General features: G+C 30.5%; 2 protein-coding genes across 2 annotated transcripts; both read left to right on the top strand.

Annotated features, from left to right (window-relative positions):
• Nucleotides 1-6,060: 6,060 nt before the first annotated feature.
• On the top strand, nt 6,061-25,970 carry Ir40a (Ionotropic receptor 40a). Its single transcript, XM_085952598.1, has 8 exons — nt 6,061-6,204; nt 6,715-6,868; nt 7,335-7,564; nt 9,674-9,839; nt 17,210-17,306; nt 22,816-23,069; nt 24,081-24,202; nt 25,941-25,970. Exons 1-8 carry the CDS (start codon nt 6,076-6,078, stop codon nt 25,968-25,970), a joined length of 1,182 nt encoding a protein of 393 aa, XP_085808724.1. The 5' UTR covers nt 6,061-6,075.
• A 36,141-nt stretch (nt 25,971-62,111) lies between these two features.
• LOC147068122 (uncharacterized) lies at nt 62,112-206,461 on the top strand. Its single transcript, XM_085952306.1, has 6 exons — nt 62,112-62,358; nt 133,304-133,509; nt 145,696-145,831; nt 194,030-194,163; nt 203,990-204,545; nt 205,762-206,461. Exons 1-6 carry the CDS (start codon nt 62,220-62,222, stop codon nt 205,836-205,838), a joined length of 1,248 nt encoding a protein of 415 aa, XP_085808432.1. The 5' UTR covers nt 62,112-62,219; the 3' UTR covers nt 205,839-206,461.
• Nucleotides 206,462-288,358: the final 81,897 nt, after the last annotated feature.

Below are 288,358 nucleotides of genomic sequence, written 5' to 3' on the forward strand. Positions count from 1 at the left end.
TTCGAATCCATTCGAGTGCGTTTTTTATCGTGTTAAAATTATGTATTACATGTCACACGCCAAAAATACACTCTGATCTGATTTCCCAAACATGCCAAAAGAAGTATAACTTCAATAAAACAAATCTAAAGAACAACAGCTCAAATAATTAAAAATACAGATTGGTATTTTTTCCATCCTGGACGATCGAGCGCAGACGCTTTCTAGTTGATTTGGCCGAGCAATCTTTAATCTCTCATGGCACAGTCCAGCCAGCTCAGTTTTGGCCGTCTAGGTAAACTTTTGCTGTCTCAGGGCCCCGATTTCCTAACTATCGACTCGTGTGGCATCAGACGACATGACGTAATTGTGACGTCAGCCAATCCACGCTCGAGGCATGCCGCCCGCGCGCAGTGCTCACCGTTGATAATTATTACGATGAAACACCTATATGTGTATGGTGACAATGAATAGCGCCGCTGTCTGAGTAGCGTGATTTTCTCGAGTGCTATTATCACTTCGGTAGTACGTCACAATGATGTCATATGACGTCATGTCGACCGGGAAGCTTGCACTCGCAAGTTCTAACATAGGGCCCCTGGACGCGCGCATAGCTGGAATGACGGGTATCTTCTTCGGCATATGAGTATGACCAATCCAGCACTTGCTCTTAATTATGTCTTTTCGTCTCCTTAGAAAGTTTATACACACCAATATTAGCACGTATTTTTTATTAAAATATACCCAAATAGGTACTTACTTACCGGACATTATCATTACTTAACAATATACATTTATTTATAAAAAAACGCTTGCTTATAAATATAATATTTGAGTCTTTTATTATATCATATACTTACCTAAGAATGATGTGTATTTACGATTGATTCATACTTAGTTACTAAATCGGAAATATTCTGGTAAGAAATATTCAAAAGCAATGATTCTAATCTATTTTATATTTATGTTGCTGGAGAGATCGATTGTTGAAAGCGAAATGATCAAAGATCAAGAATTTTTCACAATATTGAATAAATTGAATGGCTAAATTATCTAATAACTATTCATAGAAATCTTTTTACTTAAAATTCTGGAATTTGGAGTCGCCTTAGGCATACCTACCTAAATTATAATACTTTCAATCTATCTCAATAATATTATGAGTGATGACAACGTCATGATAATATTATACACATTTTCTGTTTTATATGACACAGGCAATAATGCATATTTGCATGTTAGAAATGAAATAATTTTATTTTTTATTATTATTTGACGCTCGCAATGAAGTAAGTGGATGTAATACCTGCCTCTAAAACCATTGGTAGCCACTTTGAATCTCTTGGGTGGATCACTCAAATGTTGTTTCTCCAATATGTGTTTCCATCGAGTGGGTTGAGCTTATGGTTATGAGTCATTAACCGTAAAATATCTGTTACAATATTCGTCATTCGGCGGAGACCTAGTACATAATTGGTCCACATTGGAGCGAAAATGGTTATTTACCCTTTTCAGATTTCAAATGACCTTTACCGAATACCTGTGTCTATTAAGTCATTTATGATCGTATGATTCATATGTCACAGCTATCAGATTGATTTTTGGTTTTGATTTTACTTTTGTATTCTTTAGAGGTGGGTAGACTGAGGTAGGTATCTGAAATTGACACTGACTTCTGACTTCTGAAGTCACTAAATTATCTCAACCACTAAATTATAATATTTTTTCTAAGTGATTTAGATCTGATGAGTTTGACTACTTCGCTACACACTGAAGGAATATCTACAATGCTTTTTGAAAATAATAATTCAAATGATACAAATGTGAAGGTACGAATGTCACTTTAACAATTATTATAATTTAGATACAAGCAGTGGTAGAATAAAAGTTCCACGTGTTTCAATCTGAATAATATGATAATAATGATCGCAGATGCCATGTAAAATGCTGAACGAGGGTTTTGGTTAACGACAGCAATGACATTATTAAATGGACGACGCACTCAATACAGTAGCTAGCAAATAAATTCGCGCATTCGCATGTATAGGTAGACGTCACGCAATTTCCATTATGCGATATCACGCATCGGGAATTTATATCAATATGACCTTTATTGTAATGGCGTTAGAGCAGTGTTTCTAATGTCAATGATCATTTGAGCGAACCCGTTCGAACCGAACCATTCGGCAGACCAACAAAAAGCATCAGGAATTTATAGCAATATCACCTTTATTGTAATGGCGTTAGAACAGATTATGCCATTCGGCAGACCCGACAATAAAGTGAGTGTCATTTTCTTTTCCAGATAATTCGTCCATATATTAATGTCATTGAACGACAGTCACAGCGGCGACACATTATGTTAAACAGTTAAAAGTTAAACGAACAAAAATGTGATAATGAGATGTTCGTTCGCGACGTATGGGTAGTTTTTGAAGACATGTTGTCATGTAATTTTTTTATTCCTTACCCATGGATGGTGGAAGGAGAGAGACTTTAATTCAAATTTCAAACAGAGAGCGGACAGATTTAGGTATGACATAATAACATTAGATATTTACATAACACATTAATGCAGGGGTTACTATAGTGTGGTTTACGTTTTTGATTGGTATTTTGGCGAAAACACCTTAGTACATTTCAGCATGATGTATAAAATCATGGAATGATAAGGTGAAAAATAATAATCTGTATATTTTAGTAAACGGTAAATAAATATTGTTTGAGTCATTGGTTCATATCATATTACATATTATGATAAAATTACAACACGTAAATAAATGTAGGACTTTGGTAAACTAGAGCTCATTATTCATAATATGTGCATACATAATATTTAACATGTTCGTGATAATAAGATATATCATTTAATTTGAAAACATTATAACAATACATATTATTAATTATGTTTTGAAATATGTTACGTCTGTCAAAATCCTATTTTATTTTCAGTATTTTAATTATCTATCCAAAGCGTTGACAAATTACGTTGCAGTAACAAGCCTTATATTTGGAACTCCCACAGCTTGTGAGGATTTATTGGATCAGGTAAGAACTAATTTTAATCATTATTATTAAATAATGAATGAAAGCATATACCTAATATCATAATGATTCAATATGTCATAATTCATTTATGTAAGTACTTACAAAAATATAATTATCTTTACAATATCATAAATGTAGATATATTGTTGTATTAGCAATTTTTTTTGTCCGATTGCAATTTAAGTTGAGGACAAGAAATTTTATTCATCGGAATTTGCTGTTCATATTCTATTGGGGAAATCAACAAACAAGCAATAGATTTTTGACGACGATGCATGATGCCATGAAAATAGCAATTCTCACAAATCCATGACCAGGCGTGTAAGTAACTGTACCTACTTATATAAAAAAAAACTAATATTCATGCAATTATTGATCTTGAAAATATTATGCTATTTTATAACAATAAAATTAGTAAGATAACAAAAAAATACAAAGTAGATACATGTTTTTTTTGTTTAGGTTTCGTTTATATTACAACCAAGCATCTCCTTTACCCACACGGCCTTTGCCGTTAGTAAATTGGTGGTCAGGAAGATTGTACGCGACTCCAGCGTTGCCTTCCCTTGCAAAAATATTCGCCGATTTCAAAAAACGGATATTCAGGGTTCCAGTATTACACGTAAGACATTTTTTTTTTGATTTCGGTATTGAATAATATTGATTGATAGATTATGCTTATTAGGTAAGTACTTACCTATATTTTTTATGCAATCAACATAATATCCGATCCAAGACAAAGTATATTATATGGAAAATACGTACAGTGTAAGTTGTTGACCCTTTATGAAATTAACTTAATACTAAAATACAAACTTGTTATGAAGATTGGTTGTTATAGATTTATTATTTATTTTCACCGATGATTTGATGTGATCCGCTGTCATATCGCATATTCTCTGAGCGAGGATCCGTTGCCCCCTTCCAATTATGTTGAATAACTTAGCAAATATATAAAACTTTATACCCTCCTCGATCCTAGGGAGCATTTCAGTTGTTCGGCGTTTTGAAAGCGTATTAGCTGTTAGCCATTCGTTTAACTACTTTGTGCCTACATAGCATACCGTGAAATCTTTGCATGCATACATATTACATACATTGATTGAAAAAAGCAACACGTGAATTTTACACAGCGAATTATTTACCGATATAAGCATAACGGGATGGTCTCAAACATATTGAAATTGAAGCAAAAAAGGACCACTCGTTCACTGATTAAATTAGATACAAATGACTTCGCATTGCAGGTTCATTTGCATAGAACTTCAAACTATTGCTATGACATTTTTTATTTGCCAATTTGCAGAGCGTATAAAAAGACAATCCATCACGATGGGTAGATAAGTAGTCAGTAATACTACACTTTGGCATTATTTAATTGAAAAATCCTTTTATTAATTTGTGAAAACCCGTTTATAATTGGACTCGAGTAAGTAATCACAATGAGTATAAAAAATGACTACAATATTGCGTGTATAAGAAATTCGGAATCCAAAACCGTGCTTGATAAATAATTTCAAAAATGATGACAGAAATAACGTATAACGTATGGTCGGCTGTGGTACACTTTTAATAAAAATATATTTTTTACTGAACATCCCTAAGACCTATAATATCGCTGTATATATTATAAATACCTTCTATAAGTTTGACTGTCCAATATTGTACTTTCCACATAATTGTCCGATATTATACGCAATTACCTAATTGTTAGATAATTGACAGAATAGAGTAAAGTTGGTGAGTTAAATTGTCAAAACTCTGGATTTGAAGTGAATGTAAACTTGAAAGATTTGAAAAGGGTAAACGGTAGAGCGATATCGTGAAATTGTGAGTGACATTAGCACGCTACCTTAACTATGCCATTCATATCATATCAATCAATTGTCATATCTAGTATTGTGTAGTCTTGTAGTTTTTGTCATGTTTATTATATATTTATGTTGATATAGCATGTAGATATCTATTACATTTTAGGCACCACCCTGGCATTTTGTAAAACTTTACAACGATACTGCCATCGAAGTTACTGGTGGACGTGATCATCAGCTTTTATCACTCTTAGCTGATAAACTAAATTTTCGGTAGGTAAATGGAAAACAAGAATATTTATGAGATAAATTTATTTCATTATATATTTATAACAAATAAATTGATACTTTTTAACAAAGGCACCTAGTTAAAATTATAATATACCTATCTTTACATTTTTGAAGTGCTGAAAGTAGCATAAAACGGTTTTGTAACCGTTGTTATACATAAGTACCTACTTATATTAGATAAAGTTGATAATATCGACATAAGCATTATTATCCACACGTACTTCTCTCTTCCTTCATTACTTCTTCATGACTTGACATGAACAGTAAGTCGGTACTTACTTATGGCTTATTGTACCTATTACTTGTTGTCGGGTGCTTTTCGCATTACATAGTAAATGTTGTTTTCCATCAAATTTTCATCATGCTATTAATCAGAGTTGTTTGTTTCCTACAAACACCAATATTTTAAAATAAAATTTAATTTATGGTTCTCAAAAACTCATCTAACCAAAGAAATACAATGTGTTTATATGTTTTATAATATAGAAAACTAAATATATTAATTTTATTAAGTTTTTATTCAACGACTCATCAATGTAGTATTATTTTTACTTTACATACGTATTCCTATTTAGAAATATATTTTCATGTAAATAGAATATTTATTAAAATGGCGTATGTTATTTATTAAATAACTAAATGATTAAAGATATGAATACTTCGACCCTCCCGATCACAGCCAAGGATCAGGAGTTACTGCAAATGGATCATTCAAAGGTGTCCTGGGCATGATTTATCGAAGGGTAATTATAAATTATATGTATATACCTACTCAAATATTAATTGCCAATATGAAAATACATAATATCTCTGATACATTTGGAATAGGTATTTAATACTTAAATTAGAACTATTGATTTCAATTGACATAAAATAATTTAGAACTTATAATTGAACATTATATTGTATTCAACAGGAAGCAGATTTATTTTTGGGAGATGTGACGATGACTTGGGAACGTCAGAGAGGGATCGAGTTTTCTTTTTTGACTTTGGCCGACAGCGGAGCTTTTGTTACGCATGCACCACGAAAGCTCAGCGAAGCTCTCGCATTACTTCGACCATTTCAATGGGAGGTAAACAATATTATGATACCATACAATTTTTATTCTATTAGATAATATTAAATATATTATTATCACACATATTCAATTGTTATCAATATAACTCATACATCACTTACGGCGTCAATCATCATTATATTTTTTTTTTAATTATAAACTTAACTAACGTTAAACGTAATTTTCTTCTTTTAATGTAGATGCGCGTTTAATTGTATTGCCAATATTGTGTAGATGAAAGTATATTTAATCATATTATCTAATAATAGTGACTTAATGTTATGTTTCCTCGTGTCAAGCTTATCAGGAACCATTATATGCTCCCCAAAGCATCTCTGAAAATGTGCTGTGTATTTTGTTTTTGAAGTTTTATTTTATTATATAACATTGTTTATGTTTTTATTTTTTCTTCTTCTCTCTTACGAGGGTAATATTTGTTATAATGTAAATCTCATGTTGCAAACGTCTTAAGTTTAGATTTTTATGTCCACAATGTTTTTTTTTTAATAAATAAATAAATTTTAGGTATGGCCAGCAGTTTTATTGATAATGGCAGTTGCCGGCCCAGCTTTGTGGGTGTCTGCTGCCGGCCCTGCCCTTTGGCGTCCGAATAGATCACCTACTCCACCGGCCCTGGGCCGTTGCATCTGGTTCACCATATCAATATTTTTGCGACAGAGTAAGAAATCACACAATTCTGTTTCCCGGAAGATTTATTAAATTTGTTTATTATGTATGACCTTTAGATAATGTGTGAAATTTCATATGCTCCGCTGAGGATCGAATATGGTATTTTACTATTTTTTAAACAATAAAATCCATATTTATTTTCTAATATTTATACCTAAGTGAAAGATATAGGATTTCACATAATTGATGAGGTATTTATTAATAGGTAAATTTTTTTAGAGAAATGCACTCTAGATTAAGCATACATTGAAAAAAACAACATGTAATTTATTCTAGACGCGGGATTCGAATTCACACTCAGAGGCGTTTCAGTAGCGGGTGTTCTATCAACTGTTTGAAAGTGGGCGTTCTGTTAAATATCTACAACAATGTAAATTATTTTTAATTAATATAAGCTTTTTATTTTTCAAATTAAAGAAATAACAGGATAATTAAAAACATGGTGTATATTTCAGGTGGCTGCTCTCCTTTTGATAATATTAGAGCAAGAGTTTTGGGTCTCCTGCTGTCATTGGCAGCCACGTATGTATTGGGTGACGTTTATTCAGCCACTCTGACGTCACTAATGGCGCGACCGGCGCGAGAACCACCGTTGTCTGATCTGCGGGGTCTAGAACAGGCGATGCTTCACAGAGGGTACTGGCTCCTTGTGGAAAGACACAGTTCATCCCTTTCTATATTACAGGTATATTCATATTTACCTACGTAGTTTTCAAATATCCATCTGATAATGTCATGTACCTACATAATATATTCAGAATGTTTATCTTTTATTCCTTTTTAAATTACATGTATGTACTAATTTGTACATACTTTTGAAGTATCTAATCGTTAAATTTAGAGCGTCTAAATGAGTAATCGTCAAATAAATGGCGAATATTTTTAGCCTCGTCTGTGAGGATAGCATACGATGCTAGCAGAACAGTGGTATAAGGAGGTCTATTTAAAAATAATATGTATAATTTATTATAATTTTTAAGAAGGTGGGAGGGAGGGGGAGTTAACAAAATCTAGACGGTTCTACTTATAGGTTCTTGTTGCTTCAACTACGGAACCCCGCATTTTATGGCTACATTCCCCATACCCAGACCTAGATATAGATTTACTAATATAATATTATAGTAGCCGTGATATGTGGAACCATAACTCGCCGGTATTTCAAGTACATAAATAATATATATCCCAACCACCATAACGTTCTACATGCTACATTACAGTGCTATAAAATTTATTGTAGAAAAGCGTTTCACACGATACTAAGCGGCGCTTCTAAGTGCTCGGCCGTAGTGATTTGGCAGGCGCGGCGCGGCGGCGTCTTGCGTAGCTCAAACGTATAACCGTGTGTATTATGCTCCAAAAAAGACACTGTCTACGAACATTTTACACACGGTTATACGTTTGAGTTTCGCAAGACGCCGCCGCGCCGCGTGACCACTACGTTCTTGCACTAAGTGGCATTCGTTATTTACATATATTACTATTAGACAATACACACTGTCGCTTTTCTGATGACTGCTGTCAGTGACAACTTTTTATCGAATTTCATATACATGTTTTCAATGTAACATTTCTTGCCACCACATGCAAATATGATGAGATAGGTACTTACAATATACCGTACTACGAGTGTTATGTATACCCTTTTAATGATACTTAGTGAATATTGACATTAAAGGGGAGAGGCACGCCAGCAGAGAACCTAGCGGAAAAATACGAAGCTTGCAATTTGAGATTTTTTTTTGATAATTTACAATTTCAACTGTATTAATTAATAAATATGTATCTGAAAACAATAAATAGATTTTTAATTTTTTTTTTAATTTAAAGATAAACTTACAATTGTAAAAAAATATAATAAAGTGTGAATTCGTTGCAGGGTCACATCTTATTATTACATTTTATTTTATGGTCATATTTATTATTATAATTTAGTTTATTAAGTTTTCAATTTTCTGTCGTTTAGATTTTTGACTAATTCACAGTTTTAATATTTTTTATATTTAATTTAAAAAACATCGATTTTTATAAAAATATAAATGTGTATAACTTGAAATCCTTATTATTTATATTAAAATTTATTTTAGGTATGGTCCCAATATTGAAACTCGATTTGATATAAATAAAAAGGATTTCCAGTTTTACACATTTAAATTTTTATAAAAATCGATGTTTTTTAAAATAAATATAAAAAATATTGAAACGATGAATTAGTCAAAAAACTAAACGACTGAAAATTGAAAAATAAACTAAAATATAATAATAAATATGAATATAAAATAAAATGTAATAATAAGATTTGACCCTGCAACGAATTCACATTTTATTACATTTTTTTACAATTGTAAGTTTATCTTTAAATTTAAAAAAAAATTAAAAATCTATTTATTGTTTTCAGATACATATTTATTAATTAATACAGTTGAAATTGTAAATTATCAAAAAAAAACTCAAATTGCAAGCTTCGTATTTTTCCGCTAGGTTCTCTGCTGGCATGCCTCTCCCCCTTAATAATCATAACTATTGCTCATTTACGTTGAATAAGCGCCATTTAGCAGCGTTGTCTAGTGGCGCTTCTAAAAATCATTAATATGGTAAGGCTCACAGAACTGTGAACGCTGGGAGTCATCATATGGAGAAGTAGAGCGGAACACCAAACACAATAGAGGATTCAGCTTTGGGCGGTCAAGGTCCACCCAGGTTGTGTAGCGTCACAAACAAACATGGTTCAAACAGTGTTATCGTTGACGAATAAGTGAAATTGATTTTACAGTTGTATGTTTGATGGTTAATTTAGAATGGAACTGGTGTATATGGAAGACTATGGAAGCTGATGCAGAGGCAGAAATTTCATGCAGTTAGGTCTGTGGAACAGGGCGTCAGGAGAGTACTGCAGAAGCCAAGTGCTCCAGTTGTATTCTTGGCTGGGCGGGAGACACTTTACTTTGATACAAGAAGATTTGGTACGCATTCATGAGTTTATATTGACATTTACCTTTTTTTCTAAATTGTGTTGTGATAAAACACAGAATTTATAAACAAAAACTATATATATACTAAGGTGCACGAGCAACAAGAACCAGCAATAAACAAGTCCTTAGAAAAAGAGACGTTTTTTCTTATTTATTTTTGTTCAAATATTTAAATAAAACAAAAGATACGCTTTTTCTGTTAGATATTTTCAAGTAATACCATTTGCGTAGAGCCATTTTGATGCGTAGCATTGTAGACAAGAGCCTCAGTTATCAGCGGTAAGCCGTAGACACGTAGTTATACATTAGCTCTACGCCAAATATAAAAGAAATAGAAAAATAATACCGTATTTTATGTACTTTATTATCATAGTAAGAAAAGTGTGTATAAATTAATAAAGTAGATTAAAAATAGATAATCATACATGGTAAAGTATTTCCATTCACAGGTTGAATTGGATGGTTACAATATGAGCGATTTATGTGCTGCAGACAATGACATATTAAATGGACGACTCACTTCATACCCGGCGCTCACGAGAAATTGTGCATGAAAGTCATTCACAGATATATAGGTAGATGTCACGTGACCATTGACGTATCCGTTTCCATTATGCGATACAAGCTTCGAGAATTTATAGTAATATAACCTTTATTGTAATGGCGTATTAGTGTCATGACTCATTGCGTTAGAAACAGATTCTCGGTTACTTACGACTTCTCGGAGATTAGACGCAAGTGAGCCCAGCGAATCACAGGCGACTGACTGTCCAATGGTTCCTGTCATTCAATTGCATTGAATAAACATTCATCAATATCTTAAAATGGCATTTTATAAAAATAATAAATAATACTAACACATGCAAAGTGATATCCCATCTTTAGATTTTTTTACAATTTTTAACTAGGCACATTGGCATTTTGTAACACAATAATAACGGTGGAGTCGAAACCTGACAGTCGGAAATTTTGTATGGGCAGACCCAGCGGTTTCGCCAGACCGCTTGCAAGCAGAATGTTCATTTGAGCGTAGGATACCGATATTAAAATATGAATTTCGCCATCCGGCAGACCCGACACAAAGTGAGTGTCATTTTATTGTCTAGATGCTTCGTCCATATTAATGTCATTGGCTGCAGAGTTCAGATAGAAATTGGCACTGAGCTCATAGAAATTGTACGATGTTGTGCTTGCCATATTATCCTTTTGTTGAATTAATTAGTATATAAGTACCAATACCCAAAGCTGTAATATACTGGTACTATTTGCTATTATAGTTTTGATAGCTTTATATGATTTTATGATTGTAAGTGATGATATTTTGAATAGCAAATTATAATACTTGATACGTCATAATAATAATTAAATCCACGGTACAGTAGTGTCAGTATGTTCGCTTGTCAAAACCTGCATTAATATGTCAATTTCACATATTGTTTTTGATGTGAAATCATAGGCATGAAAAAAAGAATGAAGAAAAGAACCCAATGGATAACCACCATGTATTCATCGTAAAACGTATATTAATATAATATATTTAGAAGATAATTTTAAGGTTAGACCCAAAGTATGTGCCTAATAGGTTGTTGAGTAAGTAACTAATATCCATTTCTCGAAAAAATAAAAATCTCTTAATACAACCTTCCCTCTGTGGAGGCCCATAATCTGAAATCTTCAAAGAAAACATAATACTGTTCTAGATAAAAAAAATACAATTACGTAAAATAAAAACTTTTTTTATTAAGTCATTCTCTAATTTTATATTTAATTTGTATTAGCAATGTAGTTTATTGTTTGCATTTATGAGTGTAATATGTTAAGGTAGTTAAAATAAAAATCACATATTTGCGTATCATATTAAAACAGTAGATATTACGCGATCACTTTTCCATAAATTGGGGAAAACTCGTTTTGCATTATGTTCGCGGCAGTTTATAAGGGCGGCGCAGACGGGAACTGCCGCTGGTTCTACGGGGACTGTTTTATGGGCTCAATTTGGGGTGCACCTGATCATCGTATCAAATCGAATGTGGCTTTATCTACATAGGTGGCTAGGGTGAAGTTGCTTTTAAAACAGTTCGAAAGGATATTAAATCGGGGGCTTTTTTGTATCTCAGGTAAGAGTTTTTTTTTTGCATCGTATTGAAAATGTGTGAAAACATAAACATAGACTTTTAAAAATTGACTTCGACATAAATGTATGTGAATTTAAAATGAGCAACTTTGGTACTGTTCGGATATACCGGAGGCAGCGGAAAACGCATTTTGAAGATAGCCGATAAACCGGATTATTTGTTAGGTTAACCTAACCAAACCTAACCTAACCTAACTTAACCTAACCTAACCCAACTTAACCGAACCTAAACTAACCCAAACTAACAAATAATCCAGTTTATCGGCTATTTTCAAAATGCGTTTTCCGCTGCCTCCGGTATAACCGAACAGTACCGCAACTTTAAGTGATACAATTTAATAACGATAGAAATTGGTTTATACTTTAATAACTTCGCTTATCTATTAAAAAACAATTTTTCAGCTAGACAAAGTAATATTTATAATTTAAATAGTAGGCGGAGATACATATACCTAGACGATTTTTTTTTCGTTAATATTAAATAACCACAACTTAAATGATTTCATACGAACCGTTATAATATGTCTCAAGGCCCACTATAGTTAGGCCGTGACACGAAACTGTAAACTTCGATGCTAGTGATAGTTATTGATCAAACTTCGAATACAATATGTTAAACTGTATAAAAAGATGATTGTTGCATATTGAAATAAATGGTAATAATTTGAACAACATAATATGCAATCGAAATTCTTCATTTATTGCGAATAGGTTACCGTGTTGCATTCGAAAATAATCAAATCATTAGCGTGTATACTGTAGAGATACTGTAAAAGAAATAACCGATAAAAAAGGTACCACCTATTATGAAATAATATTTTATATTTATTGTGTAATTTTATTGTATATTCTACTTAACTACGTATATATATAATATTTATATATAAAACCATTACGAAACCTATTCGTGAGGCCGCAAAGACCAACATCGGATTGTAGAGCCAATGTAGTTACAGAACGCTAAGTAGATAGTATATTAAACGTATTCGGTAGATATGTTTTTTTCAACAGAATCCATACGAACAAAAATCACCACACATTATTGCTGTATAATATAATTTATGTAGATGACGATATTGCTAATATTTCCCCTGTCTCTCACTGTGCTGATGAGGAATGGAATGCTAAGTTCATACTAGTTTCTGATAATTATTTTTAAGCGAGGATACATTTCTTTTATCAGGGCTTCGCTTACTGGAACATTTTCTTATGAATGCTGAAAACCAGATGTGCATATTATTCGAAATGTCACATGACGTGACCAAAATTTAGACACTTTAGATCGTTTTTTAATCGTTGACACCATCTCAACACGATATTACCATCTACATAGAAGATTTTAATACAATATCTGAGAATCTAAAATGCATACAAATTATTATGTTATAATCTTAATATATAAAAATTAATATTTGTGTGTTTGTTTGTTCGTATTTAATGCGCAGCCATACCGTTCATCCGATTACGATAAAACTTTGTAAACTTATTGCTTGCACTTGCGGGAAGAGTATAGGCTATACTAATATATAAAAATGAATGTCTGTCTGTCTGTATGTCTGTCTGTCTGTGTGTCTGTCCCTTATGCGTTCCTATACCATTCATCCGATTGCAATGAAATTTTGGTAAGTGGTTGTATGCACACCCATGAAGGTTTCTGAATTAGAAAAATCATCACCTTCTTCTTCTTCTTCATTATATTTTTTTTTATTCGTATGGTTCCTATACCATTCATCTGATTGCAATAAAATTTTGGTAAGTGGTTGTATGCACACCCATGAAGGTTTCTGAATTAGAAAAATCATCATCCTCTTCTTCTTCTTCATTCTATCTTCTTTTATTCGTATGGTCCCTATACCATTCATCCGATTGCAATGAAACCTTCGTCAGTTGTTGTGGTAACACCCGCAATGGTTTTTGAATTAATACAACCATCTTCTTCTTCTATTCTATATTCTTCTATTCGTATGCGTTCCTATTCCATTCATCCGATTGCAATAAAATTTTCGTCAGTAATTGTGCCAACACCCGCGAAGGTTTCTGAATTAGCACAACCATCTTCTTCTTCTTCTTCTTCTTCTTCATTGTATCTTCTTTTATTCGTATGGTCCCTATACCATTCATCCGATTGCGATGAAACCTTCGTCAGTTGTTGTGGTAACACCCGCAATGGTTTTTGAATTAGTACAACTATCTTCTTCTTCTTCTATTCTATATTCTTCTATTCGTATTAGTTTCTATTCTATTCATCCGATTGCAATAAAATTTTCATCAGTAATTGTGCCAACACCCGCGAAGGTTTCTGAATTAGTACAACCATCTTCTTCTTCTATTCTATCTTCTATTCGTATGCGTTCCTATACCATTCATCCGATTGCAATGAAATTTTGATCAAGTGTTGTGCTCACGCCGCAAAGGTTTCTGAATTGTTACAACTATTTTCTTTTTCTTCTATTCTATCTTCTTCTATTTGTATGCGTTCTTATACCATTCATCCGATTGCGATGAAATTTTGACCAGTTGTTGTGAGCACGCCCGCAAAGAGTTCTGAATTAGTACAACCATCTTCTTCTTCTTCTATTCGTATGCGTTCCTATACCATTCATCCGATTGCAATGAAAATATGATTAAGTGTTGTGTTCACGCCCGCAAAGGTTTCTGAATTGATACAACCATTTTCTTCTTCTTTTTCTTCTATTCTATCTTCTTCTATTCGTATGAGTTCTTATACCATTCATCCAATTGCGATGAAATTTTGACCAGTTGTTGTGCGCAAGCCCGCGAAGGTTTCTAAATTAGTACAAACATCTTCTTCTTCTTCTATTCATATGCGTTCCTATACCATTCATCCGATTGCAATGAAACTTTGGTGAGTTGTTGTGCGCACGCCTGCGAAGGTTTCTGAATTAGTACAACCATCATCTTATTCTTCTATTCGAATGCGTTCTTATGCCATTCATCCGATTGTGATGAAATTTTGACCAGTTGTTGTGCGCACGCCCGCAAAGGTTTCTGAATTAGTACAACCATCTTTTTCTTCTTCTATTTGTATGCGTTCTTATGCCATTCATCCGATTGTGATGAAATTTTGACCAGTTGTTGTGCGCACGCCCGCAAAGGTTTTTGAATTAGTACAACCATCTTCTTCTTCTTCTATTCGTATGAGTTCCTATACCATTAATCCGATTGCAATGAAACTTTGGTGAGTTGTCATGCGCATGCCCACGAAGATTTCAGAATTAGAAAATCATCTTCTTCTACTATTCGTATGCGTTCCTATACCATTCATCCGATTGCGATGAAACTTTTGTCAGTTGTGTGCGCACACCTGCGAAGGTTTCTAAATTATTATTATATAACATACAAAGTTTGTTGTTTGTTTGTTCCATCCAATTTTGATTTTTTTTTTTACTACATATTAATAACATTAATAACGTTTTCATATTTTGGATTCGATTTTAATTTAGTGTTCCTATGTTTGACCTTTACTCCTATTAGAATTATTTTCATATTGCCATATTGTATTACACAGATATTTTAATATTAAAAAAATAATTTCCTCTTATTATTTTTCAAATATCTAAGATAAATATAACCACGAAGCGACCCTGTGCGAAGCCGGGTACTTCAGCTAGTATAATATAAGAATAAATTCTGGTTGTAAGTAACAGTAACGTTAAAGTATATGAATGAATATAAATTTATTATTATTATTATCATTAGGTACTGCAGTTTTTTATGTAAAGAATAAGGTATTAGAGAATAGCCAGGCAGGTTGATGGATAGGACGGAATTACGTAGATTGTACACGCGGTGGGAACAAAAACGCGCTTCGTGAAACAGATTGATTCTGCAATTAAGTACTCCTGTCAAAAGATATACAGGCGTAGGGCTTCCATCAATTAATTAGGAAACCGCATAAAAGAAATTCAAGGCGGTTGGTTGGGTTAAATTCATACACATCGCGTATCTTAGTAAACTATAAACATTCTAGTTTTTTTCCTTAGTAGATACAATAAAAGATTAATTATTATTAAACGTAGACACCCACGATAGCCGCGCGGCTTAAGCGTCGGTCCATAGCGTCGTACGACCTAGGATCGAATCCTGAATCTGGCAAGTACACAATATATTGTTTTTCAATTTGTGTATGAGTCAGAGTATGGAAGCAATAGGTTGAGCAAGTGGCTGACATCCATTTCTCGTAAAGACACAATCTGTTAATACAAACCTCCACTCTATAGAGGGCCATATTCTGATCTTATTAGGATCGGACATAGTTGAAAAAAAAAACGTTCCTGAGAAGAATTTTAATATCACGGTGATTCAAGAATACGCAAGTCATTATTTTTTTTGTAATTTTTGTTATAAGTATAATCACTAATCTGATATTCATAATATTATAATCGATAGCTCAACGGTGAAGATGCACCAGAGTATAGGTATATGCGAATTCTGTGTCTGGGAAAAATCACATTTTTCTTATCAATGCGTGTTTGGTCCAGAGTAATGTAATAGGCGAATTAATAAATATTTCTCATACAATATCCATTTAGCCCACCTGATTAAGAGAGAACATGGAGATTTAAATTTTGTAACATTATAAAAAAGATTATTATCGTGATATTCCTACATATTTTTTTCTGGTATGCCGCTTTAATTCAGATTATTTGTGGAATATTAATGTTCGTTATTAAGTAAAATGCTTAATTAATAATAACTTAATTTTTATATTTAGTTATCGTAAACAAGTACATGTTATAATTTTCAAATCTTCTAATATAATAATCTAATATAATATAAATCATTTTGGTCAGGATATTCTATCAGCGCAAATGTAATATTCGTAATATTTCCCTAATTTTTTCACCCCATCGCCTATCTATATGCAACGCATGGCCTGGTTGCCCCCACAGGACGTCACTGTGTACGTTTATTTATAAGTAATAATTTATTTATCCATAGAATCCGCAGAATTTATTTTACATAAACTAAAAGTAACTTCCTTAGAGTAACACCGATTCAATTAACGTAAGCAAAGTCCCTTAATGTTTTATTAGATCCAAGATCTCGCGAAATAAAAGTCAGAGTAAACAGTGAAAATGTATGTATATTGACCTGTGTTCGCACACTTTGAAAAGCGGTTTCATTCCATCCCCATACATTTCCCATAAGCCAAGTGCATATTTGGAGTCTACCGGATCCACTGATTTACCGCCCTCTGTCCCAGGTGTCTCCAACTTCCAGCTGAGTGAAAAACTGTATACGAGGTACTCCGCGCTCGCTCTGCAGGATGGCTGTTTATACGTAGACAACATCAACAGAGTGTAAGAGGAAAATTCAATATTAACAAACTTATTATTCATTACAACGTCGTTCTCCGAAATGTCTTGCTTTATCGCTACTTTTTGCCACGTTATTTTTACATTAAGCATTCGAATTTGGTTGAAAATAAATGTTGTAATGTAAGAAAATTGTAAAGTAAAACAAGTGAAGTAGGAAATGATCGTAACTGGTTATTTACATAAAGAACGTAGACTACTGGTAAGAAATTATATGACCTACTTAGGTTTATTTTTATCTTATAAACATATTATATTATATATTTTTAAAACAATTTCTTCATTAAAATAAAATACTTCCTCATTTTAGAATTAACAATGACTCCTTTATCTTTTTTGGTGATTGTTTTAAAACTATTTAATCATCATTATTGGCAGCGCGATAACTCATGGTGGGTCTTGGCTTTCATCAACAACTCTTTCCACTAGTCTCTATCCATCGCTTTCTAGTATAGTATCCTCTGTAAACAACGGTTACATGTAAATTGTAGGTACAATATTTCACCGTGGCATAGATCGCCGTGAGCTTTTGTATTGGAAAGAGGTGACCGTATAGTACCTATACGGTCTAAAATTTTATTAGATTCAATACGAACATTAATTCAACTTTCATGGCTGATTTTGGCAAAATTCATGGATTCGAGAATGAAAACCTAACCTAACCTAACCTAACCTAACAAATAATCTATCTATTATATCTAGCTATTCTCAAAATTTGTTTGCCAGTTCTTGTAAAGTGTAAACCGACAAGAACCGTAATTTATGTCAGTAGGTACTATACGACCCAAAGAGGTTGGGCGGTTTTTAATATACGGTCATATATTTCCGATGCAACATTTCACGGTGAAGTGTGATACGGCTAACTGCATACGTACAAGTTTCCGGACACGGTAAACGACAGTCATTGGTAGGTACATCTAGTCAACAAATTTTTGGTCTTCCTCTCTTACTATGACATTACTATTTTTACTGGTTCATTGTCGTTCACAAGGGTTTACATGACGTGGCCAGCGCAGTCTTAGCTCGCAGAATTAAAATATTTACTGTTAATACTAGATACGTGTTCATATCATCATATCTTAAGTTATATTTTGTGTTTATGATTACTTGAATTAAACGAACAATATTCATCATGCTTATATTATGATGTTAATTAATAATTATTCAAAGTAATGTGTCATATGAATTTTACTAACACATGTTTAACTATTATCATTTTCAAATACTAAAGGATGTACGTCGTAAGCAGTATAAAATTATATACATATTATAACCTATTTACCAGTGGCGAAGGGTGACTTTTGGAAAGAGGTAGGCTGTGGAGTAACGACGCTTTGTTAAATATATTTACGGGAAATAAGAAAATAACCCAATATTACTACTGATGAATAGGTACACTAAATCGATAAAATTTCAAAAGCTCAATTAGTTTGATATAATTAGTTTATAAATAAGCAATTAGTTTGAATTATGTATTTTCCTAAACATTTATAAACGTAATATACGCTCAAAATATATTACCTATCATCTTTGAAAATATCCGTTGTTGTGTATAATATGTTCCATAACAATTTATAATTTATCCCGTAAAACTGGATATTTTAAAATACTTATATATTTAAAACACAGACTTAGGTATAAATCTAATATATAAAAATCAATATTTGTTTGTTTGTTCGTATTTTATGCGCTGCCATACCGTTCATCCGATTGCGATAAAACTTTGTCAACTTATTGCTTGTATATAGGCTATATCTTATTATATACAAATGAATGTCTGCTTGTCTGTTTGTCTGTCTGTCTGTCCCGTGTATGCGTTCCTATACCATTCATCCGATTGCGATGAAATTTTGGTAAGTGGTTGTATGTACATCCGCAAAGGTTTCTAAATTAGAAAAACCATCTTCTTCTTCTTCATTATATCTTCTTTTATTCGTATGGTTCCTATACCATTCATCCGATTGCGATGAAATCTTCGTCAGTTGTTGTGGTAACACCCGCAAAGGTTTCTGAATTAGTACAACCATCTTCTTCTTCTTCTTCTTCTTCTATTCTATATTCTTCTATTCATATGCGTTCCTACTCCATTCATCCGATTGCAATAAAATTTTCGTCAGTAATTGTGCTCACAAGCGCAAAAGTTTCTGAATTGATACAACTATTTTCTTCTTCTTTTTCTTCTATTCGTATGCGTTCTTATACCATTCATCCTATTGCGATGAAATGTTGACCAGTTGCTGTGCGCACATCCGCGAAGGTTTCTGAATTAGTACAACCATCTTCTTCATCTTCTATTCGTTTGCGTTCCTATACCATTCATCCGATTGCAATGAAATTTTGATCAAGTGTTGTTCTCACGCCCGCAAAGGTTTGTGAATTGATACAACCATGTTCTTCTTCTTTTTATTCTATTCTATCTTCTTCTATTCGTATGCGTTCCTATACCATTCATCCGATTGCAATGGAATTTTGATCAAGTGTTGTTCTCACGCCCGCAAAGGTTTGTGAATTGATACAACCATGTTCTTCTTCTTTTTATTCTATTCTATCTTCTTCTATTCGTATGCGTTCCTATACCATTCATCCGATTGCAATGGAATTTTGATCAAGTGTTGTTCTCACGCCCGCAAAGGTTTGTGAATTGATACAACTATTTTATTCTTCTTTTTCTTCTATTCTATCTTCTTTTATTCGTATGCGTTCTTATACCATTCATCCGATTGCGATAAAATTTTGGTGAGTTGTCGTGCGCATGCCCACAAAGATTTCTGAATTAGAAAATCATCTTCTGCTTCTATTCGTATGCATTCCTATACCATTAATCCGATTGCAATGTTTGACCTTTACTCCTATTAGAATTATTTTCATATTGCCATATTGTATTACACAGATATTTTAATATTAAAAAAATAATTACCTCTTATTAGTTTTTAAATATCTAAGATAAATATAATCACGAAGCGACCGTGTGCAAAGCCGGGTACTTCAGCTAGTAACTGATAAATAAAAATCGCCAGATAAATTATTTTATATTTTTAACAACAATCAATATTTATATGTGATTGAATCCCATAGACATTATTTTCTTAAATTATCTTCTTATTAATAATTATTTTAAATAAATGTGCTCTAGCGGATGTAAGCGCTAACTAAACAACCTATGATTTCGGAATAAAAAGCCAGACAGTGATCGGCGCAACGAGACCGAAGTCATATAACACAGATCTGGAAAAAGGATCAATTTAATTCAGAATATAGTTGAATGAAGACGGCTCTAGCTATGGTTATTGATTACAAACCTTACTAAATAAAATAAAACGTCTAAATACTGACGATAGATGGCTCTCAAATGTCTTGGATTTTTCAGTTAAATTATTAACTTGGAGATCTATTTTTCCTTGAAGGTAGGCTTTAAACCTACCTTTTAAGGCTTACCATGGAGCCTTCGCAATTGCCATTTACATACCTATGCAATTTACAATATTATAGTATAAATTTAATTCTAATTTTACTAAAATTAAAATTTAATCCAACAAGTAGTGGTTTATTAGTTGATAGCTACATCAGTTGTCACACCGTTATAAATATTACAAGTATAAGTGTTTTGTCTCTGATTAGGTATTTAACTTACATAAAGAAACAAGATCTTCCCCCAGCAACAATTCAGAAATGATACCATAAAGCTTTGTCCAGACCAAGATAATTTTTAATGAACAATGATTTCCATCCGTGTCGGAAGACAAAAATACATCGGAATTTGTATTAAAATCAATTAAATGTTCGGAAACACTTTTGATACAAGTTTCGAACAATTTATGTAGGTACAATGTTAATTTTTCACCGAGTCAGTCTGAACTATGCATAATATTTAGTATTTTGGAAATTGCATTAATTTAAATTAACTTAACTTTAAAACAGTAAATTATATGCATTCTCAGCAACTATTCTATTATTGATCTTGAAATTATGTAGCTACGTTTACGTTTTGAATATCACATTTGCAATCAAGTCTACGAGGTTCATTTTGTAAAAGAAGATTTAAGGTTTCTTTGAAGTCAATTTCTTCAAATGAACATAAAGAAAACGTATTGGATATATCTGCTACATAGTTGCATAAAACATGTTCACTATCATCTCTATTCCATTGCTCACTAAAAGTGATGGCGTTTCTCAACCGATGCCTCGTGTCGTATAAATAGTCAAAATAACTAATACTATAAAATGAATACTATCGACTTAAAATTAGTGTATTTGACAGAAATTGAATATATGAGGAGCATTGACAAACACAAGGCCGCGTCATTTCTTTTGGTCCATCGCCCGTCCCGCACAGCCTACAATGTGAGACATGGAGCGCATAGGTTGCTATTGTATCTTGTAGTTGATTGTACTATATCAATGCTGGAGCGTGATAGAGTAATGTAATAATAAACTACATACTTATTGGTTTTAACGGCTCGTATTTTACCTTTCAGTCTCTTCAGACTTTATATTTATTACCTATGTTTAAAGGTTGTGGATTATTTCGTTATTATAAATAATTTGATGATTGTGATTATCCGAAAGAAACGAATTTGTAACGTATCAATTTATCAATTCATATTCACTCAATGATTCACGAAGTGTGCAATACCGCCCAATGCAGGAGGGCATTAGAATACTAAGGAGGATAGAAGGTTGCTCAAAACTGACAAATAATGTAAATCAATACCCTAGGTTTTCCATGTGTATATTATGTTGTTTCAAATCTGCTAATTAAGGTTTAGTTTATATAATTTTTGACATTCTTTGTGGAGAGCGTTGACGAAATAACATAATCTAAAATTATAAAAGAAGGCGGTATTCCGGAAAAGTTTGAGGAGCTCCGATTTTTTAAAAATATAAATAGGTAAGTACATGGCAAATTAGACAGGAATGGACTAAGTAGTGATTTTTGTAAGTGAAAATTAATTGAACTGCATAATAAGTGAGGAAATAAACCTATAATTTCTTTCACCATATTGTGGAAAAGATTTTAGATTGTATTTTGTATATCTAGGTTTTATTTATTTATTTAGAATATTTGGATACTAACTAGATTGTATAATAATAATATATTGTACCTAATGATTTTTTATGTTGTTCGACAATAACATTAAATTTTATTTTTTATCGAAGTAATGATAGGTTTAATAATAATATTATTGTGGAATATTAAATAACTATTAATTGCTGCTATTAATAAATTATATTATTGGAAATACATAATTTTTGTAACAATGAATCGTATCAATTAAACAAATGCACCGAATGGAATTTGAACACATAACCATCGCATACCGGGCGCTGTTTCCGTTTAACATACCGATCCATTCACTAATCATGGCAACATTTCTTAACATTCAACTAAATTGTTATTTCAAATTCCGTTAATATTAGCGACCATTTTTTATAATTTTGTAAATAGTATTGGAAGTAATTATTATAAAACAAGTATTTTATTCATTCCTCATAGGCTAATGCAAGTGTTCGAAGCAGGCATCCTCACGAAGATGACGTCAGAAGAATATGAAAAATTGGGTAAAAGTGGGATGAATGGATCGGTGATCAGTAGTAGCAGTGGAGGAAGCCCGTCGTCTGGTGGTGCTATCAATGGAGTTGAGGAAATGCCACCAGGTTTGCAAACTTCACAACAAAAACTGGAGCCAATAAATCTGCGGATGCTGCAAGGAGCTTTCTATGCACTTTTCTTTGGTTACGTCATATCTGGTAAGACGTCATAGTGTGTATCCATGACATTATTTTCAACCGTATATTTTGTTTCCAAGTTAAAATGTAAATAGTCTAGAATTATAATATATTATAATATATTATAATATATTATATGCCAAAATACAATGTTTTTACACCTTTCAAGATTATGTACGGTAGTTAATTTAAAAATCAATTGAAACACTGATCTATGATGAGGTAACCGATTATTTTAATATTATAATCACATACGCGATGAACCAGTGATATTGTGTCCACTTATGAAGTCATGAGTCTCGGGTTGGAATCCCGGATTTGGCAAATTTACATGTTGTTTTTCAATATTTGTTTGACCCAGAGCATGGACCTAATAATGTTTACTAAGACAAATCTGCCAATTAAAATAAAATAAATGGTATCACACCCGGGTACATATTATCCAGGTATCGTATTCATATAGGTATGTGTGTAATTTCTCAACATAAATTTTATAAACCAATCAAATAAAAAAGCGAAAAACTATTTATTCACTACATGTATAAATATTTTTCTTACTACTTTTCTATATTTTTCTTAAAATGGCTCTACAATCTTGTTCGCATTCCAAAGAGGTTTTTAACCATAAATATTATATTTTTACGAGAAATAGTTGTTATGTTTTCATTTGAACCTATAAGGTTCATATTCTGGATACAAAAACACCATGAAAAATCCATGCCTTCAGAAGCGAGAATTATACCACTTTACGATGACGATAAAACAATTCACTAATTTTTATTTATTAAGTAAATAAAAAAAAAACACTGACTTTTTCTCTCTTGTTTGTTCTGTGCCTAAATAGGTATGTTATTTTTATTTGAATTTGGAATCCCTTGATTTCAAATAATAATATGTAGGCAACGAATGTAGAGCAAAATAAGTGCGGATATAAAATTGCCTGATATCAATTACGTTAGTAAAACGGTTTGACGATAGCTGAACGATGTATATCGGTGAACATTATCGTAATAGGTTTTGAATTTCTTTCAGGCTTGACTCTCTTGCTCGAGTTGGAGCTGAAAAAACGCTCGTTGAATAATAAGAAGATCAGAAATCGCGCAGCCTCTAGTATTAAAAAAATGGGATCACAAGCCAGGAGACTCGTCGGGAAGGTTAAACGTCGAATCCATTTGAGATGGGAACGCGCGATGGAATTTTCACAGTTATCACTTGACTATATAGAATAAATCGTTATATAGAATTAGGGATATTCTAATATTCAGTTTGAATGATACAGCGTTATAAATATATTGTATAATGCTAAACACGCACTTCTAAAGTCATAGTTAAATCGTAATATGAATATTTATTGCTTTATAATTGTACTCTAGAGAAGTGTTTGTAGAAAAATCTATTTTGATGTATTTTGTCAAATTTTTAAAAACTATTTAATAAATTATTCTTTAATAAATCAAACACCTAATAGTAAAAGAAAACCTGTCGAGAATGATTTATCTTGTAATATGGTTCACGACCAATATGTACTAGGTATGTAAGTAAAGAAATAAGGTTAAAATGTAATTGTGTGTCGTAATCTTTTCAGTGACATCGAGTACTAAAAGTATAACTTATTTTCGTTTGTGATTGGCAATTTATTTTCTTTATTAGGAGCACTGGTATTAGAATTGATTTCACATTTTTTGGCACTTAGACCCGTTTCTTAAAACACTCCTCATTTATAATAATTGACCATCGAATTTAATTAATTCCACATTAGATCTGTCGGCTGCATTTTTATCTGTGATAGAATTAAAATCGTTTTATTAAAAAATTCAGTATAGATTAATGTTAAATAAAGATCAAGAGACATTTTAAATGAAAAGCAGTCGTAACTACTACATCGTCACAATGATATAGAATAATCATTTGTTTGCTTATTAGGTACATGACTATCAATTAAATAAATCATGATAGTTTGTACCACCTTAAGGGGCATCCTTATACCAACAGAGGCAACTAGCTAAAAATATGAAGCTTGCAATTTGAGACATTTTTTGATAATTTACAATTTCAGCTGTATTAATTAATAAATACGTATCTGAAAACATTAAAAAGATATTTTTTTAAGTCAAAGATAAACTTACAATTATTGTAAAAAAATGTGCTCAAATTACAAGCTTCGTATTTTTCTACTAGGTACCTCTGGTAGGTAGAAGCATCCCCTTTAAGGCAGAAAATCTATTTCCTATATTAATTAATTGTTATTGAATGTAATGACTAATGAGTAATATGGAGTGGATTGATACGTAATATCATTTTGGACATATTTAGAGAGATAATAATTATTAATTTGTCTAAAACTTTAAATACGCTTTCCCAGAAAATTCACCAAAGCATGTTTGGGCTTTTATAATAAGTGGAAAATTAGTGTTTTAAACATTACCGTACTAAGGACAAACATTGCCAACTGCCTTCATTAAAATATCACGCTGTGATGGAGAGCGCATCTTTTAAGTGGCCACTTCACTTCACAAGGACGAAGTCTGAATGCGCCCCTTGCAAAGGGTTGACGGTTGTCTGGTCTGGTGTCTCTCAAATTTCTATGAGTTAATGCGAGTAGATGTATTACATAACATATCTGTATATTATGTGAAAAGATTATACAAGTCACAATGCAAACGTCTAACTTTTTATAGATATTCATTCATACGTCATATATTCCGATGTATTCGTAGATGCCTGCATATTGATCAATATGCAGTTGAGTACCTCGATTTTAATTGAATTAAGTATTTATATTTTAAATACATGATGTTGAAAACACCCAGAAACATACAGTTTAGAAAAAAATCCTAGAACATAATCTTAGACTGAGTGGGATTTAAATATAATATGTATTGTATTATTTAGCTTGCCAGGCGAGTGTTCATAACCAATTGAACTACTCAATAATTCCTGATAACTACGTTATATGGGGTATTTCAAATCAAGATAATGAAATTGCTTACATTATTATGTATTTATAATAATCGAACCAGTTGAATATTACCCATATTAATTGAGATGGTGTTCTCCTGGTAGATAATAAATATAGTAGTTTTGAAAGTTTTTTTTAGTATAATTCTACTATTTTTGTGTTATTCATGTTGACAGTTGATGTTTCCTGCTAAATCTGATAAAATGCTTTATAAGTAAATGTCATAGATTTAATCTGGTTGTCAGCTCACACAAATGTTGCATGACCTGATATTGTCGAGAGACATACTGATTTTGACTGGTTTTGCCTCAGTGTTTTTTTCCCGCTGACTACGAATCTGCCGGGTGCGATGATGACGCGATGTTGGTAAAATCATCTGAGAATAAAATTTCTGTGGGGATAACCGATAATGAAATATTACCCAAACACCGTTTTTGGCCGCCATTTTACCAATATGGGTGTCACCCAGCACCAGCAGTAGTGGCACCCGGCAGATTCGTAATCAGTGGAAAAAAAACGGTGTCAGAATCAGTCCAAAAAGCCTTTGTCCCTTGATAATACCAGGTCCTCCTCTCCCTTCTGGTGACTAGACTACTATAATATATTTCAAGATTCTGGTTTTGTTCGGTCAACACGTATTATTCAACTTTTGCGAAAGAAGTATAAAACGATAACAATTGGACATAAATTGTGTTGTTATTGAAATGTGATTGTCTTAAAAAATTAACAACAAGAAAATACCTAGGCCGAAATGGTTGTCTAGCATTAACATAACCTGGTTTCAACATCACCATGATGGTTCCATCACTTGCATCTTTAGAATCAAGACTGATCGCGTCACTAAGGCTGATATTATTTCGACCATGTCCGATCCTAATAGGATCATATGGGCCTCCACAGAGTGGAGGTTTGTATTATAATAACAGATTTTATTTTTACGAGAAATGTATGTCAGCCACTTGCTCAACCTATTAGGTCTATATTCTGACTCATACACAAATAATTGAAAAACAATGTGTGAACTTGCCAGACCCAGGATTCGAACTTGGGACCCACGACACTATAGGCCGGCGCTTAAGCCACGCGGCCATCGTGAGGGTAAATATGATATACTATGTAGGTAAGTATCTACTAACATAATTTCTGTGAAAGAAACATACAAAATATGACATTGTGCTGTAATTGCTAGGTATATAAATTATATACTTACGAACGTCTTAAACTTATAATTTGTAATGTCCACAATATGTTAAAAAAATAAATAAATTCAAATAAATTGAAATAAATAGGTAATCTATTTTGTACAAACATGATAACTATACCATTATCGATATGTAGTTAAATGTTTCTAAAACTAATAATAAAGCTTCAAAATTATATCCACGAAGAATCATGTATTAATATAACATTTTAGAAATAGGGCCCTTGGCTGCCTTTCCCCCATAAGAGTCCCTACCCACCCTTCGCTACACCCGGAAAATGACGATGTGCACTAATTAAGATTTTAAGTTTCATTATCTCGAAAAGTAGATCGATGATACACACGTTTTGAGAACCCATTTTTTGAGTAACGGACCACACCCAAATTTTAATATAATCTAAATAATGTCACGGTATTAGCACCGATATACCGAATTTAAAGTGTTAGTGTATACGTTAAATATACAACAATTATGCGTGGTAGTAGATTTACCTTTATCTTCTTACATTATTTAGTTAAGTGGATACTCGTAGATTATGGCAAATGATTGCTTAGTACCTACCTAAGATGATAGCTGTTGAAATATTACATATTTAGAATCGATTATAATATTTATATCTACATAATAATATCCTCTCACTCTCAAAATCTATTGTTCCACGCATAATTTTTGGGGTTCATTAGTGAGAAAGTTTGGTGGTTAAATGGAAAAGTTTGAAAATGTTTTTCGTACGAAAAACAGTATTAGTGTCACCGGCAAGGAGAGTAGAGCTCATCTAACTATTCTCAACCTTTTCAAGGAGTAGATTTATTCGGTTCTCAACAACTTTATCTTGAAGTGCAGTCCTTTAGTCGTTAAATGTGCCTACTTATGTCAGCTAAAAATGTAATTACCCTAGTTTTATGTAGTTTTTTTGACATATGAAAGTCCCCACTCATTTGGTTAAAAATTTCAAACATTTTTTGATATATTTTATAAAATTAATATGATAAATAAAATTATGAGCCTTACACGTACACAGCATAATCATAATAGTATATTACAATCTATTACAAGATAATAAATAAGTATAATATAATTGTTATTTACTTTTCATCATCATCAGCCGGCATAGATACACTGATGAATAGAGGCCTTGCCTAGCTGCTTACACTCTTTTATTTCTCTAGTTCTTGGTTCCCACAAAAGTTTGTCTATCTAGAGGATTTTAGGGCGTACGCGTGGTCGCTTAGTGCCCCTTGGGTACCACTGTATGACAGCATTTATCCAGCGGTTGTCCACTCGCCGAGCGACATAACTAGCCTATTAGAATTTCATCTGCCAAGCGACCTCTATCAGATTGTGCGCTCTTGTCTACCTCCTTATCCATCGGTATCATTTGAGGGTTTTTAGTTAGGCTATTTTAGCCACAAATATTAGGATAAGAAAGTATGATTAAAAGATAGTTGAACGTGAAAATTACTAGTTAACCAAAGTATGTAACAAATTTAGGCATTTTCTTTTGTTAATATCGGTATTGTGATACATACATAAGGCAGATTATAATATATTAATAATATATTTGCATATTTTAGATAACGGAAAGAGTGTCTTGAATAATATAGTAGGTATATCGGAAATGCATTATTCTACCGGAAAAAGGCTTTCATACTAAGCTTTACCGAGTTCAAACATGAATCTTCCATTATGGTATACGCAGATATTTTACATACAAACGAGAGATTATTATATGTTTGAAATATTATTGTATAGGAAAAGAAAAAAACTTAAGTAACATACATTAAAGCAGTGGTTTCCAAACTCTATGTTACTATGCCTCCCTTTAAACAAATCTAATCTTGGTGCCTCCCCCCCTTTATTTTAATAAATAATACAGACACCTTTTTAAATAGTCAACAATGTACTAATATAGAAATAAAAAAAATATATAAAAATAAACATGGTTTTACTAAAGATCTACCATCGTAAGTTGGCAGCCGGTCGAATTTGAAACTAAAATTGTCTATCGAGGATAAATTTGTTATAAATGCCATTTAATTTTACAACATGTTTCTCGAATTATGGATTGCATAATATTTGTACAGAAATCTACTACCAATAAAAAATTATAAATTACCATTTTTTTGTTAGTTATGGTAATATTCTCAATGTCATACTAGCGCCCTCGCTGAAATGCCAATTTATGATGGTAGATCTATACTTTAAATTCATTTTTAAATTATTTTGTTTTTCATGCGATGAATGTGCTTGTTTATTAGCACAATCTCTTTCAATTAATAGTAGTCAATCCAAATTCACCATCGTTCATTGATAAATGAATTCTATCATGGGCCCCGCATCCTGAAGCGGGTTCACCTATCTATCGCTGAGGTTAAGGGCAGTGTGGTGCTATAACGTAGTGTTTCCTAAATAATACACAGGGGTTATATAGGTATCACATCAAATTGCAACGCACAACCAAATATTTAAAATATTTAATAATTTTGAAACAAAGCAGCGCCGCAGACGACTTTTTTTTACTATTAATAAAATAATGTGAAAAGTGCATTAGCAAACTAACCAAAAACTCAGTAAGATAGATTTTTGTTTGCTTCAATATATCTGGCACAGAAATCATTTAAAAGTGGAAACATGGCGAACTTATTTTTTGTAATTTTGATTTCCAAAGCTCCACTTTGTTTTTTTAAATCAGTGAATGCATTAGTGGTTCTTGCATTGATTTATTCACTCATTTTTTTGTTTTAAATTCCAACCAAATAGACAAGTTTAACAAAATTATCGTTCCTAAACAAATTTGCCTCAAATTTCAACAGTATGATTTGGCCCTTTTATTTAATTTTTTCACGAGATAGCTTCAAAATAGTATAGAAATGAGGTATTATAAAATTAGTCTTCACATTTTCAGACAGGTTTGCAAACAACCTTTTATAGGACTGTTTTTTATGTAGTTTATAACTAGCGGCCGTTTTATAAAATATGCATTTGCAAACTACAAATCTGTGGCCACATTCATTGTGTTAAATTTTTAGCGCCTCCCTTTGCAACACTCCGCGCCTCCAGTTTGGAAATCGCTGCATTAAAGTCTGCGGAAATCCGAATATTACGATCATCATTCATTTTGTAGTTTATACTAATTAAAGGTTAAATTAGGTATATTTATTTTCCTAAGCATTTTATACACATCAAAAATCAGTAAGTAGTTAAATTATTTTTTATTTTTAAAAACAATCTATATTTATATATGAAAGCATACAACATTTTAGGTACATATCCCCACTATTTTTCGACGTAGTCCCCGTTACGATCGATGCACTTGGTGAGCCATGGCACTAGGTCCTTGATTCCCTTGTCATAGAACTCCGCCGCCGCAGTCCTCAAAAATGTTCTCACATTTTCCTCCACGTCCTCATCGGTCTCGAAGCGTTTTCCGGCCAAGTGTTGCTTCAAATGAAGAAAAAGATGGAACGAAAATAACTCGGCGCCAGGTCGGGGCTGAGCAGGATGATGGAGGGAATCCCATTTGAATGAGTCCAAAAGGTTCAAAAAGATCTAAGCGCTTTTCACACGATTTTGTTTGTGAGCTTCCGTCAGTATTTTGGGCATCCAACGAGCACACCTTTGCATACCCCGATTTTCCCCTCAAAATCGTTTGTATGGTAGACTTACTGACGTTTGGGATCAAAATTGCGATCTTACGGACTGTCAGACGGCGATCTTCACGAACTTAATCATTGATTTTCTTCAACAAAACGTCACCAATTGATGGCCTCCTTTCTCTCCCCTCCTCATCATGAACACTCGTTATACCACTCGAAAACTCAGTAAACCACTTCCTGACATTCCGCTGGTTCGTCACATTACCATAATTGGATGTGAGGTGGCGATGGATTTCAACAGGGACTCCCTCCTGGTTGAGAAACCGAATGATAGAACGCACCTCGCAGGTGGCGGGATTCGAAAGCGGAGCGTCCATCTCAAACAGACGCAAAGGTCATACTGAAGCAGTTACCAAGCCAGCTCATCACTCGTTCTGGAGAGGGAAGTCTACGCTACATGTCAGTTTTGCCATCTTTTGAGAAATAGCATCCGCATCGCCAAAAATGAATAAAGGTCTTTAATTCTTGGACAATCCTCGTATTATTTACTAAATATTCATTTTTCACGTACACTAATTAGTCAGCACCTATATACAATATTATGATTTCGTAATGTTATGAGGTTTCGGATCTGAAATTTCATTACATTACGGATTACTGTTACTTATTTCATGATAATTTTAAAATATTATTTCATGGTGTAAATATGTATAAATAGCGGAAGAATCGATTGGACATCTCGTTCGATTACAAGTTTCCATTAAAGACACATCGCACCGAAGTACCGTAAGGTATATTTATTAAATTGCATCGATTGAACCCCTGTAGTTATTTTAAACAGTAAATAAATTCTCGCCTTCTCCATCATCACGAACAACTACTACTATATCTGCAATACCTAACCTCCGCCGAAAGAATATCACATCATACATATTATTTGGATGCTTTCTTCATTGGGTTACAAGTAAGATTGAATATTCCCAGGGTCAGAAAACTAAGTTGAAAAATCCACGAAAAAACCTTGAGGCAGAGGAGATATCCACTTCCGCACCAAGCTTGAAAAAAGTGGGTTGAAACCTTCAAAAAATTATAACAATATTGAAATCAACTGTAACAAAAAATATGTGTAAAATATTGACGTTCAATAAATATATTCCGCCGGTCAAACACATAAATAACATTAATAATTGTTTGCGAATTAAATAATATATTGAGGAAATCTCATGTTACATTTCAGTAGAGTTGTTATGTTTACAAGTAGATCATAAATATAAGAAAAAATACGATTAGGCAAATATTAAAAATGTTTTTAGTACGTTTCTTAAGAAAATATGTATTATTATATAACTGGTATAGTTCTGACTGTATAGGTATATACTAGCCTAGTATACATAGTTAAGATTAGTCTGAATAATTTGTACACATTGTATGAACACTTATGTCATTATTATTTCAATTTAAGTTAGTTCATTTAGTTTGTTAATTAAGTTAGTTAATATTAAAGTCACCATTTTATGTTTATATATAATATAATAATAGTATAAAATGGTTATATTGTAAATATCATCTTTGAAATTGAGAATAAAACCATATTTATGTATATAAAATTTAATGTCCGTGGTTACAGCACTCTTTAAAATTATTATTTTCCAAAACGCGTATTATGCCTTTAATTGTATACACATTATAAAGTGAAGTAGTTAATAATATATTGTAGTGAACTATATTCGGAAAACTTTCCATTGGGTTTTGCACTGCAACCAACTCGTGGTTTTGGAGAAAATCTATTAGTATACAATATAATATTCCTGCAAGTTTTGTCCCCTCATAATATTGTGTTTTTGCAAATCTTGTTATATCTGATTTAATTGTGTCTGGGGGCTGCATCAAATCAGTTTCGTTATTTACTTTTTGTTCCAAAACATGGAGGGGATTCAAAATTACCCCAAAAAGAAATAACAGAAAAAAATTATATTTTTTGACTATCGGAAGTAATATTGATCAGATTTTCAAAATCTTTAGTCGGAAAACTTGGTTGGCTTATCTAGCATGGATGGATTTTGAATTCACTCATTATTTTTTTCATTCAAACACGGAACATACCTAGTGATTAATATACGTATTGGAATTACGAATAAATAATCTTGCTGATTTCTTTGCATAGCACATGAGAATAAAAGCTTCTCTAACTTATTGAATCGTTGGTCTGGATCAAACACACGCTGAAAAAATAACACTCTTGAAAGACGAGCACTATGACACTATTCTACCGTGAGCAAAGGTTGACGTCCTGTAAAAACAGTGAAAATAGTACAATGATTTAGTTTCGTTCACTTCCGAAACGCTTTCCCGCGCAATGTTTGCCGCAAATGACCGCCAATTTATTAAGGTGGCTAAAAAATGGCTCACCATTTGCGCCACACCGTGAGGACAGTGGAGACTTGGAGGGGATAGGAAATGGCAACGTTACGTGAGTTAAGGCGATGCTAAACAGCTTTCACTAAGAGGTAAGTAGATACCTGTATGAAAAGAAAAATACTCATGAAAATACGTACCTATTAACCAAAAAATATGTATTACGGAGAAATATGAGAGTTTTTATAATTTAAGATAAAAAAATAATGTTTTTATTTTGATATGGTAAATCATGTTTTGTCAGTGATGGACGGGTGCTGTTAGAATATCCGCGTATGGTGTCATGGGTTGCGGGTTTGAATTACTTCTTCAGTTCTTGTTCTCCACTTGATAATTCTAGCCTCCAAGTCATGAACATATTATTGGGTTGAGCGAATAATTAACAACTGTTTTTTGTAAAAATATTGTTAAGAAACCTATTATGAAGATGATTGAAATGCACTACGGACTGTAGAGCCAATTATTATAACGATGTTTATGTTTTTTGTAGTTATTATTAAAAAAAAACCGTATTGCAAATACATAAGCAGAACGGTTTCATGATGTTTTCAATTCATTAGTAATCCGTTAATGATTGCATCTTGCCCAGGTGACTAGTTTCGTAATGCTGACTTGTTCCGATACAGTTTAATACCTCATTTAATGATAGGTAATTAATCCAGATAATTCAATAAAAAGATCTGTCATCTGCATATTTCAATTATATGGATTACCAAATCTCTAAAATTGGTTTAGATATGAAATGGTTGGAAAGAATTCGCAAAACCGAATAGAAGGACTTTTTGGCTACATGGCTCATGTTGATGAAAATTGGTAAATGATATATTTTTTGTATGCTAATGTAGTTGATTATTGCTAATGTAGAGGGAGTATTGTGCTACCAGTGATATCTAGCCGTAGAATAGTTTTTTTTTTAAATACCAGTACGTAGGTAGGTACAAAAAGTCTTTAAAATGAGATATTATGTTGTTTGTTTAATTCACAGCGAAAAATATATACACAAAAAATGCGTTCTTTGAATGTGTTCATCCTGTTATTACGTATATTTTTGTAATTATTTTTCCCATTGAAATATTGTCTCAAAAGTTTTCAAGAATAATATCTTAAAATGATTTTTAAATAATTCATGGTTTGAATTTATTATTTAATATTTATCTACGTACCATAATTATTCTAGAAAACATAAATTATTTAATTTCTGGAAACTTTGACGTTTTTAAATCAAATAAAAAATAATTTACACTACGGATTTTTGAATATTATGTACTTACACGAAAATATACATAGAATATGTAAATAATCTGGGTTTCAGAAATAAAAAATATTATTTTAATAACTTATAACGACATCTATGAAAAATCACTTGAAGTTATATGAGGAATAGTAATATTGGAGAATTTCCTTTCTGAAATAAAATAAAATGGAAACATTCTTCTTACGATGATAGAAGATAAGATTACACAATTAATATGAATGAACTCAAGAATGATAATACCAACGTTTCTTAGCCATTGAGCGGATCTCAGGTGTTTTGTATCATGATTACTAGAAAAGTAGGTACAAACTGTTTGTAACATACCTAATGGACTTTGTAAAAAGGAAAGTAGAATTTTATTATATTCGAAGAATTGAGAGTATTAGTTGCGAAGTCAATTAAATCCACTTTTTGAATGTTCGATAAGATTTTTCTTTATGTAGGTATTTTCTAACATATTGTGTTAGTTCTCCGTTAGTATCCATTATCCGATATTTTTATATTATCCTCCCATCAGAAAACTATGATTCTCTATTAATTAGAATTTAAAGAGGTATGGAACCCTTGCATACAAAATCTCAATATTAATCTAGACGCATTTTGTAGAATAGGTCGAAGACATCATTATGTGGATTGCATATTATAATATCACCCTTATTACAATGTAGATTAGTTCATTGTTAATTTTACTACATAATATATGACAATATGTATTTTTCTTAATAAATTTGGCGGTCGGCCATATACTACGTTATAAGAATAAGAAAAACAATTATATTAAAACAGACGCACATTTGAAAAATTTATCTTGTATAAAAACATAACAATGTAAGTGGAGCTCCAACCACATTTATTTATATTTTTATTTGTTTATGAAATAATTATTGGAATTGAATGAGTGGACCCTGGCAGACAAAGAATTATATGTGTAGGGGACCTTTTCTTTTTCACATATTAGGTACCTATACCTATCAGTGGTTTTAGGGCTTTCTATGTTGGTTATTTTATAATATGCTTATCGAAGCTAATTTCAATTTTTAGACCGTACTAATATCAGCGGGTTTTTCGTGAATATCTTAGAATTAGAGTTTATATATACTTACAACTAGAGTTGGGTATTTCCCGAGAAAATCTCAATCTCGAGATTCGGGATTTCCAGAAAAGGATTCTCGGGAATTCTCGAGATATCGGGTAATTTAAAAAAACCTGTAAAATTCCTAAAATCAGTGTAAAAACAGACAAATTCCAAAAAAATATGTTAATAGAGGTAGTACAAAATAGAAGTCGGAAAACAAAAATAATTAAAAACATTGCTTATTAAAATGGAATTTCAAAAAACGCAGACTGTCAATCGCTGCGTCTGACAATCGCGGATGCTTTTGAGACACAAAATTCCCTGATGTTGCTAAAATTGCGCTCACTTTGAGTCGACGTTGGCTTAATTGTGTTAAATGCCCCGATCAGTCTTTGAACGTTTTGTGTTTTCTGTCCACTTTTTTCATAAAGAAAATCGTTTTTCAAAAAATATTTGATAATAAAGAAATCCCGAATACCGAGAAAATTCTCGAGATCCGGGATTTCCCAAAATGTAAAAAATTTCAATTCTCGAGATTCGGGATGGAAAATCTCGAAAATTTCTCGAGAATTCCCGTCGGGAAATTCCCGAAACCCAACTCTACCTACAACTAAGTGACTTTGCAACTAGTACCCACAATATATTGTAGTAAAAGTTAAGTTAAGTTACGTGTCAAACACATAAGTAATTAAGTATGAATTGCTAAAACGTCACAGTATTTTGACACATTTTGTGTTTTTGGAAGATTGTTTGTTCGGTGCCCCTGTTTTGGAGGAATTCGCTGCATTAGTTTCATCGTTTCCGTTTGTTATACGATTTTCTTGATTACGAATTTCCTCCCGTGTTTGTCTAATCTACAGCTCTCGCTTTATTTCTGTTTTCTTTTACGCTCGATTTCACAAATAACAGTCGTGCACGTGCTCCCCCCCGGTGCAACGGGCGACTTTTTAGAGACGTGGCAACATTCCCGACATTGGCTGTTTGTTTTTGTACTTCCAATCAGTTCGCATTTTCCAGTCGAGCGGACGCGGGCAGAGTAAGGGATGCGATGTCGATGTAAAACTATCATTACTGGTATCAGAATATTTATAAAACAGTCTACTTATGTATCTATAGTCTATGGTCTACGTCTATCGCATTCGATTTCATCGAGACCAGCTTTACTTTAATCATTTGTGTTACATATACAATGACTATACTATTGTGTCCTATATTAATTATTTAATGATTATTATTATAACATTGTCATTATTTTAAAGCGATGTACTTTAGATTTGCTTCATTTTCAAAAGCCTACCTTTGGCTTTATTTGCCTTTTTATCACTAAACGTATTTAAGAAGATAATCGGTTTTAGACATCGTGAATAAGGTTTAAAGAGGAGAAAATCATATAAATGTAATACATTTGTTTAATTAGGTACATTTTTACAAATTTCATATATGTTTCACGGTGAATCATTTTATATATTTTTAAGTGTTTATATGTTTTAATTATGTATAAAATACGCAAATCAAACTTTCTATCGTATAGGTACCCAATTCATATATGAACCAGAGCTCTTATTACTTCCATTTTTAAACGTTTGATTTTAAGAATACTGTTAAATTCCATCAAATTAAAAATAAGAACTTCGATTTTGGGATTTGCTTCCAGTTCATTACAAAAATAATGCTCCTATCTAACTTAGGTATATGTATATTAATATTATGGATATTTTATTTTAATTAAATACTTACTCAAAAAGTAGGCGTTTACTATTTTTTCAACGTTTTAACATATTATTTTACCAAGTGGCCTATCATATAAACACCTCGAATCAAAAGTATTAATCAACATTAGTGGAAAAAAATTTGTAAAACATTCCTTACGTCGGAAGCAGTGGCGAAGGGTGATTTTTGGAAAGAGGTAGGCTGTAGAGATCTGATAAAAAGAGCACACTTGTCAGGTATATTTACGAGAATAGTACGATATTTACTACTAATGAATAGGTACACACTAGTAAATGACAACGATACACTAATTTAATGAAACTTCAAAAACTCATTGACGACATAAAAATGAGCGATGTGTTTAAATTACGTAATTTTACCCATCAAAAATCATTAGATAAGATTTATTTTTATTTATAAAAACAATCTATACTTACTTATTTATTAATATTCGATTAAACGCCGTTGAAATTATTTTTTCAATTATCTAATTATTAATGATTTTGGACAAAGTGCGCAGTCGTGACAACAATATTATGCGCGAATGTTTAAGGCTCTGCGATAGGAGCTTACCTTATTTCGTACAAATCAGCAGACTTGCTGAGGTTACGAGACGTAAAGTCCATACGAAAAAAATTCATAATTATTTCACAATAATCGGAGATATATTTACGTCGAACGTCGCGGCGTTTATTATTTATTTACGGCGCGCTGTGGTATATTTTTTAATACCTTTGCAGTTGTTTTGTAAACTGTGTAATACTGTAATACATTCCTACATATACGACATCTCTCGTTGGCAAAATAAATTATTTTTATATAACATAAAATAATGAAGTGATTAAGTATATAAATATGTCAATATGCAATTAAAAAATATTTTTCTTAAGAAGGTAGGCTTTAAATAATCGCCTAGTATGGAGTCTTTGCCACTGGTCGGAAGATATAATAAAATATTATTAGTTGCGATTTTTTCGGAATAATTACTGGCTCCAGCGTGCGATAATACAACAATTGTGAAACCTTCGGAACCTCGTCATTTTTAAGGTATTCTTAATGATTTGGAATAAGAGCGTCAGTCCAGGTTCCAGTTTAAAATATAATAATCAAGGAGTTCTCAGCCTTATGCAGTGACAGCTCGATTTCTAGCTCTGATATGAATAAACATCGAATTTAAAATAGTCATTTTAAAATTTTAAATTCGATAAAACATTTTCTTTGTAAATGCACATCTTATGACGGATTTAAATGGTATTACAAACAATACGTTGCCTTCTTTTACACTTCTTAACCAGGTATTTTTGTTTTCCGACGGGGATGGAAAACATTATATTTTATACAGATGTTCTTGGTCTCTATTTTTTTCAAGAAAATATTATAGTTACAGGGTTACCATGTCGTCTTTTTTTCCGGACATGGGCTATTGAGATAGCCAGACGCTGCGGTAGGGGTAGATTTGTGGTTACGTTATGAAACTTGACGACTCATAATAATAATATTATAAATAACATAATTGGCTTAGAAAAATTATTGTAGATAAATAGATAGTGTGTACCTAGATCTTATTTCAAGTGCATTTATGTGTACAAATAAGTTACGATTTTGAGCGCATAGCTATATCATATTTTGGAGTCTTGCGAATGCAAAACAGATATGATGTATATAAAGTACTTTAAAATTTCCCATCAGAATACTTACCTAAATAATAGTTAAAATTGATGAGTGCTAGATAACTAAATTAAGGGAATAAAAGCTTTGTTAGGTATTGAATTTCATAATAATTTCAGAAATAGGCTACACAATGATGATATGATCAAACATCACGTTTAACACTGTAATATTTTTATGTTTTACAAACATAATTATTATTATTTAGTATAATAATTCATATGATGAATGGGAATTTAAGTCTCTAATAGTATTGCAAAACAGTATCACCCATCACCTCGTAATTAAAAATATAAATGTAAATATCAGCTATTCACATTTTCTATACTTGCGACCGCCGAAAACAGAAGATTGAAAGTGATTTCACTTAGGTTACTTAAATTATCCTTAAATATAACTGGCTTGCCTGTTCAAGCCGAATGGATTCCGGCATCCTGGAAGGCAGCTAAATACTATATATAGAGTGTATACGGCGGCGCTACGGGATGCTGGTTTGACCTGGACGAAGCAAGAAGACTGGCGAGCGACAGGGATTCTTGGAGGTACCGCGTGGTGTCCATATGCTCCAATTAAGGGGCGGATATGGCCGAAGAAGAAGAAGAAAATACATTCGATTGGCATTAGAGTTATCTATACTAAATAAAAAGTGGTGGGAATAAAATTGACACCAAACTATTGAAATATTAGAAAAAGTATCGATTTTGCTATTTTGTCACCATCAAAAGAAAAGTAAAAACACGCATATTAACACTGAAATCAGCATAAGAAATATATTCAACGTTAGGGTTCTTAGTTTCTTTAAGATACCGAACCACAATAATTCTGCACACTTTTGCAGCGGCGGCGGCTCGACAACTTTCTAGGTGGTGGGGTTTAGCCAAATTATTAAATATACATACCTGCCTACTTCCTCATAATTATTATACATTAAGTACCGAGCTACTTATAATAATATGACTTTATTAATGGGAAATGAGTAATTTTTCAGAATAAATAATATGATTATCTGAGTTGTTACTTAATCACATATAAAAAGCGTCCTTAAACATATTAACTTAATTAATAATAGTAATTATTATAGACTTACCAATCTTACCATTATCGGTTTTCAAGAACGACATATAGTGAGCTTTTTTTTACTCACCTCGGGATATTTTGAATCGCTCCCCGGGTAAGCATGCATTCGCATCTTTTTTAGAACGAGATTTGTTCCACTACGACGGGATGGAACCGAGTCATCCTGGTCAGCGAAAAATAAACGACATATCTCTCTTAATAATATGTAATAGGTGCCACCGTGGAATGATGGATATTTAATTGAATTAATTATTTTATTACCTTGAAATCATTATGTTTTTAGATTATTTACAATCATTGGTTTATTTATTTGTATATAATAAAAATATCGGAAGTGTATTTTTGACATGATAGGGATGTGGGGATGGTCCCTACGAACCATTACGGTAGAGCCGCCCCTGCACATTTGCACTGATTGTATTCCCTATCATCAAGTATCACTATTATGTACAAAACATCGGTAGGTAGGTTGGTACCTATCAGCGATATTATTGAGAAATATTAATTAGTTATTAATAGATACAGATAAATAAATAGTGATATAATATTATCATTACGATTGTATTGATGTACTGGAAAATAGTATTGACACTTTTAGACATCTCTAGGCAGGTTCTGTTGGGCTGTCAGCGGGGATGGTAAATGTTTGCCGGGGCGGCTCGCTAGAAGGTAAACCAATTAAGACTATCTGGCGGCAATTTGCTGGCAACACTGGCTCGCAAAATTTCACTTAACTAAATTCGAAGAGAATAACGGTTCCCGTGACAATTAAGACACTCTTCTACCCTGTCTGCGTAATTTTTTGATCTTCTCTAATGATATTAGGTTGTGTAAATATAACTTTAAATACCTACATCTATTAAGGTAACCCAAATTAATGAATAGAGTACCTAAAATAGTTAAAAATATTAAATTAAAAATATTTGTGATTAGTTTAGAGTGTCTTTAGTGAAGATTTTTTTCTAAGCTTTTTCAAAATTGCCTAAATTATTGGTGTTTTGTACGTGCTTGTGGGGTATAGGTGTATATATTTCGTGATTCAATAATATCTGTAATCAGTACGAGTGCACTGCGTAATTGGGCATTGCCTTTCATCCGGAAGCTCCGGGTTTGATTCCCGGTGAGGAGAGAATATATTTATGTGATTTTCTCAAAGCGTGGGTGCTTGTGATTGTTTCACTTCTATTACTAATTACACTATGGTTTCACTCCATTACTGTCATTGAGCCTCTAGGCCTGTTGCAGTGTTAAAAAGGATATTATATAATAGTGGTAATGGGAAAAAACGGAACATGACAAAACAGAACAGTGACAACACAGAACAGCCAGGGAAAAAATGAAACATTAATTTTTGTGGAATCTATTTAGGTTAGGTTAGGTTATGTCATTATTTTGTTGTACCTAGTCACCCAGTCATTTTGAACATATTATATTGATTAAGATGAGATATCCTAAGTTTACCAGAAACACCGAGTTAAGTCCCGTTTATTTGAGGCTTTCTAAAGATAAAATATCTATTAACATAATAGAGACAGGACAATTTCAATATTAAATTTATATTTTTACTGAAAGGTCATAGTTATATTTATCGTTGTTCTGTTTTGTCACTGTTCTGTTTTGTCACTGTTCTGTTTTGTCATGTTCTGTTTTGTCATTTTCTCTTTTGTCATGTTGTGTTTTCTCATGTTCTGTTTTGACATGCTCTATTTTGTCACTGTTCTGTTTTGTCATGGTACCATAAACAAGTATTTCGGGTAGTAGATGATAGAGCAAAGATCGTTCTGTTAGTGGCCGACCTTTAATAGGGGATAGAACTAAAATATGGGTATTAAAAGAATTTTTATATTGGTAATAATACTACGATAGCAAATATGAATGTCTATTCAGTGTATTGTATTATTGAAATATAAAAAAATATTGAACTGTAAAAGGATAAAATACGTTTTTATAAAATTGCTGAGGCGGGTGATAATTTGACCTATTTGATTTACCTAGGTACTATTTTATTTTCAAAACACTTAGATTTTATCTACACAAATATAACATTAAATAAACTAATTGTGAGTGTTAAATGGTGTTCAAATTTTAAAATATAATTGTCACAGCAATTTCAAAATGGGTGAGTACTGTCTCCAGCAAGCTATAAATGATCACTTTGTAAAGTGGTTAATTAAAAAGTATTATACTAAATTCAAAATTTTGTCTTGGTCAAGAAAATAGTATTTGAACGCGTACAAGATAATTATTTTTAGTGTGTTATTTGGAAAAGTCAGCGTACGACGGGAAAATTAAAAGAACATTTAAAAGCAAATAATATACTAGTGTAAGCCAGTGTTGATCCGACATATAACATCGGGCGCCATCTTGATAGGTATTGCCAGCCAGAACTAATAAACTGACAGCTAGTGTTCCGCCTGTTCCCGCCAAAATGTTTTCTTTTCCTTGGCTTGGACAAACTCAATAGTCGATCGTTTGCAGCCAATAACCTGGTAACGTTATTTAATTGCGCGGCGCAGCGTCTAGCATGTAGTAGACAAGGGAATGCGGTCGAGGGGTCAATAAATGTCGGGGCGTCAGTAGTTGTGAGTGGCGTACCCTTCTAATGCTGACAATGTTACTTGTTTTCTTTGAAAACCTTAGAAACGTAAGAAGATGGAATGATTAATTAAATCATGAACGCAAGTTTTGATACAGTTTGCACACTAATTTTCAACGATCATAATAATATACACGATCGCTACTAGATAATATAGTATGAAACATTTGGTTATAAATAATTATAGTCTCACCGCCGTTTAGATAGCTAAATAAGACAAGTTGTCTATCTTTCGACGCATGTAACATTACATTTGTGGGTCTTCACATATGTAACAATATAATATAAGCATCCAAAAATCAGCCGATCAGGTATTATAAGTATAAATTCACATCACTGTTCTTAATTGATATGTTTTTTTTTTTTTTAATTAATTGATATAATCAGTCAATAACTTACGAACACCATATATACATTGTTAATCTTGTGGATCTTCGTCGATTCATGATGGTTGATTGTTGATCTTGAAGTTAGACTTTGATAAATCTGATGATGCCAGGTTTATGAAAGAATTTATAGATCTCATGACTGTATGAGCAGCGCCAAATAGATTTAACGGAACCGTGAAACTTTCACTAATTAAGCTGAAAGACAATAATATGTTATCCGCAACAGCACGATTCAATTAAATCAATCGAATCGTTAAATAACTTATGTTTCAGTCGCGATATAGTATTTATAGACTAATTAAATGATTTTTGTATTTCGCTATCTTAACTACAAGTCACATACATACGTCCTGTAAAAAATAACCATAAAAAAGTTGTCACAATAATATAATTTTTTTTATGTCACGAAGGCGCGTCTCCACCCGCTGACTGTATGATCATTGCAATTTAGAAATTATCTCTTCTTTGAACATTGCTACTGAGTATCCTGCCTAGCAGAGTGGGGTAAAACATATCTACATATTTTTATCTCTCTTGACGCCTTTATGGATACCACGCATTTATTATTACGGTTTTTAAGGACTTTCATACGTAAAATACTCTACTTGATAAGTCAAAGGAAAATTGGACCAGCTGAGAAAATAACCTAATTGTGAAAAATTCGTCTACTTGCATCGGATATTTCTGATTTGGATTCAGCCAGGGTCTATGAAATCGCCTTGCAAAAAACCCTGGTAAAATCATTGTAGCGCAAGCCGGTGGTGATTCTGATGAATATTCTGTCCTTTTTTTATTGGAAATTGAGAATTGTTTTCTACAAACTGCGATTTATAGTCGCATTGTATGTAGTTTCCCATGAAATAAATGTCGTATAAGACTAAAGTTTGGAGTATATTATGATGGTTTATGATATTGTAAAAAATAAAATCAAAATTTCCGACAGTAATACTTGAATTATTAACATTAATAATCAATTTAATCAGTCGTTTAAATAAGTGAAAACTTAATAATTAATTATTGTAACCATCATCATGCCAAGCTTTTAGTTAATATAAAAAAAAAACAAAATTTATACTTAATACATTTTAATACACTTAATAATTTATACTATATACTTAATAATCGTTATCAAACCTAAGAATCTTTATCTTTGGTTTATTTAAACTTCACTCGTGCTCTATTTTTGAGGGATATATTCGTGTATATACGTTAACTGTCTACGATTTTCCCCATATGCAGAAAATCTTAAAATGTTGTTTACATGTGCTAATTTGGTGGCAATATATATTAAAAAAAAATAGGAACTGTTCCAAAAATACCATACAACGTTCTTAAAATAAACTAACCTTTTTGATAGTGATGCTATCGATGTGAAATCGTTTCTCCTGAAGTATGTTTAATAAATTTAGAATTGCATAATATCGATACCCCCATTTCAACAAGGAAATAATTCAAGTTCAAGATTTTGAGTTAATAATGCCATTCGATTTTGAAGGGTGTTCTCTTTACAATTCAGCAAAAAAAGAGCCTAAATTTTCTTCAATGTGTCATAAAATCGAATACCCCTTCTGAGATTAATCATTAAATCAGTTATATATTGAAATTTCTGGGTTAATTCTTTATTAAACTGTAAATTTTCACTGAGTATTGGTGAATTATAAAAAAACTAAATATAAAAGAAAACATACATTTCCTAAAAATCATGGCTTTAAAATTAAAATGCCATCATCTTGGAACAAAGTTTTTTGAGTTGTTTCCCTAATGAAATATGGTATCAATATATACCACACAGTTTTATTATAACTAGTTGAAACCTTATATATAATTTAATCACTTTTAGTCTAAATTAGAGTATTTTTTGCTATACGTTAGGCTACTTTTCGCACGTGTGTATTTTAGTATAATTATTATGGAATATCTCGCATATATTATACACAACATTATTTACTAATAGTGTTTATTATTTCGTCAGCATTGTGGTGGAATTGAGATGGGTAGTATATTGTGACGTATATATACGATATTTATTAAAAGTTGTAGACAAATATAAGTATGATTATTCTATTTCTGAGTGATTGCTGTTTTTAGAACAAGTCTCACTCAGCCAACATTAGATTAAAAAAAATGTTTCAACCGAAGAATATTCTTATGTAAAGGCAGCTATGTCGCATATTCACACTACGCCTTAAAGCGATGCAGACATTGTATTTCAAACCTACCCCAACTATTTAAACTTTTCATTTAAGTACCTAACTTAAATGCTTCTAACTTGGTTAAATGAAATGTTGGGAACGCCATTGGTATTGAGAAGAGGGCGCAGAGCCGCCCGCAGACCGACACCGCGAAATCAATTTATCTTGTCGGGTCTCCTCGACGGCAGACCAGACTTAACTGTACTTGCGGGACAATGCGAAACCTATATGAGATGTATTGGATTAAGCACGATTTTTAGACACAAACAAGGTTTTTTTTACAACCAGAAGTACAATGGGTGACGTGGACTGGCCTTTGTTATAATTCCACGAATAAGATATATAGAACATTCGTTACAGATTAAAATAGTAATAAGCTTTCACGTTGAAATATTTAAAAGCTAAATTGTTGTTTTTATTTCTATAAAATATATGTAAGAAACTACGTATAGGTATATTAGATAGAAAGTGTATATATATATGTAAGAATTTTTGACAATATTGTCAAACCTGAGATGAAGTGTAAAGTGCAATGTTTTATTTTATAGTAATAACATACGGCTACAAAACATGGGTATTCAATTCAGTAGTTGATAACTGTGTAGGTTAACACCAAGAAGTAAGTATGTAGAAATACATTTAGAATGTAACGTGCACAGATCGAGAATGGAATAAATCGGTAAGACAAAAATAAATATGGTGGAGGTACTATACAACAATACCGCGAAGTAGAGATGGGCAGGGTATATCGATTGAAAGACAGATCATCGATCGTACTTGTCATTGTCATCAATCACTCTCACCGGCTTTACTATACAGTGTACACCTTGGTCGCTTATTGAAGTGGTTGTTTAACGTATCGTTTTTGTGAGAAATGTTTGTTAGCCATTAGTTCATTCGATTAGGTTATTATCTGGATTTAAATACACATTTGAAAAAAAACAACACATACATTAGGTAAACACCATAGATTCCGAAATGAACATTCACTGCGGGTGCATTATAATTAGATTCTGAAATTATGAGAAATGAAACATTACGAAAATTTGTAGTAATATTACAGTTCTATAAAGAGATCTTTGATGGTTATTTCTAGAAAAATGACGATTATCAATCCTAATAAATTTGAGAGTTTCATTTCTTAATAATAAGCTTGTAATAATAACTATACAGAAAATACATAACTTGGAAAAATCTCCAAAACGTGGAAAACTCATAGAAAACATCTTGAGGGTAAAATAATTATTATATTATTATATGAGGATGATTTTAATTCTGTAAACGTATTGCTACTATCATAGTAATTTAAATCAAATAATAACATAACTAAATTTCATTCATATAAGACGTCAAGATTGCCTAAAAATTTGGTTGTGGCATCCATCCATTACACATAAAATATTTAAATTTTAATTCTTGATGCTTTGAATTTATATATATATTTATGACGTTTAAACTATGCTCAGAACTTATGCATACTGCGAGTCCCTTATTAACTTTTATTTATCTCAAAGTAATGTACCGTGTAGAAAAATAGTAAAATATTCACAGTGAAAAATTTAATAAATATTATGTATATGGTTCACGCGGGCGCCTTGTTGCATCAACGCACACTTCTCTCGAAGTGAAAAATTGAGTCGGTAGGACGTGTCCGCTTGCTTTATTATCAACTGTCAACTGGTGGGAGAGATGGGAGATTAAAACGGGCGCACGCCACTGGGGGAGGTTCCATCCACGCTCGAAGCTTATGGACAGACCAGCTGGGTAATACTACTATAGTATAATATAATATAACGAAACAACAATAATTTCTACCACTATGCGATTCAACTAACAAAAGTATCAGTCCTCGTGACGAGACATTTAATATAACCCTCAGTTGTATGACAATAAATTCAATGAGTACATTTGTTACCAGGGTCTTTTTGAGACTCTCGTTTGAATTTCGTTTTTTGGAAAAACGTTTAAAATCCTAAAGGTTAAAAGCGACACAAATTTAGTATTTGTTTTGAAATAATCTAAAGTACGAGTATCTGAGAATTTATGTTTAGTGTTGTCAGATCATTTAGTCGTTTTTAATTCGATCTTGATCGTAGAGATGTTTTAATTAGTGTCAGTGGGTATACTAAATGACCTTCCTCTTTCTGCTACAACGATAACCATGTTTTAAATACTTATAAATGTAATAGTTTAAAAATACCCGTACTATGAGGTTAATTAAAGATGTTGAAAAGAAAATCTTTTTCTTATTAAAATGAAACAAAAAAGCGACAATAATTTTCATAAAACAATCAAATGAGAGACCAACGTTTTATATGTATAAAATGAAACGAACGTTAAACCAAAACATTCCATTATCTCAAAAAGTAGATAGGCTACACCGATTTTTTTTAAAATATGATATCTGGAAACCATCCATGAAGTTAAAGTCAAAGTGTCAGATCGATAGTATCTATACAAAAAATATAGTTTTTTAAGAACGTTTTACGGAGAGCGCATGTTATGTATTCCAATGTCCATTGTCACCGCATTAGTACTTGTGGACTCTATGGGTTTATAGAAAGTATGCGAAAATTGATCGAAAACCGTAAGAGAAAACGATTTTAGCTTATCTATTTATAATAAGTATAGAGTAGTACACATCTACCTAAATCTACATATATTTATATTATGATTGGGCCGATTAACACAAAAATTTCTTGGTCCTGTCTCAGTTGTTCAATCCGCCTCTGACGCTATGTTTTACTGATATGGTTTTGTCACAGTGTTTCTGTTTATTTTATCGCTGACAATTCGATTCCATACGTGAGAATGGATGAAATGGACAAATTAAATTGAAATGTTTGTGCAAAGAAAAATGCAAATCTATTTTGAATAATATTCAATTATACTGTTTCCGACCGTCACGCGGCATCGGAAAATATTTATTGTATGTGGTGTTTGTCATGGCTGCGGAAATTACCCGTTTCAATCACGAGAATCATTATCACACATTGGAAATACACGTTTTGTGCATTACGTTGCATGTAAATAAAATTAAACACGCTTCGCAAAAATACACAACGCACTGAAATGTGTGGGATGTTTAACGGCAGGGTAAGAATATTATACTTACCAAAAACATTGTGAGGGATAATAAGCACACGTTTTTGGTCATTACCGATGCCTACATTTGTTAGTAAATTTAAGTATTGTGCTTAAAATATTATTAACATTGAACGAAACAATAAACGCTAATTACGTTTGTTAATTTTTATAGCATTTTTTTCACATTCATATTATAAACCCATGACCGGTTTTATCTCACGTAATTATTATCACGTTATTATCGAAAATGTTATACATTATTCAACTACACCATAGTATGTATGCAAAAACTTTAGTATGTATGTAGTATCTATAAAAAAAATGATGTATATATCAGTGGCATGTGGTCCATAGTAGGCTGTATATACCGAGCATCCCTAGAAATAATAAATAAAATACGCATATTATTATGTGAGCATTTATTACACAATGTATTATTACTGCTATTAATATTAGGTAATTCGTACATATTTTTTTTAAATACACTAAACATCAAAGTTACAGACCTACAAAATTATCTGTAGAATGGCCAAAAATGGAACTACAAACTACCATAGGACGCCATTTTGAAAATTTCATTCGAATGTCAGATTTTTTTCAGTAACGAGTCTTGATTGGGTAGTTTACGACAGTGGCTACCCCATCCCATTCTTCAGATAAGTTTGTAGGCATGTACTACTGCAAAACCATAAACCATTATATTTCATCGGCTGCACACAAAGATACTACTCATATATAGAAAATATTAAGTATAATACAATGCAATTTTCTCCACAAAATCCCAACTAGCAAATATCAATTCACGCCATATATAATGTTTGCGTATATGTCTACAAAGAAAGAATACTTAAAAAGGAAATTAATATAATTGTATATAACATTTTTTTCATTATTTTAAAACACGTTGAAGAAAACTTTCTCTATATAGTCGAAGATTAAATATATGAAAGTGAAGCTAAAAAAATGTAGCATAAGACTAATGTTTAAAATAATTATTATAAATGTTAGATTATTTTTTATTAAAAAAATATACATTAGTCATCACAATTTCATGTTTCCTCAATCAATCAATTTAATGAATTATAAAATGCACAGACATTGCCAAGACAATGTCTTAAATTTGAAATCATTATGAATGGACGGTAATGGTTTATTAATTGCTACACACGGTTATCAATTTTATCATTAAGCATGGTTGATTTATATTTAAAACTACGCATTCACTGAAGCACAAATGTAGTTGTAATTTCCAATGAAAGGGCGGGCCCTGTAAATTATTAAACGTATGTAGACCGCCAATTACATCGAACACACATCGGAATCATTGGTAATAGAGGAATCGTTATTAAGTACATATTCTAATACCTACATACAGTTAATAAGACTCCCTCTAGTTATAACTAGACCAAACTTTTTGATACAAGCATATGGCGGCATGGGATAGACGATAACATATAAATATTATGTATATAAATCACTTTTTGATTATTATAATGTTATCGAGTTATAAAAAAAAACTTTTCATCTTATCCAAAATTATTTTAATCACGACTGTATATTCTGAAATACATATAGCTTGTTATTATTATATTCCATGTTTTGCATAAAAACAATTTTAATAACATATATTTTTACAGTTCATTTGGAAAATTTAACGGTACAATTTTTATCCCATGTACGTATATTCGTAATAAGTAATTATATTTTTGATGCACAAAATTGTGTTTTTGCTAATTGCTTTTCAAATGCAAATTAACACGTTAATTACAAAATTAATTAAAAGGGCCCGTAAGAATTGGGTTAAAACAAGCTGAACATGGGTTAAAACTATAGTTTTTATTATATTTATATTTTTAGTATAGATTTTTGTAAAAATAAATTCTATTTAAAATATTAATGAAAATTTAACGAAAACCCCTGAAAACATGTTGACTATTTGTATGATAATGTCCAACCGGAACGGGATGGTTTTGTTTTAGCTCACTCTGAATCAATAAATTCCATCGATATTGAACTATTCCAGAGCTCTTGATAAAATAATAATATGTTCTTTTAAAAAGACAGCTTTTAAAACGAAACCAAAGACAAGAGAATTTATTGAGATTTACTAAAATACAAACAAAATTACTCCACATAAATTTCCACAAGGAATATTTCAGATAATTTAATATAAAAATAGATAAAGACGTATATTATAACGAAGTATATATTGATTTTATATTCGTGTTAGCTATAGGTAAATATAATTATAAAACAAAATAATATTATACAAGGACTTAGAAAAAATCAGATAAATACTCTCAATATTGTACAGCCATCTATTATAATGTGTACATTTATAAGGTATTTTAACACAATCACTGCTAAACTTTTAATTACCTTTTAATTAACACATTTAAATAACACGTTAATTATATCTAATGGCCAACGACTTCAAACGCGCCAGTCGCGGTGTTAGCACTAACATTTTTAATAGTGTCATTATAAAACGTGTTCTAGAATATTATAGTAGAAATTGAATAGCATAGTAATAAAACACGCTTTATTTATGTTTCTACGTTTCATTTTTTTAACAATAACACGATTGGTTTCACTCAATTCTACAAGGTGCGATTATTTAAAATTGAAAGATGGGTGAGTGTTTCGTAGGAATATTATTATTTTTGGTTTTGAATTATAGTAGCGAGATTGTGTGTTTTGTTTCTGGGAGGCTTACGCCCATTTCAAATTAAGATTTTATGCATGGAGGCTGTCTGAAAATAAAGTAACCCGGAAATGATTGTTTATATTAACCGAAACGTTGATATATTAACCTGTTTTGCGCGTGTGGGATAAACCAAGGTCCCTTAAAGCGGTTATTTGTTATCTCAGTGAATTAATCGGAATCCAAGAGAGCTTGCATCAATCTAGCTAAAGCTTCTCGCAGACGCGGAGATACGAGTTGCCCGTTCATTTATCAACGACAAGACGTTTCAAAAGATGGCAGTAGCGGTTTCTGCCACATTTTATGCGTGAACTGAATATTACACAAAGGGAAACTCGCGAGAGATGAAAGATCACACAACACGCTAGCACGATGAAATATTATCTTAGCTTTTACTAATTAGCTTACCTATTCCATGACTAAAATGTCTTGTATGGACCTTATTGAATACCTACACACTGAACAGTAGTTATATAGCCATGATGTAAGTGTGAATTTCAACTAATCAGAGAGACTAGTGTAACTTCCAACCACCGCAACTAATATAAGTAAAAGTAGAAGTTTTGCTTTGAGAAACTGTACAGATCCATACATTAGACTTGATCGTCATCATTATAATGTGATATTTTTTTGGATGTATACATACTGCTAATAATTATATTATTTTTAGTAAGTGAAGTAGGTACTTATCTACTACGTATTTTGAACGTAATGTGACCAATTTACTCTCATCTATATGACAGTAATCGTAATGGAGGTGACTATACTATATATATTATATTGTACTAAAAGTGGTTTCTTCATATTTTTAATTACGCCAAGCTTTTATATTATGTAAATAATTTTCTTACAAACAGCGTAAGTTATTTAAATTTTTTCAGGTAGGTAGATAATGTACATATTTTTTATTTTGGATGACTTACTACGTGTTATGTATTTTATGGATGCCGATAAAATAATCTGTATGTGATATTTTTCTGATATTAATTAAATCAAACACTGCTGGTATCTGTAAATTATTTTAATAATAATACATGAATATATGTTAAGATAATATAATGTATATTATTATATTTTAAAGATTGGTATTTATATTGTAGAATACATCACTGCAAAAGAATAAGAATTTATCACTCATCTTTCATAAATTATTTAACATGTTGAACTGAATATGCACATATTTTATATTTACTTAGGTATTTCGTGTGTCGTCGTATTCATTGTGTGCAATGTAACTCAATAGATTTCGAAATTAATTTTATATACGAACAGATATCCGCTATTCAAGAAAGAAATAAGTAATATCACCAAAATTAATATTGGAAGGTATACATAATGTATTATGGTATTGTTTAGAATGATTATTGTATACATAGACTGCATAATATTATAAATCACGATAAACCTGTATCATAATATATTCATTCTATGTCGATGATCACACATAGGGGGGGACAACTCACCATAACAGCATCACATCAAAAACAAAAATATCACATCACAGATTATTATGACAGTAATGCAAAACCCAATCGTTATAAATCAAGAATTTGAAGCCACATATGATTTACGACTTAACAAAGGTTGGCACATAAAACGCAAATGCAAAACTCGCTAAATGTCTTTAAATATTACCAATATTGAATGCGCGTTTCGTTCACGCGATAAAATTGAATACATATTAATTATGATTTAGACGTCAATATTGAAAATAACATATTTACCACGTGTATAAGTTTACCTATATATTGTCCACATTCAACAATAAAATTGTATCTTCTTATAGTTATACCCAAAAGGTAACCTTATTGTTGTGTTCCCTGGAAAATACTAAAGAATTTTGGAGAAGTATATACTTTTTTAGGTATTTTTAAAATCTTATCTAGGCCATATGCAAATGCGTCACTAAATAAATAACAATTGTTTAAAAACTATATGAAAGTTGTATAAAACTATGTAAGAAAATTTAAATGTTTTGATATAAATATCTATGTTTTTTTATATTTTGCCGCAGATGGTAAAAATTGTTCACATACAGAATATCTAATTTAGTAGGGTATTTATGTAAATGCAGATTACACAATAAAAGGAGATTGATCGCAGAATAGGCAAATTGCAAAGGGAGCAATTGTAGACTTGAATACAATATCGAAAATTACCTAGTGAAATTGGCATATAAAATTAAACTATATTTCGGCTAGTCAAGACCTTTTCGATTCTTCTGTATGGTGTTGAAACGTGGATTTTATTCCGACCATGTCTGATCCTTAAAGGTCTAGGATCATATGGGCCTCCACATAGGCTTGTACCTATTAACAAATTTTTTTTTTACGAGAAATGGATATCAGCCACTTGCTCAACCTATTAGGTCCATTCACTGACTCACACACAAATTGAAAAACAATATGTGTACTTGCCAGACCCAGGATTCGAACCTGGGACCCACGGTGTTATAGCTTAACGCTTAAGCCGCGCGGCCACCGTGGGTGTATTTTATAGGATTAAAAAAATATAGGATTGATGCAGGTGCATGCTAATGGGAGAATGCATATCTCCATTCTATAATAAGTATAGATGTAAACGAAAACCTATTTATTATATATTTCTGTCTAAAATGTCAGCATTTCTTTGGCCACATTGCTGGAAGAAAAAACAATAATTTAAAAAATATCATCGATGGCAAAAACGTCGGGTTTGACGCGAAAGAGAGACATTCAATTTTATTTGATTGGAGCATAACCATTTAATATCACTTAAAGAGATACCCATTCAATTAAAAATTAAAACTATAAAATAATATTGTTTCTTCAAAATATCTTCAGCGATATAGCTAAGAATGTGCATTGTTGTAAAAATCATACACTTTGGAATGATGAATATACATACTATTATAAAAGCAATTAAAGATATTGAATTGCTCCATTTTTTTCCAGGATCCTCTGATTTTTAAAATGGTTCAGAAAAATTCAATGCTCTATAATTACCGTCTGATTTTATTATTTATTAGATTGTACATTATTTGTATGGCGCTGGACTATAAGGAACATAGATATTATTGATATTTTCAATGAATTCAGTGTTTTTTTGATAGTATGTTATGATTTTGTGCTCACCAAATTGTTAGTAGTTAGTTATACGGCAAAGGTTTTAATTACACATTGCTTTATTAAATTAACAAAAATGAGGCTAACAAAATAATCAAAGAAAAATAACTGTAAAGAGAAAATTTATTAATACTTAGTTTTGACTGTATCCTAATAAAGATTTTTTTAAATTATAAAAAAGGCATTCGGCTTTATGCGTTCATTATTCCGAAGTTTACACTCAGTTGTAAATGAGAAAAAAAGCCATACCGATTAGATTTTTTTGCGATGACTCAGATAAAACAAAAGCGGGGGGAGGGGGCGGGTGTTGGATGAAATTAAGCTCATCTCCCCCACCCACCACCCTATTCCCAGGAGGCAGAAGATGGGGGCTTGTCCTGACATTCATTTAAACTTTTAATTCAATTTGCAGTGATTTGGGCAAGAAGTCGGCTGGGCGTAGCTCGACTCAAAGAGGCTTGATTTAGTTAGTAATCAAATAGTACAAGGAAATGTGAAAATTCGCCAATTAAATTCGGTTCTGGGGATGTTTTCAGTACGCCGTGTTGTCATAGATTAATAATTCAACCAAAGAAACTGTCAAAAGTTGTAACGTTTACAGAAATTCAATTATTTTATTCGGACAATGCTAAATATTATTTAAAGAAAAGCGTCTACGTCAGAATTGAATTTATTATAGAACGTTAAAATTCCAATTTATCTATGTTTTAACTGTTATGGGTGTCATAATAATTTCACATATGGATATTTAAAATAATGCTATTATTAATATAGTTTTGTATTTAATACTATTCTTATTCAGTTTAATGGTGTAAACTGTCAATTGATGGTAGACAGAAAGTATATTATTTAAATAAAACACAATGTTAATTACCTACTTATTCTACATAACTTAATAATGCTCAGAGTATCATCGCTTCAATAAAAGATTCTGAACTCATGATAATGTGACATTGGAGTAAACGAAATCGATCCAGATTGTTATTAATTATGTGGGTAATACAAATTGTGTGTTTCTTTTTAAATTAACAGTATTATTATAACAGTCATATAAATCGTTTTTTACTTGTTAAGTGTAATTACATTAATTGAATTGATAATTTAATTATTGTGGAAAAACTTTTTAATGAATAAAACAATATCTAATACATTAAAAGTTGTATAGCACATAATTAAGTATATTGTCCCATTATAGTTGAAGATGTATCGCGTCACGCAGCTACAAGTCTATATTAATTAATTAAACATAGTTACGCAGCATTTAATAATGTTTAATGTACTTTAACAAACTTGCTTTATTAGGAATGACTGTATACTATGAATTGTCTGTTTTTGTGGTCGATATAGGGTTGAAAAAACATGTTTTTATGGTTGCTACAAAATATAAATTTAATTTTAAATTGTAAATCATTTACTTTAAACATTTTTTTATACAAAATGCAAGATTTCACATACAAAAAATTCCCTTCAATATATGCAACAATATGACAGAAAAGCATGTAAAGTTTGTTCTAATCTGACGTCAAGTGAGAGGATAACCATTGTCTTGGAATGAAATCCTCCGTGAAAAAGGTCATATGAGAGAACCTGTTATGAAAGTTGAGTAGGCGCAGACGAAAAATATTAGTCTTATTCTGGAGACGTTTTTTTAGAGATCCGTTTTAAGATTTATGATTTGGTTAGTGACATATTTTTAAAGAAAATTAATTGTTGAGAATTTTTAACCTGTTCTGAATTTTGCTTTAAATATCAGCAAAGATTCAATCTGGCTGGTTTGCGTACACTCCATTGACATTCCAATAAATCGGTGATATCTATAATATTGGGTAATCATCGCTTTCATAAAAATTGACTTGTTACATTGAGTTTAATACTATTAGATCTTTCATGTAACGGAGTATCATGACGTTTTAATTGTATCCATAAGCACAGTGGGAGGTTACTATTGAAAATACCATCCAACGTTAGATTTTTTTCCATTTAAAATTTGTTCAGCAACTAATTTTGTCAAATATAATTTCAGTTTATGGATATATATATATATATGTGATGGCGCGAAAGATGTAAATATTAACGTTTAGTTAAAATTCAGGTGGCTTTTATGATGGGTTTTTACGTAAGAAAAGATGTTTATCGAAATGAAAAACATAAATTGAAAATGTAAAAAATAAAAAATCACACGTAGTTATCAAATTTTACAATAATACTTGTTTGTCATGTACGAATATATAATATGCCAATATGGATTATTGTATAAATATAAATAAAAAAAATCGTCTGAATTTGGATAAATCACATCATGTAATAAGGTTTTATAAAGTAGTTCATCATATAATATTATGTAGGTATGTTAATTATATTTCGATAGTTGAATTAATTATAAATATTTTAAAGCATAATTTATATATTTACGACTACTACTATCACGATAAATAAAAAAGGCAGAAGTGATCTGAAAACCATTATATTATTATATAAAGACGTAACTAAGTTGGTAAATATAGACAAAGGAAATGCGCCGAATCATATTTTGTATTTGTAGTTATTGACATTTATTTGATTATTATTTTCTTGTATGTTCAATAGATGTTGACATAATATAATACTGAAATATATTTAATCCATAAGAATGATAAACAACCTCTACACGTGTCATGCCTAGAAAGGTTGATAATACGACACACATGTATCGCCTTAGATATAAATACATTTTGTTTGTGCAAAGTGAATTGTTTTGCTGCTTAAGATATATTCTATGACGAGAGAACCACATGGAAGCATCCTGTCACCAAAAATGAGTAGGCGCCTATGAAAAACAATCATCGGCTTCTGGCAACTCTTAGCAGGTTTCCAAACAACCTTCACCAAGACACTCTCGAAATAGATTGCTCTCGCGACGAAGAGTGTGTCAATAAAATAAATATTCTATTTATTTAGCGAAGGGAAAATAGTTGTATTTTTATATTAGTGATGTGATGGTGTAGTGGCGTACTATTAATTAATTTTTGGAAACGTGACATAATTTAATTATTTAAGTTTTTTTATTATTGCTTTTTAGATTATCATAAAAATGCTAGTTTTAAACGTTCGTTCCTAAGTGGATCATATAGGTTGCCAAAAAGCGGAAGTTACACTACGTGCTTTTTACGAGGATTAGTTGTTAGCCATTCGTCTAATCCATTGTGTCCTTGGCTGCATCCTTTGAACCACGTCTTTAAATCTTCTATGGACTCGCACAACGTGGGTATACATAGTTTTACTGTATATTAATTAGTTGTAATTATTAACGTCTTCAAACCATATTGACAAATTGAAGATGAATGTTGAATGAAAATATTAATGTTAATGCTATCAATACGTTTATTTGAGATCAAGTTGAAGTCATACAGACATACTAATAGAAAAATAATTGTTCCAGTTATGTTAGTGTTGACTTGTGAGTTTTTGATAACTACTGTCTAAAAAATCCGTTGTTTTTTCTAATATAAAAAACTATCCTACCATTGGTGATGCCAGTTGAAAGGGCATTGTGAGATGTGTTTAATTAAAATATTTTGTTTATTTATAATATTATCTCACTGTATTTTCATAATGCAGTATTCACGTACTCATTTCTTTTTATTTTAACTTTTTCAAGTCATGTCGTGAAATATCTTATACTTTAATTAATAATGTTCGTTTATGATATTAAGTGATTTTCAATAAAGTAGCTATGATTTTTGAATTAAATTTTAAGCTATATGATGTAGGTATAATATGCTCCATTTAAAGCTACCCCAGGTAATATTGCCAAATAACAAAGTAGGCTAGTAAGGGTGCTATATTATTAATCTATGATAAAACAAATGATGTTGAAGAATATTCCGTACCAGTGTTTTAACTGTCATTCACAAAAATATACCTGATAGAGTAAGAAAATAACCTAGATGGTTAAAAATGTTATATTTTTCACATTGAAAATATCTATATACCGCCATTTTAAAACAGTAAATGAGTCATAAATAATATTGACATTATTTTCACTAGAAGATAGATTGAACAAAATTTTGTTGTTTTATAACCTATAAATAAGTCATACTAATGGATTTAAGTAGTACTTAAATTCATTCAAATGTGATAAACATCCTACGAATAATGATTGTTTTATAATAATTATTGACCTAAGAATAAGGTAGTGTTTTTTTGAAATACGCCATTACTTTTGGCATTCCCCAGTGGTTAAGCTACAACATACGGCCGTAGCCATAAATTGACAAACTAAAACTGAAGTAGGGAGTAAGAGCATGTTAACGCGCGTGTTTGAACATGTGCCTAACCGAAAAAAAAATCTTTTTTTTTAAACGGATCATGCTTTGAAAATAGAATAAAAGCTCTATTTTGACCTACGCTGAGCATGTCACCCCTTAATTTGAGGACACAGTTTCGATCTAAAGCATGTATATAATAGGTTAAACAAGTGACTAATAATCGATTCTGATAAAAAACTGTTTCAAAATCCACATAGAATCTTCTCAGAACTTTTATCGTTTAAAAATATGATAATTGTGTAGCGGACGCCACTGTACCAAGCAGTAGTGGGCTTTGGTCGGAAGTCTTTGGGCGGGCAGGCGCCCTGCAGCGCAACTCTCCGCCCATAATGGCTCAGTCTCGCCTGTCCCGCCGCCCTGGCCGCACGTGTCGACGCTCACGTGCCGTCGCGACGCTACGCCGTTGCGTTGCCCGAAAGTGAACAAGTGTTATATTTTCACCCGCCGCGATGCGATTTCCGCGCGAATTTGCCTCGATCGGTCGTAATAAATTGTGATTAGTGTGGAACGCGTGAAAAAAAACGAATGAAAATTGTTAAAAATTAGCCGTAATGAATATTTATTGTGGCAAAGTTTTATTGAAAAAAGTTTCTCGGTCGCTGTTTTGAATGGTAAAGGTTATTTAGGAATGGGACAATTTTTCCAATCCAACCGGAAATAATTTGAATCACGGTTTCCTTATTTTATTATTCGTGTTGAACCGACATATTGTTCAATTTATTAGCGCAAAAAAAATGTATAAATGAATAATCAATACATTAATTTATCAAATATGTACGAAAATTAATAAACTTAATCTTCTGAAAATAATAGTTTTTTAAAAATGTGTATTTGAAAAATTGATTCTAAAAACTACATGTATATTTATTTATCACAAACTCGATAAAAAATATGCTGTCAAGCCTGTTTTTAAGCTGAAATGTAGTTTTTTACCTCAAATATATACGTACTACAAAATATGATATTATTAATTGTATAATTACTTTTTGTACTCCTACAAAAAAATGCACACCAACAAAAAAGTTCATTTCATTGATAAAATTTATTTACGCATAATATGTATGATATTTAAAAAACAAAATTAAATAGTTTCAGCAAAAGTTTTTTGAAAAATGTAATCGAACAGGTTATACAGTTTTTAAAGTTATTTTTTGGATTTTATCGATTGAAAAGAGGACGCACTATTAAGATACTAATTTAAATTGAATATTTGAATAAATAAATGTTTTTTAACACAGCTGAAATTGACAGAAACGCTGAATCATAAATATTTGTATTTATTTATATAATATAAATCATAATATAAAAAGTTCAGATGTTATTTACCAATATTGAAATAAATTTTTAATCATACATTTAGCAAGAGTAGGTAGCTATCTACTTAAATGTTGCATTAATTATTTTCAGAGAAATTCATTAAAACTTCTTATTTATTCTTAGAAACATTTTCACGATAAGTTTGTTTATGAATTATTTAGTAAGGCAGCTTTTGCCACCTGTCTTATCAATGTAAAGTTAATATTATATTTTTAAACGAATTAACAAAAAATGAGCTTTTATTCCTTCAATTACATAAATAGTAGATGAGAGTCCCAATGTTTATTTAGGTCAGTAGCTATTAGAAAAAAGGGATGAAATATGTAGGGGCGTGCCTTTTATTCTCAATCCCCAACATTTACCGTGAGCATGCTTTTATGGTCATGGATGTAAATATTTTCATGACAACAATATAATTTATAAGGAAAGCCGCACATAAAAAGATATTGATTATCGGAAAAAATATTCGTATACCACCTGGATGTAAATATACAAATTCAATAGGTTTACGATGACTTAAAAAAATACATTTGATTACATTGCGCGGCCAACTTCGGATTGTTTTTAAATAATGTTTTTCAAAAGGAGGTTCTGTAGAAAGCCAGACAATATCCAACCGGAATGTAATTTGGTTGAGGTAATCTATATTTATGAGCTAAGCCTTCTATTATATTAACTGGCTGTATTCTTCAACTTATTAAAATTTATGGAATAAGAATCATTTTTGGTAAACAAAAATAAATTACAGTTGAAAATTTCCAAAAATGATTTTTGATATTTTCAATTAAATGAGAAATGAATTATGAACGAGTTCTATTGTTTATATTAAAATTATTTGTAGCGCATGCGATGGACGAGTGGCAGAATGCATGTTTCTGAAACTACGAGTCGGGGGTTTGAATCCCGCATTTGGAAAACTTATATATTGTTTTTTAATGTGTTAAGTTAAGTTTAAGTGTTTGGATATATACCATGAATCAAATCAGTTGAGGAAATGTTTAAATACCATTTAACATAAAAATATGTTAATAAATCTCTTTGTTAACTAATAATGATAATTACACATATACATAATATACTCTGGATCCACTCTACTGTAAAATATCGCATTTAAATCAGTGAATTGTGGGTTCAAATTCAATCTCAAGGGAGGACACGTTCATATGTCGGGCTTTTAACCAATCCTTCTATAATAATGATTATTGTTTTATAAATACTGTTTCAAATATAGAAAGAGTAATTCAAATATTTTGTAAGTAGGTAACGTATTCGGCTTATTTTGCAAATAAACATATTTTTCAATATGATAACAGCATAAGTATATGTTTGTACATAACATGTTTGAATATTTTATTATGGTGGTACTAGAATTAAATTTCATATGACCACATAGTTGCATCAAAAGATACACAGAGATTAATATTTTTTCCTAAAAGTATCCGTTTCGATATGATCCAAATATACTGCCGCCTAATTTCTAACTTTTTGTAAGGGACAAATTACCCCTTTTTAATTACCATCAGTTATTATAAATGTAATAACAATTTGGTATCTTTTTCGTAGGCATCACCATGATTATTTTATCTATCGGCAAAGTCTTTACTACCGGAAATTATACGTCCCTGTACATAACATCGCATATATGAGTAAATTAAATTCAAAACCTGACTAACGGCCATTTTATGTTTTCGTCCAATTATGGCCATATGTATTAGGAATTGTGTGTGATGTAATAATAATTAGGATAGATCATTTAACTTCAGAACAGTATAAATACATATAGTTCACTTTCAAAACCTAGTCAAATCCAAACATTTAGTAGCAAAACCTATATAAATGCATTTTTAAATACTAATATTGCTTCCACAATGAACACTTGCTAGGTATGGTGTTATTTATGTCTTAATTTTTAATTTTAATTCAATCCTCAATCGTAATTAAATTAAGACTAAAAATTCATTTTTACAATAAGTTAGTACCGTATTAGTAACATATTTAAAAGTCATCATAATACTTATATAATTTAATATAATTATCAGCTACCTACTTAGTTGAAAGTTGTATAATATTTTTTCCCACAAATTAATATTATGTCCCAATATTTATGAAAATATTATGTTATTAATAGAAGACTGACAACATGAAGTTACTAACATCAGAACTGAGACTATTCACTAACGACTATTTTCAATACGAAGAAAAAACTTAAAATAAACGAGATAAAAAAACCCCGGTGGCAATTTGTGAAGTGCATAATTGAAACCGTACGCGTCGGTTTCGTGGCTTTAATGAGATCATTATATCACACTTCAGTGCAACACTTTTTGTCGCGGCAGTTTATATTCCGACGCTATAGAAACTGAGAGAAAGACATGATAACACATTAGTGAGACAATGGGGAGCATCTCGGTGTTGGGAAAGTGGGTGGAGAAACTAGCCGGGTCCTTTCGCGAGAGACTTTCCATGGAACAGCTGGAAGATCCGGTCGAGACGTGAACTCTGATGCCGAGTGTGATTTATGGTGCCGTTCAGATGTGACGGCCCCAAATATATGAATTCATATCCAGGGAAACACATAAAAGGGACATCGATGTGGAGCGTCAGCTTCAGGAAAGCCGCGAGGGTGGCGGTACTCCTAATACTGCTGGCAGCACTCGGTGAGACAAACTTTATAGCTATTTTATTTATCCGAGGGGAAAGTTTGTACCTTATACCGCTGAGTTTCATAGGCCTATTACGCTTTTGATGTTTTATTGGTTAATTAATCTAATTTTGATTGTTTTTGAAATGCATGCTATTTTGTAGCCGTAAATAAGGTGGAAGAAATTATGTATTTATTCAACAAATTTTAATGAAAAAAAATACTTATTCATAACTGAATCATAATATACGAGATGTCGTAATTGAATAATATCACTTTATTGGTTTATTATTGAGATAACGTTAATTATAAACTAGGTACTTATAATGTTACCATATATTTTTTAAACATGTAGTTTAATTTATGGATATATACCTATTAAAAATATCTGAATTTACTAATCATTGCAATTTGGATTAGTTTTCTCGTTTCCCGTATTTTAAATAAATTAGTAGATAATATAAAAATATTCATACGATGAAATTTCACATTGATGTTAGAAATGTTAATAAACAAATTCCTTATTAATAAATTGATAATCCCGGAAAAAATAAATACACATTATAACTTATTTATAATCACGACAATCAGATTTTTTCGGAACATCTTCAAGCTATATTCCATATTATTACGATAATAAGTTAGTAAAATTATTTATTAATTTTCATATAATGAAAAAAATATGTTAAATTAAGACGTACAAATTAATTTATAAAAACTTAAATAGCATTTCTCGTAGAGATTCAAACATTAGAAACCGTTTTATGAAGTTATACTATAGTATATTTCGTTCACACAAATACAATATTTTTTACAACAAAGGAATACGTCGAGGGATTCCTGGGATTTTGGGATCTAGAAATAGAACGGAATATCAACGTCTAGTATTTATTATACATTATTTTAAAAATTCGCAATTTTTGTTATGACTTAATAATATAGTATATCTCTAAAGCGCGTTTAATTTGGCGTACAACAGAACAAAACCAAAACTTGTGATAACCTAGATTATTTGACTACCTCTTATTTTGTTAATTTACACACTCAACAAAAAGGACCGCTTATAGGAACGCCGTTGGTTTATTTATATACACTTTAACTTATATTACTAAATTATATAATTATTAAATTTATCGTTGTTTTTATTTTTAAAGTAACAACTGCCACTATGACGTTTAATAGTTTGTTTATGTAAGCAATTGCAAATGGCCGACAATAATAAATTAACTAGGCAAATGAACAATTCTAAACTGTAATATTATACTGTATAATCGCCACGATTGGAGTATCATACTGTGGCATAATGGTAGTGCGTTCGGCTGATAACCGAACAATCGGTGATTCGAATCCAATCGAGTGCGTTTATTTTTGTGTGAAAAAATAAATTATGTGTTACATGTCACACGCCAAAAATACACTCTGATCTGATTTTCCAAACGCGCCTAAAGAAGTATAACTTCAAAAAAAGGTTTGCAGTTAAAGAAAATAAAGGAAATAAACATAAATCCTTGAAATTGGCTACCGAAATCACGGTCATTACAAGTACTGATATGTTTGGTCAACTACTTTCCTACATTTGATGGGTCTATAAACATATTTAAGCGGCCGAAGAAGCAAACTCTCCCTAAATATTTAGCTGCTCCTTAGAGGGCGTATAGAGTCTTGTGTTGTGCTGTGTTGACGCTTCGACTTGAATCGTCCGCGCTGTATAGAACATGGGGGATTTATTGCCCCCCCGTGCCTTCTGTTATGTCGGTTTATTTTGAATAATAAACGTTGTGTTCTTTTCGTTTATATGCTATCCATATTTTCAGTTCACTATTCTGCGAGCTTTTTTTTTTACTTGAACGATATAAAATACACCTCGATCCACTTGTAAGTCGTAAAAAACGCGTCTTTATCTGGAGTATCAACAGTGTTCAAGGGAATTGAAACATGAGGAAAATTTTTCAACAACATCCAATATAACTACAAATACACATTTTACAATTATTCGATTCTAAAAATAAATTACAGGTCTTTTGACTTATATAAGTAGGTACGCTAAATAATTAACTTTTATAGATCTAAATAAACAAATATAAATGTATGCTAATAAAAAACGCTGCAGACATACAACATACTATGAGAAATAGAGCTCCCTGATTATTCTATGAAATATGTGAGTTATGACACCGACAGTGAACTTTGTCAACGTTTTTCACATAGTTTCAAGTGACTTTTGATACCCTAACTAGGGGACATGCTCGTCGTAGGTCAAAATTGAGTTTTTATTGTATTTTCAAACAATGATCCTGGATACTCCTTAAACGTTGTAGATAAGCTATTTATATAATTTTGAAGCCTTATTATTTTTTATATTTATTTTAAACATTTGATGACTGCATAAAGTATTTTTGTTACATAAAATAGTATTCTTTTAAACCTCTCGCTCTAATGTTTTAGAATATAGTCATATTTCGGTACATGAATGTGCAGTGGTGTTAAGATTTTTTACATTTATTATTTTTTAAACGCATTTATAAAAACATAAGTATAATTTATGACGAGATAATTTTAGTAAAATATTCACGATAAAAAATTATATTGATAATCTCTGTGATCCCAAATTTGACAAGAATTAGGCATTGTATTATTCAAAAAATCGGCAAGATTAACACATTTGAAGATAATTCTAAAGATACTTATTATAAGCTATGTCTTTGACCGTTCAATTGTGATAAACATCCTACGAATAATGATTGCTTTATAATAATTATTGACCTAAGAATAAGGTAGTGTTTTTTCGAAATACGCCATTTCTTTTGGCATTCCCCAGTGGTTAAGCTACAACATACGGCCATGGCCATAAATTGACAAACTATAATTAAAGTAGGGAGTAAAATTATGTTGACGCGCGTGTTTGAACATGTACCTAACCGAATTTTTTTTTAACGGTACATGTTCAAACAAGCGTGTCAATATCATTTTACTCCCTACTTCAATTATAGTTTGTCAATTTATGGCTACGGCCGTATGTTGTAGCTTAACCACTGGGGAATGACAAAAGAATTGGCGTATTTCAGAAAAACACTACCTTATTCTTAGGTCAATAATTATTATAAACCAATCATTATTCATAAGATGTTTATCACACTTGAATAGTCAAAGACATAGCTTATAATGAGTATCTTTAGAATTATCTTCAAATGAGTTAATCTTGCCGATTTTTTGAATAATAAAATACCTAATTCTTGTCAAATTTGGGATCACAGTGATTATCAATATAATTTTTTATCGTAAATATTTTACTAAAATCATCTCATCATAAATTATACTAATGGTTTTATAAATGAGATTAAAAATTAATAAACGTAAAAAATCTTAACACCACTGCACATTTATGTACCGAAATATGATTATATTCTAAAACATTAGAGCGAGAGGTTTAAAAGAATATTATTTTATGTAACAAAAATACTTTATGCAGTCATCAAATGTTTAAAATAAATATAAAGGATAATACGGATTCAAAATTATATAAATAGATTATCTACAACGTTTAAGGAGTATTCAGGATCATGGTTTGAAAATACAATAAAAACTCAATTTTGACCTACGACGAGCATGTGGGCCGTTAATGCATTTAGAATCATTTGGCATATTTAATTCAAAAACAACAAAATTGCAATATGTGAGTTATAATACTAATGAGTGTTGCTCACAGAAATTTGTGGTTGTAAATTGATGATTAATATTATATCGATGCAAAAGGAATTCGAATCCAATCGGTTTTGCCAAACAAATAGTGAATTTTACCCTCAATCATAGTCACATGTTGTCATATCGTATCTCAATCATTTGTGCCGCAGCACATTGCTTGGGAAGCTCTACTGTAGATGGTCACTGCACTGTATCAACTACATGATATCGGTATATCTGTCGCTTAGTTGAGTAAGACTTCTTAAGTTCTTACAATATTGATGACTACTGTATTATGTAAGCCATATTATATATGTCAGTGTAAATAATTTTATGTTTTCAATATGAAAGTATAATTATTTAATAATTGAGCTGCTTAAGATTGGTTAAATACAGCTAGATCGGTGACCAAGTTGAATAAATCGACTTATGCGACTCAATATAATGTTAACATTCTATAATCAAATTATCGAGTGATATGATGTTATTAACTAATATTGTCAAATTGTCTACGTTACTATCAAAATAATAGCAAAATCATATACAAAGGATACATGGGAATCAAAAGCTAAGATTTTTTTATACAATAGGTACAGTTAAATTTTTAAATTTGATTATTTAAAATATTGGATATAAAAATCGTATAGCTATGTATTATAGTGGTGGTGTGGAAACTTTCCTAACTCATTTTTTAAATGCGTGTCACTAATTTAATATAGTATATTATAATGTGTAAGTTAGAAATTTAATAGATTAATAACGCATTGTATGGAAAATATATTTTATCGTCCATTCTATGAAGAACGGATGCAAGTTAATTTTCTATTTTACCTTTTACCGCCCATTTCATAATTGGCAGCAGTCTATTCTCTCATTTATTATTAAACTGGTATTTATATAAAGCACTTAACTAATAACGTGGAAAATGAAATAATGACAGTTAATTACAAATAAACTAGGTGGACACAGGTAACGTTCTAACTATGATTAATTACAATTAAATTATTTATTAATATCATACATATGTAAATAAGTATAATAAGTACCTGTAAAATGTTAAAAAAATGACAAATGACTGAATAACTTATTTGATAATCTATTGAAATCATTATTTTTGCAAATTAATTATTGCTACGGCAACCAATTAGTTTTTTTTTTGTTAAGCCAATTTAAAAATAAACTATGACATGAAACATAACCTGAAGTTTTTGACGTTGGAAATGCGACTATTTACCTACTAATAGTTTAAATAGGTACGAATATTACTTTATTAGGGATACATAAACCAGTAACCAGTCCTATGTACATAATAGTAAATACTAGGCAATACAAAAATAGTATTCTTATATAAGTATATTTTCATGATATTAAATGAAGTGAAATTCAAATAATTGTCGTCAGTTTCTCGTAAAACAGAAAACCAGAGCTCTTAACATGGAAATTTTCTTAAATCGAGGGTAAGTTTTTTCCTCCGTTTTAAATGGGAATAATGAACAAGAATGGAAGGAGTGTCAAACAGACGTATAAGACAAATCGCAGGAACTGAATGACGTCTGGATTTTATGTAATGCGAGGAATATATTTCACCATTAACTCTACTTGAAGCTTTAAGTAAATTTTACCCACAATAGCTTGGATTATAGCTTACATCCAGATTAACTTAACTTGTCTGTTAACTTACTCAATTGTTCCGAGTTTTTTTTAATGTATATCAATATTATACTATATGTAGTACCTAACTAAATATATTAAAAAAACAATCTTTACCGGAAACGAAACGTCATAAATCAACACAAAATTTTAAGAATGTAGCATTTATTATTTAATTTACCTACTAAATTTTCAAGATATGAGAGATACACTCATTAGAAACATATTACTTACGTTTAGTATTGATATATTCTAAGTTATTTATGTTTATTAATAAACACAACATTCTTAAAATATTGTGTATACTAATTGAATGAAAGGATAGTTAGTTAGGGCGTGAATTGTTGATGTAATAAACATTTTTGTTAGAACAAAATATTCCTTCTACATATTTAGGTAGTTAACGAGTGAAAAAGACAGTTTTACATTCATTCAAAGCATTCAGAGGGTGCATTTTTTTGTTTTACGAATTAGCTGTATATTGTCGACTTTCCAGAATTTTATTGCGCAATGATTTAACTGTGTATGTAATATTAATATCTATTCACTCGTATCTATACCGGTATAAGGAATTAGTGTTATTATAAAATCTGCAATTTTTCAGCAGTAAAGAAATTGTGTTATTTCTGTTTTTTACTAGTAATATTCATCGCACAATTTGACATAATTATTAAGTAATTTATAGGAGACATTATTATTGTAAATTTTACCGGAGTAATTTTTCATATAATACGAATATAATAATATTAATACAAATTTGATGTAGATAATATAATATTTATCACCATAGACAGAATATCTCAATTATGATTTTTGTCAACAGTAAACAACATTTTCCTTATTATATTTATACAGTTTTGATGCATGTAACATTTTGTATACGAAATTATATTGTTATTCAATTTTAAATATATTTTTCATATGTGTAACAACAACGAGTTTTCTTACAAAATGACATTTCAATTTTACATTACTGAAATGAAACTTTTATATGGGCATACACGAATATTTCCGGGAGAGTGAATCCCTCTGAACTGTGATGAAAAATCGTTTTCTCAACAAACTAAATTAAATTAAAAGACAGCGGCCGAGTATATTATTTATAGGTCTTTCGGTTAGTAAGCGCGCACGCTGCTGATTGCGCCATTCCAGGCTTTACATCAGTGACTGTTTTTAACTATTTACGAAAAAAAACTATTATTATAGACAAAAAAATAACAACCATCGATTATAAAAGTTATTAGTTTATATTAGTATTAACAGATGGCAATATAAAAATAATAAGAAAATACATGAATGAAGACAATTAATTATATTGGAATCAGGCCCTTAAAAAAATAAGAAAATATATTTTTTAATGAAATATTTTATATTATACAATTAACTATGACTGGCTACCACGGATAGAGAGCAAAACAAAAATTTAAGCTTTTAAAATATATAGGTACATGCGTCTATTTTGTAGAATTTTTGATATTATTTTTTTAAAATTTCAATCAGGACATAACGCGCATATTTTGGTACAGTGCACTTTTACGTCAAATCGCTGCATTAGCGAGATTGCGCATTGCCCTGTAGCAGTTTGATGACATACACGTCGTAGACTCATATCCGTGTGGTTATTCCGACGACGAATCAATATTAGTCATCTATTTTAATTATTCATATTATAAAATTACGAGAAGATTTAAATACAAATCTGAAAATTGCAGTGTAAAATAATTTAAAAATATGATATTTAATTTATTAAATAAATTGAAAATGGCAGTCAATATATTTATGTGTGATGAGAATCCTTAAATGAAACAGCGTCTACTCTCGGTTTATTATTATGGTATGGCGTTCCTGAGCTCGCATCTCGTCTTGCCGGGCGTGCTTTCTTTCCTCAGTCACGAAGCAGCGTAAGTAGATAATAAGAAGACTTTCAAGAAAATGAGACACTATGCAATATTTCAATCTGTTCAAAGGCTTAACGAATGACTTTTCTTTGTGACTTACGTGCTCAAGATGAACGCGCTATACATTGTACAATATAGTGATTTATTACTTAACATTTTATAATTGAATTTTCCAACAAATATGGTCATAAAATCCATTCCAGACGAAGCATATGGCCTCTAAATGTATGCTTTAATCGGTTGCTCTTAAGGTGTTGCCAAACCGTGGCTCGCGAGCTATATGCAACTCTTGATACGCACACGGCCGCAGTCAAAATAAAATTGCTTTAATTAACGAGAAAAGAGTTACGGAGCTCCAAATTTGGATGTTTTAGTACTGAAGATGTAAAACTGAAAAAATACAATTTTACTTTACAACAAAAGCGTTAGAACAATTTTCAACATGCGGAAGTTTTTTCCCGTGTTTTATCATTATCATGACTTATTATGGTCTCTTCAAACTGTTAACCCCTCATTTAAAAATATATCTATTCTACACTCTTGAAAAAAATATTAATTGTTATATGTTGTACTACTTAACTCTTAATATATTAAATCAGGTTATTTTGTATTAAAAGTTTTCCAACCCCTGCAGTCTAAGGGAAATAGCAAAAAAATAAAATATTAATTGAAGTGATGGAGTTATGAAGACACATTCCATTTTTTTTCTATAATTATATAATAATAAAATTTGTTTGTAAATAAACATGTGATTTTTTTGCCAATTCAAAGGTAACTGAGAAAATATCCAAGTTTGATATTATGTATTGTGTGATAAACATAATTTGAATGAACCTAAATAACTCCTGAAAATAAATCATGTTTCAAAAAAAATATTGTGCGATTTAAACTAAACCCACGTCTATCGTATGCTGCACGATTGCATTACCAATTAAGCTACCGACTTGAGACCGAATTTTTTTTAAAGATTTAAAAAAATATGTATGTTTTTAAGGTTTTTCTTAATAACTTATTAAGTGTCAATGAATTATTAGTTTATCTGTCTTATAAACTAAAAATAGTGTAATCAAATTTATGCCAAACAAATTAAATATCTTTTATAGGGATGATAACATAGATAGTAAAATAAAAGGCTGATTGAAATAATTTATTGTAAATGATTTATAATTTTTCAAAAGTAGCATTTACTTATACCTAAATAGGTATTTAATTTGCAGCCAATTCAATCGAAGCTTTAGACTTCACAATAAAAGAATCGTTTTCTGTATCATTTGTCAAGAGGAAAGACAAAATTTATGGGGTATTAACGGAAATGTTCAAAGGTTTTTGCGCGGATACAAAGCATTGAATTCGAGGTATTTTATAAAATTTATTTGAAACATTTAATCCGAAGTTTTGCTCTCGAAATATAAACTGATTAAAAATTGTTCTGCCAGCTAGAAGTTGCAGAATAATTGAATTCCTCCGGAAAATATGTAAATTGTTTATGTTATGAAATTTATTTTGCTTGCGAACATTTCAAGAAGAAAATTGTTTTTTTAACATTACATACCGTTTTAAACTAATGTAATTTTCATAAAAAAAGAAATAAAATCCTCAAAAATAACTTAACAATAATGAAATAAACATAATGTTATTTTAATTAAAAAAGATTAAGTCTTGCTAAAAAGGGATGAAATTGAAATATGATACAAAAATTTTATTTATAATATTTCAGAATGCTTTATAACATCATCGTTCATGTAATTTTAATAGTTACTCACATAGTTATAGTTATAATAAATAAGTGTATATATATAAGTGTATATATATAAGTGTATATATATAATAAGTAATACACTGTCAATTTATATGCAACCTCTTTTTGTATATGTAACAGTATATACGACAGCAGAACTTTGTAATTCTAATATAGCTACTCATATTATGAAAGTTAATAATTGATTAGAATGTTTTCCCGGTTACAGTGACAATTAATTACGATTTTTTATTTCTAATAGGTATAATGATATTAATAAATTGAAAATGAAACAATTGACGGCTTTATCGTGAAGTGGATTAAAAAGAATGATTTTTTGAAAATAGTGCTTTAGGTATCGGTTAAAAATGTAGAAAAGTATATCAAGTTTCAAAGAATATAGCTGATTTAAAAATGCGATGTATTTATATGTATTATTTAAGAAACAAATAGGGTCATTTATATTCTTTGAAATGCTTCTGCAGATGTAAACATAACGATATTAAAATATCAAATAATCAATAACATGGTCAATACGATTGAGATATCTACATACACTTTTTTAAATTGCTTGGCGTAATGATATGAAGCATTATTAACAACTCGGATAAAACTCAGTGGCAGGACTTGGGGGTAATTAATTTCGTTTTCTTAATTTCATTAAGCTTTACTATTAACATAATAAAATAAATTTTACTATTTTTTATTTTAAGTAGATTATATCGGTCCCAAGAAGATAGAGGTTACAAATAGTTAGGCTTTTTATGAGAGATGGTTGTTATTTATTAATATAACCCCCTGTGATATTGATCCGAAACGAATACATTGAAAAACGACTTTTTTCAGACATCGCACACAGGCGCTCTTCCAACTGCTACATCCTTGAAAAGCTATTATTAATAATAATGTTACCTTAACATAGGGGTCGGCAAACTCTTGAACCAAAGGAGCGAAATATGAGTAGCACAACGGTTGAAAAAAATTTGTGAGCAATACGTATATTTTTATAAATATGATTTATTGAACTAAATTGATTACAATTTATAATTGTTTGTTTAATAAGTGAAGAAGATTTCCCGAATAAAACTAACGTAAATATATGTTTTTATTGTTGAAATTATAAATATATTTTATACAGAATATGAATTAGACACAATTTTCACGCATTCTTTAAAACTAATGTGAAAAACGACCTTCCTTGCATTTCTTTGGAGAGTTCCTGTATGTTTGGTGTAACTTGTAGTTTTTAATTTCAGGCGCGACTCCAAATTCTCATCCGATATTTGGCTTCTCTAAATGCTTTTTATATTGTTCATGTTTGAAAATGATTGTTCACATACATATTATGCAAACTCGAATAATATAGTAAAAATAACAAATACAATTTGTATCAACTGGTCATATGAGTTCGGAAAGCTATTCCATGTATTAAAAATCGTAGTAGGTGCTCCACTCATGTTGTGAAATTATATTGCATTTTTCTCTCTACAAATCTTTAATTTTAGTGACAAGACTTACAAATTTGGTGCTCCATAACTCTTTGCTTGTTAAATCCACCAATAAAATTGTATTTCAAAAGTGCTCGTGTCAATATCAAATGAAGAAAAAATTAATTTGTCGACTTTGGTAATGGGCGGATTTAAAACAAATGATGGGTTTGTTTACTATTTTTAAATTCTTGGAATCTCCGCATAACATATGCCCTCATATTTAATATTGCTGTTCTCAAATAATCAGTGCTAATGAAGGCATTATTATTATTAGAGTTATTAATAGTATTTTCAAACTCTATTTATATTTTTCGGTTTTATTTGTTAATAAAAATCTTAGCGAACAATGTTATATTATTTAGGAATAGTATGCACTGTATGTGTTGTACGTGACCTTTTTGCATTAAAAAATAAGACAAATAATCATATCTTTTTGCATCAAATATCACGGAGGAAAAATTAGGCTCGCGATAATATCATATAATAAATGTACATTTCAATGACAAAAAATAAAAATTGTGAATTTTAGAAAAGTATTTGTAAAAATGGTGAATTAGGAATTTGCCCCTGCCCTTAGTCAACCCCTGCTTTAACATAACACTTAAACAGTAAAAGATACATTTTATACCAGGCAAGTAAGCTAATTAAGAGAAAAACATAATATACACATACTTAAATGAAACAGTTTAATAAACATGAATAATCTTTATCATTTAAATGGATAGTGGATAAGATTGTAAACGTTAAAATCTGTAAAAATATACAGCTTATATTCTAAATTTAAATAAAATTCTGTTTTCGAAAACAGAATATACACAAAAATACGACTCAGAGGAAAACCTTTATTTGCCGTTTTCCCTTCGATATTTAAATAAATTCATAAATATCAAGTCTGCATCGAATTTCGTTTGTTTTGAGAAGTGGAGAGAAATAACTGGCAGAAGTGCGTGAAACACTTATTATGTTTTTGAAAATACAGTAGAATTTATTTAATTCATGTTTTTTATGGTTATTCACAAATTGTAAAATAACTAAACATGAAAATAATCATTTTTTTAAACGTAAAAAATGCATAATGAGAATACCAAATTTAATATAATAAAAGAATTGCCCACAATGTAAAGATGCATTCTTAGATAATTTTTTTGACCATATCTGATCCTAATAATATCAGAAATGGGCCTTCACAGAGTGGAGGTTTGTATCAACAGATTTTGTTTTTACGAGAAATGAATTTTATCAACTTGCTAAACCTATTAGGTCCATATATACAAATTGAAAAACAAAATGTGTACTTGCCAGACCCAGGACCCAGGACAGCTATACGCCAACTTTTTAGTGGGTAATAGAATCATTTTTCCTATTTTATACTATCGACTGAGGGAGGGTATGTAGATTTTAATAAATAATATTTAATAAATATTATACTATACAGATAGGTATAATACCAAAGTTATCATACAAATTCTATGTTTTACTTTTTGATGTGAATAATTCAATATATTATAATTGTATTACTTATATTAACTCTTATTTGAATAATCTTAATGATTTGATTATCTTAATTGGAGATTGTTCATATATATATTTTTCTAGTATATATATTATTATATTCATATGTATCTTCTTTCATGAAAAAAATTAAAAGATGTTGCTGTTTACTATTAAATCGAATAAACCCTTTCACGAGTTCTTAGCAGATTATGCCTGTCAATTAAAAGTAGATAATTCATACAGAAATATTATTTGTATTGTTAATGAAATAAGCAAGTAAATATGAAAAAAAGTGTACCGTCACTGGACCCGGTCAAATAAGTTTATAAGTAGATATATGCGCGGTGGTATACATAGGGATTTCTCTTGGATGTAAACCTCTACGGTAAAATATATTCAAACTGACAGAGGGTATTTTTCTTGAGGGTGATGAATCCACGAGGCGTTCGTATTCAAACAGTGGTTTCAACAAAATTGTTTACGTGACGAGCGGCCCTGCGCCTGCAATGGCGTGCGCGTAATCGAAGCCAGGGATTTCGAAAACTAGGGTCGTATATTACTTGTCACCCATATAAGCTCTGGCCTTATGACTTGTGTACCCCTATGATTTGGGTTGCCGCTCCAACGTGGGCAACGCATTTTATTGGTTAGACGGATGTATCGTTTTGGATAAAAGTGGATATATTTTGATGATAGCGATTTGTTTTACTAAACAACATGACAGTAACTTGTTTTAGTTTTTAGGTTAAACTATATTTTTGATATATTTTTTTGTAAAAATATTTTTGACAGTTTCAGAAAATTACGGTTATTAAGACAAATACTATTTACTTTTTCATAATCCTCTCAATTTAGAAGATAACGCATAATTTATTTTACTAGCCATGAGTAGCAAACCTTTTTATAGTTAGATGCCAAAAATATTTGTAGCGCAAAGTTTTCCCTCCGCAAAAAAAAACAGATAGGAATTTAAAAAAATCCACCCAAAACAAAATTGGATACGCATTTAAACTTTTTTAGCACTCTTTTTAGTCGACTGGTTATTTTAAAGATTTTTTTGCCTAAAAAATTTTAACTTTCTAAAGTGAAGACAAAATCCCACTTGCCAAACATGGCATTCGTACTATAAGTTTTCCAATACTGGTTTACACTATGAATTAGCTCTAATTAATTTGTGTTAAGAAAGCTTTAAGGCGGATATTAAAAGTTGATAAGTAAGTGATTTATTTCACTTACTTGTTATAATATCTTATTAACACCCGTCATCTGCTTCTTTATTTTAGCACATTATTCAAAACTGTTAGTAATCTACAGCTTTCTAGATCTCAACAATCAGTATGTATTTACAAAAAAATTCACAGCTTCTTCACTAAAGAGGTATCTTACCGGAGTTCCCTTTATGAGATATCCTTAGGAATCATCAATAGATTGATATTTAAAAATAATATTTTAATTATACCTACTTAATTTATATAGAAAATACCAAAACAAGTACTAGCGTATTTATAAAATAAGCCCCGGATAATCATTATTTACGATTTTAGATAAATACATTAAAATTCTTCTTCTTCTTCTTCTTCTTTTGACCATGTCCGATCCTAATAGGATCATATGGACCTCCACAGAATGAAGGTTTGTATTAACAGGTTTTATTTTTACGAGAAATGGATGTCAGCCACTTGCTCAACCTATTAGGTCCATACTCTGACTCATACACAAATTGAAAAACAATATGCGTACTTGCCAGACCCAGGATTCAAACCTGGGACCCTCGACACTATAGACCGGTGCTTAAGTCACGCGGCCATCGTATATACAAAAAATATTTCTAACTCAATAACTAGACAGATCGTATCAATGAATTAAAATATATTTGTTACATAAAAATTATGTATTAAATAACATATAAATAAGAAAACACACTCATTGAAAAACAAAACCGATTAGCATTAGAGAACCTTCTTAGAAGTAGTGAAAATAAACTATATTTTTGATGGTAAAATTTGCTTATGGTTTCTTTTAAAATAAGTACTATTTTAGTAAGTAAGAAGTATTATATGTTATTTTTTTAAATAATATTACTGTATTATTAATAAAAAAGAACTTATTTATTGTAACTAACATTTACCTAAATCCTATCATTGTCAATGTCACGGAAATTCGAAGAGGCTCTTTTACGTCAAGAGTAAAATATTATATCGGGTGGCGCAAATGTCATCTCATATTGGAAGATACTGTCTCTTTTTTTGAAACGTCATCTGTCATTATTTTCTTGACATATTTGTTACAGAATAATGAAACATTCATCAAGAATATAATATATGCACATTACAATGTGCTTAATATTCAGAAAATTGTTATTTAATATCTCACAACAGATTGTCAATTTCAGTAAAAAAAATGTCAGTCATGAAGCCCAATCTTAATGGAGATGTAAATAAACCAAACAGGTGATATTAGGGGACCAAAAACTCAAGAATTATTCATGAGAAGCCGTTGAATCCAACCAAAGTTGGCGTGGTATTTACCCAGAAAAGGTGATTGCCCCGTATTTTTTTAACGAAAATACTGCCATGGTAGTTTTTAATGGTGAAAACAATATATATTTACGAATGAACATATTATTTAGTGCATATAATGTGAACTTGAAACTTGCAATATGTGATTTGATTGGAATTCACCCCCTCGCATATGCCCAAATATTTTATTATCATGTTATTTCAAAAAGTTTAATGTATTTTTAAAAAAATCATTCTTTCCATAATTTAATTTCATAATTTTGTCAACATAGTACGATTTAAAATCCTAAAATTTTGTTAAATCACTTATAAAGACAAATATATTTTTATTGAATAGCTTTAGAAATCATATAAAAGAGAACCAACTGATTGATATGTTGAAGATAGAAACGGGAAGCGATATTAAAAAAGGTATCATTATGCAGTGATCTAGACCAGTCACTGAAACGATAAAATTTTTGAAATTCGATAGTTAAAAATATAACGACTAAATACAAAGTTTACTATTCGTAAAAGATCGTGTGATGATAATATTTGTGTCACTCTGTATGAAAAAGATTAATAATGATCTGGGAATTATTGTGCCAAGGAAAATAAATAAGAATTCCGGAACTTATTATTTAAGTGCTAATCGAAGTTTTCTTATGAAAACAATAATGTATCAAGTGATTCTAATTCAATTTTATTGTAACTAGATCGAGTGTAGCTAGAAAAGTTCGCATTATATAAATTTTGTTGAAGCATTGTTATGTTGATCACAATTTATTAGAATTCTAACAAAAGTTAACTGTAACGTTACCAACCAAAAGAAAAGTTCCGATTGGAAAAGAAAATAATATTATCTTTTATATATTTACAAAAGTATTTGTAAAAAAAATGCTTTAAGCACGGATGCCTTTGAAAGTCTGTAGGTGTGAATTTAAATTATTATTATTATCCATCGTCAATATTTAATTACATAAAGTGTTTGATTTTCGTGAACTATAATTAATTATATAATATCTAAATAATATAAAATTAAAATTCATCTTAAAATTTGAATTTATTTGCAGCTCTAATAAAAGTAATAATTTGATTGTACATTTAATGTCAAATTATTTTTTTATATTTACCTATTTATTAGGAATTATTATATTGTGATGTTTCAGAAAACAGTTTCATCAAATATTTTATATAATGCAAAAACAATAATTATAAAATTAAACATTTACAACGTCTGAAGTATTTTTGGATATACCAATTTATACAGAAAAAAACAGCGATTGCGATCACGCATAATATATTAAATTGTTTGCTCACTATTGTTTGTGATTTTGTTGAACGCGTTTCTATTTTTTATAAAACGTTTGATTGTTTTCAGATAGGTAATATTTTCAATTAAACTCTTCCTTTACGAATATTTTGGATATTGTCAAATATGTATCCAATAAGGATTTCAATACCAGTGTTAGTAGATTATGGTATTTATCGACACCGACATTGAAAGCAGATTGTCGAAAATGAATTTTATTTTATTTTTTCAATACTGTCTACTTTATTGTTTATAAAAATTGATTGAAACGAAGAGTCGGGTGATACTCTGCACTTCTTATTTAAACACTTATGAGTTCAAAATACACCATTAATCAATTAAAAAAAAAACAAGAGAAGCTGACTGACATTTAAGAAGTATTACAATACTGACATAGCTTAATTATGGATATTAACACCGGTATTTAATAAAAATACCAAAATACCGGTATTGATATTTTCATTCGGTATTGCAATCTATGGTATCCAATGCCTGACAAATTTTAACAAACAAAACTTTTATAACTGAGTAAAAAACAAAATTAAAAGTAGGCTTCAAATTAAATGAAGCACATTTCAAATAAAATAATTCACCATATTATTTAAAGAGAAAATATTTTTTTAGAATTTTACTTATTCTGTAAATTGGTTGAGAATTAAATTTTATCTCGATAAACAACATTTAACGAAATTATTACGTTTCTATATTATTATATTAATAATAATTGTTGGCATGCGATTGTTATGTAATTAGTAATCGTATTTAGTTAAATATTATTAATACCTTCTTGTATTGATACTTGTTAATTATTTCAGCACTCGTTTTTTTGGAGATTAATTGTTACGTAAGACGGAACACAATAATTCTCGAGACTTGAGATTGTTTATTAAAGTGTGTACCTATTTAAGTGGGGCCAAACCGGAGTGGTACGTATTATTAAGATGAATATGGGAATTGTGATAATGCGAACACATAAATTTTAAAGGTTGTCAGAATTCTTTCCAGAAAAAAACACTTTCACTTATTGCCAACAAAATTAATATCAGTGGAAATAATTTGTATAATAAAATATCTGCGTAGGAAAATGTGATTTTACACTTTAACAACTTGATTCCGGTAGTAATAATATTACTAATAAAATTGAAGTTTGGACGGAAAATTTAAAGAAAAGTTTTACGAAGAAATTATATTATTAATTATGATTTTGAGTAAAATACAGTTTTAATTACTGCTTAAGCATTTTTTCTTATATTTCTATTCCTGAAGGTCTCATTATTTTTTTCTTTTTGTACTAGAATTTAAGAAGATTGACTTTACAGTATGGTTGATACAATTATTGTAGTTTGGAAATATATTAGCAATGCCTGAATAAAAATGATGGTTGAGCGGCTAATACATCGGCTTATAATTTCATGGGTTCCAGGATCGAATCATGGGTCCAGCAAATAAACATATTGTTTTTCACCTCTACTCTGTGGAGACCCATATGATCAACATATGATAGTACATGGTCGAAAGAAAGTAATAACATAAACTTACTATAAGTGCGAGTGTGAAAACATTTGGCATGCGTGTAATCTCCGAGATATGCGTTAGAGTAAGATATAATACATAATATGAATAATCGAATTAGTAAAACTAGGAAAGAAACCAGTTAATACTGATTTGACTTATGTGCTTAGGGTTTATGCGAAATATAAAGTTTCTAGTCAATATTTTAGTTAATTTAGTAGAAAGTATAGTTAACTGGGTAGCCATACTAAAAAGCAAAATAATGCTATAATGTTTCTTAGAATAGTTAATATTACCAAAATTGAGGTTCTACTGTGTGTTGTACGCAGAGAGAATGGCTTTATATAACCCTCTTTCTTTAGTATAGTATTGATATCTTTTTAATGTATCCAAAAAATGATGGTGTATCTATTAACTAGGTATATACTTTTATATGATTAGTTAAGTAAACTTAACATTAAACATATTCACATTGTTAAGACAAAAGGGCGTTTGTAATAAATTTCAACGTTGCAAAAAAATATATTTGTTGATTTCGTTATTTATTTTTCACTAAACCCTGATAAAAATAGTTATAACTTTGTCACGGAATATTTATTCCATAAGTACTTTTGGAATGCTGAAAACGATATTCGAAATAATAATCTGATCACACAAATAACTATTTTTTACCATAAAATTTACCGATGACAAAAACACTGATTTGGTTTAGATTGATATTGTAAACATAATTAATAACACAAAACAAATGAAATTGTAACATGAAGAAAATATTATTAAAATGTTATAATTATTATCAATTAATCATATTATCCTCAATTAGACGCTAATCTAGAAAAATATTTTTTTTGTAAAGCACAAACCTACGTATAGTTCGTATTAGAAAGTACGAATTGAATGGTTGTTAGAAGAAATCTCTCAGTGGAATTATGTATGGCAGCGATTTACTAAAAGGAAACATAAACAAAAACGGGCTACGCCGTAGTTCGTCGTAGCAGCTTCCACAAGCCTGATAGTGACGTCAGCATAAAAAAGCCTCCAGCTAAACGTGGGTCAATTTTTTCGTTTGCAAATATTACTACGTATAGAGTTTCTCGTGTGTCGAAAGCACACTGTATAGTCACGCTTCTGTCGTGTAACCTACATGATATGCTATTTTATTAGAGATATCATTAAACAAAAATATAGTTTACCAATATTTTAATCACATATAGACTGTTTTTTTTTGAAAGCAACGTAATAATACTAAATGATGATTTAATTTATGGTGTAATTTTATGCATTTACATAATTATATAATACTATATTAACTATTTTTTATTCAACAAACAATTCACAAGATTTAAGAATGTAACATTCTAATTATTGAACACACATAATTTAAGTCCTGCGGGTGTATTACTTTTGTCAAAAAAAAGAAGATTTTTCTATTGGTTATAATATATTTTCTCAGAAGTGTTTTCAAAATTATGTACCTATGTTACATAATATTATATACGTACGTATGGTAAATAAATTCATTATGTATATAAACTCTTTTTATTTTAAATTCTAATTGATTTATGTTTTATACTATTCCATTTGAATCGTTTTTAGTGACCCGGGTTTCGTCTTTTGGCATCTTCAGGTACTCTGTGCACTCACCAAAAGGTAAACACACACTGATAACGAGTACAGTTAATTCTATCTTATATAATAAATAATTAATACAACTTTACTTACTTTATTTTATTAATTTATTATAAATTAAAATTCCATCAAGTACTCGATAGTATTAATATTTTTCTTTAATAAAGAAGTATTTTAGATATTTATATTTAAATTTTACTAGGTATTTATATTTAACTTTTTTTGTCACGCCGAATTCTATTTTTTAAATTAGTTATTTTGATACTGATTTTACTTAAAATATTTTAAATAAATTAATATTGTACTGTCATTTGCACTATATATACATATATATAGTCGTAGATCGGAAAATATACATTATAACTAACTTTAGAAATTAAAGATAGTAATATTTCATTCGTATGTAATATAATATATATTTTTTTAATACCACATTGAAAGTTCCACATCACATTTGATCACATAGGGAGTAGCACCAAGCAGTCTGTAATTGGTATTATATATTAGAATATAGTATAGTATAGTAATATATATTGATAAAATTAGTGATACAGCGTATTGTGGACATCATAATAAAATGATGTAACCAAAATGTCAGTATTTTTATGAATAAGTAAAAAAAAGTCTTTTTATTAAATATTTGAGATAAATCAAAAATATATTGCGGTCTTGAAAAGTATTTTTTTTATTAATTATATAACTAATATAACTAATTAACAGTAGTTGTGTCATGTTATTTTATAACATAACACACTAAGTCAAGGAAGTCTTTACGAGGGCAACACTACGCAAAAGTACGACCGGATCGCGCCTGCGCACGGGATAGTTTGTACGGAGTTCGTGACACTATTTCCGGCGCTATCGGAGCTAGCGGGCTTTTTACACAAAGGCGAAGCAGGAGTCGATCTCTCAGTCCTGATCGTTCGAAGGAAGCAGACGTCTTGGCCAGTTCCGCGCCTCGGACCCTGGGCACAGGGCTTTCGATTTCCTGACGTTTTGGAGACGTGGACGATGGCCATCTGAAGGACGTCCCCCCCACGCCAGGAGATCGGAGGAACTCCACGTTCCCCACACGTTTGAAGACGCACTCCTCGATTCCGTCCTGGAAGGAATCGAGGGCAGCGAAAAGGCTGGAGAGCCTTTTGTGTGATCGGTATTTATTGTTATTTTATGTTACGGTCCACCGACCGAACTAGTCTTTGTTTCGAATTAGCTTTTGGATTTTTGTTCTAATTTATTTAAATATTGTATCGCATTAGGTGCTCGTGAATCACTTAAGTAATTATACACTTTTATACACTGTAGCCCGCAAGTTATCTTATTTATTAATATACAATTGTTGAAATTTCTCTACTTGCTTTTCATTTAATTTTCCTTATCACAATTGTCTCTATGCATCAACATAGAGTGGCGCTCAAACCGAGATATTTATATTTATCCCATTTATTATGCCTTTTTATTAATCTAGGAACCTACACGAATGAGTATAGTAACCGGACAGGTAACTGAGGTCTTAGAGGTAATAAGTCAAACCATCCACGACCCTGCATCCTATTTCCCCGAGTCTCATGCTTATCCCCAACATATCCCTATCCTATCCCTATCCAATATCCCTACATCCCCTATCCTATATCCTTCATCCCATCCTTCCTAAATCCATATGTCAAAAACAAATATATGACATTGGCACCCAACAAGCATCGTGTTTCTTGTTGAATATTTCTTTTCCAAAACACGATGACTTACCTCCTAAAGACTACAGTTATTTGTTTCGGATTATGTACTCGTTCGTTATTTTGTCCTAATTTTCTAAATTTTATTTGTTCCGATTATAAAACCTTAAATTTTGCTAGTCACGATTTCATACAATAATTGTTACCGTAACGGTATTTTGTTTTCAGAGTCATTAGTTCTAATTATACCGATTTTTGCCGGCTGACTTTTAAATTTTTTGATTACCGTCGTGTGACATCGCTTGCGTGCGCTTCCGTATCGGGCGTGATTTTAGACGCACTTTGATAATTATTCTATTTCTTATAACTTATTAAACTTGTAAATTAATTAATGACAAATTAAAACGTATTATTTGCGTTATATTTTTCTTAAAATTTTCTGGTTCGGTGGTCGTAACTATGTGTGTTATATTTTTCATATATTTATATAGTCTTTTATTGACTTACGCGGTACTTGCAAGAGACGTCGGACTAGTCTATGCGGTATGCGCAGAATGGCGATCTAAATGATAGAGATCAATACGTCAATTTTATCATTGTCCTTGTGGAATTTATTTAATTTTGTGTTGTAAGTTACAATTATTCCTTCGCAAATTAATATTAAGAGTGTTATATATGGTTTACACCTAATTTTGAAATACAATTTGCACATTTATCATCAATACATACTTCTTCTATAATTTATGTGATACCCACATTATTGGTATGGAAATGTCAATATTTGGGCATCGGAATTTGTGTTAACCATTGATTGTTTCAGCAAAAAGTTTGTTTAATGTTTAGTATGGTGCTATAAGTGATTTAACAAAGTTTCAAAGGAGAAGGAAGGATGTCAAAATTAGACGAGATCGACATGAACATTTATATACCTACTGGATGACAAGAATTATTAACCTCAAATTTGATAGAACCATTGAATTGAAACATACTATGTGGATGTAACACCAAATCAATTGGACAGCTGGATGAACCTTATTATGGAATGGAGTTTACAAAAGGTCCTTTCGTTCCATTTCTATATTGTGAATAATTAATAATTTCTATATCTCGAATAAAATCATTATCGGGTTATTCCACTATTTAGTCGACAGTCGCGCTGTCATCGATTATTTGAGTGATATATTTTCATTCTTGGTAAAATTTGACACTAAATTATTCTGAATTCATTTCTTCTTAATTATTAACTTTCTATTCATTTTATTTTGCTATTACAATTAATTATTTGCGACGGTAGATTACATTTATTTCGGATAATATGTTTTTACATTGTTTTTCTTACTTGTTTGACAGTTCGATATTAGTTTTTTCAAATCTGTTCTTTTTATAATGTAGACAATTGAAATTATTCATTTCGCGTTCATTATTGATAAAATTCAAGTAATCTTTCGTTCATTGAAATAGATTTAGTCATTTTTAATTCCTATTCAATTATTCATATTTCAAATTAATTTTTGTTCACAACATCAAGCGCGCTTACATTTGCAGTCGATAGATGACACCTTCGTAGAATTTATTTGAAATATTTAATTTCAAGATTCTGTTCTTTCGTAAGAATGATTATTTATTATACATAAATAATTATTTTTACAAGTGAATATTTTTAATAAAATTTTCCTTCTTAATTCCTTTATAAAACTTCCGTCTACATATTTTTTTTGAATCAATTTAATTTTTTCTCTCCTGTAAAATCATAGTCATCCCTTCTAATTTAAAGTTTTTTGGTTTCATTCTAGTTACTTTCATTGAACTATATGCAATCTTCCGTCCTCTCCCAATTTTTTTAAAAGCATATAAGCTAACATTAATTAATATTTTTAAATTCTTTTTTTCTCTTTTCAAATCCTAGCCCTCCGCTATTTATTATTCATAAACATTCAATTTACTTTCACTTAAATTATTAATTACATTCTTTTTGATTTTGCAATTTTTTTATATAAATAAATAATTATTATTTAAAACTTCCATATATGCATTTAGAGTACATTTTAATTTTGAATATTCTCTTTCATTGATATTTAAAAAAAAAAAAAAAAAAAAAAAAAACAAAAATTTTTTTGAGTATTAAAATATTTTTCTTTCAAATACAATCTGGAATTTGATATTTAACTACATTTCCATTTGAAATAACTAAATTATTTTTTCTTTCAATTTAACCTGAATTTAATAATTGATTATTTTTTTTTGCTTGTTCAGCGTGCTTATTTCACTGGGCAAATTTAAAAAAAAAATGCTGATATTTAATTTATTATCAACTATGTTTGAAACCTTTAGGAGTTATCAAACCTTCATTCATTATGACACACATTGTCAAAGATTTTTTCTTTTATTATTATGGAAAGGTGTGTTTCCGTGCTAGTCACACTCAACAAATTATTTTGAATTTTGTCAGGGCCGCATTTTAATAATGCCTATTTATTAATATTCAATTTTTTTGTGAAGGAATTTTTTACTGTTTTGTCTTTTGTCTATTACACACCTCAGATATTTATAAATTATAATTATTATTTTTGCTCTTTTACAAGCTTCTTTTTTGGATTGATTTTCTTTTTATCGAATTAATTATCGCAAATTTTATATATATATTATGTCATTGAGTAATATTTTCTATTATAAAATTCTATATTTCTTTATTTCAATTTCTTTGTGAATTTTTACTCACCTATGGTAAACTATTTCAGCTACTGACTTCTTTCCTGCACATGGCAATACACCCTTGTTCCGGTGAACGTCCATCGCAAAGGTGGTGGTTGCAGACCTTTCGGGAAGGAGGCCTACTCAATTCATACCACACAAACAGCATCTGGACCAACTTTTGGTAAACAAGCATAGTTCTAAAATCCACCATAGTGCCAGGATGAGAGTTATGGTGTTCCCGGAAGACGCAACCGCTGTCTTGGCGTTTGGAAGGGCCTGTCAGTTTAGCTACCTAGTGATAAAACACCTATATTTAAAATTACCTACAATTGTCTAATTAAGTACATCGCGCTGGGGATCATGTGATCTTTATTTATACCAGTTGCCTTTGTACTTGATTTTGCGTGACGGTTTTGTTTGCTATTTGTATTATATATTTTTTTTATTGATTGTAGTGATTGGTTATACTTGTTCTGTCAATGTATCTTTGTCGGTACAGGCTGCGGGGAGATTTTATTATTATTTGTTGGCTGCTAGCTCCTTGGAAGTCGTGGGAACTGAAGGTGTCTCACTACTGTCCGGTGTGTTTTAGTGATCCGGGGTGCTGAAGATGTTCCTCGGACGCGTCTGATTTTTTTTCTCTAGCAGTCAACCCTCTTGGTATTTGGGTTGAACTATCGGTACTGAAGGCGGTTCCGGTAGTCCCCTCTCTTTTTGGCGTTGGAATCTGCCGCTGATTGTGTGGATTCCACCGCACTCTGATGTTTATGGTGATGGTGAGTTGGCAGGCGTGATGCGAATAATAGAAGCGATCGTCTGTCAACACTGATGATGTTGTGCAGCGGCCTGGACTGTATGAAGGAAATCAACCTACTTATCGAAATTCCTTGAGGGAAGAAAGTGGACGTTATTATACGATCTCTTTAGCCTTTCATTTTTTTTATTTTTGTGCAGCTCCAACTTGAATGTCGGACCAGTTGCGAACCATGTTGTTCTTTTAATTACATTTAGCTTCCGATGTGATCATGGGTTCCTTGCCGTTGTTTGCTTTCGCGCGGCGTTCTTTTAGCTTCATGTTTTCTTATGCATCCGGGCCACGCCTCTTTTGGGTTTCCGCCTTGGGCTCTCTCGTCCTTGGGTTGGAGACACCGAGAACCAAGGGAGATTGGGCATCGGATGAGGGGTCTCTTGCTTTGCGAGGTTGAGTTGATCTCGGGGTCCGCGGTGTGGTAATTTTATCTAGTATTAAGTTTGGCCAGTTTAGTTCTAGCGTAGTCTTGAAGTAAGAATCGCGTATCCAGGGCTGGACGAATACCTCGCAACGCAATCGTAGATCTTAAATTAGTATACTAAAGTCATCGATTAATTTTAACTTTACATTTTGTACTAGGAATTCTTTTCTAGCTTAGTTTCCTCCTTGTTCGCGTTATTTTATTTGTGGGAGCGCTGCTTGGGATCCGGATCATGGCTTGGAATACCATCACACGTCATTTGTTTCCTACAGGCTTAACAGAGAATCCACATCACAGCTGTTGGTTGTTAGCCACGCTGTTATTTTTATTCAGATTAGACATCTGAGAGTAGTATATTTTAGTAATGTTCTTTTTAAATGTTCGGACGGTGCTTGACGCACAGTATTTATTACTTTCCGATAGACTCGCCCTCACGCAAAACCAAACTGGCACTCATTGATTATTAATTATTATTATGTTATTTGTTCGAACCAGGTTGGTGAATTTATTGTATTTATTATTTTTTATTATGTATACTTGCCAAAAACCACGGCATATACGATTGAGAATTTATATCTTTTGCTTTGTGCACTTTATAACTTTTGCCAACTATTAAAGGTTCATCTTTTTTTTTAATAACTTAATATCATTTGAAATCAATTTATTAAATCATTCACTGATCTATTATTATTTTCAACTTAATTACTCAATGCTTATATTATTACTCAAATTATAGAAGCAATTTTAATTTCTTGAATATAATTCTATTAATTACTTTATTATACTATCTCTGCAATTTTATCAATTAATGAATTGAATTAAATTTCTTGAACTAAAATATTAATTCCTTTATATACAATATATTTTTATTATACCATTTCATATATTATTATTATCTGAGGTGCATTTATGTAAATTTTTTGGCTATTATTTCAATTTTTTATACTGATATCAAATCTTTTCAAACTAATAATTATTATACAACTCTTCCTATCTTTTTGGAAGCCTTATCTAAATCAATTCTTATATATTCTAAATATTGCAGTTTTACACTGCTGGGTTGAATCCCCACTATTTGTTATGATGTGAATTATCTGTGATAAATTATAATATTTTATATATTTCTATATACACGAGCTTAGGTGTTTTTATATTTATTAGATCTTTTTCAAAATTTATAAATTATTGGTGGACCGGTTAGGTAGGGTAAATCTACGAGACCTCTCCCAGCTCTTCACTCTTCAGCAAATAATCTTCTTCGTTTTTTTGGATTCTTCATAAGCCTCTCCCTCTGTCACCAAATAACAGAGTGGAAATATCATCTATATGTCTCCTTCGCTTCGCCTGTAGCCGCGCTATCTCTAAGCATGCCGTCCATGATGCCCAACCCCTGGGAGGATTGATGCTATCAGAAGACCCCCCCGAGAAGTTGACAGTCGAAGTCCTCGCTATGGCTTGTCCTTCTCTTACCGAGGTTGGAGGTAATGTCATGTTATTTTATAACATAACACACTAAGTCAAGGAAGTCTTTACGAGGGCAACACTACGCAAAAGTACGACCGGATCGCGCCTGCGCACGGGATAGTTTGTACGGAGTTCGTGACACTATTTCCGGCGCTATCGGAGCTAGCGGGCTTTTTACACAAAGGCGAAGCAGGAGTCGATCTCTCAGTCCTGATCGTTCGAAGGAAGCAGACGTCTTGGCCAGTTCCGCGCCTCGGACCCTGGGCACAGGGCTTTCGATTTCCTGACGTTTTGGAGACGTGGACGATGGCCATCTGAAGGACGTCCCCCCCACGCCAGGAGATCGGAGGAACTCCACGTTCCCCACACGTTTGAAGACGCACTCCTCGATTCCGTCCTGGAAGGAATCGAGGGCAGCGAAAAGGCTGGAGAGCCTTTTGTGTGATCGGTATTTATTGTTATTTTATGTTACGGTCCACCGACCGAACTAGTCTTTGTTTCGAATTAGCTTTTGGATTTTTGTTCTAATTTATTTAAATATTGTATCGCATTAGGTGCTCGTGAATCACTTAAGTAATTATACACTTTTATACACTGTAGCCCGCAAGTTATCTTATTTATTAATATACAATTGTTGAAATTTCTCTACTTGCTTTTCATTTAATTTTCCTTATCACAATTGTCTCTATGCATCAACATAGAGTGGCGCTCAAACCGAGATATTTATATTTATCCCATTTATTATGCCTTTTTATTAATCTAGGAACCTACACGAATGAGTATAGTAACCGGACAGGTAACTGAGGTCTTAGAGGTAATAAGTCAAACCATCCACGACCCTGCATCCTATTTCCCCGAGTCTCATGCTTATCCCCAACATATCCCTATCCTATCCCTATCCAATATCCCTACATCCCCTATCCTATATCCTTCATCCCATCCTTCCTAAATCCATATGTCAAAAACAAATATATGACATTGGCACCCAACAAGCATCGTGTTTCTTGTTGAATATTTCTTTTCCAAAACACGATGACTTACCTCCTAAAGACTACAGTTATTTGTTTCGGATTATGTACTCGTTCGTTATTTTGTCCTAATTTTCTAAATTTTATTTGTTCCGATTATAAAACCTTAAATTTTGCTAGTCACGATTTCATACAATAATTGTTACCGTAACGGTATTTTGTTTTCAGAGTCATTAGTTCTAATTATACCGATTTTTGCCGGCTGACTTTTAAATTTTTTGATTACCGTCGTGTGACATCGCTTGCGTGCGCTTCCGTATCGGGCGTGATTTTAGACGCACTTTGATAATTATTCTATTTCTTATAACTTATTAAACTTGTAAATTAATTAATGACAAATTAAAACGTATTATTTGCGTTATATTTTTCTTAAAATTTTCTGGTTCGGTGGTCGTAACTATGTGTGTTATATTTTTCATATATTTATATAGTCTTTTATTGACTTACGCGGTACTTGCAAGAGACGTCGGACTAGTCTATGCGGTATGCGCAGAATGGCGATCTAAATGATAGAGATCAATACGTCAATTTTATCATTGTCCTTGTGGAATTTATTTAATTTTGTGTTGTAAGTTACAATTATTCCTTCGCAAATTAATATTAAGAGTGTTATATATGGTTTACACCTAATTTTGAAATACAATTTGCACATTTATCATCAATACATACTTCTTCTATAATTTATGTGATACCCACATTATTGGTATGGAAATGTCAATATTTGGGCATCGGAATTTGTGTTAACCATTGATTGTTTCAGCAAAAAGTTTGTTTAATGTTTAGTATGGTGCTATAAGTGATTTAACAAAGTTTCAAAGGAGAAGGAAGGATGTCAAAATTAGACGAGATCGACATGAACATTTATATACCTACTGGATGACAAGAATTATTAACCTCAAATTTGATAGAACCATTGAATTGAAACATACTATGTGGATGTAACACCAAATCAATTGGACAGCTGGATGAACCTTATTATGGAATGGAGTTTACAAAAGGTCCTTTCGTTCCATTTCTATATTGTGAATAATTAATAATTTCTATATCTCGAATAAAATCATTATCGGGTTATTCCACTATTTAGTCGACAGTCGCGCTGTCATCGATTATTTGAGTGATATATTTTCATTCTTGGTAAAATTTGACACTAAATTATTCTGAATTCATTTCTTCTTAATTATTAACTTTCTATTCATTTTATTTTGCTATTACAATTAATTATTTGCGACGGTAGATTACATTTATTTCGGATAATATGTTTTTACATTGTTTTTCTTACTTGTTTGACAGTTCGATATTAGTTTTTTCAAATCTGTTCTTTTTATAATGTAGACAATTGAAATTATTCATTTCGCGTTCATTATTGATAAAATTCAAGTAATCTTTCGTTCATTGAAATAGATTTAGTCATTTTTAATTCCTATTCAATTATTCATATTTCAAATTAATTTTTGTTCACAACATCAAGCGCGCTTACATTTGCAGTCGATAGATGACACCTTCGTAGAATTTATTTGAAATATTTAATTTCAAGATTCTGTTCTTTCGTAAGAATGATTATTTATTATACATAAATAATTATTTTTACAAGTGAATATTTTTAATAAAATTTTCCTTCTTAATTCCTTTATAAAACTTCCGTCTACATATTTTTTTTGAATCAATTTAATTTTTTCTCTCCTGTAAAATCATAGTCATCCCTTCTAATTTAAAGTTTTTTGGTTTCATTCTAGTTACTTTCATTGAACTATATGCAATCTTCCGTCCTCTCCCAATTTTTTTAAAAGCATATAAGCTAACATTAATTAATATTTTTAAATTCTTTTTTTCTCTTTTCAAATCCTAGCCCTCCGCTATTTATTATTCATAAACATTCAATTTACTTTCACTTAAATTATTAATTACATTCTTTTTGATTTTGCAATTTTTTTATATAAATAAATAATTATTATTTAAAACTTCCATATATGCATTTAGAGTACATTTTAATTTTGAATATTCTCTTTCATTGATATTTAAAAAAAAAAAAAAAAAAAAAAAAAACAAAAATTTTTTTGAGTATTAAAATATTTTTCTTTCAAATACAATCTGGAATTTGATATTTAACTACATTTCCATTTGAAATAACTAAATTATTTTTTCTTTCAATTTAACCTGAATTTAATAATTGATTATTTTTTTTTGCTTGTTCAGCGTGCTTATTTCACTGGGCAAATTTAAAAAAAAAATGCTGATATTTAATTTATTATCAACTATGTTTGAAACCTTTAGGAGTTATCAAACCTTCATTCATTATGACACACATTGTCAAAGATTTTTTCTTTTATTATTATGGAAAGGTGTGTTTCCGTGCTAGTCACACTCAACAAATTATTTTGAATTTTGTCAGGGCCGCATTTTAATAATGCCTATTTATTAATATTCAATTTTTTTGTGAAGGAATTTTTTACTGTTTTGTCTTTTGTCTATTACACACCTCAGATATTTATAAATTATAATTATTATTTTTGCTCTTTTACAAGCTTCTTTTTTGGATTGATTTTCTTTTTATCGAATTAATTATCGCAAATTTTATATATATATTATGTCATTGAGTAATATTTTCTATTATAAAATTCTATATTTCTTTATTTCAATTTCTTTGTGAATTTTTACTCACCTATGGTAAACTATTTCAGCTACTGACTTCTTTCCTGCACATGGCAATACACCCTTGTTCCGGTGAACGTCCATCGCAAAGGTGGTGGTTGCAGACCTTTCGGGAAGGAGGCCTACTCAATTCATACCACACAAACAGCATCTGGACCAACTTTTGGTAAACAAGCATAGTTCTAAAATCCACCATAGTGCCAGGATGAGAGTTATGGTGTTCCCGGAAGACGCAACCGCTGTCTTGGCGTTTGGAAGGGCCTGTCAGTTTAGCTACCTAGTGATAAAACACCTATATTTAAAATTACCTACAATTGTCTAATTAAGTACATCGCGCTGGGGATCATGTGATCTTTATTTATACCAGTTGCCTTTGTACTTGATTTTGCGTGACGGTTTTGTTTGCTATTTGTATTATATATTTTTTTTATTGATTGTAGTGATTGGTTATACTTGTTCTGTCAATGTATCTTTGTCGGTACAGGCTGCGGGGAGATTTTATTATTATTTGTTGGCTGCTAGCTCCTTGGAAGTCGTGGGAACTGAAGGTGTCTCACTACTGTCCGGTGTGTTTTAGTGATCCGGGGTGCTGAAGATGTTCCTCGGACGCGTCTGATTTTTTTTCTCTAGCAGTCAACCCTCTTGGTATTTGGGTTGAACTATCGGTACTGAAGGCGGTTCCGGTAGTCCCCTCTCTTTTTGGCGTTGGAATCTGCCGCTGATTGTGTGGATTCCACCGCACTCTGATGTTTATGGTGATGGTGAGTTGGCAGGCGTGATGCGAATAATAGAAGCGATCGTCTGTCAACACTGATGATGTTGTGCAGCGGCCTGGACTGTATGAAGGAAATCAACCTACTTATCGAAATTCCTTGAGGGAAGAAAGTGGACGTTATTATACGATCTCTTTAGCCTTTCATTTTTTTTATTTTTGTGCAGCTCCAACTTGAATGTCGGACCAGTTGCGAACCATGTTGTTCTTTTAATTACATTTAGCTTCCGATGTGATCATGGGTTCCTTGCCGTTGTTTGCTTTCGCGCGGCGTTCTTTTAGCTTCATGTTTTCTTATGCATCCGGGCCACGCCTCTTTTGGGTTTCCGCCTTGGGCTCTCTCGTCCTTGGGTTGGAGACACCGAGAACCAAGGGAGATTGGGCATCGGATGAGGGGTCTCTTGCTTTGCGAGGTTGAGTTGATCTCGGGGTCCGCGGTGTGGTAATTTTATCTAGTATTAAGTTTGGCCAGTTTAGTTCTAGCGTAGTCTTGAAGTAAGAATCGCGTATCCAGGGCTGGACGAATACCTCGCAACGCAATCGTAGATCTTAAATTAGTATACTAAAGTCATCGATTAATTTTAACTTTACATTTTGTACTAGGAATTCTTTTCTAGCTTAGTTTCCTCCTTGTTCGCGTTATTTTATTTGTGGGAGCGCTGCTTGGGATCCGGATCATGGCTTGGAATACCATCACACGTCATTTGTTTCCTACAGGCTTAACAGAGAATCCACATCACAGCTGTTGGTTGTTAGCCACGCTGTTATTTTTATTCAGATTAGACATCTGAGAGTAGTATATTTTAGTAATGTTCTTTTTAAATGTTCGGACGGTGCTTGACGCACAGTATTTATTACTTTCCGATAGACTCGCCCTCACGCAAAACCAAACTGGCACTCATTGATTATTAATTATTATTATGTTATTTGTTCGAACCAGGTTGGTGAATTTATTGTATTTATTATTTTTTATTATGTATACTTGCCAAAAACCACGGCATATACGATTGAGAATTTATATCTTTTGCTTTGTGCACTTTATAACTTTTGCCAACTATTAAAGGTTCATCTTTTTTTTTAATAACTTAATATCATTTGAAATCAATTTATTAAATCATTCACTGATCTATTATTATTTTCAACTTAATTACTCAATGCTTATATTATTACTCAAATTATAGAAGCAATTTTAATTTCTTGAATATAATTCTATTAATTACTTTATTATACTATCTCTGCAATTTTATCAATTAATGAATTGAATTAAATTTCTTGAACTAAAATATTAATTCCTTTATATACAATATATTTTTATTATACCATTTCATATATTATTATTATCTGAGGTGCATTTATGTAAATTTTTTGGCTATTATTTCAATTTTTTATACTGATATCAAATCTTTTCAAACTAATAATTATTATACAACTCTTCCTATCTTTTTGGAAGCCTTATCTAAATCAATTCTTATATATTCTAAATATTGCAGTTTTACACTGCTGGGTTGAATCCCCACTATTTGTTATGATGTGAATTATCTGTGATAAATTATAATATTTTATATATTTCTATATACACGAGCTTAGGTGTTTTTATATTTATTAGATCTTTTTCAAAATTTATAAATTATTGGTGGACCGGTTAGGTAGGGTAAATCTACGAGACCTCTCCCAGCTCTTCACTCTTCAGCAAATAATCTTCTTCGTTTTTTTGGATTCTTCATAAGCCTCTCCCTCTGTCACCAAATAACAGAGTGGAAATATCATCTATATGTCTCCTTCGCTTCGCCTGTAGCCGCGCTATCTCTAAGCATGCCGTCCATGATGCCCAACCCCTGGGAGGATTGATGCTATCAGAAGACCCCCCCGAGAAGTTGACAGTCGAAGTCCTCGCTATGGCTTGTCCTTCTCTTACCGAGGTTGGAGGTAATGTCATGTTATTTTATAACATAACACACTAAGTCAAGGAAGTCTTTACGAGGGCAACACTACGCAAAAGTACGACCGGATCGCGCCTGCGCACGGGATAGTTTGTACGGAGTTCGTGACACTATTTCCGGCGCTATCGGAGCTAGCGGGCTTTTTACACAAAGGCGAAGCAGGAGTCGATCTCTCAGTCCTGATCGTTCGAAGGAAGCAGACGTCTTGGCCAGTTCCGCGCCTCGGACCCTGGGCACAGGGCTTTCGATTTCCTGACGTTTTGGAGACGTGGACGATGGCCATCTGAAGGACGTCCCCCCCACGCCAGGAGATCGGAGGAACTCCACGTTCCCCACACGTTTGAAGACGCACTCCTCGATTCCGTCCTGGAAGGAATCGAGGGCAGCGAAAAGGCTGGAGAGCCTTTTGTGTGATCGGTATTTATTGTTATTTTATGTTACGGTCCACCGACCGAACTAGTCTTTGTTTCGAATTAGCTTTTGGATTTTTGTTCTAATTTATTTAAATATTGTATCGCATTAGGTGCTCGTGAATCACTTAAGTAATTATACACTTTTATACACTGTAGCCCGCAAGTTATCTTATTTATTAATATACAATTGTTGAAATTTCTCTACTTGCTTTTCATTTAATTTTCCTTATCACAATTGTCTCTATGCATCAACATAGAGTGGCGCTCAAACCGAGATATTTATATTTATCCCATTTATTATGCCTTTTTATTAATCTAGGAACCTACACGAATGAGTATAGTAACCGGACAGGTAACTGAGGTCTTAGAGGTAATAAGTCAAACCATCCACGACCCTGCATCCTATTTCCCCGAGTCTCATGCTTATCCCCAACATATCCCTATCCTATCCCTATCCAATATCCCTACATCCCCTATCCTATATCCTTCATCCCATCCTTCCTAAATCCATATGTCAAAAACAAATATATGACAGTTGTCGACCTGATCAACAATTTTATTTATGACCAACAACTTAATACCTTTTGGATACGTTGAATATTTTATTTTATTTTTAACATAAATGATAGAACCCTATTCTTCTTTAATCATATGTTAGAAAGCGCTATTTAATTATGCGAGATCAGCTTAGTATAGTAGCCTTGTCGGCCAAACAACTAGCCCACGTTTTAAAAGCACACGAAATCGACTAAAACAAAAATGTAAATAATCGTTATGCTCCTTTTACGGCGAGAATTTAACGTGGCCCCTTATTTAAGGCTGTATTATGTGAAAACGTTAAAATTGCCGGTGCACGAGTATGCCATAAACACACGAAAAGAAATCCCCGAAAACAAGCGGACCATGAACTTTTATCGCAACCGTGAAATATCTTAGATTGTTATTTTACTTAAAGCCTCCGTATAAGCTTTGGCGTAAAAGGAAAAACTGGTTTACAAATAACTGTCTTCTTCATTGCGTTTTCAATAAGATTTAGAAATTTCCGCTGCCTCGCGTACAAAAATAAGTGAAAAGTGGTTTGTTAATAAAGGGTATTATTTTTGTTCCAGGTATGAAAATAAAATGCCCATTCTTTCGTTCATATTTCCATTAGTTGTTTATGAAAGGTAATATAACACCTAACCGAACAATTGACGTGAGTTGAAAATGAACACCAAAATATTTTTGATATTTTAAACATAAATTATTTTCAGGCTATATATTATATCCAGCAATCTTTACTTTTAAAACCACTCTACACAATACATATAGATATTGAATCTAAAAAAATATGTTTCATATATAATATAATATGATATACGACGTAGAATGTAAACACATATAATACGAATTTACATACAAGTGCACTAAATACATGCTAATTAACTCTCAGAAGATTTTTTTATGTTTTGCTAATATTTTCAGATTTAGATTTTTGGAGTTGTTTGCTAAACGTATATACTATTAAGGGGACGCTCTACAGAAATACCCTTGAGAATTGAAAATATCATATTTTTATATGTGGTCCGAAATAGTTGGTCTACTACCTAGTAATATTTAAAATTCGCCGCCGATGCGTGCGTCAAAAATAATGGTCAATAAATTAAATTTAAAACAAACAAACTCACTCTAACTAGCGTGTATGGGGTGACCAAAAAATAGTATCTTCTAACTTAAATGTTACTAAATTCAATATGTTAATCAGCTATTGGAAGTATTGCAACCAATATGGTGGATATTGTGACGTTTTTAAACTTAGTTTAAACAGAGTTTAGAGTTTAGTTTAGTAGTTTAGAAACTTAGAAATAGATTAATAACTTTATAACATGAAATTGTACGAGAACTAAACATACGAAGGATGTTGAAACACATATTATCTACATACATTTTTATTTCATGTGCTATCCAAAAAATATTATTAATGAATAGTATTTATTTCTAATGTGTAAGACCTACATAATTATTAAAAAAATAGGTAAGTATTGTTTAATTTTAATGCATATTTAAAAAAAAGCGTAGAATATCTAGTGATGTACCCGATTGGTTTAGGTTTAGTCTGACACTTTTACAAACTAGTAACGTAACTTTACTTTTATAATATGTACTAGTGAAATAATAGGTAGGTACCATTATTGTATTTTGTTGGTTGAGTAAAACCAATGCACGAAATAATTTATAACGCCTAAAAATAAATATTATCGTGGAGGCACCTCATATAATTTTATTCTTTTTCACATTGTTTTACATTCGGCCGGCCGGCGAACTGCGGAGACGGAACCTAATAAATCATTGCAATGAATTACTCTACCTACAATAATTATTATTATGTTTTTAAAATAAAATCTTCGATGACCAGGGATTTTTTTGTAATTTTGATTTAAAATGACGTGGTACTCGCTCCGTGGACTCTCTTCGACTGAAATATGAATCACACTGGATCCTGTTATACCCACTCTTAATATACCTGTAAAGGTAATACTTTACAGTGAGAGGTTTTATATTACGCAACTGACGCAATAATTTTGTCATAATATTTAAAAGGGGGCCTGTAATATAAAATAAATTATTAATGTATACCAAAATCGTAATATTATCTACTATTTAGTCTTTATTTTTATAACTTATTTAATCAAATAAAAATATATCAACTAGATAGGTAGTAGATTTTGTATAACAATTATTAGACTTTGAATAACTATGTGAAAAGTGAAAATTATTTTTTTAATTATTTATTCTGCGCATACGAATAATGTAAAGGAAGGAAGAGAATATTTTTTATAAAAAGATTAGGTACCTATGTAGTTTGGCAATATTCGTGTTGGTAATTTAATATTTTAAATTAGTAAATAAATACCCTATTTACGAAAAAGCAGTGCAAATAAAAGTAAATTTTATACAAATAAAAAAAGCTGGAATTAATGGATTTATTTTATTTTTTATAATGGTGGCCTCAAAAACAGTCAGTGCGTCGGGCATCTACAACCCTAAATGCGCCACTGCTACTTTATTACAATATATTATATATTGTTAAGAATGCATTTAATTTAAAAAAATATATTTTATAGAAGTAGGTACTACCTCTTAATAAACGTGGGTTGTCTGCCGTTTTTTTCAGTTATACCTCAAAAACCACTAAAACAATATTAATAAAACTTGCACAGCCTGTGGACTATATTATTGATACTTACTAGTTTAGTAAACTTTTAATATAATTTCATCTCTTATAAAAAACTTTTCGAAAATAAGTCACTTGTGATATTATTGGATGAGATGCGGGCAATATTATGTGTCAAAAATATGTATTAATATGAGGTTTTATTCATTGTGTATTATTTTTGTCTGCTTGTATTCCATGTGGACTAATTTTTGGGCGAACACCAGTATATAATACGAGTACATACAATGTTCCACTAGTATATAATATGAGTTATACAAAATGGCTTCTAAAATAATTCATACTTACAGATAGTTTATTTATGAGAAATAATGAATTCATTCATGAGTATAATATAATAAATCAAAAATTATTGTTTGGTAGAAATTAATAATCTATTTTCTTTGTCTTTTCGACTATCGTGTATATGAGATTCCTCTGATTGCCTATTATTCATGTTACCGTTACCGCTTGGAATAATATTGTGTAGGCTCTATGTGTTATATGTAAGTTAAAATGATATTGAAATTGTGGCCAATAAATACTAGTTATCAGTGAGTAATTCCAAAATGTAAATAATCGCAAACAAAATTTACGACAGCCAAATGAAAACGGAAATGTACCGGAAGCAACATTTAATTGGTACAATATTTCGGAAATTCTGCTCAAACGGACTCAAAGCAATTCGAGCCGAACCACTTTGGTTGGGCGATCAAAGCAACTGCAATGTGTTATGCGAAAATTTAATAAAACACAGATTTGTCAACGTGTGCTTATTTGGTCGTATTCAATTACGGTCAACATCGCGTCAACCGTCATTGGACTGATGACAAATGTCGCCCGGCAATATACCCGATCATTTGCAGCGATAGGAGCGAGTTTAATTAACGACCGGTGTCCACTGTGCTACCTGCCTACTTTCGTGATAGAAGGCATTACTGTGCATACAAATCAATAGATTACATTAACTAGTTAATTCACCTACATGGACAAATAATTTCAGTTTTATTTTCATAAAAAAATACCCACGTCAATGTCATAACATTACGTGATCCAAAACCCAATATCAAAATATTACCCATAACCCGTATTTTGACATCCGTCTCTTAGATAGAACGTTTTCACCAAAGACAGTTTAATTGTATTTTTTCAAAAGAAATTTGGTCATTATCTATTAAATTAATACTTACGAGCTAGAAAATGATAAATACTCATACTTAAGATCGAAAATACGTAGAAATTACTTTAATTAGCTAAAACTTAATATCTCATGAATTTTAGATAAAATTCACATGCTGTATTTTTGTAAATATATTATGTGTGAATTAAGGAACAGGAGCTATTTAATATATTCACAAAAACTAAATAGGTAGTTGGATCAAGATTAATGTTGCTTTCAAATAGGTTAACCGCACGATATACCGCATCATAAATATTACATTCATCTTTTGGTGGGTATTATGAAAAATGGTGAGTTACGAGTGATATTGGTGGAGACGTTGACATTGCCTAGTATAGAATGACGTAGAAAGAAATAAAAAACTCTTTTGTTGGGCAAGGATTGTATTGATTCAAAGGAAAAAAAATAATATATCCCATATCATAATAATATGTTCTGAAGAAGAAAAAAATACTTTTAATTATAATGTTTTTGTCAAACTGAAATTGAATGATTTAAAGTATAAATTGACAATTTTATCCTAATGGAGAGCGCAGTACAACATTTTAAAATCACTAAGGATACATAGATCCATCTTTTGACCAAATAAAAGTTTAAAAAATAATATAAAATACTTATATGATTAAACATACATAATTTTAAAACACCTCAGATTTTATATACCTACATACTTGCCGGAAAACATCTTTGATTTAAAAAAATGCGACGCCCGACTTGACCCGAACCCGCATTTACTGGATTTGAGTCCCGTCGGTTTTTAAGGTTTTTTTTTAGTTGGTATACATTTGAGGTGTTTTCAAATTATAACATGTTAATTATGTAGGGAAAATTTTTAAACATATATTTTGTTGTAATTTATTAAGATGAAATAAATTAGTAAGTAAGTAGATGTAATAAATTTATAGATATATACGATCTTTTATCAGAATTTCAAAAGATTTAAAGGAAATCCAAGATGTTTTCGTTTTAATCTGTTAACTGACCTAACAGGGCATATTTCTTTTGATTGGAGTTGACAACACTGACAAAGACACATCAAATATCTTTCGCGCGTTACCAATCTTCTTGTCCAATGTGATTTTGGCATGAAAGCATCAGAGATTCATGTAATTATTTTTATGCTTACTTCGTAATCTGAACATATGGATATGAAAATGCATAGTAGAGTTATTAAAAAAATCTAATTAATAAAAATCATAATTAGAGATAATTTTAGCACTTAATACCGAAGTAAATAATATATTGCGATGAATTAATTCATTTGAATTTAAATATCCATTCTATGTCTTATATACGTCATATTATAAGTAAACGTACAAAATGAGTAGGTTTTTACAAAAGTTGCATAGTTTAAATAATAAAATAATGCCTATTTGAAAATAAATACGTAAATAAATTAAACATAGACATATTATTGTTCAGAAGAAATAAATAATTGTTGTGATTTAAAAATATATGATACGTTGGAAGTATTTACCATAAAACATAAAAGATACGATTTTAATGGGATTTTATTTTTAGTATTTAAAAAATGAATTTTTATGAGCATGATGGCCGTTTTTGCCGTAAATAAAAAAGGATGATCGCTCTAAATAAATAATGGGTAAAGTTAGCAGGTGCACTCCCGTTATGCGTAAATATGTTTTTTTTTACTTCAGGAAATATTAACTCCACATTATACTCAAAACCATAAATATATGTACATATTGTTTATACCCGGAGAGAATAAATGAATACTTAATCTGTATAGGGTTTTATATTTCGCGACATTCTAGCTAGAGTAAAATTAAAACATGAAATGAGCTACTTGGTATCAAAGTCGGACAAACGCACATGTTTGACGTGTAAATAGTTTTAATTTTTTGTAAAGGAATCAGTGGTTTTCATTGGGTTGCATTGTGTTGGTATTAAGCGATTTGCAAACAATGACGTTTCATATTGCTGATGTGCAGTTAAATAAATACTGGATTAAGTATCGTTACTATGTTTACCCGTAAATCATGTTCATTCCTATAACATAAAATTTAAGCCTCATTCGAAAAGTATGATATATTTTGTTTAAATATTGCTTCATTTACGTTGATATATCAATCTATATTTCTGTGGTTTCGAGGTAAAAATGCTTAAGTAAGTTTGGTTTCTGTTGAGATAATCGGGTTTGAAATAAAACACACTTTTCATTTTTTTCAACAATACTTTGCTTAGAAGTTAATTGGTGTAGGTATATTTTTTTATTTCTCTTAAATTATTTATGTATACTTAATTAAATTTTTGATTTTATGTTATATTCAATGTTTTGAATAAGTAATTTTACTTAGAGTTAAAAATGATTGTCTCAATTTAAGCTATTTACAAATTAAAATATATATTTATTTTGGTTACATGTGACAAAATCTATCATTAACAAAAAATAACACTTTGTCATTAAAATCTTAATTTCGTAAAAACGAGACATAAAAACTTTTTTTACCCTGCAGATTTTACGTTGCTTAGTAAAAAATGGGATAAATATTATTTGAAAGTCGGAATGAAAGTAAAAATCCTGACAAAAATGTCCAGAAAAGTTCAGATATATAGCAAATAACGTTAACTGACAATAGTTAATAATATAGTATGTATTATGTTTTCTCTGATAACGTTTTGAAATAATGCTTGAAATTTTACAAAAACAGCATACCATGTCATTGCCAGGTTGTGAAAATCTAAAAAAATACTCGTTTAAAATATTAAAATAAAGGATAAAATATTCGGTGTCGAAATACAACTTTGTTATTGTAGTAGAAAGATAGGATAATTTACTGAACGTATTCTTACGCAATGATGGTTTAGTCCATTCAGTATGAAGCTACTAAAAATTCATGGCTGTTTTATATGTTTGCAATGACGGGTTGCCACTTAAACTAGGGTAATGCATACTGAAAAAGCATTACGGTCAATTCACACATTGAAGATATAAAGTTTATAGCTCAAATATCCAACTAGCACAAATGTATAGCAAAACACTGCAAGGATGAGTTGCGACTGAATTAAAATAAATCAATTAACATAGTTAAATAATTGTTTAGTAATATATTTATTATTAGAAGCATTTGGTTGCAAAATGTGTATTTTTGCTATTAATCACTTTTTTTTATTTAAAAACGTGTCCTGTTTTAAAATCCGCTATATACATATACTATGTTGTTCCGAGAAATATTATTGTATATACTCGTATATTAATATGCCTAAGACGCGAAGAAACTATTACAGTTCCAAAATTCGTCATATTATTCAACCTTCGTCTTACCAAATAAAACTTATTAACATTTTTATTGTAGATATGTATATAGTATAAGTAATTGAGAAGCTAGGATATTGGTAATATAGTTATATTTCCAGATGAACGCCGGATGCGGTGGTTCTTATCAAAACTTTAAAGCTATGGATATATAGCTATTGTAAAGCTGATTGGTTCTGATTATAAAAAAATAACTGTTAACTTATGAACTAATCCATATAACTGAATATTAACTTATGTTTTCATTTATATACGTGGATACATAGTATCAAGTCGTACTGATAATCGTTGTTACGAATAAACGATTTTTATTGATACCTATCTAATTGGGAAACAATTGTTTGGTCATGAATATTGTATATTATAGGATCTATGATACAATGCTTATGCTAATAATAATGAGTATGTAAGATATCTTAAGTAAGAATCATTTTTTTCTGTATTTATTTTGACCATGTCCGATCCGAATAGGGTCATATGGGCCTCCACATGGTGGAGGTTGTATTAACAGCCTTTTTGTTTTACGAGAAATGGATGTTAGCAACTTGCTCAATCTAATCTAAACAACATGTGAATGTTATAGTCCAAGGACCCACGACATTATAATTAAGTCTGGCGCGTAGTCGCTCGGCCACCATGGGCGGAATCTATTCAGTCAAGAAAAACGACAAAAATCAGTAACTGTTTTTTGATGATTGACATCCGATGAAGATGAGACATGCTTATATCCGGCAGTGGATATAATATTTCCACTATAATATATATATATTATAATATGTACAGATTTAAATTGAAATATTATTTAGCTTCCAACTAGTTATACATTATAGTTGAATGCTTAAAATATTGTAGAAAGACAAAGTACGAAACGTCACGAAATTGCAGTGAATAGAAAAAGCAACGAGTTGGTACTTTGATTACCATAAAACATATTTTGAACATTTGATGGGTGATGAAAAATTACAACCTTATGTAACTCATTATAAAAGGAAGAATTCATGGAAAAGAGGTCCAGATAGAAGACGAACACAATGTTGTTGTTTTGGGCAGCGGTCTCAAAGGTGGAGATAATTTTAACGATTTTCATCCTTCGTAGAAGAGAAAACACTTGAAAGGAAATACGGGGAATTGTTGATGTCGTATATAATAGATTTTATTTCATGTTTTGATGATAAATTTTTTCACTTGAATTTTATTCTCAGTTCGTTAACAGTATAGAATACATTACAGCCTATAGATTGTTCTCATTTGGGAACACTCCACTTCTCATATCACCATATCTCTCATCTTGCGAGTTTTCCCATATAAACAGTCGCAACGAAAGATTTTAAAGTGCTCTCTTACGTGGAATAAATAGCCAGCGTCGCGTATGACTCGCCGTTGGAGCTTTATCCTGCCAGCCGGTATTGAAAGTGGTAGTAGTGCTTTCGCTGGAAATATATTCCGCAGTGTTCGCATCCCCTGGGGTTAATATCGGGTATTTTATTCGTATTAAGCATTTTGTGAACTCTGAATTATTTAGAAACTTTACGGGTGTTTTGTATTTAACGACCGCATTTCGTAATAATGTAAGTTTCAATATTCATAAATCATATTTTTCCCTGAAACACACGGCGCGTATACTGGGTGCCTGGTTTAAGATGCTTATCTATCAAGAGACGATCATGCGGTTAACTTTTAATACAAAAAAGTATGAGAGGAAGAGTTTCAAAATCAATACCGACAGATTCTAGATATAGGGTGGCTAAAATGTTGCGTAACTATTTAACTGTCATGGCGTGGTTCACAGTATACTATTATATTATGGTGGACGGGGTATTACCGGATTCAAAAAACTTTCAAGAATAAGGGATGGGGTGCAGTCAATATGAAAATGTAATTTATAATATATAATATAATGACATATTATGCCGCTCAATGTTTTTGTAGTATTTACTATTAATTACGATGAAATTATACGCTTCAAATACAGCATATCGATCAACATAAATATAGGTTAATTTTTATTTTATAAATACTGGTTATTAGCCATTGGTACTTGATAGAAGTATGGCAAGTAGAAGATAAAAACAGCCACACTTTGCGTTAAATTTAATTATGATCAGGCAGTGGACTCAGGTATGAGTCCATTTTATCACCAATTACAAAGCACTATGGATTAATATTAATCACATTTTACCCTCACATTTTTACGAAATAAGTATTGTTTATCACAAATACTTATAAAGATGGATTTTTTTGAGAATCGTTTTTACATTCCAAAGAAATAGCTATGTTTTTAGCTGATGAGAAAGTATGTAAATTGAAGGTCTTCTGATAATTCCCTACACTCTGTTCACATAATTTTATAACAGGTTATCTCGATATATCATGAGAACGAAAACGAGTTGAAATAGTAATTCATTTTATGATTCGTTGTTTGCCTATTGATAATATGAAAAAAAAACCATTGTTCCATATGAATTGTTTGAAAAATGGTGTTAAAAAATAAGAACGATTGTGAAAAAGCAATTTATATTGAATTGTATGAAATGTATGCCGGTGGGGAAAACTGGATTTATTTTTATTTTTTTGTTAATTTGATAAACAGCCACATGGGCATTTTCTTTCAACGAGTAGAACATATTATATTTAAAAATTATTACTGTATATTGTTAGTGGAAAGCAATGACGAAGTGTGGAGGTGGGTTGTTAAGATCCGACATAAATAATGCATACTAAACTTGTCAGTCTACCGTATTTGTTTTTATTAAACTAAAACTACAATGTGTAGATGGCGTTTGTTAGTTTTTAAAATTCAATTAAATCCTGATTATCTGAAAAGACTAAGTATTAAAAAATGAGAAAAATAAATGAAAAATTTCAGTTGATAATTTTGTAAATAAAAAAAAAAAACTGATACATACATTAAAGTAACAACTTGTATTTCTCAAAACAGTAATATTTTCAAATTGTCAATAAACAATTCAAATTCAAGTGTGGAAAGAATTTTATGTTGTTTTTTTAAACATGTGTTTGATTCTTAAGACCCAATGAGTTGGGCGGATAGCTAACAAGTATTCCTCGTAAAAAATGTCGGTTAATATTCCATCTACTAATAAAATCTATACCGCTAATTACCTAATATGACTCGTATTATAATGTTTTTATACTTTACATGATTACTGTATGTTATTTTAGTTATTTGACCTCATAAATATTAATTAACTTTAACCTTGTGATGCTCTAAGCTAGCAACACAGAGACAAAACATGGTCCTGTAATTTTTTCTATCAGGCACATTTTGCCATGATAACCTAAGATTGGGTAGATCACTCATGTAGCATCGATGCAGGGTAAGAAACGGCCAACGACAGAATTTTTGGGGTTAACCAATAAGATAGCGGAGTGTTCTATTCTTATTGGAGCCATGGGAAGCGCCTGGTAATTATCATCATGGTGTCTTTACGAGTCTGCTTATGATAATAAACAAACCTGTCCCTGTCCATACAGGCGATTTATGTAATGTACATGGGCCTCCAAAAAATCCATATTCGTTTCATTTTATGTTAGTATTAAAATTTTCAAAAGTTCGCGACCACCACCTTTTATATTCAAAGACAGCCTCACAGCCAAACCAATATCAATAAAAATTGCTATAACTATGCTATAGCTATAACCAAAGAAAATAATTCACAAAACGTTAATTTGTGGTGGATGTTGACTAAGCTAATTTGTATCCCCTTCTTATACCAAACTGCGTGTATTTTAATCTATATTTCATATTGCCGTTGTAACATTAATAATATTTTAAGCGAATCAATATATAAGTACATATTTACAAGATAAAAAGAACTTTTTATATACCACGTTTTTAAATTTTCTGTTGAATCTTGTAAACTTGACAATTCTATGTATTAATAAATACTTTTTTTGTACTTGATACATATACTGAATACATATAGAATACTGAAATTTCATTTTAACATTTCATATTGATTTCTATAGTAGCGTACGTATATATAATTTAGTTGCTAGGACCCCTTAGCAACCAATAATATTGTTTTACTTTTAACGAATTTTTTCCGAAACATACAAAAGAGAATTAACTGAAAATGAATTCAATACTGCTTAAAGATGGCCAAAAGTAATAAAAGAATGCATTGTCGTCGTATTCTGATATATTCTAAAAGTTTGAAATGTCTAGCTAGTCGGAAAGTTAGTTAAAAATCTTCAATCGTCCAATACAAATCTTGGACAATCAAGAAAAAATCTGAACCGTACAAACAATAATACGAGCTAATAAAAACGTGGTAATATATATTTAATTATAATTATAAAATTTATTTGTTATTGAAGGTTTAACACGATTAAAAAAAAAAGTTTTGTAGTGGGCGACTTTTTCATTGGATACAAGGGCAATCGAGCGTCTAGGGGTGGGCTTGAACATTAATTAGTGTTCATGGTGCGGTCATTTCAGTATACCTCTAAGTGGTCGGCCGTAGTCATTTGGCGGGCGCGGCGCGGCGGCGTCTTGCAAAACTCAAACGTATAACCGTGTGTATTATGCTCAAAAAAAGATACTGTCTACGAACATTTTACACACGGTTATACGTTTGAGTTTCGCAAGACGCCGCCGCGCCGCCCCCGCGCGACCACTACGTTCTTGCACTAAGACTGCACGGAGGCTCTCACTACTTGAAAATGAAGACTGATGAATGCATATATAATGAAAAAAATATATATGTATTGTTAGTAAACGTCTTATACTGTACACAAAAGTACACTGATAGTTATCCCAAAGAAATGGACCCTTTTTTCAAGAATGCCATTTGTTATAGGAAGTGTGTCAATGACGAGGCAGATATTTTTATTAGATAGTCCTGAAAAGGTTTTCCCAATATTTCAAAACTGGTATCATATCTCCCTTCCACTTTTCTCTTTTATTTCTCCCTACTCTCTTTCATTTCTCTTATTTCAATACATTTTTATCGTGATATTTTTATGTCTCGATCTCATTGTTTTCTTTCATGTCAAAATAATATTGAAATCATTAATTTTAAAATGCAAATAGTAATTACATTTTTTTATAATATACTAGCTGAAGTACCCGGCTTCGCACGGGGTCGCTTCGTGGTTATATTTATCTTAGATATTTGAAAAATAATAAGAGGTAATTATTTCTTTAATATTAAAATATCTGTGTAATACAATATGGCAATATGAAAATAATATAATAATAGGAGTAAAGGTCAAACATAAGAACACTAAATTAAAATCGAATCCAAAATATGAAAACGTTATTAATGTTATAAATATGTAATAAAAAAAAAATCAAAATTGGATGGAACAAACAAACAACAAACTTTGTATGTTATATAATAATAATTTAGAAACCGCACACAACTGACAAAAGTTTCATCGCAATCGGATGAATGGTATAGGAACGCATACGAATAGTAGAAGAAGATGATTTTCTAATTCAGAAACCTTCGTGGGCATGCGCATGACAACTCACCAAAGTTTCATTGCAATCGGATTAATGGTATAGGAACGCATACGAATAGAAGAAGAAGAAGATGGTTGTACTAATTCAAAAACCTTCGCGGGCTTGCGCACAACAACTGGTCAAAATTTCATCACAATCGGATGAATGGCATAAGAACGCATACAAATAGAAGAAGAAAAAAATGATTGTAGTAATTCAGAAACCTTTGCGGGCAAGGGCACAACAACTCACCAAAGTTTCATTGCAATCGGATGAATGGTATAGGAACGCATACGAATAGAAGAAGAAGAAGATGGTTGTACTAATTCAGAACTCTTCGCGGGCGTGCTCACAACAACTGGTCAAAATTTCATCGCAATCGGATGAATGGTATAAGAACGCATACAAATAGAAGAAGATAGAATAGAAGAAAAAGAAAATAGTTGTAACAATTCAGAGACCTTTGCGGCGTGAGCACAACAGTTGATCAAAATTTTATTGCAATCGGATGAATGGTATAGGAACGCATACGAATAGAAGATAGAATAGAAGAAGAAGATGGTTGTACCAATTCAGAAACCTTCGCGGGTGTTGGCACAATTACTGACGAAAAATTTGTTGCAATCGGATGAATGGAATAGAAACGCATACGAATAGAAGAATATAGAATATAAGAAAAAGAAGAAGAAGATAGTTGTACTAATTCAAAAACCATTGCGGGTGTTACCACAACAACTGACGAAGGTTTCATCGCAATCGGATAAATGGTATAGGGACCATACGAATAAAAGAAGATAGAATGAAGAAGAAGAAGAAGAAGATGGTTGTACTAATTCAGAAACCTTCGCGGGTGTAGGCACAATTACTAACGAAAATTTTATTGCAATCGGATGAATGAAATAGGAACGCATACGAATAGAAGAATATTGAATAGAAGAAGAAAAAGAAGAAGAAGAAGATGGTTGTACTAATTAAAAAACCATTGCGGGTATTACCACAACAACTGATGAAGGTTTCATTGCAATCGGATGAATGGTATAGGGACCATACGAATAAAAGAAGATAGAATGAAGAAGAAGAAGAAGATAGTTGTACTAATTCAGAAACCTTTGCGGGTGTTGGCACAATTACTGACGAAAATTTTATTGCAATCGGATGAATGGAATAGGAACGCATACGAATAGAAGAATATAGAATATAAGAAGAAGAAGAAGAAGAAGAAGAAGAAGAAGAAGAAGAAGATGGTTGTACTAATTCAAAAACCATTGCGGGTGTTACCACAACAACTGATGAAGGTTTCATCGCAATCGGATAAATGGTATAGGGACCATACGAATAAAAGAAGATAGAATGAAGAAGAAGAAGAAGATGATGATTTTTCTAATTCAGAAACCTTTATGGGTATGCATACAACCACTTACCAAAATTTCATTGCAATCGGATGAATGGTATAGGAACCATACGAATAAAAGAAAATATAATGAAGAAGAAGAAGAAGATGATGATTTTTCTAATTTAGAAACCTTCATGGGTGTGCATACAACCACTTGCCAAAATTTCATTGCAATCGGATGAATGGTATAGGAACCATACGAATAAAAGAAGATAGAATGAAGAAGAAGGAAAAGATGATGATTTTTCTAATTCAGAAACCTTTATGGGTGTGCATACAACCATTTACCAAAATTTCATTGCAATCGGATGAATGGTATAGGAACCATACGAATAAAAGAAAATATAATGAAGAAGAAGAAGAAGATGATGATTTTTCTAATTGAGAAACCTTTATGGGTATGCATACAACCACTTACCAAAATTTCATTGCAATCGGATGAATGGTATAGGAACGCATACGGGACAGACACACAGACAGACAGACATACAGACAGACAGACATTCATTTTTATATATTAGTATAGCCTATACTCTTCCCGCAAGTGCAAGCAATAAGTTTACAAAGTTTTATCGCAATCGGATGAACGGTATGGCCGCGCATTAAATACGAACAAACAAACACACAAATATTAATTTTTATATATTAGATAACAATATGTTATTCTTAATGTATAAAGGTTACACAGTTTACCGTTCAGCTATCTTATGGACAAGAAATAAAAAAAAATACGCGTTGTTCGTAGAGCATTGCAAACAGAGGTGTTCCAATTTCATATGATACAATAAGAAGATTAATTTGATATTTGATAGATACGACTTACTTATGAGCATCTACCAGAATTTCATATACCTACATTATACGATATGATTGTTTTTATAATAACAATATTACTTGCCTATTTTCTTCTGTCTTTCACTTGTATTCCGGGGGGTTTTTATTACATATTTTGTAAGTGTTTTATTCAGATATGAGTTTGATATTAACACTATACGGCCATCTATTTCCGATACAACATCTCGCGGTAAACTGTAGTACGGTTAGCTGCATAATATGTTAAAATTTTCGAACTCGAATATTTTTATAGAACCACCAAACTACACCACACCCAGACTTAATTGGTCATATCACGGGACCGTTTGGCTGTGAATTAGTATTTTTTATGACTGTGAAAGTCCCAAGAGCAGATACTGAAGACTGTGGTCGCTATATACTCAAGTGTGGTTTGACACTCAAGTGTGTATTACCACTGTGGAGTACTGAAATGTAGGTAGAGGAAATAAAATTAAAACATGTGATTTTTTTCGTTAATTCCATAGCATAATGTGAAAAATTAAAGATGTATGTTATATAAATTAATTTTTTGAACTCATAAATAATATAATATAGTATTTTGTAATTCTAAGTAGATATCTACATTTTTTATAGTGGGTAGGTATACAGTAATGTTAAAAATTATCATTATGTGATATCACCACCGCCTTGCAGATCATCACACCGGTTATGCGGACTTATACATACCTTGGCATAATGAACGCTACGTTAGATTAGGGTTTAATGTTGTGCCGAGAGTGCCACATGAGTAACCTCTGAAAACCTTGGTTGGTGTGTACGAGAGTGGATGTGATTCTTAATCTGAATTAATCTGTTATGGTCAAGTCTTGATGAGAACATACCTTGAGAAGTCTTTCCCTTTCAACCGACATATGGGGATACTCCCTGAGGATGTGATCGAGATCCTTTCATTAAACGCATACCTACCTACTGTTATTAGGTCAAGTTAGTAGTGATTTAAGGTAAAATTACTATATCCGGTTAAGAACTGAGAAATTCAGTGGTGCTAATTATCGTATTTTTTCTTTTGGTAGAAAAACATTGTTACGTAAAATAAAACCTATTATATTATAGTTCTTAACAATAGTACTATTATTATATAATTTAAAACTAATTGATTGTCAGCTTTGCAATATATTGGCAACTTAAGTTGTATTATATTCATACCTATATGTAAATACATATTAATAAATCATTAAATAATAGTAAGGGCGGACGTGCTCAGCGTGGGACAAAATTGAGCTTTTTTCTATTTTCAAAGCATGATCCTGGACATACCTTAAACGTTGTAGATAATGTATTTATATAATTTTGAAGCCTTATTATCCGTTATATTTATTTTAAACATTTGATGACTGCATAAAGTATTTTTATTACATAAAATAGTATTCTTTTAAACCTCTTGCTCTAATGTTTTAGAATATAGCCATATTTCAGTACATAAATGTGCAGTGGTGTTAAAATTTTTTACATTTATTAATTTTTAAACAAATTTATAAAATTATCAGTATAGTTTATATCGACATTATTATAGTGAAATATTTGCGATAAAAAAATATATTGATAATCTCTGTGATCCCAAATTTGACAAGAATTAGGCATTTTATTATTCAAAAAATAGGCAAAATTAACACATTTGAAGATAATTCTAATGATACTCATTATAAGCTATGTCTTTGAACATTCAAGTGTGATAAATATCTTACGAATAATGATTGCTTTATAATAATTATTGACCTAAGAATAAGGTAGTGTTTTTTTGAAATACGCCATTTCTTTTGGCATTCCCCAGTGGTTAAGTTACAACATACGGCCGTAGCCATAAATTGACAAACTATAATTGAAGTAGGGAGTAAAATGATGTTAACGCGCGTGTTTGAACATGTACCTAACCGACATTTTTTTTAACGGTTTTTTGACCTACGCTGAGCATGAATGAGAATAAGTGGTTTCATCTATTTAATAAAATCTTAATGATGCCTAAATAATAATCAAACGTAGCAAACCCTGATAACTACAATGTTATTTATAATTTAAGCAGACAATATATTTTTTGTTTTGTCTTATATATAAAATTGTTTTAGAATAATTTAAAGTATTACTTTACGATACCTACTCATTACCACTTTTCAACATATATATATATATAGACAATATACAACATTCAACATATATACATATACTTATATATATAGATTCTTTTAACATATTATTGAATCTCACAAAGCGATGTTGTAGTACTATTTTAGTAATACAATAATATCGCCAATTCAGTTTTTAATTCTTTAAAATCTAGGACAGTACAAGTAGAGAGATAACTAGTTGACAGTGTCAATTTATCGGTGTGTAATAATCTCTTAAATCACATTTCCTGATTCTTTGTAGAACACCAACTTCCTTATACGTAAGCGAAGTTATTGTAGCCTCCGCAAACTAAGTTAACAGAGAAAACAACATATCTTTTGAAATATTATGCTTTGCACGCTTCGTCTCCAATTTGGTTTCTTGGCGAACAAAAACAAGAAACTTACACAAACGTACATTCATAAAAGTGTAAGTACATAAGTAGTTACGTTCATGTATTGAAAAAGTACGTCAATTTTCTGTTTTCTTTTGACAACTTTGTTATAATGAACATGTGTCTTGAAGAGTTGTACAGTAATATAAAAACGAGTAGCTTTTTTGTCACAATGTAATGCAATTAAAATTTATGTAATCTTTTAATTTTTTTGTGAAAACAATAGATTTATGCTGCAATGCATAGGTGATCGTTATTTTTTTTAATATTATGCATATTTCTAAAATCATGACCTAGGTCCTAAAAGGTAGATTTTTATTCTGATTAAATATTTTCTAATTGATTTAATTTTTTTTATCGAAATCCATTTATAATGAACCATTTCTTTTATTTAACGAATAATTCACAAGATTTGAGAATGTAACATTCCATATATTGAACATACATAACTTGAAAGTACCTCAGATACCTTATCCACTAGAAAAAATCACATTTGAAAAAATACGATGCTCGATGGGATTTGAACCCGTATATCCACTGGTATCGCGTCAATATGCTTTAACCTAACTTTGGAACTTCTAGTTTAAATTATCGCAATTAGATAGAAGGCTCGTAGCTTAATTGGTCAAAGTATATTGGCATATATAGTATACCCAATACTAAAAAAATCTTTCCAGAATGTCGTAGACAACTCTTTATCAAGAGAGAGTACAATTTTCAAAATAAAGGACACACACATGTCTTTAGTGCATGGGAAGTAATCAGCATGGGGTCATGGGTTAACTACGCCTGATATAGATGGTAATATTATGTGGGTATAGATAGCTTGACAATTTAATTGTACATAATGTGGTTTTTATTTCAACTTATTTATGACTTAGCAGAGTTTTTAATATGGGGTTTGGGTCGAAATCCCAAAGGCTGGAATCCCGAAGGCCGAAATCCCGAATGCTGAAAAAAATAAAAAAAACAAACATCAATAATTGCGAGGAATTTTGAGGAAAATGGGTTTTGCAGATTGCGCATTTTTTTTCAGGGGAGACAATTTTGTAGAACAAACGGATTTTGTCTCTCTTGCAAAAATTGCGCAATTCAAGATTGCGCAATTATAGATGTTTGTGTTTTTCGGGATTTCGGCCTTCAGGATTCCGGCCATTCGGGATTTCGGCCATTCGGGATTTCAGCATTCGGGATTTCGGCCTTCGGGATTTCGGCCTTCGGGATTTCGGCTTTCGGGATTTAGGCTTTCGGGATTTCGGCCATTCGGGATTTCAGCATCCGGGATTTCGGCCTTAGGGATTTCGTCCGGCACCCTTTAATATGGTATATTTTATTGTATTACATCTGAAATAACTATCGATTACATGACTAAATTGATGGAATTTAATATATTATCATTCATATTGTACTATTGTAATATACCTAGTTTTAGTTATCGCTATAGTGTCAATACGACCGTGAGATCATTATTTAAATTGATTAAATCTAAATCTACTTTTGCTGTATCCTACACCCTATCAGCAAAGAGGTGAGTGAATTTAATCTATAATACGTACAGTGTAGGCTTCTTAGTAATTGAAATAATGTTAGTAATAAATTGAGCTCAAACTGGAAATAAAACTAACTATCAATAATATATAAATAAGATAAAATTATTTCGCTTGATGGGGAAAGCTTGTAATCCAGGCAGGAACCAAGGGACGGCAAAACGTAATGAATTCTATTAACATTAACGGCGGGACTTTACCTTTTGCCCTAGAAATTATTGATAAAACGATTAGGTAGGGATTATAATTCCAACAGTTGCCTCTCAAGTCAGAGCGGAACATTTTCGTGGGGCATTAGTTAGAAAATCTTGCATTTCTGTATAACCGCTTTGTTCGTTTGTGTGTAGCATTACATGTAGCATCACTGTTACATTCATTATTTAATACCCGTATTAAAATTGGTTGAGAATTTATTGAGGAATAAATCATAGAATATATGAATTTTAACAAATGAGCTTACTAACCAAAATGATACTTTTTTAATTTGGAAACTCCTCAGATATAGAATAATTATTTATTGATATACATATAAGAAAAAATCTTTTTAAAAGCACACTAACGCAAATCTAGTGGATGCGGGTTTGATTCCCGCCGGGCGTCGCATTTTTTTCAAAAAGATCTTTTCTAGTAGGTACGTATGTTTCTGAATAGTGTTTTAAAAAAAATATGTTTTTTAAATATAAATAATTACAAGATAAAAAGAACTTTTTATATACTACGTTTTTAAATTTTCTGTTGAATCATATAAACTAGACAATTCTATGTATAATAAAAACTTTTAATTGTACTTGATAGAAATACTGAATAAATATTATAGAATACCAAAATGTCATTGATATTTCATATTGATTTCCATAGTAACGCACGTATATATTAGTAATTTAGTTGCTAGGACCCACTTAGCAACCAATAATATTGAATAGTAAATATTAATTTTAACGATTTTTTTTCCGAAACATACAAAACAGAATTAACTGAAAGTGAAGGCCAAAAGTATTAAAAGAATGCATTGTCGTCGTGTTAAAAGTTTCAAATGTCTAGCTAGTCAAGAAGTTAGTTAAAAATCTTGGAAAACAAGAAAAAAGTTGTACTGCACAAGAAAAAATCTGTACCGGACAAACAAGAATACGAGCTAATAAAAACGTGGTAAAATGGTTTATTCTGAAATCTTGTGAATTATTCATTGAATAAAAAATAGATAATTTATATATTTTACTCTGTTGTAACACTGTTACGAAAAGTATATTAATTATGTTAACGTTATTACAATAAAATTTTCTAAAAAAATATTTTTTACAAATTTTAAAACAGTAGATAAATTTTTAATCGTTTAGTGTAGTTTACCAAAGCATTTCGAACTATCAGCATCTTTTAAGGTAGGTATATAAATTTCACCAGAGCTCTCATTAAATCCAGTCAAAGTTAAATTTTAATATTATATTTTTTAAGAGTTTTTGGAAGCAATGTATGTTCTTCTAGTCGAAAGTCGAACGTATAAGTACCATTTAAAATACTATCTACAAGCATAATCTGTGGTTGCACATAAAAAGTCAGCGTTTTTTTATCTCTTTATGATAAATAATACCAGTCTAAAGTCGAATTTTTTTTAGCTATTCATTTAAAAAAAAATCTTCAGTACTATCTATTTTTCTATCTGACGTTAAAAATTCCATTTATAATCTTGGTTATAGCTTTTTTGTCACGAAAAAGTATGATTTTCAGAATAAAAGACTAAACCATACTTATGGGGCCTGCCATTTAGGGGACATCCCTAATTTAAAAGATAAAAAGTCGGAACCTATATTTTTTATTATCATAATAATAATTGTACCTACCTACGTTTAAGGTGATGAGTTGTTATTGATGTATGCAGTAGATAAGTGTTTATACCTATTTTATATATAGGTATATATAAAGATAAGTACATTAATTATTATTTGTTTACATGCTATTTTTAAAAGCCTTACTAATAATTTATTCTTCATTACATCGATATTAAATATACCGATTTGAAGAATTTATAGGTACCTATACAGTTATTTAAAATATGAAAAATAGACAAAATTTGTTAAGTACGAGTATGTTAGAAGTTTTGAAAAAATACGGCATATCCATATATATAAAGCATTGGTGAAGGGTGATTTTTGGAAAGAGGTATACTATGTAAAAAGCACACTTGTCAGATATAATACCTTACAGGCCATAAGAAGATAATCCGATATTACTACTGATAAAATATGTACACACTAATGACAACGACACACTAAATCGATGACATTTCAAAAGATACAAAATTGAACGATGAGTTTGAATATGTATTTTCCTAAACATTTATAGACGTAACATACGCTCAAAATATATTGTCATTTTTGAAAAAAATCCGTTGTTGTGTATCTGTTCCATAACAATTTACAATTTTACTCATTAAATTAGACATTTTAAAATACTGACGAATAACTTAGGTACAGTATCAGATCTCAACTGAAATTTTACTGACTGAATAAATTATGTTTGTCTATGACTGAACTAACTAATAAATTAAAATCACGATATAAATTATTTATTTTTATTTTTAAAAACAATCAGTAGATACTTATATGTGATTGAATCCCAAAGATTTTTTTAAAACTACTTATCTAATTATTAATAAATTATTTTGAGCAAACGAACAGTGACAATATGATTGGCAAATGTGTTAAGCGTAGCTCTAGCAGTCTATCGTTTTATATGGACTGGAACAGACACGCTAAGGTCACGTGACATAAACTCCATACTAAAAAATGCCCGGATTCACCGGAAAATAATCCATACAATACAAATTTGAAAAGAGAAGAAGCGATGAAGTGCATTTTTTTAAACTTCCAACAAATGGTGCTTAGTATAATACATTCTTATATAATTGGCAAATTACGTCAATATGAAATTAAAAAATATTTTTCGTAGATTGGGCTTAAATAATCGCTAAGTATGGAGTTTTTGCCACTGGTATACAGTGTACACAGTATTATAAAAATGGGTCTATACAATTTTTCACCCACAATTATCGGACTACAGGTCACATTTTTTATTCTTCGTGTTCACAATTATTTTTATTCCACAATAATTCTGCACCGCACATATTGAAAAAAATACTTACATAATTTATTATTATTTTTACATTTCAGTTCATATGAACTTATCTAATTATAAACTATTCTACTAAATAAATACTATTCAAACAAAGATTAGATGAATTTGACAAAACATCAATAAAATATATTGTGTAATACCTTAAATCTCTACTGTTTAAGTAATTAATAGGTTATTACTTGACAATTGGGTTAAATCTGTTTTCATTATGAAGAGAGATTCCTTAACCTCTTTTGAGTAAAGCATACTTAATTATATAAACCTACCGGTATAATTTACATCTAATCATCTTAAAACACACCATTTTTGTACCAATAACATTTTAAAAGAAAAAGGACGAAAACACGAAATAACTTTAATATTTCGTAAAAAATGACACTAATGGTCACCGTCACATTTTGCTGGCTGAATTCCGGGTTGTTCTGTCACATTTTTGGCAAAAATAAGTTTTAAATGACACATGGTTCTACTTCATTTTTTGCGTTTAATCCTACTGTCAGAATATAAAAAAAAACAACGGATTTATTGATATCCGCAATTTTTTGTTGTTCTATTTCCATTTTAAAACACATTTTCAATTCAACATTTTTCTATCTCGAATTGTTAAAAAAATGTTCATTCTATTTTGTTCCATCGTACTCTGTTATCAATACTATTAAGTGCTCTGACCTACGTGACTGATATAATGTGGCTTGAGTTTGTTCTGTATTCACCATTTAACTGATTTTTTGTTTTATAAAGATGTTATCTGGTGGTTCTTCGTAAATTGCCATTATTTATCGAAAGCAACAAATAATTGTTACCAATAATTTTATAAACCCTGAAATAAATTAGTATCCCCCGATCAGATAAGAGAGGGAAATGTGAAAACTACTGGAAAAACAGTATTGTATCTGATATAATTTATTATGATTTTATTAATAATAAGTTATTCTTTCAAATAAAATACATAGATTTCACCATTTATCTATTCGAATAAAATCTTTGAAATTCCTCTCCTGAACAATTTACCAAAATGGAAATCTAACAAGCAGGTTTAACCAGCGGTTTATCAGATAACGGATATTAATATTGTATTTAATAAATGTGATGAAGAATAACTCTTTATTTTCAATTATTAATTATCCAGTTAAAGAATTGTGGACGCGAGCCTGGAAAAATATTCCGGACACGTAATGAAATATTACAAAATGGTCATATTCTACGTAAATATGAAAGAAATATACTGATACGTATCATAATATTAGTATATAGGGAGGGAAAAGGTCTTCTATATTATGTATATATTAGATAATATTTTAACATCGTAATCAAAAAGCAGTAAATATTAAATTGCACGCAGTACGCAAAAGTTATCTTCTGAAAAGTTGAAATATATTCTAAACCACTTTGGTGTTTTCTTTGTCAACAAACACCAAAGAAAAACTCGCTCCAAATTTTTACACGATAAATAAAAACATACCCTTGGGACTTCTTTTAAGAAATAATATGTAGCGATATGTTAAGCTATAAATTGTTGCACACACACACACACATACACACACGTCACAAAACAAAGATTTTTTTTCATTCAGTCAGCTATACTGAAGATTGTGTGAACATTTTTTTTCAAATCGAAGATGTTTTTCTTCGAATAAAACATCTGCTCAATGTCAATTGGAAAAATATTCTAATACCGAGAAATAGTATGTTCGGAGAATGATAAAATAAATAAAACATTATTATTACTTCACGTATCATACATATTCTTAGTGTAAGGAATATCTGTTTACATTTTTTGAGATAAAAACAAAAAAGCAATTTATAAGATATATTCACAAAAAATAATACTCGGGAGATAATAGTCATCATTCAAATATTATAATTAAAATTTGATGTAAAGTTATTTATTTCGAAGACTTATCCACAAACATTTCAAATTGTTCACTGGATGACATTGAATTATTATTGTATATCTTAAAAAATTACAGAATAAATTTATGAATACAATATCATGCAAAATATGCGACCAGGTCTACATCGGAAAATCTCAGCGAACCTTCAATATCAAGATTAATGAACATATATTAGAATATCCCTAACAATTAACATTTTTTTTAAATTTAAAACAATCTACTTAATTGAGGATGTTCTTCTATTTCTAATTTTGATTCCAAATATATACAAGAAAAATCCACAACAAGCTTATTTGCAAAGCTTGTTTGTTAGTATCATCCACAGTGGAAAGCAAAAAATATGGATATTTTTTTATCAAAACATTAAAAATATTTTCTACAGATTTACGGACAGATGTATTTTGGTCTAGACTATGTTTTTTGGTAGATCAACCACAGTCAATGTTTTTTTGTGTTCTTACTATTCATTAAGTTTAATATGAAACCATTTTTCTTAGACTTTTGAATCAACAAGTCGATTCCATGTGTGATGGGTATCTGATAACTAATAATGATTGTAAAATAACTGTTATCGGAGGTGGTTGTAACTATTCCGTACTCTACTAAAAATACATATTTATATTAATTTATGTTGCACATTTCTTAAATCGACGTAAGTACTTCATTTTAATGCTCTAATTTTATTTTTGTATTGTATGACGAAAAATATTACGAAATATCTCCAATAACAATATAATTTATTATTCTTATTCAAATATACAATTAATAATATACAAATGAATATATTTTTTGGAAGGCCATCTTCGGAAGCAAGTGTTAATTGTTTTCACAATATTTTTTCATTTGTTGTTTTAAATATTTCGTCTTTCATTGAATATGTTTTATCAAGCCCGTTAAAGACATTACACCTATCTTTCTCAATAATTCGATAATAAATGTTATGAGAGATGATAACAGTTATACTGTCAATATTAAATGACAGATTTTTTAAAAGTTTTTTTTTTTAAATTATATTGTCAAGGATTTGGAACTAAGTACTTTTTGAAAATGTTGAATGTTGAAATGCAGTTACAGTAGGTATCGGTAAATCCGCCTCTAGCAATTTTACCGTGTTGTAGCTGAAACACAACTTTTGTTAAACAATATAACAGCTAATATTCAATATGCATTGTACTATTATACAATATTTAGGTACTACATTTCGTTGCATTACTTTACTATTGATTGTATGAGTTAATTTTACCTATATATTACACCGGCAAGTGAATAAGCTTGTCTTCGAATATTTTCACTCCACCGGCGAATCTTGTTATAAGCAAATAAATATTCATTTACTTTATTACTGTTGTATTGCACAAATATTCCCAGTATGCGATTGAGTTTAAAATTATTTTAAATTTTCTCACCACGTAAAGTTTTCGTGTTACAAGCAAAACCTTTGTGAAAAATAAATAACTATCTGCTGAGATATGAAAGGCAGATAATAGAATCAAAAGAATGAAAACTTTAAATAATGTGTCGCATTCCACGAGTTCTGATTATATATTGAGATAGTCTTCTAAACTTTTTGTAGAATGATCCCTCAAACTTATGTGTAATTGAATTATGAATTTTTGTACATATTTTTTATCATTAATAAATTGATAGCTATATAAAAAAAATATTATTTAAATTGGAGCACTGAAAGATGGCGGCTATATTTTTTGTATATAGGCGCTATCTTTGACTGTCTGTTTTGATATTTTGTTATAATGAAGATATGCATTTATGATATTTTTTGGCGATTATTCATCTAAATATTCTTAATATTGATGGTTTATGCTTATAGCTGACCAATATATGAAAAAAAACACAATATGTTGTGACCATTTGACGTGTGATATATTGAAAAACATGTATTCGTACACAACTGCTGTCAACCTATAGGTTTAAAAAAATAGACACCTCAATTGAAATTGACTGCAGTTGTGTACAAATACATGCATTTTCAATACATAGTATAGAGTACTGCAAAATAACTTGAAGATAATTTAATTATTCATCTGAGTAACTTATTTCCAACTTAATTTTCATAGAGCCTCAATTGACAAAAACAATTTTAAGTTTAACGTATTTGGAATCATCAGAATATGGTTCTGTTAACCACATCGAAGCTTAATAATGTTGCTTTATATACTGCAATAAAATCGTTCCAATATAAACTCAATATCTTGTAAGTACCATTTTATACGTGTCCGATACAGAAGCATATAACACAAGCACAATAAAAGCTTTTTACCATTCGAATCTCTATCCCCCTTTCTCCCGTTGCAATACGGATTAACAATGTGGGTGAAGGTATATTCAAAGTAGCTCACATGGGTCATGAAGGCTGTACGCTGGAGCTTAAAGCTTGCACTACTAACTCCCGTGCCTCTCATTGAAACGGGAAATATTCATAACGCGAAAAGCGATATAACAGCTGCGAGAAACATTTTTTTGTAAGTGAATTTTTCTGCCGGCGATATCGTTACTCGTGCATTTTTTATCGCGAATAAAAAGTATAAATTCAATATCGCTCTTTTAAAAGCCGCTTTTCTGGCAGTGTAGGAATGAATTCATTTCCATATGAGGTTACTTTTAATTTATATATGAGTAGAGTATATTTCGTGGAATAATTTGACGTGTTAAATACGATATTACACTTCATGTCAATATAATAATAATTAAATTAAGTTATTAGTAAGTGCAAGTGTGTAAAGTATGTTAAAATTAAAATTTAGAGAGGTCCTAATGTCGTATAGGAATCGTGGTAAGTACTAACTTTTGGTACCTTGATTTAAACTACAAAAGTTTATTGCCAATACTAATGAAATTGCGCATAAGTTGCATGACGTTTTCGTCATAATTATGTACGGCAAAGGTAGTTCAATTGATAAAGCATATTATAATGTTCTTGTCCTGCCTATTGCTGCATTTTTTTGGAAGTGTAGTAATTTCTGAAGTGTTGTAGATATTAACAGTTGTTCAACTTATATTGTAGTTTCAAAAAATCAAGTCATATATTATGAAGTATTTAATACTGTAGCTTGTAGATACAAATTATTTTCAAATTATTGGGTATGTATATTAAAATACAAGTAGTTTTATACAAATAATAATGTTACCGTAGAAAACTAAAGTTAAGCATTATAAATTGGCCACGTGGGACTATTCTATACATAAGACGGCTATCGACGGTAGTTTATTATATTTATATATTGAGGCGGTTAATTGTTATAATAAGTTATCGTTCTAAACTACCATCGATAGCTGCCAATAGTCGATTTATGTATTGAATAGACCCATCGATGCCAGTGGTAACGTTGTAATTGACTGATTGACTGATGACGTTTTTGGCAAGTAGAATAATAATGGGTTGTTAGTCCTCGAGGATTGAATGTCAAAAAGTATTTATAAGCGTTGGACTATCATGCCGTGGGTCCCAGGTTCGAATCCTGGGTCTGGCAAGTACACATATTGTTTTTCAATTTGTGTGTGAATCAGGGTATGGACCTAATAGGTTGAGCAAGTGGCTGACATCCATTTCTCGTAAAAACAAAATCTGTTAATACAAACCTCTACTCTGTGGAGGCCCATATGATCCTATTAGGTTCGGACATGGTCAAAGAAGAAATAAAAAATATGGCACATACGGTTAGATCAGGATTAGTATAATAGAAACCTTAAGTAACCCACACTTGTTAAGAAAAAAAACTTCCTCTTTAATGTGGACTGGTCAATTTACAGGGTATGCCAGTGGATTAATTGCTAAAAAACCAGCACCAAATTCCACTGGCCGCAGGAATGTCTGAAAATTCTAACTGTGGGCAGTTGAATTGGATCGCCCATGTTGCGCACGTGGTTGGTTGGTATCGTTGTATGAAAAGAATGTTAGGGATATTATCTACATAGAGATGGTATAGATGACTTCAAATATAAGAGAAAATAGTATGTTGTAGACTAAAGTAATTGGTATTTAATGAAGGAAATCGACAGGGCAGGGGACCAGTTGGATTGAAGAAGACGTCTGAAAAAGATTGTGACGAGAAATGAGCTATTACTCTAATGATAAGTTAGGTACTACTCATCAGCAACATCTTCTTGGTTACGTGTTAAAACTGTGAACTAACATGCTCTTCCATTTTTCTATTATAAACTAACAAGTTCCTCCCATTTAGTCGACAACAGCGCCTAGAAGCATAGCCAAGAAGATGTTGCAGAAGAGTATATGCAAAGATGTCGACGGTATGAAACACATTATGAATTATATGCATAGTTGACATCTTAACAAAAACAAAAAAAAATATCATCGGTCATGTGGCTTTTGGCGTTTGAAACTGCTGCTATTTAAAAAAATAATAAAATAAAAATATTATAAACTTCTTTACTCTGATAAAAGTATGAAAACTGCACAATATAATTAAATAATTCTAGTAAATATAAACTTTAAAAAATCAATCGTTGCTTTATAAGTGGTTTATTTGAATGAATGTATGTACCTCGAATATAATTCTCTATAATTTATTCTACTTAAATTGTAAGTATTATAATATAACGCCTGTTGACGCATGCGTACAAATGTCAAACTGATTTCTAAATTTTCAATAATATGATAAAACATTTTTACATATAATCGATATTCAATACAATTTTGTCTTCTTAAAAACGAATAAATGACAATATTACATATCATTGTACTTAAATCAATCATTATATTGTGTTATGCACAATTATTAACATAATGAGTTACTATTAAACCATTGAAATGATAAAACTAACTAAAAATGCGCACATATACTATGTACACTTTCACATGCGATGTAGGTATTGGTCTATTAATTCTAAAATCACACAAAAAACTATTTAAAAACATAACGATTTACAGAAACCGATTACTAAAAGTGATGTATATAAATGTAAACATGTCAAATTTTATTTTTGATGTATTATATTGTATGTATATATATTTATTGTAAGAAGAGTTTAATCAGCTAATAAACATATTCATATTGTTCTAGTTTGAAAATAAAATGTGATAATAAAAATAAACTAACATTGAAACCAACTAGTTGCAATGGATGCAAAGAAAACGCAATTTATCACTAATGTTGAAATGTGGATTTGCAATGTGGCAATTTTTGTTATATTAGACTAAAATAAGCTTTAATATGTCAAAACTGTATTTTTTAAATTTCGAATGGAAAAATGAAGTGGAATTCGAATTGAAAGGTTCAGTGTTCAATTAAGTGTAAACTGATTTTTTATCGATCAGTCACTCATACCTGAAAGTTAATAATATATTGGTATAGATGTAGATGCTTTATGCACAGCCTATAATTCATTTGAAATTGCTGCTTCATTCGCTAATGAAACACATTCAATTAATATGCTGTTTTGTATTTATAATGTGCAGCAATGTGTGAAGTTTTTTTTTCATTGAGAACTTCGCGCCAGTAGAGTTTAATATTAATTTAATCTGCATAACATTATTCAAATCTATTACTAAGCCAGACCATTTACAGGATAAATACATGATAACGAACGCACGAGAATTTGTACCACTTTATGATACTAAAATTATTACTGGCACATTGTTTTACGCTTTATAGCATTGTGTACTGTCTATTCAATTAAAATTTGATTATGAACGTGATAATAAAATTATTATTATCATATGCGAAAATAATATTTAAACATGAAATTTCATTAAGCGAATTTCGCATTGTGGAGTTATCGTGTTTACTCATTTTTGTTTGTTAACATTTGCTTTGGAATAATTCATTAAGCAAACATTAATATTTGGTACAATAATTTTTAGTAACGTAGAAAATAATTTTAGATATCGAGGACATCTGCGACAGACATAAAACAACACAAATATAAATAAAATACGATAATTATTTTTATGACAATTTTTAATAGACTCTTTTGATATGAAATAATCATGCACTGAAGGATGGGTGATAAAAATATCGCAGAAAAACTACAAAGTAATTCGATAATGAGACAAATAAGAGTATGTATAACGGAGGTCACTAACCAGATGAAATGCCAATGGGGCTTGACATGTCACTCAGCGAGTGAAAAACTGCTGTATAGTTGCAGTAATACAGTGGTATCCATGGGGCACTAAATGAGTACAGATATGTGCAATGAATTAATATACCTACTAAAATATAGAAATATTTATTCTATCGCAAAAAGCAGAAGTTATAAAATAGCTGCTTAAAAGGTTATCAATTTAGGTTATGTAAGTTTTTTTTTACTGCAGATTATTTTGTAGTAAACTCACACTATTTGGTCTGAGATTTATATGCCAGGACTATAATGAAATATAATTTAAATAGCATTTGTTAAATAACTGCATGTCTGTAAGTACTCAAACCAAAACATATAAACGGACTGCCATCAATAGGTAAAAAAAAAACTACCAATAGATTTGAATCAAACTCATAGTATCTAGGTTTTAATTTATAATAAGGCACTACCTTCATTTTAGTAATAAATTGTTACATTATTTTTTTCTTGAATGATGAAATTTATATACCCTTCAAGTTGCTCTTGTATAAGGTCAAATACGATGATTTTATTTTATATAATATCATCAAGCCTCCTTTAGCTCCTTCCACATTTATCGGTCCCTAGACCGTCACTGCCATGTAAGTCCACCGATCGTGTTGATTTCGTCAATCCAGTTAGATTCAAGCCTGTGGTTATTTAGTGTCGCTTACAACTGTATGACTGCATTAGTCCGATATTCATGGCCAATGTATTTTTATTAGCTAAGCAACCTTCATTATATCGTGTATTATATTTTTTAATATATTATTTTACTTACTTACTAATTTGTATTTGCACTATACTAACGTATCCCGAATCATGTCACTTCTATACAAAACATTGCAGCGGAGATCGTTTGTCATTTGCCTTTAGCAGGTTATCTTCATTGAATATGACCCGATATGACTAGTATATTATGATACTCACCTGTTTAGATGCCATACTTCTTTAGAGTTGTCTTAAATAATAGCAAACTGACTCTTAGCTTATTCAATGCCTTTGAGATATAAGATAGTTCGTGTATTGGTGAGAGTTCTTCTACTAATACATTGGCTCAATATTAGTATTGGTAATCCAAGTCATATTTGCAGTTTAGGGTACAAATTTCTTCTATATAATCCACTCCGTTCACCACCGGACGTATTACATTAATTTATTTAAACATTTTATACTATCAGTATCTGTATGTAATATGTATAGGTACATACGAAAAACTAATGTCAAAACAGTATACTTATACTGCCATCATGATATGAATAGGCTTTAGTAACAAAAGAAAATCCATTGTATATGGTTTTACAAAACTGCTTACAAATAATGCTAAACATATTATATTAATATGGGGGCTGAAAGATGATTACGATATATTTTGAATATAATATTCCAATCAGCATGTTTCCCACAACTTTTTTTTTTAAATAGCTTTTGTCTATGGACTTCAAGTGAATGAAAAGGGTATTGATCATATTTATGACAAATTTAATCAAGTATACGCCTACATGACGTAATTCCATTATTTAATGTATTTTAAATATAATATGAACATCTTACTCAGATTACGTTTATAATTTAGAGCCACGTATCTCCTAATAATCTGGTAATTAACGAATATTAAATTACTTGGATAAAATAATATTATTATTATTTGTAACCGATTTGTCTCCCTGAAAATCACGATAGTAACTACAAAAACTAGAAAATGAAAGTAAAGATTAATAACATTTGTTTTACTGACTATGCAGTTTAAAAAAAATCATTTCTTTAGCAGAGTTTTTGATTCAAAGTTTGAGTAAAATGGTGCGTTTGATTTGAGAGGGATTTAAAAATGGTTTTAAAATATCTTTTCTATAATAAAAAGGCAAAAACCCAAAGCCGTCTGATATTCGTCAAATCAATAACTCATCTCTCTAGAAAATTCTTTAATGTCAAATTTTCACAGTGAAAAATGATTTTCATAACGATTTCTCGAAAAGAAAACTCGTTAATCCGGGCGTTCTTTTAATTTTTCATGAAAAGTGCGGTCTGGGTTTTACGCGAAGTGATTTATTCGGAAAAAAAATAAATCATTTAATTTCAATATTATTTATCATATTGCGAAAGTTTCGAAAGCAGGTGGGCCGCGAAATGGCATAAATCCTCATTAAACTTCAGTGGAGTTTGTATAAACTATGTTTAAACTTGTACACCCATACATGCAAAATTCGCGTACACGAATGGGGCTGTTTTAAGTGCCTTTTAAGCTACCCACACAAAAGTTTTATATAGTTTCTGTCGCGCTACTCATTTTATGCTTCCGAACTTTGTTAAGTTTATATGCACAATTAAATTAATAGATTTTCATTACTGAAACGTGCACATTATTGTTAATCAATGTAATGGGCACAGTTAGTAAGTAAACTCGACAAAACATAAAATCATGCATAATTAGTATTTACACATACTAATGATTAAATGCTACCTTTGTTTTTGTTGTTTGACCAGATTGACGTTCATCAATAAATCACATCACTCTTTAATAGGCCTGCCTTATTATATAATAAGTGAATAGTTCAAATAAGTGATGTAATTTCGACAGATGGGATAAAGATTTTATGATGAAGATGATTGGAGATAGTGTAGGAAGGGGTTAGTTAAAATAAGTAAAATCATTTGACGTCATTTATAATAATAAATGCGCGTAATAATAACCGCGAAAAAGAAATAGTATAATGTTCATTTGACTAAATTTTAAAGCAGGCACTATTACGTCGTACGTTTTTAAGTATGTCCATATAATATGATGTACATATTATATTTGGTTGAGTTATGTAATTACAAAGTATAAATGTAATAACTACAGAACAAATTAGTAGTATACACAAGTGTGAAGTGAACTGGAAATTAAAAATAGTGATGCAGCAATACATATCTATAATATTATTTGAGTTGTCATTTACTTTGTGTAAAATTGCCATTACATAACAGCAAAATAACTTCTTAAATTAAATTATAATTGCAAAAATGACTTGAGGTTGAGTGGAATTATGGATTTTACGCTACCGTCAGGGTCATAATAATGTTGCAACGTTGATAAGTATCATTTGATCATATACAAATAATTAACTAGCTATGCCATAATTTTACGTGGTAGATAATTAATAATTTAATTCTGTACTATTATTAACATCCAGTACAACATTACATTAGTATTGAAAATAATTGTTTAAAGAATGTTTAAAGCCATTGAACGCTCACTGTCTTTGTGTCAGTGTAAATTGAAACCAAAGGAATGTTTAATTATTATTATTTATGTATAATACATCTACAGTGTGGTTTAATTATATGATTATTTGTCTATAGTATTATTTATACCTAAAAAATATCCATTTATCAATACATTGTTGCCCCGATTTTAACTTGCCTAAACTATCATTAGTTATTACTTATACTGTGTATATAGTCTGCCGTCAGTAGGTAGGGAATTGTTATATTTTGATCCATTAACGCAAGTAATTGCTTCTCAAAAATTTACTTTATAATTTATATTCAAACATCGCATACATTGATACAATCGTGAATCTTGGTTAACATAAAACTAATAAATCGTACTTTCCATCAAGTTCAAACTGAGGTAACGATTTTTCACGAGAAGCAACAAAAGCTTTATTTTCATTTTTAATATAACCTTGACATATTAATATGTAATCATTATTGGTACTTACTAATATCACCTTAACATGGCGCAGCTTCAGTGCATAAGGCATATATTTTCCATTTTCCTTGGTAAATAGGGTTTGGAGAATAGATAATAGATAAAGTAACAATTTTATTATGTATTAAATAAGGTTATAAAAATATATACAAACAGGATCATTGCAAAGAATAATAAATTATAACTTTTAATCAAGATATTATTTAGACGATTTAGAAAAATAATCTATTAGTGTGAAAGGAAGTGACAAATAAATGTTATGTTTTATTCAAAATTAATAAAAACCGATGCATAACCTATGAATTTGTTCATTTGGGCTGGTTATAAATCATACGTAATATAATTTAGAATTGAATTAAGCTTACACAAGTTTACTTACAACTATCGGACAAAATTACATTTTATTGTTTCTTCTATTTCAATTAAAATTTCATAGAATACGTGATGTCATTGAAATATTCTCTCATGGCTTTAACTATGAAATTCTTCATCTTTCATGTCTACGATTCCCGATATTATTATTTGATCATTAGGTTTCATTCGTGTGATATGTACAAATTATAAACATCGTAATAGATATTTTGCGATATTATTTTATACGTAACATTCTTCATTAAGTACGTCAATTTATAATTTTGATATACATAATTTGTAGTGAATAAATTATGACAGTAAATTTTAAGCTGACATTGCTTTCATATTATGGAACGGAGAAGCCAAGTATTACTGACTTATTTATTATGATACTCGTAATAATACTCTACTGTTATGTAACATTAAATCCATTACCAAATAGCAAGTCCTATACAATATTTGTTCAAATAAAATATAGTATCGGAAAGATAGAAATACGATTAAAGTAACTCTTAAAGATATACATACACAATATATCGTCACTGTTCTGGCAGAAGACACTAATTCGAGAAAATGAAATATTGAGTTAGTACCAAAATGTTCCTTATTTCAAACTTTACCGTCTGGAAACCTTCTTAATAAATAAACAGTCTTTATTTTAAAGTCATCCTTTTTACGATTACTTAATAAACTCACATGATAGACCATTATTTCAAATATTTTAACAACCTCAAAGTCAAATTACTCAAAACTAGTATTCTCCAGTTAGTGTGTTCTGCAAGAACAGAGACGATATTATGTTGACTATTTCAATTTCAATATATTTATTTTACATATTGTGGACATTGCAAATTATAAGTTTAAGACGTTCACAACATAACATTTAGAAACAAAAACATATTATTAAAACAGTATTAGGTACATAAAAAAGACATATATCAGTATTAAGTTATTCTACAGTAGGAATGTGTAAATACAACAATTATAAAGTATATAGGTACAAAAAAGTACACCGGATGAGTTATGCAGACCCTATTTTAAGGATTTATAAAACAACGTCCACCTATACTTATCCTCACGTAGATAGAATATATCAACATCCGAAGCGATTTGGTTGAACAGAGTTATTGCCTTCCCAATTGGCATCACAAATCCTCGGGAAAACAAACAACTGATGAAGTTGGAACTAAAAAATGTAAATAATTGAATTAGCTGCAACTCTTTTGATATTACATATTCATTTTTAGCAAGATTATCACTTTTGTGGTCTGATGTTTATTTGCTGAAATAAAATTCAACCGTTAATATTTAGAATATTTTGATTAACAATGACAAAAAAATGTAAATAATATTACTAAAATAAGCACCTTAAACAAAACTCATAACAGATCTTGTTTATTTATTAAAATTCATTTATTTACATAAATTTTACAGACTATAAATTCGAGACGTTCATTACATGACACGAAAAAAGAAGGAATAGTATTATTGTAAAAAAAATATTAATACAATAATAATATAAAAGAAGTAGATATATATAATGAGTAAATACAAACTAAAAATAGTGAACCAAATGATCTAAGTAGCTTCATTATGCATTTGTAAAACAACGTCACATTAAACTCGAACTCATGCTGGTAAAATATATCAGTATCCGAAGCGATTTGGTCAAACAAAGTTATTGTCCACCCAATTGGCATCACCAATTGCAGGTTAGTTCTGCACATTGAAAGAACACATAGGTAACTGATGTTCCCAATTTCTAAGATAATTTAAGAACGGTGGAATTCTCATTTACACTGGGTATTCGTCTAAAAAGCAAGTAACCTCAATATTATATTTCTTGAATTTTATAAACACTAACGGATAAACTAGGTAGATATTATGTATATTATTTCAATGAGATCATAGTAAAAACGCTTTGGTATTGGCATCGATTTGTTATTTTTAATATTATATTATAACTACCTATAATTCAAACCGTAATTAGATGTGATAGTAATATGTCATGATTCTAAAGTAAAAAAAGCATCGGTAAATATGGTAAATTATTAAATAAGAAAAATAATTGCAATGTTCTTTGTACACTTATATAATGTCTAGACTCCAGACTAAGATATGTTTATAATGTCACAGAGTACGCCAAGAGCGTGAGCTTATAGAAAAATATTATCCTTGTGTACGTACAACCGCTGTGATCTCAAGCATGATGCTTTTAACAACTGAAAATGTTGCGTCTGAAGTGACGGCTTATATAGAAACAATTTCCATGCACTGCAGTCATGTTATATGGAAAACTTCGCTGTATAGCTTCATACGGCTTAGCTTGATGACAGGTACTTCACTGTGTAAAGTGAGGTGTATTGAAAATCATGCTGCTTTAAGCTCGCTTTCACGCAAAATGATACTAACGAGTGTATAGCTGAAAGTTGCAATGTTGCTTTGTGCAAACAGAATATTTCGTATATATGAATTTATGTTATAAATATTTTATGACGCGAAGATATAGCTACTTAAATAAAGAATATAATGTAATTATTGTCTTAAAACTTCTTGAATATTATTTAAAACATAACTTTTAATCTTGCAAAATATGTAATAAGTATGTGTACGATTAGGTACTATATTACATAGTACACATACGTTTATAATATATCTATTATTGCGTAGCACGATGCAGAACCATATTTAAGCGCATAAGTCACTAAGACATATCCAATATCGGCAACTTAGATAGCGTCGCCTACTAACAGTATCTATCTATAATAGTACGTCATATAGCAGGCCTTTTTATTATACAATTAGCAATTCTAATTAATGATATTATATTTGATTTGTGCGTTGCTTTTTATTTGAATTGGTTTTTATGACTCAGGATTCGCCTTTTAGGCATCTTCTATATTTTATGAATAGCAATGGCAGATGCATAACATGGCAATATAGTAAGTGAATTGTATCTGAAAATGATGAAATGCGAGCTCCGGGTCGCAAAAAACGATACGAATAAAAGAGAAAAAGATATACTTAAAACAATTAGAATTTAAATTAAAGTACCGTTAGTCGATTCTATTAATATATAAACGAGTTAAACAGTAAAATGGGATACATCATAGTGCGTAGGTACGGATGTCTATCGTATTACCATATATCAGTATTTTACAATATTTGGGGCCCTTGATATATATTGAAAAATCTAACGCCTACGTGGGAACTAATATTGTTTTGAAAATTCTCATGGAATCATGATTGACAATCACTGATATTTAATGACATTATTTGCTAAACTACATATTTCGTCATCATCGGAAACATTTATAAATATTAGAGGGAAACATTAATATTAGAGAATTTAGAAAAAAATCTTAGACGGAGTAGGATTTAAATTCACATCTATCGCATGTCGACGGAGTGGTTTACCAATTAAGCTACACATTCAAGTCTATTTTACCGACTTCAGTTTATTGGATTTTTATTGAGTAATGTTACCTACTCACTTTATTCCATCTTATATAAAAATATTTAATTTACAATACTATTTATTGTGAATAACCATTTGTCAAATATAGTAATTTTACGTGAATTTAACCACCGAATGTCTTGAGTCTCGTTATAATATGAAATTCCTTTTCTTTCAGAAGTGCGAGCCCTAAAAGATGTCCAAGTGGTAGTTCCAGAAGCAGCCGCTGTTGGCGACACTGTCTCATTGTACTGTCGTTATGACCTCGAGACAGACGCCTTATACAGTGTCAAGTGGTATAAAGGAAGGCAAGAGTTCTTCCGGTACATCCCCAAGGAACTACCCCACACAAGAGTCTTCTCACTGCCTGGAGTTGATGTTGATGTAAGTTAACTCAAATATTAAAGATATGACTTATTTATCGTGTATGAATCCAATATCAATTAATTATGTGCGAAAAAATGAAAACATTAGTTACATAACTCCGCTTCAATTTGTTGTTGACGTTCTTTGTTTAGAATTATAAATATTCAAGGTTTTAGTGGATTAAATTCAATAACATTTAGTCCATCTTCTTTTTAAGATAGTTCAAAGTCGATAACATCCATCCGACAATATTTATATTATTATAATATTATCTGATCAATAGCAAAAACGTAGTTAATATAAATATTATCACATTTACAAGCTATTTAATAACAATATATTAATAATTGTAAAAGCAACACAATGCTATTAACAATATTCTTAGTATAATTATTTTGTAAACACTTCTGAAAAAATGTATTTATAACCAATAGAAAAAATCTTTTTGAACAAAATATTTTAATTTAAAATTATGTATGTTCAATACTTAGAATATTACATTCCAAAATCTTGTGAATTATTCGTTGAATAAAAAAATAGTTTATAAAATAATTAGCAAGTTCAAGTAAGTTACAACACAAACATATCTTGGAGTAATCCGTGACGTCGGCTAGTAATTAAAGTAATACCTACTTTCATTTCAAATACAAAACTCGATTGGCAATCGTAGCTCAATTTGGGAAGCGCTTCAGAGAGTATTATAAGAACCAATAGCTAAAATTTGTAGTAATTAGTGTGACAGCTTTACCATAGTGGATTATGCGCGGCGGGCGCGATACATGGAGAGATGCAGGTTCGATTCCTGCGGGTTGTCTTACTTTTTTCAAAAAGATTTTTTCTATTGGTTATAATACATTTTCTCAGAAGTGTTTTCAAAATTATATATAATGTTGAATACTTAGAATATTATATTCTTAAATCTTGTGAATTAGGTATTCGTTGAATAAAAAAAATAGTTTATTAAATTATTAGTAAAATATATAACAGCCAGTTATGAATACCTCAAAATAATAGTTTATGAAGGAAACTACCTTAATAATTAGTTAGTACCTTAAAATTTAAATTCAATTACCTAAATCAGTTCAATATCCTATAACATAATATAAAAATTAAATGTATTATGTCACCACCATTACAATACATACTGTTTAGAATATTCTTGCATTATCTAAGTCTATATCTTACCTGTTTTAGATTCTAAAACATGCATTGTTACGATATTTTTAAACAACTTGCATCTAAATTTATATAATACGTATATTTATGTTTCTGATTCTACTATTCAATGTTATATACCTATAAATAAATATTTATTTTTTATTTTTGACCATGTCCGATCCTAATAAGATAATAATGGGCCTGCTCAGAGTGGAGGTTTGTATTAACAGATTTTTATTTTACGAGCAATGGATGTCGGAAACTTTCTTTGCTCAACCTATTAGGTCCATACTCAAATTAAAAAACAATATGTGTACTTTCCAGACCCAGGATTCAGACTTGGGACCCACGACGCTATAGGCCGACGCTTAAGCTGCGTGGCTATCGTAGGTGCAATATATATTTACATGGTTTAAGAATGCTTGATAATAGAAAATACATAATTTTGAAAAACTCCAGAAACATACATAAGATTAGAAATAATCCTAGAAAAAAATTGGACGGAGTGGGATTTAAACAGGTCACATTTTTATAGTTTTGACTTATTTGATTGTTTATTTGGCGATCCGGCATCAACACCTCACCGATGTTATATTGTAATCATAAAAAGGTACCTATATACCAGTGGGTAGAAACCTATATAAACTGAAGTGTTACATATTTTTTTTAGGTTGTAAACTACTGGTATATACCATTAATTATTAATCAGAGTTCTACTAAAATATAGAGAAGTAAGTGATCTATTGAGAAAGCTGCAAGTTGAATAGATTGTTTTAGCTGAAGGACGAAGCATTAATCATCTTGAAGATATTTTATTTATATTAATTAATATTAAGAATAGCACGTCAGCTAGTTTATAAATCTAAATAAATAACAAAAAGCAGACGTAATTACTGCTTTGCGTACGTTTCAAATAATAATTTTACTTCGTAGGTAATTATTTATATCAGGAACGAGAAAAAAAATATTTTAAGATTATTCGGGCGTTTACCAATGTTTAAACATCCATTCTGAATAATAAATGAAATATCTATTGTACATTTCGCGTTTAAGCAAATTTAAATTATGATGGTTTGACATTTTAATTCTATGAAATTCAAATTAAACTGTACACAAAAACGTGCTTCGGAGGGAAATATACAGAATGACAATACGTGTAGAAAATTTCATCTGGGCTGTTATACTCGTAATATCTATAATAAAAATGCTTACACTGTAAGTATAGAGGTATCTGTTATACTAATTAATGGTATGTCAGTATTCGTAGGCTGTATTTTTTTTCGGAAAATAATATTAAAATTTAAAGTGGAATATTATACTTACATGTAATTTGTATTTTGACAATATATTATATAAATGGTGTACCTATATTATTTTCAATTTAAGTAACTATTTTTTTTATTCAACAAATAATTCACAAGATTTATGAATGTAACATTCCTTTTATTGAACATACAGAATTTTGAAAACACCTGAGAAAACATAATTTAACCAATATAATAAATCTGTTTTGAAAAAAAAACGATACCCAGCAGGAATCAAACCTGTGTTCTCTCGGGTTTCGCGCCCATGTACATTTACCATAGTGCTATAGGTATTCTATCTAATTGCGATAAATTTTAACTAATGGTCCTTACAATACTATCTAAGGCGCAAGTCGCAATTTGATAGGATACCTATAGAATTGTGGTCAATGTACATGGGTGCGAAGCCTGACAGACGCAGGTTCGACTCCTGCTGGATGTCGTATTTAAAAAAAAAATATTTTCTCAGGAGTGTTTTCAAAATGATGTATATTTTCAATTTGTTGACAAATGTTATGAATGTAGATTATTGGTGCTAACAATATTATTGCCGGAGTTCTATCAAAAATATATAACTATTAAATGTCTTATAAGTCTAACAGAAAGAATCTGAAATGAAGGAGACACTCGAAGAAAAAAACATGATATAACAAAAAAATTGGCGAATACGTCATAATTTATGACGATAATAAGTAAGACGCCTGAAATCAGAATACAGGCCATAACTCCAGAAGAAATTTCTAAAAAAGCGTGGGAAGAAGACGTAACTAATGGCTGGGCAGTCTTCGTGAATGGTACAGTTGTGAGACAGAAACCCTCTTTAAGATAGCCGTAGGCAAGGATACACGTTATTATCAAACCTCCTACGAGGAGTGGAACTTTGAAAACGTTCGAGAACATACAATGTTTGTTTAATAAAAATTAATAACCAAACATAGTTAGGTACTAAAAAAGCTCATGCATATTTTATTTACATGCCAGTTTCTAACTAATTGATAATAATTATTTCAAATGATAATTTATACTTCGATTTTAGTACATTGTTGATATAAATTAGTGAGTTATAAACGAAATTGGTGCTGATTCGTCATTATTTATATTTTTATCTGTATCTACAATCCGAAGTGGATCTGGCCGCCTAACGAAGAGGTTTCGTAACGGATTTTGAAAAATGGATATTAGCCACTTACTCAACGGATTAAGACATTTGATCTAAATACGCTTAAAAAATAATATACGATTTTGCCAAACCAGACTTTGTAAGCCAATACGTTGAAGCTCGGCTATCGTTACAGATTTACGGAGGCATAAATAATCTCGTGGTAGTCCGGCGAAAATTGAAATTTTATGGGCTTCTAATTGCAAAATGTTAAATATAACTTCAAATTAATATTCAGCACCATAAAATACACATTAAATTTAAAATAAATCAACCCAGAGAATAATTATATGAAATTAAAAATTTGGCTGGTATATTATAATTTAGTGACTTCTGGATAAACTTTGAAGTGACTCAATATTAAAAAAAAAAAACGGCCGTTTGGATATGCCTAATAATTATTTCTTTTTTATGTTACTAAAGAGTACAGTTATTTTGCTATGCCACTGGACAATATGTTGTAGGTGGTTGATTGTTTATTTATAACCGTGGCTGTACAACAAGGCAGTAGGTGTAAAGTGGGGTAGCGGAAGATTAAACAACTTAAATATCTGCGAACAAAAGCTATTTAAAAAAAGAAGTTAAGTTAAAATAAAACATGGTCTAAAGTTTTCCCACTCTCCGCGTGGAACGAAGAATTTTCACTTAAAATTTGCCGACCCATTATCCGCAATGAACTGTTACCAAATTTGTTGATGCGATCCGCGTTACTTCAATCCCATTACGCGAGACGAGAATTGATTTCGCTTACTCGCGATATTCCCCTAAGAGGAGAACAGAGCGCATATTCTTGTTTTTCGGGCTTTCAGGCTGGAAAAAAGAGCGGAGGGGTCTAGGGGGCTAGGGACCGGGTATGGAAATCTTGCAGCGTCATCTGCCCAGATTGGAGGCGAGCCTTAAAAAAGTTGGGCCCCGCTCTTTAATGTGTTTGTCAATGGCTATCAATCACCCGGGCAGGGCATCTTCGGAGAGCGCCGCGGGGGACGCTGATCAATAAGGGGGGCTGGGGAGACAGCGAGACGCGAGAAGCTTTCGACAACAATGAAAAGTTGAATTGCTTTTTGATTTCGGACGTTTCCTTTTTTTTGCGCGCCACGTTTCACACTCGTTGCCGCTTTCTCGGTTGACAAGTGGCCGTGCTCTGTAAAAGATCCCCTATAAACTTCTTAGTTAATACGATAAAGCGTGTCGTTATTTTTTATTTATTTACAAACTACAAAACTTCTCATGCGAGATTTGTGGCGTGTTTTTAAACTGTTTTGTTTCTAATGCCTTTTGTGACTAATTTAAGACGTATACATACAAATTATTATAAAATAATAAAAAAAATACATATTATGCACAGGACGAACACAGACATAGACCCTCCAAATTAATCGCTTCGCACGACACTCAGTCTTAGTCGAGGGTATCAGGAGTTCCTACGTTTGAATGTGACGTATCAGTAGTTATTTATGGCTGGTAATATCTCAGAATCAGATACCCAAACTGAGGTCGCCACGCTCTCAAGTGAACTTTGAGTTTACTGAGTTGATTTTAATACAAAGTGCCATAGGACAGAGAGGTACGGAGAATTAGCATAAAGCAAAGGAATTTAAATATAAATATAATACAAAAACAGAGCTATACAATACGGATATACAATAAATATGTGAAGGGATCTTCACGTCCGTAGTATGACGCCGCATTTTTTAATGCAATAAAATTGGCCTTTGTGGCGACAGTCAGAATAAAAGGCACCGATAGAATATTATCAGAACTAGAGATAAACCGCAAGATATAATTCATGCCTATGCGTTCTCACCAAAGCACACGAGAACCAATTTTTTGAGACAAGTTTTGTCCATATTGATGCATGCTATATGCATAAGCGTATACAATTGAGGTACTTGTAATTGGGAGGTAATTGACTACGCATACACACACGCGAAAGAGATTTTTTCCATGCACAAAGACGATCATAGACAACGTTGCTTGAATAGCGACCGTCCTTTACGCCATCTTGCGCTTGCGTACCCCTATATGCCCCGCGCAGTTATACCATGCAGACTAGCTTCTACATTTCAAAAGGTCAGTCAAATGATGCGTTTGGTGATTCATGGATTAAATCTCTTTGTGTTCATGGCACCATCTACACTGGCTTCTTCTATAAATCGAGAATTCTGCCACTGCCGATGTTCGGCTTGGGCAGTGTGCGCAAGTGTGTACCAGACATTAGAATTTTGTAAAACTGCATTACCTATACTATATATAATCTTCTGAAGAAGGTCACTACTTTTTTAATATAACTAATTACGTATATACGAATATCATTACGTACTCTGTCTTCAATAGTAAGTAGATATGAAATAATAATATTATATTATCATAAATAAATTATATCAGCTATTTTTTAAACAATTATAAGGTATAAGCATTCAAAATTATTTGCGTACAATACCCATATAAGTAGAGGATATAATGAATTTGTCTGGCCAGAACATTTTCCATTGTTCCATAGTTGAAAATCCCTATGAACTTTTGGATACGGTTATTGTTATATTATGCCACCTAATAGGTATAGCTTCTCATAACAAACAACAACTATGATAATGCGCGCCCTAGAACAAAATATAATTCATATAATGGAAAAAGGTTGGAAAATACTGGTACTTATATGTGTACCTAGGTATTAGAATAACATTTCTTTAGTTATTTATAATATTATAAGTACGTCGTTTTAATGTTAGGTTATGGATGATGTGTATATTCAAATAATTTAAATATATAATCAAAATCTGAGAAGAAAAGTCTAGACCCAGAGGCGCTAAATAAAATGAGGTATTTTTTGCGAAAATCGTAAATAATATCTCCATTCAATGAAGTATTTGAGAGTACTTAAATCAGAATTGTCAATTTCGTTGAACATTTTTTTTATTCTTTCAAGAAATAAAATATATTTTTGTTCAAAAGCGCTAAAAGCTATTAAAATATCAAGCTTTGTGGTTGGTACAACAAAATAAAACCTCTGAAATATACCAATTAGAAAAAAGATCTTAAAAAAGATGATCGAGAAAGATTCGAATTCATAAGTGCATTGACGTTTTTTATATATTTAGTTTTCATCTGACGTCATATATTCTGTAATCATGTACGTAATATTATTATAATAACATTGATTAATAAATTACGAAATATTATTTTATTATCTTTCCATTCGATGAATTTGAAATCTTGGTTTACGTAATTATTAGGATTAGTCTCATGATTGATAGATGGATCATTAGCATATATAACAAGATTACTCACCCAGTCAGTGAAAAATTATGGGAAGATAATAATATGAAGCGCCTAGTTTCAAAAGCCCCTTAAACGATTTTAGGTAGTTCTGAGAAAAATGAGAAAAACGATTTTAGGTAGTTTTGAGAAAAATGAGAAAAAATCATATCTATTAAATCTGTGAACTTAATGTTTTTTTTTAATTTGTTACATTCTAAAGAGAATTTTGGCTTTCCATTTTAGGGGTATTTGAAATTTACCCCAATTTTTGATCATACGTATTGATGGTTTTTGGCGTTTTTTTAAGTTCAATCTTTGGCCATCATATAGGTAACAAAAATATCCATCTAAATACATATCTTACTCAAAAATTTTCAAAAACCGTTTTGACGTAAAAAACGTAGGGGCTTTTGAAACTAGGCGCTTTATATGTAGGTTTCTGAAATTTATCAAAAATATTCATTTACTTAAATAATAATCAAAAATATTACTTCAATATTGTGTAAATTTATTTATTTAAAAAATACACACTGGGAACATAATAAATTATTAATTCAAGACGATCACAACATGACATTTAGAATAAAAAGTACAAGTAAATAACTAGAGAAAAAAACAAGGTAGAGAAAAAGAACAAAGCAAAAAATAGCTTTATAGAAAAAAATACAACAAAAAAAAATATTTATTAAATTCCTAATATAAAAATATTCCTAATATAAAAATATTCCTAGAAATTTTGTATTTTATGTATCCACTTAATAATTAATGTAACAATATTTATTATATGACTGGATTTGTCAGTTTTAGACGATATTATGTAAGTGATCTTAATAAAGTCTTGCTACCTAATAATTGAACCTTAATATTAGTCGAGTCTATTATTATATAGGTCGATGTTAGCTTATTTCCGCAAATAGTTTCAATTTGCAGCAATTTATAAGTGCCTGTTTGTTTCTTCGAACAAACTCCGGAATGCATTTCGGTCATTATTTGTTACGGCCATTAAAAAGTTATGTAATTACAGTAAGCACTCTTGAGGGAGACTTTGAATTATTTGGCTAGTGAAGAGCTTTCAAACCTTTACACTCTATTCCTCTTGAAGTATAATATTAAGTTATGTAAGGTATTTACAACTAATAATATAGTAAACAAGTAAAGCATACCAACGGTATAGACGATATCATTAAAATTCACAATTCGTTAATTCTTGAAATGCCTACTTTATATATTAAACAGCGTGGAACGACACTTTAAGTGTATAATAAATTATCGTTTCAAAGCGTTAACTACGTAAATATTTTAGCCCTTAAACTCTTTTCTTCATAAATAAGAAAACGTACCTATACGTTCAGTGGCGTACGGTACCTTTTTGAGATTGGACAGGATCTTCATTATAAGTGGGTGTATGAGTATCTAAACAAAACTATCGAAATTTATGTATACGTATTATATTTTAGAAAATAATAGTGTTATTTCTTACTATCGATATATTTATTTATAAAAAAAAAACCAATCCGATGTTTAAATCTCTAAAGATATAACGCTATAATATTCAACCGTGCCCATAGTTAAGTTATGATTTTTACTGTAAGCGTTGATCATACAGTATCTTGATGAAATTATATATAAAGATAATTTGATAAAAGAGTTGACATTATGCCAAGACGGAAAAGTTATCGAAATAACAAAATAAAAATTACAGACTGAAGAAGTAGAATCATTGAAATATTTTTTTTCAATTCAATAAGATAAAATAATAATGGTGGTATGCACACTCCTATATCCGCATTCCTCTACTTCCACCACACTTCACTACTCCACTGATGCTATTTTATCACTTTATCTATTCGTGATGAATTGTTGCAAGTGCGTTATTTTTGAGAAGTTTTATTTGAACTTTTTGAGATATCAAAATCAGATTTTACTCAATTAGCATTATCAATGTTGTCAATAAGTTAATTAGTTTTTGAGTTATAATAAAATAAACATAATATTATACAGATTCGAGTATGCTTGATTCCAAGAAGCGAGAACTTGTTATAACAAATTCAACGTAAATTTATATCTGAATAAATTATTGACATAGCTCATAATTTAATAATGAATAGTTTTGAGGGTATCTGGGCGAGTATTTTGCGCAAGAATGTAGCGGAATAATAGAGGCGGGGGTAGTGCTGCACCCCACGGCAAGGGTTGTGGAGTTGTGGAGTGTAGTGCAGTCGTGCGGCGTATGCAGATGGCAGTACGTGTTCAATTTCCCTCCAATGCACGTGCAACTCGACTTACAATGCCATACATTGGATGAGAGATAGATCTTTTCCATCCATGGAGGAGAAAATGTGTTAAAAGTAAACTATGTTGGAGCGTTAGCCGTAACGTGGTACCTAAAGTTGTCGCATCTCTTACGTCGGTGTTTAATGGCTCATTTCCTTTGGTGCTAAGACAATGTAGAATTAATGTACTAAAACGTTTAGGGGTAGTAATGAGAGGTATTAATGAAAAAAGACTGTATATAACAATTTTTTTACAAGGAATAATATACATATTGTAATAGTGCTATCAAATGAAACAATATAACATTATACTTTAAAGCATACTTAAATAAGATATTGAATATTAAAAATCAGATTTTGGAATTAAAATTTAAAAAAATCTGATCTGTAGTCCATTGTATTCACATCTACTATTTTATAATATTATATAATACGTAATTAAATTACATTACCCAATTATAATAAAACAAAGGTTTGCACTAGGTACACTTACTTGTCAGGAGATCATGAGATTTCAAAAAATATCTTATTGACAATTAACTGTTCTATAATAAAGGTAATGTGTAAATAATAGTATATTTTGTATATGTTATAATAGCATTATTTACTATCACTGTCATAAATGCCACAACCTAACAGAATATTTAGCCGGTAGTGAAGCAATGAACAAAGAAAGCGCCCTTGTCTGTAACGAGGACTTATTCACAATCATTTTTTTTAGAATTATTAATATGTCCTTGCTTTTTCGTACAAGGTGGTTGTTAGTAATTTTAAACAATCAGAAACACCCAAGCTTTGAGAAAAATACAAAAATATTGTGCTGTGACCGGGATCGAACCCAAAACTCTCGGGTGGAAGGCAAGCGCCTTACGCACTGCACCACGAGAGGCGCCTTATTTACAATCATTGTTTTATATTTTAAAAATATAATATAATATAAAATAAAATATCGGTTATTATTAAGATAGCTTTTGCTTGGAAGCTTTCAACATTTTATAAATTCTTCGTCTCCATAAACTTAACTACTAACTGGCCAAGGATTACTAACTGAGAATACTGAGATATAGGTAAACCATTATACATCACTACGGTAGCGGAAAAAATACTTGCAGTTGTAATGATATTGTTTCCTAGCATTGAAACAGGCATTATAATAAACAATTCCAATATACCTACCCGTGAAACGAATATGGAGCCACTATAGAATGATTTACTTATATGGGGCTATGGATTTGTAACCCATATATGAAAACAAATGATTGTGATGGAAAATTAATTTATATAATAAATAAATTCATGAATCTTGAGTTTGAATCAAAACTCTGGTAAATTCACATGTTGTTTTTCAATGCGTATTTGATCTCATAGAAGAGACGTAATAATATATTGAGTAAGTGTTAACATCAATTTATTTTTCGTAAAAAAATATAGCAAAAACCTCTTCATGATACGGCTAATATCTATACATATTGAAGTGTACAGCCAATTAAAATATAAATAAGAAATTAATAATTATTTATATTCCATGAAGTATGTGTATAAAATAATAATTATAGCTATGTTCTCCCACTATTTATAGGTTTTTAATTATTTGATAAATTTTTCAAGAATAATATTTAACTTGGTATTGATAAGAAGGAAAATGGCAACATGGAATAATAAAATTTATGGATAATAGAACACAGTGTCGCATAGTTAAAGTTAACTATCCAATAATCTTTATACCCATGAATAGTTTCATCTTGTTATGCTACATTTGATGCAAATGCATTCTGCGCCCCGTACACATCAATAAGTAATTTCAAACACAGCGTGCTAGAAACGTCAATTCCCGATAGCGACATGCTCAATGTATCGTGGAATCTTTAATGCGGATTAATTTAGTGAATAACACCACCAAAGCGTATGAAATAAAATTCTCGATTCGCTTTTGCGCGGGAAATTTTTCAACTGGAGACAGAATGTTTCCAATAATGAAAATGATAGGCAATTGTGTCGGATGGCTGGCGTAGAAATCTACATTTTAGTATTTACATAATATATTTAGTACGTCACATGTGTATTATTGTGTCTCAATAATAATATTATTATATATTATACAACATTGTGGTTTCATTATTTAATATAAAATTAACATAATATTGTAACTAAAACAATTTATAAACACGTAGTAAACCACATATTATACAGTTTGGGGCAGTCATATTGAATAAAGTATTATAGATTATAGTTTTAATTTTAGTTTAATACGTAAGGCACTGGACTATTTTCCGGGGGCTTTGCATTTGATTCCGGTGAGGTCACGATACATATTATATGTGATGCAATTAAAGCCGGGCTGTTTCTGTTTCACTGCTACCATCACACTACTGTCATTGAACCTCATTGGCTGTTGTAGTGTTAAGACAGAAATATGAAGTAGCCATTTTTCCAATCCATTGAGTTTTTGCACTGATTTAATCAAATATTATAAAAAAAAGCATTAATGTTTTCCCAGTCACATATCGAATACACAACCAACGACTTCAGAGACGCTATTGTAGGTGCAATAAAATATTGTCGAAAACGCAATATATTAAAAAAATAATTACAAAATATTATAATATAAAAAATAGTTTGAAGTGAAATAATGTTGCCTAGAGTTAAATTATAAATATTTGTTTTATTTGTAAGCAATAAATATTTATTAGGTATATTAATTATTTAAACTGTCATTTTCTGACAATAATCTGACATATAGACCGTGAACAATATTTGCTAACTCAGATTTTTAATGACATCCGGCAGCTGTTTTTGAAATACGTATCACATGCAAAAAAATCTATCATAACTTATAAAATAATTAAAAGAAATGCTATTTAATGGAAATATCTCATAAGCGCTAAATTATATGAGATAAAAAGAAAGTTTTTTATCCGACCTGTAAAATCTAGTTTTTTTTAATTTATTGTTCATGGTCGATTTCATTCCCGACATTCACATTTATGTCAGCTTTTAATATAAACGAAGGTAGCTAACCGGCATTGTCTCTAATGTTTTTTTTTTGCTATAGGTGAGCAGATCCGGTCCTCTGGTGGTGGTCCTTCGAGCCGTCCCTGCTTTTTTATCTGGTCGATACCGCTGTGAAGTTTCTGCGGATGCTCCATCATTCCACACGGCAATGAAAACCAGCTATATGCATGTCGTTGGTAAGTTATTAAATAATTAATGTATTAGTTGATCACTTAACCTTTGCACGTCCTAAATGACATGCAACTGCATATAGTACGTGCGCTATAATTTAAAACAATAGAATTAATTAGGATGCACTCATATAAACTTTTATGATTGCTTAAGGGGGGACATGCTCGTCGAAGGTCAAAATTGAGTTTTTATTGTATTTTCAAACCATGATCCTGGACACTCCTTAAACGTTGTAGATAATCTATTTATATATTTTTGAAGCCTTATTATCCTTTATAGTTATTTTAAACATTTGATGACTGCATGAAGTATTTTTGTTACATAAAATAGTATTCTTTTAAACCTCTCGCTCTAATGTTTTAGAATATAGTCATATTTCGGTACATAACTGTGCAGTGGCGTTAAGATTTTTTACGTTTATTAATTTTTAAACGCATTTATAAAACCATTAGTATAATTTATTATGAGATAATTTTTGTAAAATATTCACGATAAAAAATTATTTTGATAATCTCTGTGATCCCAAATTTTACAAGATTTAGGCATTTTATTATTCAAAAATCGGCAAGATTAACACATTTTAAGATGATTCTAAAGATATTTATTATAAGCTATGTTTTTGACCATTCAAGTGTGATAAACATCTTATGAATAATGATTGCTTTTTAATAATTATTGACCTAAGAATAAGGTAGTGTTTTTTTGAAATACGCCATTTCTTTTGTCATTCCCTAGTGGTTAAGCTACAACATACGGCCGTAGCCATAAAATGACAAACTATAATTAAAGTAGGGAGTAAAATTATGTTAACGCGCGTGTTTGAACATGTACCTAACCGATTTTTTTTTTTATTTTTTTTTAAACGGTACATGTTCAAACACGCGCGTCAATATCATTCTACTCCCTACTTCAATTATAGTTTGTCAATTTATGGCTACGGCCGTATGTTGTAGCTTAACCACTGGGGAATGACAAAAGAAATGGCGTATTTCAAAAAAACACTACCTTATTCTTAGGTCAATAATTATTATAAAGCAATCATTATTCATAAGATGTTTATCACACTTAAATGGTCAAAAACATAGTTTATAATAAATATCTTTAGAATCATCTTCAAATGTGTTAATCTTGCCGATTTTTTGAATAATAAAATGCCTATTTCTTGTCAAATTTGGGATCACAGAGATTATCAATATAATTTTTTATCGTGAATATTTTACAAAAATTATCTCGTAATAAATTATGCTAATGGTTTTATAAATGCGTTTTAAAATTATTAATGTAAAAAAGCTTAACACCACTGCACAGTTATGTACCGAAATATGACTATATTCTAAAACATTAGAGCGAGAGGTTTAAAAGAATACTATTTTATGTAACAAAAATACTTCATGCAGTCATCAAATGTTTAAAATAACTATAAAGGATAATAAGGCTTCAAAATTATATAAATAGATCATCTACAACGTTTAAGGAGTGTCCAGAATCATGGTTTGAAAATACAATAAAAACTCAATTTTGACCTTCGACGAGCATGTCCCCCCTTAAGCGATATAATTATTAGGGACGTCATACCAAAAGAAAAAGTATTGAATGAGTGCCGAGCCGCACCGGGCGACTCTGGTCTCGAGACCAGTCGCCGAGACTAGACCGATGCATGCAGTTATATGGACCATGCCACACCTGGGGCCTTATATTAGAACTTGCGAGTCGTGTGGTCGAAAACTGTGCGGTATGACAAGTTAGTATCGCCTGTTTCATACCGTATACCATAATACCTATTTTTGAAGCCACTCGCTACGGACTATTTTAACTCGCGAGTGACCAGTTGGCAACATCGCCAAAACCGAGAAAATTGATGTCTATGGTACGAGATGAAACGTCAAAAATGAAATGTCAAACGAAATCATTATTTTTGTTGGTTATGTTTGTGTATAATTCCTATAATATTCGATTGATTTAGTATAATATGATATAGATATATGTACGTAGAATATAACCTTACATAAATGCGAAACCATATAATATTATTACACTGTAAAACAAGATTTAACCAAATAAACACAGTGTCTTCAATAACATTTATTTTTATGTAGGTATTCATTACAAATCATTATAAAACATTAACAAATTAATTGAACTCAAGATAACAGAGTATTAAGTAACATTGTGAATAATATAATAATTTGGCATCTTTATTGTTTATAAATTGGTAATTGCCGTGTTCTTTCCGTGAGCGAACTCATTCATTTTGACGTTTTGTTTTCAAGGTCACTGTCACATACGAAACGAAATATCAAAATAAACATGGAAATAGGTACATGAATTCACGTCCTTCGTCGTGCAAAAGTAGCAAAAGAAAGGAGAGGTTATGTCCGTCTCAACATTAATTCTCTATGGATATAATATTATAAACGTCATAATGTGTCAAAATATAACATACATCTTCTAATCCACCCATACAACCATATTCATTTTTTTGCATTGTAAATTCTTCACTCTTGTAGATAGTAACATTAAACTTACGATAATATACTATGGCGTGAGAATTTGTAAAATATATCTCACAAGCTCTTTGTTTAACCGGAAATCACGTATAAATAGTGCATCACTGAGTGAAAAAGTATTTTGACATAAATTATATGTAATATATATATGTAATATAAGTCATATAGCATAATTATTTGATCTGTTTCGCGGATGATTACGTGATCCTAAAAGTGCAGCAAAAGTAACTATTTATGGGATTGACATATTTTACAATAATTGGGTGAACGATACAAATATATAGCAATGCTTTGTCGAAATCTAAAATAATAACATGTAGGTAATTATTCTCGCGAGCCCAATAATAAAACAATATCTTTTCGCAGCCTAGCCTTTCACTTTTATTTGACAGTTCAAAACTAAACTACGTTATCGGCGCGAGATATCAGTGCGCATGCTCACAGACTCAAGTCGTATGGGCGACTATGGTCACGAGTGCCCTTTGGTATGGGCAATAATGTCGATACGGATTATGACTAATTCAGGTAGTGATAAGTTTCGACATGCCATATTTCGATAACCTACGTCACGTTTGCGAATAACTACGATGTTTCATACGACTCGTAAGTTTTAACATAAGGCCCTGGTCGCCCAGTAGTCGCGGAAGCAATAAAGTCGGGCGATCAGTAAAATCTCGTTCTTGCGCTCAGTCGCCCGGTGTGGCTCGGCTCTGAGAGTATCGGAGTATTGGTATTTGCAATTAACGGTATCAAATGATGCTTGTCCGTGACGGATTTATTCATTAAACAAAATGCAAAATCTGATTCACTATCGAAGTGTCGATAATTTTTTAACGTCTCTAATAATAATGCTTATAATGTTATGGAATCAACATGTGTGTTTTGTAAGTATGTCATCTTTCGAAAAGAACTGTAGAACCTTGATTATTTGGACAAACTTGGACAGACGATTGCATTGTTTGAATAATTATTATTATTAGGTATATAAATATTTGAAATTGTATATTTTTATTATACACGAGACTGATGATACAACAAGCTTCTATTGTACTGCAAAGTGAAATGCTTCTTATTAGATTAAAAAATATATTAAATATCAAGTTAGATTAATTACCCATAACGTGGGTTTCTGAAGGGTAAAGGATATTTTTATAGACATGTTTGACGAGGAATAATTGTCAGCCATTCGCTTAACTTATTGGGTCCTCTTGCACTGGGTCTATTACACATTTGAAAAAAACAACACACGTTGTTTGCCAATATAAAGCCGCTCATTTCACCGTGGATGCACTGTCAAAATATTATTACACACTAATTAATAAACATCGGGACCGATGAAGTTCTTTTGGCAGGATATTTAAAAAAATATATTGTCAAATCTCTGTTGAGAATATCTTCCTAAGCAAGCGAAACCAGTCCTATTATGTATTTAAATATATATGAAAGAGGTGATTATTGTCAATAATACAATGCCTTAACAACCAATTACATAAAACACTTACTTTAGCTAAAATAGACTGGCAATAATGTAATATTATATATATATATATATACATATTATATTCATTATAATATGTAAATTTCAATAAAATAACAAATAATATAACCTTATTTTACGTACATTATAACCTTATTTCGTATAGAATAATAAAGTTTATGAGAAAATAATTCTAATATTTAGTTGACTTAATAATTGTTAAATGGGTGTGTATTGAATACACATTTGTGAAGACTACATTATTCATATTATGTGATTTGCTATCGAACTGCTTTTTGTATTGTTAAAACATCAAAATTCTACTACGGTTTGATATTTCATAATAAAATACTATACTTATTATTATTATTATTCTCTACGTAATTTGTTTTCTGTTGAAGCATACACGATACTAAGTTCTAATAATATGTAGCAATATTTTGTAATATTTAAAAAAATGTATTTTGTTTATTTAAATTTTATGTAGTTTATTGTTTCTGAAAAGTAATACACGAAGCTTAACTTGCATTCGTTTTGATGCGAACATTGCAAAAGATGTGCTCCAATAAAATAATTTATGAAATATCAGTCCCGGCACGGAAACTGAAAATTGAACTGCTAGAAATTGAATCAACGTTCTTTGATCTTTTGCTAGATGCATAATAACCAGTTTCTTGACTGTGATCGACACGTGACCTGAATGATAGCGTCTTATTGACTTTGCTCATGCCTGCCAAAGGAAGCTGCAGATGACAACATTTGACAAAATTATGACATCCAATATTTTAGTATTACTTAAATAATGTTCAAAAAATCGAATATGACATCGCTAGTAGGAACTCACTTAAGAATACGATTTTATTTTACGGTTTTTTCAGTCTTTTAAAATAAACTGATACTCTTGTATTATTCGTGTTATATCTACATTTGATAGAATTCTCTATAGTTGATGTTTTAGTAAAACAGTTAAATAACTACCTAAGTAATAATTATTATTGAAATTTTATGAAAACTAAAGTTTTGATATAATATTATGTGCGTATTTATTATATTAATACTGCAGTCCAATATGTTTTGGTCGTCTTTAAAAACTCTCTTCTATCTACCACCATGTATTGCCTCAGGGATGCTGTGTCTCTTTCTATACAATTGAACGCCCAATGTCTAGGTTTCTTGACCCTCCTTTTCCTTTCTGATATATTGAAGAGGAGTCTTACATAATATATTAAACATAGCCTGCTTAATGGAGTCGTCCCACTTTAACATGTGAAACGAAGAAGGGATCAGTATACAATGCGTTTAGTTCGTGGTTGTACCTTCCTTGACATGTCCTCGCATACGGCTTCAAAAACCCTACTCAGTATCTTAATTTAAGATATCGACCATATTATCAGTTTTTTTTTGTTATTTGCATTCTACAGTTAAATAATATTATCACTTCAATATATATTTATATTTAAATACAGTATCTACAAACTTAATTATTAATAATTAAACTTTTAATTATAAGGTAAATAATCATTTTGTTTTCTTTTATTGTGTTTACTCTCAATTCATGGTGGAACTGCATTGTATTATTGCTTAATTTAATAAAGAGCGTTTTATTAAATTATACAATAATAATCATTTAGATAATAAATAATAATTTGCTAGCATAGTTGTTTAATATTAACATTCTATTATTGAACTAATATAATAATATGGTGGCAGTGGCAGAATCCAACACAAAAACAATATACACACACACAATGTCTCTTGGTGTATTTGTTATTAGTAATATTGTTAATTTTAATTCTGTTTCAACAACACAAACATATAACCCTCCAAACAAACCCTCCCCGCACCACACTCGGTCTTAATCGAGCGTATCATCATCAGTTGTTTACGCCTGGGAATATCTCAGGAGCAGAGAACGACTGAGATCGCTACGCTCTCAAGTGAACTTTGATTGAGATTACAGAAAGACGAAATTTAATAAAATGTGCCATTAGAGAAAGGCATAACAGACATAAATGAATTTAATGATATATAAGATACAAAAAAAAAAACTAAACTAAAACAATACGGATAAACAAAACAATGTGAGGAGATCTTCACGTCCGCAATAAGACGCCGCAATTTTTTTAAATGCAATGTTTCAACAATATGATTGTATGTTATTATTGTTTGCAATATTTCCTGCCAAAACCGTGAGATGTGAGTACCAATACATTGGGTTCCATTAATGGCGGCATTGATTGAGTGAAATTGGATGAATAATATGTCAAAGCTGCTTTGAAAACCTTTAGACACCGCCATATTGGTATGACAATACGTTTTCGCATTTATGCTAACCGTTGAAAATTTAAATTCGTCTCGCTCATCGGTGAGCCGATTACTCAAACATTACTAATATTATACTTGCAGTTGTTTACGCCTGGGAATATCTCAGGAGCAGAGAACGACTGAAATCGCTACGCTCTCAAGTGAACTTTGATTGAGATTACAGAAAGACGAAATTTAATAAAATGTGCCATTAGAGAAAGGCATAACAGACATAAATGAATTTAATGATATATAAGATACAAAAAAAAAAACAAAACTAAAACAATACGGACAAACAAAACAATGTGAAGAGATCTTCACGTCCGCAATACGACGCCGCAATTTTTTTTAAATGCAATGTTTCAACAATAGGATTATATGTTATTATTGTTTGCAATATTTCCTGCCAAACCCGCGAGATGTGAGTACCAATACATTGGGTTCCATTAATGGCGGCATTGATTGAGTGAAATTGGATGAATAATATGTCAAAGCTGCTTTTGAAAACCTTTAGATACCGCCATATTGGTATGACAATACGTTTTCGCATTTATGCTAACCGTTGAAAATTTAAATTCGTCTCGCTCATCGGTGAGCCGATTACTCAAACATTACTAATATTGTACTTGCAAGAAATCGCTATAAGTTTTAATTTACTTTGATCTATTTAATTCCTAAATCGAATTTGAATGTTAATTTTATCGAATGTTGTAGTAGTTGATTGAAATAGATTTTAGATACAAAAATATCTAAAATGACATTTTCACTTATTATATTCCATATTTTTATTTGCAACCGGAAATGATTTAATTTTGATGTGGTGTTTTTAATTAAATACTGTTTTAACAGATTAAATATCTTAGGATACTAACACAATGTTAGCAAACTTTGAATCAATATTGATGCCTTGACTAGCTTAACTATCCCCTACGTTCAACGAGCCCGCAAATAAGATAATATTATTATGGACCCTTTTCTGGGAGCTGTGTGACCGAGCCACTTTTGGCTGAAATAGGCTGCATCGACAAACAACCAAGCGGCCGTTAACAAAATTAATACTATTCTAATTTAATAGATTGAATAAAACTATACCTTCTCATTAATATGGCATGAAGTGATAAATTCTTCAATCTACCTTGTTAATTAAATCATCATATTAGTCGGTATGGTTTGGTGTTAAATAACTTGTCTAGCGATAATAGAAGGTTTTAGGTAAACAAAATGTATTTTTGTAATATATACATTCTTTAACAGCCCACGTGCGCCACGTAGGTCAAAATGGAGTTTTTATGGTATTTTCAGAGCATAATCCTGGACATTCATTAAACGTTATAGATAATCTATTTATATAATTTTGAAGCCTTATTATCGTTTATATTTATTTTAAATATTTGATGATGGCATAAAGTATTTTTATAACATAAAATAGAATTCTTTTAAACCTCTCGATCTAATGTTTTAGAATATAGTCATATTTCAGTACATCCATTTGCAGTGGTGTTAAGATTTTTTAGATTTATTAATTTTTAAACGCATTTATAAAACCATTAGTAAAATTAATATAGTGAAATATTTACGATAAAAAATTGTAAGTATTTTATAATCTCTGTCATTCCAAATTTGATAAGAATTAGGTATTTTATTATTCCAAAAATGGGCACGATTAACACATTTGAAGATAATTCTAAAAATACTGATTATAAGCTATATATTTGACTATTAAAATGTTATATAAATGTAATAATTATTGTAGTATTATGGTAGTATTTTTTTGAAATACGCCATTTCTATTGGCATTTCTCAGTGGTTAAGCTACAACATACGGCCTTAGCCATAAATTTACAAACGATAAAAATGAAGTAGGGAGTAAGATCATGTTAACGCGCGTGTTTGAACATATATCGAACCGAAAAAAATTGTTTTTTCAGGCTTATGCTCAGAAAATACCATAAAATCTCCATTTTGACCTACGTGGCGCATGTGGGCCCTTAAGCGCAAATAGTACGTGATCTATTTATACCGTAGTAATACTCACATAGTCGCAATCTCATTGCGCCAATCGTTTATACACTAATTTTAGTTTAGATATCTATGTTTTACACCGAATCTTTGACTGTAGCCCGCTGTCATATCGCCTATTCTTCTCTGAGTGAGGATCCTTTGTACAAACCCTCCCTCCAATGGTACGTACAATGTTTTCTTGAATATTACATCACAGAATTGCAAATTACTCATCCTCATAAGGACAATAAATCTTTTACCCATAGTGTGGCCAGATCGTAGTTTCAAAATAATTAAACTGGGCTCATTTCTGTTCAGAGTCAATGTCTATGTCTTAAACTTATCTTTATATTGAGGATAAAAATTTATTGTATGATGGTTATTCTATAAATTCAAATGTACTTGATTTCAGTAGCGAAGAGCGAATGGCGAAGGTAGGCTGTTAAGATCCGCCATAAATAGTGCACATTAAGCTTTGTTAGTTATACGTATTTGTTTTATTGAAGTAAGATTACAATTTACAGATGGTGTTAGTTAGTTTTTAAAAATTAATTAAACCTTACCTAAACCAAACCATAATAGTTTTGATATATTTTAGGCGATACGACAAAATTTTGCACACTTTTTCATTTTCATGGGATTGAGAATACAATATATTACCAACACATATTGTTGGTTCTTTTTTTAAATTCCTTAAGCCATGCCTAAACCAAACTATAATAGTTAATACATATTATTCTATCTATAAAATATTTAAAGTTATGTATGATTTAATGCATAATTTTAGATATTTTATAGATAAATGAGTCATTTTTGACTATTATCTATTATGGCTTGGTTTCGCAGGGTTTAATTGAATTTTAAGAACTAACCAACACCATATGAAAATTGTAGTCTTATTTAAATGAAAATAAAAACGAATGACTGACAAAATTTAGTGTGCACTATTTATGGCAGATCTTAACTGCCTACCTCTACCCTGCGTCACTGCTTAATTTATATATTCATAAGTAGATGAGTAACTATTATTGATATAGGTTGTTATTGTTTACGTAGATTGAAAAAAATATTGATAATTTTCTGTAAAACGCTTTTCATAATATCCTTTGTCATGTTAATCAGACGCCTGTGATATTCATTTATTTATATTATTATTTTATCAGATCCATAATGTAATTCTCATAAAAAGAATAATTCCACATTTCTTTGAATCGACAAAGAAGGAAACGAAAAGCTCATCCCAACGCCACGTAGATTGTATGGCAATCCCGACACAAACAAGTCCATAAAAGTTTTGTACTTGAATCGTTATACAATATTTATGGCCAGATACAAATTTGATTGAGTAAAATTTCATGTAAATTCGTCAACATAATGGAATAAATTTATTTTGCTGGAAAAACTAAGTATGCGGATTTTTTGAATTATTATGCAAAGTTTTGTTACTTTTTATTAACGCAAATTTTAGTGTTTTATCAATGGGTTTTTATACAATTTTATCGCGTAGAAATGTACAAAATATAAACAAAATATTCAATAGGAAATTCTGTTTGGGCGGAAGTAGATTTGACAAGCGTAACGTTGTTTTGAAAGTATGTAAAGTTTTTATTATGAAACTGCTTTCCGTTTTAGCATTGTTTTTAACCCTTTCTGGGTCGATCAATATCCGAAACTGGTAAACAAGAGCCGTTGTGCTCGTTGGTTGTTTGCTGCATTTGGAATATTATAATCTTAATATTTTCAGATTGGTATCCTAAAAGTTTATCGTACAAAAAGTTACATGTCACTGAAAATATATTATGCACACTTTGGGTTTAACGTCAACGAACACTCTTGCGAAGGAACAAATAATATGGTTACTTGATAATTTTTCATATACATTTGGATAGTTTAGGTTAAAGAGCGATGAATTATATTTCCACTTAAAAGTCACGATATTATCATCGAACATCGATATTATAGATCACGATCGCCGATTTCATTGTAGAACACCGATTGATAAAAGTCGATTTATGTAGGTAAGAACTATCATCAGAATTTCACTGTGCCTTTTTGTGAGTTTTTGACCACTTCTAAGTTTACTAAAAATGTTATCAGTTAACACGTTTCAGTGTGTTCAAAGGTAACTGAATATTATAACCCTTACTACGGTAACGCCTGGTAACAGGAAAAAAGCTTTATGAATCGATATTTCCGCCGAATCTCAGGGGTACACTGGTACCATTACAAATACTCGAGTTCGTGAGCAGACACGCAGGTTCTTGGTGATTGAGGTAATCATAAAGAGACGCTTCACGTGGCTGGGCCATGTGTTCCGGATGCCGCCAGAGTATGAAATGCTTTGTACCCTTGTGGCACAGCCTCTAGAGTTCCGTTACCGTGATCGGCCCTCCCGCACCCAGCAGCCGTGGTACAACACCGACCTACGCGCTGCAGGTCTAACATGGCTCGAGGCGCGTGAGTTGTCATTGGACCAAGGGAAGTGGCGCGAACTTCTGCTTCCCCTTTGCCCCAAGGCTGGGGCATGACAGGATGAAGTAGTAGTAGTAGTAGTAACGGGAAAAAAGCAAAATATTTGTGTTTGAGGGTTTTACGGTTGTTTGAACCCAAACAATTATTACGATAAATGATTTGTTGTCATATAAAGTATTTAGCTTAATATTTTTTGCAACATTTAGTAATTTATATGATAAAATATACGTAGGCTGCGCAGCCACTCTCCGTAGTTTAATTCTTCCTAAAGATAATTTATTTTGATCCTCCTCTCATCTTTAAGGAGTACTTACGAGAGAGGGGTCAATATAAGAGGAGAATATCAAAATTATCATTATTTATGTTTGAAACATTGTATTGTTGTAGGTAGGTACATTGTAATGTAATATTATCTGAATATGTAAGCTTAGTTTTTGTCATATTAATAATTTGGTCAATCGCATTATCATTGGAAAAGGTGGTCTGGGCTCAAAACCCAGCTTATAAATATAGTGTGGATATTCTTAATATTTTAAGGTTTATTTCTATAATAATCCCTATCTAGCTTCGGAATCTATAGGATACGTAGGTTTTGTAGGGTACAAATGCTTCGATTCGAGTGTGGACTATGAAAATTATTATTTTAGTTTTATTTAATGAATTCATTATTGATAGTCAAATCAAGGAATATTAAAAGTTATTTAAAATTTAATCACACATAAGATTATTCATTTTGTTTTATGAATCATTTTTACTGAAATGATTTTTAACATAAAAATATGCCGAAGATTGCAGATACAAATAATAATGATAACTGATTACAAACCTCATTTTCACAGCTTTCACTATTGAGAATCATAACACATTTTAAATTTCGTAGTTATAACCATTACCATTATCAAACCGTGCATATGCATAAATTAAGTTCAGGGAACATCAAATTTATGGGAACTGGCTTACCATACTGGGTGTTGTATAGCATGCTACGGATCTTGAGTGTGTATAAATATAGGATAAATAATTTAAAGAAGCGTTACAAATAAGTTATTCTAATTGTTTTGCCTGTATCATATTAATATGCGTTAAAGTTCGTCATGTACATTTAACGCAATTTCAATATTTGAGGGTTGTTGGTGCGCTTTGATTCACTAAAGCTTAATGACCTGACCATCATAGACTATCTATATATAGATTCAAAACAAAACTTATTAATCTGTCATGTGCTTAAAACCTAAGATGATAGAAAACTCTTAGCGTTCTTCACTTGGTAAAGCCAAAGATTAAAGGACCTGCCTCTTTCGGGTCGCCTCTTTATATTTTTGCTGACGATGAGTTTTTAAAATTTTAGAGTTACATAATATTATCTAAATGTACAACCAAATTATCCGAAACCAAACTTTTTACTCCACCGTGTAAAACCATATGTCATGATGAAAAACAAAAAAAAACTTTCATTCTAGTGCGAACGTCCCAGGAATGGCATAACAAAACTTTGATAGTGGGTACTGAATGGCGTACACAATGGAGTTCAAAATTACCAAGACTAATAATATTAAAAATTTTGCCGTAATGTTAAACGGACCCGCTATTATAACAATGAACGAGAATAGATGTATAAGTACAAAAGTTCATAAATGTTATTTTAAAAAAATTATAAGACTTCTCTAATGTATTTTGCAGGTCTTCTAAGTGGAGGCTACTTAGTTTGAAATTTTTTAGGCTTACACGTGAATATTTCATTAAATCACATAATATTCAATAAATGTAACAAAAATCATATTCGAGATAATATACCTAATACCGAGAATTTAAAAAATCATTTTATGATAGTTATAAACCAATCTTTTTGGCGGCCATCTTGAAATAATTATATTATCAATATGCTGGCTTCTAAAGCATACATGACCACAATCTTAGCATGACAATGTACATTTTCAGGGTCCAGGTCCAGGTTTCAGGGGATATGAAGTTAATTTACATACAAAATGCTATTTAACTAGTGTATTTGTGTATCATTTAGAATGATAATATTATATAATAAAATATTAACCAATGATTAGTTTTAAAAATTATACAATAATATGTAGGTACTAAATACATACAGAAGTTGAATTAAATACACTTATATTTTTTTCGTACAAGGTGGTTCAGCGGGTTAATTACATTGCTATGCAGTTAATTATGTTTCTCCATTTATGTCACTAATTTTCTTTATGGTCAGAGTTAAACTAAATTCACATTAAATACACATATTTTTTATATCAAAGTTGTCACTATCATGAAATTAGCATTTTATGGATGATGTTATTAATTGGCGTATTGTATTTTAAAACACCCGCAGTGTAATTATTTTAATTATAGAATTCTAGATTAGTTTATAGGTTTCCGGGGACATTATTTTAAAGCGAAGAGTATGTTAATCTATATATTATTTGAATAAGAAAACAGATACAAGTACGTACGAAATAAATGTCGCCAAATTGATAAACTGGCGATAAAGTCAGTTGGAAAGTGAATAGCTTTTGGGAAAATACCGACAAACAGTGATACTCAAGAGGCACAAAATGGCCGTAGACTCGATTTAAGCACCACTTTATCGATGAATTAAATTTGGCGAAAATGGCGAAAAGTCTGAAAAAATTAGAAGGTGCTGGAGGTGATCTTTACCCCAGAAGTAAATTGGCCCCGAATGCTGATGACTTCAATTACACGTACCGCGGATTACTATAAAACACATGCTGTGGAAATATTAAATTACCAGTCCTTCTAGTGTTTATAAAATCAGGAGTGGTTTTAGGTAAACTCTTGTGTGGGCGTAGTAGTAGAGCCTCCGCTGACAAGGAATTAAATTTAAAATAAACATAAAAGATTTATCAAAAATAATACTAATTTATTTAATTTACAACAAAAAATAAAATAGTTTACATTATTCGACGTAGCAGAGAAAATATGTTTATAGTTGTGTTTGTATTTGACTGAAAGTACATAGCATTTAGGAAGCTAGCTTCTTCACTTAAAAATTACATTATTCGTAATTAGAAAACTTTAAAAAAAAAATTGGGCTTATTGGCCAGGCGACCGGTTAACTATTTATTAAGTTTGATCCAAGTCATATTGCACTTGCCCTAAGCATTTTTCTATATTTTTTTCCAATGAATAACAGCTTGGCCCAGATATTCAAAGATAAAATTATTTCGAATATATAGAAGGATTTCGAATTATAAAAGAATGCAACGAGATTTTTCGTTTACTTAATTTTTAACCTTTTCAAAATATTACAAAATCAATAGGAATATTAAGAAATAGTATTTATGGGTAGGAAATTAATATTAATTATTACGAATTTTAGTTTTCATGTAATTTGCCGTAATATATAGAAATATAGTAAAGGTTTCTTTAATATATAAATATTATACTTAATATGTTTACCATGGACCCTTTCAACTGGTGCAGTAATTAAGTCATGCGACTAGTTACATCTACCGTTGCACGAAATGCATGTTGGATTTAATTAAAAGGACTAAATCCATCGGTAAATTTATGGTTTGTGTCTTTATATCGAAATTCAAAGGTCGTTGTAGTTGAGCTTGCTACGTGATCAGCATTACAAAGAATTTTGACAAAGTTTTGACAGAGACGATCTTTTTGTACTTCCCCACCTACCAAAGTTAATTATAATTTTCATTTTTTATGAATAAAGTATTAGCCCTCTCAGGTTGGCATTACTTTTTGACGTGTTTGTATATTAATCAAAAGAAACACAAAAAATGTCGGAGAGTACGAAGATGAATTTCAAAATTTTATGTGTTGTATTAAATTGGAGCTTTGCAATTTCTATCAGCGGCCCTATATTGTATTATAAAATGCTGAATTTTTAATAAGGATTAATAAATTATCATTTATTCATTCTAAAGAAATGTGATTTATGTTTAATAAAAGATATATCTACATACATATTATATAAACTACAACGTATCTATGTTTAGTCGTTCCTTGTAATTTTTATTTTTTATCATATAAAGATAAACTTTTGTTTCAAAACAATTAAATTTAGTGTTTTTTTGTTAAAATTTTAGTGCTGTCAGAATTATTTTAATTTGGACACACTATTGAAAGCCTAAATACAGTTATTTTGATATTAAAACGTGAAATTGTAAATGTTTTGTTAAGTAAGATAAATATTTATCGATTACAGAACTAATCTCGTGCGAAGTACTTCAGATTGTAGATTATTAAATTACTATTCAATTCATCTATTTGTAGAAAGGTAATACCTAATGACGTATTAAATGGAAAATTGTTTGAAAAAAACGTCATTATTCAAATTAATTGTATTACTACAAAAATATCAAAGCTGTATAAATGTCCTTTCAATATAACAATTCGTCACATAATGCAGAACAATCTTAAGTGGCATTTTCTACTTTTTTTCACTCACTGTTATAAGTTAAGTATGTAACTGTACATTTAAATAGTTTTACTCAGCAGAATTTTTGGAGTATCGACTGAAGAAAGGAAAAAAGGCGTAACCCTTAGTTTTTTTTCAAAATAGGTTTTATTGCATAGTAACGTTGTACACGACTAAATACACGTTGTGTAAAAGGATTTAAGCTGCAAATGCCGATTGTTTAGCTAGCTATTAAAAAAAAGAAGGACGTGACGTGGGAAAAACGACTTAACCATAATTTTTGTTATTTTTTTAAAAATTAACTCTGGATTTTAAATTTTTATTTTAACTTTGATCGAAAACCATATCAAAAACGTTTTTGTGCCTAATGTAAAATTTGATCTCTATGGATTACGCCCGTTTTTCCACAGTCGATATATAATTGATATATTTTGTTTTAAAAATATAAAAATATATATCATAGGTCTGAAGAGTTGATTAGTTTACTGTAAAACTATCATAGAGTAAAAATAGATGTACCCACTGATACGTTTGTAGGTATAAAACCTTGAGCCGACATATATTTATTATGATGATACGGTGTGGAACGGGTCCAATAATTGATTGTTGTAGCAGAGATCGTCGTTTATTTGAAAATTAATGATACAAACAGCTTAGGTATGAGTTTATAATATTTTAAGCAGTCGAGATATATATTTACTGGGAAAGCGTAAAACAGAGAGTCAGTCCGGAAACACATGAGTTCAACTGATCCAGGTATTGGTATATATTATCGATTTCACCGAGTAAGGAGGCATGGCCCGCTACTTGTTATTTGCCTTTCCGGAACTCAGCAGTCTTAGCGGGTAGTTTTTATTACAAATCATACAGTTAATTTTGACATAAAACACAACATAAAAAAATACTTTGGTAAGCATATTATAATAGTATGTATAAATAAAAGCTTGCAGGCAGATTTCAGGATTATTTAAAAAAATCTTTTTATATGAATTGTTATATTATAATATGAGACAATTCATAATTAATGATTCACAGCTTTGAAAATATCGGTATTTTGAATTTAAATAACGAATGTTATTATTATATGGAATGCATGCGTGATAATATTAACAAGAGTAAAAAGATTCAAGTAAATTCTTTTAAATTCAGTTAAACTCTATTTGATTTTGAATAAAATATCTCATAAATTTTGAAAATATATTGTTTATATTTCGGTAACATATGGGATACGATTTCTGAATAACAATCAAGCCAAAGCGAAAACTGTTGCTTTTTCACAAGGAAAAATAATCTGTTGCACTGGAAAACATGTTCTAGAATATGTTTTTACGGGGGAAATATGTAAATTTAAACGTGAAAATCTTATTGAATAGCACAAAAAGACAAACAAATGTTTTTTCTTCTTTTTATGAGAAGGTTAATGTAAACTATTTTCCATGAGAAATATGATTTATGCCCACTAGAAGAATACACAGTACAATGCTTTATATACAATATGCAAAACAAATGTGAGATTGTATCTAAATGGTTCTTAGGAATAGTATAGCTACACATTAGCATAGTGAACATAGTAACAAAAAACCATACCTATATTCTGATCATTTTGATGTTCTTATATTATATAGACTATCTTCATATTTAATATTTTATCTGAAAATAATATGAACAATGAATTATTATAAAAGAAATATCCCTTATAAATTAAATCACACGAATTTATTTTTCATCGATTGACTTAACACACTTTGATGACACAGAGCCCAATTATTTTTTTGTTTCAAAATTTACACTCGTTTATCAAACAAAATTTGAAAAATATGTAATACCTAGTCCCCGTAATGATGATTACGTATTTACGATTTGCTTAAAAATCTTTTTTATTTTAAATATATCTGAATCTTCATTTAACTTTATACAGGTGTCGTAATTATACATATCGAGTCAATAAACAAAGATATCTCTTAGCATATAAACTTTAGAATCTATAAACATAATTGGCCCAACTTATAATGCCTTGCCATCCATTTAGAATTTGGATTTAGATCGTGACTCGTGAGTTGAAAATATGAAGCAAATCGCTTATACCAATCCTTGTAATAAAGTTAGTTCAGGTACCTTCATAACATATGGGTCCATATTATATTCTGTCGTAGTAATTATGCTACATATGTGCGTTTGGGACACCTACACATAAATGAGAAAACGTTAAAATGTCATATAATACTGTTATGTACGTATATCTAATTCTTAATCCAAGGGGAGATGAACTTTCAGTCAAAATAGAGATAATGTGTCATGGGAATCAGTAAAAAGATTCTAAGAGATTATTTTATTATGAGTATATCTAATTAAAAAGGAATACTAATCTTTAAATATTGTGTGATTGGACTCACAAAAACCTGTTTATAGTGGCGGTTATAGGTATGTAATAGCAAACTTAGGTGATAGGTTTGAATCTCATGCAGAAATTATACCTGTACGAAAAAACTCTGCTGGGTGTTGAAAAATGAAGCAATAGTTCTATTATGTTGCTAGGATATTAAAAAAGGTTGATTGTTATGACAAATTCTTTTCTTTTTTCTTCTTTCGACCATGTCCGATCCTAATAGGATCATATTATTATGGGCTTCCACAGAGTGGAGGTTTGTATTGACAGATTTTGTTTTTACGAGAAATGGATGTCAGCCACTTGCTCAACCTATTAAGTCCATACTCTGACTCATACATAAATTGAAAAACAATATGTGTATTTGCCAGACCCAGGATTCGAATCTGGGACCCACGACGCGAAAGGCCAAAATGATAATAGATAATTACAATATGACAAATAGTATCATTATAAAATATTAGTACTTACTTTCTGATGAAGCAACCGTCTATCTCATCTGCTTCATAAAAACCCCTCTAGCTTTATAGTTAATTGGTAGAGAGGCTAAATATATTTCAACCATACTTTGATATAAGTAATCTTAGTTATTCACTACACTATTTATGACATTTGGATATTATGTTTGATACACACAATATGTTTGCAATTAATTAAAATTAATTTAAACAAATTTTGTTTTAAGGTAAATGTTAACTATTCAATTTTCTTAGTTCCAAGTATTTGCCACTGCTACCTATACTAAAAAGTAAATAACCCAGAGATTCCTTAAGTGCGGCAGCAATGTATCGTAGGACGTAGTCACTAGTGGTTGAAATAAATGGTTTTCGTGCGGCATCGTCCTGGGGGTGGGTGTGTATGTTCGGGAGAACTTTAATAGAACCCACCGACTACTATTATGTATCATAGCTGTATATGATTGTTGAGCGAGATGTCGCGGCTTACGAGTGGCGGGGGCAGGGAGGTTCGCGAGGGTTCAGTCCCACGGGTTTCCTATCCTTAATTGAGTTGACCGTGTTTCCCCCTGCGATTCGTGGCCAATGTTGAGATTGTTATTTAACATTGTCGCCGAATATGTATATTGCTGTAAGTCAAAGTTAGCGACCGAACATGTTAAATAATACGAAATGAATGGACACTTAGGTACGTGATAATATTGTGTTGACACTCCACATATTCATATTACAAATGAATGAATAATTTTGCTAAGGTTTATTTGATTTCACCATTTATTACTTAATTATAATACATGTCTATTTATTTAGTATTTTCATTCAGGTGACAAGATTCAATAAATAATACTTTTAAAAATAAAGGTAAATAAGTAGGTAAATAAATATAAACGATATTAACATAACTTTAGTGAGTTTTGTAAAAAAAATATAGAAACTATATAATTTATGAATGCTCTGTTCAAAATACTTATATTAAAATGTACCTATTTACTGCAATATCTTAACTTCTTCTTCTTTGTGTGCCATATCCGTTATCAGACGTCGGCGATGAATTTGGCCATTTGGCTCCTGTCCGTCGCGTCGCTGCTCTGAATAGGGATGGAGTGCTGAGCTCAAATCAGTCCCTGACGTTTTTGAGCCAGGACGTTCTTCTTCTACCAGGGCCTCGCTTACCGGAGATCTGCCCTTGAATGATGAGATGTAGAAGGCGATACTTCTCGGGATGCCGCATGATGTGGCCAAAGTATGCCAGTTTCCTGGTTTTTATTAGTTTGACTATTTTTTTGGTCTTTATCATCCTTGACATCACCTCAACATTTGTAACTTTGTCCTTTCAGCTGATACGAAGCATGCGCCTATACACCTACATTTCAAAAGCTTCAAGTTTTTTGAGAATCGTTTCTGTGAGCGTGTAAGCCTCTACTCCATATAAAAGGACCGAGAAGACGTAGCATCTCACCATTCTAGTTCTGATTCCCAGGTGTATATCATGGCTACATCAAACTTTTTTTAGACGAGTAAACGCCACCCTGGCGTTTTGGAGAGTTTGTAAGCCTTCTCGACTGTCTGCGATGAGCACTGTGACATCTGCATACCGCAAGTTATTGACAAGGACTCCATTTAGTTTGATCCCTTCTTTTGATCCCAGCAGTGCTTCGTCAAAAATCTTTTCAGAATATATGTTGAAGATCATTGGGGATAGTATACAGCCTTGTCTCACTCCTCTTTGAATTTCGATGCTTTCTGTCATTTTGTTGCTGACTTTAATGGTGGCTTTCTGTTGCCAGTAAAGGTTTGCAACAAGCCGTAGGTCTTTATCGTCAATTTCTGTGGATTTCAACACGTCAATCATTTTTGAGTGTTGAACTCTATCGAATGCTTTTTCGAAGTCAATGAAACATAAGAAAACTTTCGTGTTAATGTCGCGGCTTTGTTGTATGAGAATTTGGATACTAAAAAGAGCTTTTCTGGTCCCTAGGCCATTGCGAAAGCCAAATTGTGTTGAGCTTATATGTTGTTCCAGTTTTTTATACATTCGGTTATGAAGTACGCGCAGGAATATTTTCAATCATTAAGCTGATCATTCGGTGTTCACTACATTCTTTGGCATTGATTCTTTTAGGTATTGCAATAAATGTGGACTTCAGCCAATCGGATGGTATGACTCCCTGGTTGTAGATAGAATTAAAGAGTTTGACCATGAGCTGTATTCCATTTTCTCTCAAAAGCTTTAGGATTTCTGCTGGAATTTCATCAGGGCCTGTAGCCTTTCTGGTTTTGGCGTTGTCAATGGCTCTTTCAACTTCTCTTTTCAGTCTTAATCTTATTACTTTGTAAAATTATTTCTAGATATGTTTATTTACCGTAAATTAAAAAGATGTTTTCAAATTATGTAGGCATGTATAGAATTGTATAGAATATTACATTTTCCAATCTTGTGAATTAATCGTTGAATAACATAAGTGGTTTGTTATATTATATTATAATATAATTAGTATCATCACTATCGGGTGGGTGGAAGAGTTGAATAATATAAAAAGGTGCAGCTGATAATATTTTCAATTTATCATTGAGGAGTTGGACATTTTGAATAATAAAATTGCATGTCGATCAAGTGTATACAATAATTATAATTTTTGTTCCTATTTTGAGTATATACGAGCCGACACAGAGAAAAAGTCATAATTTTTTCACGAAGGATGGAACTCATTTAGCCCTTGTACTCGATTACACAATGTGTCATATATTTAAAAAAAATATTTTTTTCACGGGTTTGGACAAAAGAGATCTACCTGTTATAATTAGGATTTAAATGTATCTGTATGTACACGAATGTGTTATTGATATTAATATTATTATGTTTCTAAACTATTAATAATATCGAAGAATATAATATCAGATGTATTTACATTATAAATAAATAAGCGTAGTGTTTATATAAGTAATATTATATTACCATGATTATTATGTTGAAAATAGCACCTTATATTCAATTATTTGACGCCAGTAATATTAAATCCTCGTCACAATTTAGTTTCCCTTTGTACAAAACGAGCGAGAATAGTTAGATGAATTTATTGACTCAGTATTAAATTTCTGTAAATGTTTGGCTTCGTGATTAGATTATAACGCATGGCTGAAACGCGATACTTCTATCGTTTTATCATTGTTTTCGTGATGCCTCCGTTTGCTTCTGTGAAACAAAACGGGGTAAGAGAAAGGATTTAATAATAATTAAAACAATATCACACATATTTTGACAAACAACAACTTCAATATTATCACCATACATTCTACGTCTCAAATAAACAATATCATTACAAAATATTGTTTAATTATTAAATTATTTTTAATTGACGCAGTATAAACAAGATGTAACAATGTGGATTTTTTTATTGAATGTGCGTTATTTGAAATACTTCCCAAGTATATTATGTATATTATATAGAAAAAAAATATAAATATGTCTACTCTATAGGACTTCACCACAGTTCAAGTACCATTCGGTACCAATATTTATATATTTGTTATGGAATTAATTATATTACTTCCTTATTTTATTTAAATACATCTACATAAGCGCATTTATATTATAATGAAATAATGTAAAAAAAAGAATATTAAGTTTAATTGTTCTCATGATATGTGAATTGTTTACTTATGATCTTTAAAAAAATAACGTTATTTAACCAAACGGAATTGTTAATTTAAAAAAAACCTTCACACTACAATCCACTTTATTCAATTGTGTGTATTTAATATGCATTAAATTTTTTACCAGAAAATTTTTTTTTTATTATACTATCAATTTTTCTTGAATTATATAAATCGTGGAGTCATATTTCCATGACTTTCTTAATCTCAATATGCTTTCGTAAGTAAAAAGATTTTATGAAGACTATTCATATTGTTTTCTGACTCACCAAAAACAAAAAAAAGTGTTTTTTTTTCCGTTTATAGGGTGAATTATTTCGGTAAAACGTATATTTTCCTATCATGACTACATAACTAAAAAATATAAACAAATATAAATCTTATTGTTACTTACATTATCTTAAATTGTATTTTATTCCATCTACCTTTCAATATTGTTTAACCAATGCTTAGTTATAATGTAAAATTTCTAAATTATTATTGATATTATATGTGTAATAGATAATTCTTCCAAAAATAATTTTACTCATTTTTAAATAAAATAATGTCATAATTAAATGAAAAAAATATTAACTTAACTAATCATCAATTTAATATTTAAAATTTGTAAGTATCAAAAATATTTTACTCGTTTGGTATGAAAATGTAATTTATAAATATATTGCACTGAATAGAAAGTTGGTTAAGTAAGTCGTACCTGTTTTTTTTTAATAGCAAAATTTTGTATTAAAATAATATGAAAACTCAGCACTCTTGCAGTATACGAATTTGTATAGCATAATGTAACATTTTTTTCAAGGATCTTTGTTTTGTCATTCTTTTATATTAGTAGAAAGAAAGTTCTTTGTAATCTAAGAATATAAAACATACACAATAAAAAAACCAACAAGCGCAATATAATACAACTTTATTATGGAGGGGTTTGCTTTTTGCTATTTATAAAGATATTATAGTTTCAAGGGTAAAATGTGAAACATTAAAGTGTTTGAAGTTAGAAAATTGTATAGAAAAAAAAACCTTGAAACTTTCTTTGTAATGTCTTATTTGGCGTATTTAATACAAAGAAACTTACCTCAGTATTTGAAAAAAAATATAGAATTTTTCCCGTTTTTCATTAATCTGACAGAAAGTTTGTCTAAGGATTCTATAAATATTATTATGTTATTAATAAAAGGCCTGAGTTGTAAATATTCGATATATTTGATTAAATATTATTTACTTAACAGTATTATGAAACAGTGTTGATCACAAAACATCATTAATGAGTCGAAGTAATGAATGCAATGACTAGGTACCTAATTGATAAAATAAATAATTAAAAATTTGATGAACGAGAATATTATGATAGGTTTTGATTAAACTTATGAAATTGTTTTTTAAGCAAAAATAATGGACATCTTGGCGATCAAAACTATATAGAAACTGCTCTGAATAATTTATGTTGTGTAAATATAATCTCTGGGACCCACAGTGTGGGTATAATATAGTGAATGGTATGCTGGTGAAACAGTTTTGTATACTTAGGAGTACTAGTAAGATAGTCTTCGCATACGAACGTTATGTTTTAAGTATATTATGGTATATTATATACTATACATACGTACGTATAGACACAAATATATCCGTTTAAATTTTAAGTTTAAGGTTTCATTTGTGATAACTTATAACTATATTTTTAAGGATTTTCGATTTTTTTTAATATTACTGTCATAGCTTTCTAAAATTTATATATAAGTAGTTCAAACATATATGGAATATGTAATAAATAATTTTATTATAATATATCTTTAATTGACAATACTATAAAAATAGAATTTATTGTAATAACAGGGTCTGTGAGAGTGAAAAAAAAACAGTATTTTGTATATCTTTACCATTTCTGTTTGAAATTCCTATGCCTTTTTAAAATTCTGTCATTCTTAAGTAAGACTTTAAATAGGCATAGAATATTGATTCTGCGAGGTCTTACATTATCGTGGAATTGCGTAAAAATAACAGAGACCATATTTTCAACGGCAATCATTACGGGAACTTGAGTTCTCTAAAACCTTGAGCAATCTCACTTTCTCCTGCTATCCCCTCGTTTGGTTTTAATCCGTTAGAAGTAAAATCGGAAAGCGTATTTACTTTTGATAGCCTTACTCAAGCAATGTCATACTATACAGCGATTTGATTAGTCCAAACTGAAATGGAATTCCGATATCATATGTTAAGGTAAGTGATTGTATTGCTTGTAACTATAACTTACACAACTAGTGCAGAAAGTGCATGCTATTTTCATCGTATTATGATTTTGAAATAAGCACAAAAAATATTCACTTTAAACGATGGTATTTTTCATAAAAAAATGTTAAAGATCTTACTTTAATTAAATGTGTCTTAGATTACATGCTTCACAAGTGAAATTACGTAGTTAATTTTATTATTGTAATATGAACGATTATAGTTTTTTCATGTTTATCTTGTCTTTATAAAATATGTGTACAAACCTATGCTGAATTAACTGGCGTATTAATTATTAAAAAAAAAACAAAATAGTTTTGCATTTCAATTAATTACTACTTATAGCTTTCAGACAAAAATTGAAAGTACAGTATTCTTTGATTGTCATAAATTAACATTAAAAGCGTCAACTTTTATGTTTTTGTAGTAATTCATCTACTATTTATCTCATAAAACTACCTTAGTATGACGTTTTTGTTTACATTTTCTCAATATTGAAAAATTTTGATTCAAACCATTATGACTCTGTAGAAAACACATGTGACAATATGGAATGAGTTATCCGTTTAATATTATACATAAAGTTAGGATATTAAAAAAGTATCGAAAAAGTTAGACCGAGTTGGACGCGAACTCACGTCTTTCACTTTCTGGGTGAGTGCTTTCGCCTCTAAGTTTTTATTAGGTTGAGTTACCTCATTTTTATCGGCCCGTCAGCGTAGCCACTTTCCATAATTCTATAAACGTCGTAGAATAAAAAGATTTGTATACCTTACTTCCGTACTCTGATGCCTGACAGCACGGGCTGGTATAGCAATTATTATCCATCGTCGTAACTATGATAGAATTCAGATAGTATGCTCGGGCATCATTTGTTTTATATTACAGATGGATATTGTGTTCCACTGAAATTTTTATCTGGATATGTTTGAAGTAGATTACATTACTCATAGATTTGTTTGAAGTAGGAAGTCATCAAAATCATCAGGTGTACGTCTCTCTATCGTTCATATTAGGCGGATTAATCTTGGATAGCTCGAACCAAGTTACGCGAGGTAAATACGCGATCAGGAGGTTTTCTGGCCATCGATGTTTTTTACGCGACGTGTTTACTCAAGCCGGCCGCATAAAAGTAAGTGAAATAAACGGCCAGCCCGCCCGAATTGCTGAATTTATGGCAGAAAGAATGAATTTTCCGACGGCGGAGGCGGGCAGACCTGCGCCATAAATCTTCGCAAACGCGGTCCGACTATTAAGGTGTTGATTTGGGAAACTCGGGCGAGGGAACTTAGGCCGGGGGATCGAACATCTTTATGAGAACGGCCTGCCATGGGTGAGTTTAATAGTGTGAGCGTGCTAAGCGAGATCGCTGGCGATGATTGCACCCAAACTCTACGATGATTGGGTGTACGGGAGCTAAATTATAACTAGATCGATCCCCTACCCATGGATTTCAATGGATACCCACGTTTCGAATGGAAAATATATTATTTAATTTACTTTTAAATAACTTTCGTAAATAAAACTCACTCAGAATATTAATCCAATTTCTTTCCTATCCTTAAGAACATTAATTTTATATAAATCAGGTGGTATACTGAGTTATAACGTCTTTTAACATATCTAACGCAAATTCTCATAGTCTTATGCATACGACACTGTCTTTTAATACCGGGGGTTCCTGCATCTATTTTCACTGAGATCACAATACATATATTTATTTTTCTTAAAATGGTGTATTTTTGTGATTTGATTCATGATTAGAAATTGGGCTCTTGACTTGTCGTACTGATACATAAAAATCACTTGTGGAATTGTATTCAGAATTTTTGTTCTGTGTGTAAGATATACCCACGTGTGGAGCCAGATTAGTGAGCAGTTGAAGCGGCAAGGTTCAGTAGGTAGTATGGGAGGGAGGTAAGATTAAATGTCAAAGGCACCGACTAGTTGAGGAGTTCCGCAGTGATTCACGTGTATGGAAAACGTACTATGCACCGTGACCACAGGTGGTTGTGTCTGCATTAGGCTTTCAAGCCATACTATAATCGCACGTTTGGTATTAGATTTCTGTATTCACGTGACGTAAAGTGGTAGCGAAAACTCGGTCAGATATTGTTAATATGAGATTTTGTATATACAGTAAGCTCCCAATTATCCGAGTGCAGAATATTCGGTGTGGGAATTATCCGGTTTGGGAATTATCCGGTTTGAGGATTATCCGTGGATGAATTTAATTTATAAAAAAATCGAATTGATTGAAGAATATTTACTATCGGAAGATTTGCAACTCAATAAAATATAAAATCCCGATGAAACAGGCTTATATTGGAAGTATTTGCCTACAAAGATACCGGCTTTATCTAAAGAAACATTCACTTCAGGTCATAAAATAATCTAAAGAACGTATCACAATTATGTGTAGCGGCAACGCATCTGTTGCACATAAAATGAAGCTTTTGGTGATTGGAAAAGCAAAAAAACCAAGATCATTAAAGGGAAAAGAAATATGAAATCTTCTTGTTCATTCTTATAACTAGAAAGGAGCATGGATGGATAGGAGGATCTTTGAAGATTGGTTCAAAATTAAATGGGTTCCAGAAGTGAGAGCTTTTTTGAAAAGTAAGGGGTTGCCACAAGAAGCAGTGCAGTCATTAGATAATGCTCCTTCTCATTCAAATAAAAACATCTTAAGAATGGATGACGGCATTATTGTTGGAAATTTTTTACCATCTAATGTTACATATTTAATTCAACCCATGGATCAAGGGGTTTTCATTAATAAAACGACATTACCATAATGGCCCTTTTAAAAGCCTTTATAACAAAGCTGACGATTTGAATCAATTCTCGAATCACAATATTGGATACGATACATGAAGTAACTCAAACTTGGCACAAAATAAAGCCAATAACACTCGTTCGATCGTGGATGAAAATTCTACCAAATGTAGAAAGTATTTTTTTGGATTATATCGAGCCTGAGAGTCTGAAAGTGGGGAAGAAGAAATTATCAATCCCATTAGTCATAACACAGCACTAACTTCTGTTGACACTTTATTGAAGTACGTCGACCAATGGGAATACAAATATAACGATATTATAGCTGTTAGAAAAAGTCTAATGATATTAGAAAATTATTAAAAGATTCTGGCAAAAAACCAAAATCACAGATTTTCTTAATAAATAATGAGTATTAAATATGTTAAAATAATAAAATTGTCTACTTTAGAATTGTATAATATGTAGTATTTTAAAAAGAAAAAAGTCATAGTTTGTTTTTCGTTTTCGTGCCGCCTCTCTCCACTATTAGCCTGGATAATCGGGAGTATACTGTGTATCAATAATGTTATTTCAACTAAATCATTGTCTTAACTAAGTCACAATTAAACTAGTTGATCTTATTTAAAAACATATGCCAAAATTATATAAATATAGATATACTGCTTAAACTGGTAAACAGATTAATCTAGAGTTTTAATAGGTAGGTAGGTATATGCTAAATAAAATATTTTTCAGATTATTAAAAATGTGCTCATTATATAATTATTATGTATTATTAGGTGAACATTAAAATTACAGCTGAATCTTTATTGTAACACATATTTTATTCTCAGTATTTGAAAAAAAACATTTTGTTTTAAAAAATGCAGACATACTTAGCAATGAGTTTCACTCACCTGCCACACGAAATCACTTAATACAGAATAATTCAACAATAGTATGACCCTGGGTGGTTCAAAAAGAAGGTGGAGACCGTATATTATAGTAACCTGTTTGAAATCAATGAGCCACAAATTTCAATTTTCATATTAAGCCCACATGTTTTGTATGAAATGTTTGACTTTGTACCCACTGAATTTCGTGCCAGTCACTTTTAACCATGGATCCGACTAGGAAAGCCGCTGTTTTAAAAAGCCCTTTGAATAAATTGCCGTGAAAAAGATCGTATATTCTCACATCCGGCTATAAATTTTGATAAAAAAATAAGTTTTGCAGAACAGTTTTTTATGCGCTAAGATTTAAACTTCTTTCAGAATGCTATTTATAGACAAAAAATGCCAGTGGAAATAACGCTCATGAATACAAATTTATTCTAATCTTATCAACGTTCAAATGTATGGTAGAATAATATTCTATTCGTTCGCTGAAATCATTTTGTATTATTATTAAAATACAGTTATATTTACCATATTTTTTGAAATCTAAGCAACAGATATTACAACGCTAGAAGTAGCTTATTTAATATAGATTACCTAAAAACTTTAGCCTAATAACATATAAATTATTAATTATTGTAAGTACTACTTCCAAATTGGTTTTGGTGCTTGACTGTTATGGTGTGTTATAATAGTAGAAATAGCGAAAAAATTGTTTATTGTTAGGGTGCATATTAAACGGATCGTGATTTGGATCAATATCAAAGTAAAAAAATATCTGAATCTGTATCTTTGTAAGCGTTTAATAAGAAGTCACGTTTACCGAGTTGTGAGTTGTAATGTAAAATCATTGTTTATGTACGAGGGAGGCATCATGTAAATGATTCAGTATTTTTAGTTTATTATTTAAAGGCGTACGGTTAATATAACTAGGAAAGATAATTATATAAAACAAAAAAAATGAACAGACTATAGCTATTTATTACACAAATTTTCACACAGAGAAGAACTCTAAAAGAATAGGTCCAGATAAACAGGGTTGATGAATCTAATAACATATTTTCATAAGATCACAACGTGTTCAGTCAGTGGTCTCAAAGATGAAGCTGGCTTTGATGGAAACCGATTTCGTAGAGGAGACGGCTAAACATATTATTTCAAATGGCGATTAGCAGAAAACTATCAAATATATGTTTCTAAAGTTTGCACCTATAATTAAAGTGTAAAATAAGTATAAATAAGTGGAAATTCATACCGTGTGAAGGGATCCACTAACAAAATAATTTATACCGGTAAACATTATCAGCTAGGTATATTGCGAAAGATCAGGTGTTATGTTTTGTTACATACTATAAATACTCTGTAAAATCATTTACACGTTGAAATTTAAAAAACCACAGTAAATTATGTGATAAATAAAAACTATGATAGTTTCTGCCTAATTTTCAAGGAAAAAATGTGTTAAGTGTACTAAATTGGAGTCAGAAGGCAAACCACACGCCTGAAGAATCGATAAGATTGATTTTGTCAAATCACAGAAGCCTTATTGTATGCATATGATTCTATTTATGAATCCGTATCGTATCTTAGCCATCTAGTTAAGATAATAATTATAGCTGATAAGATAAAAAAGAAGAAGTTCCTATAATGAACATGTTTGCCTTCTTTTATTTTATCAGTGACAGCGTAGAAAAGAAATTTAAATTGGATATCGATGCTAGAATCCATAAAAGTTTCCATGCCTGAGAGATATTGTAATATTATTTTGTATGCACAAAGAAAAATTGTAAGATCTCATTACTCTGAGAATGAAATCTAAATGAGCTTAAAACCTTTCTAATATCACAAAGACATTGAGCGGGTAGAGAGTCCCAAAATCTTAATACCAAAGATCGACTTCTCCTGGCATTCCCGTCTCCTTATCTGGGTGAAATTCTGATTATTTCTGTCGGACCTCGCATAAAATAGTAAACATATTATTATGAAAGCTTTCTGACAATATGCGGGTATTATTTTTTGCTGCGTCTACCGGTTGGCATGAAAAGCCTGTCATAACTCAATTTCTTTTGTGCGTTCAGACCCAGTATTGACTATTTCCGGCACATGAGCATTGAAAACCGAGCACGGTAAATAATATAAAACATTTTTCAAGGAAAACTGTGAAATGGAAAATGTAAGTACCGAGAATCAAACAATTTAACATTTATTTGTAAGATACGTATATTAAATTTTATTTCTTGTTTTACATACATTCAGTAAACGTCAAGAATGCTGATATTATTAGAATTCCGTTTTTAAGAAGTCAATTACTGAAAATCACTGCATATTTTGTAGAACACGTGTGTCCTAATAAAAAGATATTAACATATTTTCATTATTTTTTATTATTATTGAAGACATATTATAATATATCAAAAGCAATAAAAGAAATGTATCAAAGTTTGAGGCCTTAAACCTAAAAATGAAAGTAATAATCATATAATTCGTAAAAATATTGTTTTTATATAAACGGTAAAACATGTTTTCTTTTCTCGGAAACTATTAATTGTCATATTATAATATATTATATGATCACAATAAATAAACATTACTGATATTGTACCTACGCATAAAACTATGCAATTTTTAGATTGTTTATACAATTAGTAGGTACTCATATTCAGCGGTAATATTCTTTGACGTAAATGATGAAATCAATTAGTCGGAAGATTTAAAAGGAAACCTCGAAACAGTTCAAACCAGTCATACAATACTAAAATCATATTAAAAAAAAATACAAATTGTGAACTATAAATAATCACTCAAACAAATATACACTCGTATATGAAAAATATATTACTATATTATTTTTATTTATATCATGTGAATCTAGGATAGACATTGATATTTTAGTAGGTGCGTTGAGAGCTGGAATTTATAGTTTCTATTTAATTCCTTATCATGGGGGGCCTTAAAAATTAGTAAGTGACTAAGACAACCATGTCCATAAACCCGCCACTGCTCATATTGATAATTTCAAAAATTCATGAATGTCAAAGCAAATTAAAATAATATAGAGAATACTTTTAGGTCATTTAATAGAATTACACTACTTATTGTAATTTTATATAATTTGCTTCCTCTAGATATAAATAAGTATATCTAATAAATAGATTTAAGTAAAAAAAAAACAACGTTAAAAAGAAAACTAACTAAGCTTGTCTTGATTTGCCGGTGAAGCCTTATGATCGCTAAGTGGCCTCCTTTTTTTGGAAGACAAGTAGATTACTTTAATGCACTTAATCATTTATTACAGTATTTCCCAAACTTTAGATATGCTTGTACCCTTTTAGAGACATAATTTACAAACATATCACATTTTGCGTTCCTCGTAGTCTGGTGTGTACATAGCTGGAAAATTCATCCGGGGCTCCGGATTCGATTAAACGTGAGGTCACAATATATTTTTGTGATGCTTTTAAAGCTTGGGTATGTGTAATTGTTTCACGTCTATTACTACACTACTATTTTCACGTCCTATTATAGTGCTAAAAAATAATTATTTAATTTTATATACTTATATATATTACGTAATATTTACGTGATGATTTTCGTAACTATTATCGTACACTACAATATGTAAACCGAAACTATAGCACATATGATACAAATATAGTAGCTATGCGAATCACTTATGAGTAAAGTATGATAAAAAATATATAAATATTTTGCTTTCCACTAAAATAAATTCATTATTTGTCTTAATTAGATGTATGTAATAGTGAACATATTGCTCGTAGAATTGTGTTTGGATCCAAAGTATGAATGTTTTTGATATTCTCCCATTTTCATCTTTCTATCACCCGAAGGGAAGAAATTACTAACAACCAACTTTACCCCAATAAATTTTTGTATGTACCTAACTCATCATTGAGGCTGGTATAAGATATCTGAAGTGGCCATGCTAAAGTATAATCAAAATTTTATAAATTACTAGGTGAAGTACCCGGCTTCGCACAGGGTCGCTTCGTGGTTATATATTATCTTAGATATTTAAAAAATAATAAGGGGTAACTATTTTTTAATATTAAAATATCTGTGTAATACAATATGGCAATATGAAAATAATTCTAATATGAGTAAAGGTCAAACAAAAGACACTAAATTAAAATCGAATCCAAAATATGCAAACGTTATTAATATTATTAATATGTAGTAAAAAAAATCAAAATTGGATGGATCAAACAAACAACAAAATTTGTATTTTATATAATACTAATTTAGAAACCTTCGCAGGTGTGCCCACAACAACTGACAAAAGCTTCACGCAATCAGATGAATGGTATAGGAACGCATACGAATAAAAGAAGATATAATGAGGAAGAAGAAGAAGAAGAAGATGGTTTTTCTAATTCAGAAACCTTTGCGGGTGTGCGTACAACAACTGACGAAAGTTTTGTGGCAATCGGATGAATGGTATAGGAACCACGCGAATAAAAGAAAATAGAATGATGAAGAAGAAGAAGAAGATGATGATTTTTCTAATTCAGAAACCTTTGCAGGTGTGCATACAACTACTTACCGTTAAAGTGCAAGCAATAAGTTTACAAAGTTTTATCGCAATCGGATGAACGGTATGGCAGCGCATAAAATACGAACAAACAAACAAATATTGATTTTTATATATTAGAAAATAACATGCCGACCTTGAAGCAAATAATATAGGTACAATATACACACATACACGTATACACGTATAGAAAAGCTTTAGAATAGTTTATTATTTTTATTATTATTACCGAGTATATTTTTCAGATATTTTGATAAAATTAGATATTAAATATTTTTACCAATTACACTAAAAAATAGTATAAACCTATTACTGGAAGAGTGTAGATTGCAAATCATTAGTTATACGCATACAAAAAAATGCATTTTGCAAGCAATCGCATACTACCTATATGCATTATTTTATTATTATCCAAGAGTAAATACTACGTAAGATTTAAGAACGATGTTCTTTAAAAATGAATGACATGGATTACCCACAGACATATATATCGCTTTTATAATGGATATATAAATATATATATGCATTATGTGTATTTCATATTATGTAGTATTGAGTATTTTCAGTATACAGAATGTTATATTCTCAAATCTTTTATCTTATTCGTTGAATAGTTTATTAGTAATGAATCGCCTAATATATAAGTCCAAAATAGTTAGACGCTTGTGATGAAAGTGTGATACCACGTACACATAAAGATTCTACCAATTATTCACTTTTTCACGTGGTAAATTTCCTCTGCGTTTGCTGGAAGTAAGCGAACGTATGTGTGTACCTATATTGAAAATAAAACGCAATGAACATGTTATAAAAAGAACCTATAAATTAAATCTCGGAATTCAGAAGCGGGGAAATTTCTCTCGAATTTAATAAGCAAAGTCTAGTGTCAAAATTGCAAATGAAACTGTCACTTGAGAATTTGATTAATGTACGGTAACATTTCTGTTTTATTAAATCCACACCTTTATGGTTCTTCGCCCATTATTCTGGTACTTAACGGTCTTTGTTACAAAGGAACGAACGCAATTAATTCTCGGAGAAAGCTGAGATTTGTTCTCTCAACTCTTCATTGGCTATTATTGTTTGGTGAAATACACACGAGGGCGGAGCGCCAATGTATCAAGATTTATATTCATTAAATGGAAATGTGTTAGGTTTATATATTATTTAACGAATGATTATATCGTCACCAAAAGTAAGGCAATTAATGTTAACAAGATTTTACGACACATTATATTACTGTGAATTATAAATATGTCGGCCTACTGAAGAAGATTTAAACATAAGCGTCCTTGGAGCCGTATGCGACGAAGATGACGCATGCCGAGGAAGTAACGTGAAAGTCGACCAAATTCATTGGAGATGCCATGCCTCAAGGATGAAAGACATCCAACCGTATAAGAAGCTCATATAAAATGAATCAGAAGGGAAAAAGTGGGTCCAGAGACCTACACTTCGATATAATAGATGGACTGTAGACAGAGAAACAGTATCCTTGAGGCTAAGGCAGTAGTGGGAGCTTGTGGCAGATAGAGGGGAATGGAGACGTTTTATTGCTTAGGCTAATACGTACATTGGGTTGTAGTAAAAGGATTTATTTATTTATTTATTTGAAAAAGACACATTAAGCATTATAATAAATTATAAATTTAAGAGGTTCATAGTACATCATTTAGAATAAAAAGTACAGGTAAATCAAATTAGTAGAGAAAAAATTTAACCACAAAAAATTGTATAGCAAAAGAAATAGAATTTAAAAAAAAACAACAATAATTCAAGGAAAATACAAATTAAACTATTAAATAGAATTTTAAAAACAAAATACATCGCTAAAAATTATTAAGTACATCTTTAGGAAGTGCATTGCCCAGCCGCACAGCCCTCGCTATTGGTGCCGCATGATGAACGCATCATTTAGTGTGAAAATAACTTATTTGCACTATTTATACACTTGACGCCAGTATGACACTGTAGATGTTAGCAAAATAAATATTGATATAGTATGTTGTATATAATTTTATTTATTTTAGGTATATTATATAATTCATACAAGAATAATGATTTATTTATTTGGATAACATAAAAAAGAACAATATTTTCAGGTATATTATAGACTCCACCCCAAAAATAAACCATCATAAGTCATAACACCTTCTAATTTATCTCTAATACACAATCAATAGACAATCTGAAATCACTTCTTTTGTACAATTATTATGGAATAAAAATAATCATTTGAAAATGTTTTGTTATGTGCTGTAACTGTAGTTTTATTATTATGAAAAATAAATGCATAATACTAAATCTAGAATATTTTTCGTTCAACGTATTACACCACAATTGAATCTATTTGAAAATATTGTTGGTGAATTATACTATAATATATTTATTATTATTCGTAATCTTCACCCTCTTCGACCCTATACTGGACGAATGCCTTCTCTAGTTCTTTAAACTCTTCTGGGCCTCTAGTTCTTGCTGCCATGTACATTTGCCGAACTTTACGAGTTCGTCGATCAATGGGCTTTTAGGGCGTCTCTGTGACCATTAAGTGCTCCTTATTTAACACTGTATGACTGCATTCGTTCAACTCATTGCTATTTCATAAGCTTTGTGACCTATATCATATCACATGAATTTAAGTAAATGTGATGTTTATTTAATCTATATAATATATGAAATAACTCTCACCATATTGCTTGGAAGAAATTCACAACAATAATCTTGTAAGTAGTCACAAATAGTTTTGTAGCGTGTTAGGTTGATATCTTCACGTATATTTTTATATTATATTTTTTTTTCAATAAAGCTACAGCGCAATTCGAGTCTTCGCCTCTTACGTCACTTTCTTCCAGCTAGTGTCATCCTCTATAATTCTTCAACAGTCATCAACGTTAAGAAAGACCCTAGCGTTACTCATGCCAATTTTTTTAGCGCATCTATTACTGACTAGCCTTTTTTCCTTTTGGGTTCCCAATGAGAAATATTTTTGGGCTACGCTGTTCACGGCCTGCCCAGTACTGCTTCATAATGTTTATTATGGTGATGATTTGTCAATACTAGCTGTAGATGTGATATAACTCATATTATTATACCTGATTCTCTACCCTTACTCACCTGTCCATATATCCGCTGCAAAATCTTCATCCTAAAAGTATCCATGAGTCCATCAACTTGTAATAGTTATTGAATTATGATATCACTGGACAAATGGCATTGTATGGAATGAAGAAATGCACGTGCTTTATTTTATTGTGTACTAATAATTAATAGTCTTGATTAAATAATAAACTTTCTGGGCGAGGATAATTATTGCTATTTTATTAGATAAATGATATTTGTTGATTGTAACAAAATAGTTGATTTCAGTAAATAATTAAGATAAATTTACTTTATTTACAAGTTTCCTTTCTTCTTATTAATATATTCTAGTTTAATAAAAAAATCTATTATTTCTTATTTCTATGGATTGATTTTGAATTGTGCGGTGTAAAATCCACCCGAATGCATTTTCAATGAAATAATGAGCGCTATGTGGTGGACACTATGAGCTCCGTAAAAGCAGTTAAAAAGAAACACCTGTGAAAGTTGTTAGCAGAAAGTGCTCGCTGGTATTTGTTCCACAAGTTACGTCGGTACTAGTATGTATGTAGTCGGTATCTCTAAAGGATCTCTGTGTGTTCCTGTGTATTAACGATCGAAGTTTTTATGTTGGTTTATAAAGCTTTTTGGAAAACTGTTAACTAATAATAGACTATTGATTTTTAAAACAAAGCTTTTAGCCCGAGATCGAATATTATTATATACATATAAGCATTCTTTTAAACTTAAAATAATAATATTTTTACGAAAAGTGAACTTAATTTTTCTTTGAGACGATACGATACGTTTATCAAAATAAATTAATAATTATAACTTTTTTGAGATATTGGAAGCAGGGGCAGCTTGTGCTTTCATTTTTTTTAGATTCGGAGTGCGCTTAAAATACACTGCTTTTGAAACAAAAATCTAATCAATTATTTTTTTTGGGACAATAGATATATATTATTATTTTATCAGCAGAGTGGGAAATTATAAATTATCACTATTAAAAAATGATTAAAAATACTTAAGAAAAGTAAAATAACTAAAAAAACTACCATTGCACATGAACTCTAATTGGATTAAGGTCAACCGTATGAGCACGTGCATTGTAGGGTCTGTAAAATCCTACTTTGAAAAATATCAATTTTAATGTAAACTATCACTCGATTGATACACGCCATTAAATAAATAAGTCATAATATTGTTAAGATGCATATTATAAAGTGTGGTTAGGTCTTTCAGGATCAACCCTACTTACTGCATTTAATTTTATGTTATCTGATTATTTTCATTAATTTTTGCATAGTAAATTTATATCTAAACTATTGTTACAATATTTGTCTTATAAATAAATATAAAGACGTTTTGAGATACTAATCGAATAGTTTAGCTGGTGACTTTGTATAATACGCAGCGGTGCTATTTATACAAAAGAAATGCATGTTGTTTTTCCAATGTATAGTAAGTTGATCCAAAGTAAAGATCCACTGGATTGAACAAATGCCCAACAAATTATTATCGTATAAAAGTCCACCATCCTGTGGAGGCCCATTTTATGCTCCGCTTAGAATCGATCCTGGTAATTTACATTTTTATTTACTCAAATGTTATTTATCTAATAATTACTTCCAAATTATTTAATTTCTAGGAATTATTTATTGGTAATTATTCACGTTATTATAATAAACATTGTATTTATATTATTATAAATAGATTAATATTAACTAATTATTTATAAAGCTATTACGTAAATAATACATTATTTTGATTGGGAACTTATAATATTAGTTAATATTTTGTTTTGATTGCATATATTTCCGGTAATTTGTTTTAATTAAAAATAACGTATCTACTACAAAGCTTTGTGGAACATTCGTCGATCATATGATTTTTAATTAGAGGATCACAACTGAGACTGACAGTCGTATAATATGCCTAATGCATGATTCGACTGATTAGCTTAAAAATAATATTATTATAATTGTATGAGTAGTTCAGGATTTGATAGTGGCTACCGAATTGAGACTCTAGTGAACTCAACTGCAAATGGTACAAACGATTATTGAAATCTCCTAGTTTCAGCAATGATACGGAAAAATAAATTATAATTTAATAAATAAAGTGATAATACAAAACTGTCACACCAGTGGGTCTATTCTATGCTTATCGACCGCTAAAGTGATAAAGTGAAAAATATTATCAAACTTAGGGTAGGTTTGTATCAAAATATTAGCACTTATTGTAACAATTACACGAAGCCGGTTTTTATTGTTGCAATAAGTGCTATATTTTAACAGCACCTATCTTGCTGCTGTTAAAATATCGCACTTATTGCAACAATAAAAACCGGCTTCGTGTAATTGTTACAATAAGTGCTAATATTTTGATACAGACCTACCCTAAGTTTGATACTATTTATCAATTTAGTGTTCGATAAGTATAGAATAGACCCACAGGAACTGATGTAACTTTGTAATATAGTATTTCTGTTTCTTATGTTATTGACGAGCTGCCGATATATACGATTTTAGTATATCATATAAATTTTTATAGTTATTGTCTATACACTGTAATAAGTCAGATAGCTAAATCGAACATGCTGTCCCTGTTTTTTGAAATATATAACATTATATGTAAATATTTTACGTAAGTATCATTCATTAGACAGCCAATCACATAGTTTAACTATTAATTCACGACACTGTTCTTCAATTTTTTTTGTTAATTTATGTTATTATCAGAACACAGTTCAAGAATACAACAGATCAGAAATATAAACTATTCAAATTAAAATGTCACCGACGCTTGTAAAATGTTACTTCGTATTGACAAATTTTGATATTAGATACCATGTAGTAGGTACTGCAATGAATTATATTAGCCACTGCACAAGAGAAAGCAAGATAGCATGATGTATATTCCAGATATATGCTATCCTAATTTGGATAAAGTATCGTGAATAATTTCTAGTACTGGTGGTAATAATAATTAAAATCAAAGAATCAAAGAATAAGGTAAACACTGTTAGTTGTATTTTTTTCAGTTTGAGAGCAGCTGTCTAATACTTATTTTTTTGTAAAATAAAATAGATAGGTATCTAAAGTAAACGTTTCATATGTTTTTTATGAATCTTTTCTTACAAAATTGCATGTGTATCGTAACCTTTGATTTTGAAAATATGGATACCAGAGAGGTCGTCGAAAGCAAAAAAAAAGAAAAGAAAATCACATCAAAGATCTCGGTATTATATTGTATTTGACCGTTTCGATAAATATTGAAGGACGGCTGTAGGTTTCCATTTTAGTAGAAGCGGAGAAAACGAGCGTTTTTTACTATATATGATGTATTCAATAACCCAAAGAGGAGCCCATTTTGTGTTATACAGGCTGATCGAAGCTACGTGGGAAATTAAAATCAATTAAATTTTCATATACGCTGTCTAAATACTAAAAGAATGATATTATGATTAAACTGAAAAGAAGACCCTAATTACCAGGGAACTGTAGGAACTGTGAACAGGGAATAATAGAAACTGAAATACCTATCGGGTGTGGAAAATCAGGCAACCGATCTCGAGTGTGTAAGAATGCGAGATAAACTTCAACACGTATCAAGAATACGTCATAAGCCAACTGCTGTCAGTTTATGCGTCATTACGTTCATTAAAGAATGGTGTATTTGAAGGAAGCAACACACACTATTGCACGTTGATAATGCGTGGTTCATTTTTTAGGACACTCACACATTCAAAACCCTGCATCAAAATGCAGTGTATGGGGATGGATATAGCTAGAAATATATAAATTTTTATAAAGGTACTTTTAAAATATGGTCTTCCTTATGTTAAATAGAGGTGCTTCAAGTGTGTTCAAGATAAATAACCTAAGACAAAATAAATATGGAAAAATCATTAAGTATCAGAAGTGTGAAAACCCAATATCTCGAACAAAACCCAAGTATATGTGCGAGTGAGAACGCAATCGGCATGCGGATATTCTCCGATATACGCGATAGAGTCAGGTGGAATATATTTAATTATAGGGTTTTGAAGTTACAAAATCGACGCGTGTCTTATGGCCCGAATACATTACCACGACCGTCACGTCCTGTCACGTTGAGATAGAGATATTGATTCAATATATCTATCTCAACGTTTATATATATTATATATATAAGTGTGACAGCACGTGATAGTACGTGACAGCACGTGACGTGATGGTAAGGTGTTCGGGAAATTAAAAACATTGTACACAATAAAGTGAAATGCCGCGGATTACCAGCTACCAACAGCGCCTGTCTAGCTACTAGAAAGCGGGTGGCAATCGGAACGTGTCTAGAGGCGTTAGCCAGTATCATGCAATTGCCTAGTATGTGATCAGTGTCACAGTGTTTTTCATGCTCAGATTAGGAACGTTTAGTGGCAATAGTAAAATAGCTCTATTTACAAACAAGTCTGTGCATAGAATATTTTTTTTTTTTATTATATCTGCCGATTCAATCACAATCAATGTTAAATGTTGTGGAATCTCGAAGTGTTAGAAATATAATTAGCAGGTATTAAAAAAAATGAATAGTTATAATATTTTTATACAAAAAATTGAAAGAATTTAAGATTAATTAATTAATAAATATATTAATTTTTAGATAAAAAGAAAGATTTGGTCTTAGAATCTGTCTAATATAATAAATTAGGAATATTATAATAATTCAAAGGCATGAATTATATAAAATAGTTGTAATGTTCTTCCAAGTGGACGAAACCAGTCGTAATTAAGGGTTAATTATGTATATTAAGTATGAGCTATTGAATTTTATTATTTTGTAACAACAAAAAGGTTTATTAATGTAAGTACCTATAATACTATTAAAGCAATTTATCCCCTAATTACTTATTAAATACCGATGTTTTTAAACCATGTCCGATCCTAATAAGATCATAATATGGGCCACTGAGAGGAGCTTTGTACATGGGGCCTACGCCGTTATATGCCGACGTTTAAGCCGCTCGGCCACCGTGGGCCTAATACCTAGTTAACACAATCACTGATGACATGTTATTTATTATTTAATCACCACATTTAAATATCATGTTATCAAATATTATAGTGAACGCGCCAGTCACGGTGTCAGCACTAAATGAGTTAATACTTTATTTTGAGAGATTAGTATGGTATCTACCATCTAGTCCAATATCTTTATGCGATATTAATTTCATACACGCTGTATCAAATACGTAAGCGTCGAAATCGGTATGGTCTGCTGGAATGTGGAAGTTTTTGTTCCAGTTCCACAGATGGCGGTGCGGTACATTTGCCCACCCGTTGCCCGACCGGCGGAGCTGGTTTTCGCGACAAATGGCCGCTCGGAAAAACTCTCAGCTCTACTCCAATGCAATGCTCGCAAAGTTGATAACAAAATGAATAATATACCGTATTCTAAAACTGAAAGAGGGGGGTCGCTTTTAAATTATTACAATCATAAAGGAAACTCGTTAGTCAGATGCTGTTTTTTGAAACGCAGTCGTAATTAGCCAGAACAGACGCATACCTAATTTGCGACAACTGAAATATAATATTAATATAGCTAATACAAACCTTTGCAGAGCTTTTTTGTAAATATCTTCCAAAAATTCTTTCATAAGATTTTTTTTGTTGAGTAACATAATTAATCAATTAGTATATGACAAATAGTTGAAGAAACCGTGTTGTAAGCAGAGCTTTTCTACTGGTGTACCGCAAATAATTGGGGTTTTTCCAAATTAACTTAAGTGATACATAATATTATAATTCAAATGATGTGTCATGATTAAAAGTTTGGGAAATACTGCTCTAGAAGACGAAGTCTAAAAAGTAATGGTGAAATAAAATAATATAAAAAATAACTTATTATTCGGATTCATTTGTTATTACATTTATATACGTCTAAAACAGCAAGCATTTAAACTATATTTTAAATTTACGCAATCAGTAGATATTAAAGATAGTTCCTGAACTAAGATGTCAGAATTAGAAACCCTCCCTTGCGGGAGCTGGCAAATATGTTTTAAGAGCAGAAGTGACCCACGAGTTTCAAGAGAGTGAGAAACAAGCATATCTTGAGAAAGAGCAGTCAGAAAATAATCATTAATTATTGGCGAAAATTATCGAATGAAAAATAGTTGTATGTATTGAAATAAAGACATGTAATTGTTGGTGTATTATTTCTTTAGTATGTAAGTAACAATTTATTAAATTGCTTATACGATCAAGAATGTTAAACAAAGAATTATGTTGTGCTCCAATTATGGTGTTACAAAAACCAACGTATTAAAGGATCCGCAACCAAAGTTTTAAGCGGTAGTTCTATGTTTGGATTTCCCATTTTATTTGAAAGCATTGAAGTTTATTGTATGGCCGGCCGTAACCTTTTCGTAGCGGATCGGGAATCGAACTAATGTGTCGGAAAGAGAACGGCAGATTTGTTACATTCGTTCAGAGTGTATAAATTGTCCTGTATCCAGGTATTTTTCCACACATAATGTTTCTAAAGGGTCCTTTTTATGCTTTGTATCTATTTATAACAGAAAAAACAAGAAAATAGTGTTGAATATTATAAGCAGTAACAAAGGCGTACAAAGCAAACTTTAATCTCGTTATATAAAAAATAGATCAGCTATAATATTATTATCATTTCCCCCATTCCAATACAATAGATCCCCACTTTTGTGCACGATATCTTTTATTTAAAGTATCTACCTACATTTATACTCATAAATTAATGCAGTAGTAAATTTTAAAAGTTAAATTTACTTCTATTAAGTGTATGTAACGTTGTAAAAGTACTTATACTATGAAAATGTCGTGAAGCTTATAGTCTATGTTAAAAAAAACTAAAGCATTTATTTTAAATTTGATGGAGTAGATAGTGAGGGGTAAGGGTTTACGTAGGGTGTTGATTTACACTTTTCCACTTTTCCAAAACACTGATTCAAGGACATTAAGTATATTTCGCTTGACAAGTAACAATTAATTATTAGCAACATTTGTAAACGCACGCTTTGGCGCGAAAAAGGTAGCAAATCGTATTTAGAGGTGACATAAGAGGCTCAAGGGTAGGTAACCGACTGACCGTACCTACTCTCAACCTTTCGTCCGCCCAGAAACAGTTAACGGTAACTTTCTTTTTCTTTGTTTCGCTGTGCGTGCATCCTGGTCTAGCCTTGACTCATTTACAGTTGAAATAATATCATTATATTCCCAACTCTGTCGATTGGAGGATTTTTGATGGGGGATTTAGGCATATAGTAAATATTATTTGGTATCAATAGGAGCAAGTAATATAGGTTTATTGAAGCGTAGATATATGTAGAGTTTTATTGTCTTGATGAGGAGTTACACTTGTAGGAGTAAAGATAATTGTATAATGCGATCGCGGTGAACTATGCTTAGTTCAAGTCGCTATCCGATAGTGAGTGATACTAATGAGTGATAGTGACGGAGCTCGAGAGAGACTGAGATCGAGTGACACTGAGAAAGTAACGAGTGACTGTTCTTTAAACAAATGAATATTCAATACATTATAAGTAAGAGTCATTGTTCATCTAAGTTGCAATTAAATACATCATAATAGTCATTATAGATCTAGGTTGCCATTTTAAAATCTGCGTCTTGCAACTTTGCGGTGTTTTGATGAAAAAGTATAAGATTGCTATAAGACTAAAGAGTATAAGACTGTTGAAAATGCTGACATGTAGATGCGACAATTGTGCCATAGATTGAGTGACTCGGTGACTTCTTGCGTTGTCGTAATATATTCTGACAAGGCTTGAGGTTGTATTATAACAGTAAAATTACTAATAAGATTAAGTCACCGATGCACTTAAAAAGTCGTTTAAAAGAAATATATATTATATTACAGTGTGGTCAACAGCTCAATATCGATCGAATAGTTGATCCCAAATTAATTATTGGTCCTTCTCAATCGTATTAGTAATTTTACAAAATCGCGTTATTGTATATTATATTTTACTCTGTGATCTACGTTTATTATAGACTGACAGATTTAAAACTGAAACAAATAAAATAAAATGATAGTACATGAATAATATGATTAGTGGCTTTAATTAAACCTACATAAATAAATAAATGAGTATTTAATGCTGGTCAGAGAGATCTAACAGAAAAACCGTATTAAAATATTTATTACATCATTGTTACACGTAACAAAGACATTAGATTATTTTCTTAGAGATGCCATATTATTTAAATGGAAATCTTACGGATTAGTAAATTTTTAGTGCCTAGGTACTTAATATGCTAATAGCGTTGATTTTTATGCAAAATTCGTTTGTAAAGTTGTTAATAAAATGTTGCAAACTTTAGCTTATTTGCAAATTAATGTACTCTTTATAGTCTACAAAGTTTACGCGTATTTCACTTAAACACTAGCGTATTTAAATTTGACCTAGTTTGTAGATATTTGATGTGAGTATACTTTGTTGATATTATACAAAGAACTTCCGAAGTAACGATATTAATGATGTTATTCTCGCTTTGCATGAAATTATTCTGTTTTCAATAGCAATGATAAATTATATGTACTTATTATAATCTCTATACATACATTATTTTAATAATATACCATTAAAATAGTTTCTCGAAAAATGGACAAAGACTTCCCTTAAATTTATGTAATCATTCTTTTCTGTAAATCTGACAGAAAATGAGAAATGAGAGAGATATTATTATAATTTATGTGTAGTCTTACAATCGTATATGGGTCACGATCTTCTCAATTTATGTATTATTATAGTATCAATGATAATATCAATCAGTAATATACATAACAACTCTATTTTTAGATTAAAATCACAGGGTTTGTGAATGATTATAATTATTCTACGAAGTGTACATCAACTGATTTCAATATACGATACCTTTGATATTATTTAATCTTGTTAGACGATGATATACGACTACAAATAATTATAATGATTCAAAATGAAGTTTAATTTAATTATTGAATTCGAAATAAAATTATATGTTCTGTTCAACATACACGTACATAATAATTATATCTTGTTATAATTTACCCGGATTTCAGGTTTGGACATAATATTACACAATTGAAGATATACATATGTGTATATATTATATGACTTGCATAGATTTAATGTCACTTATATTTATTATTATCACCTTGAAATAATAAAAGTCGATATTAATAATTGATTTATGATTAAAATTGTATTTATACATACAAATATTGTTATAATTGATTTAAGTTTTGAATTATTACATTTGAGATGTTTTTTTGCGACCCTTGCATACTGAAAATGAATATAGTTAATGATATAATTGAACGAGAAGTGTGCATTTACTATTAGTGAATGCGCATGGTGCCAGAAGATGCCGAAAGGCAAATTACAAAACAACTCAAATGGAATAGTACAAAACTTAAATTAATTGGAATTTAAATTCAAATTCCATCAAGTACTTGTGTTTTGTGACAGTTTGATAACAATAAATGGTGTCAACTATTTCTATAAATAATTTCTTTATAATATTTTATATTATAATGTCTCGAAATAAAGATACTATAGATATACTACCTATTATAAGTCATCGGGTGTTCGAATTTAGAATTAAGCTCATCACAGTATAAAAAAGTATTGAATGATATATCGAAAGCTAACATGTAGCGCCCTCACTCTGCGGACAACTTATACTGGTGGATCTATAGTCATGTTAATTCACCGTACAAAGTGGTAAGTTGATTCAAATTAGCGTTGAACGCATGACCAAGTCGCGTGCTCGACTTTGTTTATGTGAAATAAAATGTTATCGATGTTCCCGCAGTGAACATAATTACGTATTAGGCTTAGCTCGATCGCGGATTTTGTTCGTGCCTAATCCACTATTCGCAGCGAATCTTGGATGAGGGCCCCCCACTTAATCCGGCCGTGATTAAATCGGTTAACTTTGCAAACAATAATATAATTACAATCCTAAAAAGACGCATGTAGGGTTAGAGGGAGGCACACGTAAGAGGATAGAAGGAGTAGGGGCATAAATTACAGCCGTCGACCCTTTTTCATATCAAAATCTGTTGCCCTTCCGAATTCCCGGGCATACCACGCGGGAAAACATACCAACGTCCTTCTGATAGACGCTTATTTATTTTCCAATAATGGATCGTGAAGTATTTGGACCTCCCCGATTTTCCCACCCTTTCCCCGATTCGTTGTCGTATATATCGTTATCCGGGGATTCTTCTCCGGATTATTAAAGATAAGAAGAATCTATAGTGTGTTGCAGGGATGAAGATAACCGCAAATTATACGTTAGTGGTTGTTTGTGGAGGTAGAGTTCATTTCACAAAGGAACACCAGTGGTGTTCAAAATATTTTGTTATTATTTAAATAGTATATTATATTATTTAAAAGTATTAAAATTTAATATAAAAGTTGCAGCTTATTAATAACAAAATTTCGGCTTACATAAATTATTGTAAAGATAAAAAAATGTGTCAATGAGTTAAAAGTTGTAACGATCTCAATCAGGTATTGAAATGTGGTAGATTCGAACGTATGGATAGATAAAAAAATAATCATAAAACACTCATCTGAATAAAGAAATCTGAATTTTTAGAAAGATTGCCATATTTTTAGTGAATATTATATTATATCAAACAAAATGTTGGTGTCAAATATCTGAGAAATAAAGGTGAGAATTGCGTATTTTTATACCAACTATATTTAATTATAGGTATTATAATTTTGTATCATCAGACCATATTATTGTGATGCTCTATCAATATATTATTTTCATCTTTATAATAATTGTTATCAGTGAAGTGACTGCTTGGTGAGGTATATACGCTGGATGTTGGTTGATCTGCATAAAATTTTTCACGTAATTGAAAATTAACAACCCTATGCTTGCACTCAAAAAAGTGAGCACCCGAATGAATGTTTTGTCACAGAATGAAAAAAACAGGGTACTCAAAAAGTTCAAATTTACAATTTTTAAGAGATTCAGTGTTTACGTAGTAATTCATAATAAATAAAAAAGGTTTATTAGGTACTTGGGTTTCACCACATATACAGACTATGTAAGATTACTAATGTAAGATTTATGAAGTAGTTATATGTAGGGAATATCTTGAGATAAAATTATTACCTATGTAAATTAGGATTTAAAAAAACCAAATTATATCGCGGTTAAGAGACCAGTTCTCTCTATTAGTAAAAGGGTTTGAATGAACAAGGAAGCAAATGAGAGAGAGTGGCGTACTTAAGTAGGTATGCCAAAGTTCTTAAATAAGGATAGACCAGATACATAGGTCGTAGAAAGGATAGCCCCTAGATGAATGCAATTATCCAATGGTACTCAAATAATATAAAACAACTCAAAGGCCATTTAACGTATATTGGATTCGATTGACGAAATATTAACGGAATTACGTGGTAACAAAAAACAAGGAACCGTGTAGAGTAGAAAGAGCTTAGAAATCCCGCAGTGGATTGAAGAAGGATGGTGATGATGATGATGCTGATGATATTGTCCATTTAACGACCGCACGTTTTGGTCACCGGTGGATTCCAGGTCATTTCACGGATAGTGTATAGCGTTAAAAACGGGCTGACGATTTGTCATTTTATTTCTCTCTGTCACACAATACATGGACGAATTGTTAGTTATCAACTGTATCCTGGAAACAGTCCACCAATACTGGTATGAGGTGGTTTATTCTCCCTCAGGGCTCTGTATATATTCTGGAGTGAGTATTTTGCAACTCTGTTTGCAGTGGACAACACCGGAGTGTAATATTATTGTCGTTGGGGGATGTTATTTTTGAGATATTGCGTTAAATTGTGTACACCGTTACGTATTTACGCTAAGGGGTCACGTTTCCCGCTTATTTCCACTTTGTTGAATAGTTATGAGACCACAGGTGAATTTTTTTATGTTCGTCGCTGATATACAGCTACCGTGTAGTAAATTTTGATAATTATTTTGGGATAAATTTGGCGGGGGCGGCGTATAATAATATTTTGTTTGTTATTTTTTAGAAGTGAATAGTTTTATCGTGAGAGATTTCTGTTGCATATTTTGAGTAAATTTTTCACATAACATTAGCGTGAAACTGCATACAAGTATAGGTTTATTTATCAATAATAAATTGTTATGCAGCACTTATCTTATGGGGGTTTATCGAGTTATTTTGGTTACTTCATAACGATAAACATAAAGATTAAACAAATGATGTCAAGAAATGAAAAAAGAATAATTGCTTTAAATTAAAAGTGTTCTTTTTAGTATTTGTCTTCATCGTTCACTTTCAGATTCCGTTCAGTAGGATTATTCCATCGTTCTTCATATCATCTTTTCATCATATATAAATGATCTGCTTATAACTTTTATGCTTTGGTAGAGTTTTAGTACATGGATAAAAACGATATTATTTAATGACGCTAAAAATAAATGACGGTAAAACTAGTCAAGATTCTTTTTTAATTTTCTCTTATTATTAACTCTTTCTTTAAGCATCACGGTGGATGGTTGTCACATCAGTCCCTTACAGCTTTGCCTTGACAAGGAAGTGTGTAACTAAAAAAAAACAGATACGTTTATAGCCACATGGAAGATGCCGTAGACTGAATATAGATGGAGATGGAGTAATTCAAATTATAGCGTACTTCTTCCCAAAATTCCACTAAGGACGGTTTTAAATACTCGTGTTTTTTTTTACATTAATGCTTGATGGTCTAAAGACTTTTAGTTGGAGAGTTCCAAATTATGTTATATTATGCTATATAATTAATGGATATACCTGTGTTTTTATACCCAAAACTCACTCACATGTTCATATTATTATATTCGGTCTTTCTCTCAAAAGTGTCTACAAGTTCATTTGTTTTCAGTCCGCTTACACTTTGTTAACGTTAGTTTTAAAAAAGATAATCTTTGTTTCCTGGTGAAAAATTCGGCCGCAGATATTATTTATTTAAAAAATTTGATTGAACATTTTTGTTATTTATTTTCAGAGTTGCCAGAGTCTGCTCCTGTGATCACATCAGAGAAGTTGAGAGTTTCCGTGGGAGATACTCTTCGAGCGCGGTGCATTGCCCCGCCTGCGCATCCACCAGCAAACCTCACGTGGATACTTAATAATGTTCCTGTAAGTATTAAATTGAAAGTAGATTAATTAAAAAATAACATACTTTATGTAAGTGATAAAAATTGAATAATTAAAAGTGAACATATTCGAAATTTAAAAGATCTTGCGTAGCCTAGAATTGAGAACGAATAACCCACAAAGGTAATATTATTTAAAAGTATTAAGGGAGGGATTTAAGAGGATAAAAGGATTTGAGACATTGTTATCGTAGAAAAGATACACAATAAAAAACAAATTTATAAGCTATATGTAAGAACTCCTAAAAGATGGGAGAATATCAAGAAATCAACTTTACAGTCTGAATAGTTGACGCATCAGAATCTACAGTAACGATGACGTGAGAAACTTAATTTTATATGTATTTTAATAATGATAATATGGCATTACAGTTTTTTGTTAGAGCGACCGATTCTGTATAAATACTAATTTGTGGGTTATGGATTCGATCGAGCCCATGGCCGATCAAATAAATACATATTTTTTCAATGTTCATTAATTTATTGATCCAGTGCAATGGGTTGGGCGAATAGCTAATAACTTTCCTCGTTTAAAAAATATTTGTGTGCGAATGTTCATATGTTCTGATTAGGATTGAACATGGTAATTTAACCCCTTGCCCCAGATATTTATAATATAATAAAAATATACTATAAATATTATACAATTAATACCAAAAAAAGAGAATATAATATTAAATTTTACTTATAGTTAACAAAAATAAGAAAAGTAATGATCGTAGAATAATAATTAGAATTTACATATGCATTTAGCATGTTAATTAAATGTGGTAATTAAATAGTAATTAACAGGCCCGTTCTGTTCTGGGTCGGAATCATTTCCTCGTGTCATGTCTACCAGGCACCATTAGCGAGGGGTGCAAGACTGGTCAATGCGCTCCTCAAATACATAGACATTTTCAGTTACGTGCTATGTATTTAGTTTTCGAAATTATTTTTTATTTCTAATATTTTATGTTTTTTTTAATATTTTATTCTTCTCCCTTGTGAAGGTAATATTTATAGTAATGTATATTTTATATTGTGAACGTCTTGAACTTTTTTTTATGTATCAATGTTTTGTTTTCTTAAATAAATAAATATAAGAGACAATCTATAACAATTTAATTGTCAACAATTATATAGCTATTTAATAAAATACAATAACTGAATATGTCATCCGCACGATGGATGGCATCGCGAAATACCATATCTTTTCTGCAAAGTAATATAAATTTAATATAATAAAAAAGAGAATTTGTACGTATTGTGCACATAATTACAATAAAATATATATTTTAATTAATGCAAATAGATTAAGTAGGTACTTATGTTGAGGAAGGATTACATTAATTGAAGCATTATTTCAGAAGTTTAGGAGTAAAGCACGTGCTTTTCGATGGAAAGATTTATTCGCTATGTTTACTAACTGACCTGCTTTTAGGTTGATTAATACTATCACGATATAGGATTAATTACAATTATTATTATTAGTTTATTACACAGAACGCGTAAGGTCACGTTATTATTGCGTAGTTTTGGTATTAAATTAATTACCTACTACTGGGTATGTACTAATTATATATGTATAGTATGATTATATATTATATACATCTATCACAAGTCAAAGGTCGGGTTCCGTTTATTTTTGAGCGAAAATGAGTTATGAACGTAGACCTTCTTAAGTATATTGTCTACATATTAGTAAAATAATGGATGGCATACAATGAACAACGACAATGTTAACTTATAGTTTAAAGTCAAAAGTCAAGTTTAGTGTCAAAGCTTATTTTCAAAGTCAAAAGTCTGTAGTCCAGATACCTACTTTAAAACTATAAAATATAAACTAATAGGATTATATTAGTGACAAACGAAATAAAATAACACACAAAGTGCAAAACTTGAATAATTTATAATAATATGTGATACCCAATTTTAGACTGGTGTACAAGTATTAAGTAAGTTGAGTTATCTTTGTCTTCTTCTGACACTGCAACCAATTGTGAAAGATAAGAAAAAAATGGTATAAAATTATTCATTTCGAAAAGAATGTTTTTAGGTATGTTATAAAACAAATTTTATTTTGATTGTTTATTGGACTATCCATAAAATATTATAATTTTCATTAAAATATTGGATCATAATTTTTTAACATTAGATAAACCAAAGTCTAACATATTGTTTACTGATTTATTTGGGAATAATACTGTTATATTGAATACGAAATAAGTACACGTTTTATGAAAAAAATAAGTAAATTGTTGAAATTCGTACGTTATTTAGACTATATTGAATACTACTGTTAAAAATTTTGTTGATATATTTTATTTTATGATAACTGTACTTTATAATGCAAGGTATACTAGTTTAAAACCATTAACTTGTGGCAGTATAATTTATTTAATGTTTAAAATATTTTTGTTATATTTAATTTAAATAGTCATCAAACATCCTCAATCATTAGTTGGTATTGATTTTAGAAATATGTAAAATTAGATTTCTTTTAAATACTTTATAAGATAATATTATAAATTATATTAAATTTAGTACAGATTGGTTAATTAGTCGATCCTTATTCGGTAATCACATCACTATCGATATTTTATTTAAGACTATTCATATAGTATTTATTATGACTCAAGTTTTGTAAATTGGTGTACAATATAATATTATTATGGTGATGCTTAAGGGAAATAGTATTAAATCGACTGTCTGTGTATTATTTATGATCGATGACCTTGAATGGCGTTAGGGTTATTATTCAAATTTTGTTGTTAATTCATGATTAGACGCTGATTAATATTTCGAGGACTAATTCACTAACTAAAATAAATACAAAAGTATCGATTTTCATACAAGATGTTGTCAGTAAGAACAAATTTATTATATTTTTGCTACTATTTAATCATAATAATTGTGTCAAAAGTAATTAAAATAAATATTAATTATACATATACTGACTGGTATAGATACATTACAATAGGGTGGCTCTGTGGTGATTGGACTATGTAGAATGAGGCAAAGAATTTTCGCTCCCAAGAGTTCACGTTTTCTAGCGGCGGTCACGATCTAAGGTTGGGTTTCATTGTTGATGATTTAGTTAGACGAAGAGTGTACTAATATGATGTTACTGAAAAAAATATCCACTGATATGTATGGTATTTTTATAATTTATTATAATTGTGTTTTGTGTCGACTATACAATAAAAGTTTGAAATGTTACGGTATGGAATTCCATGAATAGGCTGAATTCTAGTATTAATTTTACAATTGATGATTATTAACTATATAGTACTCATAATGATTTTTTCTAAATACTGTCACACTATGCGGTTCATGTGGTCTAAGTCGGAGATTAAATTGCTGTTTATTTATTCACCTATAAAATAGTGAAAAAAGTCGTATCTACTTATGTTTTATTGAAAATTTTAATTTAAAACATGATAGTTTGAATGATTTCGTATTTATGTGTTTATATTATTAGGTTTAAATATTTTTCACTGTGGAATAATATTAGAATCTAATAATTTTCTAATTGTTACGGAATTGTTCTCATTTTTCATTGTATTGGTGAAATTATATATCTTCTATAAGAATTATTAAAGAAAACCGATACATATTTGTTAGATAGCTATAAAATGTACCTACTATATACATATATGTACCTACTTTAATAATTAAACATTTATAAGCGGAGAAAGTTTTTTGTATAATATACTAATATACTGCCTAGTCACAAAAGTATTTACGGATTAGACCAAAAATGCCTGCAATATACAAAGTATTTTTTGTGTATTAATATATAATTGTAATAAAGCATTGTATATAATCATAGAATTCATTATTTCATGAATAAAATTATTCAGAATGAAATTTGTCAATTGACTGAAAATATGTATATTTCTTTCAAATTTAAACTATAAGTAAATGTTTTAAAATATAGCTAATTGTATTATTATTTAAACATTCGTAACCCTAAAATTACTATTAAGTTCTACGAGTACAAATTCCATAATAGCTGTGACAATTTGACTTATGTTTAGAAAAGTTATGTAAGTAATTTATTTCCAATTAAGTAAATAAAAAAATTGCATGAAAAAGATAAATTTATTAAAAAAATAAAGTGAGTAATACGAGTAAGCATTATCGGTTCATTTTAATCATCGTATTTCATCAAAACAGTGAAAAAAAATGAGCGAATCACATTAAAGTCAATATAACTAATCACTGATTTAAAATTTTCGGTTTGCCTAATAATATGGTCTATAAATATCCCGGAAGTTCAAATTATGGAATGAATGTGTAATCTAACAGAGTGCTTCACTTTCCAATTACATTTTTTTATGTCAAAAATATTGGGCAAGTTCATGTCACACGTTCTGGAATTCATCTTTCAGAGCGGTGTTTAATGGATATCGAAAAGAAATTTCGCGCAGTGAAAAACGTCAAATGTCACTGCCACGTTGCCGACAGCTATCCCATTCCGAGCAATTTCTTTCTTCCCCAAATCAGGGCTGTACTTGACGGCGGTATAGCACGAAATATACGATCATCACTACGCATTTCATCCGACAAATTGACGGGATTTATATGCATATCCATATAATATATGCGACTTATATGCAGTGTAAATGAGAACCCGGCACTACTTGCCTACGTATCAGTCTTAGAAATCGGGAGAAGCAGTTGTTTGTTCTCACAAGGGGTGTAGGACTAACCAATCGTTGGTAATGCAAATTTAATAATTATTGTGTTCATCCAAATTGTTTTTTATTCGGATATATTATATTTGCATGAAGTGAGTTAGGTGGGCGTTGTTTTATGAATTCCTAAAATGATATCTGTTTCAATCATTCGGTGTACTTCCATGTATTTTTTTGTATGATTTTTCTATTTACTCTTCTGATTACGCTGTTTTTCGACTAAAAATTGTTAATACTGTTGACTATTTGATTATTTTTTGTCACATTCTAAATATCTTGAATTTATAATTTGTGGAGTTAATGTAAAATAAATATATTTTATTTGAATCATTCACGTATATAATATGAATCTTATCTGAATCTATAATATAATACAACTACCATCCATCTATATTCTATAATAAATCACATCATCCTCCGCATATTTTGTTATAAACATAAAATAATGCAATTACAAATAACCTTCTAAGAACAAGATTAAATTAATTTAATTCCAAAAAAGTGTAGCATACACAATTTTAATAAAAGGGATAAAAACTGAAACAATTTAATGAAAACGTATCCACTGAGTTTTGGAATACTAGCATTAGTTAGTTTTTTTTTTAAATTGTGTTTGGTTTTTAAGTTCATAAGTAGTCTCGAAAATCTTGTAATAGTTTATTATTGCGAAACGCAGATATATATATATTATCCCTTCCAAATGTGCAATTAAAAAAAATGCTTTACGAATATTTTGTTTTTTTATTGTAGGTAATAGACTTTTGTGTATATTTTTATATAATTGTTAATTTATAATTTTTACGATTACTCATGACTATAAGAATTTTGAATTCAACTAAACTTTAGTATTAAAAAAATATATGAATAACTGGCAGAGAAACTATATAATAATAATATGTTTTCTTAAATGACGGAAATGAAATCAAAAAATATGAATACATAAAATTCATGGCGTTTTAAGATTATATACCAATTTTATAACTGTAATATTTTATTGGTTGTTGGTTTTTCAAAAATATGTTTGGTTTATATGGACCAAACTGTTGAAAAAATAAAAATAAAAATGTTAATATAAAAGTTACCATTGCACATTGAATCATTGAGTTTCTCTACTATTTGTAACAGTATCGACTTAACACTATACTTCATAAACAAAAAAAAAACTAAATAACTTTGTAAACTCATTAAGTAATATTGACACACCTTTCAACATGGAATAGTTACAAGCTTTTCGACCAAAGAATTGAGGCCTTGTACTGGATCAAAATAAATATACCTACACTGAAAAATACAAAATGCATTTTTTGTCCAGGCAAGAGTTTGGTCCCGCAGCCCACATGTTCGTATTTACTCGTATATAAAGATTGCCGCTTTACCTACTAGGTGAAAGTAGGTGAAAACATAGTATAGTTATTTTAATTTTACAAAATAATACTGTTTACGTGACGTTCATAGAAAGTTAATCATATACTATACTAGAAAGGCCACTATTTTATAATTTAAATTTGTTTTATGGAGTTTTATTTTATCAACGATATCAAAAATCCAGCACTGAATTGAAGTGTCGTTTGGTTCTCGGTGTGGTCGTTGCCTTATCTTCCAACGGTTCACACATTGGACTGCCATTAATTTGTCTTCCTATGCTTCCAATTTGTTTGCTGTCAGATGTAGTATTCGGTTTCGCGATGCAAAAGGGAGGGACTGGAGGGGTGGAAAGGGTTGTACCCCACTACCTCTGCAGTATGTGCCAACTATCGTCGGCTGCAGTGAAAACTCAAATTTATGTCTTGCATTTGCGATAATGCATTCTTGTGTGCTGCTTTACGATTATCTTTTTAAAATGTGGCTGATTTCAATACACTCGTGCGACATGTTATTTTAAAACTAGGCTCGAAAATTGTATGAATAATATATTAAATTGACAACATATTTTTTAATATTCTGCAAAAATTGCTATTGTCACACAATTGTCGCAGTTGATTTCTTAAAATTTTTAAATTTATGTTTATTATTTATTTTTAAAATTGTTCATTATTACCTAAACCAGTTAGCTATTTTATTATGCCTGCGACGAATGATTGGTATACACTTATGACGTAGTGAGTCTTTGATTTTAATTCCAGATCTGGAAAATCCACATGATATTTTTAAATGTGTATTTAGACCCATAGGTTAAACAAGCGGCTAACATTCATTTATCCTTCATTAAGATCGACATATATTTGTGGAGACAATTAAAAATATAATGTATATTTGGAAAGTAATAACATTCAGATACGTAATAATATTATGATTCAATAGTAAATAAAATTACTAAATAAATTGACAGGTGTATGAGAATAGAAAACGTATAATTAAATATTAAATACCTATTGATGCGTGATACAAGATTCACATACGAAAATGATTTATTTTCTATTTTAAACATTAATAAAATTGTCAGATATTTTTTTTAGAATAAAAATGATGAATCCTTTAAAAATGAGAGCTCATTTACTGAATTGCTGAATGAAAAAAAAAGTTACGTAGAATTTACAATCGCATATTTAACCTATTTATTCAGCTGGATAATCGCTTTTCATTATTATCTCATATATATTATTATATAATTATTTCTTTCCATAATATATGATTTATATATCGTAATAATACAGTCACGTCTTATGTTGTTGTATTTAAACAATTTATACAGGTAGGAATGCTTGTATTGTTACTAATATTTAATTATTTTTCTTCATATTATTATGATATGGTTTTGTTAATGTAATAGAATTGTATCTATAACATGTATTAACATTGGTTTGAAATATAAATACGGCTAATATCTCAGTGAATATAATTATAAAAGCGATTAAAAATACATTAATATATGAAACTGGTAAAAATTATGATATTATATAAAAACCTTGTATTATTATTTAATTATAACTAATGATAACATTATGTGCAAAAGAAAAATATTATATTTTTAGGAACATAAAGTAAATTACCATAATTGGGAAAATGGTATGTACCTACGTGTTGGGCATCGTTACAGCCTGGGAGTATACTTTTTAAAATCTGTATTTTTATACTTCGATATTTTCGATTTCATTATTTACTTTGCGATAATTTGACGATCCATCAAAAAATGCGAATATTTTTTTTCATAAAAATGCTTCGAAGCATCTTTCTTGCTCAAGAATTTATTGCTCCGCCATCATAAATAATGATGTAATACGTAGCATATTGATTAAAAAAATATCAACGGAGGAGGGATTGGACAAAATAAAGTGAAATTTATTTCGGGGCGCCTCTACTTTTTTTCAAATTGCGGTAGCTTTCTTCAACTGCTGGGAAAATTTTTAGTCAAATGAAAAATTTCAGGCGATTCTTTTTATAAGCCTTGAAAAAATCTGTAACATTTTTTTTCTGTTGTGAATCCTTTTGAGGACCATTAAATAAAGTTTTTATATTCGAACAAAAACAGGTTTAAAATATACTTGTCTCATAAAAAAATACAGAGAAAATATAACTAACATAAATTATAAATAGTCTCAAAGGATATTTTGATATATTATTAATAATTGAGAAAAATATTCCATTAAATAATCATAAATTTATTTGGGTATTTGACAAAATTCTGATAAATAACAATTAGTCAAAATAAACTGAGGCTATAAATTTTAAATCATGGCAAAAAATATAAAATCATTAATTTGAAATGCATCCAGAAACTAAATACCTTCTACAATTTTTCAAATAGACTTTCCACATTATACATTTTTAATGAAGAATACATGCTACATTTCTAAAGTTTGTGTATATTTTAGCTTAGAATAAAGAATAATTAAATTTATAAGCAACATACCGACATAGTCATATATTTATTATTTTTAGATATATAATTATTGTGACTAAGATAAAACGTTGATTTTCACAAATTTCATTGTAAATAAAATAACTTACAAGGTTTAAAATATATAATTATTGTTAATATCTTTTATAATGAAAATAATGAATGTGCGTTATAATACTCACCGAGCAATATTTTATTAACTTGTTAAGTATTCTTTAGTCTTATGTAAATACGTAATTACTATAATTTGAGATGTTAAAAAAGAGAAGGCAACGGCGATTCCGCAAGCCTCTCTTGAGAAAAAAATCTGAAGCAGTTAGGCAGTAGTAGACAGGACTGCGTGGAAGTATTTCCAGCGGTCGCCGGCGCCTGAAAGCTCGACATAGCTGTAAGTTCGCCCCTCTCCCGGACGTTAATGAATGTTTATTTTTCATTTTCCACCCTCCCGGGGCGGTCGAAGGGCTGGCCAGTAACCGGGCGCACGCGGGGCGGAAAATTGGTGTGGGCGAGCGTATCACCACTTACGCTTCTTTTACTGCGTTACTAAAGTAGGCTTATTTCTTAACAGCGGGCTTGCTTGACGGATACCGAGCTTACAGCAATCTTTTCAGAGCGCTAAAACAGAAAAAAATACACTTCTTGTTTTCAATTGAAATACAAATACTAAGTATTTAAATATAGTGCTACTTTTTGTCTCCTTCATTTATAAAAGCGATTGTGAACATAACAATACAATATATTGATTATATGAATTATAGTAATTTTAAACACTATTTTAATGGTATTAACTGTCAATTATTCTTCTTGAAAAAACATAATAAAATATTATTCTTCCATAATATTGTCCAATATAATATGTTGTATCTATTGCAAAAGAAAAACCGATTGCGAAATTATCGACAGTATATCATTTCGCTTTTAACCTGAGTACCTATATAATATCATATTGTATAAAAATATATCTTGCTTATGAGTAGAGTATACGTTTTATAACTTTGCATTTTTTACTACACTGATAGGCCTTTTTGCCTGATTATCTCTCATAAAATTAGATCAAATAATATTCACTTGTATTAATATATGTAGTAATAAATAAGTAAATAGATAATATATGTAAACAATATATTTTTAGAATATATGACACCATATTGTATATCCTAGAGCCGGAGTACACAGTTATTAAACATATACTCTACCTTTGTAAATATTAGGTATATGGGATTTAATTTGCCACTTTCTTTAGATCAATATATTTTCTGAAAATAATATTTGTTTTCTTTTTACAACAGATGAAAGGAACAGCACTTGATTTGGATCCAATCGTCACTCCAAAAGTAACCAATCACCCTACGACAGGTTATGCCAATATGCTTGCACCAGGAATCAGGCATCCTAACAATGAAACTAAGCTAGTAGGTCACACATATCTCAGCAGCGATGACGTAGAGAACGAAAATGTGGGAATCGTTGTACGAGGCCGAAGAAACTTGGCTGAAAAAAGAACTGATATAGACGCACACAGGAGAAGTGAATCGTCAACAAAGGGAAACATGCAAACAGATGATAAAAATATTAGCGTGTTTGATTCCGTAGAAGTTGATAGTGGAAAGTGGGGGAATAAGTTCGGATATGACTCGGTCGCAATTCCCGAAGAACACATCGTTAAAAGAAGGAGTGGTTCATCGTTGGTGCTTTCAATAACGCAAGAGAGCTTTCAACAGGGAAGGATGACGCTTACCTGCAGAGCTACCGTATTTTCTCTTTACAACGCGCAAGCACATCTTATACTTGATGGGGAAAAGCCTCAGATTGCGTCGGTTCTGGGAACTAGGGAAAGCTCGAGTGGTAAGTTGAACGCAAACTTAGTTCTGAGCCTTTAAGTTTATTATAAATCTTGCTTAATATCCTTATTGACGTCTAAATATTTAGTACTCGTTTCTTATCTGATAGTCAAAATATATAATATGAAATTATAGTTAACTATTCAGAAATTTACTTTTAAAAGGAAATATACATATTAATAAACTATTTATTTTATTCGACGAATAATACACAAGATTTAAGAATGTAATGTTCTAAATATTGAACATACATAACTTAAAAACATCATACATATCCCCACTAGATTTAAAAAAAAAATACATATAATGGGACCTGGACCCGTAATCTCTGGATTAGCGGCAGTGTGCTTTTTCCAGTGGGTATATGTGATTTTTTCAAATTAAGTATGTTAATTATTCATATTATTATTACATTATTGTGTACAATTAAAATATTTTTTCCTGTCATCTATCTTAAAATTTACTTAAATATTACCTACTAATTTGTAATCTTTCCATAACAAGATACACGATCATACTCGAATGAATGTAATTTTGAGAATTATTTTAAATAACTTGTTATAAAAATATTATTTTCAACATAACTTTTGAAACTATTCCCCTTCACTTAGTATTTAAAAATAGTACAAACAGATATAAATATTTTGATTGTCAAATAATTACTTATCAAGTATCTTCATTTGATTAATTATTAGTATAAATTATCACGTTTGTTCTATTTATTATTTATTGCATTCAATGTTATCAACTTTATTTCTCTATATCGTTAGGTTTATTTTTGATCCAAGTTTTAAGTTTAGTTCCAGCTATCTAAGTTAGAATAAACGATGGTCAGTAGATATTCTGCACGTAATGAAGTGTGAGAATATGTCTACCCAACACAGATGCATGAATTCCAAAATTTTCTTATTTGTCTTCCCCATATAACCATAATCTTTATTTACCGTAGATTTTTTTGACATGCTTATATTCAAAATATAAGTTAATATAATTATGTAATGAAGTGAGCAGACTGTGCAATAATTAGACGTCTACTTTTGACATGATAGGTGTATGGGGATGGTCCCTACGAACCCCTAAGGTAGAGCTACCTCTGATTTCTTGTATGATATACGGTCAACTCTCTTAATTATGAAAGTTAATTTTGTATTTAGTGAATCGACAATGTTTTTTATATTATTATTTATGTTTTCCACTAATATTTTTGTGTTTTGTTTCAGGTGCTAAGTACAGTAACGAGTTATTTGGAATGGTGATCTATATAACACTTGTCTTCTTGATAGAGTTATTGCGGTAACGGTTTGGCTAAGTGAAGAAATATAATTCATTTGGTTGACCAGATAAAGAAGAAATGACTTTTCTCTGAAATTACTCCGGTGTACTTTGGTTTGTTTCGGTTAAGACTTTCTGTGGATGTGTCCAGTTCTTTTGAAAAGTGCTACAATTCTTGACAATAATTCAGTGAAATAAAACATTGTTTTAATGAGATCTTTATAATGTGTGATAATATTATGAAGCTGTTGAAATACTAGTGTCATGCCTAAGTTCTGTTACTAATCTACACTCAATTATTACTCTCAGATTATACTTATAAGAGCTGTTACTTATTGTAAATGTATGTTAAAAACAGGTTTTAAATGATTTTTTATCAAAAAAATAGGAAACTTCACAAACAAAAAAAAATCAACGAAATATAACTTAAAGTTTATCTACGTATCTATATTAAAACAAAATGTTTTAATTAAATAATATGGATTATTATGATTGTGATTTATGTCATGAAAATGGAAATTATTTATTTGTTCATTAGAATGCACATTCAATATTTTTTTATGGATGTCATAGTACAACGCCGAGACATCTATGATTATTAATAATAATATATTGTATTACATCAACATTCCATGTGATAATCAATGTAATAAAATAAATTTCTACAATAATAAAAATATATTGCAATTATTATATCTTGAGAAATAAAGAAAGTTTTTTGTGAAGTTTGGTTGTATAAAGATAGTTTTATTTCGGGGGAAATCGATCGCTTAGTCTGCAAATTTCCCGAATGCTTATTATCTATTTCGTTAAAAAATAAATTAATTTCATGTTCAAGGAATATACATAATAATATACCACATTAATTGTAAATAACATTTATTTTGAAATATAACAGTATATTATTTACTAGTTTTCAATCCAAGCCGAACCGATTTAAAAATAATTTTGAATTAATAAATAAAATATTTCAAGATGAGACATGAACACACATTAATTACGTGAGTTCTTATTAGTATTACCACAAACCACAAACAAAGGTTGTCTCACATTTAAAACTAGTGTAACTCCTTTTGGCAGACTATGTCTGAAGACGGGAAGATACAGGATTTTCTTCAGAAAAGAAAATGATAAGCCAGGAGACCTACATTGAGAAGGTTAGGTTGTGTGGATATCTCTGAATCTAAGGTATTAGACAGTAGGGGGTGAAAACACTTCCTGGAGTGGTATATACTCTATACCTACACTGGATCATAATGCTGCTGAAAATAATAACGTAAACTATTATAAAATACCAATATATTTCCTAGATATTGTATTTAAATCTGATAATGGTACAACATTTTTTCATTTAACTAACATTTTTTACGACATATTAAATAATTGACTTACATACATTTATTATATTTGATTACTTCTTAAAACCTGCGGTACATAGCGCTAAGAATATAGGGAATCATACATATTCAGTTGACTTGAAGGAAGAATAGTTAAAATAGCTTGTTTTATATTTCCTAATACATAATTTTGTGTAAATATTAATTGGCTATGCAGTAACTAGAAAAAAATACTAAAAATTAAGTATGTGACATTTAAAATTTAAATAGTAACACAGAATTCCAATTTAACATAAACGAATCTTTAATTGTTTATCAATCGTACAAAAAATAATCATTGTATAATAAAATATGAATATTAATTATAACGTGAAAAAGGGTTATGTTATTTGTTAATATTATGAATTATTTTGTAGATCAATTTTGTAAACTATAAAATGGATTTTGTATATAATAGGTGGAAATTGTAAATATTAAAAAAATGTTTGTAATAAATACGATGTTACGAATAAATAAATCATTGTCATAAAATAACAAAAACGAAAGCTTTTTTCTTGTTATTTATTTATTTTTGCCCTTTATATTTTATAATAAAAGTATACTTGATATACTGATAAGCTACTAGGTTTAAATAGTACGTAATTTATTTTGCAGTATTTAACAATCATTATATAAACAAATTGAGATTGGTGTATTTTTTTTTTATAATAATAATAAATTTAAATAAAACATTTTTCGAACAATGTTTAACTTAGTAAATAATTGTTCAGAGAAAAATGATAAAAGTGTCATTTTAAAACGCTTTTATCATCCGCTACCACTGATTTAAAGTTTTAAAAATGCCTATGGATAGGGAGCATCTGCTTGTCAAGGTTTTAAGTTGATCGTAGAGAAAACATATATGAATATCTATATAAAAAAAAACTATCATGTCACTGGGCGATTTAACTAATATATACATACATATGTGGCCGATTCTATCAATATATATATAATAATACTGGTACTCGGTATTTGAAAAAAGTTTTGACGTGAAAATAATTTAGGCATACATGAACATAATATAGTGAATTCTTCTTCCGAATGGTGAGCTTCTCTTATGTTCTCATATACTTTATTAAGTGAAGCATAGTTTATAATATTAATGAATATTTGCTTACATTAAAAAAATGGAGTTTATTGCATGAAACGTCTCATATTTTCCTCGGAACGCCGTAGTAAACATTTATCAAAAGAATGATGCGGAAAATCTGAAATATCGTTTTGGGAAAAGTCGTTTATTTTGCAGGAAACACGCTGGAAAATGGCCCATGTACTCACTGTTAATCAATTTGACTTCGAACGAAGGAGATAATTTCATGATTTATTGGTGAAAGAAAGAATTGGTCTGTAAAAAGTAATAAAGAGTGGACGTTGATGAACGATGGAAAAAATGCCGCGCCGGATTTTTTTCCGACAAAAGTTTTTTTCACGTGAAATTTGTTGGTGCGAAAATGCTTTGTAAGATATTGAGTGTTTTTAAAGTTGCCTTGAGGATTTTTTGCGCCTATTTAAAAGCCTTCAGCTGGATGATAAAATTAATGTATTTCTCATAAAGTTTGTAATATCACGTTACGCGGCAAATTTAACAAGAAATTTATTTACGTCTCTCTCTCTGCCGCTACACAACCTGAAATATGCGTTTTCTTCGAGCTCTAACTTTTAACAGCCTTTAAAATAATAACGAAACACGATATTATGATGACCTTAATTCTTAGGTAGGAACAAAATTTCAATTGGATTACGGAAAGAATTTTTTAACACACAATATAATATATTATATACGAATAAAAAGTTTTCTCCAAAACTAACAACTACTTTCCTTGATTGGATTAATAATAAAAGCGAAGAAATAACTAAATAATAGACACTCACAACTTTATTATTTATTAACTTTTAATTTTTTTGTTGTTGAATAAAACATAAAAGTAAATAGAAAGTAGTATATTGAATAATACATTTTGTTTCCTATGAAGCTAAGTGGAAAATTAATCACCGTAAACATTTTGTGGCTGTATATTGGACTTTATATGATTGCGAACGGTGTCCCGCAATTCGTAGCCACATTATAACATTACAATAATACATGATGATTCCAAGTTAACAAAACTTTTAATAAATAAGCTATATTATATTTAGTGTGGGTAAGTTTTAGAAATAAAAATGGAAACATATGCTATAAAAAGTTATCAAATAATGGATTTATTTATCATTGATTTGTGAATATTAACAATACTATGACATTAAAGCTAAAGTGTTGTTTTTGAACAAAGTAGTATAATGTGTGTTATATCTTAGTAAAATAGTTATTATAATTGACTTTTCACATTAATTAAATGTTTCGATTTATACCAACATACCTATTCTGTTTCAAAATTATGGTTCGTTAAAACCATTAAAGTTTTGTATTATTTCATTTGAGTCGTTTTTTGCGACCTGGGTTTCGCCTTTCAGCATCTTCAGGTACTATGCGCACTCACCAATGGTAAATACACACTGACAACGAATACAATTTATTCTAACTTATATAACAAATTAATACAGTTAAGTAAGTAAAAACCTTATCATCCACCTATTAAGTCAAGAATCACAATAAAAAAATATAACAAATTATTAATAGTTGAAGTGTTTGTAATACACCCTACCTAATTGACAATAAGATGCCGAATCATTAATAATAAATTCAATACCCGTATTAAAAACCCTACATAACAGATCGTTAGATAACTAATTACTAATAATACATGCCGAAAGGCAACACTCGTGTCGCAAAAAACTACTCAAATGGAATAGTACAAAACATAAATTTATCAGAATTTAAATTTAAATTCCAAACATCAAGTATCCTCGGTCGATAGTATTAATATGTTCTAAGTGATGTTGAGTAGTATCTCTAAATTATATCTACCTTTAAGATAAATAGACAATCTCCAATATATTTTTATTAGCTCTTGTAAAATAATTTCGAAATATAGCATCGACGTAAAAAGTAAACTCGGCTTTAAAATGAATGGATGGGAACATTAAAAGATTTTTCACCTTTTAACCAAAAAAATCAAAAAGGGTTTAATTCAAAAGTAAATATAAATCATAATATACGTTAAGTAATTAGAGTACCTCTGTATAAAGTTTTTTTTAAAGACACTTTATAGAATTGTCAATATATCAATTATGTACGGATACTACATGAACTGCTTGATTAAAATGGTTATTTTATAATTTGAAACTGTCTATCTTTATAAAAATAAATAAAATTCAACTGGGTAGACCTTTGGGACAAAAAGCCAATCAGGAAGCCACGAATTTAATAATAAGACAAAGGGATCGAATACTTCTGCTCGATATTACTAGTAAAAGAAAGGAAGATAATCAGGACGGCTGTAAGATAAGTACCCAAGGATTGAATTTAGCATTAAGGAACGACGAAGAAGATGTAAGGTATTATTGGAGTTATAAAATGGTATATTCCATTAAATGTATTTTTAAATTCATAAGAGTAGTATTCTGTGACACGTATTGTAAAATCCACCCTGTGTGTTTATATTATTATAGTTCACCACAGTAGTGTTGTAGTGTTCTAATCGCCAGCGCCGCGACGCCTGAGAAGCGTCGACCGTGACGACTTAGTACATACTACTTGCACAAACTACCAAGAATCGTAATCTATGTTCTGCGGACCACTTGTGGTCTACGCGAAATTTGAATATGTGTTTATACTGGCACAGCTATGATAAATAATATGCAAGGAATTTGTACTTTAAGAAAATAGACGCGATAACGATGATAGTATGCTCATTTTAACTGTTAGGTTACATGTACATAATTTAACGTATTACATTTTGCTGTAGCATAATCTACTGTGAGCTACTTTACATGAAAAATGGCCGTGAATTATTAAGATCAATAAGCGTTTTTCGTGGATCATTGTTTTTAGTTTAAATTTTAATAGATTCAATAAGAACATTAGGTTGGTATCGGATATCCAATAATAAATTTATCATTAATATCAAATATTTCATAGGTACGACTTTATATACCTACCATAATTTTATATAAATTATACGATATGATTGTATCTCTAATTTATCTACCTACATACACGTTTTCTTGTCTTTCTCCTGAATTTCGGTAGTTTTTGTATTTAATTTAAGTATTTATTTAGATATGAATTTGATATCAAAACTATTTCCGATACAACATCTTATGGTAAACTGTGATACGACTAACTGCATATATAAAAAAATCCGGACTTGAACTGTTATACATACATGAACGATGTAAGTAGTTTTTAAAAGAAAATATAATATTTATTATAATCATAATATACTCATAATAAAATTAAAACATCGAGTTGGAAATGTTGTCATCCGTTTTCTTGTAAAACTCTCCCAGATCCAAAAAAAAAAATGTTAGGTCCTGGTGGCTCGAAGATTGGAACTGTTTTGTTCTCTTGCCTCTTTAAATTAAGTTGCAGCAAAATTTACCTTTCCTTATAACTGCATGACTGTACATTTCGACTACCTTATGGAATAACACACTAACTCTAAATTATAAACTTTTCAGGAGAGCAAAAAAACCATTCAAAAAAATCTGTAGCAAAAGCCGTTTATAGTGTGCAAATATAATTTAAATTATAATTTATATCTTTAAATAGCGAATCATTTAAGCAGACAATCAACTTTGGCATGACATTAATTTAGGAAATAACACCCTAAATGTGTTTTTCCACGTTAAGTTTGACAACTTAAATATTACATGTAGATTTGGTGTGATTTTTCCCGTTTATATTTTTAGAGGGTGTAGGATATCTATATTTGGTATGTTTTTCCACGTAATTATTTTTTTTTTCATAAAAAAAGTACCACGTAACTTGAGATGGTGTTTTTTTCCATGCTAATTCTTAACGATTATCTTAAATATCTCGACTTAGAGAGATTTTTGTTTTGAATTTTATGAGGAATGACATACTATGTGCTCTTAGTGTTGTTTTTCTCGATGATATTTGATTAAACCAAAAATATTTTTGATATTTTGATAATATGAGGAGATTTTTTAATTAAACAATATTTTATCGCAATAAACTGTATTTAAACCATTCAGTCAGTTTTAGGTTATTGTTTTACAGAACATAATATTATATTAAGATAATTGCAAAAGGTACTAAATGAATATTTCATTCAACATAATAATGATTGATAGTATAGGTTAAAAAAAATTATAGGATAGATAGTTACGTATATATTTTACGTAAATTACGTTTTCCTTGCAGCATTGTCAAGTAAATAGGTACCTTAATGGATAATAATTATAAACGTTATGTAAATAAATCTTCTTTTATAATATTAAGTGTGGGAAAACTATCAACTAACATACAACTGTATTCATAAAATTAGATTAAAAATATGTAAAAATATTACTTATTAGACTTATACTTCTTATACAGCTACTTATTTCTATCGCACGTCGCTTAGCTGTTTGTAGATGCCAAAGATAACAATAGCCATCCTTGCTAACAATATCATAAACAGTGAGATTGTAGATGGCATATTTTCTTTTATAATGAAAGACTCATACTTCACTTCGTGACACAGTTAAAACTTTTTGTAAATCAAAGCATGCTATAACAGTTGTAATGCGATTTTCTTTTGCACGACTTATATCACCCTGTTTCATCTCTCTCGAACGTTCTGTAAATAGTAAATGTTGCTGATAATCACTTTCCAGTTATTGTTTACGTTCCTGTGAAAAATATTTCTTTATATTGGCGTTCAGTAGCAATTGGAAACTGATAATTTTGTATTCCAAACCATATGCTATATTGGCGAAACATTTTCACCATATTCAAATTCTCGTCTAAATATCCTTTTTGACCATTTTTTCTAACATATACTGAAATTACTTTTTAGGAAAGATATTATTATATTCAATTACACTATTTTTTGTTGCTTCATTGAGTGCATGAGGACGGTTGTTGTGCCTGCCTCGACTATCCAATAGCAATTCTGAGTTCATTTTTTTAAAAACACTAACCACCCACATATTTGAAATTGAAAGCGTTTGTAAAAACATAGTTTTACACACTTTTATTATTTCGTTATTGCGTGGCAAATTATAAATAAGTGCCTTTGAACGTCTTGAAGAAACTGGTAGTCTTTGGGTTATATTTTGCAACTGACTTGACATATCGTAAGATATAATCCCATTGTCTGATCATCCAAAATGATCGGATTTACTCATTTTTGAGGCATATATGCATCGGAAAGAATTTTTACACGGTGCTTTCATGGTATATAAATATTCTTCACCCGAATTGAATTCTTTCTTCCTTTTCCACAAGTATTAAATTACAGCGCTCTTCTTTTTTCGATTCAGGTGTATCAATGGTGGAAATACTCTGTACAGATGCACTAGGTAAGGACAACGTCATGTCTGGTGATATGATGTCTATAAGTGCATTTATTTTGTCTAAAGGTGGCAAAGTACTCAGGCAGAAATATAATGTTATTATGCTCTAAAGTATAGCCATATATTTTATTCTGTGTAAGATCTGCTGGAGATTTCGTAATTTCTTCGATCAAATCATCAATCATTCCCAAATCTTCTCCAAATATTTGTGTCATATCTGGCACACTGGAAAAACAGCTTAAACCCGATAATCCAGGATCACTAGAAGTATTATTTGAATTGAATATGTATTCGGAGTCTTCAGATGGGGTAAAATCAACCTGGTTATCATCGTGGACTATGCAATTTTCATCCAGACATGCAATGATTCTTTTCGACTTTTTTGACTACCGTATTTATGATAAAAGTATAGTAAAAAGTATTGTCAATACATATGCAAAAATAGGCAAGTATTACCTTACCTACTTATCACAAGTCGTCATACAAACGATACAAGAAGAATAATTAATGTAGATTGTAAATTATAAACTAATTGTGCAAATATACATTTATACGATGCTTACTAATGATAGGAAGACGTTATAGTATATATTACGAGATACCAAATATTATAAACATTGACAATCCTGTAAGAGCCAATAGTACCGACAGAATATTTACGGTTGAATCATTTATAATTATTACATATAAATGTGTTGTCTGAAGTAGGAGATTATTAAAACTACATATTATTTACCTTTATTGTTTCCATCCTTTATTTTATTAGTCTCTTGTTCTAATTGTAATATTCGCCGAGATCTAGTTAGAAACATATTAACTAAATAGAATAGTACATAACTTAAATCCATTAGAATTTAAATTCAAATTCCATGAAGTATCTACCATCGGTCGATAGTATTAATATTAAAATTAGTCACTTGTTCACAATAAAAAAATATTACAACTTTACTGTCACGAAAGCAATTAGCGATAATGAAAGTAGGTGCGATTCATTACAAAAGATAATGATTTTTCAATACAGTGTTGTTCTATGTTGATAAAGGCGAGAGTTGAAGGTAAAAGTTGAATTAGTGTCATATTCCACGGTGAAATCATAGTTAAATGATACACTAAAACGATTTGTGTAGGGAGCATGTATATTTTTTCCGAGTAATATCACACCAACTCGGCATAGTGTCATATTCAGTGTCACATAAAAATTAATAACAATAACTTGTGATACCAACTACAGGTAGATTATTATTCCATGTTATTTAAGATATTACAAAAAATGTTATATAATCATAACTCTACTAACGAGTAATATTTTAAACAGTATTTTCGGTGTTTTTCGAGAGAAAAATCCAAAAAAAAAATTTGTTGGTGTGGTATTTTTTCTATGCAACAATAGCTCAAAAAACATAAAACACACTATTTTGAATTGGTGTGTTATTCCATGAGGTAGTCGATTTGATTGTTTTTTTTTTAATATTTCCTGTCTTCTCTTCATCTATACTTTTATTTTAAATTATCTAATATGTACTAACTAATAAATAATATCAGTTATTTCACAAGGCCATGGAACATTAATTCTAGCAAATAATATTATGAAAAACTATTTAAAAGTTAATTATTTAAATTTATAACTATATAGAAGGTTTTGGTTTTGAAAAGATTACTACTAATGCATTGGTAAAAACGAAAAATTACCTTTTTATGTGACTAAAGTATCTAGATAACAAAAGATAATATTGTTTGATAATGGTAAAAAAAAATTAATAGTATCGAATAGAAAAAAAAACTAATTTGTGACCATTATTATAATTAATATTATACTATTAAAAAATTAAATTCTACTTAGAAATCACTTTCTCAAATATATAATCAATTTATATTGACGAAAAATTCTTAAATAAGTAGTCCTGTGTATTTGAATTATGGCTAACATTTAAATTTTAATTATGAGTTGATGACATAAAAATGGGCCAGAAATATTACTAGGCGAGCGAATAACTGCTAAACAGATGCAAACGTAGAGTGATATCCATATGATTGATCGATGTAATGATCAAGGTTAGTGGACAGGTGGGAGAGAGTAAAATTAGAGACTAAGAATAATAGTAGTGGCTGAGTACACCTACGTCGACCAGTAAATCGACACGATTGATAGCAGCTATGTAAAGTATTGTCGACTTTCTTCGAAATCAATCACGGGTTGTATGGAAGGCTATATTTCATAATATATTTTGTCTCAATACGTATTGCATTGAAAAGCTCTGCTGAACAGTGTCTCGTCAGCGCATTGTAGCGCACATCGGTTAAAGTGCGGTAGCAGTATCTCAGGCGTTAGGACGCTCGTCAAAGCCCGTGATTACTACCTGGATGTAGCAATGCTGCACTGTCCCGTTGCTGTATTGTATGGCCATTGAGGCAAATTATTCGGAAACACACAGAATCAAATATATCTGCAGATAATTAGCGTTCATACGAATTAGTTCGTAATGGTAAAGGAAATCACTAGAGATTGTATTTAAAGAATTAATTATAAAGCAAAAATAATTTATAGAATGAATATTCAGTTTTGTTAGAATGTGTCACTCCGTGTCTACCTTACCATTGGGGATTATTTAGGGATTAGTCTACTTACATTCTTCTTCTTCAACCACGTCTGCCCCTTGCTTGTTACTTATATATACCACACAATGCTTCTAAGAATCCCTGTCGCTCGCCAGTCTTCTTGAATCTTCTTAGGTCATACCAGAATCCCGGCACTGGGACAACTGGATGCCAGTACAAGTGGGCGCTGCACTGTCGAATGAAATAACGTTCTTTAATGAAATAAAAATATGTTAGTTACGTTTGACAGATACATAAAGTAGACAAGGAAGTATAATAAGCTTCTATCTACTACCTAGTAGTTTTAATTGATTTGAGAGTTATTATGTCTGACGCTTCATATAAAAATTAAAGAACTCTCTTTTCCTTGGAATTTAAACATATGCACAATTAAATCATAATTTACGTGTGATTATTAAATATATATTTTAAAAGTACCTATATTCACGAACGTCTATTTACATTAGAATTTCATTCGATTGCGTAGCGCCCAGTTTCCCGCGGCCGAATTATCCTACACTCCAGAATCCCATAACTTTGCCGTATATTCTCTATGAATGGTATTTAGCAGCCGTCCAGGATGCCGAAAAGTGGTTAGCTTGAAAAACAGATAAAACAAGGAAATTATTATAAGGCATCCGCAACATACGGCTAAACCAGGTCCAATGTTACCTCTTCACCATCAGAGGCTTCTTGGTCCACTCTCATATGTATCCATTACTTCTAATGTTATACCACCGCATACCAGTATCCACCACGAACATCAAAGTCAAAAATGACGATGAAGAGAATGGGAGCAAGGGCTCTGTCTAATCGTCGTGAACCTGAACCATTTCGTGACAGTGTCACCAATACTGACACACCATTCGCTATTCAAATGCAGGGATTTGATTATGGCGAAGATATTGGAAACATAATATGCTATTTTTAATATTTACGTCTGTATTATAATATTCATTAAAGATTGTCACGTAAACGAAATATACATTCAATATTTCTAATATTTGAGAAAATTCAGGGGGCTAAGTATTTCTTGCATTAAATCGCCCGACCGTCAATGAATCATAAACCAAAATTACCTTCAATGTCTTGGCCTATGGGAACTAGTTTTTGCATTTGTATTTTATTAATTATCATATTCTGTGATTTTGATAACAAATAAACATTGTATACACCTACGCGTACCTAGCGTAAGCGTGACGCGTTGTTGTCATTGTACGGTGCAATTTGACAGATTCGTGGAAAATGGTAAATATCAAAATGCTCTGCGCGGTGTAGTCCGTATTTTTTCCGGCAGGCTTGCCACTATCATTCTATTGCGCATGCGTATTGCGTATGTACGTTGCAAATATCGCGTGAAAATTCTGAAACCTTTAAACTTTCTTGACCCATGCATCCAGTTTTACAACATTCTTAGTCGATAATACTTGTTCACGTTTACATTTTATCGTTATGGTCACGAGAATACGTAGTAAATCCATGCATGTGTATAGGCGCTATCATTCAAAACTAACTAAGTGAATACATCTTGACACTAATTTAAAATAATTGAGGTCGCGACTTGTAAAATATCAAAATTCAATTATTTAGATAGGTACCTAGTTCTGCAACAAACATAATAATACAAAATTATTTACGCTTCTTCATAATTAATATTAGAAACCATACAAGTAAATAAACTTGATGTTCTTTGGAAAGCTGATACTTTTCTTAATTACATTCTAAATAATATTATTATTATAACGAATTATTTTCATTTTAATATTTATTATAATATTCCATGATTATATTTCAAGTTTTCCTGATATAGGATGTGTGCACATTCTATGAAATATGACACCAAGATATAAATATAATTATTCACCTCGACGTACTATATTGTCAATCAGCATAGCTCATTGAGGAAATGGTTTTAGCATTAGTACTTTAATAATTGATGTAGTGTATTAATGAAAATCAAAATTTAGAAAAGAGGTTCTTAATAATATTGAGTCAACAAAATTAAAATATTTTTAAGCTATATTTTTAGCAAACAATTGTATGGTCTATAAATTATCTTCTTTTGACCATGTTCGACCCTAATAGGATCATATGGGCCTCCACAGAGTGGAGGTTTTGTATTAACAGATTTTCTTTTTACGAGCAATGGATGTCAGCCACTCGCTCAACCTATTAGGTCCATACTCTGACTCATACACAAATTGAAAAACAATATGTGTACTTGCCAGACCCAGGATTCGAACCTGGCACCCACGACGCTATAGTCCGACGCTTAAGCCGCGCGGCCATCGTGGGATAAATTGTCAGTAGATGTTATTAAAGTTCAGATGAAAATTTCTATTAACTATTAGGTTTCTTTCAATTAAAATATATCATGGAAAAATATGTTTTGATATTATAAATCGCTACAGTGAGATAAAGTGAAAAGTCGACGTTAAGATGTAATTTTGAACAATCGCAAATATCCAGGCTTTGTGAAAAACACATAAATATTGTGTCCTCATCGGGAATCGAACCCAGAACTCTCGAGAGGAAGGCCAGCGCTTTACGCATTGGCGCTACACGCCATTTTCATCTATTATAAAGAGCAGAATAAACATAATATAGATAATGATTTCATTTGTATGAAACATTAAAGTTCAATTATCTCGAAACTAGTAATTTGAACTTATCCCACTGTTAATTCCAGGTAGCGATAATATGTAAACTTAAATATTTATGAATTCTGTAATATTGAATTGAATGATATGGTAAAGTAAATAACAATGCTTGTTTTTAAATAAAGCATATGAGCCTCAACAAAGTGGATGTTTTTTTGTTATTTATATTAATAGACATTTAAAAGAGGAATTAATAGTTGTTGGTCATTCTCCAAACATATTGGGTTCTTCCATTGGATCAAGACTAGTATTTATTCAAAGACGGCCGTCCAACTAACTCCGATAACGTGGTTGCAGAGAGTGTGCTATTATACTATAATAATATTATTATAATATAACTTTTGAATTCATTACGTTACATTTTTTTTATTATGATGATAATATTGCAGTAAAAATGGTTTTGAATATCCATTTTTATGAAGTGCTACACATCGTGAAAGCATAAAACTGAAATAAATTCTAGACGAGTCCGCCCATAAACTTCTGTAAACAAATAAAAAAATGATTTAAAGTGTCCTGTCACGAATTAGTATTCAGTTGATCCTTACATTTATAGCCGGCATCAGCAGCTAAACTTTTATTACTTCCTCTAAAACTGACCTGCCTTTCGTAAAGCAATCGGAATAGTAACCCACATAGCTGACATTCAGTAATAAATAGAGAACACGGGCGGCATAAATAATCAGTAGGGCGGTATCACAGCTGCCACGATAGCAGGAAAAGCGGCAAGAATTTACACTACCAGTCGCGTAGTATTATGAATATTTTCATGTAGGAAATCAACGCCAGAGAGCATAAAGGTAATCGGATCAACTGAATTTATTAGAGTCTTCGTGTGGCAGGTTCCCGCAGTGAGGCTGGCGATGTCCACAGTCAGTGTTCGAACAGGTAACACACATGTTGGGCTATAAACTTTGCAAGTTTATGCATCAAAGTATGAAATACCCTAAGCAGATGGCAGCACGGGCGTGTTTCAGCGATCGTAACAAGGGAATTTTATGAGCGCACCTTGCTCGCTATGCAGATTTATGTAAGGATTTTCTTTTTATTTCGCTTCAGCTTTCGACTGTTACATTTATTCACATTGTAAATAGTTAAGCCGATGAAAGATGACTCCGCGATGCTAGACAAGACGCGTCACTTCGATGGGTCGTAAGTTAAGCAAGTCTACAAAGTTTGAAGTAATCTCACGGGCACTTTGTGTTCTTGATGTGTTTGTAAAATCTAATACGAAACATTGTCAACTGATATATTATTCAGTTTTCCACCAACGTAAAAAGGTCATAAAGATAGATTTTTATTACGTCTAAAGTAATACATAGTTTAAAAGATTTTGTATCTCGGATACGGTCGTGATATTTATGATACGATAAATATTGGCATAAAATTAGATTATTGAAACACATTCGAATTCAAACATTTTATTAAAAGTTTCAGTATTTTTAAAACACTATTTTCCCGCTTAAAAACGAATTATTAAACTATACATATTATTACGAAATTTAATGTTATTTATCCCCTGTTTTTTAATGTTAATAATGAATATTTTATTATCAGTAGGTAACTATGATTCTATTCAATTTTATATTACATACTTCAGTATATATTTTGTAAAAAGTATACCTACGTCAAATAATATTTATTTTAATATTAATTAATAATACCAAATGTATTATAGTTTATAGAAGTGAGATTTTGAAAATTACGAGATAAGTATTCAAAATTTTGCTTAAAATTTGATAGTTTCATTGTATTTCCCTCTCAACTCTAAAGTTTGAAGATATTAAATTTATGAAATGACAATATCAGGGTAGGTATAATGCTTTTTTATGATAAAGTTAAAATTCTCGTGTAGGCAATAAAAAAACGATCAATCATAAATTAAATATATTCACTTAACACTTTTACCTGCGACTAAAAACTTAATGCGAAAAATCATTTTTTTATAAGTGCAATAATCAATCATGGCCTATTTAATACTTGAAATATCGACATATTAACATTGTAGCTACTAAATGTGAGGTGTTTTTAAATTATCCCAGTAAACATATAATATTAAAATCAGATAAGTATAGAAAATTTAAAGCTTTTATAATAATATTTACATAAGATATACATAAGAAAATATTCATGGAGTCAAAAATATGATTATATTTTTATCATGGTAGAAAAAAACTATTACTATTAACACTTTGAACTATTCCAAATCTAGTATTTTTCGCGCATCGGATTGCCTGTATACATATTACGTAGGTAAGTATAAACGTATCTATGCGACCCTCATGGTACAATGCGTTAAGTACTGACTCCACTGACGGTTATAGGTTCGATTTCCGGTGAGGTGAATACATCTTTGTGACTTTATTAAAATTGTGTAATTATGTGGTTGCCTCACTACTGAAACACTATTATTATTACATTACTGTAATTGGCCTTTGCGGCCTGTTATAATGGTAAACAGAAAATAATTGAGAAAAAGTCACTACTTCTCAAGATATAATCATTATTATTTACGAGTGTCGGAGAATTATAACATTGTACCATGATAATATATATTTTTATTAATACAATTATTAAAATATATGGTGGTGTTTTTAGCAGTGGACTGTAATTTGAAGGTGATGGTGGTGAATTACGGATATAAGGAGGGAGGATTTACACAGGATGCAAGACACTGACCTTTTATGTTGAGAGGTGATGAGAAGAGAGATAATGAAAAGTTCAGGATGGATGATAGACGCGACGTTCGCTCAAACCGTTACAGATTTAGCCCAACGAATGTCAATCATATGTGTTTTGGATGAATCACTCTGTAGTTAGTGACGGATAAGCTATAACAAGCCCGCACGCGATCGATTTCCTGATGTCACTCGAGATAACTGGATGTTATTCAACCACGGTCGACTGATGACCCGTAATTGCTCGTTGTCTGGTCTTGTGACAATAATACATAAGGATTTGGGATAGGTGGGGAAGTAAGGAATGACGGCCAATGTAATTGGCCCAACCATATTTTATTATATAGGTACACCTAACTAATCGATGTTTAATATTGTGATATGGGTTACTTAGCAATACACAATATTATTCTATCTAACCAATAATATTAAGTTGTTGTGCAAAAGGAATTAATGTACTAAGGTATTTACAGACTAAGATTTTTGTATTACACAGCAAAATAAGAACGAATAATATATTGCATACGTAAATCAAAGGTCTTTGATAAAATATGTTTACCAGTATTAATAGGTAATACAAATACGCGTGGGTACAAAGCATCAGTGTGTGCTTATAGTTGATACGTCATCTGGGAACAATTTCTATAAGTAAGTGAATAATTCAAGTGATGGGGCTAAGGAATGAAAAGTGTTCGTTTCATATCACGAAATATGCGACGCATACGATATTGTTCCCCTGCTTGTACTTCAAGGCAAAGTATCATCGGAATTGCTTTTTGCGTCGGTAGAAAATTGTTTACTCTTTTCATGAGATTGTTTTAAAAAAATACATCTTTGTACAAATTGTATAAGGTATGCTGGGTTTACTTGTTCTTGATTGACGCTACAAGAGATATCTACATATTACAGTATTGATCCTATAAGTGGGTAGGTAGGTAATGAATTCCAGATTTAACCATATACGTATAAAGAGGTATATAAATATTTATACACATATTTTCTTGAAAATTAGTAATAGTTAAAATTTGTTCTTTCACTTTTATAATACATTTATGTTGAGGATGCAATAGGGAAGAAAAATTTTGTAAACATCTCTGGTCTATGTATTTTTAAAATATTTTCAAAATAACAGTAGTTTTTAGTAATTATATTATAATAATGTAAATTTTTCTCATTTATACTCATAAAAAGACATTTTGAAATATTGTAAATATAGAAAATTCCATCACTTAAATAATATAGTTATAAGATGGTTGTTGAATATTGTGTATATAATATACTTATCGACTTGTTATACTATTGAGTATTTATTAAAGGGTTCAACACAAGGCCGACTATATATAGGTCATGGCATTGAAATGAGAATTTTGACGGTAGTGCTAGTTATTGGTTATCTTCGAACGCAATACGATAAATTATTCACAACAAATGAAGATTGCCGATTGCATATTTTGTCCAAATTATTACAATATATTTAAAATTATACAATAATTATCATTTTATATAAACAAGAGTACTATATTGCATTAAAGTATGAGCAATAACTATCACTGCCATCAATGTTTACAGTTTCGTATCACGGCCTGGCTACAGTGGGCCTTAGGTTAAATATGAAAGGAGGCACAAGGTACGGTATTGAATCAAGGAAAATGAAGCAATCATGTCCTTGCCATTTGCTACAATACTGTCGTGAAGCAAGGAAACATGAACAGCGAATCTACCTATATAGATTAACTACTTAATATAGGTACCTAATAATTATTATCATTTCCCATCATATGCCAAGTATATGAGGATAAGGAGAGTTGAAGTCATATTTAAAGGCCATTTTACAAGGATTAGTTATTAGTCATACGTCTAATACACTAAGTCATTAATATGTGTTAGAAATATAGAAAAAAAACACTGTATTAATATTATATCTCAGATACAGAATTAAAGGCTTCAAAAAATTGCAGTCTGGTACTACTAATTCAGTCCGTGGGGCATGTTTCATTTAACTTAAATGGATACAAATAAATCTAAGCATAATTGAGTCGCCTAGAGTCATAACTCACATTTTGCAATTTTTTAGTTAAATATACCAAAGTATCCTAAAAGCATTAATCTATCTTATATATAAAGAAAAATAATTGTGTATCAAAAATCACTTAAAACTATGTGAAAATCGTTGATAAAGTTGACAGTAAAGTTGGTGTCATTACTCAGATTTTTCAATGACTAATGTGAATTCTGTCACCAAGGCTTTTTTAACCAATCAGGGAGCTCTATTAATTTCTCATAGTGTGCTGTACGTCTGCAACCATAGGAGTATTATAATATATTAAAAAAAATGTTAATCTATTCACTCACTCATTAATATTCAAGGGAGTTCAACTCAATTATTATACTAATAAAACTATTTATATAATAACATTACATTACAACACATAACAACAAAAATTGTGATGGGTAGATACTAACTGACCAAAAATACCTTCTAATAATATATTAGAATTATTAATAGTAAAACTACTCCAAATTGATTAATGCCACTACACAAAGAAGAGACTCAGTCAGATGTTAGATAATTTTCGTATGAGTTAGTTAGTACCTAATGTAAATATAATAAATTACACCTGTTCGACCACATAAACTGTAAACATAAATTGCTTTTGAGACTGAAGTATAATATGCCAAATATCTATCTACCCTTTAAATTGAGAAGTAATGCTTATAGGCGTAGAATGACTTGCCAAAAATGCCCATAATAACAAAGTTAGTAGCCTTTGTTTACGTCTGAGAATGTTTTTGCTACAGTTATTTCATTCTGATTATTCGGAGGTACCACGGATAAAATTAACGCGAGTACATTGAACGGAGGTGACCGGAAAATGTTTTAATTAAAACGTGCTATTATGAACTTTAACTTAATTTACTCAAATATTTGAAGAAAAATCCGCTCAACACGCAAACTCAACATTATATTATTTCCCACGACCGCTAAGAATGCTACAACAGATCGTTTTGTGATAATTTTCCGTAACGCTATTTTAGAATTTGCTAAACATTTTCCAAAATACGTAGATACCTTATCAACACAATATTTTACTAAGTGAATTTAAATTTAAATATATATATAAATATTGTAAACAGTATCGTAACATTATACTCTCTTCTGTACATTACCATAAACTATAAATAACGGTTCATTCTATTAATTTATTTTTTTATTCGTTTTAAATATTTTAATTTTTTTTAAAACAAACAGAAATTAATATTAGGCAGAAACTGTGGTGGAGTGGAAAGAGAAAAACGTATTCGTGGTTGGTGAACCAGTCTTGCTGGATTGAATTCTAATGTATTTTTTTTTTCTTCAAATGAATTGGATCCTAAAAATATAACCAATGTGTTAAAATTTATTATAATATAATTATGTACTAACACAACTTAGATCCACACTTTTGGTCATGGAGTAGAAATGGTGACTTTCGTTACTATGGTACATCAATGTTGAATAATATTATCTTTGATATTCAAGAATATTATGTTTAGAGTTAGTAGTACGTATTTCATTCTTAAAAGAATTAGCATGTATCACAAAGGCTGGATTAAGAAATAAATAAATGATTCTTTCCAAAAGATTCAGTGCTTACTTGGTAGTTCTCAAACAGAAAAAAATTTGGTATCTACGATGAAGGTTATTTTTGTGAACAAAATGGGTGTCCTATTATTTTTTTATTTATAAATGTGATGTACACCAATTTTTATGTGCTTATTTTTATTCATCAATGAGATAATAAATAAATACTACTTATAGAAATAGCATGAGACTTTATACGTATGACCTATGTTTATCATCGTAATTATACATAAGTAAAGTATATGAACCGATGTATTATTGCAATCACGATTATTTGGCCAAAGAAGTTTAATTTTGTTTAAAATTCGCGCTTTTTAGCACGTCCCGTGCTTCAGCAAAAATAGCAAGACGAAAGCGATCAGCAGCGACCGACACAACCGCTTTCAACCATTTTATACCTGATTGAAAAGTGGTTGTCCTTCTACCCTGTTACCCTGTTGTACCCCGATTCAAAATGTAACTGTTTTTGAGGCAAGGGAGCATGTTACTTTTAATAAGTTAAACTTAACTACATAATCGTGTATATTATATGTGTGATATTGTATGTTATATTATGTGTGAAGTACAATAATTAACTATTTTTTTATTCAACGAATAATTCACAAGATTTAAGAATGTAGAGACAGCTTCTTGTAAGACAGCTTTAGCATAGTGGTCTATGCGCGGTAGACGCGATACCGAGAGATGCAGGTTCGATTCCCGTGGGGTGTCTTACCCTTTTCAAAAAGATTTTTTCTATTGGTTACAATACATTTGCTCAAAAGTATTTTCAAAGTACAGTAGTCACAGGGGGGCACTATATAATTGAGATTTTATTAAGTTTATACCTGTTTATCTAAATTTGACATATTTATATTTTCCCCTGCAAGAACCAACCATTATGTTCCATTTTTGACGTTTTTGCCAGGTAAAATCATGTGACGGTAATAAACTATTTTTATCTGTAGTGGTACTATATTATTTTGAAGATCAACATATTATAACCATTTACTGTATATGTATACGATTTGTTTCATAAAAGATAATCCGAAAGTAGCAGTGCCTTTTATTGCAGGATAAAAGTGATGAGCCAACGGAAAAAAAACATATTTATTGCAGGCAAGTTGGTTGCTTATTCACCCACCCACATCTATTGCTTCTTCACTTGATTTGTCAGCAAAGAATTGTGACAAAATCATCTCATATTGCGAGAGGAATTTACGGGCTTTTTACGCGGTCATGAAAAGCAAGCGGTATTGGAAAGCTACACAATATCCGATTTTCAGCTTAGAAATTCTTTCAAATACAAGTCTACCTAAAGAGCAAGATTATTTTTTTATATATGGTGTAAACGCTTTGGTAAATATGGTTTTATATGTTTATGGTGATATTATGTTCATCTCATTACGTTGATCTCTACATGGGGTATCTATTTTATTGCGTGATTTCAAAATAAAAATAAACTACAACTCAAGATATTGTATTTTTTTTACTGTAAATATTGGTGGAAGATAATATCATAGGTTATAAATGGTTTTTGTTATATATTTTGTAATAAATTCAAATACATAATTTAAAACAATCTCAAAAATATGCGAATTTGAATCCTCTTAGCTACTAATCTCTATTGAATTGATAAAGATTTCGCCTGAAATGCGATATTTAAAGTGGGTTTCAACCCTATTTTTTCAAAGATTTTTTAAAATAATTTTTCTAAGACTATTTCAAAGTATTTGTATTTAATTATTGAATAAAATACAATTCAATAAAAAATATTTTAACGTTGTTAACGCACACTCTGTGGAGGCCCATAATACTAATATGATCTTATTAGAATCGGACATGGTCGAGAAAAAAATATTATGTAATAAGTATTTTGAGTACAATAAGAATGTTTTTCTATATAGCGAATAATTGATTGATTATTCAGTCACAAAATTGAAATATTACTACTTACACGAGAGCCCGATAGAATTATTATACTTCATCGAATTGAATTTTATAATAGTACACACTGAACAATTAAATGCTATACATTATTTAGTTTTTATAATAAAACACTAACACATTCGCTAATAAAACAATTAGAGTCAAGAAGTAAAAAGGTGTCTTCCGTAATATAATTACTTACTGAACTTTGAACGCCGAGTGAATAGGTTTTATACAGTATTCGGAAAACAAAATTATAATCACACCTGTTGTTTCATTGTGCTAAAGTGTCAATCACAGAAGTGAGAGTCGGTGTGTATAAGAATATTATACATATTATGTACTTAAAAGAGCATGGTTTTGTAGTTCCAAAGATCGTGACATCCGCAGTCATGATGTACTGAAAAGTCTACAGTAACGAATAATGTTTACATATTAGTATCGTTTGGTTAACTTATCATTAAAGCAAGACTGAAGTATATTGTGATTAATTGTATGCATCTTTCAGTTCTCTCACATATTATGTTTGAAATGCACATACTATTACAGCCGAAGTTGGGCAACTCCAATAAATGACCAATTGCTTCAGTCAGGTATTTAGTTATTTAAAAACTTATTGCCTATAGGTACTAGGTACACCTAATAATAATAATATATCAATTGACTAAATCGATACGTTCCGACTGCCCAGGTAAGCAGCAAGTAACGATAATCTCTAAGCATCAATCCTTCCCACTTTCTATTTGACATGGTGCAGTCACTACGCCACCGAGTTACCGTATCCTCTTCTAAGAATGGCTCACTGGGAGAATTTTTAGTTTCAACAGCTAATCATTTTTTATAGATACATTAAATATTACTAAATCACAATATTATTATAAAACTTTAAGCTAATTCTATTTATAAAACCACCAAAAGGTGGTTTTAGTATAGTCCTCAAAGGTGAGTAATATTTGTGGATGTTACTATGTATTCTATGCATTGTCTTTAAATTATGTTTACGCCTTTGATGGTACAGTACATTATAGCACTTAATCCAAAGTTATGTGTATTCTAAAGATTTCATGAGACTCGTTAAAGAACTATCAGTTTATGGCGAACTATTGTTGTACGCGACGCCTTTCGTCACCGGCAACCTCAAAAGCGTTATGACGTAATTTGAAGGACCATGTAACATGTGTTGCAGGGCCGGACACTATTTTATTGGGGCGGTGTGCGCCTGACTCGCCTGCCCGGTACCACATTAGAAACTGCTTCACCTTAGAATTCCATTCACACACAGATTATTATTCATCTGTGACCTATAACAATTACTAAATAGCATATAAAAATTTTCTTACTTACTTGGGTATTATGAGAATATATTTTTTGTGTTTTGAAAATCAAACAATACTGAAATTAAAAACACAATTCAGTAGGTTTTAAAACGGTTATTGGAATTTCTCTGCGGAATGGATTTTACGCCCCCCCCCGACACACGCGCAGGTCAGGCCAATAAAGGAGCGCGGTCGGTACGGAGCACCTGCTATCACATTACGGCGTGGGGCGATTAATAATTCAAAACGATAGTGAGATGAGGCATTTTCGTTTTTTTGTTATTATTATTATTATTATCGAAATGGCCGCCGCACGGAATTTAATCATTTGTAATCAGTTGGGCTTAGAAATTATTTATTGGAAATGGGTTGGTACTAATCTCTATGCCTAATCTTATTTGATTGGCTTTTAACATCGACGGTGAAACAATGTAATCTTTATTGAATCCTGGACGAAAGCATTAATAAAATCCTTAATTTAAATACCCACCTTTATCAAAAAGCTAATAATTTATATATACAAAGCTATACGTGTAGTCTAAATATAAATGGTTAAAATGTCAAACTAAGTATAGAATTTAATTTATATTTTATATATTGTTTTGGTAGATATTAAAACTTAAAACCTCATATTATAATAAAAGATTTATTTAAAAAGGAAGCTAATATTTGTTTCTTCAAATATTAGAACTAATTTTTTTTGACAACTTATTTAATTTTGAAAAATAAAAACATAATTAAATGTTTTCAGTAGATAAAAAGAGATATTATTCTACGTACTAAATATATCAATATCTTGCAATTTATCTTATTAAAATCATTTATTATTTATGTTGTTTTATTGTTTACAATCAATAGAATGGTGGCAATCAAAATTCAATTTTACTTTCCAATATCTTTGGGATTTTTGAACATAAGGTAATGAATATAGAGATCAATAAAAGATACACTATTTTAATGCCTGATTATGGGGAAAATATACATTTTTGGATGATTCATACGATTTTTAAATTTTAGTGTTATTTTTCATTGCTTTAACAATGCCAAGAAGGAATATGTTGTATCATGGTACCTAAATGCGTACATTAATGCGTGAATAAAACTTTCGCTTCTCTGATAAACGTCAAAAACAACGACAAGGATAATTGGCGCAATTAATCTCGAGCTCCGCCATTTTTTTCTTAGAGCTGCACATGGTCGCGATAGCCGCTAAAAGCGCCTGATTAATATGAAGTCCAATTCTATAAATGGCGGCCAGATCGATCCGAAAAGCGAAGCACGGAGGCCTTCGCAACCGCGATAAGACCTCCTACAATGCTCCTTAAGAGGGTCAGAATGTCGTGCAGTCAAGTTTAGATGAAACCAAAATGGCCACCTATTTTGGTAATTGTTTGGCAGCCTACAGTCTAAGGCCGGCCTGCTCTTTTGTATCCATTCGAAGGGCAATCTTTGATTTCTCTCGATGGGGCCGGATAATGGATTGAATTTAAAACGTCACAAAAGAATCGCGGAACAATATCCTGAAAGCTTTTCGCAGTCAAGAGCGTTCGTATAAAACTATGGCTCCATTTATAATATGGGGCTTACATCATAAGTGAAATGCTTTTGTGGGCAGTGGTAAAAATATTCCTATAACATAATATCGCACCACAATGATGTGTCCATCGAATGGTTAACCATGAAAATTTTATATATTCTCGGATATATAACCTGAAATAAGTAAAAGTATATAGTACCTATATCTAAAAAAAAGTAGTTTAAGAACCTTTATTTTTGAGAAATAATGTCACTTGTTTTCAACAAACAATAAAATAACATAACTTAAAGTATAACTACAGACATTAAATTCTGTGATTACTTGCTTACCTGTATATAAAGTTTTCGTATAAACTATCACGTATGGATATAAAAATCCTTTTATTTTATTATGAAGTAAAGTGATTTGTAAGCACAAAGTTTATACAAAAAGTTTCAAGAAATGTTCTGTTCATAATATGCTTTGGTACATGTTAAATTTTATATAGGATCTTACAATCCTTTTATACTTGAGTAGAATAATGACCCCTGCGAAGCTTTCAAAGTTACTAAATGACTAACATAAAAGGTATTTTCACGGATTATTTATGTGAAATCTTTTAATGTTGTTTTGAACGAATGCCTTTTTAGCCTGTTATAAAAACATCTAGATGAAAATACACGGTAACAAATAAAATATAAACCTACGATACATCCCTATTGTGTACTTATATACTATATTGATTGTGTATTTAAAGGTCAAGGTTTAAATTTTAATACTTAAACTTTAAATAGGTAGTAGTTTAAGTGAATACATTATTCTCAAAAATTTTAAAATATACAAGAAAAGACGATTATTTTTTACCAGATAGAGAAAAACAATTCAAAATTTCGTTAATTCATTTTTTAGACAAAATATATATTTTGTTGCAATACGCTTTTAATTGTAACTACACATATAATTTATGATAAGATTGTTATGAAGAAGATTTTTTTAGTTGGTTATAGTTATTTCAATTTAGAGTTAAAAGTCGGAAATGTCTGTGGACATCTGCCCCAAAATGTAGAAACTAAATTTTCTTCACACTGTTAAATTATTAGATTCTAGATAAATCAAAAATACTTTATTTAATATAAATCAAAATATTTATTCATTATTTAAATCAGCCAAAAATAAAATAATGGTATGAATATTAAGGCAATGTCAAGCTATTAATCAACTCACATCATATTTAAAAAAAAATATATTTGTAATGAATTTTTCACAACATTTGTCAGCATATCTAACAACCTCGTTTTCAGTCAATAATATAGTACAATGATAGAGTAAATACGCTTTCTAAATGTGTAACGACTGGCTAGAAAGGCGCCATTATTCAAGCATACGTATTACTAACGTAGATTGTTTGGAATTTTGTCACAACTTACATGTGATCACTTCAGGGATAAATTAACTTAATCCTCTCTCATTCCGATCTAGCTTGCGCACATCGACTTCACTATGCATAACGTATTTCTATTCGGGTTTCCGTCAATATTTTCTCTGATTACTACCATACATTTTTTTGCGAGATAAAAATGTATACACACAAAAATATTTTAATCACTGGTGTGTAGTAGATAATATTTTACCATAAATCATTAGTCAATTTAAAAGATTGTAATAAATTAAATTTTGTTATATTTTATTCCTTTTTATTACAAAAAAAAATCTATTGCTATCACAAAGAAATCGGAATAAACCTTTTGTGTGATTATAATTTAACTCGCTCAGAGTAACGAGTTTAATCGCATTAAACAAAGAAAAAATCAATTTCATTCCTTATTAAACACATAATAAATGTGATGTTCTATTTGCCACAAAGTTAACAATGTAATGATATCTCTGTTCATCTGGAAGCATACAAGAAAATGGTTAGGGGTCGATCGTAAATTAGCTGCCCGTGTCCTATATTTGCTGGTTTATAAGTACGAAGTTACGAATCAGGAGTAGGAAACACTACAATGACATTATTTAATATAATACTTTATTATTGTTGTAGTTCTAATTTTTCCAAGACGTGGATTTTCTTACTCACAAAATTGTGTACTTACCTGATATAAAACTGCTTATTAAATTTATTGTAATGACTGTGGTATTTTATGGACTATGTAAAAAGATACATATAAATAAAATCTTCAAAAATAATATTAAATTTTATATTATTATTTATTTTATGTATATAATACACTTATATATAACTATTTTCTCGTATGCCATATCCGTTACCGGAAGTCGGCGATGATTTGGGCTGTTATTGCTCTAAATAGGGATGGAGTGCTGAGATCAATCTAGTTCATAAGATTCTTATACCAGGACGTTCAGTTTCCTCCAAGACCTCGTTTATCTAAGATTTTCTCTTGAACGAAAATTTGCAGATGTTGATATTATCACGAGGTAGCCGAACTATGATAAGTTTACGAATAGTAATAAAATATTGATGAGATGTTTTACAAGTGTTATTAAGAAATTTATTGGATGTTCAAAATGTTTAATAATATAAAGAAAAATATTGTTTTATGTTTATTATAATTAATATTATAGTTATTAATATATTATTACTATTTATATATGTAATAAATAATTATCTATGAGAATACAATATGGAATAATTACCGTTTTATTGTAGTATGCAAAGTTAAAAACTAAGCAAAGGGGTATTTTATTTAAATATTTGCATAACAATATTTGAACTTCAATAACTTAACATGCACTTAGTAAAAAATATGAATATAGGTCGTATATTTACTTTAAAGTCTTAGATAACAATATACGTAGTATCTGGTTGCAATATAAAAAAAGTGGAAAAATGTATACAAACTGATAATAAAAATGGAAATCCACTCATCCGAAAGAAAAAAATGTAAATAAAGATAAGTAAGTAATTGTGTTGTTAGTATTCTATAAAAGGCTACAAAAATAGTAAAGCACGCGAGGCGAGAAAAAAAGGAAAATCAAAAAATCATGCAAAATTGTTTATAAACATAAAAAGGTCCCTTTGTATATTCAATAAAAATGTATATCCGGTCTTACGCGTTCATGTGTCGTTTGCCACTTCTTTGTGAAATCTATCGCTGGGGGAAAATTTTCGGGCGAACATCAAAAGTGAATTCGTGATTTTCTTTGTGCGAAAGGTTCTGCCTCCATGATTCGGGCTAATGGAGGGACCTTCCGGTAAAAGCGGACGCCAAGTGATCCCGGATAAGTTGTGCCTATTAAAGATACCGGGTATACGGACTGAGGCCGGGGCGGACAGACCCGGCCAGTCATCGATATTATGAATTACCCCGAGTTATCTTCACGTTGCTGAAGACAAAAAAGCTCTTCAAATAATTACGTTACACTAATTTTACAATATTGTTGAATATGTAATGCGAGATTGAAATAATATTTGAACGAAAGTTCTATAGAATGCCAATCAACCAAGAAAGCTTATTGTTATTTTACAATAGAAATAAATACAATATAATAGTATTATATAATATTGAAGAATTAATTATTATTTTTAACTATTGAAAATAAGGCACAAAATATAGAAACTAGTATAAGTATAATGAAAGCATTGTCATCAATAGTAATCATTTGTTTTAACATATATATGGTTCTTGTTATCTTATGATAAGTCAAATACTGCTAATTTTAAGATACATAATATAATGTAAGCCTGACAGGCCACTAAATAATATAGTCCACAGGGTGTATACTGCATAACTAAAAAACGCTCTTATGACATGGAAAGACACAATAAGATTAGAGAGTGACTGGAATTCTTTATGGTCCCGACCGGTATCAATATGGTCCACATAAGAAGCGAATAATTTTGATCTTAAAGAAGATGAGAATACAGTTTTTCTTAAAAAACTTTGTGACGAAACTGAGGCTTTTCATTTGCTCTATACGAAAATAATGACAAAATTGACGGTTTGTTGAATAAAATTTATTATTTTAGTTTTTTTCCTTGTTTTCATGCAAAATTAATCTTCCAATGAAAAATATCAGTCAAAAGTCAAAAAGTCCAGTCGATAAAATCGCATAATATAATAGGTAGTTGTAAAGTTATTTGATTTTTATTTCTTTATGGAAATACAAATGCTTACTAGTGTAATTTATAGGTTTATGAATAAAAAAACTTTTGAATGCTTTATCAACACAAATTATTGCATAATGTGTTATTTAACTGGTACTTGCACCTAAATTTTAAATGGACGGTTACTGTCAAACAAATTATTTGTACAATATCAGATATAACTTGACTTGTTCTGACGTGTAACGACTTTAGGTGTAAAAATATTATTTATGTCAACAGTTATATGTCAAAACTTCAGTAAAATGTCTTATTTTATGGCTTGAAGTGTTTACGGGAATACAAATGAAGCGTAAACGATAATGCAAAAACTTTGTAATAGTTTGGATGTATTTATAAATGTGTTATGGTGCATTATTTTCCTGTCAATTCAAAATTGTTATCCAATGAATTAAATCATAAAAAAAATAAATAACTAGTAATGCTTTCTCATTCATAAAAATATTTTTTTTTTTTAAATTTTACCTAAAAATCAAAGTGAAAAACCTAAATGCTGGAATATAATTTACAATTTTACGGTTAAACAATATTTCATATAACAAATATCATTGCAATATAACATTTATAGTCTAGCGGTAATTACTATTGATATCTAAAGATGTGGGTGAGGGTTTGAATCCGGAGTCTAGAAAAAAAAATAAACGAACAGGAATATTATGTGATCGAATAGTTAAAATTAAGTTACTTATAAAAGATGTAATAAAATTTCTTTATTTCGTAGAACTTTAGAGCGGATATGGTTACTGCTAGAGTTGGGTTTCGGGAATTTCGCGACAGGAATTCTCGAGAAATTTTCGAGATTTTCCCTCCCGAATATAGAGAACTGAACTTTTTAACATTTAGGGAAATCCCGGATCTCGAGAATCTTTTCTCGGGAGTCGGGATTTCTTTATTATCAAATATTAATTGAAAAAACGATTTTCTATATGAAAAAAGTGGACAGAAAACACAAACGTTCAAAGACTGATCGGGAAATTTAACGCAATTAAGCCAACGTCGACTCCAAATGAGCGCAATTTTTGCAACATCAGGGAATTTTGTGTTTCAAAAGCGTACGCGATTGTCAGTCTGTGTTTTTTGAAAGTCTATTTTAATGAGTAATGTTTTGAATTATTTTTGTTTTTCTACATCTATTTTGTTTGTCTTCTTATATAAACAAAAAAAATATTTTTTTCGAATTTGTCTGTTTTTACACCGAATTAAGGGTTTTTATAGGTTTTTTCTAAATTTCCCGATATCTTGAGAATTCTTGAAAATTCTTTTCTGGAAACCCCAAATCTCTAGAATTCAAAATTACATCATTTTGGGAAATCCCGAATCTCGAGGTTGTGATTTTCTCAGGAAATACCCAACTATTGTTACTGCCCTACAATAATACATATTAAACCATTTCTTTCAATCAACGAATATTTTTTCAAAAAAGTTTTTTTCTAGAAGGGTTATAATCAGAGGTATTTAAAAAAATGTATAATCTATAATATGTATTGTAATATGTTCGATCTTAAGATGATCATATGGACCTCCACAAAGTAGAGGTTGTTGTGACAGTTTTTAACTAGAAATGATTTGAAATATGGCCCCTTAATAATATAAGCCGATGCGGTAACCATTCAGTTATCGGGGACGGATAATAAAGTTGATTTAAATATTATGGTTAGTTAAGCCATGTCACCTGAACTGTCCTCAGTACCTGTCTACTGCCTCAGTACCTGTCTCGAGTCTGGAAAAGATCAGATGTTATTTTTTTAATGTGTGTTGTATCTATAGTAAGAACCTAATGGGTTGAGCAAATGGCTAATAACTAATTGTCGTAAAGAGTATATTAACATAGGTATTCTTCGATGCATAGAAACATTAAATCTCTTACGCTTGAGAGAGAAGTTACTTATAATTATTATATTCGCCACGTTGACATTAGTACCTATATCAAAATTATATAATACTTAAATATTATATAAGATATTAGCTACAATATTATTTACGTATCATCTTTGAAAGATTTATTTATTTATGATTGAAGCATTTATTTTTATTTTATCGTAAATTAAAAAAAAACAAGCCATTAATAACATAAGTTAATAAATCATGTTAGAAATAAAAAAAAATGATATATTATGTTTTTAGTTAAATACTGCGTTGGATAATATTTTTATATTGCCATGATTTATGTATACCTAAATACCTTTATAGGGTGCTACGATGCTACGCGATAACCTCGTAGCCCTCGTCGTAGGCACCCGTAGAGCGAGTGGTAGGCTTCAACTGTCACGTTTGGGATGTATGTAATTGATTGATGTATCGGCCTCTCGTTACGTGACACTCATGCTTTAAAAGAACATTTCTTACTACTTTTAAGCTCAAAGCTGGGCTATCGAGAAAACTTTCCAATTGTATAATAGTAAGTGCTTGTCGCATTGATATATTTGGCAGTGAAATAACATATTTTCAATCACAGGTAGTTTTTTTGCTCGTTCTTAAAAGTTTGAGTGGAGAATATGAATTGATCACCCTTTGGTGACCTCGAAAAGCCTTGTCGGACTGTTAATGACATTTTCCAGCTATATTAATTTCGAACATATTCCAACATAAAAATATGGCGAACAAATAACTTACTCACTTGAAAGTTTTTTCTTCTTTATTTAGGTGTCATTTTAAGTTGATTGATTTAAAATGCAACATAAATTATTAAATAAAATCCTACTAACCAACTTATTCGGACTACATACTATCAATACAAGAATAATAAAATATTAAGAAAGAAATTATAGGTACTTTTATGCATACGTTTAATAATTATTAAAAAATATTAAACTTTTTAAAATTTAATACTAAAGGGCATTCATAGGGGTAATGCTATTAACCATCAATTCTTAGAGAAAACTCATAGTCCTATATAAATTGAGCTTAAATTCCTTTTATGAAGCAAAAAACTATCTCTGGTCTACTTATTCTCATCCAAATTCTGAGGAGAAATTAATTTATCCATTGATTGTTGCACAAGGTTCATAATATAGTTCATAAGGTTCAGATGCATACAAAAGGTTCTATGTGGAAGAAAATTTAACATCTTTGGTGGAGAAATATTTTAATTATCATTAAAATAAAATACAATATTTTTCAGTAGGTACTTTTTTTACCTAATTTAACAACCAGGAGCGATTTTGTCTACTGCAATAGGATATTTTCAACTGATACAGTTTGACTCAGTTAAGACTGTCTTATTGTAGTGGATGAAACCAGTCGCTTTTTAGATACTTAAAATGTGCAATCTACATTACTGTAATACTGTAAAATATTTATTAAAGTATCCAAAATATATTTAAAAAAAATGCATTGGATATTATATAACATGCAATATTCAATTTATTTTATTATTATCTGAAATAAACTTGAGAAGTTCGTGCAATGAAAAGCATGACTGTATTTATAATTCAAAAACGTTCAAACGCTGGACAAGGAAATTCTTAATTCAAACGTGAGATTACGTTGTTGAAAATAATATGCATATCCTTTTAGATCTTAAATTTTAAAGTCAAATTCGAGTGAATAAAAGCTCTGTACTACTATGGCTGTATGCCTACGTGTCGCTGCAGCGCCACCAACTTTGTAAACCACTCCACGTGTAATCGGATTTACCTGTAACGTATTAGGTTCATACACGTGTATGTACAACTCCGAAGGGTTCGGTTCGGTTTAAATTTTGAATTATTAATGGGGCAAACCAGCAACGTAAACACCGTGGTCTTTTGCGCGGACAGGCTTTCCCCATAAACCGAGAATAACGCAATACTTTTGTAGAATTACATTTTCAATCAAGAATGTGAAGTGGCTTAGCTCATAGAAAGACTTAATATAAATTCTATTTATTATGATTTATCGTCTTGATGTTACAGTTTTATTTATTTTTAAATCATTAAGATTATAGATAAATTAGCTATTTAATATTTGAATAGCTATTTATTTGTTGATATCTATGAATATACTCAATACATTTAAAATCGTATGAATGACAGGTAATTGATAATTTACATTTTAATATGTTTAAAATAAACAATACGAGTTTAAAATAACTGTCAAATTAAAAATTATTATAAAATGTACGTATTCATCCTAATTAATCTGTGTTACTTCATAGATTTTGATGATTTAAATATTATAATAGTTTTAAAGGGATTTAAAGTTAGACACGTTTTTATTTTTTATATGGATCATATTAAAGTTTTTAAAAACAAAAAAATAAATAAGCCAGCATAAAGATAAATATAGAGAAATAAAACCATTGATCTCGTTCAGTTTAAAAGAGATTCAACCGATTGTGGTAAAGCAAACATAATAATATAATCTTCTTTTGAAATGAAACTTGTACATTAAATTACGTAGGAGCCTACTTATATTTATTTTTATTGCAAGACAGAAAAATTATTATCATAAATATAAACGTAACATTCTTAAGTTTAATAAAGTTGAGTAAAGAACTGTACGATGTGGCAGTTAAATTATACTTTGAAATTGTTATATAAATTTTAACCCATGGTTTTAAATACATAATATGTGTATATTAAAATTGTAATCTTTCATTATACACTGAATAAAATACAATTAAGCTTATACCAACGAATTAATGATTCAAGTTTTATTAAAAATCAGATAATGATTTTAAAGAGTGTGAAAAATCAATATCGTTATTGTGTGTTAGTAAAGAAGTTTGTGTGTTAATAAAATATGACGCGCAATATAAAACTAACAATACCTAATTCCACTTCAATAAAACTATCGTATAGTTCAAATTTAAAAACCTTTGTTTCTTCTACTATTCTGTTTTTAAATGTTAATATTTAAACTCACGAAGAAACATTACGTATAATAATTTCAGGTTTAAATTATGAATTGAAATTATTAATAAACAAATTTATACCTGTTCAGATAAACATATTGTACTTCAATAATAACATGTATGGAGAAAATCATCGAATCTATCTTATGGTGTAAATCAAAACGATGCTTTTTTGGTAAATAAAATATTAAATAAACTATTTTAAAATTGATTTATACCAGCAATTAAAAAAAAGCTTTAATTGAAAGTTTTCTGAATGATTATATTGTATTAAATAATATTTTACATACGACTTTAGCCATACAATAAAATTTGTATTTAATGTAAAATTAAAACTTTGTACATTCAAAAATCTTTAAACATATTGTGACAAAACTTTTTATAAACTGATATTATAAAACGTAAAAAGCTATAATTTTAAGCAGTCAAGACGAAAAATGTTCCTGTATTATATATCTATGCTTTTCAGAAATATAAGTTTTACGCGTTTGTATCTACTAATAAGTAGATAGCATAGAAAAAGATGGCAATATTGGTAGCGACACAACAGCCAAAATAGAGTATAGTGTACTAAAGTGCGTTTTAAATACAAAAATCGAACAAAGAACAAAATCTTGGAACGAATACAATGCATTTTACAAGAGTACTAATTGAAAGGCTTAATATATATAACCCTAGTAATTAATGGAATTACAAAGTGAGGAGTAAAAATCGTGCAATCATCCCCCATACCGCAAATTACTGACGATGAATTTTGGGAGTCTATTAAGCACTCCGGGAACAAAAAAGATAAATAATGTTGCAAACATGACTCACTTACTTCTTTGTTATTAATTTCATAAGAAAATTAGCAAAGGTTTTTTTTTGAGACCGCTATTAATAATGTAGTTGTATTGGTTGTTATGTGCAGCTATAAATAATAATGTTTTTACGTAAATCAATATTTAAAAAAGATTATATCACCGGTAAAAGAATTAGCTTCTAAGTGATAATAACGGTGAAACTTTAGAATTAAAAAAAAGGATTTCAACCTTATATAATAAATTACGTTAAAGAGAAGTTTAGTTCTATTAGTGGCGTCTAGTGATAGACAACGATTCAATATTTTTGTCTGATTATGTACACTTTAAATTAGTATTTTAATTAATAAACATGATTGGTTACTATACCGAGCTTCTATAACTAGCTTTGATATAAGTAAGAAAGGTTTCAAATTTCAAGTAATAAACATTTTTATCTTTTAAAAACAATCTTTTTATAAATAACATATAAATTATTCAAAACTCTCTGTGCGACATTATAAAGAATATACTAATATGCTACAATAATTTTAATGCTACAATAACAATAGAATATTATGTACTCTTATGAAAAGGCTGATAAACGAACACAAATCTTATAATCGTTTTTTAATTGAAATAAAATTTTGTATTAATTAGTTATAATTGTAAAATAATTATTAACTTTTTTTGGTAAAAAAATATCAACAAATTTATTACCGATGTAAAAATTTTACGAAACTTTGTGATAATTCAAAGAATAGAGACGGGAGGATTTCACGAGAGATAAAAGATATTGCCTTTCTCTTATATATTAATAGTTTTAATAAAACACATTTTTTGTAGGTACTGCATCCACTTTTTAATATTAAATAAATGTACCGGTGTCATCCACCTCCGAGGGACGATTTCAGCTGATGATATAAATATAAATATATTATATATACATTAGATTACTGAAAGTTGGTAAAAACCTCCTTTTATATAAATAAAATACATCAGAACTATGACGATAATGTAGAATACAAAAATGGTAACTTCTTCAATATTTTTTTTAGATAGGCAATTAAAAACTAAATTTTGCGTGTTAAAAAAAATGATTTTATTGTTTTAGCCTAAGCTGATCGGATTTATTTACAAAGAAAAACTGATAGAGGCCTGCCGATATAAAACGACCAACGATAAAAAATGTTCAATAGAAATGAGTCTTGAGACATTGCTGGAAATTATCGATTTTCGTGTTGGGATGAATACTTCACTACTTTCCATCAGCAGGAGGGGATCAATCACTTTCGCAGCGAGCAGGCCTTTCAAACCAGGGCCCGTGGCCGTCAGGATAATCCTGAACAGCCTTTTAGGAATATGCTTCTCTTTGAGGCCTTACGAAACAAGAGTTTTCTGATCCGTTTCTGAATGTGTTTGGCAAGCATTGAATTTGCTCGCCTTGTTTATGTGGGAAGAAGTTTTTTTAAGGAAACGTTGTTTTGATTTTTTAAAAAATCGACCTAAAGTACCCATTTGTTGCTTTATATTAAATGGGTACGTATTCTTTTCAAAATAAGCAAAGAGTTTAGAAATCAATAAGGTATTTTTATGGCAGATTAATAAAAAAAATCTGAATGCTTAAAACGGTAGATTACGATTTTTCATTTTTATATATTTTTATTTGTGGGTTATGTTATTAATAATTCGTTTAGTGCTACCAACGCGACTGGCGCGTTTGCATTACCTGACAATTAGATATAATTAACATGATATTTAAATGTGGTAATTAAATATTAATTAGCAGGTCAGCAGTGATTGTGCTGTTTATACTATATTCTTTCTTTTTTCACCCTGTCACGACCTATCATTAGGACATAGGGCAAGCACAAGTTCTCGCCAATTTCCTCAATCCATCGCCAACTCTTGTGCCTCCCGCCATTCCAGACCTGCAGCGCATATATCGTTTTTATAGCACCGCTGCAGGGTGAGGGAGGGCCGGCCATGGTGACGGAACCCTTGAGACTAGGGAATCCAATCCCGAGCCAAAATTCTGATCCCGGGATTTCGGGATTACAATTTGATAATCCCGGATCCCGGAACTGGTCCCGGGATTGGCATTTTTTCATAGTTAATACATTTTTTTTAATATTTACAGATAACATTAATAAACTCGGTCAAAAATAAATCTAGTATAATTTATACTATTTAAGACATTTTTATACAACGTTTTCATTAACTCGTATTCTTATTTGTCCGGTGATTGTTTGTCCGGTACAAATCTTGCAATCGATTTTTAACTAACTTCCCGGTTAGCTAGACATTTAAAACTTTTAGAATATACCAGAACACGATGCTAATGCATTCTTTTAATACTTTTAGCCATCTTTAAGCAGAATCGAATTCATTTTCAATTAATTCTGTTTTGTATAGAAAGTTATTATTATTATTTATATTATAAAAAAAAATTAAGTTATTATATTTTATTTATATTATAAAAATCCGTAAAAAGTTAAAGAATATTATTGGTTACTAAGGCGGTGGTCCTAGCAACTAAATTATTAATATATACGTGCCTTACTATGGAAATCAAAATGAAATGTCAAAATGACATTTCAGTATTTTATATTTGTTTGTTTGTTTGTTTGTTTTTTTATTTGATTCATATCAAGTACAAGTTTGAGCATATTTAGTATAATAATTCAACAGAAAAATTAAAATCGTTGTATATAAAAAGTTCTTTTTATCTTGTAATTATTATTGCTAATTGTTCAATCTTGAAAAAACATACGTTTAATGGAGTAAATAATATTGTAATATAAATAATAATGTGAATTTAATATGAGATTGCTGTTTCTGGTAGTAAAGACTTAATTGATGGGTTTGGTAGATTTAAAATAGTAAAGCAAATCGTGGTGTATGGCCTTTCCGCTTCATAAATCTAATTAATCAGCCAAATATGAAACTGCCGTAAAACTTATGAGATCATGGTGGAATTACTATGTTAAAAGTGCGAAGAAATGTTTTTTTCCAATCTTTCTCATTTTTATTGATTTATGTGAAAAAATAAAACGAATCAGCAACTTACATATGGGTATAAATCAAACTTCATTCAAATTCAGTTTATTTCTAATTTAGTTATTTGTTATTAAAAGTATTTTTTCTGTTATATTTTAGTTTTTATTTTATTTTCCATAAAAATTGATAAAAAATCAATCCCAAAATCCTGGGATTATGTTTAACAATCCCGGGATTCAAAGGTATCGAAAATAGCTCGGGATCCCGGGATTGGAATCCCTACTTGAGACTATGCCACAAGGATACGAAGTGTCGCACTTTTTGGCGGTATCCGGAACACAATTTAAACTGAGATCTAAAAAATCGAGTCCATATTCAAAATAATTAATTATTAATACGTAAGTACATTGAGTTTATAATAAACATAGTTACATAATATCTCTGCGAAGCTATTCAATACACAAGACGGGTATCGACGGTAGTTTATCATATTTATCTATTTAGGCGGTTAATTTTAATTTAACCTTATAAACTATTAAAAAGTGCTATGTTTTAACTGCCCATCTCTTGGCTGGGTTAACTTTTAGAGCAAAATAGACAGTTTTGACAGTTTATACGGTTAACTTATTATAAAAATTAACCGCCTCAATAGATACATACTATGATAAAGTGATAATATTTATCACTTTAGCCGTTGATGTTGTGTTATGATTAACCTTGTGTTCAGAATAGACCTACTGAAGCTGTAGGACTACTACATAATATTGTTTTTCAATGTTAGTTTAGTCCAATAAGTAAAATTAACTCCCAGATATAAAAGGCGAATAAGTGAACCAAACCTTTTAAATTCAGAATATTTAATTACATGTTATAAAATTTATTATATTATAAATAATACGTTCAAAATAGCGTATTATTATAATCTAAATTTCTCTACATACCAAAAAATCTTTGAAAATGGTCAACTAATTCATTAAATATAGAAAAAAGGTTTTAACACTTTTAATATTGGTATATTTATATATTTTTATTAATTTAAAATAATGCATATGATTAGTCATTGGTATTTTTTTATTCTTGGAAAGTAAAGAAAAATAATCCATGTATGCATTTAAGTATTTATAATATATTTTCAATCGTTTGTAAAACGTGCATTATTTTTATCACATAATCTAATTTAAAAAAATATGACAAGGGAAAAATACTTTGTGTAATAATATTTTGTGTATCAAATAATGTCGAGAGAGAGGGTTGTGTTGCTAGTTATTTTGGTACTTGATTGAACGGTAATTTTGCTAAGAGAAATCTTTACAAAGTAATTTTGTTTAGGAAGTGGGATTATCACAAAGGATGTAAATAAAGCATGACATTAACTAAACAAGAAACTGAATTTGTGAAAGAGAATACCTGGACACAGGGTCATGAGAAACGTCAGTTGTCTGCGAAAATTTTCATGAGTCAGGTGTTATAAATGAGAAGGGAATTGAATCAAAACGCCCCATTAAAGAGAATGATTTATGGTGTAAAATAATTTATTACAACCTCCGGGATGGATTTTATTATGCCTGTACACATTGAAAGAAAGGCGAGGGGTGGTGCTCATACTGCAAAGTAAAATCGGATGTAAAGACGTCAGGCTACCAGATATGTTATGAGCAAATAAAGTGCTTGTGATGTATGATTACATTATTGTCAATGTACCTAAGTCAAATATTAGCAAGAATTGTGTTATATTCATATTAGTGAAAAATTCAATACACAAATCATGTTAAATAACTTTATTGCATCAATGATAATTGATAACTTAACCACCAATCAACAAATTATTGTTTATACGAGTAGGTATCAAAGAAAAATCGACTAGAATTTACACACATGAGTAAATAACAACTATTTACTGAAGGTTCAGTTCTAATTTTGTAGGATGTTTAAAATAATTGATGAATAGTTTTATGTAATCAATAGAGAGTTGTAGCTCCATTATATGTTTTTAACACTACAACATGCTACAATTCTTAATTAAAGTACCATATGAAACTCATCACAAAAACACCCTAAATTGATAAAACATTTAAGAGTAAGGTGCTCTATAAAAAATTGATTGCCATATAGTATTGAGATAAAATCAATGTCTAAATAAAACAACTAAAAATATGTAATAAAAACCACCGAAAAAGAAAAAGACAGAAAAATAGGTTGGTAAATAAATTATAAATACAATCATATCGTCGGTATATATTTATATAAAACTCTGAATGATTCAAAAGTAGGTTAGCAAGTAGATGCTCATAAGCATTAAGTCATATCTGATATTAATGACTACGGTATTGTCAGATATTTGATTCCAACAAATTTTTTTGTTGAACCCAATAAAATTGAAAAATTACTGTCCGCAATGCTATATGGACATCGACTTCCGGTAAGATAGTTCACGGTGAACTGTTTACAAGTACACAAAGTTACAAGTACAATTTACATGTAACCAGATGTTTTATGATGGCACCGGGAATTAAACCAAAAACCTTCGGAATAAGGAGTAATAACTACAAGGTATAAATATAAAAATATAATATGATAATTTCTTGATTATTTTTTAATGAGTTAATAAATTATATTGCTTATGATAATATTCTATCACACTATTTAAAAATATGTAAAAATAACCTTTCATTGGTAATTCATTTACTATGGAAACTGAGACACATATTATTGTGTTTGACGTTTTATCATTAACATGTATATGCGTGTGAAATATAATAGGCACTAAATTTGAAAATAACACTTCTTAAAAAGCAAAAGACGGCATTGTATCGTCTGAAAATAGAAATATAATAAATTGTCGGATTAATTTAGAAGAAGTAGAACGAGTATTTCATGCAAAAGTAATCTCTCTGAGGTTTCAGGTTTACGATTTAATGAATGCTCCATTTTCATGTAGAAGATGTTCTTATTATACGTAGTTAATAATGACGTAACGAATAATACTGCAGTATCCATTTTTACGACAGGAAATGAACTATATAGGGGAGAATTATGTTAATAAACTGTCGCTTTGAAAGAGAGGACAAAAGATCTTATGCAGAGATTGTAGCGCCGGGTATTAAAACCGAACTTGGCATAAAAACAAACAATCAAAAAGACCTAAAGGAAAAATGATTTTTTCGCTTCTGGGCGCTTTTATGGAAAGCGGAACGATAATCGATAATAAAATAAAGAGGAAGCGAAATTGACAAACAGGGATAAAAGTCAATTTCATTTTGTCAATCTTAAACAATAAATCAAAAAATTACAGAGAAAAGAGAATGCGTAAAATGTTAATCAAAATTATTGCATTCCGATTTTTTATAAACACTGAGACAATTATTTGAGAACATTGAAAAAATGAATCTAGGTGAACATTTTGTCTTTGACTATTATAAAATCCTGTCTAGACAATACTATTATACCAGCCAAAGATGTTGAACAAAACACTTCTAAAGAAGACGGAAAATCGTATGGAAGACAGTCAATCTGAAAAGACTAATGATAAAATTATGTATGCGCGTTACAAGTTATACTTCTTTGGCGTAACAAAAGAAAATAAGCCGTTACCTGAGTATATTAATATTATAGTGGATTAGGTTGATGAAAATGTACGCGATTCATGTGTGTTTCATATAGCACATGATAAAAATTATAGTATATAGCATGTAAATAAATTATTGTATTGGACCAAAACTCATATTTGCCATACAGCGGTTATAATCAATAAATTCAGAAGTGCCCATGATGAATTAATAAAAATTCAAATTTTAATATATTTTTTGAATTATTTACCAACTCAACATTCACAGCATTTATTTATTTATTGATATATAATTTTACTCATAAATAATACTTAAATAAATATAGCCTCAAATCTTGATCAAACCTCAATCTTTACAATGAAAAATAAATATACACTCTAATATAAATAAAGTTTTATGAATATAAATTAACAGTTAGAAATATTGGTTATATTTACAACACGTGCTGTTAACTTGGTTGTATTGAACGAATAAGTAAATGACACTATGCGCATGGGCATATACCCTCGAGACCGAAATTAATATAACCATAATAATAAATTGTGTTGCATCGGCGCGCGCAACTTCGTCACACGCCAAAAATACACTCTGATCTGTTTTTCCAAACGCGCCAAAAGAAGTATAACTTCAATAAAAATATTTTTTATTTCATTTAAAAAGTTCGTATTTTGTTTAAACTATTATCGCTCAAATCAGCTGTAAAAACACAAATAATTTAAACATAGTTTTAGTTTAATTTAAATATTTTATAAATTTATATGTATCATTTTAAATACGAAATATATTGATTATTATAACTCAATTACTGTAATTTATATGTGCTTTATTAATATCAATAGCATTTAGTACTTCGTGGTACTTGTAACTTGTATGTTTCAATGCGCTCAATTACCAAAATTAATAAAATCAACGGTTAACAATTCAAAAATATCAAAAAAATTGCAAAATCGTCACCAATAAATGTTATACTGAAAACTCACGTAACTCTCTCTCTAGTCACAAGACAAACTATTTAATTCTTGCGTTTATTGATTTGTATGCAATTAACTATATTTTCCCTAGTAGCGATTGTCGACTTAATAACCGACGAGTTTCACCATGTTTTGAAACTTCGTCTGGAGCCTACTTGAGTAAAGCACCAATATTATACAATATTTTAAATTATATAAAATGAAAAAACAAACACTTTAACGTGTGACTTATATAAGTGAGTGATTCAACAGAATTGTTTATAAATATTGTGTTGTTAAGATACCAATTGAAAGTGGCCGTAAATATTATGAAACCGGTCAAATTATGGAAAAAGCTAGATAGAAATGTGTAAAATATGTAGGTATGTGTCTTAGATATGTAGTTAAAATAGTTGTTTTGTTATAATATCATATAATTAAATAAAATATGTATTATCAATTCAACTGTAGAAAGGAAAAAGGATGTAACCCTCAGTTTTTTTCAAAATAGGTTTTATTGGATAATAACGTTGTAAATGACTAAGTACGAACTATGTCAAAAAGATGTAAGCTGCAAACGCCGATTTCTTATCTAAATTTAAATAGTATTAAAAAAAAAAAAAAAGAAGTGAAGTGGAAAAAACTACTCAACCATCATATTTGTTAGTTTTTCATTAATTATCTCAATAATTAATACCAGATTAGAATTATAAAAACCAAATTATTAATTATCATACACTCAAAGGTTATGTCTATTTTTTATTTTAACTTTGACCGAAAACCACAAGAAAAACGTTTTTGTGCCCCCTGTAAAGTTTGATTTATATGGAGTACGTTCTTTTTTCGTTCTACAGTCGAATTATTATAATAAATCTCAAATTAGTAATGATAATAATTATTGGCTATTAGAAAAGTTGTCTGATTTTGTGATCATAATTTACTCCCAATGAAATAAAATAGTATTAATATTAATTATTAAGAGTTAGAACCAATAATTTATTACCTGCCCACTATTTATTTAATGCTTACATTCATTATTTACTAACAAGTAAAATGATTTACTGATACATGTGAATATATAAATGTTAGATAATAATATAGTGTTAGTATTTTATTGTATTAAGCTTCCAATAGGGTTCCAACTACTTATAATGTTATTATTTAACAGATTATTCAAATTTCTAAGTTACGGGGTTAAACGAAATAAAAGCGCACATATAAATATATCAATAAAATAATCCGGAATAATATAGATCGTATATGATAATTTATGTATATCCGACGTATTCGAATCGGAATGAATGATGAAATGTTTTATGAAATATATTTATAAATGTTTTGCCAATGTATCGCACGCTCTAGCGATTTTTCATGATTTATGAAGAGGAAAATTTGTTCAGAGCAGGGAATTGATTACATTTACTCTTTGCGTTTATCTTGAAAAGGTTGAGAAACCTTTTATATCGAGAAAATAATAACTCTCAGTAAGTAGGCACCTAATTACTTCGACGAAATGTTTTTTTTTATATTCGAATAATGAACCACAAAAATTTACGTAAGAAATTGGAATTGGAAGTAGCAAGCATCAATGTACATTACCTACCAAAAATCAAATTAATTAAATATTTTTAAAAATATTATGTACTCGTAAGCTGTCTTATATTGTTCATTCTAAAGGCGTTATGGAAAACCTTCCTAAATATAGGTATATTTTTATTTTTAATTTTAACAACATAATGGACTATGAGGCACATTGACAGTATTCTAGTAAAAACGTGGTCACAGCAGTAGGATAATTACAAATAAGTCTTTTGTGACCTCACCTTACCTCACCTCAATTACATAACCAACGATAACGCGGTGTGCTTATACTGGGCGGAGTTTAAACATTCATATGTTTAAAGTGAACCTGAAAAAACCACTAATTTATTTGCAATTCACAAAGTAACTCCGCAACGCATCTAACCGCCATAATAACATATTTACTAAGCCATGACTCAAAACTCTATGCTTACACTCGAAAAAGAAAACATTCCAATAGTTATTTGCCCCAGTATAAAGATAATGATAGGTAATGTCATACCCATGATCATTGGGCCTCTCCCGATAGATAAAATTAATTATTAGGTATAACCATGTCACCTGACCTCCTAGTCAACAATGGGCGTACGTACGTCCATTATTCCTTGATTAACTGTCAAAATATTCAACTTGTACTTAGCACGTAAGAATTATTGTATTTAATTAAAAATAAGGAGTATGTAAGGGGAGGATGGCAACACTGCTGGTCAGACTATGGCCGCGAGCCAAAGGGGTGACATCCGACTCTCACGACTCGGAGTGACACAAATAAAATTCGAGAAAAATACCAATTTAGTTTTTGATTTTTGTGAATCCCGGGTCCCACCAACATCCCAAGCTAGCCACAGGTCCCGAGATATAACAGTAACTACAATATATTTCAATTTTGTATACGACAAATCAAAATTTTAGAAAATCATATCTGTACCCTAGAGCCATAAAGTTTTAAGTCAAATTCTAGCGTAAATAAGTTTAGTGCAGATTTTTTATCTAAATTTTATCTGTTTAGCCCTATTCACACTTTAAATCTATTCATAACGTCATAATCTCCTAATTCTCCGAACAATAAAGGTGTATTAAGAGTTAGGGCATGAAAAGTTGCATTTTTCCAAAAGAGTTTTTTTGGAGATAATGTAGTCTGGTTTTCAGGTACAAATAATAATATAACATATTTGTTTTTACAACTGTACAATAGCTTTGCTGTCAGATGACTGATCATTTCGCGAACAGTGTAAAGAATTTGTACATAATATTATCTTTGGCAGTTAGAATCTTAAGTATTCATATAATCTAACGATATTTTAAAAATATTTTGAAAAGTATTTTTAACAAAAACTATACAATTATTTGTATAAAAAAAACATTGCGATAAAATTAATGTTGTTATATAAATGCAGTTCAGTATTATTTTTCGGATGAGTTATAGCACGCATTATTATTGTGTTAGTCTTAGCAAACACGCGTGGCAATTGTTTTCGAAAATGTAATAAAAACCCCAAACGCAGGGATTTAATTTTATTTCTCGGCAAGAACGCAAAGCGAAACAAATACCGGTCTAATTGCCTGGTAGACGAAGAAAAAAACGATAAATATTCCCTTTGAATTTTTTTATGCGACTTACACGTTTTCGCACGACCGACACAATAAACTGGCCACCGAAGCAACGCTTCACCCCTGACAATCGGGAACTAGATATCAAGTTTATAAGTCAAAAGGGTACAAGTCACATTTTTATTGCATACGATCTTTTAAATTTATTGCTATGCTCAATAATATAAGAACATGAATGCTATCGGTAGTGGGTACAAATAAATTGTCATCGATGAAACTTTTCTACTATTCCAAAGCATTTCTTATAGAATAAACATTAATTTATCAATTAAAATTTCAATAGTGTTAATATTATAGCATATACCTAATTAATAAAACTCCACCTCATACTTGGCTAGGGTTTTGGAGTCGTAAAAAATACCACTCTAACTCCGATTAGACTAACTTTGACAAAGATTTTAAAAATAAAATTTTATAATAAAAATTGAACATGAAAATACCCAATAATAAAAACATTAGGTTCAAAGGGCTACGAGGTGTAGGTTATAAGTAGATTTTTTTCTAGGTGTAGATGCTTTGGGTCGCGTGTTTCATTCGGCATTGATAGTTGATACGGATGTTGTAGAAACTACATGATTTAGAATATACCTATTAGATTAATCCCCAAAAAAGTGTATTTCGATATGTTTCATCGAATGCAATGGTTTGATGGGTTGAGAGACTGACTTAAAATCATAAAACTTCTGTTAATATAATTTTAACTGTTTGGAAGCAAGGAAAAAAGGAGTCGTAGATGATTGATTTCTGATGACTTTATTATGATGAAATTTCAGTACGCTTACAATATTGAAGCTCGATTTGATATAAATAAAAAAGATTTCAAGTTATACACATTTTTATTTTATTATTTGAATCAATGATTTTTTTAATCAATATAAAAACATTAAACACAAAAATTAGTCCAAAAATCTTTTCAATTTATTAGAGAAAACTTAATAAACTATATTTTTATAATAATCGTGATCATAAAATAATATGTAATGACATAGGAACCTTTAACTAATTCACAGTATTTATATTTTTTAATTGTAAGGTTTTCTTTGACTCTACCTTATTCTTCTTTCTAATTTTTAGACAGATACTTATGCAATTATTAATTAAAATTCTTGAAAATGTAAATTATCAAAAAATGTATCAAATTGAAAGCTTTCTATTTTTCTGCCAGATGCCTCCGGTAAGCGGTATATTTACGTTAACGCGAATTTACGAAACAACTGGATGACTGCAGTGGATCCATTCAATATGTTGGTTGATTGATATTATTAAAAATGAACATGTGAGACTTACTAAGGCCATACAATAATATTTATACCTAATACCCATGCAACAAAAAGCTGAGAATTCTAAGTTTAATAAAAATAATCCTTTTAAAACCTCAATTGAAGGAAATTACAATTGTTTTACTACTTGAGTACGTGAATTTAAAAATGTCGGTTGGGTTATTTTGATTTTCAAACTTGCACACGTGAATAATTAATTTCCCGCTTTGCCGCGCTCCACCACCCCTCACAATTAAACCGCCATTGTGAGCGGAAAAATGGAAACCTTTCATATTTGGCGCGAAAAATTGACGATACAATCACGTCTGTTTTTACAATTGCCCATTTCCCGCGCAAAATATATTAAAATTATAGTGCTATTATTTTCCACAAGTGACTATTTTTTGCTAACTGACACATAAATTGCCAGCAGCACAATAATTTATGGGCTAAATTTAGTATTGAACTAATAGCAATAAACTCCCACAAGCTTATTGTCGACCTAAACTTTTGTGTAATCTAGTAGGTGATTATATTTATACGCAAATATCTAAGTCTATTTTTAGTGGCTACTTGGATTTCTTAAATTAGTTAAGTAAGTAGGTACCTTAGATACATATTATTATATTAATCCGATATTGCATCATCGTGTTTCTTAGTGCCACATTTCACACCAAGATATGACCTCCTTTACAAGTATTTTTAACTGACCACTTTCCCTCACCAATCTTTTTACTTTAGTTTCCAGGACTAACTAGTATACCCTAGTCCTCCTCCACAGAGCCAATTTATCTTTTTTCTTAGTCTGCATCTAAGTCTGTTGGGTATCCACCTGGATTACATGTAAATTGTACGTAAAACATTTCACCGAGGCACAGTTCGCCTCATTCTTATCGGAAAGAGATGGCCGTATAATATACGATCTCCAATTATACTTTATTCAACATGAACATTGATTCAATTTTCCTAGCTGATTTTGGCAAAATTCATGAATTCAAGAATGAAAGCCTAACATAACCTTAGCTAACAAATAATCCAGTATATCGGCTATTTTCAAAATTGGTTTGCTGCTGGCTTCCTGTAAACCGTCAAGAACCGTGTATTATATAGACATGATTTTTAAGACAGTACTATACGACCCAAAGAGGTTGAAAGGTTTTTAATATACGGCCATATATTTCTGATACAACGTTTCACGGTGAAGTGTGATACGGCAAACTACATACGTACAAGTTTCCGGACACGATCCACCTGGTCAGGATCATTATATACATTTAGTGGTCTATCAATATGATGTATTTATCGAAGCTTACATAATTTTATTATAACTTACTGTTTAATTACATCAGATGTTAACAACCGGTGTTTTGCGTCCCAAATGTAGCGCATATTTAAAAAAAAATTAAAATGTGAAAATAATATCATATTTTTTAATAAGTATCTTATCAAAATAAGACCGACAATATAATGCCTCTATTAATTTTTATTATTTCAGTCGAGTTTCTAAAATTCACGAATGGTAGAAAAATCTTTATTTAATCATCTCAAACCCGATTTCAAACAATTTTATTCCTCAATATTATAATAACATATTGTTGAAATGAAAATGTTGAAATTCACGTAAAAATAATTTCGCACCTAATTGACTAATAGACAGACATAAAGGCTGTTGGATCAACAAAATAGTTATTTTCTATATAAGTACGTGGAAATGTAACGCACGGAATTGAGAGAAACGGATTTGGCTTAGAGAGATACAACAGTGGATTGATCCAAGATAACGATGATTTTATTTTTGTAAAAGAGAAGTTTACTTCTTCGACACACTCGATAGAATAGTTATGATAAGTAGGTAGAAATCATGGTATAGTTAAAAATTAATAACATAATTAACTCATTATAAAATGAGATTTAAAGTTTAATCACAGTAAAAATTTGTTAAAGCATTAAAGCACAATAAAAAGTGTCTGAATACAGAAAAAAATACAACATGCACAATATAATATTATACACTCATTTTGAATTCATAGTGAGCATTTAATTATGGGATAACTCTTTTAAACATTAAAAATGTTTGCCGGAAATAAGTAATTTCACCACTTCATAAGCGTATGCTAAAATTCATTAAACATTAACAAAAAACCGACAACAAATAAACGATTCACAATTACAATAAAACGCCTAAAAGTACGACGACTCCAACAAACTCTAGAGTTAAAACAGTGGCGTCTTGTTTACCAGGATTTAAAGTTCAATCATATTTACTATGTTATAAAATACCAAACACAATAAACACAGTAATAAAATATTTATGTAATATTCTAATTTGATGATAATGATAATAAAATAATAAGTATCTCTTACACTGTCAAGTTAGTCATCACCAACAATTATACCTACATCATTGAGTTTTTGTAAACAAGTCTCTACATACTGCGCAGAAATAGAAAATGTATCTAAAAAAAATGTTTTCAGATTCATATTTATTAATTAATACAGTTGACGTTGTAAATTATCAAAAAAAATCTCAAATTGCAAGCTTGGTATTTTTCCGCTAGGTTCTCTGTTGGCATAAGGATCCCCCTTAACTCCGTGTGGTAATCATGTAAAGATGTTTAGCCATAGGATTTCTGGAGTGTTTTCCATATCCTAACTACTGGTTTTTGTAAATCCTGACAATATTTTCTGTGAATTATCACAAGCAACAAAACAACTCGCGTTTGCAAATTGACAATTTAACATTCTTTTGTTTTAGAATCGTTTTTTTAACCCTTTTTGAAATCACTACCTAACATTAAGGCTCGATGATATTGAGCTACTTTACAAGCTGCTTGTTGGCGAATTTACAATCTGCTTGTAAACAATCTACCGGAAAAGTTGAAAGCCGGTCTACTTTACACGCTACACGCTGGCGTGTGGGCCTACTGCGTCTGCCCAGTAGAGCGACAGTAGCATCCTCCCCGTAAAAAAATGGACTACTCACTACGTCCTTTGTTGGCTTCTGAGCGAGTGGAAAGTTTTGTGTGTCATCATCACAATCGCACTAGCTGACTCACCCACTTTTAAATTCGCCTACAAGAAGCTTGTAAAGTAGCTCAATGTCATTGAGATTTAATATATGCTCTATTTCTATACAAGAACGTTTTCTTCAATATATTTGCTTAAATTGTAATTATTGTCTCAAAAATATTATATTTTAAGACTTTAGCATAGCACGCAAAATTTTTGAGCATGCGCAGTCCATAATAGTAAGCAAAGGCGACTTCACATTGAATATGAATGTGTTTAACGCAGATAAAATGGCAAATCAATTATTATTATTTATTTTTAAATATAATATTTTTTCCAATAACGTACATACATTGAGATACTGCCAAACGTCAATTATGCGGATGCCAATTATTCAGATAGCTAATTCAGTCTACCAATTCTCTATGTAGAGAATATATCTGAGAGATTTGATTTAAAATCATATTTATACTAATCTAACTATTGTTATATGTATATTATATGCTTAATATTGCATAATATTTTTTTTTGCTTTCATTTCAAAATTTTCCCCCCCTACCCACACGATTCTCTCGCCAAAAAATTTCCTTTTAGAATCAAAGTTGTGAGATTTTTTATATTTATTGTTGCATCCTAAAAATCTTACCTATTAAATTAATTCTTAAAACTTCATGAGAGAGATGAGTATTAAAATTTTATCATTTATTATACAACTTATAACTTTTCATCGTTGGTGGTCATACATTTTTTACAATTCTTTTGCGTATCACAGCCCATAGGTTCACTAATTACACTATTATTAAACATTTTCATTTTCCTGTATAATTTATTACTCGAATTCTTGATTATATATCAAATACTGCTGATTTTAATCGGAATTTTACATTATATACTAAATAATTGAACAAATGAGATAAGATACTAAATAGATTTGTAAGGAAAATTACATTTGAGGTGTGATCAATTTGTTTATATTTTTACTGCGCCGCATGTGTTAAATAAAGGTTTTTTTTAAACCAATTTTAGCTTCGGTAATTCTAAAAGGAACATAATCAATATTACTGCACTCCATAAATTTAATACAAGAGACGTGATTTACTCACTCACATTTAAATAATATGTATGTAGATACATGACATCTTTCATATTATACCTAATTTAATAATTTAAAATTTGATGTAGTACACATTACGATTTAGTATATAAATATCAGATAAATGAATAAATTAAATTCATTAACTATATTTTCTTAGTGTGTGTCACTGGAAAGATACGAGTAGGGCTATAATGGGGAGGTAAAAATATTCAGAGAGAGAGAATGGAGAGAATTGTGACTAACGGCATCACGCTCATTGTTTCACGCCCTGATGACTTTAAACCATAAAGGTATCTTGCATTTTCATAGATAAGCCTTTGGGGGAAACTCTTGATATTAAAGTTTAAAAAAAATCCTGCCTTCATAATTTTTAACCCTTTACGTATAGTTTTAATGATAAAAGTCATATTTATAAGCATTGGTCAGATTTTTTTTAATCACCTTTATACCCCATTTTCACGATAGCCAACTGAACTGAGTAACATAATCTTATATAATATAATTTAAAAATTGAAGCATAAAATTCGCAGAAGCTTTTTGCGCAAATAAAATACATTGATAGATAAAACAAGATGGCGGTAATTTTTTACTATTATTATCATGTATTTTAAGACAATGAAAATAGGTAATTAAAAGTTAATGTTGATATTTGGAAATACCACGTTGGCGGCAAAACTTTCCTAAGATTGTAGTCTAATTTTAAGTTTAAAATGTATTTTAAAATGCTCATAATGAATTCTAAGTCAAGCATAATATTTTATGAATACTAAAATGGCAGTTAAACGTTCTTTTTCTCTATAAGTATCGCCTGGTTTGATTAGTTTTCAGTTTGTATGTATATTTTATGGTGTTGAATATTAATTTGAAGTGAAATATCATATTTTCCGTATGGCAGCCAATTCAAATATTAATACGGCGGCAAAAAAAGTCTGCACTAACATTTGATTTAATAGATTTTAAGCTTAGATTTTTTATGGTGCTGAATAAGAAATAATATTAACTAGAACAAAAATATTAACTAGGAAGAATATCCGTCAATCAAACAAAAAAAAAGAAAACTGCTGCTGTTATGAGCTCTATGGTGTTCAGTCCATTATTATTTCAGCCGTGCAACTCTATCATGATATGGAAGGTAAATGATATTATCTTCACTAATTATTATTAAAGTATAATGCCGTGTCCACATTGGCAACAAGTTGCTGGCAACCTTATTAAATTTCACGATAATTGCCATAATTTATATGACCATAAATTATTTTAATCGATATTTAATGAGGTTGCTAGCAACTTGTTGTCATTATGGACACCGCTTTAGATAACAATACAAAAACTAGTTATTATTATCAATATTTTTACTGAGTACCTACATATTGTTTGAAAAGCCATCATAGGTATAGTCTATCAGGGGTACCGGACGAAATCCCGAAGGCCAAAATCTCGAATGCTGAAATCCCGAATGGCCAAAATCCCGAATGGCCGAAATCCCAAAAGGCTAAATCTCGAAAGCCAAAATCCCGAAAGCCGAAATCCCGAATGCTGAAATCCTGAAAGGCCGGAATCCCGAAGGCCGAAATCCCGAAAAATAAAAAATTACAAACATCAATATTGAATTGCGCAATTTTTACAAGAAAGACAAAATCCCATTTTTTCTGGAAATATAAAAAACGAAAAATAAGAAATACAAACATCAATAATTGCGCAATCGTGAATTTTCGCAATTTTTGCAAGAGAGACAAAATCCATTTGTTCTACGAAGTCTCTCCTGCAAAAAATTGCGCAATATGCAAAACCCATTTCCCGCAAAAAATGGGCTTTTGTCTCTCTTGTAAAAATTTTAAAATTATTAGTGTTTGTTTTTTTTTATTTTTCGGGATTTCGTCCCTCGGGATTCCGGCCATTCGGGATTTCAGCGTTCGGGATTTCGGTATTCGGGATTTCGACCCAAACCCGTCTATCAGTACTATTTTCTTTCTGAATAAGTACATATTGTATAATATTATATTACTAGTATATTTACATACTGTAGACAAAAAAAGTTAAATATTTTTTCGAACTCACCCGGTGTAAATGAGAACTCTGCCATTTTTAGCTTTGTTCTTCAATATGAAGAACTATCCTCACATCGGGAAGATAATAACTGTGTTCAATTAAATCGTTTTGGATATTGATATACCTATTCCACTTGTTTTAGCATACATATAGGTCAGTGATGCCAACCGTACTATAATTATAGTACAATACTATAATTTTAATTCTGCGAAAAATGTAAAATACTATAATTTTAGCCCAAATATACCAAAATACTATAATTTTAAAGGATTCAAGACGAAAAATGTTCCTGTAGTATATATTTTTCAGAAAACGATTACGCCTTTGTACTATAATCAGCATAGACAAAGTTGGCAACACTGATCTAGGTGGTTCTTAAAGGATCGGAGGGTTTTATGATTTTTCTACTATTTGGTCCTCTAATAACGCTTTTTTGTATAAATATCGTTATAACTGTTACCTATTTCCATGTTACCTATTTCCATTTCCATTTCTCTCTCCACCACCCATGTCATATTATGAACCTATTGAATTTATAATTTTTAAACTTCACTGTAGTATGAAAAATAAATTTGAACGAACAATTTAATGTGATATTTATTGTTACGCCGTATCTTAAGTTCAGTAGGTCTATAGCTTAAACTCATTAACGTGGATATGGAATAAGCTCTCACAATACAAAATAAAACCTTTCGTCCTTTTCATTAATTTCTTTAAAAGATTTTTTATTATTCTGGAACACCGAAAGTGTATGTAAGGCATTTTTAATTGCTGGCACATAACGGAGCTACGCGTCGCTTTTTAAAACCACCGTCATTATTATTTAGAGATGCTGAAAATAGCAAAAATAAAAGCGGATTAATTATTATAAAAATGTATTTTATTTTAAGACTTTTGCATAATAATTATAAATTAATGTTGTATAATATTATAATATTCAAATAATCACATTTTCTATTTAAAAATATAATTTATTGGCAATTCGTTCTATCTGTTACTGAATTACATTAAGTGTACCCAGGAGACCCTAAGCTTGAAGACGATGCTACAGATTGGATATCGGTTGGCTGAGAGAACAGATGTTTGGTGTGCTTAAATTTTATAACAAAAACATTGCTTAAATAAATAAATAATTATTTTAACCCGCTCGCCCTTTGCCCACAATGGCCAAGCGGTTACTGCATCAGCTCATAATGGCGAGGGTCGCAGGTTCAAATTTTGGGTCCGTTAAAATTTAAATGATAGTTTTCAATCTGTGTTTGTACCCATATTATAGACCGAATAGTTTGAGCAAGTAGACAAGTCAATTTCTCGTTCAGAAAAAAAAAACAAAAAAATCTGGTAAGTAATACAAATATACGGTGACTCTAAAAATCATATTCAAAATTACAAGGCCCTATAAAAAAAGATTGTCCAGTGACTGGTTTAATGTTTAATTGAAGTTTTAACTGGCTCAGTATTTTATTTCTGTCCAAAACAGTGATAGACACAATTAAAATAAAATATGGTCAAAATCGTAGCCATCGTCCGATAATAGATTAAATCAACTACTATCAAATGTATAGTAATTAACGATTTTTTATTTAAATAATAATTTACAAGAATTGAAAATGTAACATTATTTATTGAACATACATAATTTGAAAACACCTCAGAGAAATATATAATTATTAGAAAAAATCCTTTTGAAAAAAATACGACGCCCAGTGAGACGCGAACCCACGTTCATTGGATTTCTATCAATCTGCTCTACCAACTAAGGTATGTGCGTCCTAGAATCTGAGGTGCTTTAAAATAAATTGTAAATTTAGAATAAACAATTCAGCGTATAAAAAATAAAGATAGTATAACAATCCAATTTTAGAGTTCTTTAGAAACGATCATCTTATTATTTTTATTCAATGTGTAATCGATTACACTGTGGATAGAAAAGAAAACTTTGCTCGATTTATAATATGAACTAGTAACAATGGTTTGAATATATGAGTATATTATCTTTGTTTTGATCAAGTTCATCCCTATACTAAGCTCATGTTTATACTACGGTATTTAAAATTGAGGGCAAAACTATTTAAACAAACTTTACAGCTACCATCAAAATGTCAATATTATCGGCGAAATTCTCCAAATTCGCAAACACACACAATAAAGTCAGGGTACAAACAGTTGTATTTCGTACCCTGAAAGACAATTATTTGAACAGGAAATCGACATTGTTGTCGTGGAGAACATAATACATCGAGGTTTGAATTAAGCGATTTAATGGCGATGGGTAATCCGGGCGTTAATAATTGACGATTTTCCAGTTGTGCGTCGTGTCGGTAGCCAAGGTTTGTTTCGGAATTGCTGTTTATTGCTAATAACGAACCACTCACATGCACGATCATAGAACGGTCCATCAGAAGTGAGCTGTAGATATTTCCTCTAATACAAAGCTACCGTACAAGGCCCAGATGAATAGAGTTTCTACGTTACGTTAAATCGAAATTACGACAAAAAACACACATACATATATCAATATAAAATGACATGTAAATATGCTACTAAAAATGCAACTCACTTTTCGCGGTTAAAATTGTTAACATTATTTAAATTTATATTATCATATAATTAATAAAATGCTGGTGGAATGGTCAATTCTTCTCAATACGCTCAATTTTATTATAATATTTAGGTATCAATAATATCATAAGCAAATAAACAACTGTTTGAATATCATTATAATTTGGTAGGTATCTATTTTGATAAAGCCGGTGTATTTGAGATGAGTAAATGTGTGAAAAAATGCACATACGAGACTAAGCGATTAAGTGCAGCACGCTTGAAAGGGATGCAACGTGGGTGTTCTATTTAATATGCGATTGCCTGACAAAACGCATACTCATTCAAATTTACGTGCGTCAGAGAGACATTGTATGCTTTATAGATATATAGATAGATAAATCATGACAGATAATATACTATAATCTATCTTTTTATTGACAAACAGTGGTAAAATTATGAAAACTGCATTTATGTAATATAAATCGAATAATTATAATTTAATAGTAAATAATATAAACGTGCAATAATTTATAATGATTACTTTATTTGTGGTTATAATATGTGCAGTCTCTTTATCGTTCGTATATTTTGTTATTACCATGACAATAAAATTATATATTACTAAGATATCATTAGTTTACTTAATAATTATGTCAATCTAATATCGATTCGTGAATAAAACATATGCATTTTAATACCGTTAGTACCTGGTTCGTATTTTCGTAGATAATCTGGACTTAAAATATTTTTCTTTTATCTGAAAAAGGAATACGACATTAAAACTGTATTTATTTGATATTATGACAGCTGTCGATTTTTTTTACTTTGCCACTAGTGACGCAACTAATACACGCTACTTCTTGCGTCCGCTATAAGCAACATGTAAGCGTACACTCTAAATGGATAAATTAGTGCACTAAACACTATTTACCCGGGTGTTTAGTATTTAGTGATCAGCGACATTCTATGCATTTGGGCATATGTGAGTGGCAATGAGACACAATAGGTACTAATCAATTCTCCAGCCAACTATCTTATAGTATGTAAGGTGGGTATGAAATAGTATCAATGTAAGACAGGTGTGGTGTGACTATGATCAACTATGTGCAAGAATTTAAAAATGTACTTAACCCCGTGCCACCTGTTATTTGAGATAACTGTCATGGGCTGACACATAATACATTCGTAACAGAATATTTTTATCTCGGATCCAGAAAAATAACGAAAAGTGTTATGGTGTTATTAAATAATATAAATTAAGTAAATTATGCTGAATGGAACACAATGGAACAATGGACCAACATATTACTGTCCGACAACAAGATCTAGTCGATAACAGAAAGTCGCTGTAGTCGCATATAGAAGACTTCTCAGTGACGTACCTGTCATGGCGTCAATGCGTATTTAAATAATGTATCGGCTCTCTTTATAGATGCGACTCTTTTTCTTCTTCGCAATAAACCAAAAGTTTACTGATAATAATTCTAACATCACTCCTGATCGTTTTAGACATATTTTTGTTATAAAAAGCAATAAATTACGTAAATTGATAGATCCGTACACCACGGAAGCGTTAAATAAAATGATAAATTTGGGGGTGTTCCTCATTTGAAAACGGAATTATGATTAATGCACTGAATGAGCTTGTTAGTAAAGTTCACAGTTTAAACACGTGGACAAGAAGTTCTTGTTCAACAATTAATAGTGTGATAGTAGTTGTAAAGAAAAATACTTTTGTAGAAGTAGGTATGCATGTTAAGACATTTTAAGTCCCGCATACTATCTCGCCGAACTAAAAGCACCTTTTTTCAAGACATTTGTAAAGCCAGAGCTCACCTACGCATCGGAAACCTGGACATTAGCTCTGCGAAATGAATGAGCCCTGAACATCTTTGAAAGAATAATTCTCCGCCGTATATATGGACCGATCAGGGACGGCACCAATTGGTGGAGAAGATATAATGCTGAGCTCTACGGGCTGTACGAAGATGGCAGCGCAGTTCAATCAATTAAGATTGGGAGATTGCGATGGCTAGGTCATGTGCACCGTATGAATGACAATGGACCGGCAAAGAGAGTGATGTCCAGCAATATAATAGGGCATAGAAGAAGAGGCAGGCCAAAAATTCGCTGGTTGGATGGAGCTGCCAGTGACTGCTGTATTCTGGGGGTACCGAATTGGAAAGCGGCCACACTAGACAGGGACACCTACGTTAAAGTTCCCACCACCACCCGTCATATGTGCACAGCCGTAGATATGCACGGCCGCTTTCTATGACGCTTTAAACGTGTCTGAAAAAAGTGATTTTAAGTGCTCATTCCGTCCCGAGACGGAGCCGCACGGGACGGATGCTGCAACCATGCACCGTAGTGCTTAAAGAAGAAAGTTAAGAAAGTTTTTTTTTTGTTTTTGGACTGGCTCTGCTGTCCGCTGACGTTAAACGCTTTGTGTACCCGCATACTGAGTGTCACGAATTGAAATGGATGAGTCTACAGAAGAGTCGGGACTATCCCGCTCCTCATACGACGCTGCAAATTTCACTGGATAGGGACAGGTAGAGGGAGCTGTTGGAGGAGGCCAGAACCTACACCGGGTTGTCGCGCCCCTGATGATGATGATGAGGTATGCATGGAAATTCGCAAATAAAAATATTTTTAACTTTTATGACTAGTAAGTACTCATTCATAGCGAGGCTTTCAATAGTAAACTTATCGTTTGCGTTGCTAATGCTATCGATATTTAGTATGGATTGAAAATGTAAATGATTGGTAACATGTCGTTGAATTGTAATACTGGAAGTAATGAAATTTATGAGAAACTACTTTCATATATCACAGGATTAGAAATTTCAACGGTGTTAGACAATAATCACTACAAACAGTGCTTTTTGTTACTAAGCAAAATATAGCATAATAAGCCGTCTGACCGCTACTCTGATAAGGTCCTACATGTTATATAATACTATTTAAAATATCAATAGAGCCAATTTAATTTAACAATAGGCATACAATACTATAATACTACTGAGTTATAATACCATATTTTTTGAAAAAAATTTACCGAATTAAGTTCACTAACTCGGGTGATCATTCAGTATTACAATTTTATTATTTAACGAATATAATATATATACAAATGAATGTTTGTTTGTCTGTCCCGTATGCGTTCCTAAACCATTCATCCGATTGCGATAAAATTTTGGTGAGTTGTTGTGTGCACACCGCGAAGGTTTTTGAATTAGAAAACCCATATTCTTCTTCTTCTTCATTCTATTTTCTTTTATTCGTGTGGTTCCTATACCATTCATCCGATTGTAATAACACTTTTGTCAGTTGTTGTGCACACACCCGCAAAGATTTCTGAATTAGTACAACCATCTTCTTCTTCTATTATATCTTATTCTATTCGTATGCATTCCTATACCATTCATCCGATTGTAATGAAACTTTGGTGAGTTGTTGTGCGTACGCCCGCGAAGGTTTCTGAATTAGTACAACCATCTTCTTTTTCTATTCGTATGCGTTCCTATATAAAATTTGGAAAATCCATGCTTTTCACATGGACAGCTGTATATGGCCTACTCACGCGTTGTAAAATCTTCTGATTTATTTGAGTACGCACCAGACGGAAAAACAAAAAAATATTGTGTATCCATAAGCACTTCAATAAACAGAATTAAATCACAAACACTTTATTTCTTTGGGCGGCATTGCAATGCATGACGGGTACTCGCTAGTATTTAATAAAACTATTACTATACCAACAAATAAGTCACAAAATTTAAGAATGTAGTATCCGTTATTGGATATAATATAATATGTTCATAATCTGTAACACCTCAGAAAGAAAATGTTAACAAATATATTTTTATGGAAGAAGACAAGAACACGCATCCATTGAAGTTATTAAACTGATAACATTTCCTACTTAGTATTTACCACACATTTTTAGGTATAATAAAAGTTTCGTTTACATATTACCTAAATATTATCAAGTATAACTACCAAAAATCTAAATTTAAGGTTAAACAATGCTATAGCTGGGGGGAAAAGACCAACATTATATAATATGAAAAAGGCAGCTGGTAAATTTCCAAATAACAATTTTGTAGGGATGAGGGGGTAATTTTAAATGTAAAAATCATGATGAGTGGGAAGCAATAAGGGTTTAAGATATTGTTATTGAGTAATTAATTATTTTTTCATGTTTTCCCGATGGCCAAGTGGTTACCGCGTCAGCTTATAAAATCATGAGCCCCGCGTTCGAATCCTGAATTCGGCAAATTTACATGTTATTTTGTCAATATGTGTTTGGACCCAGAGTATGGACCTAATAGATTGAGCTGTTGGAGAGTCGTGTTGTCGAGAAATGGATAATAGAAGTGGCTATTATCCATTTCTCGAAAAAATAGAAATCTTTTAATACAACATAATAATAATATGATTGTTAAAAAAAATATAATTAACTTACTTACTTAATTTGAATTATTGTCTCTACGTTTTTTACAACTTTTTATTACAAATTTATACTCTTTGATAAGTATAAGTATGTGGTTTAGCATGCCATATACATGATTGGCCAGATGATCGTTATTAAATTTTAATTTTATTGGACATATTTTTTAAAATTAATTTTCAGTGAATAATAAGAAATATGTATCGTATATAAATAAATAAGTATCGTACGTATATGAAAAATATAAATATTTTTTTAAAAATCATAAATATACATATGAAAAATAATATATCATTATGTATGTCAAATTCAAATAAAACAAAAAGATTTTAGAACTTAATAATTGCTGAGTGATATAAAAGCACATTTTTATATACTCCAAAAAGCGTAGGTAGCATATAATTTATTATATAAAGGGATAAGTTCAAAATTTGGGTTTATCCAATTATTCCACGAAGTTATTGTATTTGATTATATCTATATTCAAAACGACATTGTGTATACTGTATAGAGTCATCTCTTAATCAAATAACAGAAATTTTTGCTCGAGAATTTAAAATATTTTTAGTATGTCTGTATACCCTCTCCCTTATGTAATCTATTGAATACGTACATTCCTAAAGCAAAATTTATTCAATCGGTTCATAGGTAAGTACTTGATTTTCATGATAGATACCATCTCAACATTCCATCCCCGATTAGCTAACGGTAATTTAATTAATTCAAATTAAATACTGAAACCACTGTATTCAGATGTACATACCTACCTAATAAATTAAAGCAAATGTTTTAACTTTTGTTGATTTATTTTCATATAATTACTTAAGGTATTTTTGTGCAAAGTACTTATAGTATAAATAGTGGTAAAATCCAATAACTCAAGAATTTAAAATAAAAGAACACCTTTCGAGAACGAAAAATCAGAAATACTTTGGAAACAGTGTTATAAAAGAATAGAGAGAACTCTTTAATTGTAGAATTACTACTTGAATTACTAATTGAAAAAAATAATTATTAAGTCTTTTTTATAAGCACTAAGAAGTTTCTACATCAGAGCGGAACGAGCCGCAAATTACTCATGCTGTTTGTAGATACACATAACAAAATATGTTTAAATATCAACATACCTACACATTTTCCTAATAAATCTAGTAAAATACAATATATTACGTGTATTGTTTGCTTCGAATACTTATGTCTAATTTCTTTTCTTACATTCGCGGTCATTATAACAGCAGTTATTGCTTAATCCACCATTGACGACGCTTGATGAAATTACAATTTAGATAAGTATACAATAATTCGTATAATGTACAATATCATCGTGTACTTATGATAGAACCATAATAATTGGTGTTATAGTCAGATTCTGATTATCCATAAAATTTAGATAACTTAGAGTCAAATTTGTACTCACCGTTTGTCTGTGTCAATATAACGTGTGCACAATAAATGAGGAGTGCGATAGTCTAATATCAGTATCGATGCATGAACCTAATAATATGAACATTAAGGTGCATTTCATGTCAAAATTGTGCGATTCCTATCCATCCATACAGTCCATTAAATTTACAACTATATACTCGTACCTATATATATTATAAGAAGAAAATGATTGTGTTAATAATTAGTATTAAATAAAGTTAGTAATTATAAGTAAAAATGTATATAATGTTATCAGAATGAAACATACTTGAGCATTGTTGACTCTAAATATTAGTACATATAAAAAAAAAACACAAAAAAAAATTGGCGTAGGTAGCGTATTCGTTTATTAATATTACTTGAGACCAGAAGCTTCATCATGCCATCGCATTTTGTGATATACACCCATCCTTATATTTTCTAATTCACAGAATATACACATTATTTTTGATGTTTTAATCCATATTTTTTTCACAAGTACCTATCTGGCAGTGGCGAAGACTCCATACTAGGCGATTATTTAAAGCCTACCTTCTTAAGAAAAATATTTTTTAATTTTATATTGACATATTAAATAATATAATCACATAATAATATATTCAATATGCCCAACGACATCTATCGTATAATTGTCATAGTAATTTTACGATATTTTCCACTATTTCAATAAGCAACATTTATGGCATGTCTCGAAGGTTTAAAAAAATAAGCGACATCTCGTTTCGCTTCACATAATTGTATGGATTACGTTCGCGTGAATCGAAAACTTTTTTTATATGAAGTTTGTTTCTCGTAATTTCAACACGTCTGCGGCGGCCCATATAAATTGGTAAGCTATTTAAGGAGCGCTTACATTTTACGTAAGTGCACATTTATTCAAAATAATTTATAAGATAATTATTAAAAAATAATTTATAGGGATTCAATCACACATAAATATTGGTTGTTTTTAAAAATAATAAATAATTTATCTCATGATTTTTATTTGTCAGTTAGTTTATTCATAGACTAAGACAATTTATTCAGCCAATTATGTAAGTTGAAATCTGATATTGTATCTAAGTCTGTATTTTAAAACGTCTAGTTTACGGGTTAAATTATAAATTGTTATGGAACAGATTCACAACAACGGATATTTTCAATATATTTTGAGCGTATCTTGCGTTTATATTTAAGAAAATACATAATTCAAATTAATTGCTTAATTTTATACCATCAGTGAGCTTTTGAAATTTCATCGGTTTTTGTGTACCTACCTACTTATTCATCAGTGGTTATGTCAGATTATCTCCGTATTTCCCGTAAATACATCTAACAAGTGTGCTTTCTTCACAGCCTAACTGTTTCCAAAAGTCACCTTTCGCCACTGCTATCTGGCCATGGTACATACTAATCAAATTATTTTGATGTAATATTTTTTAACATATTGCCATGAAAATTGTTCAGTATTTTTTCATTGTGTTACTTAATATTTCAAAATAAAGTAATGTGCAGTCAGTTTTCATTACATATCCGTAATTTTGAACAACTTATTTTTTTATGTGCTTATCCTCTCGTTAAAGAGATACCATTGTAGGTTCTCAGCAGTTTTCACGAAGTATTTTGAACGGTAAGTAACAGTAGATAATACGATAATTTTGACTAAGACTTAGTTAGCTAGGCTCTTTTTTAATATTATTTTTACATAATTAGTTATTATGTGATTGAATTAATATAAAATGAGTTTTATTTTATTTGATACAATAAAAAAATATAACTATGTCTACTCCCTATTCTCTACAAGACGTTCACAAAAATTCTCTCAAACCGTCTGCAAAATGTACTAGACGAGAACCAACCGAGAGAACAAGCCGGATTTAGAGGAGGATACAGCACTATGGACCATATCCAAGTCGTCAGAGAAATCATAGAGCGGTACCAGGAATACAAACTGCCACTATGCATGGGTTTTATAGACTATGAGAAGGCGTTTGATTCGATAAAGAAATGTTCAATACTCGACGCACTCAGAAAACAAGGAATCCCTGGACGCTATATAAATATTTTTAATAATATATACAGTAGCGCAACAGCATCTGTAAATCTCCATAAACCATCGCGCAGATTTCCTATCAGCAAAGGAGTCCGACAAGGTGATACAATCTCACCTAAACTATTTACAGCTACCCTTGAAGACTTATTCAGGCAACTTGACTGGAATGACAAAGGGATCCCCATAAATGGAGAATACCTGAGTCATCTGCGCTTTGCCGATGACATAGTAATTTTCTCGCAAGACTCAGAAGACCTCCAAAGCAGAATGCAGGAACTCGCTGAAGTAAGCAACAAAGTAGGTTTGAAAATAAATGTAACAAAGACGAAAGTCATGTTCAACTGCTTTGCAGGCCAAAAAGAGATCCTCATCAATGGCACTCAGCTCGAACAGGTGAAAAGCTACATCTATCTGGGACAACAAGTATCTATAGATGGATGTATATTTGATGAAATTGTTCGCAGAGTAAAGCTAGGCTGGAGTGCTTTTGGCCGCCTGAATAATGTCTTCAAAAGTGACCTTCCACTGTGCCTAAAGCGCAAAGTGTTCAACCAGTGTGTGCTTCCCGTGATGACATATGCGTGTGAAACATGGACCCTAAGTAAAAGAGAGATCCAGAAACTTAGAGTAGCACAACGTGGTATGGAGAGGTGCATGCTGGGCATAACGCGAAAGGACAAAAAGAGGAATGAGTGGATAAGGAAGCAGACAAGGGTTTGCGATGTAATAGAGTTTATTAAAAGCCTTAAATGGAGATGGGCTGGACACATAGCTCGAAGAAGAGACAATCGTTGGACAAATCTAGTCATCCAGTGGTATCCAAGAAGTACAAAACGTCCACAAGGTAGACCTAGAGGCCGCTGGATCGATGAAATGATAAAGTTCTGCGGAAGTACGTGGCAACGCAATGCACAGGACCGAGAGAAGTGGAAGCAACTTGAAGAGGCCTTCATCCAGCAGTGGATAGATTCAGGCTGATGATGATGATGATGATATGAAAGAAGCTTACAACAATAAGTAGATAAGAAAAATGATACAAAAAAAACTAAAAGCGTATATACCCAACAATTGCTATTTTATGACAAAATAATATAAATAAAATATGAGTAAAAGAGGAGTTTTATCTCTTTGTTGCGTACAATAGAATAAAGCTATTTTCTGTTAGAGCACCATTTACTGATTAACATAATTATCTCGTAAATACAAAGGGCACTACTGAGTATTGTTGAAGTTTTAAATAGATAACAACTTGTAAGGATAATTTTGAGATAATAACGCCAGAATAGACGTTATCTAGGGCTGATAACTTTCAAAACCCTCCACAACTCGAGCATCCCTCAAAATATAGTGAGTGATGACAATGATGGTTTCTTGCTACTAAGTGCTTCTTACTAAGGATGTCTAAATGTTTTAGCTACCTACTTCTACTTCGCTTCATAATAGAATGTAAATTCTCCGCAAATATTTACAGTATATTAAGCGCAAGACACACGAACTAAAAACGATGTGGGAGAAACTATAATTAATCTAGTATGCAAAGTAATTCGCAAAGATAAAACACTCAGCACATGACGCTGATAAAAACACTTAGTGCCTACGTAATTTATAATGTGACTTCTGTTAAATTAGTCCTTTTGTTTGTTACAATGTATCAATGTATTGAATTACATCATAATCAAGTAATTCACTGTTTTATTTGCATCTTGAAACAAACGTGTATTTTCAAAGTACGATAAAAATAAACCGTTATTGATAACTTAATTTTAATACCAACAGATTTAATGCTTTTATTTTTCCTTATCGTCACTGTCATGATAAGTCGAGATCAGGGTTTCTTAACTTCTTTGTGATCGCGGGCGCATTAATTGAGATTGGACAGAAAGTGACGGGTTTTAATATTTATATTATAATAGAAGACAATGCTGTTTGTTAATAAAAACCAACCTACTAATAATTAGAAAAGAATAAATTTAGAATCAACTTGAAATGTTACTAGATAGGTGAATAGGCTTAGTATTATTTGACATTATTATTAAAAATAAAACAACACAATTAATAGTTATAGAATATGATATTTGATATATTTTAAATTTATGCATATTTAATACAATTAAATTAGTGCGTCCTCTGATAATATATTTCATCGAATAATTCCTCACCCTTCGGGGTATATTTATGAGGTTCCAATAATGTAATGTGCAGTGGGCGCAATCAAACATCACCATTGGTGAACTTCTGATATAGACCGGATTTTTTTTAATAATCTTTCTCTAAGCCTAATCATCTATTTATAAGGTGGATGCTATCGGTTTTCCAGTAAATTCTTTCATTTACTCACTCCAACTTATTGACTTGTGTTTATTTTAATGCTTTCTGGGCTAAAGCGAAGAGTTTCTGAATAATCGCATAATTAGATGCAAGCACATAGAGGATAGTCTTTCGCCATCGGGTAAAAAAATGTATTTGTATATAGTTAATTTAGGTATTATGTCGTATTAATCCACGCGTTCTTCTCAAATTGTTTCCTAAAAGGTTCTCCTCAGGTAGGTAGTCTCGCGACCAGGTAACTTGTAATACCTATATTGGTGTTTTTACGAATTGTGTCCTAAAAATGCGGATATTTTAAAGTAAAAAGTTTTTTTTAACTTTGTATAGTTAGGTTAAATAATTATTTTGGTCATAATAATACATCGGAATATCACAGTGGTAATAATAAATATTATTATTAATTAATAGAAGTATTGAATTTTTTATTTAATAAGTTAAATTTTATAATATTAGGCAAAATACTGTGGCTATGTCTATGAGATGAAACGTTTTCCAGTGCTACAGCAGGACGGAGCGATATCACAGCGGAACACTGTTTCTCACTTTGAATTCACGCTAGGCTGGTGTAATGGCTTTATGTCTCCCAGTAAGCCATATAATGGCGGCAGTTCCTCAAGAAGTGGGCTCCGATGCCGTATCATGGATTCAAAAGAGGAAGCATTAGTGTCCGCGATGTTCATAAATTATTAATAATATATATTATGTAAAGCCAACGCCACTATTATGTCGAAGGCTTTCTGGTTTACTGCTGAAAAGCAAAATAATAATATCGTAACCTAATTATTTCAAATATTGATTTGACTAGATATCTACCAACTGAATATTTAATTTCTTTATTGTGATGTTTTGGAATAATGTTTTAAACATCATAAAGTACGTGCAAAATTATATTATTATCAACATTTAAAATGTGAAGATACGTGAACAAAAAATATCCGCGTTGGCCGAGTATCAATTTATGAAGTCGTATGTCTTGTGTTCAAATCCCGGGTTTGGTTAATTCACATGATGTTTTTCAATGTGTGTTTGGACCCAAAGCATATTATATACATTAGTTTGAGCAAGTGGCTAATATTTATTTTTCGAAATAAATCTGTTCCCACACATTGAAGAGTCAATTAAAAAGAAACAGAAATAGGACATCCCCTTTAAGGTGAATACTTCACCTACTATATAGGGACTTATAACTTGGTAATTTGTAATTTTTTAGAAGTATTTTCATTTCAAAGTGTTTTAATTAATAAACACGTATCTAAAAACATTAAATAGAACTATATTTTTTATTTAAAGTTAAAAATAAACTTACATTTTTTTTTACAAAATATGAATAATTGGTTAATGGATCTCATATTATAATATTGTGGTCATGTTTATTATTAAGTGGTCTATAACGTACAGAAAAGATTTATGATACATTCATAGTTAAAGGTTTTTTTATAATTAATTATTTAAAAAAAAAACATAAACATATTTTTTTTTATAAAACTTTATAATTTTTTAAAATAAATAAACTAAATTTTAATAATAAATATGACCACAAAATAATACTTAATTATAAGATGGGTTACTTTAACGAATTCACCTTTTTGTAACATTTTTTTTTTAATTCGAAGTTTATTCTTGACTTTCAATAAAAAATATTTTTCTAATAAAGTGTAATAAATAAATATAAAAAATAATATCTAATTAATAAAGTGTAATTAAATATTTAAAACCCTTTAAAATGTAAATTCTCAAAAAAAAGTCTCAAATTGCAAGCTTCGTATTTTCTACTAGATGCCTCTGGTAGGTGGAATGTTCTCCTTAAATCATTTATTAGATGATTAGTAAAATAGTTTTCATTTATTGTGCCTGATTTAATAAAGTAAATAATATGATTTTTCAAAATAATTCAGAAATCTTAATAAAAATTCTACGAAACGAAAATACTTGCAAATTTTTAAAAAAAAATAAGCACTTAGAAGTCTTTATAAAAATTAATTTTCAACAAAAAATCTTTATTAACCTTAAAGATATTAAATACGGGTAAAAAGTTTTTTGTTAAATGATAATTATATTTATATTTATTAAAGCCCCTCTTACACGTCTGCAATTTAATTTAATACAGACTTTAAAGAAATAAAAAAATGTTTTAGGCACTAGAGATTAATGGATGCATAATTATTATTGTTAATTCTAATATTTTCGTTTAATAATTTATTATGTATGCTAAGCTGTATCATTTTTATCACACATATTTTAAGTAATAAAATAAAAAAAATACCTTCATAAAATTAATTCAATACATGAAACCAAGATATTATGAAAATAGATGAATTTGTTATTGTTTTTAAAAATATGCTTAGAAGTATTTTAAAATGTATCTGTACTGACTTCAAAACGAAGAAAAAGTTAAGGTATATTAATTAGAAGTCATGGCATTGTATCTAATATGTTAACAAAATATATTGCCAATTGAATTAGTTAGCTAGAGCTATCTGAAATAAGAGTAGCACTTTCAAATAATGGCCCTACACTTGATGTGAATCATTAGCAGTTATTTACGTCTGAGAATGTTTCAGGAACGAAAACCCAAGGCCAAGACCGATGTCACCACGCTCTCAAGTAACTTTTGACTGAGTTAAGTGAAAGACGTAATTTAGTAAAAAGTGCCATGAGAGAGAAAGGCACGGAAACTTAACAATAAGATGCCGCAAATAATGACAGTACGCATGCAACATGTCCAACATGTGCAGAAACTCCTCAGACAAAAACCCCTTGTACATAAATCCCCCGTCAATAACTCTCCAGACAATAACCCCTCACGTAAATAAGCCTCTGAAAAATTCATTTTTAAACATTTATTTTGTCAAATAAACTTTTCTATCCATGATGTGTTATGTCAATTGCGAAATTTAATATAAAGCGTTTTTATTTTTATACGGGGATGAGGTGGGGTTAATGTCAATGTTTTTTTTATACAAATGGTTATTATCCGAGGACATTGTCTTAGAACAGCTGAAATATTTTATTTGCGGTGTCTACCTGTTTATGTTATGGTTTCATGAATCCCAAAAAGACAACTACGCTGAGACATGAAAATATTATTGTTTATTGTTTCATACCTTCTAAGAGTCAGATGGGGTTCTAAAATATTTTTGAGACATATTATTTACCATGTCGATAATTCTAACAAAAATATTTTTTATCATGAGTAGAATGATGTCATATTCTTCTGGCGGTGTAGACGACGCATTTAGGTGTTGGTATCGTTAATTTCAAATAACACCAACACCATTGCAAAGTGATTTCGTCTTGGTCGCAATGCAAGAAGAATCTGCTGTTCCTCTACTAATATTGTTTGAAGTAATCTTACGATAAATAATGATGTGCGATAATAAGCGGTACCTACAAAAGGTTTGTTGAGTGAAAACAGCGCACTGTGTCATGCTGACGAGCCGGTGAGTTACACCATTAGCGCGGCAGTTGGTGTAGTGGACGGTGTCTTTGACAGTAGTGTGTTCGCAAAAGTTACAGTCATTTATTACATATTTTTATTGAGTACTTATTTCAATTAAAACTTTGTACGCAATTGGTATTTTTATAACAATACGTTACGTTTTTCAACATTAAATATTATAGAAACAATGTGAATTAATTTGAACAATAAACTATTTTTTTCTACGAATAATTCACAAGATTTAATAATGTAACTTTATTAATTGAACATATCATGTACGAATTCATAAAGACCTCAGAAACATAGGTACTAATAAAAATCTTGAAAAGTGCCTGATGTGACTGGAATCTTCGTCTGTCGGATTTCTGCCAATGTGTTTTACCGATTTAATCAACTGCACCACCTAATTACAATGATATGAGTACAATTAATTGTCATACAATTAAAATGTCACTAAAATTGTGTTAATATTGACGACTGCCTTTTGTGGTTCGAATCAAAATACCAACAATAGGTACTTACCTTATTCCTAGCCGACGTCTGGACATCTCCAAAATTTTGGTCGTAACGCATTAAATAAATTTTTATTCAACAAATAATTCACAAGATTTAAGAATTTTCGGTACTGTTCGGTTATCAGGAATACAGCGGAAAACACATTTTGAAAATAGCCGATAAACTGGATTATTTGTTAAGTTAACCTAACCAAATCTAACCTAACCTAACCTAACCCAACCTAACCTAACCTAAACTAACTCAAACTAACAAATAATCCAGTATATCGGGTATTTTCAAAATGTGTTTTCCGCTGTATTCATGATAACCGAACAGTACCGAATTTTCCATTATTTATTGAAAACTAGCTGAAGTACCCGGCTTCGCACAGGGTCGCTTCGTGGTTATATTTATCTTAGATATTTGAAAAATAATAAGAGGTAATTATTTTTTCAATATTAAAATATCTGTGTAATTACAATATGGCAATATGAAAATAATTCTAATAGGAGTAAAAGTCAAACATAAGAACACTAAATTAAAATCGAATCCAAAATATGTAAACGTTATTAATACTTTGGACGCTGAAGACGCACATGCGCGTAATGACCAGGCGGCCGATCGATGAAATTAACGTGGATTTTAAAGGTGCTAATTAAAATCTCATTATCTACTCAGCAGCGAATGCGTTAATGTTATTAATATGTATGTAGTAAAAAAAAAATCAAAATTGGATGGAACAAACAAACAACAAACTTTGTATTTTATATAATAATAATTTAGAAACCTTCGCAGGTGTGCGCACAGCAACTGACAAAAGTTTCATCGCAATCGGATGAATGGTATAGGAACGCATACGAATAGTAGAAGAAGATGATTTTATAAATCAGAAATCTTTGTGGGCATGCGTATGACAACTCACCAAAGTTTCATTGCAATCGGATTAATGGTATAGGAACGCATACGAATAGAAGAAGAAGAAGATGGTTGTACTAATTCAAAAACCTTTGCGGGCGTGCGCACAACAACTGGTCAAAATTTCATCACAATCGGATGAATGGCATAAGAACGCATACAAATAGAAGAAGAAAAGGATGATTGTACTAATTCAGAAACCTTTGCGGGCAAGGGCACAACACTTGATCAAAATGTCATTGCAATCGGATGAATGGTATAGGAACGCATAAGAATAGAAGTAGAAGATGATTTTCTAATTCAGAAATCTTCGTGGGCATGCGCACGACAACTCACCAAAGTTTCATTGCAATCGGATGAATGGTGTAGGTACGCATTCGAATAGAAGAAGATGATGATGGTTTTAATAATTCAGAAACATTTGCAGGCGTGCGCACGACAACTCAACAAAGTTTCATTGCAATCGGATGAATGGTATAGGAACGCATACGAATAGAAGAAGATGGTTGTACTAATTCAGAAACCTTCGCGGGCTTGCGCACAACAACTGGTCAAATTTTCATCGCAATTGGATGAATGGTATAAGAACGCATACGAATAGAAGAAGATAGAATGAAGAAGAAGAAGAAGATGATGATTTTTATAATTCAGAAACCTTCATGGATGTGCATACAACCACTTACCAAAATTTCATTGCAATCGGATGAATGGTATAGGAACCAAGAAAGAAGAAGAAGATACTTGTACTAATTCAAAAACCATTGCGGGTGTTACCACAATAACTGACGAAGGTTTCATCGCAATCGGATGAATGGTATAGGGACCATACAAATAAAAGAAGATAGAATGAAGAAGAAGAAGAAGAAGAAGATGATGATTGTACTAATTCAGAAAACTTCGCGGGTGTTGGCACAATTATTGACGAAAATTTTATTGCAATCGGATGAATGGAATAGGAACGCATACGAATAGAAAAATATAGAATAGAAGAAAAAGAAGAAGAAGATGGTTGTACTAATTCAAAAACCATTGCGGGTGTTACCACAACAACTGACGAAGGTTTTATTGCAATCGGATGAATGGTATAGGGACCATACGAATAAAAGAAGATAAAATGAAGAAGAAGAAGAAGATGGTTGTACTATTTCAGAAACCTTTGCGGGTGTTAACACAACAACTGACGAAGGTTTTATTGCACTCGGATGAATGGTATAGGGACCATACGAATAAAAGAAGATAAAATGATGAAGGAAGAAGAAGGAGATGGTTGTACTATTTCAGAAACCTTTGCGGGTGTTAACACAACAACTGACGAAGGTTTCATCGCAATCGGATGAACGGTATAGGAACCATACGAATAAAAGAAGATAGAATGAAGAAGAAGAAGATGATGATTTTTCTAATTTAGAAACCTTCATGGATGTGCATACAACCACTTACCAAAATTTCATTGCAATCGGATGAATGGTATAGGAACCATACGAATAAAAGAAAATAGAATGAAGAAGAAGAAGAAGATGATGATTTTTCTAATTCAGAAACCTTCATGGGTGTGCATACAACCACTTACCAAATGGTGTAGGAACGCATACGGGACAGACACACAGACAGACAGACATACAGACAGACAGACATTCATTTTTATATATTAATATAACCTATACTCTTCCCGAAAGTGCAAGCAATAAGTTTACAAAGTTTTATCGCAATCGGATGAACGGTATGGCTGCGCATTAAATACGAACAAACAAACACACAAACACACAAACACACAAATATTATTTTTTATATATTAGATAATGTTATATAATACGGAAATATCTCAGAAATGAACCTATCAAATAAAATCTTGAATAAAAATATGGTGCCGGGAGAGGGCCCGAATATTTCAACCAGATTTTGATTTTAATATTGAATCATATAGAAATGTAAACTATTATGTAACTATTTCAACGGAATTCTTTAATTGGTTATTTTTATATATACTTAAAGAAAGTTTTAACATGGAACATAGGATATGGCCGTATCGGATATTGTATATTTATGTAGTCCTAGAAATTTACCATTCCAACCTATTAGATTAGGATTATAATATTATAAATTGTTTTTTTAATAATTTAGATTAAAATTGGGCTAATTAGGTTGCTATCACCCACTTAAAAATAGTTTTGAGCCGGGGAGCTAAGAGCGCGATGCATAAATAAATTGAACTCTTGATTAATTAAGTCGCACATATCTCAATAAACACCATTCAGAGTTGCTAATTTAGCTCAAGAGTAGTTAAACGTGTCTTGACCATCATTTTCAATGGATTTATTCTAGGCCACTAGTTTTTTTTTCCATAAATTTACTACCTGCAAAATGACGTATATATGGATACAGTATGCAACGCAATCTTAAATGTCTTTATCGGCTCTTTATCTAATATAAGTTAGTTAACTATGGTTCTAAATCGCGCTCCAAGCCCAGTCGCTCATTGAAAATCATTACAACTGGAATATAGTCATAAATCAAAACTGGGCGCAGATTGCAACTTTTTTTCATGAGCATAACAATATGCAAGGTCATTCCAGGACAGTGACGTCATACGGTAAGCCAAAGTGAATGACGAAAAACGATATTGTGGTATCTTACCTGCCTGCATGTCGGGTGGAATTTGTTTCATGCGACACTGGCTGTTTTTTTTTTCAAACTAAAATGTTGCAATTATGCGGTGTGTGGCGGTACATTTAGTTACATGTTTCTTTTGTGAATACCAACAATACCACATCGACTTATTCGACGTGTTGCAGTCGATACAAGTTTAGATGCACCAACCGGCTAAGTAACATTATTGGCGAGGAAGCTGGTGCATAATGTACCTACATCAGTTCCCTCGCTTCATATTATGCAGTTGGTGCAAGATTTTGGTTAACTTTTTTCATTTAATTTTATAGATAAATATAACAAATAAAGTGTGAAATAAATTAAAATTAAAATATAAATATATACCAAAGGACGTAGTGTGTGTGAATTGAGTATTTTGTAAACACGCTATTGACGCCGGTGGAAACTGCAGTACGGTGTTGGCATTTTCCATTCAATGCACTGAACTCGGTACCGCTTTCAAGATGCATTAGAGCAGAGTCTAACAAGCTTCTTATTGTGCCACTAAAAGCGATCATTCTGTGTAAAAGATTCAATCGTTATATTTATTGACAGACTGTTCACTTAAAAAACTCGTAAAAAGAACAATTTAATTGAATTGAGTAATATATTTTTTACTATTCGACATTGTTAAGCAAATTATCATTAAAACGTTATAAGAAATTACAATATCAACATAAACCTACTAATGATTGATTTATTTATAGTCCTGTACCTGTGGAGAAAGAATTTTATGAGACGATTTAATTTTTTATTTTTGTATTTTTTTATATTGACAAGAATGAATAAATGGTTGAAAAAGTTTTGCGTAATAATTATATCTTCTCATATATGGCGTGAGATGTAGTTGTAAGTTATTTGTAAAGGTGCCTACTAACAAAATACGAAGAAATCGTAATTTGGCAACGGTCCTGTGTTACAAGGTCTGGCTTGTCGTCCGGGGTGTCCGGGTTCGACCCGGTGAGATCACAATATATTTATGTGATTTTATGAAAGCTTGAGTAGTTTCATTTTTTGTTGTTGAATAGCATAATTTTGATATTTTATAGATAACTGAATATTTATTGAATATTATCTAAGCAGGGTTTAATTGAATTTTAAAAACTAACAAACATCATCTACATAAGATTGTAATATTAGGTCAATGAAAACAAATACGCTTAACTGACAAAATTTAGTGTACTCTATTTATGTCGGATCTTAAAACCCTACCTCCACCCTTCGCCACTGATATATACATACATATTAATAGAAAAACGACAGACTAAAATAAAGTCCAAAAACTAAAAATTAATTTCCCCAATTCTAACCTAACTTTAGGAATGGTTTATTAATTTTGAGCTAATCAAGATTGATTCCAACTATACGCGATGTCGATGGGTACACATATTATTATATATGGTAGAGTAAAATAAATTCTGGGTTGCAAAGAATGTACTCTATAGAATTTAATATATACCAAAACACATATTTGTGACAACTGATGGCAATTCAAAAAGTCATTTGTCACTAACAGCATGTTCAAAACAGAGTAACGACACGTAGAAATTTTCTATATATTATACCATTGCAAATACCCTTTAAAAGGTCCAATGTATCACGAATACTCCCCGTGGTTTAGAAACATATGAACGTAGGAAATTTAAGTTCAATGTATGTTTCTTTATGAACGGTTACCATGTTACACTTGACAGCACTCATGTTTTGTACGAAAATGGCTGACGACGATATATTGAGTCCTGTGAATGCTAGCAAAAAAAAAAACAACCAGTCGATAAAATTACAGTATTTTTTTACAATAATTTAACTGAATTAAATTTTTTTTGACACTTTGTACCTAATTTATTTCAGGCTCCTATTATGTTTAACTCGAGATTCAACCTCGTCCTGTATCCCTAGCTTTTGGCCTCATCGAGAGATTTCGTCCAGCCGTTCCAGTTCATTAATATTGACTTTTGCGGCCATAATAATAATTGTTACTGGAGGGTGCTTTTAGTAGTAAAATTATAATTGGATTTGTTGAACGTCACCGATGTCATAAAACCTAGCAGCTGTTGCATTTTAATAACGAGTTGATTGATAGTCAAGTGTTCAGCTACCGGTTATCATGTGCGGGTTATTAAATATTTAGAAATTAAAACTATTAGAATCTCTTTAGTACCTACTTACCTTTTTAATACCATTTATGTTGCAAGAAATTTTATTGAAGAATAGCTTCATCAGAATTTCAGTAAAATAATTATATTTAATTTGTCTTAACAATACACAATTGAAAACCATATTTATTTATTTTTTGTAGAACTGAAAAGGAGAGGCAATGAAATCACAAATTTAAATAACTGTATTCTATTATAGACTATGAAAATGTTATTTTATAAGCATTTCAAACACTTACAGATGTAATATATATACACATCTCTGGTTTTGAAAGCGCAACGGATGAAAATGTAAATTTCTATAAAAGCGTTTAATGCATATTTTATTAAATTCATAGTCACGTTGTAACGGTTTTGATTATGTTTGCTTTGATAAAAAATATCAATTAATGTTTTTTAATTTAATACCGCTTCTTCTTTTTCTACGATTTGAAATTCACAATATAATACCTACTTACTTTCAAAATTCACCTCCATCTAGATTTAGTTTCGTATTATTTCAAGATATCTACTGAAAACTTTCTATTCATTATGTACGCCGATATTTTTTTGTCTTATGGCTTTTGGAAGATATTTTTTCATCGATGCAGCAAGATCTTGGATCCTTTTTACTTGCCATTGGGTACCACTACGCCCACAGTGGCCGAACAGAACATGTTGGCTTCTAAAGACGTGGGGTTTTGGGATCGGATTCCGGATGGTGAATTTACATGTTGTTTTTTTCAATATGTGTTTGCACATGATTGTAGGTTGAGCAAGTAACTGACATACATTTCTCGTAAAAACAAAATCTGTTAATACAAACCACCAATCTGTGGGAGCCCATATGCTCCGTTTAGGATTAGATGATGTTGTCATTTGTTTTCGAGTGACTTTGCCAAACTATCACCATGTCAGAATGTTGATGAACTGTAATATGTCCGGCACCTTTATTTGTTCTCTTACCGATGTACCTATATATTATTATATATATATATCCTTGCGCGTTATTTTACTCTTAATCCGATCTCGCATATAAAATAGTCTTAACTGGGACATGGTCATACATCGAAGAAAATTAAATGCAATAGATAGTTTATTCAAAAGAAAGGTACATCAGTAGTTTTCCTTCCACAACCTCGAAAATATAGGTGGCCCGGCCCTAGCATTCCAAGCGCCAGTGTCGCCTCTGCCAGAATAAATTGTAATTTTGTTAAGTTAAATTTCGTATAGCACAGTACTGAGTACAGTGTATATCAAAATAAATAATAACAAAAAATAAGATAATAATACGTAATAATATCCAAATGTGATGCTGTGGCTCAACGATTTCAGTGGTGGGAAATCTCGAACAGATATAAAACTGTACTCTCTACGTCGATAGCGTGAAACCTGTTTCATTATCATATTTCTCAAACGTTTTCCATGATTAATAGTAATTAAACCTTTAAAAATGCTCCCAATGTGTTCGTGTTAATATAAAATAAACAGCTCTGCGTATAAAGCTATCAAATTTAATTACATTTTTATTTTTTTAAACTGAAAAAATATAATCGTGTGATACGAGTACAAATCAAGCCTCCCCCCACTAAAATTCCATAATGAAATATTCATGAGCATCCTCTGCTCTCCAGTGTTAGTAGATATACCTATATATTATTAATTTATAAAAAAATAACCTAGATTTCTCCTTATATATAAAATATCTTCTCTAGTACTCTGGATACTGAGAGTATCTAAACAGCGAATGTATTACCTCCTTGGATTTATATTATATTTATTTGCTGTCTCAGATACTCAGTTAAAAGGATTTTATCTGTTTTATCATGTATTTACAATCAAAGACGACGACGGTAGTCCAATTATTATACCTAAGAGCTGAAAGTCTGGAAATCACATATTCAATATTTTGCAGGAGAACGGTTTTAATATAGTTAATCTAATCTAGTTAAAATACTCATTCGCGTTCAGACTAAAACTCCGTATGTTGGACTTCCGCACTTTTGCAATAGTCTTTTTGCTATAGCTTAAAGCAAAAATGATTTAAATTGGATATCCACTCTTTCATATTTTCTAAAGTAATAATAATTGTCTATGTACAGTCGTTTTAGAAGTAAGTATTTTGAAAACCATGAGACATTGAACTCCCAAATTTTCAGCATTAAGAGAACATAAACACACATTTAAATCTGTATACTTAGCTCAAAAATGATAAAAATGTGACTTACGCACTTTTACCTCTAAGGTACAGACAGAATTAATGTAAACTAATAAGAATACTTTAATATAAATATTGTTAAAAGGGTTTTTTGCAATTATTGTAATAATTTTATTGATGTTTTTGGTATAATTATGTAGGTGTCTAGTTTTTATGTGTAATTATATCGTTAAGCTCATTTTTTTGAAGACCGAAAATTAATCATAGATGATTGCCACTCAAAAGAAATGTTCTTATATAAATAAGACAGTCGCAGACAGTAAGCCAGTTAAACACATATATCATTAAAATTATCGCGTAGCATGCTCACGCTGTGTCGTGACAATTGTAAGACGCTTTCCAGTCATAATTATTTGAGAGACGGGATGATGGCGGTTGTAAGAAACTGGGGGGCGTGACGGGATATGAAATTTGTGATAAATTTAACTGCTTAATGAGCCGCTCTTATCCTTCTTACGTAAGGGGGAGATAAGTCACGTGGTCTGTGATTAATGACGATTCTATGCTCTTCGTGTGTATTCTACACTGATTGAGGAGAAATGGCAAATGTTTGAATCGTTTTACATAAAGTGACTACACCAGGGACGCTTGGTTCAATAATTTTATATTAACTTAGCACAGAAGTGATATTAAATATGTCTTGTGTGATATATTGTTCTGTAGATGTCATGTTCAAATTATGAGACGATCGTTAAAGATTAGTAAAACACATATTAATAGTATGATATATTATCTGTTTCCAAAAATAATTAATTGCTATAAAAATAACGTTTTTTCTACATGAATACTGTTTACACGTGACATATAAATAACAATAATTGATTTTTCTGAAAATAAATATTTTATGATAATTACGAATAGATTCGTAATATGTGATCGACCAGGATTTTTTTCTGGTGAATTTATGTATAAAACATATTTATTCATTACTTATCATCATCATCATAACGGTCCTCCGAGAATTTCTTCTATCCTGGCCCAGTGTCCTTCAGGTGGCGTCGGTCGCTTTAGCATATTAGTTGACATCGTCCAACCACCGAAGTATCTATGGGGTTGTTAGTCAAACTTCGATCGTCCAGGATGGTATTCAAGATTCCCCACGGCGATTTGGCACTGTTTATTCTTACTACATGAATGACCTTCAGAGTTTACAAAGCTCGACAAATGCGAAGATACATTTTTTTCTTTTCGTTTTTATCTCATTGATCTTCAAGCCCATGTTTCCATAACCTATACATATTATATAAAATTCATTACCTACATAATATGTGTAATTTAAATTTGAACATTGCATGTTGAACAACAAAAATAATTATGGCTACCAAAATGAATGAATTCTGTTGTCGAATATTGAGATGCTCAAGGGGGAAAAAATGTAATAAACACAACCCGATAAAAAACTAGGAATTATTGCGTTGCTCATTCAATAGTTTTAGATTTCTATAAAATTATGTTTGGAATTTATACTCAACTCTATGCGTTGTTCACAGTTTGCCATAAAGTCGGTTTGGAAAAAATATTTTTATATACTTGGGACTCGTTGGTCTATCTGTATTTTTTCCAACATTCCGTTGGGCCAATACACCGTATACATAATATATAAATATAAATTTAATTAACCAGTATAATATACTGTTGCTAAATTGAGAACGAACCATTAAAGAGAGTAAGTTGACGACATCATACCTAGGTCGCCTGAAGCACTAACTGAGATGGAAAGAAGCACTTTTGTAAAAATGAATTTTATTATCTCTCCAGCATGGGAGGGTAGTCAGATGCTTAGAAGTTGAAACCTATTATAATAAGGAATGAACCATCAGAAGATGGGAGGCTTTCAAAATGTGTAAATATTTACGAGATGGATTTAATATTATCAATTATTCATTAATTATTAAGTCCAGAGAACGCATAACTACCTGCAATATTATCACAACATTTGATAATAGATAATATTATACCCTTACATATGAATGGATTTACTGCTGACAGTACGTATTATCACGGCCATAACAAAAAATGCACGTGTTATCGTGCAAATTGCAATATTGCATGCATGAATCAATAAAGTTCTGAAGCTTCTGAATTTTCACTCGACACATGGACCGTACGATATCTGCGCTTGTGCAGTAGAACGATAGTAACGAACCTGCCAGTTAAAAAAACCAACTACATCGCGTAGGGACTTATTTTGAGGTTAACCGATATTCACAACCTGTCAAATAGTACCAAATAATGATAACATCGCGTATCGCTTACTCTTGAAGAATGAGCACTTGTACGTGTAAACAGTTATTATCCCGACAGTTTAAATGCACACTATTGGTGCGTAAGCGTCGGCCTATAGCGTCGTGGATCCCAGGTTCGAATCCTGGGTCTGGCAAGTACACGTCATATTGTTTTTCAATTTGTGTATGAGTCAGAGAATGGACCTAATAGGTTCAGCAATTAGTGGCTGACATCCATTTCTCGTAAAAACAAAATGTTTTAATACAAACCTCCACCCTGTGGATGCCCATATGATCCTATTAGGATCGGACATGGTCGAAAGAAAAATTGGTGTAAGTAAATGCTTGGACGTGTACAGGCACCATAAGAGAAAAAATAAAATGTATCACCTAAAAAAACAATAAAAAAGATCTAGTAATTAATGTTAGGCATTATAAATAAAATATTTACGAGCTATATACGTAAATTGGCATTAAAATTGATATACTAACGATAACGAATCAGATTTATTTCAATTTACAAACTCCCATTAGTATTATTGATATTGGAATAACTATATCAAAAATAAACCAGACATGTTTATTTTTAGTCAAACAATTTTTCAGCTAATATAAATACAGCAACTTGTTTCAAATATTTTAATACAAAATAAAAGGGACCACTTAAAAATTGTATAGGATAAAATATTTTTATAGCTATTTTGCAATATTATTTTTCCACGAAAAATAGTGTGTTAAATTTGTGTTCATGCAAATATTCACCAATTGGGTTTTTTATTCTGCTACAGTCTCTAATCAAGCAAACAGTGACTGACCTCCGCACTCAAAGGCAATTTAGCAACGTTATATCCTATATTATAATAGTGTTACACATAGGTATGTATTAATACTCGTATATTCAACATATTATGAATGGTGGGTGGAAAGGTGAGTCCGACAATAATTGCTTAAGTCGAATTCGCGTAAGTCGGGATACAAATTTGCATACGAAAGACTAACAAAAACACTAGTTGAGAAGAAAAATATTTAATAAAACTGCAGTTCTTTGTACATATTAATATGTAAATTTGGAATAATAGAATTTTGCATTAACATATTTTGTTTTTACGAGAAATGGATGTCAGCTACTTGCTCAACCTATTAGGTCCATATTCTGACTCATACACAAATTTAAAAACAATATGTATACTTTTTAGACCCATGATTCGAACCTGGGACCCACAATGCTACATTCCTACGCTTAAGCTGCTCGGCCATCGTGTGTGTCAATGTCTAGTCAATGTATATTCTTTTTTCAAGCAGATTTTTTTTGTAGCAAGCTGATGTTTTTTTCCACGTTTTATTAGCTCGTATTCTTGTTCGTCCTGTACAGATTTTTTCTTGTGCAGTACTATTTTTTTCTTGCTTGTCCAAGATTTTTAATTAACTTCCCGACTAACTAGACATTTGAAACTTTTAGAATATAATATCAGAACACGACGACAATGAATTCTTTTAATACTTTTGGGTATCTATAAGCAGAATTGAATTCATTTTCAGTTAATTCTGTTTTGTATGTTTCGGAAAAAAATCGTAAAAAGTAATATTTACTACTCACTATTATTGGTTGCTAAGTGGGTCCTAGCAACTAAATTATTAATATATACGTGCGTTACTATGGAAATCAATATGAAATGTCTAAATGACATTTCTGTATTCTATAATATTTATTCAGTATTTCTATCAAGTACAATAAAAAGTTTTTATTGTTGTCAAGTAAACAAAAATTTAAAAACGTGTTAAGTATATAAAAGTTCTTTTTATCTTGTAATTATTATTCCTTGTTTTGTAGCTATAACGCGTTATTCGTTGGAGTTTATGTCTTATAAAAAAATTAAGCCCCTTTCGATTGAGGTGAGTTTTGGTCTAGCATACAATTATCGTGTTCTTTTCTGGCAGAATCAAAAAATCAAGAACCGCGTAACTCCTAGTTCGCGTAAGTCGAGTTAGCATAAGTCGGGGTATTACTGTAAATAATATTATATTTAATGATTCTAAAAAAGCGTGGATACAATTATTAGGCAAAATAAATAAGGAGGTAATATAAATATTGTGACATATGTGAGTATTTTTGTTTAGTAAATTAAATTATAATATTATCATCAACTTTCAGCTACAACGAAATTTTTCATTTTTCATTTCAACGGTATTGATCTTTAAAAATCGTAACTCGCAATAATAGTTTACATTGTTTCAATTTTTATCCATTGTTGAAGATTTGTGTAATGTTTTTTTATTTATTGTGCATTATTAATAATTTTACTTATATGTAGATGACATTTAATTAGACTCCCTTTTATTTCTAACTCAAATTTACTCTGGATAGTTTTCTGAGGTATATAGGGTTACTGAAATTAATGTCGAGGAAGGATACGAAACAAAAAGAAATTGATGGTGGGGGACGGATTATTATTATAAAAATAATATTTTTAAAAAGTTTGATATTCAAATATCAATAAGAAATGCTAACACCTATATTAAATTATTTTAATAATCATTATAGCCAATTTATTAGTACGTTTTGATTTGGTAGAATTATAGTAATTGATTATGTATTATAATTATTATAATCATATCCTATGAGTAGAGTTGGGTTTCGGAAATTTCCCGACGGGAATTCTCGAGAAATTTTCGAGATTTCCCATCCCGAATCTCGAGAATTGAAATTTTTAACATTTCGGGAAATCCCGGATCTTGAGAATCTTTTCTCGGATTCGGGATTTCTTTATTATCAAATATTAATTGGAAAACGATTTTCCATATGAAAAAAGTGGAGATATAACACAAAACGTTCAAAGAATGATCGGGGCATTCAACACAATTAAGCCAACGTCGACTCAAAATGAGCGCAATTTTTGCAACATCACGGAATTCTGTGTCTCAAAGCGTAGGTACGCGATTGTCAGACGCAGCGATTGTCTGTTTTTTTTGAAATTCTATTATAACAAGTAATATTTTGAATTATTTTTGTTTTCCTACTTCTATTTTGTTGGTCTTCTTACATAAATAAAAAAATATATTTTTTTTGGAATATGTGTTTTTACACTGATTTTAGGATTTTAGAGGTTTTTTTTAAATTTCCCGATATCTCGAGAATTCACGAGAATTCTTTTCTGGAAATCCCGAATCTCGAAAATTGAAAATTTCATCATTTCGGGAAATACCGAATCTCGAGATTGAGATTTTCTTGGGAAATACCCAACTCTACCTGTGAGTGATGATATTATATTCCATAAAATTGGCAACTATTAAAACTCCAGTAATGTAAAGTGGTCACATTGAAATATTCGGAATAAAAAAACCAATAAATTAATGTAGTTATATAAAAATATTACCGTCACCTCAATAATACAACTAGATAACTATGATTTGGTCATTGTTGGGAAAATGAAATTTAAACTTTACTTGAATAACATAAATCTAGGCTATAATTATTATTCAAAATGAAAATGGAAAGTTGTGCTAATAGGGAACAATTAAATAATGTTATCTAATATTTTCAAACACAAAATTAATACAGTTTCCATTAATTAACTTCTGACTTACCTAGTTTTATCATTTTGTAGAGAAGAAAATGTAGAATCATATTCAATAGCTATCTCAAAAACAAGGAAAATCAAATTATCTAGTTGTAGTATTAAGGTGACCAGTGGCGCACCCAGGATTTATTGTTGGGGGGGGGGCCCAAGGAGGAGAATATAAATTAGTCCCATAG

This window comes from Rhyacophila brunnea, unplaced genomic scaffold, assembly GCF_057557595.1.
Source record: "Rhyacophila brunnea isolate RB1 unplaced genomic scaffold, BYU_Rbru_1.0 scaffold_3, whole genome shotgun sequence".
NCBI lineage: Eukaryota > Metazoa > Arthropoda > Insecta > Trichoptera > Rhyacophilidae > Rhyacophila > Rhyacophila brunnea.

What these genes read in the sequence shown, in the direction of transcription:
- LOC147068122 (XM_085952306.1), top strand. Translation starts at nt 62,220, where the DNA reads ATGGTGCCGTTCAGATGTGACGGCCCCAAATATATGAATTCATATCCA. An exon ending in TGCCTGGAGTTGATGTTGAT is followed by an intron (nt 133,510 to 145,695) that starts GTAAGTTAACTC and finishes TTTTTGCTATAG; the next exon opens with GTGAGCAGATCCGGTCCTCT. An exon ending in CAGCTATATGCATGTCGTTG is followed by an intron (nt 145,832 to 194,029) that starts GTAAGTTATTAA and finishes ATTTATTTTCAG; the next exon opens with AGTTGCCAGAGTCTGCTCCT.
- Ir40a (XM_085952598.1), top strand. Translation starts at nt 6,076, where the DNA reads ATGACTTGGGAACGTCAGAGAGGGATCGAGTTTTCTTTTTTGACTTTG. An exon ending in CATCCCTTTCTATATTACAG is followed by an intron (nt 7,565 to 9,673) that starts GTATATTCATAT and finishes TGGTTAATTTAG; the next exon opens with AATGGAACTGGTGTATATGG. An exon ending in CCAGGAGACTCGTCGGGAAG is followed by an intron (nt 24,203 to 25,940) that starts GTTAAACGTCGA and finishes TGTATTATTTAG; the next exon opens with CTTGCCAGGCGAGTGTTCAT.